Source organism: Poecilia reticulata, chromosome 14 (assembly GCF_904066995.2).
Source record: "Poecilia reticulata chromosome 14, P_reticulata-male-v2, whole genome shotgun sequence".
Lineage (NCBI taxonomy): Eukaryota > Metazoa > Chordata > Actinopteri > Cyprinodontiformes > Poeciliidae > Poecilia > Poecilia reticulata.
In genome coordinates, this window is record NC_088843.1 from 17,879,204 (window position 1) to 18,083,612 (window position 204,409).

At 40.9% G+C, this 204,409-nt stretch overlaps 11 protein-coding genes and 1 long non-coding RNA gene across 23 annotated transcripts; 3 read left to right on the forward strand and 9 right to left on the reverse strand.

The window, feature by feature from the left end:
- Window positions 1–402: 402 nt before the first annotated feature.
- cxadr (CXADR Ig-like cell adhesion molecule) lies at window positions 403–44,589 on the reverse strand. The gene is made up of 7 exons (XM_008428220.3): window positions 44,351–44,589; window positions 17,350–17,519; window positions 11,525–11,729; window positions 6,491–6,646; window positions 6,279–6,401; window positions 5,111–5,249; window positions 403–3,242 (listed from the first exon to the last, which is right to left on the reverse strand). Exons 1-7 carry the CDS (start codon window positions 44,400–44,402, stop codon window positions 2,939–2,941), a joined length of 1,149 nt encoding a protein of 382 aa, XP_008426442.1. The 5' UTR covers window positions 44,403–44,589; the 3' UTR covers window positions 403–2,938.
- A 2,850-nt stretch (window positions 44,590–47,439) lies between these two features.
- On the reverse strand, window positions 47,440–52,814 carry btg3 (B-cell translocation gene 3). Its single transcript, XM_008428222.3, has 5 exons — window positions 52,667–52,814; window positions 50,952–51,157; window positions 50,699–50,836; window positions 49,317–49,509; window positions 47,440–47,989 (listed from the first exon to the last, which is right to left on the reverse strand). The coding sequence occupies exons 2-5, from the start codon at window positions 51,122–51,124 to the stop codon at window positions 47,786–47,788; spliced, it is 708 nt and encodes a 235-aa protein (XP_008426444.1). The 5' UTR covers window positions 51,125–51,157; window positions 52,667–52,814; the 3' UTR covers window positions 47,440–47,785.
- Window positions 52,815–53,570: 756 nt separating this feature from the next.
- Window positions 53,571–74,187, reverse strand: c14h21orf91 (chromosome 14 C21orf91 homolog). The gene is made up of 5 exons (XM_008428224.3): window positions 73,875–74,187; window positions 72,300–72,436; window positions 60,862–61,362; window positions 60,555–60,617; window positions 53,571–55,980 (listed from the first exon to the last, which is right to left on the reverse strand). The coding sequence occupies exons 2-5, from the start codon at window positions 72,424–72,426 to the stop codon at window positions 55,808–55,810; spliced, it is 864 nt and encodes a 287-aa protein (XP_008426446.1). The 5' UTR covers window positions 72,427–72,436; window positions 73,875–74,187; the 3' UTR covers window positions 53,571–55,807.
- A 7,841-nt stretch (window positions 74,188–82,028) lies between these two features.
- On the reverse strand, window positions 82,029–94,081 carry ripk4 (receptor-interacting serine-threonine kinase 4). Its single transcript, XM_008428225.3, has 8 exons — window positions 93,592–94,081; window positions 89,494–89,785; window positions 88,812–88,960; window positions 87,465–87,514; window positions 86,636–86,794; window positions 86,352–86,470; window positions 84,078–84,321; window positions 82,029–83,985 (listed from the first exon to the last, which is right to left on the reverse strand). Exons 1-8 carry the CDS (start codon window positions 93,972–93,974, stop codon window positions 82,721–82,723), a joined length of 2,661 nt encoding a protein of 886 aa, XP_008426447.1. The 5' UTR covers window positions 93,975–94,081; the 3' UTR covers window positions 82,029–82,720.
- Window positions 94,082–96,419: 2,338 nt separating this feature from the next.
- On the reverse strand, window positions 96,420–109,307 carry prdm15 (PR domain containing 15). The gene is made up of 24 exons (XM_017308691.2): window positions 108,294–109,307; window positions 107,684–107,723; window positions 107,504–107,597; window positions 106,065–106,218; window positions 105,837–105,989; window positions 105,660–105,762; window positions 104,694–104,768; window positions 104,333–104,506; window positions 103,787–103,993; window positions 103,576–103,670; window positions 103,412–103,499; window positions 103,127–103,294; window positions 102,108–102,202; window positions 101,863–101,994; window positions 101,625–101,765; window positions 101,285–101,448; window positions 101,123–101,202; window positions 100,485–100,604; window positions 100,263–100,394; window positions 100,092–100,175; window positions 99,014–99,189; window positions 97,981–98,061; window positions 97,627–97,848; window positions 96,420–97,401 (listed from the first exon to the last, which is right to left on the reverse strand). The coding sequence occupies exons 2-24, from the start codon at window positions 107,712–107,714 to the stop codon at window positions 96,868–96,870; spliced, it is 3,303 nt and encodes a 1,100-aa protein (XP_017164180.1). The 5' UTR covers window positions 107,715–107,723; window positions 108,294–109,307; the 3' UTR covers window positions 96,420–96,867.
- A 91-nt stretch (window positions 109,308–109,398) lies between these two features.
- On the reverse strand, window positions 109,399–128,955 carry c2cd2 (C2 calcium dependent domain containing 2). 3 transcript variants are annotated; one of them, XM_017308693.2, is made up of 14 exons: window positions 127,823–128,955; window positions 127,376–127,471; window positions 122,978–123,094; window positions 119,753–119,854; window positions 118,452–118,568; window positions 117,896–118,004; window positions 115,327–115,435; window positions 115,158–115,222; window positions 114,948–115,063; window positions 114,702–114,867; window positions 114,133–114,389; window positions 113,676–113,943; window positions 112,558–112,594; window positions 109,399–111,549 (listed from the first exon to the last, which is right to left on the reverse strand). In XM_017308693.2, the coding sequence occupies exons 1-14, from the start codon at window positions 128,129–128,131 to the stop codon at window positions 111,405–111,407; spliced, it is 2,013 nt and encodes a 670-aa protein (XP_017164182.2). In that variant the 5' UTR covers window positions 128,132–128,955; the 3' UTR covers window positions 109,399–111,404. The 3 variants fall into 3 exon arrangements, with proteins under 3 accessions (XP_017164182.2, XP_017164181.2, XP_008426454.2); XM_017308692.2 differs by lacking the exon at window positions 112,558–112,594 and having other exon boundaries at window positions 127,823–128,950; XM_008428232.3 differs by lacking the exon at window positions 112,558–112,594 and having other exon boundaries at window positions 114,133–114,374; window positions 127,823–128,939.
- Window positions 128,956–129,570: 615 nt separating this feature from the next.
- atg101 (autophagy related 101) lies at window positions 129,571–131,104 on the forward strand. Its single transcript, XM_008428227.3, has 2 exons — window positions 129,571–130,122; window positions 130,227–131,104. The coding sequence occupies exons 1-2, from the start codon at window positions 129,871–129,873 to the stop codon at window positions 130,620–130,622; spliced, it is 648 nt and encodes a 215-aa protein (XP_008426449.1). The 5' UTR covers window positions 129,571–129,870; the 3' UTR covers window positions 130,623–131,104.
- A 303-nt stretch (window positions 131,105–131,407) lies between these two features.
- On the reverse strand, window positions 131,408–140,058 carry zbtb21 (zinc finger and BTB domain containing 21). The gene is made up of 2 exons (XM_008428226.3): window positions 139,921–140,058; window positions 131,408–136,481 (listed from the first exon to the last, which is right to left on the reverse strand). Exons 1-2 carry the CDS (start codon window positions 139,922–139,924, stop codon window positions 133,435–133,437), a joined length of 3,051 nt encoding a protein of 1,016 aa, XP_008426448.1. The 5' UTR covers window positions 139,925–140,058; the 3' UTR covers window positions 131,408–133,434.
- A 2,255-nt stretch (window positions 140,059–142,313) lies between these two features.
- umodl1 (uromodulin-like 1) lies at window positions 142,314–162,192 on the forward strand. Of its 2 annotated transcripts, XM_017308752.2 has the most exons (17): window positions 142,314–142,694; window positions 143,077–143,319; window positions 143,590–143,748; window positions 144,840–144,967; window positions 146,380–146,563; window positions 147,273–147,413; window positions 151,738–151,983; window positions 154,477–154,734; window positions 155,061–155,173; window positions 155,760–155,973; window positions 156,511–156,648; window positions 156,745–157,454; window positions 157,573–157,733; window positions 159,634–159,870; window positions 160,567–160,723; window positions 160,874–160,958; window positions 161,500–162,192. In XM_017308752.2, the coding sequence occupies exons 1-17, from the start codon at window positions 142,619–142,621 to the stop codon at window positions 161,685–161,687; spliced, it is 3,438 nt and encodes a 1,145-aa protein (XP_017164241.1). In that variant the 5' UTR covers window positions 142,314–142,618; the 3' UTR covers window positions 161,688–162,192. The 2 variants fall into 2 exon arrangements, with proteins under 2 accessions (XP_017164241.1, XP_017164242.1); XM_017308753.2 differs by lacking the exon at window positions 151,738–151,983 and having other exon boundaries at window positions 142,315–142,694.
- LOC108166897 (uncharacterized) lies at window positions 158,755–161,760 on the reverse strand. The gene is made up of 2 exons (XR_014090768.1): window positions 161,670–161,760; window positions 158,755–161,602 (listed from the first exon to the last, which is right to left on the reverse strand). It is a non-coding gene; the product is annotated as an uncharacterized LOC108166897 (long non-coding RNA).
- A 4,125-nt stretch (window positions 162,193–166,317) lies between the features above and the next one.
- On the reverse strand, window positions 166,318–185,247 carry map6a (microtubule-associated protein 6a). 6 transcript variants are annotated; one of them, XM_008428237.3, is made up of 5 exons: window positions 183,964–185,247; window positions 174,491–174,704; window positions 173,342–173,559; window positions 168,976–169,086; window positions 166,318–166,871 (listed from the first exon to the last, which is right to left on the reverse strand). In XM_008428237.3, exons 1-5 carry the CDS (start codon window positions 184,662–184,664, stop codon window positions 166,724–166,726), a joined length of 1,392 nt encoding a protein of 463 aa, XP_008426459.1. In that variant the 5' UTR covers window positions 184,665–185,247; the 3' UTR covers window positions 166,318–166,723. The 6 variants fall into 6 exon arrangements, with proteins under 6 accessions (XP_008426459.1, XP_008426463.1, XP_008426461.1 ...); XM_008428241.3 differs by lacking the exon at window positions 168,976–169,086 and having other exon boundaries at window positions 173,379–173,559; window positions 183,964–185,242; XM_008428239.3 differs by lacking the exon at window positions 168,976–169,086 and having other exon boundaries at window positions 183,964–185,242.
- A 1,547-nt stretch (window positions 185,248–186,794) lies between these two features.
- On the forward strand, window positions 186,795–203,970 carry mogat2 (monoacylglycerol O-acyltransferase 2). Of its 4 annotated transcripts, XM_081615136.1 has the most exons (7): window positions 191,299–191,813; window positions 191,982–192,179; window positions 194,702–194,880; window positions 200,199–200,403; window positions 200,545–200,719; window positions 200,999–201,198; window positions 203,028–203,966. In XM_081615136.1, the coding sequence occupies exons 3-7, from the start codon at window positions 194,857–194,859 to the stop codon at window positions 203,180–203,182; spliced, it is 759 nt and encodes a 252-aa protein (XP_081471262.1). In that variant the 5' UTR covers window positions 191,299–191,813; window positions 191,982–192,179; window positions 194,702–194,856; the 3' UTR covers window positions 203,183–203,966. The 4 variants fall into 4 exon arrangements, with proteins under 4 accessions (XP_008426465.2, XP_081471262.1, XP_081471261.1 ...); XM_008428243.3 differs by lacking the exons at window positions 191,299–191,813; window positions 191,982–192,179 and adding an exon at window positions 186,795–186,951 and having other exon boundaries at window positions 203,028–203,970; XM_081615135.1 differs by having other exon boundaries at window positions 191,299–192,179.
- The last annotated feature ends 439 nt before the right edge of the window (window positions 203,971–204,409 follow it).

Consider the following 204,409-nt stretch of genomic DNA (forward strand, 5'->3'; position numbering starts at 1 on the left):
ATACCTGTCAAGTCTCCCGTTTTGGCCGGGAAACTAATCCATCCATCCATCCATTTTCTTCCGCTTATCCGGGGTCGGGTCGCGGGGGCAGCAGCTTCAGAAGGGAGGCCCAGACTTCCCTCTCCCCAGCCACCTCTTCCAGCTCCTCCGGGGGAATCCCAAGGCGCTCCCAGGCCAGCCGACAGAAACATAACGGTTTCCCGACAGCCCGGGAAACTAATATTGGCCGTAAATATCGTGTCGCCTTCGCTCTCACGTCAGTTCCGTCATCCTCCCCTCTTCCGGTATTCCCCCGCCACGCTCTTACGTTTGTGTCTGGTATTCTCCAGTCCAGAACTTGACAGGTATGCAGTACAGCCAAAAAAATCCTTAAAACAACAACAAAAAACGTAAGGCAACTGGTTCTTCATTTCAATGACTTTTATTATTCAAAAATACAGCACAAAAATACACAGAGAGAAAATATGATTTGAACACAGTGTGCACCGCAATGGAATCTTTATAAAGTATTAGTACAGATTTCAAAGCTACTGTTAGTATTGTTAGTAGTTGTTTACATTAAAGTTACGAGCATGGAGGAGCAACAGGATGGCCTTTAATGGAGCTCTGTACATTTCACCAGCAGATCTTTACATGGGCCGCATCCTGCCTAGCAACAAGTATTAAATACAGCTGTTCACACACACCCAAAACAAAACAAGGAAAAAAAAGACAAATGTTTGTATAGCTCAGCCAAGGTCTCACTTTTGCTTCTGTTTGGGAAAAAGTAATAAACTCCATATACTGGCACCAGAACACACACAGAGCCAGGAAACAGCACAGATGACATACACTGTGCTCTTCTGTTTTACACATATTTCTGCAGTGTCACGCACATATATATATTTATAAACTGGGTATTTGATGCTTCGTTCATTCAGTTTTGTTGGTACTTCAATAGGTAACTTCAATGTGGAGTCAGAATCTATTTGTTTTCTAACAGAAAGTACATACATCTTTGCTGTAATTCATAAAAAGAATTAGCAACTAACAACAGAGAATCAAAGCATAAAAAGCTAAAAACAGACAGACTGAGATCTCAATAAAAGACGAGAGCCAATCAAGGTAAGAACAAAGAGGAATCAGTGTGTGTCGCATAGGCATGGGCTACTTCCTGCTATTGTCAATGAAAATTATCTCATACTGTTCAAATAATTTATTTTATACCAAGAAGAAAGTGTGACTGAAATTCCCTCTAAAAAACATCAATTGTTTTCCGTTTTTTTGTCCAAATTTTTAACCATTTGTGACTTTTGGTCAGGGGCCAAACGAAATCGTTTTGAGTGCCACACTTTGGACACCGCTGTATTAAAACCATCAGAATATTTTTAGTTTAAAATCCTGTGTAACGACCAGGGAACTGTGCTGTTTGTCCCAGCCCAGTTGTCTACAGCAATATCTACAGCAATGATTATAGTCCTCAGAAAGCGACAGCCATAAAGAACGCACAAAACACAGTTTGAACATTTCAACTAAGGCAACAAGGCAAGAATCGGATCGAAAAAGAGGAAACCACAGGGAAGAGTGTAAGGCCAAAAAGAAAAAAGAGGATAGAATAAGGCATCAAAGAAGAAAACAACCAGAAGTTTGCACTTTGTACTGTTTGTCCGAAAAGGTGGAATTCAGATGAGAAGTTAGGCTTTCAGAGAACGGAAGATAGGAGTAGCAAGGACTCGGATATGTAGGTTAAACTGACTGATTGTACCCTGAGATTGGAAACGAAGGTCAGCTTTTAATGTAGAGTGTAACAGTATGCCGCATTCCGCTCTGTGGGAAACACCTTCATCCAGCCGTGATTACTATCCTTCATTAAAATCTCAAATTAATGCTACATCAGCCCTGATCGGTTTCGTATCGACCGTAGGGAGAAGGTTAATCAAGGTTCCGCCTCCTTGTGGCGCAACAACAAATACATGGGATTGCACACGCCGCACAGCCAGATAAACCAAGTGTCGATCCTTTTGTCTTGTTAATTTGGTATGGATGTAAAAAGGGGTTGCGGTGGGGGTGGCAGGGCTTTATATAGTCAAACACAATCAAAGCTGATTGCTCAGTGAACCTTGTTATCCAGCTGTTACCCGTACTCCCCTAAGAGCCTCAGAGGAAGAATGGAGAATGGATTTTTTTTAAAGTTGGGTCAAGTACCGATCAGCCGTCCAATCACAATTCATGGAAACCAAAACCACTCCTTCCCCATCGGCCAATCCGGACCCGTTAAAGCCCCTCTACTTAAAGTCAAAGAAACACAACGGTTCATTAGCAAACAGCTGACTTGTAGTCAGTTTGTTCTCGGAGAACTGAAAAACAAAAAACAGCTATATTAAATGATATCCAATCAGAAAAGCCACAACCAATCAAAACTGGACAAGTAAAGGAACAGTTAGGCTTTGATTTACAGAAACTGTCAGTTTCCAGACGTCTGTTCACACACACACACACACACGCACCCCCACACGCACACACAGAGGCATGCACACAGCTGTACAGGGTGCCAAACTAAGGGGATGGTTGGGTTTTAAACAGTATATCTACAGCAAGAGAAATCAATGTAAAAAAAAAAAGAAAAAGAAAAACAAAACATGCATTCAGTTATGTACAATAGAATTTGTATATTGACCATTCTTGCTTTTATATATCCATACCGATTTATTTCCTGGGAGAAAATCCAGGACATTAAATGCATAAGTGTTTGTTTTTTTTTTTTCCTTTTTGTTGTTGTCGTTTTGTATTTGATAAAAAGTTAATGTGCTCTATTTCCAGTACAGCACATCACCAACACAGCAGAGCCATGTCTTTGTGGGAGGACCTTCTCGTTTTGTAGATGCTATCGAGCGAAAACGCTTCATTTTTTTTGTTTGTTTGTTTTTTTATCATTGGCGTTTTGTCCAGGGTGCCTTCTCTAGACGATGGAGCCGTCCCTGTTCTGGGCCGGGGTCATGACGGGGATTGCCCCCATGCGGCTGAGGTTGGGGCCGGCCATTCTGGCGGCGGTCGGTGGGGGCAGCGGGACCTGACTCGGCGGGCGGTCGTACTCTTCGGTGGACGGGATCTTGTCGTACTGGGACTTCATGGAGTACTGGGACTTCAGCGTGTAGTCGTGCAGGTTGGATGGCGACATGGACCCCACGGACGAGCGCTGGCTGCCCATCTGGCTGAAGCTGCGCGTGCTCGAAACGCGGCTCTTCGGAGGGGGGACATCCTCTCTGAGGAAGCACAGACAAAACATGCATGGCGTTTGCACCTTGGACAAAATTAATGCTTATGGATGGATCTTTTTACAAATCATGAATCATGCATGGTGAAATTTTTAACAAATAAGAAAAATACATTTTTTTTGTAAAAGATACTGAATCTTTAAAGAATTCCACCTGATTATTTTTAAGGTGAGATGGTTTTATTTTTATTTTTTTCTTCAGAGTGCAGGAACCCTGCCATAGAGCCTGGAGAAGTCATTTCAAGAGTAAAACATGGCTGGACTCAATAAAAAGGAGACGGATAATTGGACAGGGCGCATCTAACTGATGGAGCCGTGTCTGCACTGCTAAGTCACAAACACTGTGCAACAGCCTGCAGCGGTGGCACACAGCATCCAAGTACAGCTATGCCCTCTCCTCCCTCTGCCACCACATTAACAACTAATAAGCAGCAATAATCCAGTTAAATGCTCAATCAAACAGAGCCTCAGGGGCCACAGCTTGTTTAGTCCGTTAGCGTGGCGCAGCAACGCGTCGACGAATGTGTGGAAGAGAGACGGGACCAGAGGTCTAATCCTCTTTGTCCTCCACTGTGAGCAGTGTCACATCGCGGCGGTTCAGTCCGCGGCGGAGTGATAGCAGGAGAGCCCACGGGCCGGATGGAGCCGTGGACGAGCCGGAGGAGGAGAGAGCTTGATCTGGGGTGGGTGGTGGGGAGGCAGCCACAGGCAGACATGAGACAGGATCCACAGAGCAAACAAAGCTTTCAAACTGATTACCACAGCTGTTTTATTTGAAGAGAGGTGTAAAAAAAAATGCTGATGGAGAAAAAGCTTTTTGCATGACTGCTGGAGACCTGCTGGTGGCTTTGAGCCCAAGGAGGAATTCACCTGATATCAGCACAGATTCAACTGAAAGTAACAGTGCTTTAAAAGAAAAGCATACCACTTGAAGCTGTTCATATTTCTTATGTATAAAACACAAAATTCAGTTGGTTTTATGCGACAGACCAACTTAACATTGTGTATATTTGTGGAGGGAATAAAGTACTTGGCTTTCTATGGGTTTTGCAAATTAAAAATCTGAAAAGAGTATCCGGGATCTTTTGTTATGATCCCGGATACTTTATTTATTTATGATAAAATAAAAGTGTCAATTAGCTTCACAAGTCACCTAATGCCTGGTTCACAGCAACTCACCACACACCAACCGATTTCGTCCACCAACATTCAGATGTCTGATGGCGAAATCTCACCAAACCTCTTGAGTTCAGAGCAAACAAACATGGCCGACTGGGAGGAAGCAATGGCGATGGTTTGACAGTCCACCGGACTTTCTGGTTCGCCATGGATGTGGTTTTGTCATTTGTGTATTTTAGGACACAAATGACAAAACCTTCAACAGGCTGAGTAGTTGTTTGTTGTCCGGGACACACCACATTGGGTTAAGTCGATCAAACTTGTCAAATATCTCAGATTTTAGACGGGAGTGGTCCTGATGTCCTCGCTAGCGGACCAGATCAGACTTAACACACCGCACACACAACAGGAATATCTCTTAATATTATCTTTAGAGTCATCTCAATAATCAAGAGTACTTAAGGTTGTCAGAAGTGGAAAATCAGAATAAAAATACGAATAAAAATTGTCCGTTGTGAGCTAGGCTCATCTAGCAAAAAGAGTCTGTGTTTTATTTAATTTCAGTGGAAACACATTTGTTGTGGGAAGAAATCAAGTTTGTTTGAGATGTTTTCTAAAAACCACATATCCTCTCCCTTCCACACTAAACTTCACTTTTACAAGGAACTGGGCTGTTCCCCCAGTTCAAATTAAAGCCCATCTGGGAGCCAAACCTCCTGGGCATTTTGGATGCCGTACCTGATCTCGTTGCAGATTTCTTTCTCGTATTTCTTGTTCTTGCGAGCGCGGCAGAAGCAGTAGAGGATGATGGCGAGAAGGAGCAGGATCAGGAGAACGGCTATGATGGATCCTGCGATGATGCCTCCAGTGTTGCGTGCTGGGTGACACAAGAGGACTTTTATAAAAGTCATGTACAATAATTTGGTTAAAAAATTACTATTTTTTTTAAAAAGTATGTTTTGCTCTTCAAATTTAAAAATAAAAAATCTGTGTTTGAACTTCGAGTGAGTGAGTGGGTAAAAAAAGTTGAGCTCAATACCAATAAATTTCCCATAAACTGCTTTCCATTATTGGCATTTACCAAAGCCTCAACACTTAGATCTATTGTATCAAATCATTACATTTCAATTTATTCTCCTTCCACTGAGAATAGCAGAACCATTAGAGGCACGCAATTATTTTTGTAACGTCATCGTTTCCTGTACGTGAACTTTGATCTTCTGGATCTCAAGTGCATTAAGTTTTAAATTAAGGTAAAATACTGAAAGTACACGCAGACCTTTCACCACAGAATTTGTATTTGATTTCCTTGATTTAAAAGAAAGTACACTTTTTTGTAATTAGTGGGTCAATGCTCTGACTTTTTGCCTTCTTAAGAGAGAAGTCCTTCATAAAGAAGCTTAAAACGCCCAGCCAGCCTTCATACGATTTGTCAAAGTGCTTTGTCCTCAGCTTCCCTGCATTTTGTTATGCTACAAGTAAGATTTATGGTGCAGTGTTGTGAAGTGGAAGAAAAAAAAGCATTCAAGATTTATAGATTTTAAATACAAAATGTACTGAAATTCAGAAAAGTGTGGCATACTTTCCTATTTAAACCCCTTTACTCTGATGTTGCTAAATAAAATCCAAAGCAACTAATACATTCAGAAGTATCTTAATGGGTAGAGTCCTCAGTTTATCTGTAGAACATCTGAAAACTATTTAATCCTGTGCCTCTCATTGATTTATGTTAGTTTATTACAGGACTCTGCAACCGGTTAAACACTGTGAATTAAATGTGATCTAAACAATCATACGTCGATGATTCCAAGATGTTTACTCCGTGGACAAATAAGAAAAAGTTTAAAGGGGTGTGAAAACTTTGCTGAGCCACTGTCTGTGGACACAAAGTTAATGGGGAACCTACGTGGGGTCACATGGAGGTAGAGGACGCACTCCTCTGAGCCAACGCGGTTGCTAGCCACGCAGCGGTAGCTACCAGATGCACTGGCAGAAACGTTCTTCACATTGATGGTTCCTTCCACGGGGTCTGAAGCAAAAGGGCAACATTCAACCGATTACAGACGAAAACCAAAGCAGAGTGGTGACTGATGGTCGGCTGGTGAAAATGTGAAATACCCATCACAGCAGAAGAAGGCAGCAGCTTGCTGTCACTGGTTTTCTCCCATTTGTACTGCATCGGCTTGGTTCCCTCGGTAGTTGAGCATCTCATCACAATGTCTTTGCCTTCCTCCAGGGTACCTTGGGTAGTACACTTCGGCTTTGATGGCCGCACTGCAAAAAAAGAAGAAAAAACAACAAACACACCCAGATTAGGATGAGGTAAGTCTGTTTCCATGCTGCGTGTGCTCTCTTTAGAGGACTGAAAACACAAAACTCCATTCTTTAATCTGCTTTTAAAAGAGCCCTGCTTAATTATTTTATTACATAGTGTTATAATCGTATATTTATCATATGCTATGCTACTAATAATATATTAAGTGTGTAACTGCTTTTATAATAAATGTTTTTTGTGAACTCCAGGAAGAGTAATGGCTAATGAGGATCCAAATAAGCAAAAATAAAAAATAAAAATAAAGTAATTCCTTAATACTGATGAAAAAGTACAAGTTCCACCGGCAGATTATTTTACCTATAACATGGGAAAAATGTCTCGTTATAAATGGGAAAAAAAAGAATCTGCCAGTGGAACAAATTATTAAGGAATTATTGACCTAAAACCAGCTCCTATATCTTGAAGTTTCTTGAAAGCTAGCTTTGTCTCATTTCAAAAATACTGAGATATTTGCGCTAGACAACCAGAAACGCTTGATGAGATTTTGCGTTTTTGCAGTGTGCGATATGTGTATGAGCTCCTTGCGGTTTTAAAACTCAACTCCCCCTTCTGGCTCAAACAGCAGTCATCCGCTGAACGAAAGCAGTAATCAGAGAAATTGATACAGCTGCCATCGTTACAGGGAGCCGCCACTCAGGATAATCGCCACGAACGAGTGTCGAGGGAGCTGTGAACGTCTGGGAGTCCAAACGCACGTGAATATGTCGCTCGGCAGAAACGATACGGGATCGCCGCTGTGTGTGTGCGTGAAATCAGTGCAGAAGAATGCGAGCAGTCGGGTCACAGTGTAGCCAGGATATGAGACGGGGGAGGTCTAAAGCAAACACGGCTCCAAATTAAAAACAGGCCGGCAAGAGGGGAGGTACGTGGGCCAGCAAAGCACAGAAAGGGACTCTGATGTTGTTTGGATAGCGTGAATCTGAGGCTAAGGTCTGCGCTCGACAAACACTGACAGAGCAGTGACATCATGGCATCAGGAACAAAAACCCCGTTTAGCAGCAGGGGCTGCTGGGAGGGCAGCCAGGTGCCAGTCGGGAGGGGCCAGCTTAGCAGACATAAGCATAAGGATTAACAGGACGCTGACAGCACTGACTGCTCTTATCAATCTAATAAACACAAGCAAGGGGAAGGACACAGGGTGACAGTTCAAAAATGAGGTGAGTGGCCACGGGCAGATGGCAGCGGAGCTACGCATCTCCTCGCTGCATGCGGCCGCCGCCGTGTTCTGCCCACGCGTGCATTCGCGCATCGCGCCGTAAATGTCAGGGAGCTATGACATTTTGAACGCGTCTTTTAAAAGGTGAAAGTCAGCCCAACACATCTGCAGGGCCGCGGCGCGTGGCTCCCTATGTCAGGTCGGCCATTCGAGGATCAGATTTATTTGCTGGGGAGATGAGGTCAAAGAGGAAGGTCGACAGAGTCTGCAGCGGCGGGCGGCGACACAGGCAACCCAGCTCTCAGAAAATTTATGAGATTCCCACCGAGATAAGAGAGGCATTACTGCTGAGGGAGAGTGACTGGATAGAAAAATAAAATGTGAGGACCTAAAAGGTGGACTGACATTATTGTTTGAACTGGGATTTCTTTGTTTTAATAGATAACTTATCAGAGTGGCTGGAAATCACATGTGGTGTTCCCCAAGGCTCAATCATTGTACCCCTCCAATTTAATATCAATATGCTCCCACTAACTCAGGTTACAACAAGAAATATAATTAGTTACCATTGCTACGCAGATGATACACAACTCTACATTACGATACCACCATTTAACTCCGAACAGATAAATATGTGAAGGTGCCATAACTTTCTCCAGCTGAACAGAAACAAAACTGAAGTTACTATCTTTGGACCTAAAGCGGCAAACACCTTCAGTTATTACAGGTAGAAACAGGAGATCAGGCCCAAACTCTGGGTGTGGTGATGAACTCAGACCTGTCCCTTGAGAACCACATAAAGACAGCTCCGGATATGGCTTGCTTGTGTCTTTTTAGCAACAAGAATCGGATATGGCTCTCTTTTGTTGTATTGTGCCATGTTTATTAAATGGGTGTGCATTTGATTTTAGTAAAAGCCACTGAATGTTTTTGGTCCCGTATGACTAAAAAATGGAATAAAACCGAAAAAGTGTTTGGGGAGCTGCTGACCTGCAGAGCTGGGCCACTGCTGGAAGCTCTCCTTCTGTTAACTTCAACGTCCTGCACAACAGGAAACACTGCCCCCTTTACCTGGCTTACACTGTGTACACTACAGTGTGTGTGCGCGTGTGTGTGTGTGTGCGTGTGTGCGCGTGTGTGCATGTGTGTTAAAGAGATGAATACCAAATGCACTTGATGAATGTTTACCTGTGTGTACACTTTTACATGTGTGACTCCTCTCCTCTCAAGATAAAAATGCCGAGCAGGCAACATGTCCCCACCTCTGCTTGTCAATGTTTCTTTGACCCTGGGGTCAACAGCCTGTACGCTGCCATGGCCTCCGGCAATCAGCCATTATTATGCACACACATTTGTGCAGCTCTGCAGCCTCAGGCATAGATGTGCCTTACGTAGTTTAATTTAGTGTTTTTTATTTTAATGTGTGTGGTTTTACCCCATTTGAATCTACTTGTACATGCTCTGAACCATGAAAGGTGGGGGTTTATAATTTTTTAAGTTTACATTAAAGAAGTTAAATATCTATTTTTGTCTCATTTCAGAGAGCAAAACATATATCATATTGGTTTATTACACACATAGTGGAATATTTCAAATCTGTTTTTCTTGTCATTTTGCTGAAAAAGTCTGGAATATAAAACCTCATTTTCAACCTTATAACCAATGAAAGGCCAAGAATGTTAAGACAATAGAAGAATAATTAAAAGAAAAAAATCCATTTGCTGGGAATAACAATGTGAGCTCATTGTTAACATGAGGCATAAAAAAGATTAGTGGTTATAATTGTGTAATCTAGGGTTAAAATCCTGCATCTATGTTTAAAACTCTAATTTTCAAGTAAGAAATGCTCTTTTCTTAAACCGCCATCTTGTGCTTACAATAATGAAAACTTCTTGCTGGGCTGATGGCAACGCTCTTAAAACAGCCATAAACGTAACGTAAAATCAGCATCTTAAGGTTAATTCAAACTAGCAACAACACATAAAGTTCCCAATGTTTCCATGTTCCTCCTGTTCGGGTCTGCCTTTAAATGTCCATGAGTCATAAAATGCTGTGTTAATGGTTTCTGACTCAGCTGTAGCCACAATAAATGCTGAGATCACTTGTTGACATTCAGCTCTATCATTACTGACGAGCTTAGTGCCATAACAACGTCTGACGAACCTGTTTGTGTTCTCGGCACTCCCAGATTTTTTTTAATACACATACTATTTTAAGAGGAGCAGCAGCCTTTTTCCAAAGCTTGTATTATATTTCGAGTGGAGGAAGTTTTCTTCTACCTGAGTATTTCGTAATAGCAGCAGCTTGCATCACAACACTGATTAGAGTTTCATGCGTTGGCTGTTTGTCCCGTATGCAAATGGAGCGCGAGTTTCGGGAGGCGATTCACTTTCGACATCATTTAACTGGTTGACTGATCAGCAAGGCCACAGAGTGTGAATGTGTGTGAGTGTGTGTTTGCCTAAGGACTAAATCATCTGACTTATACAACTATGATGTGTCATCCAGTTCCGTCTGTGGATGAAAAGCGGAGCGCGTAGTCTTTACTTCCTGTTGGCTGCCCAGTGAAAAACAAAATGACTCTGCATACAGAAAACGATCAGTCATAATATATTATTTGCAATACGACACATTAGAAATACATTAATTTTCAATTAAAGCTTCAGATTTATATATATGCATATATAAAACAGCAAATGTGTTTTGCGTGCTGTGATTGGTGAATGATGTCCGAGTTTTGTAAATGCCAGGTAAGAAGTAAGTAAGTGAGAGTTTGTTCTTAGTTCACCTGGTTAAATAAAAGTTGCTAATAATGATAATAAGTAAATTAAATACAAAACCAACGCATTCTCATTGGTTTGGATTATTCGACAGACAGCTTTGAGACACAGAGAATGAGTGGAGAATTTTTCTTTAATGGTACTTTGATTCTTATTATGTTCCCAAAACTATTAGCTGGGATGACTAAGTGAAGAAAAAAGAATCTATGAAAATATCCTGAGAAATTTCAAAAGAATTGTGCAATTTTGGCACACTAAATTTTATCAACTAATAGCTCTCCAAACCTTCATAGCTTCACTGTTTTCCATGAATTTTGGCACAATAAATCGTCAGAGTTTGTTGGTTTGCTAGATGTTCCGCATAGCAACTGCATGCTTTCAAATGAACATTCACATCACAAAGTGCATTTTCTTAGAAAGAAAATAGTTTTTTTTACATTTGTCACTCTGTGCCATTTTCATTTAGTGTCACTGAGTAACATGAGTGATGATTTTTAGTTCTCTAAAGTCTGAACCTCATTTTGAAAGCAGAACAATTCAGATAAACCTTGGAAGTTGCTGAGATGTATTAAATTCATTTTGGGCATAACATTTTCAAGCAGATGTCTCAAAAAGATGCCCGAGGTTAAAAGGAAAGGAATTCAACTTATCTGGAAGAGCTCTTCCACTTTTGATGGAAAAGTGATTAAATATCCAGCAGAAGCAACACAAAAAGCATTTGAAGATCCCACTATACATAAAAACTTGTCTCTTCAGTTTTCGTTTTAAAAAACAGAAATAGTTTGTTGTGTTATGATTCCACCACATAGAAAGAATGAATAAAATGAGTACGACATTCCTGGCCATGATGAATGCTTGTGAGGTGTTCATATTGTTCTCACCCATGACAATCAGCTGCATCTTCTTGCTACTGATTCCAGGAGCCTTCTTCACTTTGCACTGGTAGGTGCCCGTGTCTGTCGACTTCAGTCCGGTCAGGTTGATGGAGGCGTCGCCGCTCTTCGGGTCGGGTGTGTTGAAGTGGACTCGACCCTTCATGGGCTCGTAATAATCCTCGTACACCCGGTCGCCCGAGTACAGAATAACCTGGACACAAACAAAAAATCAACAATTAATGGCCGTGTGCTTTCCCATGTTTGTAAAAGTTTTCTTTTATTTGTTTTACATTTCCTGTTATGCTCCTACTTACACTGACTGAACAAATTAAAGTTGTGTTGTTTTTACATGTTTGACCAAGGTTGTGAAGATCTTGGTGTGTTCAAGTGTGAAGGACTGGTGCAGAGTTGGCAAATAAATTTGAAATTTAGTACATGTCTGTGTTTAAAGAAAGAAAAGTTTCAAATCAATTCCGTACTGTTTTTGTCATTGTGCAAGGAAGCACAATATTTTTTTTAACTTACGCAACAAATTCCTTGCTTGTTACATACAGAGTTTAACCTTAGAGTACTCCTCAACCCAGCACTTTGTGTCATTATGCTCTTTCTCTGCTAAAGTAAAGTGAAAGTGGAACAAACAAAGCCACCACAGTGGAGAAAAACCAACACCCAGAGTCAACAAAGCACACACACACACATGCACACACGCACACAAGGCCAGGTGGAGCTAATAAGAATCCTGCTACAGTGATGGTGGAGGAAGAAGACATAATCAAAATAAGGGGAAAGGAGAGCACATAATGAAAAGAGTTCCCATTCCCTTTTCCAGACACCATCATATTCTTGCAAATCTCCATGGAGACAGTGATCAACAAGGTTTTCTGTGCCACTATCGACAGAGCAGCAACACCCCTGAGTGAGGAGCATGAAGAATCAGGATGATGAATCTATGATGGAAGTCTGTAGCAAACAAGGACAGAAACATTCCTCTACGCAAACACACAGTGAGACAGTCGCAAACAATACTCCGGTAACAACTAGAACTTAAACATATATATATATATATATATATATATATATATATATATATATATATTATGTGTGTGTAGAAACTCATTTCCAACAGAATCGGGAACAACAGCGCTGCCTTTGTTTCCTCCAGTTGGCAACTTCACACACACAGACAAGCAGCACCTGCTGAATACAGGAACGCTGGCTGATGTTCACTGCACTGAGCTGCTTTCAGCACCATCAAACTGGCCGTGTGTGTGTGTTGTATGACTGAGATAAAGTGGAGAGTTTCCACGAATCTTTCTCCTTCAAAACAACTCCGCGCTGCCTGTGTCCTCTCAGTAAGGAGCTTACTGTATCACTCACTTCTCTTCCTTCTCAACTCTTTCAAACATAATTCAGTTTCTCTATAGATCAGAATCTAAACACTTAACAGGCCGGAGTTTATAACCTGCAGCTTAAGACGGTAGGGTTTGTTTTAAGGATGCAAAGAAAAGAGAACAACTAAAGTGCCACAAGGCATGCTGGGTAGTGTATATGATACTATAATCCGTGGATGATCCAAAATGTCCTTTGCTGACTGAAAGATTAATTTTAATCAAGCGACACTTATTAAGCACATCCAATGTCCTGAGAATCACTTTGCTTAGAGAAAAGGGGGTTGCAGTGACATGAAACATAAGTTTCAGATTCAAAATTCCACACTTATCCAAATTCAGGTTTCTATTTTTTTTTTCTGGGGTTAGAACACAAAATATCAACTTCTTTGAATAGCTGGAACCTGCTGGATTTGGAAATGTTAGAAAACTCCACACCATTAACACAGTGGCTGATGTTTACAGTTAGCAATGCTAGCTGTGCTAATCATAGTCAAATCCAGTTTTACAGCAGCTCTTCTCTCACACAGTGTGACATCACCTCTGCTCTCAATATAAATAGTTAATGACTGTCCACGGCTGTGTTTCCGTTAACCACAAAATTGCACTAATTGAAAATACGACAGGTTTTTGTGGAAGGAAGCGGTGTTTTTTTTGGCTGAACTGAAATTGGTGTATTTCACATAACGGCAATGGAAACACTTTTTTCCCATCACATGTCCAACAACCGGATCTTAGTACCAGTGAAAAAGATAAAGAAGACAACATGAAGAAGTAGGATGATTGACAATTTAGAGCTGGCATCACATGAGGTCTCAGCATCACAAAGTTCAGAAAAAATTGTGTGTCATCCAAATGTGTTGCAGTCTGCGTTTCCACCCTAAATAATAGGCGCTGAAAAATGAATATATCTCATGTAACTGTTCACATGAGTCGCTGTCATGTTTTTTTGTCAATGACTTATTGTATAAAGAAACTTATTCACGTGATTTTCTTTGTGTTTCTGGTTTAATCAAAAGGCCACGATTGTGAAATTATGTTTGTTTTTTTGGACGTTAGCAGAATGTCGGCGAAGATGTGCACACATTTATAATGGAAACGCATCTTTAAAAAAACATTCTTAAATCCAAGTAATCAAAAACTGGTATCGGAAGATCAAAGATTTACAAAGACCAGCGTTTTTAAATCAGTGCATCTTTCATTAAATAGAGTAGTTTACTAAATCATTACTTTGCTCTGTATCCTGATACTGTTAATAGAAAACTGGTTTGATCCTTGTCTATGTAAAAATAAACTATTTCTCATCTTTCTTTTCTTAAAGCTATTGCATAAATTTTGTTTTAGAGTTAGAACTTCCACTCGTAACAACTGCTTACTTGCTACAGCAACACTAGTTTCCAAAGTATCAGGCCAACAGTTCCTGGAACGAGCGTGACTCATTTTGTACACTTTAACCATTAAAGCAGGTAATTCTGTTAAAATTCCACATTGCTCTCAGGGGAGGAAAGCGGATCCCAGTAACTTTACTGGGACAGCAAACCCAGCAGGAATAACAGTTACGTGAGACAAGAGCACAAAAGAAAGGAAATGAAAACGCCCCAAGGTGAGTTGGATGAGGTCTCCCTCCAGCTTAGCCCCTTCGCGAGCAAACAGATGGGACTGCTTACACACGCAGACACCTCGAGCTCCCAAAACTGCACAATAACCTTGAGAGTCTGGGAAAAAGGAACATGAAACGGGCCAATGAGGAGGCAAGCGAGCCAAGTCAGGGTCAGGACGGCAGAGCGACGCAGCCAGCGCCACGCTCATAACCGGTAGCAACAGACCGCCGGTCAGGGCGACCCTTCCCTCTCAAACAGACAACACGGCAGAGTGTTATTAGCTCAACCTTGGTGTCATCGGATACGCTTTAGGATGACATCACCATCGTGTGACGTGTCTGCGACGAGAGTTAAAGGTGGAGGCGGGGCTTATTTGAGAGGCAAAGCAGAGCACCACGTTACCTGTGTACTGCAAACAAGCTCTGGGAGAGAAACGTTTCATTATCTCTCCCCCCCCACCGAGGCTCTTCATTTGAATGAGTCAGGCTGCAGGCCTGGAAGTTCACATCTCTGCTTCTGATTAGACTCAAGGTTAACAGATTAACTTCTATGGAAAAAAAAAAAGACACCTAAGGCTGTGTCTTTTTTTTTTTTTTTTTTTTTGAAACGGGCCAATGTGCAAACAATGTCCTTTTTTCCCCCCTTAACTCCTAAAATCCTTCAACTCTTCCACTATTTCCCACCAGCAAACAAAAAGCTCTGACTACTTTTCAGAAATATATGTGACTTTTTTTTAACAAGTCACCGTTTCAAAAAAAATGCTAACATAGTATTCATACAATTTAAATTATTCTATGGGTTATACTTTGTATAGTAATTTCCTACTGATTTGGACTATTTTTGCCTGAAAAGTCACAACATGTTAGATTGTGAATCTTTCACCATCTCGATTCGATTCTAATTTTTGAGTTCAAAAATCGATTTTCAATGCACAACAATTATTCATAATGATTTCTGGTTTAATCTACATGTGTATAAAGGATCCTGTGGATCTACCCCGGTCTGCTGTGTAAGGCAGAATGACTAATGGGGACGTCGAAGTGTCTTTTTCCACATTAATTCCATTTAAATGGAGTCTGTGCGTAGATTACTCTCTCCCCACATTCTCCATTTTGCTTTTATGAAGCAGTCAGGTAGAGAGCGCCGCACATTTCTGCAGACAGCTTCCTTTGTGCACAACGATGTACTAATTTACATACATGAGGTTTTTAAGCCATTTGGCATCTTTGTAGTCATCTGGCGAAGAGTCGTAAAAAAAAAAAAAAATCATAATTCCTCACTACATCAAATAAATGAATCTGAATGTTCCTCAAAGGGGCTGGTTTTTACCAGACTAGCTACATTGCAGAGACTGTTGTGAACTGCCCATGTGCAGACGTGACTGGGTGAGCGGGAGTGTTGGTCAGCGCTCTGTCATGGCAGTGAGAAAGGAGACAGTGGTTGATTTTTATGCCTATATGGAGGAAGATGAGATCGGTGGATCAGATTATTTAACTATTGTCCTTAATTATTGTTATTTAACTAATTAAGGAAATCTGAGCCGATTTATCTGCACACCCTTACAACTTCACACCTCCCTCATTTTTCCTCAGCTAAAAAAAAATACAAATTAGATAATATGTATATTTCTGGAAACTGCATCAGTCTGCATATCAAACTCAAAAGTAAAATAAATGTTCAAAAATACAATTAGAACAATGATTATGTTACATTATTTACACAGCAGACCTGGAAACCACCGGAACTTTTCACAGAGTTGCAGTAACATGAGAGTCTGATAGTGGGCCGTGTGTGGCTGCTGTCGCCATGGTGGGAAACATTCAGGACAGACCCTCCCTTTAGCGAGTCCGCGGCCAGGCAGTGAGAAAAAAATGCAAATGACTGCTGGTGCCAGAATCCCAGGCATTTCTCACTCCATCCGACAAAAGCACCACAAATTAGCTCCGGCTCACCAGCCACAAAAAGATACTGATATATGAGATATTGTAGGCAAGCCCACATGTTGTAGCAAACTGCCCTGCTGAGTCCAGCCTGGATTTACTCGCCTTAATGTGAGCAAAGGTTCATCATGGTTCCTGAGCATCTGGGAGCCTCTGGCTATAAACTTTCACTCTCCTTTCATTGTCTGACACAGCAGCACATTGGCCTAATTCTACAGATCCCCGTCACATATACTAAAACAGCCACTTGGAAATAATGTGCCTCTAATTGCGAAGAATTTAGTCCGTGCGTGACTATGTGTTGGTTAAAGGCTACTAGAACGTGTGGGACTCTTAACAGGTCAAGGAGAACAAATGTGTTCCCCGAGAGATGTCGGAAATATTTAAATTCTCGGGAACATACGGCGTGTGAAACCAAAGCACATGAAACGATACTGAGGCTTATTGTTTTTAAGTATCGTCGAGGGAAAAAAAAGGAAGGTAAATCCCAACTAGAAAGGATCAGTTCAAATCAGAAACCAGTGAACAGAGGAGGATTTAGGTCTCTTTAGTTAGAGCGGGGCTTGTTGGGTCAGCGGACAGAGTGGGCTGTGTTATTAACAGAGGTACCTAATGACGACGTACTGACCCATTTCTGACTAACGAGAATTAAAGAATTTTGGAGGGACAAACAGTCACTAAAGCCACAGGAGAAAGAGAGAGAAGAAGAAGAAAGGGCTTAGAGAAAAAGAAAACATCAGCTATAGCTACACACAGTCCTATGGGTGTGTAATGGTTTAAACACAATGAAGAACTTTTAAATAAATTGTGCTCCATTTTATTCAAGAAATGACAGCAGAAATATCAAGAATTCCACCAAAGAAAAATAAAGAGCTCATAATATAAAAAACATGGTCACATACCACTTGGTCGTTAATTTGGTTGTCGGAGGCCAACAAACTCCATTCTATGTCCAGAGGTCCAGTGTCTGAGGAGGTCAGGGAGAACTGGCAGTCCAGCTTCACGCTCTGCCCGCTGGCCTTCTCCAGAGGTGCCGTTGGACTAGATGTGATCTCTAAAGCCGAGACCAGAGCTGGACAGAGAGGGATGAAGAACGTCAGAGTCAGAGCTGTAACATGTCTAGCAATAAACTTAGCAATATTTCACTTAACATGTGAAACCTGCTGGATACTCTCCTCCGCCTGGGAGCAATTTTATCTTACACCATAGTAAGGTTGTAGTGATGGAGGCTGCTTAATCCATAAAACATGATATATCTCTGTATCATTGCAAACAGATGCCTTGTTGACATCAGCCTGATTTATTAAAGCTACTATAAACACCGTTTATGAGCCCTTCATGGTCATAATCAGTGGATCACTGATCCACAGCACCGGAAAAATGGACTCAGACCTAACTTTTAGGGTAAGATTTATCCTTTACTATTCAGAGTAAAAGAAGGACATTGTTCATAGTCCGGTACGTTTGGTTCGATTGGGACCAAAAGTTTCAACGTGCTACCGGTTTGCTTTCAAACTCCATTGTGAAAACAAACCAAACCCTTTGAGAAACCTGTCGTTTTAGTTCGGATTAATTATGGCTTCCCTTTTATTTTCATGAAAATGAAAGAATTACAAAGTTTTCCCCCATTATTAAAGTCTATGCCCCCAAACTTCATCTGATTTGTATAAATGATAGTCAAACTGAAGTCAGTCAGCTGATTCATTTATAGTCAGAAGATGAGAGTTCCTCATTTTGATGCATACAAAAATAGATTTTGTTTTGACAGACGCTGACCTGCTGATAAGGGGGAAATGATCAAGTTCTCATCTCTGGCTGAGTTGGTACATCTCTGTAATTATATCCACCTGTTTTCAGAGAAAATAAATAACTACACAGTAAAAAAAAAAAAAAAAAAAAAAAAAACAGGAATAAACAATGACACGATGAGAAACTGGTCCGTTAAAAATGACAAAAAGCTGCTGATATTCTTCTCCAGATACAGAATGGGTTAAAATATCTCGTTCTATAGGAGATTTCAGCTGTGACAGAAACGCAGCCCATAGAGAATAGAGCTGTCACACGCTGTCATAATGTGTTAAGATCCGTTTGACAACCTCCCACATACTAATAAATAAATAGGGTCGGGGGGATTTCTTTAAGTACATATCTATAATAAAACCGTTCTGTTTATGAAAAGCTCTCTGTGTAATAAAAAAACATGGGATTTTCCTTTAGCTAGATCAGCGTTACATTTAGGTGCCTCCCCACTGATGGAAAGAGTCTACTGTAGTGTGAAAAGACAATCAGGGAAACAGGAAGAGGAAATTTTATATTCCTTTATGGGAATTATATATCCGTGGCAGAAGATCTCAAAACGACAATATCATCATTTATCACAATAATTTCTGACACAGTTTCTTCTTTTATGCTTCTCATAAGCTTCTCACATTTGCCTATGAAAAGCATGATCATGCTATTCATAGGCAAACAAATGTCACATGCTTTACATTTTAAATATGTACTCTACAGAGATGCACGATCAAATATTAGTATCTGCATCAGATATTCTACATCGGGTCTCAGTTATAATGTCCCCGATCCATAAGGGCAGAACTATTCAGTCCAGTTCTATGCTTCATGCTCTCAGCAACGTAATGCTTTATTGTTTATTTTACATTATATTTAGAATTCCTTGTTGCACCTTAGAAACCATTTGAAAGAAAGTTTGCTGCAGTTTATTTTTACACATTTGAGACAGTCAATCTATTTTTTTTCTGTCAGTTTCTTTATTTTACACTGGCTCTTATACTCCTAATAGTACTGATTGAATAAATTTGTGTTTCACCAAGTTTATGAAGTTATTGTAGTATTACAGTGTGCTTTACTGGTGTAGCGTTGTCAAATGAATTTGTAATTTAGATCATTTATATCTGTGTTTAAAAAATATACATGTTTTAAGTTAATTCAGCGTCGTTTTTCTGTACAGGATTGGTGTCGAGTACTATAGAGAACTGTGGATCAGTACTCTACAGTACTGATCCACTGTAAGTCAATCCATCATTTCTTGATGAAGAAGCTGAAAGGATAAGGATCATTTTACTGATGAAAATTTGGGCTCGAGTAGTAGATTTATCTCTATCTGCTCCATTTCAACTTCAGAACCGTACCCACCCTCTGAGCATTGACACACAACTAAATGAGATGCACAACATGAAACAATCCCAGTCACATCCACTAAAGCTGAATTTCAGAGCCTGTAAGCGAGTGACACGGTGGTTTCATTTTCCGACTGCCAGAGCTGCAGCTGGTCGTTTGAGCCCACAGATTCTGACAGACGCCCTTGACTGGGGAGTGATCCATCGCCTTCAGCGGGGGCTAGGGAATGGAGGAGTAAAATGGGGAAGAAAAAAAAAACAAACAGATATGTGTCTATCAATGTCAAAACGGATATTCGGCTTGTCATCCACATGAAGGAAAGCTGTGTCAATTCATCACGCGCTACGAGGAGCTGGGGCGTTATTCACAGTTGCTTCGAAAGCAGAGAAGATTGTATTGTGAGGGAAGAAGAAGAACGCGTTCAGCTGGAACAGTTGACTATAGTGATTGATTTCTGGCAGGTAATAAAAGGCACAGTCTGATGTATCCGTTAAATCTATGACACCCCAGGTTCATAAACTATTTGTCTAGGTTGCAGCTCAGCTTCATTCAGAAACTAAAAACTGAAAAAGTCTTCAGCTTGGGGCCCTCACACATCAAAAATCACGCTTTGCTAACTTAGAAACTCAAATAACTACATTACCTTGTAAAAGTATCTCTTAGTGTCCCTTAGAATTTTTTATATTAAATCACATGTGAGCGACCAGCACAAAGTACAATAGAAGATGAAGCAAGCCTTGTAGAATCACTGTCACTGTAATTAGTCTTAGGTAATTACTGACCGGTGGGCAACTAATAATTGGATGACAATTCTAAAAAAAAACATTTATTTCCCCCAACAAATGCTACTGAAGTTTACTCAAGCGTCACTCACAAGTATACGCACGTCAAGAAAATGTAAAAAAAAAAAAAAACTAAAAAAAATAGAAGGTATTTAATTCCAAGAAAGTTTGTATTCTGCCGTCTTTAAAAACCACCAACAAAAACAAAGCAATTACAAAAATCCAAACAAAAACATGATTGTTTTTAATCATCTAATCTACCACTGGGATCTTCTGGTAAAAACAGCAGCCATAATCAAACCTGTTCACATGCAAACAGAAAGTAGTTCAGAGTGTTAATCAGCAACTATCAGCAGCACTTTCTCTGTACCGTGTGTGAACCCTGCAGGATGTTCCTCAGATTGAGGCATAAATGAAGTATGCAGCAGTGTGAGGCTGCTACATGTAGTCATTAGTTTATTTAGGGTGAAAGTGATCGTTATTTAGAGTAATGGCACCGGGGCAAAAGTAAACTGGCCTTCTAGCTTTAAGTGAATATAATGGATTGATAAGGGAGGCCATCATCTCAGACCAAGGAAAACAAGGAAATGAAAAATGGATTGCTGGCAAACGCAGCCATGCACGCAAAGCAGACACTCATTTATTTCCGTGAGTCTGGTGTCTGTAGTTAAATTTTTAAGATGCATGCCAGTGTGTGTGTATGTGTTTCTGAGTCTTTACTCTGCAGAGCAGGAGCCGGGCGGGCAGTGAGGGTGCAGGGCAGCGGGGGACGAGCCGCGTTGCCTAATTAAAAAGTTTGTTATAATAACTAATCCCGTCTGGCTGGGTTTCTACGAGTCGCCCACTGCCTCCAATCTCCATCCTACCGTGACGCAGCACACCCAGCGCGATTACTGGGAGATCTGGAGTAAGCTTGAGGAATTCGGGGGCGGGGGGTTGGGTGTCAGCATTGCTCCAGTCTGCGCTCACTCAATCAGTGGCCTCTTCATCCCCTTCCTGCCAGTCCTCCTCCTCCTTAACACAATCGTGATTGTGGAGTGCGAGAGTCCCCTGGCCTCCGACTCTCCGCGGGCCTGCTGATTGTAACCCCGCCGCCCACCCCATCCACCTTTTTGTCGGCATACAATGGGGCGAGAAGCCTGTCTCCTGGCAACCGATCCCTCGGAGAAGGTTGCTGTGGTGCTCAAGGGGCGGCGTGACGCAGGGAGGGAAAGACAGAGGTAGGCTGCGAAAGAGTTGAGGAGCAACAGAGAGAAGTTAAGTAACTGATGAAAAGGCTCTGCAAGCGAATGTGACACACACATAAGGTGTGTGTGATGATACCAAATGTTGCGATAAGTTCCCCCAGAAATTTTTGCCGTAAGTTATAATATTGTCATCTTGAGTAAACTTTCAACTAATATAAGAATAACAACGGTATATTAGTGCAAGTACACTCTCAAAGATGTAAAAAAAAATAATTTTCATTTCTAAAAAACAAACAAAAAAAAGAAACATTTAACAGTGGAAGTGGAAAACATTTTTAATATCCAAAATAAATTAACAAAACAACTGAAACAAAATATGAAGACCAAAACTCGAAATGATCGCACTTATTTTAATGTTTGTTGAGACAGGCACACAGTTACTTTTGTTTCAAACAGTTTCTCATTAGTCTGAGTAATGTGATTAGTATTGCACAATATCAACATCAGTATTTTCTACAAATGTCCTGTTTTAATGTAGTTATGGTAATTCTAAACATCCCCCAGTCAGTTTGTTTTTACAGAGCAGGTTTGTTTCCATGTGCGGATCGCAGCTCCAGTTCAATCGCAGCTGCTTTCCAGAGGTAATGATGAAAACCTACAGATGAGATAACTGGCCTGCATTTCTCATCTGTCTTTCAGTACTTGAAAGTAGCTCAGTTTTTCCACTGATGTGTACATGGATTGCAAAGGTCGATTTCATCAGATGCAGATGAAGCCAGGAGGTTACAGACGGCGAATAAAAATACCTTTTCTTCCCCTTCACTGTCTGAAGTTAAATCAGACCAAGTTTATCTTGCTTTAGGCCAGTTGGAATTACCAACATTACTTCTATTAGCTAAATGCCACAATAATGAGAGAGAGTGAATATATCAGATTTTTTTTCCTAATGTTTCCAAAATCAAAATTGTATATACATTTTCTCCAGTATTTGATAGCCTTACAGATTCTCTCTAGGAGTGAGATCAGAACTTTGTGGAGACCACACCAAAACATTGACTTTGTTGTCCTTAGACAATTTTGGCTCTATGCTTGAGGTCATTGTCCCATTGGAAGACCCATCTGAACCCAAGCTTCAACTTCCTGACTGATGTGTTTAGATGTTATTTCCTCATGACCCGATCTATTTGATCAAGTCCATCAGTTCCTCGTACTGCTGCAAAACAGCCCAGGAAGATGATACTGTAATCCCCATACTTCATGGTTCGGATGGTATGAGAATCCCAGTTTTTCCTTCAAATGCAGCAATGCCGGTCCGTTACGGCCAAACAGTCCCATTTTAGTTTCATTACACATTTATGGATGAACATGTCTCCAAAAGTGAAGGGTTTTGTCCTTGTGTGCATTTTTAAACTGCAATTTTGCTACTTTTTGTTTGTTTTTGAGTCATGACTGATGCAGAGCACATTCTCTGTGGACAATGACATTATCTTTTTTGTTTCATCCAGTATCTTCACAAGGTCTTTGGCTTCTATTATATTATATATATATTTTGTTATTCAGTATATGTAAATTTCTGGTTTAAACCATCAGTTTTAACTTTAAATGTGCCACAGACAAAGCAAAGTCGTGTGCTTCAAGGAGCGGCTTCAGCTTGTACTATTAATAAGCCTTACAGTTTGACAAGCCGACCTCTGTTAACCCAACGCCCAAGACCCTCAAAGCCCTGGCAGAGACCATGGTGGATGATAAGCTTCTCCTGGAGCTCAGAAAACCAACTCTTACCACCAGGAGATAAAGCCAGCAGCTATTTCAGTCTCACAAGGCAACAACAGTGACAGAAGAAGCTTGGCTAAGTGAAAGAGGTGAATTACACTGCACTGGGATTTACTTCTATTTACCTTCTTCATGCTTTGCAATGCCTTAATCCTGTTAAAACTACACATTTGGTCTACAGCGTGCTTCGGAGCCTCTGACAGCTTTAGTTCACAATCAGTCAACTTTGAAGTATTGCAGCCAATCAGCTGAAAATAGGGAAATGTATTATGACTGTAATGGTGGAGATGGTTCCAAGAAAAGAGACAGGCACACATTGGGGGCTATCTTTTATTTAATACCCAGCGAGAGCAATATTCTTTTCAGGGTCTCCAACAAGTTTCACCAATTCAAATCTAAGACGTTTCAGGACTGTTTTTAAAACATTTATGGATGAAATTTAAGGCTTGCATCGCAACAAATGCATATATTTTAAGTTTGTGTCAGGTTGGGTTATGTTGTTCTTAGATGTTTGGTGAGACTCAAACATTTGTATGACAAAAAAGTTCAGAGAGAAAAAAATACATTGAATGTAAGCAACTAGATAGTCCTATCATGACAAAATTCAAAATGTAACGTGTGTTTAATGTATTTAAGGTCAAACTACATTTTTTAAAGTTAATTTAGGTAATCTTAAGGAATATGTGAACCCCCTGTCTTGAGTCTATAAAAAAAAATCCTGAATAAATCTTGAAAAATAAAGTGCAGAGGAGAAACAAAAACTAAGTTGAAACATAAACCGCAGTGACAGAGTTTTGGATGAGCGACTCACATTTTACTAGATCTGCAGCGATGTTGGAATGAACATTAGTGATTTATTACAGCAACTCTGCAGTCCGTGGGGCTGTGGAACGAGCAAATAACCCAGCACAGCCAAACTCCAAATCAAACCTGGGCGAGCCAATCCCTCTCACCAATGCTGAGGCATCAATTATTTCCGGCACAACAAAGGCTATCTCCTTAGCTCCATTGCCGGTGCGAACGAGCGCTCTGAACGGCAGCCACGGCGCTCCCGCTGGAACCGTTCGATTTGAAGCGGGGTGGGTGCCCAGAGAGGGAGCTTGGCTGACGTTTATTTAATGTAGCAGAGAGCTGGGACTGTTGAACCATACTGATTGCGTTATAATGCAGCCTGAAAGCTCCACTTGCCACACAGAGCAGCCATCAATCCCCCAGTGCCGAGGAGCTAAAGGCTGTTTTGACATAATTGAACATTAAATGATGGCGGAAATGATGAATGACTGGCACTTTACACCGTTGCCTGAGTGTTTGACAGCTTTTAGTGCAGCCCCCCAGAGGATGTGGTTATTGCATGTCTGCAACATCCAATTTGAATTCGTAAACATCAATTCTAGAAGTAAAGCTAATGTCATTACTTAAAGGCTAATGAAATGCCTTGCTTACCAGAAAAGCCTTCTACTCGGGTAGAAAGAAAGAAAACCACTATGAGATAAATTTTTGTTCATCTGGAATCCTGCCATACCAGTAGAAAAAAAAAATCTAAAGTCATTAAACAACTGTGGGAATACAGCGAGGGAAGTAGAGGCAGAGGGAAGCTCAGTTATTTCATAATGAGTGATTCAGTTTTAATTACTGACCTCAGAGCTGACATGCTAAGCTACATTAAAAATATACAGCATAATTTAATCAGTTATGGATTGCTTTAAAGATTCACAAACCAATGGACCTTACCAAGCTCCGCCCAGATACGCCCTCTAAAGTCCCACGTGGCTGCATGTCTCACAAACAAAGCCTCGCAGTGCTTAGTTTCTATGTAAACATGGCCTCTTTCATTTCGACTGACTCTCTGCAGAGTATTTCTGAGTCGATTAGTTTAGCATTTCTACCGGATTTTCACAATATATCAGCCACGACAATGGGCAAGTGAACCAACAAGTTCATGTCATCTTTGTTGGACGACATCAAGGTGTTTTAGCCACGCGATTCCTCCGACATTGTGCACGTTACAGCTAAATGCTACCGGTCGATGAGGAAAACAGCAGATCCTCAGACCCTCAGCATAAATATAGCTGTGGACAAGATCACTGATGCCTATTGTTATTGCAAGGCCGGGTAAGTTGGGCATTCGTGGTTTTGAGGGTTACTTTTAAAACCAGTGATTTCTGTGATAAGTGCGCCTTGCGCATTTTCCCCATTGACAACTATTAACCATTTTTTTCCCCGATTATTTTCCACCAAATCTCTATGACAGCAGCACATTTAATAGCCAGCAATCAGTAATGAATGAAAAATGAATCCGGCGCCGTTGCCTGAAATCCCACACTAAGTCTTGGGTACGATTAAGCAAACTGTAGGTCCAACTAACAAGAAATGGTAAATACTTTAATTGGTATGCTGATTTCATCTTAGCTTTTACTCTTCGTTTTCTTTGTTGATTAAATTACTGTGAAGGGTAGAGGCTGACTTATTGTAGCACAGGCTGGACATAGTGTAGCCTAAACACTCTGGCAGGCTTTAAAGTTGTAATCCCAGCCTTTGACGGAACTGGGAATGATGGGGAAAAACTTTCAACTTCTGAAAGAGGAAATATTTCAACCAGCGGTTTAAAGATATCCGTTTTCATGTTATGCTATGGGTCTGCATTCTGAGTATTTAGAGAAAAACATATACAAGTCACAGGAACTTGACTGTGGGGGGGAGGGGGGGAGTGACTTAGTCCAGAAAATACGGTAAATGGCGGTCTTGGATTGGCTGCTTTGCAAACACCAACCAATAGTGGGTCAGGTAGCATTGAGGAAAGATATTTCAGCTTCCTGAGATGAAAAATGGAAATAAAATAGTGATATTTATTTTGTCAGTAAAACACCACTACACCCAAACTCTGCCAGGTTTTGACAAATCCCCATCTCACCACCATCCCTAAAGCATGTTTTAGGGATGCTTCTCTAAAGCTTTCTTAACAGTTTGATAACAATTCTACATCTAAAATGTGAGCTAACTTAAGCGCAGGCATTAGCATAAAAAGCTCCCTTCCTCCAGGAATCTGCTGAAGCCAATGGACAGAGCTGGTGACAATGCGAGGGCTGGCTCTGCCACAGAGCTGATAGGCAATGCGCCAGAGCCGCTAGCAGCTCCCAGATAACACGCTGATATCATCCTCAGGGGAAACAATGCTAAATGTGCCAATATTATCATAGGAGGAGGAAATAATTAAAACAGGACAAACTGTACATACTGAATGTGAGATGTGAGGTGTGTGAGCGAGACAGCAGAATGTCATGTTTCTAAAAATGCCAATGAAGATGTCACACAGAAACGGTTTTGGTAATGAGAACGGGGGAATTAGAAACGAAAAACATGCAGGAAAGGCTAAAGCAGAATGAAAGGCTGGAGAAACGGTGGAAATGAGACAGCAGGTGATTTGTTTGTGATCTTAAAAGTAGAGATCTTTATCGGTCTCGATACTGAAAAAAAAGGTTCTACATCAGGTACCAGTGAGCATGTGCCTGTTTCATGAAGGCAGATATATCTATTACAATTCTGTTTTTATTATTATTATTGTGAGTGAAGTCATGTTTTGCCATTTACTTTACAGTTTCTTTATTATTTATTTTACATTGGCTGTTATTCTCCTATTTGCACTGACTGAACTAATTAAAGTTGTGCTGTTTTTACACGTTTGGCCAAGCTTGTGAAGCTTTTGTTGTATTTAAGTGTGCTGTACTGGTGCAGAGTTAGCAGATACATTTTTAATTTAGTACACTTATGTCTGTCTTAAAGGAAGAAGGAAAGTTTCAAGTCAATTCAGCACTTTTTCTCAGGATCGGATCTTATTGGCCGATAAACCTCAGATATCTGTATCGTAAATAAGTAAAAAATAATATCTAAATAGTAATGTTTTGAAAAAAACAACCACTAAGCATGAATTAGACATGCTTTTCATTAAGCCCACATTTATGTACTAAAATGTTTTTTTATTGCTCTGTTGTAATATTTTCATGTTTTCATTCGCTGTAAGAAGAAAATCTCATTCATTAACAGAAACAAAGGCTTTAAAACATCAGTGTGTGCGTTTTGCTTTGTGAAATAAATTAACTTTTCAATAATAATAATCTAATGTATTAAATATGGCTGTAAAACAACTTCAATATTCCTGAAACTAACCAATCTGCAGCCATGAAAGTGGAGAAAGAAGAATAAAATGGGGCTAAAAACCCTTCAACCCAAACCGTTCATACTGTTGCCCTTTCATTAAATACCACACAGGGATTTAGTGAGCCTGTTAGACAAACAATGTCTAATAAATGCAGGTATTTGTCTTGTGAGCTTCCAGCAGTTTACTGTGAAGCAAAGAAGAAATGGAAACCACATGTCTCAGTGGGGTATAACAATGGGGCGTCTCTGTTGCAACAAGGCAGCAATGTTGAAGCCTAGCCTATCCCCCCCACCCCAAACCAACCAACCAACCCCTAAAACAAATAAAGCATCTGGATACAACCCAGACTCCCATCGGCGCCCCAGCCTTTGTGTGAGCCCCGGGGCAGAAAGCCAACCGTGATCCGGAGGCAACTTCACTGATCAAACACTCAAACGCACCGCAGCTACTTCATTCACACTCCCGGGTGTGTGGAATCCTGAAAAACTATTCCGAAAATGGTCAACAATTAGGCACAAATATCATAGTAGAAGGTTTCTCCTTAAATAAGAGACAGTAAATTAAAGACTATTCTTGATGGGAGGTCAACAGGAGAGCAGGTTCATCTTTTCAATTTGGTAAGGCTTAAATATTTGACTGAAGTGTGTGTACTGAAAGCCGTGAGAATGAACAGACCCTGGTCTGACTTGCTTTTCTCTGCGATAAGAAAATACTTCCTCATACCAGCTGAAACAAATCGCAGAACTTCTCTGCCAGGCTGATCTGCTCAACGGAGAGCGCTCATTTAGCTGCAAACATGCCTGAGATATCACCGAGACATGATGACTGAGGGTTCACCGCCAGACCACTAAACGGATTAAGCTGCCAGTTGCAGTGCAGATTCAAGTGAACGATCGGGCAGAAAGGGCTCCAGCTGAATTCCTGGGTTCCTCCCTTGTTCTTCCAGGCATCCATTCTCTGACCATTACTAAAGCCGCCGCATGACCGCATTCCCTTCCACATTGTTCCCTCCACTGAATCAGAAAAGAAAACATTTTCTAAAAACTACAAACATCAATATGTCTACTTGGATTTTCAGTAGCAAATTGGCATAAAACAGCACAGTTATAAAGTGGGAGGAAGATGATTGAAGGTTTTCTACGTGTTTTTTAGAAATAGAACGTGTTGCATGCATGTTTATTAAGATAGCCTTTACTTTAATGCTAACAAATGAAAGCTGGTACAACAAATTGATAATTGAGCTGAATAATATTTTTAGTTGTGATCTACTTGGATGCTGGTCAGAGTAGATTGGAAGACAAAAGATAAGGATGTCCTGATCAGATATTGATATCGGAGATTGGTCCAAAATATCAGCTAAAAAAAAAAAAGGAATATATCGGCCTGCATCTGCAATTTTAGATATAAGCATGCTGATAGAAATACTCTGCTCCAACATTTAGTCCACCCCGGCATTTCTTTCCAGCAACATTCGTATCCCGGGTCATTGGTTAATAAGTAATGGGTCACTTCTCATACTTATTGTTTTTGACTATTGTGCTCTGTTTGAATAACAGTTTCTAACATTGCGCACTACAAAATAAGTACAAAAATGTATGCTTTGTGGTAATATTGTATAGGGCCAATATCGATATTGGTCAGATTTTGCTGGCTGATGAATTGTTTTTTTGAAGTTTATTTATGTGTTGGGTTGAGATAGTTACAGCCCAGACCTAAATCCAAAACTTAAAAATCGATCTTTACAGAGACTCTCCGTCTAATCCGACTTTGCTGGAACTTCATTACACGCTCTGTTGTGCTGATACATCAAAATAACCCAGTAAAAATACATTAAATTGGAATTTGCAAAAATGTAGACATGTTCAAAAGGTTTTCATGCCTTTGCAAGGAGTTGTACATTTCATTCACAGCGTTCCTTAAAGCTATTTATCTTAATGAAGTGGTAAAGTGATTTGAAGAACTTAATAACTTGGAAAGGTCAACTCTATTAAGACATTACCGATGCTTATGCTACATTTGCATAGTAACCCACTTTCCATAGTGCAGAGACAAGTATGGCTATCGGCCGAACTGGCCAGCAGGCAGACAATGACTCTGCTTTGCTCATGCCATTTTCTCTAGGTTCCAAGCTAAAATTAGACTCTCTGCCCTTAAGGACATTGCATAATGGCAGACCTCTGGACACTGGAGGAATAAAGTCCTCTGTATGTTTTACTCCCAGAGCGTGCCATCAATAGTTGCCAGCCAGTCGAACATTGTGCATTTTATCAAACAAAATGTGGTCGAATTTTGCCTCGAGCAAAACTGAAACGTTGCCAAAGCACTTTGGAATAACCGCTGAAGAGTCAATATCTTTTAAATGCATTTAAAACAAAAAAACAGACAGCAGTCAGAGGAGTCCGAATGAGGAGTTTGTGGAAGAGTAACAACACAGAGCACGCCGTCCTGTCCTCCCAGACTCTACAGCAGGACATCAAGATAAGGCCGTTGTTAGAAGATAACAGCATGGGTAATCCTTCTCCTCCTCTCTTTGTAAACCGAGCCGGCGCTGGAACGGGCCAGATATTTATTTTCAAGGCTGCAGTTTCTTTTTCTCTCAAAGCCTGGCGAATCCAGGTGGAGTAAAACGCACCTCTGTGGCGAAGCCCCGTGGAAAAGCAACAGGGCAAAAAGCTTGTCAGTTGTTGTTACAGCTTAACCGAGACTGCTGGGTTTTTTTTATTCACGCCTCGGCAGGAGGAGGGAGCTCTGAACACCAGGGCTTGTCGACATACAACTCTGACAAGACACAATTGGGAATGTTAAAAATAACTCTGCTGCACGAGCGGACTCATCCCGCACGATGGTGATGCCACAATTTGTGTCCCGACTAAACCAGGAGGGATTTTTTTTTTACTACCTGTGACATGTTTCCAAACTTTTCATGAGAGAGGGCGATTTTTGTTTCAGTTTTCTGCACGTATTGCCACAAACAGTTAACAAATGCTACTTAGAAAAAGACAAAAAAAAGTTACCACAAAACAATTCTGGATTCCAGTATCTGAAAAACAGAAAAAAAGTGGTTGCATTATTTTGCAACCAGAGAGAACCTAATTTATAAGCATTTCTCTCAATGCTTTCCCTCTTTTGATGATGATGTTTAATAAATAAATGAAACCTGAAATCTCTGCCCAATTATCCCTAAATATTTGTGTAATTCTCACTGGGTATTATTCGCTCAGTGCCTTTTAAGAAGGAATCAAATCAGGAAGCGCTGCTTGTTTTAGATTCCTCACAAACTGATTTGGGTTTAAGCATAGTTACCGTGGTAACAGCAGGTAGTGTTTAATGTTACAGCAAAATCCTTTGAATCCATCTAATAATACTATTATTAGATGCAGGACAAATCTGGTTATTTTATAGACTGTTTACAGTCAATGCTTCTCATCAGGTCAACTTCATACATAGTTGCTCTTATGCGTGTTTTAACTGATTTCGTTAAAAAGCATCACTTAATGTGACTGGTGTGTGGGGAAAAAAATATTTTGTTTTCCTTTTAAAATAAGTGTCAGCTGAAATGTTGAGCTTAAGTTACCACTAAGGTAAAACCTCGATGACACAGCATGACGACAACGCTGGGATAATTGTGCTTGATTATCCGCTCCACCGGCTCTATTATTAGACTTCCTTGCTCAAAAGCAAATGCAATAATATCAGAATTTATCATTCTGATATAATAAATCAGAATAAAGAATATCATTTTCTTTATAGTAACCATATAAAGAAGGTTACTATACTGAGGTTTGTGGTGAAGCACAAACCTCAACATACTACACTGGGATTTTGTGTGACAAATCAACCTAACAAGAAAAAAAAATCATGAATTGCTTTGAACTATTTATGAGCTTTAAAGAAGAGTTAGGTTATAAAACTATAACCACAGCTTTTTAATTCTCCTTCAAAAATGGAACGAGTGTGGAACGACTCCAAATCTACCAAAATATTTGGAGGATCTAAGAGATGGAGGACAACTCCAGTCTCCACTGGGATTCTTCAGATCAAAGTAATCGGCTGCAAAACTTTATTAAACTAGTAAGTTGTATGTACCTAGGTCCAACACGGAACGAATTCCACTAAAAACGAACAGACCACATGTAGTCAAAAGGAAAATAGCACCTAGAAAAGCTTCTGCAAGGTCATCCGAGTGCTGAGGGTGTTGCACCTGAAGTAAAGTGCTTTTGCCTGAAACCTTATGTTTAAACCGCCAACTCCCTGATGACTCTAATGACATCTAAAAAGGTCTGACCGACAGTAGCCCAGACAGCCAGCCAAACGCTGCTTATAGCACATCTTGGATCAGTCGGACAACAAGATAATCTCTCTGAGGCACAGCGCTGTGGCTTTTCGCCTAATGATATGTTGGGTTTGATATAGAAATTAACAAAAGAGAAATATCAGCCAAATACTTTACAAACAATTGTAAAGATAAAAAAAAATGATATAGATTAGACCAGTATCCAGGAACTTGACGTACTGTTTCAGCTGCTGCCAGAAAACTGCTTTTGGCCAAAGTCAGACAACAAAAAAGAGGATCTTCTTATATTCTCCAAGGTCATTCATTGACAGCTGGAGCGCTGAGGTGTGTTATGGCTCGAGCCGTCGCAGATGAATAATTTCTTAACGCTCATCTGTCTCAGAGCGATTAAATGTGAAGGCAATGCCCTCGCACACCTTATAAAAGAAAGCTGCGTCGTTGGAAGCGGCTCTGTGACTGGGCGGTAGATTTACTATTTTTCTAATTATTGGCCCTTTGGAGAAAGCCAGTCATCCAACAAAGCTGTGTGTGTGTGTGTGTGTGTGTGTGTGTGTGTGTGTGCGTGTGTGTGTGTGTGTGCGTGTGCGTGTGCGTGTGCGTGTGTGTGTGTGTGTGCGTGTGTGCCTATGAATTATACATGGGCTCTATTAAGACACTTAACAGCTGCTTCTTGGAAAACTGAGCGGCAGCTCTGCTGCCTGTCTGTGGGTCTACTTATTCAAACGTTCAAACGTGAACAGTTGTCCATCAGGCATTACATTATGGAGACCCGGATTGGTTTGTGGCTACAAAGCAGACTGTACTGCGTCTTTCAATCACAAACAGAAGAAACGTTTTGAACTGAACCACACAGAGCAGCTGTCACTCAATGAAACCTGAAGCCACTTACCAATACTCCTTTCTCAGACTACTTTTGATAGCTACATTGGCTACTGTTAAATTCTTAAATCCATAGGTTTTGACAGAGCAAGCACTCTGGCCCATAGAAATCATGATCCAAAACTCCTGGTACAAACTAAAACCTGAATTTAGTTAAAGAAACGCAACCAGTCTTAAATTTTCAACTATGACGACCAGGTAATAATAGCCAGGTAAACCCATGCCGTCAATGTAAATTTAGCTGGAATTTAAAATAAATGCAGCTGAATAACACAGTGGTATCAGTAGGGTCAAAAGAGGGTTGCCTATCTCACAAAATTAAGGAAATTGGGGCCGATTTATTGGGTGCACCCCAACTTTTGATCTGGATGTCAAAGCAGAATCTGGGTGCCATAACAATGCTTTGGCAGCAACCTTTAAACCAGTTTTAGGTCTCTGCCTGAAAAGAAGAAATAAGCTCTGAATAAAGTATGTGTGTACAGCCCCTAACACCAGCCATTGCAGGTTTTCTGGGGGAAAACCCAGACTGCTGCAAATCCACCTTCTGACAACATAAGGGAGACGCCTTGGCTTACTTTTGATCACCTCGGTAACCTGAAAATGCCAACACTGCTTTAACTACTAGAGTGAAAATAATTCAATCTAGAAAGTTGCAATGTTACCTAGAATGTCGTGGTCACATTTTTCAATCACAAATACCACAATGTTTCTTCTACTCAAGGCTCACATTTACAAAAAGAATTAAAAACATTTTAACTGCTTTCTAACCCACACCGACTTTTGAGGTATTCTAAAAACGTTAACTGTTCAAAACAAGACAGATGTGCTACATGTAACAGAAATAAGAACATATTAATAGTATTTAATCTTGTTGCAGGTAAAGGCTTCAGTTCAGCACTGATTTTGTTATAAAGGCAACAAATGATGTGGTTATATGGTCATGGCCACTGGCTATATTTATTCTCATTGCATATCAGTATAGTGACAAATTCATTCACGAGATCAGTGATCAATCAATTTTTTATTGCTCCTAATATAATTCAGACTACATTAGAAAACATTTTGCCCCTTAACTATTAAATCTAATTTTAAAACCAATTTATGTGTAAATATTTTATAAGAAAACACTAAGTTTGTATCAGCAGGCATTATTTACAGCAAACATTAATTAAATGTGGATAATATAATGTCCAGTCTTCCAATACATCTAAAAATGCCAAGTGAAAACAAATCAATAAAGAATTACACACACGCATTTCTTGTATTCCTTCTTCACCATGCCTGCAGTTAACTATATGTAATGTTTTTCAATGAGCTGAAGTGCTAAAAATGGCTACTTCAACAGCTGCTTCACCCCCACCTGCTATTCCCTCCAATTCACCTCACCTTCTGCTCATTCTGCTGGAGGACAGAACAACAGAACCCTGCCCTGCGCCACTCGGCTCCGAGTAAACCCATTCTGTGACAGCAGCTGATAAAATGTGATACATACCATAAATTACACAATGCTAACCTCTCGAAAAACTATGCTTTTTGGAAGTTGGAGCAAAAAAAATAATTAAAAAGAAAATGTAGCATTATGATAAATTGTGGAGCCTGTTTTTCTTGATAACGGGATTTTTTTTTTTCATCCGCTCTCCACGATGCTGTGCAGAAAAACAACAGATAATTTACCAGAGGCTGAGGGATTGTGGAGAGCTGAGCTGACACCTACCCAGCAGGTATGCAGAGAGGAAGCAGCACACCAGCAACTGCAGCTGCAGCACCCTGAGGGGCTGCCAGCCACACTGAGTATCTTCACACCGAGGCGCCTAGCCCAGAGAACTGAAGACATGAAGATAGTTCAGGTTCGGTACGAGGTTAGGGAGTTTCTACACATCCATGTCGTTACGTTCACGTCTTGTCAAACACAGTTTTAGATTGATTTCAACTTCCCTAAAGGAATTTTTTTTTTTTTTTGGTTTCTGAACTTCAAATCTAGTCTGAACTCTCATTTTTACTGTAGTCTGAGGTTTTGATGTTATCATAAATTTTGAAGCAAGCAGAAGCCACTGGTTACGTAAGCGGGTTGTCATGTCAACTACTATTTATGATTTCCATTGCAACCAGGGTTTATCATCACCAACTAAAACCTGTTACAACATCAAAATGCATTTATGAACACAGTCGCAAAAGCTGCTTAAAGGCCCACCCATGCTCAGCTTATGAGCATCATTAAAGGACAGGGAAATAACTAGCTGCTTCCAATAGCGGTAAATGTTTACTTCTGTCTGCAGGTCTAAACCCAGAGACCTAGTTCTGTCTGTGCACTATGATCATCCGTTCCACTCAGAGACACTGAAGATAACATCAGAGGGATACAAAATGGTCGTAGATTATTGACTAAAAAAAACAAAAATGTCAATAAAAGTTCATCTGACTGTGGAGTGTTTTCATGCCCGATAAGTTTGGTAGACTCGTTTTGACTGGAGACCAAAACTGGAACATGTTACATTTTCAGCCGGTTTGGTTTGCTGCGTCAAACGATCCAAACCCTTTGAACAACTTGTTCCCCTCCCCGCCTGCGGTGGCGCTGCATCAAGATCCACTGAAGGAAATGATGCACAAACCTCCAAAATCGAGATGAGCGCACGAAATGTAAACAAAAATAGAGTTGTGTCGGATTTTAGTGGGAGTAGGATTTCTCTTTTTTAAGACGAGTCATTTCTCCAGCTAACGCTAGACCTTTGCGTTTGTTTTGGTAGGATGCCCTGTTCCACTTCCTGCTTTTGGAGCAGTCTCCGGTCTGCTTGGCATTCATATGTGCATTGAAACCGCACCAGAGTTCACTTCAACCAAAACGAGATCTAGGTTTGAAGGCGGACCAGAGTTTGCTTTTTTGGTTCGCATCAGAGTTCGATTACGCGTTCCTAGCTGCGCTCAGAGTTGGTAGTAGCTCAACTCAGGAGGTTCTGCCGTTGGAAAAAATCTCTTGATTGAGACGATTGCATAAATGTGGAAAGACTGACACTTGCTTTAATTGAATCTGCAAAAAACAAAACTGTCTTAAATCAACAGTAGAGAACATTCTCTCTGTTAATGATGATTAAAATGATTGACTGCTCACAGCTGTTGTGCTTGAAAGAATATTTTGAAAACTGGTCAAACATCACAAACACTGAAGATAGAAAATCAGTCATAAATCTCTCATCAGTGGATCTCTGAGATACACAACCATGCATTTTGATGAGTTCTAAAAGGATATTAGACGGAAAATATGCAATATGCCACACTGTTAGTGAATGTCACAACAAGATTTGTGGTAAATAAGTAACCACTTAAATCTGCTTCAGGAGACACAAACCCGAGAGAGAGAGAGTAACATTACATGTATAATTAGACAATTTTTACAAGAACTTCATCGCATCAATACTGCAGTGATGATAAACTTTCCATATAGGGGCAGTATTAATTATGTGTTTGAGGCACATAGCACAATAAGGTAAATATGTTACCTTCAGTTGTTATAAAATTCCTGCATATATTAAATATGACTGAAAAGAAATTTTATTGTGTTATTTAATACCTTGAAATTGGGCCTCTGTCTCTTTAAGAAACTACACCTTTAGGAAGTCATCGCAATGTTGCTCCTTTGTTAATTAACACTGAATTCACCAGCACTGCACTGAGAAGTAACTCGTATAATGAGTTCAGCAGATGCGCAGTTCCACCAGGTGTTTGCCAATTGCTGCTGGCTAGTCTGAAGGAGCTGAGTCAACAATACTAATACATAATGCTACCTCTTTAAAAAGTCAGATTTTGTACAATCAAGACTTCTCAAAACCCTAAAGTAGTATTTTTTATGAAAAACGCAGAAAAGGAACAGCCAACTTATAAGAATTTTAGATATGAAACCAGTATATGTATAAAAAAAATACTTCCCCAGAGAGTAGCATATTTGTCACAAGGCCTATTATTCCTCATTAGGAGCAGAGGGCATTGTGGGAGCTTCAGAGTCGGACATGTAGTGGCTAAGTGATGAATGTGCTGGGGGGGTGTTTATCACCCTCACAGTGCCACACAGTGATGATGACCGATGGACTCAGGAGAGCGGGGCGGGGGGAGCGGCCGTGCTTTGACCTTGTTTTAAATGACAGACAGTCCCTCTGCAATCCTTAGATCCCATCTTTCTGCCCCATCCCTGCTAGACTCAGATTCAAACAGCTCCTGCTGTCAGATTACGTTTCTGAGGAATCTCATACCTGCAACCGGTCTTTGTTTTCCACCAGGCACCGGCCAATTAAATCTCACTCCGTGTAAAACGCTGTAAAAGGTGAGCATGTAATTCATCATTTATTATCTCTTTTAGTCTTAGAAGGTGCATTGATGTTGCAGGTTAGAACGACCTTTGAAGGCTGGGGTGTTTATCACACATTTCAGATACAATGTCTTATTCATTAAAAACACAACCTCTGCACACACACACTCTCTCTCTTTATGCTGCCCTAAGTAGGCCACTGAACAAAAGCTAGAAAGCAGATTCATACAAACACGTCTGAATGTTTGGAAACAGATTTCTCTTAAAGGATGGACACTTAAAGCTAACATTAATATTTTTTTAGGTTTTTTTTACCATATTTTTCATCTTTTCACATAATAGTTGAGTGTTTCAACAACTTTTTTTAAATTTATTGTTTTAGATGTTTCTTCGATAAAAGGATCCAACAGATTTCGATTCTCACAACTATTTTGTTTTTCCAATCACAAATTTCCAGAGTTCTCAGTCCTTCTTTTCCTAATTGGTACAAGGACAAGCCCAAAAAATTTTACTAACATATGGCGGCCATCTCCGGAGCTCAGGGAACCATAATAAACATGAGCGGATGGAAGATTTGCATAAAAAGATATCAGAAAGTATGCAAGTATATTAATGCAAGTATACTAATAGGCCTGTCGCAATACATTTTGCTAGACAATAAATTATCCTAGAAGATACTGCAATAAGCAACATTACTGTTGTTTTGAGACCATTTTATCAGTAATATAGTAATAGCTTAATAATGCAAGTACGTCCTCTCAAAAAATCAATAAGCTCTCATTAATAACAAACATTTAACTCTGGAACTAAAATAGATTTTAAACATCCAAAATATTTCATCAAAGCAACAAATAAAATGAATACTGAAGTGTCTGGACAAAAAATTGACCTTCAAAAAACAGGCCAGTTGAGATCGACGCACCTGACTGAAGCATTTTGTCATCCAGTTATTGGTAGAAACAGACACGAGAAAAGTAATCATGAAAATGGAAATTATAGAGCCCATTTGAATGTATCATGCAATTTATTGAATTATTGTTAACAGGCTTATGCCCTATAATATTATTTTTGCTATACTACCCAAGAAACTCCAAGTATATAGTGTCTCTTTTCATATGAGAGAAAAAAAAAACACCTTAGTCTCCTGGAACAACTAGTTTACATCTGTTTACATTTTAGATACGCTCAGTGTCTTCAGAGATTTGCGTGTCGTTTCCTTCAGTGGTTCTTGGTGCAGCGCCACTACAGGTGAGAAGGAGGAACAGGTTCTTCTTAGGGTTTGATTTGTTTGGCATCGTGGAGTATCAAAGCGAAACGCACCACCTGGAAATGTAAAAACATTGCAACTTTGATCCCAAATCAAACTGAGTGTCCCAGACGTGAAAACACCCTAAGGCAGTAGGCCACAGTCAAAAAATGCCACTGTATTAATAAACCAAGTAGAATGCATCAGAAAGTGTGATTTTACACCTTAACAGAAAAATAGATGAGTTATAACAAAGTCTGGATAGTGTCATTTATCAATTTCTAAAGCAAATCATCTGTTTTTCTCTAAATTATTGGAAAGTAAATACCACAAAGCCTCAGGAAAGCAGCTGAATAAAATAAACCAGCTGGCTGGGAGAGCCAGTAAAAAACCATGGTGGATAACTAACTCGTGACGTGTGGAGGCTCAAATACCTGGCAGCACATGGATGCAGCTAAACGTATAAAACCTTGACCGATCAGTCATTCTGACACCAACTTTAAGACGGTGAGGTTAAAGCGGAACCAAGGCATCCCACAAAAAGCTTCAGCAGCCCTGGAAAGCCGTTTTCCTGTCTACCTGTAAGGAAGGAATGAGCTCTGAATACAAAGTGGCTGCACTTCAAAACAAGCGGCGCTATTAATCACCTTCCCTAAAGCTCCAGAAGGCAGTAATTTGTCCATTCAGTAATCCAGATATGAAATGGAGGGTGGAGGAGAGAGAGAAAGAGAGAGAGCTGAGGGTAATGTAGCAAAGTGAGGGTGCGATCTGCTCTTAGCGCTTCCACACAGGTGAACAGGACAAGCCTGGCATGCTAAAATATTAACGTCTGAGGCTGTGAATATTCATGTGCGCTTGTCCCCCCTCATCAGATCGTAGAGGACGGGCCGCTGTCCCTGGAGTGTAATCCGATTCTGAGCGTCCCCGCTTGGCTCTCAAGGACAAGGGGCTTCTGGGTGGAGAGGGCGTTCGGTGGTTTGCAGCAGCAACATGTTTCAGCCGACAGGAGACGAGCAGCGGATGATGGAAGGTGAACCTGACCTCCGGTTGTTATCATCATCTGCATGAGGCCAAACAACAAGGGCTCAAATTCACTGCTTTGCGTCTCCGCCCAATGTCTATATGAGTTATTCTGTCATGGAAGCATGGCAGCAGATTGTAAAAGGGACAAAAGCAGAGTTGTGAAGTAAAGGCGTCCGATTGTTTAAAATAATATAAGAGCTTCACCTACTGCACAACAAACTACCGAACAAGGGGGAGGGTAGATTTCTTAGGCAATCGGAGCACACTCAAGTACACTCTCTGGATGTCTTGTTTTTTTTTAAGTAGTAACCAGGCAACCGGTTAGCTGGCCAGGGCCTTTGGTTTTAGGCTTATCACGTAACATTGTTACAACTTCACCTGCGGTCGGTCCACTTTAAAGGGATTCAATCTTCCCCAAAATGTTACAGAGTTCACACAAACTCCAACTCTGGTCTGTTCCAACTAGAGGTGTTTCATGTGGAGTGAATCTAAAAGGAGGATGTTGGGAGGCAGGACTATTCCAGCTATTTCCATGCAGAAAACTGCTGACACGGCAGATCTTCATCAGTGAAGCAAGTGTCGACTACAAAGCTTGCAATTTGCTTTGCAGATTGCCCAAGCATAAAAACGCAACCACTATCAAAATACCAACTCTGCAAACATGTATCTGTGAACTGTCTTATCTTCTTGCTATGTGCAGAATATTTTGGTGTGCAGCAACACAAAAGGCTTGCCTTGGAACAGAGAGCGAACCACTGACGGAGATAGCGACACGGGGTTGGTGTAACCCAAACCAAGCTTTTACAGCTCTGATGTATCTGCAGGTTATCTGCTCCCAGCCAACCTCAACAACTGAGATTTTACTAAGAGGAACCAGTAGGTTTTGTCTTTGTTAGTAGGAAAAACTGCTGTACGCCTTCATGTAAAATGGGTTGTGTTAGCACAAGATGACCAGTTACATTACCATCATGCATTTGGTTTTAATAAAAACAAACCCAATATTCACTAAAACATATACATGTATGAAAAGATTTGAATTTGGTTCCAGAAGATTAAAAACAATAAAACTGTCTGTTCCCAGAGCACAAAATAAGACAGTGAGTAAACTGATAAATACCAAAGTGAATAGTATTAAGATACAAGCAGGTGTAACCTTTTGTGACGGGTTTTCAGTAATTAATGTGTTGCTGATGTGTCCATCCTTTCTGTTTTTAATTATTACTTTTTTTTTTTTTCCACCAAAGCACTTCTTTGGTTTCAGAGAGCTGTCAGGTAGCTCAAGGCCTTAATCTTTTTTTGACAAGTGCATTTTACAGCTTCTATTTATTTGCACTTTGAATTCAGGTCAACTTATAGAAGGAATTAATAAATTCTGACATTTTGTAATTTTTTTTGAAAATGGTATGAAACATATATATATATAAAAAACTAATCTAAGATTTGATTTTTAAGGCATATAGCCCAGCCCTAGCTGAAAGTATGGACTTAAACGCCAAGTTGTCTCTTCAAACACCAGAGGTGCCTCCTACAGGATCTTCTTTTTGAGAAGTATTTGGATTTTCATCCAGTTTTTAACCAGCACACCAACTAGAATAGACAAATATGAAAAAGAAGAAAACTCACTCTCTCTCCATAGCAGACATGTGCTCTTCCCTCATTGGAGGCAATAAAAAAAACAGCAGTAAGGATTTGAATTTAACATGTGGAAAAGGCTATTTTTCATACGTTTTCCACTAAACATCCCATCTACTGACGCTTCCCTGTAGGAACTCACTTAAGAACCCAAGTATGACTAATTTTTCGGTTTCTCTCGGTTTCATTAAGCTGGAAGACAAATTATTTGCTGGTGCTATTATATCTCTATTGTTTACATGCAGCTAATTAGAGGAAAGAAACCATTTCTGGTTGTTTCAGTAAATTCACTTTTTTGCCCGCCATTTTGCCTCATCTCTTTTGTCAACATCTTGCGTCGCATAAACAAATCGACAGGAATAAAAATGGAGCAGACATATTCCACTTGTTGTTTAGCCATTAAAGAGAGCTCTCCACATTACCATTCATTTCAAAGCCAAGTTAGAAGAATGCCATGAGTCCTGCAGTTACTGTTCTTGTCTGCCGAAGTGGAACAGAGCTCACATAACGAGACCATGGCGCTATTAAGATGGTAATGAGGCCAAACTAGCGTGGACACAACAATATGAATCATGGGACAAAGACAGACTCAAAGCAACACTCTGCTGGCCTTATAGTACACACAATAGCCGGAACCGGTACACGCAGAGATGCGCTCAAAGATCCGTAACAAAGAACTTCTGCATTTCATTTGACTCTGCAACTGAGTCAGACCGCTGGAATGCAACTCCCCTGTCTGTAGCTCGGTGGCTAACCCAGCAGAAGTCTCCCGTAGTTCAACATGCACCATGACATATCCCTAACTAAAGCCAAAAGACAACTGGGTGGCTAATGTTTCACTCTATTCTTCACAGAGGGAGGAGTGATTGTGTGGTTTCAGTTCAAATTCCAGCACACTAAATGCCACGCCCGTACTAATGAGATCAAGCTGTGTATTTGCTCATTTTAAAAACAAAGAATAGGTTAACTGAGCTAAACATTAAATGATACCAGTCGAGTTTTTTTTTTTACACTAACAAATGCACACAATCAACAAAAACAACCTACGTGCATAATGATCTGTAGATTTCGACTATCACATTTTACACAATGCGAAGCCTCTTAAAAGCACACCGAAGAAAGATATTCATGGGCATTTGCGTCAGTGACATCACACAAGGCATTGACCAGGTGGCGTTAGTAAAGACTACTACAGATTAGCCACTTTTGACAAATTTCAGCTAATTCTGAAGCATTTATAATCTAATCTAGTCTGACTTCTTAACACCTCTTCCATGGGTTTGGATTGGTGCTAAATGTTCCCCAAATATGCATAGCAGGGTTTCCCTCAGTGTAATATAAGCCTGGTGGGCCACCAGGCTTTACTTGGGCCCCCAACAGGCTTAGCATTGCTTATGTATTTAAGTTTATTTTTATGTTTGTTGATGCATGAATTTGTTAAGATTTTATAGTTGGTGTTCAGGTATTAATCTTCCAATGCCACATAATTATCAAGTGATATTTTCAAATATCCTGTCAACTTTAAACATTTTTTTAACTCAAAAACACGACGGCTAGCTGGATGAATGGCTGCCGAGCGCCCTAACCACCGGGCTGAGCACGTTTTCTGGGGGAAATCTTACATAGTGAATGCAATTCCAGTAGATTCTCATCTCCCTTCAATGCTTTGTCTGAGATTACTCCCATTGAATTTGACTCCTCAGAATACATTTCATCCTATCCAATCAGCAAACAGAAAGAGTTATGAAAGATGACGTCAATTTTGTGCACTGTTTAAGAGCTGTAGTCTACCTTAATAGGCTGGAGTTTGGAAGTGGACAAAGTGAACAAAGATATTCAGTCAGTGTTTTACCACGCTTCCAAATATTGCACAATTAAAGTCACAACAAGATGAATATAAAGATATTCTAGACATCGGCTAAGACATAGTCTGGCTCTGCAGAAAAAAATACAGCCATCTCTTTTTGAGTGGGGGATGGATGTTTACAGCGCACGCAATTTTCGGGAAGCTTCCTAGCATAGCTTCCTTCACAGTAGAGCCGGCGCATTACATATGTGACAGCCAAACGTTAGCAATTGGGTAAAATCAAATCAACTCCAGAAGCTATTAGCATACTAAGATACACCTCAAACGTTTTGCTGCATGAAGTCACTACCTTTGCAGGAAATTGAAGAAAAACATTACGAGATGAGCTGTAAAGAACACTGATTAGTTGTTTTATGTTGTTTCAAAACACAAAAACAAAAGAATGACAAAATGTGACAATAAAACATTACTCTTTTGGTGACAAACTTCACCTAAAGCTGGAAGATTTACACAAAAGCCCTACAAAAGTAGTTTGAATGATGACTAGTGTTTTATTTTAAACACTGTGTCTTTAAAATAAAACGTGAAAAGGATCTGATTTGATTGATTGAAACATATGATCTTGATTAGAAACTGGCAGAATTGCACAGATAAACCCCCAGGGGACAAGAGGAAAAATATATATATATATATACACATCATCCAATCAGGTGTTTTACACAACACAATGCACTTCCAGAAACGCCAAGAGCCAACAAAAATCCCTTTACGGTGCGGATCCCTTCATTAAACTTTAAATAGCTGACTTTCTTCCTCTGAATCATTTAAACCAGCAGAGAAAATAAATCTGCCAACATGAGCAAACGTGTATTTAAGTTGATATGAAAGCCGGGATTTCAGACTGGATAAGGGGTAGAGACGGAGAGGTGGGGTGGAGGGGTGGGTTAAAACTGCTGGCAGATGGCAGACTAAAAAAGCAGCACTTTGAAGTCCTCCAGCCACAGGTTTAAAAGCGGATCAAGCTTTTGTGTTCACCAGCGAACGATAAACCAAAAGACATCGCACAGATGCAGACGTTTCTGACGTTGAATTAAAAACAGCCCTGGCATTTTAGCTGCTATCATAAATCAATACATTTTAAACTAGTCGGTAGAAGGCAGTCAACCAAGAGAAACCGACCAAATTAATAATCCAAATCCCTGTAACTTTACATGACGCCTGCTTGGGATAAAACGGCGAAATGTAAATAATTGCCGAATTTCTATTTCGTTTCCGTTATTTTCTGTGGGACGGCTAGGAATTAGTGGAAAAATAAATAACATATTTATTAAAAAATCAAACTTTAAAACAGTTATTTCAATTAAACCTCACTTTGATAGCACGCTTGTTTGAGCTTACTAGCTAACTAATCGACCTTTGACTCCCAGTTTCTCCCTTCGGAGTCATTTAATTAGTTTACGTTTATATGTGCTTCAGTTAACGTCAACTATCAACTTCAACTGGTACAAAACCCTCCAAAAATTAAGCACTTGGTCAAAGCTCGACGAAAGCTGTTAACCGTCAGAGGCTAACGACTGACCATCCTGTTGGACTGCCCTGTTTTTTGTTTTCTTTGCTCCGTTGTCGTATTTACTGGGGGGGAAAAATCATCAAAGTACTCAGCTTTCGTGTGGTTGTCTGGAAACTTACCTGGGAGGAGGCTCAACAGCAAAAAGCAAAGCCGGGGGTTCGAAAGCTCCATCCTTGTGTGAAATATCCCAACAGTTCTTTGGAGAAACTTGCCGAAAGAAGTTGCACCGATACCGACTGGAAAACGTCAGCCTCGCTCGGTTCCACCGAAGCATCCAAACTCCACTCCGCCTCCTCCTCGGCTGCTCCCCGTGCAGGTGCACAGCGGAGCGCGCCGCAGGCTGTCACGTGACACCCAGAGGACGCGCGCGTAGACGGTTCAGGGACGCCCCCTGCTGGCGAAAAAGAAAACGGACAGGGTCTTCGAGAAATAGGTTGTGTCAGAAGAGAGTTTTGTTTTGAGTAATTAATTATCCTATAAATTTGATGGATTTAACGCTCTTAATACACGCAGTGGTTCTAAGATTCAGGACGAAAATAACACACAATGTTCTTTGATGGTTGAACATATGGTGAAAGAGGTGACACATTCAGTACCCATCTTTAAAAAGTTCCTTATGAAGCAGAATTGGGAGTCCGGGGCAGATGAACTTTCAGCATGGCTAGCAGTGCCACCAGAAAATATTCACAGCCTTTGCTTCCTTCTTCCTCATTTTGTCACATTACAAGCTTATTCGTATGGATTCAAATGTGATCAAACAAAATCAATCAAATTTTATTCATTTCAGCAGAAAGGCATTTCAAGGTGCTTTACATAATTAAAGAAAAAATAAAAACAGCATGTGACATTGATTAAACAGTAAGAAAGAGAAAGAGAGTTTGGAAAAAAAAAAGATTGAAAAAGATAAAACATACTTTTGTTACGGAATTTAAGCGCCTGTCGTCGCCGGACTCCGCTGTCCCTTTAACACAGGTATTATCCAGGCCCCGTCGCCTAACAGGACAAGGTCTCCAACCTTGCAGCACCAGGTTCCGTCCACCTGTCACGCAAATTTTTGCGCTAGGACGGATTTTTGTGTACTATTTTTTTTTTTTTTTTTACCTGTTAGAGTCTAGAATTTACAAGGTTTTTCTGTACGCGCAATGACATCAAACGGCCCCTTAATCACAAAGTAAAAGCTTGTTTTCAGATATTTTTGATAAATTAAAATATAAACATTTAAACATACGTTTTTGCAGGGCCTTTCTTAACTCAAACTTGAGCTCAGATGCATCTGATTTCCACTGATCATCCTTAAAATGAAATGATTCCAGTCCACCCGATGTAAATTTAGTAGAATGCACATCTGGAATGGTACAGGGTTTCACGGCTGACACTGAATAAAACAAAACAATGAAGGCCAAAGAATTCTCTTTAGACCTCTGAAATTGAAAGTTTCAGTTTCAGAGGCTCACAGTCCAAATCTGCATGTGAGAAGATACAGTTGTTATGAGAGAAGCCACAGACTGTTGCTGTTTGTAATGAAGTTTTCATCCTGTCCAAGCCCTAAGAGTTATCCAATTGATTAGGTTCTTCCTTTTCTGTCTTTTCTTAATCTGGCAAGCTAACACTTGTTGAATTTTCATCTTGCACATAGCAAATGCATTTTACTCTAGGCACTTTATACAACAGATTTCATGTTACTGTGGCTGTTGTTTTTTTTTCTGTAACATGTACTATGCCGGGGGACTGCAGATGAAAATGAACTGTCCTGGTAACAGTGGAATATATATATATATATATATATATGCATTTCTTATTGATATTCAGTGGTGTGCGCAAACATTGTGGGAGGCAGGTGCTTAAAAATAGAAATATTGCAGAGATAGTTTTTAATCCGGGCAATATGACTTTCATGGTCAGAAGAGGCAGTAAGGGCAAAAAAAGTAGGAGGTGCCTATTCCTGTTCCAGTCAGTAGAAATAGGGAACTCCTTGCAGTATCAACGTTGAATGCACTGCAAGAAAATATTGCTGTGCCTTGAGTGTTTGGTACAGTTGAAATTGATGTCCCAATCACAACTGATGGTTCTAGGCTAAATTGAATGGAAATGTGGGTGGTTAGTAAGGTTGGACTCCATTTTGCCACCTTTGCTTCAAAATCTTATTCAGATACTTTTCAGTGACTTGACTCATTAAGTGAAACAGTACACACAAGCTGACGTTATCAAGCCTTTATCTACGTCAATTACAATTTCTTGCTTGCAACTTATTAAAATATATCAAAGATTACATCAGACCAATGAAGAAAAACTAAACCCCATTAACAAAGAAATGTGATCTTAATGAAAATTGTTTAATACCTGCTCAGAACATATGTTCTAATTTATTTGATGGCGTTAAGAGGATTAAAACCAACAACAAAAACAGCTTTAAATATAGCAATAGATAGCAAACAAAGAGATAATATGTTGTCTACTTGAAATCCTGTTCTGAGTGTTTCTGCCAGATGTTTAGGCATATTTTGGCTATATTAACGGTTTAACATTCACACCAAGATAAATTCAATATTTATTTTCCTTTAGAAGTCTCAGAACAAACATCTTCAGCAAAGAATATGTACTGAAACTGTTGCTTGTTAGTGCAAAGCCTAATTGGTAAATTGACATCTGGGGGAAAATCATGCTTTAGGTTTCCACAGTTAGTGATTGTTTGGGGTGTTTTATCTACTGGATTTTTTAAAATCCTCAGTCAGAGCAACCATCGACTCATTTCTACCGAGAGGTTTTGATCTTCAGGCAGGACTTGGTACCGGAACGAACTGCCTAAGATACCAAAAGCTGGTTCATTGTTACTGTGCTTGATTGCTCAGCAAACTGACCTGATCTCCATGTTGCCTTGACGACGCTTTTTATGCAAAAAGGAAACCCAGTCAAGTACCGAGTACATAGAACTGAATATGCTGCATTTTATAGAAGCCTGAAATTTCTATTTAAAGTGTCTTATTTTTTATAGGTTGTTTTCTAAAACACTAATTTTGGCATTAGCTGTAAGCCATTGTCATCAAAAGTGCAATAAATAAAAGTCTTGAAATTTTTCACTCCTCTCAAGAATCATTATAACTGAGCTTCACTTTCTGACAAAAACTAAACTTACTGAAGACATTCTAATTTTTTTTTAAACTGTACCTGTACGTTCTTTGAACAAAACAGCAGAGGAATAAACAAGGTGTGATGCTTGGAAATGTTTAATAAAAGTTTATAACATTAAGCCTATACATCTGAAAATCTTTGCTTAATAAATAAAACATTTCATCACAAAGGACATTAAGCTGCATACATGAACGTCTCCTGTAGTAAAAATACAGTACTTCACAAAATTACACATGTAGTATTCCAATTTTATTGCCTAATTTCATACAATTTATTCCAACTATAACAAAAAGATCTAAAGTGCAAAAAGACTGAAAAACAATATTTGTGTTATAAAAATTCATGTTTCTTTAAAAAAAAAAAAAATCTCAGTCAAAGTTTTTTCTAGGTTTAATGTCCAGTGTGAACAACAAGCACCGTGGTCCCTAACTGTAACTATGTGCCACGTTCTGTTGCGTGTCCCAGTAGTCGGGGCACGCTCTGTAGACGGGAGGGATCCAAACGTTGCTCCTCAACGTGTGGGAGGCTCTGCCGCGAGGCCTGTAGCCGTAGTGAGGCCGTGGAAGGATGTGACCCTTCCCAGGCACCATCTTTTTGGGGTGCCAAGAAGGAGCTCCAGGGTTCATGGTCTAAAAAGAGAGGAAAGGTCATCAGAAGCGGATCGCTGATGCTTTCTTTTTTGGTTCACTGAACAAAAACAATGGAGCATCATAACTGTCAGACAAAGACGATGATGTTTTATTACATTTCTGGTTCAAACTGAACGAGAGCTCTCACTGTACAACTTTTGGGAACTCGGAATACACAAAAGAAAAAGTGCAAAGAATTTAGAGGGGCAGAATTATGTTATCTTGTGACACAGTGCCATTTTATATTGTAATCAGGTAACTATGCTACCTTCAGTTGTTGTAAAAATGCTTTATATATTAAATATGACTTAAGAAAATGTTACTTCATAATTCAATGCCTTGAAATTGGACCTCTGTCTCTTTAAAAACTGAAACTCCACTTCCAGAAAGCCATCACATTGCTCCTATATCAACCCTTTACAAATGTTTTTACCTCAGTTTCACTGAGAAACTGCACATCTAACGAGCTCAGCAGGTGTTTGCTAATTGCTGCTGGCTAGTCTGAAGGACCTGAATAGGGGGAGTCACTGCAGATGGGTGACCTGTAATTGTAATTGAAACTGCAGCTGTGATGAGAAGATGTGCCTTGAAGGCAGCACTAGTTCCAACCTGCCATTTTACAAGGCTGAATGGTTGCCATGGGAGACTAAATGATTCTCAAACATTCATTGAAGAATCAAAGCAAGACCCAAGGTGTGTTTTTGATGAGGGAACATTATAATATGATTTAAAGCTCAGAAAAGTCAATTTTCCATAATACTGCCCCTTTAAAAAAAAATGCTAATGTGCTCAAAACTATCTTCTAACAAATGATAACGATGCTACTAACTAGCTGCGTTTCCACTGGCCACGTAACTGTGCAAATAAGAATTCCGAAAATAAATTTGCTTAATGGGAACACGGCAATTTCTTTCAAAAAAACTTTCCATAAAACATTTTTTTTTGCGCTAGGATGAGGTGGATTTTCGGCTGCATTGAAATTACTGTATTTCTCAAAAACTGCAATGGAAACACTTTTTGCAGATCACATGATCAACATGTTTCCACTGGCAGAAAAGGCAAAGATGACAACAGGAAGTGGTAGGAGGACAACGGCGTGGCATGATTTTTAATGACTTATCGCGTGAACAAACTTATTCATGTGGGATTTTAATTACGTTCCTTACTGAATGGAAACGTTGCGTTTAGAAAAATTTATTTTTCTGACATTAGTAGAATATCAACAACGTTTCGCACACATTTGTAACAGAAATGCAGCCACTGAGAAAATGAAAAGAGCCAGGCCAGGATTACAAGATCCTACACAGGACAGCATAGAGCCCAGTACCTGGTGGGTCCAGCGGCTGTTAGGGACAGTGAGGGGGGAACTGCTGGTGCTTTCCTCGTCAGAAGAAGAACCCGAATGGTAGTCCGATGTCACTCTCTCCAGAGCGCTGGTCACTTTCTTTGCAACATCTTTATCATCCTCATCATCACTCCTGAAAGTGGCGACTGAGAAGCAAGGATTTTGCTCTCCATACCTGGCAATTGGAGAAAATAAGAAAAGCATCAACTACAGATCATTCTGTTGGAGAAGAAGAAAAGCCTCTATGCTGGACATATAATTTTTTTTTGTTTTGAATTAATCTTTGAAGAAAAAAAAAAATCTTATCTAGGGTTGAGATGATTAATCAATTACTGAAATAATCGTAAACAAATTTAGTAATCGGCTAATTGTTAACTAGAGCATACAGAGTATGCAAGGTAACATATTCAGAACAGTAATTAAAGCCAAAGCTGTACAAAAAAATGCACATATTGCATTTAAGATAAAAACAATGCTGTCTGCATATATTTTTTTTTTAACCAAAACTCCTCAGGTGGTAAATAGTTTTAATTCAATCGGTTCAGATTTACTGAGTAGGTAACATTTTTATTAAAGTTTAGGCAATAAAATATGTTCTTATTTAAAAAAGGAATGACACCATTTCTTTATTTGCATCTTTTAAGATGTAAAAGAAATGTATAAAGAAATAACGTAAAAAAAAAAAAAAAAAAAAAAAAAAGGCTGAAGTAGTTGCAAAAAAAGAATGGGTAACACTTTATTTGAAGGGGTGTAAGGCATAAGACTGACATGACACCATCATAAACATGACATAACATCTGTCATGAACATGAAGAAGTCTTTATGAATGTTTATGACAGTTGTCATGAAGTGTCATTCGGTAAATAATGACACTTTTAATACAAAGTTGCTTTAAAAGTTGCATTGAAAGTCCATTAAAAGTGCCAACTTTGCATGATTTTTGTAAATTATGATAATTTAATGCAAAGTTGGCCTTTTTAACGGACTTTCAATGCAACTTTTAGAGCAACTTTGCATCAAGTGTCATTATTTACCAAATGACACTTCATGACAACTGTCAAACATTCATAAAGACTCCTTTATGTTCATGACAGATGTTATATCATGTTTATGATGGTGTCATGTCAGTCTTATGCCTTACACCCCTTCAAATAAAGTGTTACCAAAGAATGTGCCTTTTTTGTCCTCTTATCAACTGAATAATAGATTAATCGATTATTAAAAATAATTATTAGCTGAATCAAGAAGGTATGAAAATTATTTTCTTGATTATGTGTATTAGAGGAAAGTTTAATCACTTTTGTAATGTTAAACACCTTGTAAAACATCTAGCAAAAGAAGAATAAAGGTTGACCAAGTCTCACCTGCAACAAACCTCTCCAGGATCCACCCACAGCGTGAGCTCACGAGGAAGTCCCAGGTCACTATATTTTATCCCGCTCTCCCGACAAGCCCGAAGGAGATCCGGATCCTGCCTTTGGAATCTGTTTATTCGGATGCACCTGAAAAATCCCCCCCCCCAAAAAAACAAACAAAAACATGTTTTGTTTAACAACTAAAAGCTTATTCTTAGTACAGACTGATTTAACAGTCAGTGCTGTTAAATATCAACAGTACCTGTATGCCTGGCCTTTGCTGGGGCTTTCGGGGTACCAGTGACCCTTGAACTTCTCCTGTAGCGCAACAGCCAGCCTCTCGATAAACAGCTCGATCTTGTCAGATTCCAGCTTCTCCCCTTTCTTCACGAGTCTCTTAAGAAAGAAAACCACTGCTGCTATCTCTCGCATCATGTTTCACGTCTGGTCATTACGGCTCGTGAGCTCCTGCAAGAAAATTGGAATTGACTGAGACTCACAGAACCAGACAAGTGCCTTATGTGTTTAAATGTTTCTTTATACAAATTACTAGCCTACATAACATAATCAGTTTGGTGATTGCATGTGAAACTGAACATCTCTACCTGTGCAAAGGTCTGAAAATCAGTCACTGTCCTGTTTTGCTCTTCTGAGAGCCAGAACCCACTGCTGCCAACTTAGTCACTATATTTACAGATTTTTCAGAAAAAAAAGGGAAAAAAATGGAATTGGCACTTTTAAAATTTTTTTCTATTTCTTTTAATTTAGCAGACAAAGTGTCAAGTGAAGGTCTTTGTTGGAAATGACAAACTGCCCCTCCTTCCCAGATAAACAGATTGGTTAAAAAATGAAAAGCATGAATATAAAATACCGAGGCCACAATATAAAAATCATTCCAGTGTTTGTAAACGTTTCTCCAAGTTATACATGCAAGCGAATCTGCCATCTGGAAATGTAAAGTTTACTCGTGCACAGATGGCAAATTGGCTCATGTAGATGCCTGGTTTTTGTTTTATGGGGCTCACTGGTGTTGTAATTACGGTAAAGTCAACATTCTAACACATGAGGGTGAAATTAGAAGCCTTATAAGAATGTAAAATGCTTGCTATTTTACTGACTGGTATTTTCCTAATTTATATATATATATATATATATATATATATAAAACACTGAATGATGGTTATGATCGCTGCATTTCTTATCTGACGTTTACACAGATTGGATTCGATAGTTTATCATCCGCTATATCTTACATAACTTTACTGTATACTACTGACCAGTGTCTGAAATAAAAGGTCGATAAAACTGTTGAATTTCTTCCTCTTTTACGAACTACCGATTTCAGGTTTTTGAGAGAAAACATTCAGAAGCTCAGTGAAAACTGAAGAACAGTCAACTACCCTGGTTAATGGCCCCACATAGCGCTTAGTGTTTTGTTTCTTCACGGTCGTGTGTATGCCACTTACTTCAGATCATTCCAATGAGGGAAAGAAACTAAGGTAAAAAGCTACGACAACGTCTCTTAGGAGGAGATGGACCCACTCAAGTTTAACGGTCTGTTGATTAAATAGGTCCTGGAAAGGCGGGCTGTGACGCAGACGTTCCGTTTATTCCCGCACAGCACGCTCCATAATAAAGCTAGCCGAGGCTAGCTGGAGCTAACGGCTGGGGATGAAACAGCTGGCTCGCTTCGCTCATAAATTTACTCAAAACTAAAAAGGAACCGGCATAAGCATTTTAGCTATAATTCCAAGTCGTTTGTGTGTATAGAAAACAATTACTCTCTTGTTATAATCGAAACCAAGCACGAGCTACATAATTACCACGCTATGTTACGGCTAACATCCTCATCTTGCTAACAGCCCGGGTAAGTTGCCACGGCTACAGAGGAAAAATACAACAGCACAATGTAACAGACAAACAACACGGTCCCATTCTTATTAAACGATAGCATCCAATCGTTTGAACACAGGTTACCTTATATATCAACGACGTCCCTCGCAGCATGGACTAAAAATGAATGGTCAGAAATGTGTGGTTAACGGAAAACTCTTGACTTTGCATGGTGACTCCGCCCATTAGTTTCGGCTCCGCCTACTCATTTTCTCATTGGTCAAAATTGAGCTCTGCATCGCATTCATTGGTCGAATATATGTCTATCAATGGATGAGTCATTTTTGTGACTCATATCGTTAGCTATGTGGGTTGCAATCACGGGTGTAACGTTGCGTTTACCCATCCTCAAACATTGAAAAGGTGAACAAAAATATTTTAAATTGTATTCAACCTGAAGGTTGCGTTAAATTAAGAATATTAAGGTGTGTTTTTTTTAAATAAAGTATTGTAAATCTTTATGCGCTTTTTTTCCTCAGGGTGGCGCTCTTTATGTGTTTATCCCATGAGGGCTGTGGCCAGGAAGGCTCTCCTGTATGAAGAAGCCTGACTAAAGACAGTCGATGTATGACAGCCTGTAATTTTCTTTTCAGTGGAGCCTTCTCCTGAGTCAGGTTCAGACTCCCACAGAGCTGCTCTGCACAAGCATGTAGGACTCGGGGACTGTCAGAATCTGGACCTGTTCTGGTTCAGTAAATATGAAGATAACAGTATCACGTTGCACGTGTAACTGCAGGGGGCAGTGTCGCACCACAGAGCGAAATATTGGGGCACAAAGATGTGCTTTGTGCAAGCAACCAGTGATGATTTGGCCATGCAAAAAAAAAAAAAAAAACCACACAAAAAAACACAACCCCCCCCCCGCCCCCACACTCTTAACCTCACTAGCTTCATTGTCGAACTTTTTGGGTGTGAATACTTTAAATGCACTACTTTAAAAAAAAAGTTTGTAATTGGTATATAAAAAAATCCAGCATGTCAGATAATGTAAAAATACCTGTATTTTTATTTTTATTGGAAAAACAAGTTATTTAAGCACAATTCAAAAGACAAAATATTTCCACACACAATAAATAGGATGCAAATACATCAAAGACAGAGTCAGCCATGAACAAAAACAAATGTAAAAAATGTAAGCAAATGAACAGTCAGGCTACAACTAAAGTAGAAGTGTAACAGATATGCCTCCGTGTTCAGTTGGAGATAATGGAACCACAGTAAGATGGGACTGGTTCTCCCACCGAGCGGGGAGAAAGGCCCAGACATGTTCTAACAGCACACGAAAGCAACTCGAAAACAAATGTACAATCGAAGATTTAAAAAGCTAATAAAAAAAAAAAAATCTGCTATAACAACCAAACAAAAACGCACTCAAGCAGACGGCAAATAACCGTCTAAAATAAAACCCATTAAAGAAAAAAAAAAAACAAGCTTAAAACTGAGCTAAAACCATTTCTTTAGACCCTAAAAAAGGGTCGAAAACATCTAATCTCTTACAAAGAGCAAAATACACATAATGCTGATCTACACATCAAGCTTAGAAACTCTTAAAATCGGCGACCTCGCCCTCTGAAGAAAAGTCAAACCAATACTCTCTGGATAAGGCCGTATGTATTTTAGTCTGTAGCTTGCATAGGATTCATGTACCTTCGTCTTCCTTTGTTTAAAAGTCAGGGACATCCATAGGCACTGAAGACCAAACCGCCCTGTTTGTATTGCTATGTGGACACTTTGCTCTGACACATTCAAACAGGAGAGAAAGAAAGCAACTTGAGAACGAATCGATAAAGTATGCTCAGAACACATGAAAACAAGTAAGGATAAGTCACATGGGTTATTAAATCTGTTTGGTGTTGCGTCATCATCATCATATGACGTTTTTATACTTTTTTTTTTTTTTAAATAAAATGCAGAACAGACTTTGGTATTGCAACTGGTTTTGCTTTTCAGAAGCTCCATGTTTTCTTGAATAAGTGTATAACCACCCATGGTGCTTTGTGCTTGATAGCTACACGACAGACATCACTGCTTTGTATGAAATGGGAAACTAATTACACCAGAAGTAACAGAACGGACACAGACTAAAGTTGAACCTCACGTAACACGTCTCCTTAGGCAACAGAGTGTAAAAAGTCATGATTAAAAAACATAATTAGAAACCAAACTGACAGAAGTCTAGTTTGTACGTCGTTCCCAAACACTGAATCGGTGGAAATGTGAAGCTTTTTTGGAGTACTCTCAGGTGTAAAGTTTTAAAATGTGATGTTAAATATTTTTCAAAATATTTTACTCATAATAACTCATTTCCTCAAGGTGGACTACAAGTCATTTTAAAATTACTTTCGCTTAGATCTATGACCATAATCGTCTGACCCAAGCAAGGACTAGAGTGACGATAAATGGACGTATGGTAAAAAATAAAGCTTTCAGAAAATAACTATTAGATTATTTTATGACCATTTTTTCTCCATAATTTGATAGTACTTAACTATAAAAAATATGAATGGACAAGCAGTGGTTTGCTGATTTCAGACACTCAGTTTTCATATCCAAACAGAGCATTTTCAGGACAATCTGACACCCTGTGTCACCCTGTTTAACTGTTTTGGGTAAATATTGTGCAGCTAGGAAGCTTGACTGGATAGAATGCTTTTTCATTTTTCAAAGATCAAAATACTGATTCTCATATCTTAACTGAAAACGAATTGAAGACATACTAAAAAACTGAATGTCCATAGCTACTTTGCTCGAGAGAACGAAGGTAAAAACGTGCCGAGCACAATGAAACTGATTATCGAACAGCATACGAAATAAAACTCACAGTAAAAGAAAACCACCAGCAAATATTAAAAGTCAATTCAAACAAAAAAGGTTTTTTCCTTAAGAGTCTGCGGCACGTTAAAACGCAGACGTTCCCTTACAGTTCTATGCTGTGGCGTATCTGGAACCCGCTGTTCTCAACATGCATCCTGGGTAATCAGCAGGTTGCAATTCAAGCCACAACAAGCCAAGCACTGAAAACCCTCGCATCGTTTCTGCGCCCGCAAAACAACCGAGCCCTTGACAACTTGTGCGGATGCAGAGCCGGTGGCCCAATGCCGGCATAGTGTAAAAGTCTAGCGGAATCCAGATGCTTCCTCCATGCTGAGGCAGTCCACTTCATCATCGTTGTCATCGTCATCTTCAGAGAGTCCACCTTTGGGGCTGCTGCCGTCTTCCAGCCCTTCATTCCACGGCGGCTCCGCTGGTGCTGGCCTTCACGCCGGCCCTGCTGATGTGCAGCCAGGGCAGTTTGGTGCAGTTTTTAAAGAGCTGCTCAATGGCGACGTGGCGGACGTGCAGCTCTGACGCCAAGGCGTCCTTCTCCTGCACGGCGGCCGTCAGCTCCTCAAAGACCTCTGCGGAGACGGGCAGTGTGAAACGATTAAATCTCTATAAGAACTTCAAGCAACGTGAGCAAACAAACAAACAAAAAAAAAGTGACAACTTCAGCGAAGTTTCCTCACAAACTAAAATGGAGAAGCTTTGCCAAGTTCTGCTCCTTATCAGATCTGACTTTTGGAATACCACAGCTGTAGTAAATCAGTTAATCAACCCTCATCTCTTCAAAGTTACATATTTGTTTACTTTCTTTAAAATGTATTTGGAACAGCAGCAACGTGAAACTGAAAATGTGAAACTGTCGATCCCGGTTTTTAGAGTGAACGCTGGCGCGACTTGCTGCCGCTGCTCGCCGGTTAAATTAACTTAGTTTATGGTCTTGTGACCTAATGGACTATGCAATCGCACTAATCAGGCTGACTAACTTTTGTCTGTTCAGCTAAATCGCCGTTTTTGACAACACTGCGTGTGTACATGGACTAGCTTCCACTCTCCTGCTCTCATCTACTACCTGAGTCTTACCTGTCGCTGCTCACCTGTCCAGGCTGCCGACTCCTCTTCTACAATGCCAACTAGCAGGATATATATCTGGGCTGTGCTTTTCTGGACTCTCCTGGCACTCTTTCAACAACCTGTTACAGGTCAGATCCAGTATTCTGCTGCTGAGCTCCTCCGGCTGCGGTTTCATCTATCTGCACTTCCCCCTGCTTCACTACTCATCTCGGATGCAACTTTCCTACCACGCCGGAAATACATCCACCGCGGGTCTCGTCGGAACTTCCAAGAGGACACGTCGAAACCCATAAAATCCATCTGGTCTACCTCTCGTCGTCTCCGGCGTGCTTCCAACCGGGTTGTTGACCGCAGCATGCTAGCTTGCCTAGCCCGGTCAGCTAACACTCCTGCAAAGTCTGATAACTCCTCTGTAAACTTCGGTCTGCTTAACATCCGCTCACTCACGGGCAAGGGACATCTCATCCAGGATCTCCTCACTGACCGTAAGTTTGACTTTCTATGCTTGACTGAGACTTGGCAACAACCTAATGACTTTTCTCAGCTCAATGATTCTACTCCACCGGGGTTTGTTTACATCTGTCAACCCCGTGGCACCGGCCGCGGAGGAGGTCTCGCGATAATTCACCGCGAGAAGTGGAAAGTCTCGCCGTTGTCTGCTCCCACCTTCTCTTCGTTTGAATCAACTGTGTGTCAGCTCTCTGGACCTACCCCCACCATCATCACAACCATCTACCGCCCCCCGAAAACTAACAGTGACTTTCTGAATGACTTTGGTGCTCTTCTCACTCACCTGTCAACCCTCTCACCAAACATCATAGTATTGGGTGATTTCAATATTCACATGGACGATGGCAATAGTTCTCTGACTAAAGACTTTTCATCCTGCCTCCAGAGTTTTGGTCTCCAGCAGTTCATCAATGTTCCCACTCATTCTAAGGGTCATGTCCTGGATCTAGTCTGTTGTTCTGGTGTTTCCCCCTCTGATTATACAGCAGATGAACTCGCCATAACTAACCATTTCCTCCTCTCATTTAATATTTGTCTCCCTCTCTCAATCACTAAGCTTTCCCGTCTTATCTCCTTCCGTAACATTAAGGATATTAATTTAAATTCTCTCTTCTTCGGCTTCAATTCACTCATGGACAATATATACTCAACTCTAAATTCAACCACCCTTGATGACCTGGTCTCACATTACAACACTGGTCTTCACTCAATACTCAACTCTCTTGCTCCGTTAAAAACCAGATCTGTTTCTTTTGCTCGTTCTGCCCCCTGGTTTACTCCTGAACTTCGGCTCATGAAGGCCAAAGGACGGCAACTTGAGAGGCTCCACCGGAAAACTGGACTAGTTGTTCATAAAGACATTTACAAAAATCACATATTACATTATAAGGACTGTATCACTCAAGCCAAATCCTTCTACTACACTGGTTTAATCTGTTCAAATGAAGGCTCCACCAAGTCAATATTCTCACTTTATAAGAACATCATTCAAGTTCCGGACTCTCTACCTTCATATTTGTGTTCAACTGATTTTTGTAATTCCCTCATGTCATTTTTTGACAGTAAAATTCTTAAGATCCACCAGCATCTCAGCTCCCCCTGTCCTACTCTTGAACTTTCTCCTCCAGCCCACTCCTTCTCTTCCTTCCAGCTCCCAACAACATCAGAAATTACAACCCTTATACACAAATCCAAGTCGTCCACCTGTCTGCTTGACCCTCTTCCCACAGTCCTGGTTAAAGCCTGTGCCCCATCCATACTCCCTCTTATCTCTGCCATTATTCACTCCTCTCTCTCCACTGGAACAGTTCCTGCATCATTTAAAATTGCTGCCATAACCCCTATCTTAAAAAAACCTGGTGCTGATCACTATAATCTGAATAATTTCCGTCCTATCTCCAACTTGCCTTTCATCTCCAAAATTCTTGAGAAGATAGTAGCATCCCAACTTCACACTTATTTATCCAACAATAACCTGCATGAACTGTTTCAGTCTGGTTTTCGTCCCCTCCACAGTACAGAAACAGCTCTCATAAAAATCCCTAATGACCTCCTTATGGCAGCTGACTCCGGCTTGCTGTCCATTCTCATCCTACTTGATTTGAGTGCAGCGTTTGACACTATCTGCCATGCTACCCTACTCAACAGACTTTCCTCTATTGGTATCACTCAGACTCCTCTAAACTGGTTTAAATCATATCTCTCTGGCCGCACTCAGTTCATTCGGATCAAAACCTTCTCTTCCCAGCCTTCCTCTGTCACATCAGGAGTTCCCCAGGGATCTGTCTTAGGGCCCCTCCTCTTCATTATTTATCTCCTTCCCCTGGGCAATATTTTTCGCAATCCAGTAAGCCCGCCTCCAACCTCCCACCGTCTTCGCTTACTGACTGCTTGACTGAAATAAAATCCTGGTTCTCCTCAAATCTGCTTAAGCTTAACAGTGATAAAACAGAGGTTCTTCTCATTGGTACCAAATCTACTCTGGCCAAAATCAAAAGCTTCAGTCTTGTAATTGATAACTGTCCCGTTTCTCCCTCCCCTCAGGTAAAGAGTCTGGGTGTCATCCTTGACAGCACTCTGTCTTTCCAGTCTCACATTAATAACATTACCCGCTTGGCTTATTTTCACCTACGCAACATCAACCGCCTCTGCCCCTCCCTTACTCCCCATTCCACTGCCATCCTTGTTCACTGTCTTGTGACATCACGCCTGGACTATTGCAACTCCCTTCTGTTTGGTCTCACCCAGAAATCTCTTCATAAGCTCCAACTGGTCCAGAATTCAGCTGCCCGTATCATTACCAAAACCCCATCCATGCACCACATCACTCCTGTCCTGCAAAGACTCCATTGGCTGCCCACCAAGTTCCGCATAGAATACAAAATTCTTCTGTACACTTTCAAGGCCCTTTACAATCTCTCCCCACCATATCTTTCAAATCTTATTCATATTGCCATTCCCTCTCGCTCCCTCAGATCATCCTCCTCCATCCATTTCACTGTCCCCTCTGCCCGTCTCACCACCATGGGGAGCAGAGCTTTCAGTCGCTCTGCTCCCCAACTCTGGAACTCATTACCACCATACCTTAGAAACATAAAGTCATTATCACATTTTAAAACCGAACTCAAAACACACCTTTTTAGATCTGCCTTTTCCACATGACACAATTGGTTTGCCTGATTTTACATAGATTTTATATAGATAACATTGTTTTGTTTTATTTATTTTTATCTATTTTTAATTGTTACATTTTATTTGTTTCTGTCACAGTTTTTTTTTTACTATTGTACGGTGTCCTTGAGTGCCAGAAAGGCGCCTTTGAAATAAAATGTATTATTATTATTATTATTTATTTTTTTTAATTCCAGGCTGAAAATTACGATGTAGCATTACGGCCACGCTAAGGAAGAAATAAATAAAAATTATGAGAAAAAAGTCGTAACATTGCAAGAAAAAAGTCGTACAAGAATTAAGTCATATCACAAGAATAAAGTCAGTGTTACTGAATAATTTTACCAGAATAAAGTCGTAAAATTAGTTGAATTAAGTAGTAACCTTATGAGAACTCCGACATGAAAAATAATAAAATATTAAAATGAGGAATGTTGAGCATCTTGTGAAGTCACTTTGGCATCAGTTTTACAAATAAGAAAAAACAATCTTTTAACACATTCACGTCAAATTATTATCAAAATAACTGGAAACGATTTTCCAAGCTTCTGCATATATTTTGTAGGAAAAAAATTAATTACAGACTAGAGTTGGTCATGTCTGATTACCATCTCATTAAAACCACTCTTACGACTTTCTTTTGATGTTTTTGTGTCTTTTTTTCTGGTAATACTATAACTTTATTCTTGTAATTTAAAAATAAAAAAATTCTTCGTCTGGCCCTAATTTTCAATGATATAAAATGGTCCAATATTCAAATTTAGAACATGTTGCAGTTGTGAGATTAAGACTAACTATGAGTAATCTGGATTAATTTAAATAATATTAAAATCTGAACATTTGATTCAGATACACAGCTAAAAGAATCCCATCACGTTGGTAGGAAACTAAGACTTACTTTCAATCTGCTTCAGCAGTTGGCTGTTCAGCTGATGGAGCTCCTCCACACTCATTTTCGTCACTGAAAGAGAACACATTGGTTTATTATTATTAGTGGAACAGAACATATTAAATTCTTGTACAGAAAGAACTATGCAGGGTGGAATGAGATGCAAAGATGGGGGGGGGGGGGGCATGTTATTTCTTCTACCTTACCTCCTACAAACATTATTCATGACAAACAGTATTCTGACTCAATAACAAAGAGATAAAAGACTGAAAATCCACACCAACTACTACAAAAAAAGGGAATTATTATAGCGTACATTCGTCTCTGCTGTGCCCCTGGTTTCTGTGCTGCTTCTGTCCTGACGACTGCTTCCAGCTGTGCAGATCCTTTCGTCCGTCCCTGCTCCAACCGCCGGCCTGCGACTCGCGCAGCAGCTCCACCTCCTCGGCCGTTTGACTCTCCAGCATCCCCGCAGCGTACGCCGGCAGCCCCGTCGCCATGGACCTGTCCCAGCAGGGGGCGTAGCGGGGCACCTGGGCGTCAGACTGGGGCAGCAGCTTGCGCTCGCCCTGCTGGCTGTAACAGAGGAGCTTTGCCCCACGTCTGGCGCAGCTGCTGGAGGAGAGCGAGTCTTTGTTCTGGGCAAACTGGATGATGCGGTTCAGCTTCTGGCTGAGGGCCAGCTTCATGCCCTCATAGGCACTTCTGGAGACCTTGGAATGGGACAGCTTCTGATTGGCAATGAGGTGGCATTTCTCAAAGCAGTCTCTGTGGCCACGCAGCGACTTCGAGTGCAGCAAGGAGGTCGAGGTTACGCCTGCGTTAGAAGCGGACAAACACAAAGAGAGTTAGCGCCACAGCTAAAAAAAAAACTGATTTATGGTTTATAACTCTTAAAATGTGTCTAAAAATCTAAACTGTTTGTTGATAACCGCACACAATTAATGATTTTTAGACCTTTGAGGAGGTAGATAAGATTTGTGTGTACAATCAGTTTCTCATTCAAGTATTGTCCAATCACCAATCTCTGAATATTAAGGAAATTAGGGCCAAATAATTGGCTCCCAGTTGTTCTGGGGGGAAAAAAATGTTATTTAAATTAAATCCAATAAATGCCCCAGTGAAGCCCTACATCTCTCAGACAGGAAGTAGAGAAACTGCAAAACAAACTTGAAGTAAAATGGGTCGCCTTTATAAACCGAGGGAAGATGAAGGTGAAAATCACTTGTGTGCGTGTGTGTGTGTATGTGTTTGAATCTACAGAGAGGAGTGTGTGACGAACGGCAAAGTGAGTGGTGGCTTTCTTCACATGGCCTACATTTCTCAGCAGGTAGAGGGTACACGATGTAGGCCGACTTGAGGAGATTAGTCACTGATCTTTAAACTGTTACAGGAGATCACCGCGGCACGGTTAGCTAGCGCTTCAAGTGGTCACGGCCGCTTTGGCCCCACAAAGCAAAATACAGTCAAAACTGGAAGCAGCACTGTTCAAAATTACACCCCAAACAGGTCAAAACATGAGAATCTGCCACCAGATGCAGTGGAGAACAGTCTCTTGATGTTTTAATGTGCTGTTTCATTAACAGTAAAGTGTCTCTAAAACACCCATAAAATGTTTACCATTGAGCTAAAATAATATTTCAGACCTGAATCTGCTTCATTTCTACTTACAGCTACAGGTCAATGTCAAACTAGATTAAGCAATTTAGGTTCAAGTCTCTCCTGGTCATCTGTCTCCACCAGGATTAGACAGCCCAGAAAGAAAATAGTTGAACATCTTAGGAAATAAAGAAATCATAAGTAAAATTACACGCAATTACATTCATGTTTCTCCTCTTACCTGCAGTTTAAATGTTGCATTTAAAACTGGAACTCAGGGTTCTTGAAACTCACCAATTGTTTTTATAGTGTTCAGGAACCTATTTTCTAGTAAGAAATAGTGATGCACTGATCCGATAATATCTGTGTCGGTCTAGAATTTAAAAAAAGTCTAGACCGGGTGTCGTGACAATGTGCCCAATCCATACTGGCAAATCTATTCAGTCTAAGTCTATGCTTCACTATTTATTTTACATTATATTTAGAATTTCTAATTGGACTTTCTGAACCATTTGAAAGAAAGTTTGTTTTTACATTTGCTGTTACGCTCCTAACTGCACTGACAGCACAAATTAAAGTTGTGGTTTTACCTGTTTGACCAAGCCTGTAAGATTATTCGTGTATTTAAGTGCGCTTTACCGGTGCAAAGTTATCAAATAAGTTTGTAATCCAGCACATTTAAGTCCGTGTTTAAAAAAAAAGAAACATTTAAAATCAATTCAGCACTTTTCTTCTGTATAGGATCGGTATCAGACAATACTGAACCTCCGATATCTGTATCGGTATCGGAAATGAAAAGAACGGAATTGATCCAACTCTAGTAATAACTAGCTACAAGGTCTAAAACCAGACAGTAAATGTTTCATTTTCTCCTTAATTTTCTTAAGTAGTTTTTAAGTACTTGCAAATAGTCTCAAAAGGTGGTTTTAGTTTGGACCGTTAGCTTTAATGGCTGTCTTCCACAGCAGAGTTTTAGACCATTACACAACCGTGTGTTTGGGAATCTATTCTTAGCTTCTGCATATTTGTGCTTGGCCCAGAGCGCCTTGAAAGACAGATTTTTATTCTGTGGATTAGCCTTGTGAGAAAACCATATTACGTAATCCAAGTTGGTTGCAACTCTGGTCAAAGGATGTATAATAACGGCTGCAAGAGATTTCAGTCAAACAGCGATACTAAGCTGATCAGTCACTGAAGCACATTTCCTACCACAAGCTTTGTGACAGAAAATCATAACAATGATATATTAAAAAAAAAGAAAAAAGCATTGGCCCAAAACCAGGGCAGTGTGCAACCAGCCAAAGACCTCACTCAGCGTAAGCAGCTTAGCATTGCTGGCTTTCATGGGCGCACACATTAAGCACAAACACACACAGACTTTTCAGTGGAGGTGAAGTCAACATTGTTGAGCTGTGACAAGTGGCGATAATACACACCACGGACCAATACGCTTGGGGTTTCTTTTCTCTGCTCTCTTGAAGGAGGAGTCAGACTTGCCCGAAGAGAAAGATGGAAAACATGCTTGGTTAAAGTCTGACAGAAACCTCTGAAACGTAAACAGCTGGTGTTATTGATCTGTTTCAGTCTGAAGGCAGCTGTGGCTGTGAGCTGAGTTAATTATTCTACAGCACTGGGATCAGTCAAGCAAGAACTGAATGAGCAAAGTCTATATATATATATATATTTTTTTTTTTTAAAGTCCCAAATCCCCACTCCTATTCTTAAAGCTTAAATATTACAGTTTCAAAGCCTTTACACAAAGATTTAAAACTATATTTTAATAGGGTCTAATTGCTTCCATTTCAAAATAGAAAAGCAGCAATTATTCACACTCTTGCTAATCTAATACAACACTGATTATTGCATTTACCTTCTCTGTAATATACAATTAGAAACTGAAAGGAGGCTAAATTTAGCAGTAGATTTCAAGTTCTAATTTCTGGAATCATTACACTTTTACTGTTCTGCTCTTTGTAGAAAAACTCAAATGAGTTGATGTTAACTGGTTCATTAGTCAAGCTGTTTAGTCAAGTGTAGAAAAACTCAAATGAGTTGATGTTAACTGGTTTATTAGTCAAGCTGTTTGGGTAAAGGACAGGCATAGGCATTTTCAGCCAACTGAGTGGCAGCAACAAGTGGGGGAGGGGAACCTATTCTATGTTTGATATAGCAACAGAAACCCCTGGTCACTCTAGTGATTTACTGGGTATTTCCTTAAACTTACATAACATTTTTTTAGTTTTGAGGATGCAGTTATTAAAAGATGGACAGTTTGGTTTTAGGGGAGTGCCGCTACAACTTTTTCACTTCTGCAACTCAGATATCTCAGAGTGTGGGATACAAGCACTTTCAGATAGAAATTCTGGGGCCGACTAAATGCCAGATGCAGGCCGATAGAATCCGATACGCTGTTTTCGGCTGATATCGGACCAGTTTCTGATATCGATATTGATTCGGGACAACCCCTCTTTGGTCTATGCACCATAATGTAACTATGAGTCTCAGGCATTTTAGATAAGAAGAAATTATCTAAAAGTGTTTAAAAGATGAAAGATGGCAAACAAAAAGTGCCGTCTTTGATCCATGGAATTTAAGAGTTAAATTACAATCAAAGCATCGTCATTCTGTAGCCTTCTCCCCACTTTAAAAAACTAAACAGATTCACTGTATTGTGGTTTCTTATTAAGAAACGCACAGTAACCCTATACGTCATTAGTTTTCAAAACATTCACTTTGAAATGCCTTTTTTGAACAATCTGTTTACCTTAAGAAAAACAGCAGGTTTTAGTTGAATATTTGAGTCGCTGTGTAAAGGGCCAAATTCAGTTATTTACAATTTCTTCAACTTGATCATGGAAATAAAAAAAGAAAACCTGTTGTGCTGTTTTTCTGCTATTCAAGGATGTTTCATATCGAGACAAACGGATATTTTCGCTTTGCACCTGAGAGCAATAACCAAGGCTAGCATACAGTGTGGCTAGCAGCAGCAACCATATGCAGCCAATCTGGTTCTGCTCTGGGTGGAAGAGCTGGGGAAGGACACCCGATCCTTGACACACTACAGGGTAGTGAACGGTTGAAAGTTGGTAGTGAGAACAAGTGGGACAGAGGTCATCAGAGGTTTCCTGCAGCTCAATAGAGTCTGTTAGCAGCAGCTGCTGCTACAGCATGGAAGCAGGCCGGCTTCCATATCAACTCTGAGATAATATGGAAAGCAGCGAAAAACGGTTCAAACACCTGTCAACCACTGCAAACTCTGCAACGCTTCCTTCCAGTGTAACTGCAGGAAATCACACTCACTAAACTGTAACCAAACTCCTCCACGGTTTGGTTTACAGTAAACTTCTAGAAGATTACTCAATATAAAAATGTAGTAATGTATATTTTTTTGTGGTAAAAAACAAACAAACAGATCAACTCCATCAGAAAAACAAACAGAACAAAGAGATTGTTCAGGATCTCATTATTGATAAGGGTAGAGCAGAACTGGGCAGATGGTACACAGTGAGAAGGATAGTCACAATCACATCTGGCCATCATCTGCCTTGAAATGTTGCTCAGGAGTCACATCTGTGACCGGAAGAAGACAGATGAAGACAAATGGCTCCTTAGATCCATGGCTGAATGATTCAAGTAGCTTCCTCAATCCAAAACTGAAGAGCTACCTCAAAAAAACGACGTCCATGAGGGATTTTTAACGGTATTTTTTATTTTTTTTAAAAACATAGAAGATGAGAAGTTCGTCAAATTTGTTAACCAAGTAACAGTATCTGTGTTTTCAATAGTGCAATTGATAAGGACAGCTTGAATGCATTATTTGGTAGGTTATTAAATGTCAAGTGTCACGCATTTGCGCTCTGCATGTTAATAATGTATTTGGACCATTGGACAGACTTTAACTGGTGGAAGCATTGTGAAAAGGTGAAATTTGGGTAAGCAAACAGATTTAGCTTGATAATAAATTGTCAAGCTAATATAACAGCAGGTCAAAGCTTTTAGGATACAAATACTAAGTTGGACACACTATAGTTTTTTATTATTATTATTCTGTTGGGTTAGGGGGGGAAGTAACTTGCAACAAAGTGCATATTTTGAGATGTAGTGGGCTCTATTCTGTTTTGTGAAGGAGCGTTAATGGCTGCATTAGCAAATATGACTGAGGATAACCAGCATGTTTATATTTGGACACTTGTATTTGTACAGTGTAATAATCTCAAACTGGGTCATGTGAAGGCAGAAAATGTCTTTAACTTCCAATTAAAAGTGTTGGTCAGACAAAAGAGGATTTTCAAGAGTATACTTGATAGAAATATTTTGCCTTCGGACCAAAACTTGTTATAAAAGACTAAATCAAATAAAGACCAAACTCAATTGTGACACATTTACTTGCAGTTGCCAGGTTAACGGAGACTAAATCTTTTTGAAGGAGCTTATTTATTCAAAAGCATAATCTAATGGTAAGCAGGGGGGCTCTGGAGCGTTCGCCTAACAGCTTCTGTGTTCGATTATACGGCTGCGACAGGGAGCAATATTGCCAGGCGTCTCTATAGCTGGCGGGGTGAAGAGTTGAGAATGAGTTGTTTAGAAGAGTGTAACAATAGACCCTGTAGAGCTGCAACAATCGACACCATCTGTGTTTCACCAGGCGTCTGCTGAGGGATTTTTCTGTTTGTCCGATCCGAAAACAGGCTCGTTGTGTTACGAGGTCTCAGCAAATATCTGCATCTGCATTACGTAAGCGCATGTAGGAATGCTGTTGAATTCGACACCTTACTCTTAACAAGCGGCTGGAGATGACCAAGAGACCAATGAAAGGAGAGAATTGCGGTCACCCAAAACTCATTTCACACACGCAGGATGGAACGTGCGAGGTGTCAGGTTGAAACGACCCCGCTGATGCTGTTTTGTGACAGAAATATAACTACAGACGGCTCAAATAACACGTACACTTTATTTTCAACAAAGAACAACACACTAACTTCAGCAGCCTAATTATGGGACCGACAGGCCCGGTACCAGTAAGTTAATTTGGGCTTTAATCAGCCATTTAGGGAATCTGACAGATGGTCTTATTAAATAAATAAGCATGTTATCCAAGCATAGAGTCTTCATTATCTATAATAAGCTGAAGTGAAGATCTGATTTGGTGTTCTTACAGCGCCATATGGATTTATATTAAAATCAGATCAAAGTTTGCTCTTTGTGTTATATTTTTGACATGAAATTGATTGTAATTCACTGGATACCAGTAGAGGAAAGTCTACCAAAGCTTTGTATGATTTATTAGCACAAATACTTTATGTTTGAACTAATTAACAGTCAAACAACCGCATGCCTGCTCTGCATTTAGCATGACAGGAAGCTACAAAAACTGGATAAGCTATCAAAATGTTTTGTCTGGAATCATGTGCTTTCACCACAGCAAATTATGACTTGAATTATGTTCAGAGTTTAACTCCCTTTCACCCAACAGCTGACATAAACAACTGCTAATAACTGAAGTTTGGTAGTTTATGATTTAGGTTTAGCTGAAATTGAATTCCCAACAAAGTTGGAAAAGCTCTGGATTACATGTTGGTTCAGGTTCACGCAGAATTTCCCCGTTAAATAAAAACAACAACTCGCTCAACTGGCTCTGACGGTTCTGCTTCTGAACAACGGACCGGCTGTGTTGACGCTCAGGGTTACATGAAGCACCCAACTGAGATGGAGGAGCAAGAGAAGAGAAAATAAACATCTCCAAGTGAAAGGATATTAAGTCTAAGATTGAGCAACGCAGAAACAAGCCAAGTGATGTCTAAACCGCCACACACACACACACACACTCACACGGGGTTTCCTCAGATACAACAATGCCTTCACTTCCCGTGTAAAACTGTGCCCCCAAGTCTTATTGAAGTCAGTGTTTCCGTCATCACTGTGAAGGGATTGCTTGTTGATATCAGTCCCATACGTGGACTGCCTTAAATCTTTGCTTTATGCTTTTGTATTTCATGATTCTCGGGAGGACAAATTGTTTAAGTTAAAGCTGCTTGCAGATAATCTGACTGAACAGTAAGCCAGCAGCGAACATCCTTACAGGCAAGTCTCAACAGCTCTCTTCTGTGCAAACATCTAAACAACGACCAGGAGGCCGTGGGAGGAAATGAATACAAAGGTCATGTAGCGTTGCGTTGTATCCCGTCTGATTTCTGCTGCGACTATACCGTCTCTTCATTATTTTATCCATATTATATATCAACTGATCTCCTGTACATGTAGTTTTAATGCTCTATGAGTGGCCACAAGTACTCAAATAATTATCAGCAGCAAAAAACTTTTCAAAGAGAAAAAAAAAAGAATAAAAATCCTGTATTGGCCAATATCAGAATCGGCATGTCAGGCTTTTTAAAGATCAGTGATTGGGCACCGGTATGTTTCAAACTCCACGGAGAAAATGCTAGCTGTATCTGCAGACGTTTTTGTCGTTCAGGCTGTGGATTCACTGTCTTGGGAAATCAGAAAGAATCATTCCTGAAACCAGGTTCCAAAGTGGATACATTTCAGGACGCCGGTTTCATGTTTCCGTCAGTGTTTGACAGTCACGTCTTTTATTAAACAATGGCGTCAGCGCTGCCGATCTGTGTTACAGCGCCACCAATTGGCCCGGCAGACCCAACATGTCAAAGTTCACCAGAAAACTTTTTTGAAAATACACATCTCTGTGCAAAAATGCTGAATAAATGTATCTTTCTACATCTATGACGAAGGATACTGTGAACGCTGTCTGTTACATGACAGAATCTATTAACTCTGTGCCGAAATGAAGCAGAATTATCTGAGAAAAACACTGACGAGTCCACGTTTCTGCATTCATTCTTTAGCAATTACGACTCCAAGTCCTGCTGTGGCTCCAAACATCAGTACTGTGAACTTCATTACCGCTGTACTCCAACAACACGAGGCAACAGATGAAGACACACGCTGCTTAAACTGTATTTGGGGAAATAACAGTTGCGCAATAGGAGAGGTTTTTCACAGAGTGCATCTGTCTGTGTGAGAAAAACAATGCCAACTTGGCAGTTCATTTCAACACACGATTACACGCAAAGAAAAGCCATTAAGTCTACATGAGCAATCAGCAAACACACGGTTCGGCCATTGTTGTCACTCACTCACACTAAAAAGTTGCCAAGAGAAATGTGGCAGCCTCTTGTTTCAGTAACGAAATGCAGAGTTGCATCAGAAACACACGCTCGTCTTCAAAATCCCCTGATTACTGGTCGTTGGTCATTCTGAAGGCTGTGTTCAATGATCAGGATTTTTTAGTTTCTCACCTGATAAAACTACAAATGGGAATGATTCCTTGGTGCAACTGCAGGAAATACAACAGTGACAGCCATCAAAAACTGCCAGCTGCTGAGCTAACAGTTGTGTGACCGTGTGAAACTGAAACATCAACACACCGAATGACATACGGATTCTTTCTTCACGCCGGCTTTTGACATAACTCGCTTGTATTGAGTTATTTAGGTTGCTGGCATCTCTCTAGCGTACACAACGGTTACTATTCTTGTCGTCCATATGATGATTAATGAGCGTGCAAACGTTCAACTGACAACACTTTACTGCACCGTGAACAACAGTTCCTCGGTACCCACACACTGTCTCCTTCCATCGTGACGGGCTGTGCGTGTAAATCCGCGCTGGCCGCTTTGGCTGCGGACGGGAAAATGATGGGAGCTCTTTCAGCATCTGGAACGGCACGCTAACAAGTAGCCGATAGTCATATTGTGCACAGATAGGCCTGTCATGATAACAAATTTTGCTGGACGATTAATTGTCTAAAAAAATTATTGTGATAAACGATAATATTGTTTCAAGACCTTTTGACACTGAATTAATGGAAATGACGTAATAATTTCCTGCCATAGATAGATACACTTTATTTTCAAAAGAACACATAACACTGGAACTGAAACTAAATAAACAAAACAACCAAAAACAAAAATAAAATGGATTCTCAGTCTCCATTAACAAAAAACGTACTTGAAAAAACTAAACAACATAAAGCCAAAGTGGCAATAAATGCTGCATTCAACCAAAAGAGTACAGATTATCAAGTCTGTATACTATATTTGCCTTCAGTAATCACTAGATTTAAATAGAGAAGACGGGCAAATCCGACTACCTATTGCAATAGTTCATACTACACGATTTTTTGCCCCTCTTTCCCCTTATGACAATCTTAGATCGTTGGCCGATCTAAGATTGTCACTGGTAATTTCGTAACTGATCATCCTGCAGTGTGTGGTGTGTTAAGGTAGATCGTTGTGGCCGCTCCGATCTAAATCAGGGGGTTTCCCTGACTGGGAGCTTAACGCTGAATGTGACAGGTAGCCAATCAGAAAGCGCGGATTCTTCTCCCCGCTTTCTGAGGGGAAATTAAGGAGGAAAATCCCAAACAGCTAACACGGCGCAACACGAAGTCCAGCGGACATTGGAGATGATATGTGGAAACAACATTAATATTTGTTCAACAGTTCGTGCAAAAGAATATAGAAATGACAAGGAGAGGAGATGGAGAAAATTGCTACCGCAGTTGATAAACCCGGTACGTTTTCAGCTGTTCTTCATTAACGTGACATAAATAGGTTATAATGATTTTCATTGAGTCAGTCAGGACTTCACGCTGACTCTAGCCACATACATCACAGGTAGATTCTAGTAAAGCATTGATTAATGCCTGACTTTAAAATTAGTTAACTGGACTTGTAGCCATTATTTTGTGCCTATGTGGTTAGACACCACACGGCACGACGAACCCGATCGAACCGTTGTACCTGGGATTTCTGTCGGCTAATGTGTCTCTCAGGTTTAAAAAATGGGCCGACAACTCGTGTAGTGTGCGCTGGACATTACACTAATTACACCAGTGGAGAGCACCGGAGGTGAGCCTTTTTTCATTCAGTGTCATCAACAGAAAGAAAAAAAACGGCAGGAAGAAACGATAAAGCCGATAATTAAAATGAGGTCGATAGGTTTAATTTATCGTGCGATTAATTGATTTATCGTTTATCGCGACAGGCCTATACACAGAAAAACAAAAAGCCTTTGTGTGTGTATGAGATGAGCACCAGATGAGGGGTACCCGTCCCCTTTTCATTCCCCATTCTTCTTCAAATAGGCCACTCAGTAATTAAAAGAGGAAAAAAAAAAAAGAGAGCTTCAAACACACACTTGAGCTAGAGTGGCACATCAAACAGGAGGGGGGGGATCATTGTAATTTGCCATAATAAATGCTTTTGGTCATAAAAAGCTTTTATTCTTATATAAGGCTTATAAATTGTTCATGGAGAGAGGATAACACATGTTTATGAAAAATCTGTTTGGAAGATAAAAATGGAAGCAGTGTGAATTTGAAAGGCTTGGAGGAAGAGTTCTTCTAATCTAGATATTCCTCCTAATGCTACAGACCTGCAGCAGCTAAAACCATGTGGGAAGTAGCTAAAATTCACTAGAAAAAAATGCCTACAGGTGTCTATTTTAATAGTTGCGTGAGGTATTTCAGCTTCCCAAGCTGCATTTCCTTTCAAATGTTTTTAGAAAAAAAAAAATCCACACACCGGCAAATTTTCTGGGAATAATTTAATGCGGCTTTCCACAAAAAACAATCCAGGAAAAGGTGAATAGGAAAGTGTCCACTGTGTATGTGTATAAGATAAAACTTTAAACTTTTAAGATGACTAAACCTATCACAATTAATTGTGTGATGAATTAAAATGATCACAATAATTTCCACTCGGGCAGCAGTCGTTACAGAGATGCTTCCCTTTAACATCGTTGAAAAGCCGGCATTTCGGAGAAAACGCTGCCAACATTTGACACAGGACTTAGTTTGCGCTACCTGCCACTTTGACACTCTGACATTTCACAGGCTAAAGTTTTATTACCTCATTTCTGATGTTATATATTCACAACTTTTAAAATCATTAAAGTTGAGATCAAGTGTCCGGCGGCTAAATGCACCGTTAATTCCAATGGGAAAAGAGAGATAATCTATCACCACCAAGTTCCGTTGTAAAAGTAAATGACTCTTGGGTCCACAAATATAAAACGTTGTTTGCTGTCCACAAACAAGCAATGCACTTCCTCTTTTCCAGTTGCTTTTCTTACCCTCGATGCTGAGTTCAAAGCAGACGTGGCAGAAGGACAAGGTCCCCGTTTCAGTCTCTAATTTGCAGACGCTGCAGATATTGTCGTCGTTCAGATCGATGTTCACAAACTGCTCCTCTTCATCCATTGCGTCTCTTCTGAAACACAACCGTTAAAAGATGGTGATAGCATCCCAATTGATTAAAGTCGTCAACAGCTTTCAGAATTGCTTCTACTTTGCCTCAATTTACAAAACAATGCAGCAAAGACAGAGTCTAATCATCGACCCCGTTCACACCTGGCACCAAAGTCTGTCTCAAGTAATCTAATCATGTATGGATAGTTTGAATGCACTCAGGACACAATGAGGATGGGTTCCATTATACTGAAGAGCCACAGATGAAAAACAGCCCTCTCTAGTCAGTGACTGTGTTTGTTTCATCTAAAAAATAAAAACAAAAAAGTGTGATTCATATGTTAGCATTCATAAACATCAAACAGGAGAGTTATGGAATAGTTAGGACATTGAAATTTGTATGTTTAATGAGCATCCCCAACCAACTACTGCTCAGCTGAACTCAAACTGACCAATCACACTGACCCTTAACTGACAAAGTCACCAGTATTAAGGTGAGTTTTAAATCCAGTGAAGTAGCTCAACTTATTTCGTCGTACAACAGAGAATAAAGGAAGGTAGCCTGTTGCGTTAAATGAAAAGTAAACTATTTATATTCTTCGAAATAAAAGAGAAATGTCCACTGACGGACAGAAAAATTTACTTCGTTGTCTAAATGGGGGATATTTAGTCAGTAAAAACATCACAGACCAATTATGATCCAACACTCTGTATTACAGAGTTTGCATAATGCTGTCTGTAGTCAATTTTTGATTGAGTTTGAATCCAAATTAAAATGTAAACGTAACCAAAGCACCCCTTGTTATAAACTAGACGTGAAAACCAATGAGCTTTTGGCACCACCATAACCGTCTAACTCAACAGAGCGTCACATATTTTGCTTCCATTTTCTCTTCACAGATAGAAATAATGTCCCTGGTTCTTCTAGACCGGTTCAGCTCACGGGAAACAGTTTCAAGTCATATCGAAAGCTCTGTTTCGCTTTGTTCTTTCGACAACACACTGTCAAAAATAATGAATCCATTATGAACAGAGCCCCTAGTATCCCAAACCGAGCATGCAAAATTACAGGTGAAACGTAGGACATGGTTACTGACGCTATAATAACAAAGAGACTCGGTTATTTGATAAACTTTCCACCACGTCGGTGGTACATGTATGACCTTCAGAACCAGTTTCCCCCCCCCCCCAAACTGGTCGATACTTCAAATGTCTAAAAGCACACGGACACTAAGCCTGACACTTTACAGTTTAGAGGAACCGAGTGTCCCACACAATGTTACACCTCAGAGCGTTAAATAAACGAGTGCTAACAAGAAGTTATGCTAACAGCACACTCGCATCCTCCGACCACTCAGCCTGCTTCGTGACCGTTATTCTGCGGAGCTAAACAGAAAGGGCTTGAGGAAAAGACGGATTTTATTTCCCAGTATTGAACACACCACATCTGGCAAACTTACCTCTCAACCGACGGCTCTTTACGGACAGCTTTGAGCGGACACCTCGGTAGTTCACGGTCTCAGAAGGCTCTCAGACATTAAACAAGACTGCGCGTCACGGTAAATCCAAGGAAGCCACAGGAACCTCTGTAGCCTCTAAGCGGAAAGAACCACTTCTCGGAGTGAGGGGACAGAAAGTAATTATACGCTTAGATATATGACATTTTGCCGGCAACATAAATATACGAACAACAAAATTATATTTACCACACTTCACACACAAAATATTCATCTTCCAATGCAGAACTTTATTAAATAAACAACCCAAAGACAACAATGGCCGCCAGCGCACCCCTCTGATTTAAACAAGTCTTTTCTTCCACGCGTCACCAAAACACGCGCATGTTTGGAAAGAACCAAATAAAAAAAAGTCACAAAATATGGGAAACAATTTCTCGTTTAGAAATATACAACATCAAATATTAATATCTTTACCTCGAACAAATCTTTCGTTTTTACTACTTTCTGTTGACATTCACGGGAACATGGCAGGACACGACGCGGGGAACTGCCGCGAAACACCCCGAGCTACAGTCATTATTATAAAGGATTAAGTGATTTAAGTGTAGCAAATCACTTTCACCCAACATGTCTGGAAAGCGACAACACAAAAGACCCTCTTTCCCCCAAAACGCGAAACAGAAACAACTGTTAAACAGTAATTAAAAAAAAAAAAAATTCGTTTAAATTATTACATAAATTTTTTAAATTTATTTCCGAGCTATTATTTTTGACAGTAAAAATGCTATCACGTTAGATAACACAGTTATTATTGTTTTGGAACATTTTGAAGTTTATGTCTCTTCAGGTTCCGGTCACAATACTTTGCATATTGATAATATATTTGGCTTGTTGGCTGGACTGTACCTGTCCTTAAACTGATGGATATCTTCTGTGGCCTATAACTCATGAAAAGTGTTTAATAGTAAATAATGAAAAGTATCTGGAACATACATGTCGGTTAATCATAATATTGTCTTCACAATATGTTCAATTTAACATACAACATCTGATTTCAACATGTTCCCCGTTCACGTTGACATGACTAATTTTAGAGACTTAATCCTTTTTATCTGTTTACTTGCTGATATTTTCTTTAAAATTCACATTTGTAAACTTTTCCTTTGAGTCCTTTCTCATTTTTGTCACAAACAGGATGTCATAAAACGACAAGTTTGAACATTTCTCAGCACACTGCTTAATGTATTATTTTAAAGTTAAAAGAGCTCAAGCCAACAAGAGATACAACTTTCTGCCTAAGCCAACAGGAGAGCGTTAATCAGAGATGCACCGATGGTAACTCTGGAGGAGCTGCAGAGATTCACATCAGTGGGAGAATCTCTTGGCAGAAAAACTAATAGTTGCATACAAGCAGAGCAGAGCAAACTTGGAAGAAGACGCTCCGGTCAGATCACACCTGAACACAACACCTCCACTGTGACACATGGTGATGACAACATCATGCAGTTGGGACACTTTTCTTGAACAGGAACAGAAATGCTGGTAAGCTGACAGGATGATGAATGGAGCTAAATCAATAGAAAACTTGTTTAAGGTGCTGAAAGACTTGAGGCTGGGGTGGAAATTCACCCCTATGCAAGATCACTAACCTAAACATAAACTCAGGATAATGTAGGTCAATGCATAACCCGCATACCCATGTGCTAGAATGGCCCAGTCAAAGTAAATACCTAAATCTAATGAAGATTTTGTGGCAAGACTTAATTACCGATGGGGACAGATTTTAGTCTCTGGATGGTCAAAGCTGCCACATAATCACCTAGATTTGCAGATGTGCTTGCAGTGAAAAGTGGTTTTGCAAAAATAAATAAATAAATAAATAGCATAATACAAATGGCACATTTTAGTATGTTTATTAGTGAAAGAAAAAAAATCAAAAACTATCAATCATTTTCTTGCTACTTCTCTATTGTGTAATTTGTGTTGGTGTACAACAGAAAATCAAGTTTGTGGATGTAATGTGATAAAATGTAAAAAAAATATACAGGAGCTCTGAATATTTTTTTTACCCTTTTTACGCCTATTTATAAAGTAGTTCAAGTACTTAAAGACCATCAAAACCTTGCAGAGCAGTTCAGTTTTTCTTACAACATGTATAAACCCTCTGTAATGCCAGCTGCTCCAGGGACGCGTCAGTGATACTTTAGGCTCATTTGGCCCTGCATTCTCCAGCTGATGCCGTATCTGGGAATATACACAAGAACCTGACTACAACAGAATGAGCTGTCTTCATTTTTTAAATTTAGTTTCAGACAGTTTTCTGGAATTCTGAGCTCACGTAGGGAGGCTACAGGCGACAGCTTTCATTTTTCTTTGTTGTTTTACCTCATTTAATGATAGAAAAATCTAAATGTTTCACAACAACAACAAAAATCGAACACATTTTCAATGGATAATCGTTGAATCCTGTGATTGATCTAGACCAGGGGTACTCTCCAGAGGAACAAGTGGCTCTTTGGACCCTCCACAATGGCTCCAAATAACTTTGACAGAAAGTGATCAGTGTTTTAGACATGGGAGCAAATTCTTAGCATAAGATTAGAAATTATGTTCCCCACCTCCACTCGTCTTCATTTTCCACAAATATCAACACTGCATACAAGGAAATTGATCAGCATAAAAGTTATACATTTTTTATTATTTTAAAACCTACAAAAAGAAATAAAATGACGGCCCTTTACAAATGATACATTTCCTCATTTAGTAGCTGGATAGTTGAGTTTTCTTTTCTCAGCAAGTCACGTAACTTTTGCGACTCTAGGGTGGTTGATTTATGTATTTTGATTTGTTTAGTTTCCCTCTGGGATTAAAAAAGTACCTTTGAAACGAATTTAGCTGGACAAAAATAGTTGAAACACTAGGATTGTAAATATTTCAGTAGTATTTCACACCCCTGATCCGGACGGCACTAGAATTGACCGTGTGACTCAGGCGCCCCCTCCTGGAGAAACTTGAGTAATTCAAGCAAAACTAAACCTGGGCTCAGTTACACTTTAAAGATGCAAGAAGGGACCAGAACGTCCTCCTGCCTTCTGTTGACATAACTCTGCTACGTAAAGTTATGTCTTGAGAACGGAGGAGATTTGGAGCTAACAAGTGAAGTTCTGGAAAAATTGGTTGGGGGAAAAAACTAAAATTGGTTTTAGTTTTAGTTTTCCAGCCAAGGTTTTTTTTTTGGTTTTTTTTGTAAAAAGCACAATTTAACATCTGCTTCTCTTAAAGTGGTAAATGACAACACAGATGCTAAAACATTGCACAACTTTTTAAATTAATCTAATTAATCTAAAGCTTTTGATCACATCTTGATGAATCGACTCTACAAAACTGTGCTACCTCTTCTTCAAGTTGCAGCTGGTTCTCAAACTATTTACGCAGCAGCACGCATTGTGTCCAGGCTGCGGGGTCTTTTTCCTCCCTCCTTGCTGTTTCACAGGGAGTGCCTCGAGGCTCAAGTAAGGAGTGCCACACGGCTCCTTACTCAGGCCATTGTTGTTCATAATTTATGTCAACAGCCTGTGACAAATTGCCTGATGCTAAATCCCATCTTTATGCCGATGATGCGGTTATTTATTATTCATCTTCTTCCGTTTCTCAATCGTTTAAACTTTTTGCAATATGCATTTGTTCAGTGCGGTCTGAAGAGGCTTAAGGTGGTTTTTAATGCAGATAAATCAAAAGCACTGTGGTAAACAGCGCCCACTGCTCCTCCCTAGCCTGCTAACTCGACGTATTCTGATTGATAAATCTTATTGACAAACTCATTTCTAAGCTAAAACTTGAATTAGATCGGCTATTCATGAACTCTTCAGCCCAGAATTTGGAAAAACAATTTAAAAATCTGACACATTATATGACTGTTTTTTTTTTTGTTTGTTTTTTTTGTCAAGTATATCATTATTCACGGCATGCTACGACAAAATGTTAGTGTTTCACTGATCTCAGACCCTCACTGGCTGGTCTTTATCTATAAAGATTATTCTTGTTTCTGCGTAGAAACTTTAGTCATTATGATCTGCGCTCTGCAAGTCCAAAAAATTTACAACTGAACTGGGAAAATGGACTTTAAAATATTGCCTGTAACTTTGGGGCAATTCAAGTGAATTGTAAAGAATGGCTCATTTTGCTCCCGTAACTTATCAGGTGTAACTCATAAGCATGAAACCTTATTGTGTCTCTTGTTTGTATTTGGTCTTTTTGCATGTTTTCTGCTGCCATCTTGACCAGGTCACTCTTGGGAAAGAGGTTTCATTCTCAATGAGTTTAACACATTTGAAGGCAAGTGCAGCAGTTTTTGGCAATTAGTGAACAGAGTCTCATGAAGACCAACATACTACTGCAATCAACGGGTCATGGAGGAAGTCATGGAGAAGTCTGCAGCATAGTTAGGTTAGGAAATCATATCAGAAGACTTAAGCATCTCAATAGCAGTAGTGTCCTTCATCCAAATGTGAAACTGGTACAACAACTGTAATCTTACCAGGACGTGACCTTCCATCTGAACTGGCAGGCCAGGCAAGGAGACTATTAATAAAAGAATCAGCCCAGACAACAACAGGGACAACTATTAATCGTGCACTCGATGACTGAGGAAGACCAAAATATAGTAGAGGACAAAGCAAACACTGAATAAGGCGCTGCTCTGTTAGATCAGACCAAAATCACAACTGCTACGTGCATGGTTTGAATCAAAGTGTTGGGAATGTAGTCAAAGTTTCAACCTAAACTCAAATCTCAATCGAGAATGTTGCTCTGTAACGTAAATCCCAATAAAACACGTTTGCTCTGAAGAACAAAATGTGCAAAAGGCGAAAAGGGATAGAAAACATTGGCAGGGACCTCCATTAGTCACACACTCGCGGATTTTTGTGTCGTTTGCAGGGACACGTGAAGGGACGACTCTTTGTGAGCCAGTGTCAGAAGAACAAGTCTGCGAATCAGGCTTTGTGATCGCACACGCGTCCGTTTGCCTCATCAGCTTGCAACAAATATTGCCAAGACTGGTGTCACGCTGCAAACAAATCCTGACACGTCTCTCTGGGCTCCTCCAAGAACAAACAGGAGGGCCACATGTTGACGCGGTGGCAGAGCGCCGGTTACCGTGCAGCAACACCGGGCCCGTTTTCTGCCTCACAGATGTTCCCCCACCCCCCCAAAAAAAAAAAAAAAAAACATTCAGGAGGTGAGCAATGCACCGGAGCTCTTTGTTCAGCACGGAGTTAAATCGAAGCCAACTTAATTTTTTTTTTTATTTCAGTACTTTCGGTTACCACGGAGTGCTTTAGATGACTTAGTCGCAAATCTCGCAGCTCATCGCTGCAGATTCGCGTTCACATCCCCGAAGCTTTTCTCCGCGTGTCGCAGCTTGCCTCGCTGCTCAGGCAGGCGACCTCATGGATCCTGCTGAGCGGGTTCTGTGAGATTAAAAATGAAAGAGGCAAAACACACGGGCCCCAAAAGAAGTCAAAGCAACTCTGATTAGAGTTTTGTTTTCAGGTAATCTGCTGCTAAAAGGCCTTTTAAAAATGTTGCTGTTGTTGTTGTTTTTTTGAGTGAAATCGGCTCGTGAATGTTGCCGATGTATCGCGATAAGGGCCTTTAGGCTCACGTGTTGAACGCACCGTGATTCACGAGGGCTCTCTGCTTTCCGTCTGCCAGTCTGACAGAGCCGTGACTCACCTGAGTGGAAACGTCCGTGGCACTGCGACACAAAGAAAGCATACAAACAATTCATGCAAAAATGAAGCCATGCAATCCCTGAGACACTGCTTGATCACACAGCAGGTCCTGTTTGGAAAGTTATGGTTACAAACCAGGGTTGCCACGTTACGATCAAATCCCTCTGTGTGCTTTGTTGGGGTGATGAACCTACAAAACATAGTGAAAAAATGTAAAATGATGCTGTTTAAAGTAGTTCTGCACTTAAGAAGAATCTGAAACATAGTAGAATCACCTTTTGTTGCAGCCACAGTTGATATTTTTGCCTATTCGTCTTTACAGAACAGCGTCTGTGAAAATCACTTTTCCAGTGTTGCCATAAATTGGATTTAGTTCTTGACTTTGACTGAACCATTCTGACACATGAACATGTTTTGGTCTAACTATTCCGTGATCCCTCTGGATGCAACTTTAGGGTCGTTGACTTGTTGGAAAGTTAGTTGCAGTCTTAGTCTCAAGTCCTCTAGGTTTTAGTGGGAATGGTGTGTTCTGGAATGTTACATTTCAGTTTGATCGGCCTTGCTTGGCCTGTGGCAAACTTTAATTAGCACTTCTGATGGCTTGTGCTTCCCAGAAGTGTTTGAGTTGTCAGTTTGTAGTTGCAATGTGTAAAAGCAAACTTCAACCTGTGGATCCTGTCCATCTTTAAAATCCTATACTTAAAGATTTTTTTGTTTTGTTTTTCCCAGAAGAAATCTCGACAGAACAGGTTCTTCGTGGTCCGTACACCATGAGATATGAACGGCATGGTTTTGTGACAGCTTGGACAGCATGTTCCCTCCATGACTACAAGTGACCAGTAACACTACAATGGAGTGTTTGCCCTGAAGGAGGATTCTTTCAACAACAGAAATGTGACAAACGAGGAAGTCTTTATTCAGAGGCTAGAACAGATGTGTCAGGAGCGGAAGGACAGATCAACACAAATCTGTCCTTAGCCTCATTAAGGCCTTTAGTTTTACTGTTTCCAGGAATGAATACATGGGAAAAGGGGTAACATCTATGAAGTTAAAGTTTCCCACATTTTTTATCACCAGTGTAATAACAAAATGTTTTTTTTAGAATTTATATGACAAACCAACTCAAAATAGTAATATATATTTTTTGTTTTTACTTTTTCTTGTAGTTACAGTTTTGTCTAAAAAGATGTATTTCTTTATACTTATATATATATATATACATATATGCCCACACACATATAGATTTTTGTATGGTTGGTTTTCCATAGATCAGCACATAGGAACAATAATTCAGATTTTATTTGTAAGCCATAATGTGACAAAATGTGGAGTTGATTGCATAAATTCCTTTAGCAGGCGCTCTACTTGGTTTACTAGCATAGCAATGGCCTTGAAATGAGATGAGGACTGAGATTGGCCAACAAGTTCACATTGTTCTTCCCTAACGGAAGATGAGACGCGTCACCTGGCAACAGGCAGAACAGACAGCGCCTATTGTACACAAAGCGGAGGCGTTAAATTACAAACATCTTCTGGGCCCTTAGCAAACACGAGGTAAGAAAACAGCCTCAATCTCCAGCATCTGCCACCCGTACAAACTTTCTCCAGTTGCAAAAAGCCGAGCCCTCAAGGCGTCAGGCAGAGGGAGGAGGAGGAGGTGGTGGTGGTTGTGGTGGGGGCTGGCGTGTTGGTTTAAGAGCGATGAAAAGTTAAAGTGGTCTGAGGAATTAGCCAACAGGGTGGAATTGCAGGTCGTACATCAGCGCCCCTTCTCAATCATCCATTATCTTACAGCCTGAGATCCCCCTCAGGGGCAGTTCCCATGGTCCGTGCCAACCTGAGCATGCTCCTGAGCACAAGCAGAAAGATAATAATAACACTGCAGGTGAGGCTGCAGATGCAGACATGCCAACTCTCGTCAAGATCAAGGCTTAAAGGTCCTCCACACACGTGTAGGCGGAGCCGTGACTCTGAAACGAGAGACTTTCTCCTCCGAGCCTGCAGTGACATGAGGGGCTGACTTTTCCTACAATTTTTCTTAAGAACCAGTAATATTAAGAAAAAGGGAAAAAACAAGCTTAAACCTGTGTATGTAACAATAGTTTGTTGAAAAAACAAACAATTTCAGGCGTTTCTTGGCTACTAGGTCTGACTGGATTCTGTTTTGTAACACACTAAATATACTGGAGGTTCTTTTACAGAGTTTGTGGCTTGAATGCAATAGAAAAAGAATGAAAATACATCAGAGTCTGAAAGAAATAAAAAGATCTAATTTTCAGGATTTGACCAATCAAGTGTTCCATTCCACATTCTGGGCGACTGATTGGCACATCTTCCATTCTACAATCCTAATAAATCCAATATCTTATTCATTCCCATGTTTAATGACTATTAAAAATTAAAGCAGAGTTCATTGGAAAAGGGTCAAAGGCTTTTAATACATCACACCCTTGGTCTTTACAACCTGAGCTCCAAAACATCCATCTGAACAATCAGGTACAGTAGTACAGTCGGTGTTCCACAATCCTTACCTACATAGGGGCTTGGGTGCAGCGGTTCGCCATGTCAACAAAGAACATATCCCAATTTTAACAGCTCAAGATTCCTAATATTGTCTTCAAACATCGAGCTGCAGAACAGAGCCAATGTTACCATTGTTACCTGTTGGTAACAATGGAGATAACAATGGTAACATTACCTAAAGGCGGCTGTGCAGCGTTCCAAAAAGTCAATAAAAAAAAACATATTCCAATTTTAACAGCTTCCAGGTCAATGCATCATTCCCAAACAGTGAGGTGTAAATACAGTCAGTGTTATTGCTATCTACAGGCAGCAGTGCAGGCACTCAAAAAGTCAACAAAAAGGTATTCTACAGATTCAACACATGTTCATGTCTAGTGAATGTTGCTTCCCCAAAAACAGTCAAACAAAAAGGTTTATACATTCCATTTACAGTGTGCACACTACATTTAGCTTTTATAACAATTAGGAGATATCTACATTGGTCCAAGAAAGAGTTTCAAAAACAATACAAATGCCCTACCAATGTGTGAGGCAGCTGGTAAGTACGGAAGACAGTTCTGTACAAAGTTCACAGTGCGTTTGTTCCTGTTAGCATGGTGCTGAGGCACACTGTGGGCTGGGGGACTCTGGGCTGGGGGACTCTGGGCAGTCTTTGTCCTTGTGCTCCGTCAATTTGAGAATAACAATCTTCCTTTGGAGCTGCTTGACCTCCGCTGCAGGGGGTTCCTCAGCCACTGGCTGGACTGCGCTCTCTGTTAAGTCCTGGCAGACCTGCGGCGGCAGCAGCATGGTAATGACGTTCGAGTGTCCGCCCTGCACTGCTAGGTGCAGCGGGCTGAGTCCCTGCTGGTCCGACAGGCCACCGCCATCTGGACAGTGAAGGATCAGTTCTTTGAGAACTTCACTGTGCCCATTCTCTGCTGCCAAGTGACAGGGGATACGCTGAGCGCGGTCAGACACGTAGGGGTCGGCCCCCTCTGCAATCAGCATCTTGACTGTGGCCAGGTGGCCCCGCTGAGACGCTAGGTGGAGCGGTGTGAGTCCTTGGGCGTTTTGGATATTTACGTCTGTCTGGTGTTTGATGAGCAGGCGGGAGGTGCTGGTGTGACCCGTTTCTGCCGCCACGTGTAGTGCCGTGTTTAGCTCGGACGACGTTACGCGGACGTCCGCCCCCAGTTCGATCAGGATCCGCGCTACTCTGTACTGCCCCCTTTGGGATGCCAGATGCAGCGCCGTACGGCCATCTGTCGTCTGGCTGTCCACGTTCACGCCGGCCTGCTTGACCAGCAGCTTGACGATGCCCAGGTGCCCCTGCCAGGCGGCAAAATGAAGCGCCGTCCAGTTGTTCTTGCCCTTGACCTGAACATCGGCGTTGCGGCTCAGCAGCACCCGGATCACGTTCTCCTGACCGTGTTGGCATGCCACATGGGCCGGAGTGCGTCCCTGGCCGTCAGTCTCATTGATGGTCGCCCCGCGGTCCAGCAGCAGTCGCGTCATGGCCTCGTCTCCGTTCTGGGCTGCCCAGTGCAAGGGCGTGTATTGGTCCTCGTCTTTGGCGTTCACATTAGTCCTGCGCCGACCGAGCAGAAGTTCGGCCAGTGGCTTCTGGTGCTTTTCCGTGGCTAGATGGAGAGGCGTGGAACCGCGAACGTTCGGAAGGTTTGGATTGGCGTCATTCAGAAGGAGGAACTTGACGGCCTCCTCGTTACCCAAAGTGATGGCAAAGTGGAGGAGGCTGTCTCCTCCTTCCAGAGGAAGATCAACATCCTGAGGCTGGAGAATTTTCATTAGCTTAGCGATGTCTTTGGTCCTGATGGCATCACATAACTTCCGCTTCTGGACTTCAGCGGAATCTGGACAGTAGGAAAGAACAAAAACGGACTTTAGAAGACTGATTACTCATTTGGGGTACACCTCCACCTGTAGGTCTTTAATTATCTCTTACCAAATGTGGTTTCCTTTTCAAAGGACATGGACATGATGGAGTCCTGGGATGAGAAAGCTGAATCTGCGGAGGAGATGCCCGAGAGTCTCTTACAGGTGTTCTCTTTGCTGTGGATGCTGTCCTCCTTCACTCGATCAAAGCTCCTTGAGATCCCAGAATCCACCTGGTTCAGCAGCTCCGACAGACTGTAGTCTTTTTCCGGCAGCATGGCCGACTTTGGACGCACCGGTTTGCTGCCGTTACTCTGTGGAAAAATCATTCGGTTAGCGTCCAACCTTTGGACAAACAGTTCCCTGACATTCTGTACATGACATTACATTGACAGTCCAACATGCCGCTGGGACTCGTTTCATATTTCACTTTCAATGGCAGCTCAATGGAAAACCTGTGATTGTTTTCATTTTAAATGCAGCTGGAAACTTTAAACAACTTCCTTTTTGTTCTTACGGACAGTGCTGCCTATCGGCTTTCACCAAGCCGGAGCTGGATGTTTGCTTCTAGTCACGTACAGAATACCTGAACAGGCCGGAAACCACAGTGCAACACACACAGGTTGGTCAACATTCCTCTCCTGTGACGAAATGCTTGTTCTGGACCAGACATCTGACTTATAAAGCCATAACCTCATCTGATACACTGGAGAGAGATAAACTCCTTGGTTACACATTAATAAGCGAAGCAGCGTGCCGATTCAACGACAGCAAGAAGCTGCAGAGCATAAAAATGAGGTCTTCAGTGGCTGTTCAAAACATTCTGTTAAACTGTTATGGTCGGATCTTTAATAATTAAACATCTACATCTAATGATAACAAGAGAGTTCAGCTTGAGTTCATTTCAAACTCAGTATTCCAGCTTGTCACAGGCGGTGATTGGGTAATGGTTTGAAAAGTGCAATCTGCAGATCTCAGTAGCCAGAGGCTCCCATATCAGGTCAGAGAGTTTGAGACGTATTTATGTGCGAGGCCTTTTAACGGCTTCAATGTCAGGAGTTAAACTTTACAACCTCAAATAAAACCTAACAGACAGCCAGGGCAGAGAAGTTACATGTGGCAGGGCGGATCTCTTCATGCCTTTCTAATCAGCCTGGCTGGAGTCTTTCAAACCATCTGCACACTGAATAGATAATCCTGACTAAGACCTGATAATAATCTAGGCTATTACGCAAAAGCAGACAAATGCTTCTACTATGTTTTTTTTAAAGTGGGCTGTGAAAATACCTGTACGGGACGCATGTTTAACATAAGCATCTAGAGTAAAGTAATTAGGAGTCCTGTCATCTCTGCAGGAATTCTTACGGTGTTTGATTTATTTTCAGATCCACAGAATGCCACAACTCAAGTGGCTTAATGAGGACTGCAGCTTAAAGAAAACGTTCTATTGGACTGATGTTGGTTTTAGATTGTTCAACGAGAGGGAGAATGTGATTTAGGATTCTGATCCGATTCAGAAATTATTTGGCTAGACGACAAAATCAAGTGACTTTCCATTGATTATCTAATTGTTATTGGCAGATGACATATAACAAAGATCTGAGTCTTTTTTTTCTCCATTCATAAAATGCAATAAAGCAAAGAACTCTAAACATTTTTCATTTATAAAGCAGTCCTCTGTGATTTCTGTTATTTTTTGCAGTCAAAATCACTAATTTGATACTGCGACTTCAGAAATATTTGCAAGGAAATTTGCAATATTTTCTCCTCATTAACCCCCTTACAAAATCTACTTCTAGAAGAAAACAGATAAAAACGACAGCGAGCAGACAGATTGGACACACAAAAATGTTCATGCCTTTGAAGAACCTAAATAGTTGGACTTGTGTTACTCGCTACATCTTTCATAACTTGACATAAAGTAATTTTTGAGGCAGCACCTGTGGGTGGGAGTTAAACCAACGCTTTTGAAAAAAATCACAATAAACACAATATTCCATCATACTGAAAAAATGTGGGGATTTGTTAACTCTGCATGAATTTCTGGATGGACTGACAAAAGCATCAACCAACTTCTAGCAAAAACTGCAGCACATTTTTTCCACTTTATGCAAACATAGTATTTAGTTCAAAATGTAATTGGACGAAGTCAGAGCTGGCACGTTAGACCTTAAAAAGAAACGGATGTTGGTCTCGGCCAAGAAAAGCCTGATTGGTTGCTCAGCTTCCCTCGTTTTCATCCAACTTTTCGTCCCAATTAACAGCCTGAACTACCTCCATCATTATTTAATAAAGATAAGACCTGATCTCAAAATCAGTGTGTGTAATCCTGCCATGACTTTACCTGGTCACTGGCGACTGGGTTGGGGGACAAGGGTTCTGGTTCTGATGATGTTGATAACCTCGGGGTCCTGGGCTCATCTTGAGGTTTGGAGCAAAGCTCCTCAGCTTCAGATGTAATTTCTGAGAGAAGAAAGTAACGAATCAAACGTCATGTGCAGGTGAAATTGGATCAAAAAGAAAGGAAAAAGCATCCCATACTAGCAGACATGAGACAGTTTGTCTAATTGATGTTTTCTTTTAGAGCAAAGATAAAAATAAATAAATAAATAAAAAGTCCACACCAACCTTGAAAGGTGGGTCTGGCATTAGGGCTGTTGACCCAGCAGCGCTGCATGAGGCTCAGGAAACCGGCGCAGGTAGAAGGTCGACTTCTTGGCACCAAACCCAGATCTGGACGAACTCCTTTAACCACTTTCACCATGATCTGCAGGATGTTGTTTTCTCCTAAGGAGGAAAATGCCAGTTTAATTATTACCCATTCGGACATATTTCATCCTAAGACTACATCAGAGTACACCGTGTCCCTCTACCTACAAGAACAACCGGCGATGCGCAGCGTTATCACCATCTTTCTTAGCGCCCACACACCATGTGCTTGTTTCCCACGGCAGCCTAAATGGTCTGACCCAGTTCTATCCAGCGGTGGGAATCAGCCAAGTCAAATGATTCACAGAGAAGACGGCACAGCTTAAAGCAGCTATTGTAGCCATAAGGGGGCGGCACGGCAATCAACCTGGCAATTCCTCACTTTTTCTTTTTTTCTGGGTCAATATAGGCAGCGCCAACCCTGCCTAAAGTAGGTGCCAGTTGTTAAAAAAAAAAAAAAAACAAGGCTACACTATACGCCTGGGAAAACGAAAGAAAAAAATTCCAACCTTGCCCAGTCCACCTGCCTGCTGTGGAATTTCGACAGCAAACATGCTCAGGTACACACCTTGAATACTGTGGTCTGGAGGTTTGTTGGAAGTTTAAAAATAAAAGGGAGGCTTGATATTGAGATGGAAATAGCTGAAAAGTTGTCAAAGCAACCGGCGGTATTATTTCTCCCCAACACGCCTCATTTGTTTTTCTTCACAAAAACCGTTACTGCTTGTGTTTGTGCTGCAGGCCTTACCCTGGTAGGGTTTCTTCTGTGTGAGAATGCCCCAGATCACGATGGAGAAGCTGAAAGAGATAAAACATAAATAGAGAAAGAGGTGTGATTTTCCTAGAAAACATTAAACTGCACATAAAGTGGTATTTAATCTAAAGCTATAGAAGTCCAAGGTGACTGTTCCAGTGATATCAATGCGCATGTTCGTTCTCCAGCAGCACATTTTGTTACTTTTACTACTTTTTCTACTCAGAATGCCACATAACACCAAACAGAAAGTATTTCTGATGCAGAAACTTTCAGTGTTTCCTGACAAAATCACGGCAAAGACTGCTAAATCGCCGCTTGTCCTGTAGTCCGGGGTTGTCCATTGCAGGTCTTGAAGGACCCGGTGTCCTGCTGGGGTTAAATGTCTCCTTGCTCCTACACAGCTGATGTAAACGGCTCTACAGAGCCATGCTAACGAACCGTTCTGTTGACTGTGCTGTGTTGAATCAGGGTATCTAAAACATGCAGGTTACTGGTCCTTGAGGGTTTGATCACTGTCACCTTCCAAAAGGAGGGGAAGCAGCAAAACATTGCTGACGAGGTCGGGTATTCAGAGTGCTGTATCCAAGCATACTGTTACAAAATTGAGTGGAAGGAAAAAGAACGGCCATGTGAAATAAACACAGAACGGCCTAATGAAATAAACACCACTTAAGAGTTTGACAAAGTGTGTGTATATGTATAATATATATATGGAGATGAATCTGCATATTAGATAGCTGAGGAATGCTGTTTGATGAGGTTTTGTTGTATGCTAGTAACTGGGCCAGACTTTAGAAAGGACTTAAAGGGGCAGTAGCCCAGGGCTCTGATGTATTGGGGTGGGGTGCACAGATTTTATTTTTTTACTTTTATAAATACATGTTTTGCAGACATGATACTTTACATGGAGTGGTAGGCTCATGTCAGGTGATATGGGATTTTATGACTACACAATACAAATTTTTTTGGGGGGAACAACATGGAGCAACTGGCCAGGGCACATATTAAACTCACCATCATCAGTTGGTGTCAAAAGTTCCTGCATAATTATATATAGTTTTACCTATTAATGCGCTGAAATTTTCATTAGCAAACTATTTTTTCTCTAGTGGATAGGGCACCAAAATGAATTCCAGCCCAGGGGCCAAAATCAAATTAAATCCGGCCCTGGCTATTAAGTATAGCATGAAATGACAAATTGGTTTGAATTACTTCCCGATTTACGATTCTAAATTAATCTACCACACTTGATTGACAACGGTACTGGATGAGAAATCTGAACAGGAACACCTGCATTTACAATCAACAAACTGCGTGTCAAGTTCTGAGGAAACCAACCTGTAGACGTCGTGCTTCGTGTCCGACACTCTGTCCTTTTCTATGATTCTTTCTGGCGGCAGGTAGGCTATGGTGCCGCAGAAGCCCTCTCTGCTGATGTCATCAGTCTGGGCCAGGCCGTTCCACCGGGCCAGGCCAAAGTCAGATATCTGAAAGGAGATCAGAGCCTGAGTTCAATCGCATCGCCAGCGTCGGATTTCTCGTGAAATGCCATCGCAGCGATGACTAACTTTGCCCGTCGAGTGTGACAGGCAGCTAAGCTTTTATTATGTGCACTGAATGGTATGATGAGGGCAACACGGCCATGTCCCAACCTGCCGGAGAGGAGAGGCCCTGTATATTTGCGCGGAGGAGTGCACGCCCAAGCACACACACGCGCACACACTCTCAGAGAGGGAGATTTAATGGAAGCTAAATTAATCCTGTTGGAACAGGCCCGGCTGAGGTGTTTACATCCAGGTATTAAACTCTAGAAGTGACGGTTCCCACCCATTTACAAGCTGCACGGCTGAACTGCCTAGAGGTTGCAGAGAAAAACCTCAGAAACACCTGTCAGATGAGGGGAGACATTCTCGTGTTTTATTTGAATCTTTTGCGATGTTTCCATGAAGCCATTCCTTCGCTTTTGGTGCCGAAATGCGAGAAACAAGGAACGAGATGTTTGCAAAGCAGCGCTCCGTACCTTGACGTGGTAGTGGCCGTCCAGCAGGATGTTGGCGGGCTTCAGGTCCAGGTGGAGAAGCGGCGGGTTCATGCAGTGTAGGAAGTTCATGCCCACCGCCGTCTCGTGGATGATGCGGAAGCGAAGTTCCCAGGGCAGCGGCTCGTTGGCCAGCAAGTTCTCCAGGGAGCCGGTCTCCATGTACTCCATGACCAGGCCCTGAGGGTCGTTGCAGATCCCGTATACAGGCAGGATGTACCTGAATTTGGCTGCCTCCATCTTCTTCGCCTCCTCGAGGAGCTCAGAGCGATCCCTTAGTTAAGAGAAAAGAGTTGACTTTTAGATTGCAAAACAGTTACGCCAGATTTCCCAGTATAACTCAGTCCAGTTTGATGTATAAAGCAGTTTTAAGCTACAATAAAAACACTAGATAAAAGCCAATATAATTATTACACTGCAGAAAAACAGACAAGACCTGCCATAAAATGAAAAGCTTAAAAACAACCAAAAAAATCTAAATTAGCATCTCAGGTACCATCAAAGGTAGCGGTGCACTGATGGCAGTTTGCTGGACGATCACTGATCTTTAAAAAGTCTGCCTTGCCGATTCAGATTTTTGACGACACCTGATTTTTTTTTCTGAAATGGTGCAAACAATGTTGCTAAGTTGGCAACAGTGACCTAATGAGCGGGTCTGCCAGACAGAAGCAGAGGTAAAAAAGATCAGTGGATAAGACTGGCTTCACATGTAAATATCGTCTGATTGAAAAGTGTCCTAAAATGAAGGAAATCAGAGCTATTTATCAGGGCTATTAATCAAACGCCAATTCAATGTAATCAGAACAGAAAAGGCCTTTCTAAAAGTGCAAAGGAGCTGCAGAGATGCCGTCCCGCATAGTAATGAGAAGCAGTTGATCAGGTGACTTAAGACAACAGAAGGGTGTATTATCATGCAGCGACTCAGAAAGAAAGGACAGGGCAAGACAAGGTAGGTGGCAACAAAGAAACGTTAAAATAAGTTCTAAAATGTATGGGAGTGTCAGGAAGCGCAGCACAAACAAGACAAATGTGCTCACATTATGCTACTTAACGGACTCGCAGCACATGTTTCATCCATCTGTAGCACAGCAATAGCGAATCCCCTAACCCCTAACATAAAGTGCCTTAGAGTAATCTCGCTGTGTTATGATGAACACGTGGACTGCTGTCTCAAAGTGCAACACAACACGCTTCCTCAGCGCGGGGCCAGGCAGGAACGAATAAAAAGCAAAATGAAGGGGGCCCAACACAGCGCCCTGTGGGACCCCACACAAAACAGGAACAGTGAAGAACAGTTTGTCGGAAAGTTTGCTCAGTGAAGCTCAATCAAACTGCAGGTGAAATTTCTGCAAGTCATCCTGGTTTTGTTCCTCATTTCTAGTTGAACACTTTTTATCCAACGTTCCCTCTTATTAAACATTAACCTGCTTTCGTTCTGACCTGAATGTCGGCACACGTCGTTGCTCGGTTCTAGAATAAGCTAAATGCCAAGGAGCACTTTTATGGATGTCTGTACTTCACTTATTTGTCCTAAATTAAAGTGAACAGCACTCTTTAAATCTCATAATGGCCCTTTCAAAGCCTGGAGAACATTCCAGTTTTCACATAGTCCAGAGGGGGTTGAACAACAGCTCACGCTCTGCAGCTTTATCAGCTCACTGACCCTGCTGCAATATCTCAAACACAACTGTGCAGGTCGTGCGTGACCTCGGTTCACTTATCTCAGGGGCAGGCCGTTAGCCTGCTAATGATCAAAGTAGGATAAATCCCACTCACTACGCCGCCGCTCACTCGGTTTAAACTGTGAAATGTGGTGAGCCGGACTGGGAATCCTGCTTCTCAAACGTGATCAAAATGAAATCAGATGAGTGCAAAAACACAGGAAAGAGAACTTCATCCCTCCTGGAAAGGCGTGGAGGGAGGAAAACACAACAAAATCTAACATTAGATGGAAAACTGGGTAAGAACTTGTTTGGTTAATGCTTCATCTAATTCAAGTAACTCATCCGGATCAAACAATGTCCCTGCTTTAACAGAGGGAGGCCTGGACAGACCGGTTCCGCCGCTTCTTATATTGTCTGTGCCACACAGTGGCAGCCAGCGAAGCAGCCAGACAAAGGTGGCTTTCAGAACCTGCTGCTGGATGTCATGTGTGGGTCAGTGCGCAGGCTGAAGACAGATGACTGTTTATGTACCTTAGCAGATGTTGATGGAGGAGATAACATCTTTGGCTTCAGGTAGAGGAGAAGCAGCATGAATGAGAAGGGAGCCGACAGTCAAAAGGTTCAGAATGTTTTCGTGACATCCGTCAGTCTCAAGCGGTTGATTTCACCACCATTATTAAACACAACAGGCTGGGGTTTAAAGAGCCACCAGAGGGTCTGTCATATAAAACAAATCAGATTCATCTCTTCGTTTTTCTTAGTTATCTCCTTCCCACTGTTCTCACATTGACGTTGACAAAAATATTAACACATTTTCTGACTTTTAATCTCTTCAAAGCCATTTTTTTCCCCTGCAATTCGTTTAATTTCTTAGAACATTTCCTCCACACAAAGAGCCTTACATGCCAAATGGATCTTTTTGCAGAGGTGACATTCTGATCAGTTTCTTTTTTGTTGTGCAATTACAACAAAAAGTTGTCCAAAACAGATTTCCTGATAGAGTTACAATCAACACTTAAAATTCTAATCACAATAAACATTCACTCATCTAATGCAATTTCCACTACATGGTGAAATGTCTTCACCAGGCAGACTACACATTATTATAAACAGTCCGTGCTTTTCTCGACTCAGCGTTCCAGTTTTCAGTCATTTAAATTTGTCTTACTATATAAAATATTAATGTTCACTACAAAGCTGTGGCAGATATTTTTTTAAAGTGAGTCTCTCAATAAGGAACCTGCAAAATCCAGAAACTGGAACAGAGGAAGAGAGGAAATAATAAGGAAAGGAGACATATAAATGAGAGGAGAAAGAAGGTAGAGCACCAGAAAGAAGGAAGTATTACAAAATAGGTAAAGAAAGATAGGAGGAGGGAAGGAAACAAGGGCAGAAGGAAGTAGGGAAGGAAGGAAATAATGAAAAAAAATTAAGGAAGAAATAAGCGATTGAATAAAGTGTAGAACTATTGATGTTTTTCCATGTTCTTATTTCCTTACTCTCCACTTGTCCAGATATACAGAAATCAAATTCCATACATTTCCAGAATTTTTCCATTAAAAAAAACATTTTAAATGAAAAAAATGGCACAAAAATCTTAGAAAGGACACAGATTTCTCGTTTTATTTAAAAAGAGCAAATAGGAATAAAAAAAATTACGATTAAGTAAGAGTTGTTTTTTTTTTAAATATACAAATATTATGTAATCTATGTCAACAACAAAATGTCCAGGAGGGTTAGTGGAAGGGATCTGGTGGTTTAAAGAGCAACTAGTAACAAAACCAGCAGCAAAAGAAGCTTCCGCTCACAGGCTCTGTGACGGAACAAGCTCTAATAAGGACTTGCAGGAACCTGAACTTACAGCAGCATGGCACAAACACCTGGAAGAGAGAAAAAAAAAAGAGTGGAAAAGGCCTCAACTGCCTTCAGGAGAGACAGACGTGCAAATGTCAGACTACTCTAGATGTTTGCGCAATCTCCAGGAGTGCCTGTGGGAAAGAAGACCCCTCCGCTACTCCCACACATCGACTTCAATGGGCCGCTCCCCGGGGTCAGAGCGTGATAACATCTCTGACTGGAGGCAGGAAACATTTGGGAGCTCGGGGTTGTAGCTTTGAATGACCTGGAGACGTGGAGCTCGTTCTGTGAATACACAAGGATGTCGTGACTCCACACGACTCATCTGTGTTGAAATACCCTGTTCCAGGCACTCTGCGCCCAGACTGTAAGCCACTGAGTCACCCGCCTCTACCTGTTCTGGACGTAAAACGGGAGGTGAGAGGTGTGAGCCGTGGGTCAGGTCTGTGAATGCGGCTCTTTGACAGACAAAAGCAGAAGCCAGACACACCTCGGCTCTGCTGGAGGAGAGCTGAATTCCTTTAAGCCTGAGCCAAGAAGTTTTTTTTTTATTACTCACTTTTCATCCAGATGAAGGCAGGGAGGACACTTGATGGCCAGCCATGTTTTCCACTTCACATGCCGCACTTTGTATACCTGCCCAAATCCACCTGAGCCTATCTTCTCCCAGTTGCCAAACTCGGAGGAGTCAAACGTCTTTAGCAGCCCCATGTCCTCGTGAGGGGAGTCCGGGACGTCCATATCCATGTCGAGGGACCCGCCAACCGGGGGAGGATAATTCCTGTATTCCTTCGTCTCCAAGATAGAAAGAGTAGCAGCACACACAAACACTAACCTGAACAGCCTGTGAGCTCTTCCTTGTTTTTTGCCCCAGTCTACTGCCAGGCAAGACTCCTCCCACTTCCCCAGGTATGGGGGCTGGGCTAGCTGCTGTGACATCATCCGGATGTTGAAACATGGAAAAGTTCACAAAGGAAAAGTGACAGCCAGCAAGGCACCTCGGTGCCGATTGTTTTCAAGGCACCCCGAAGGTCTTGGTTTTCTCACATATCTGCCCTGGAACAAACAACAAGCAAAAAAGACTGGGTCATATTAGAAAGTACACCTTGTTCCCACCAAACCCAATCACTCACCTGACACCCCAGTAAGGTAAATGTCACAGTGGGAGACAGACAGTGGCTCAAAAATGTGCAAATTTTGTTGTCCCTACATGTAAAGTAAGTGAAATTAAATTACCTGAAAAAAGTTTAAAGCAGAAAGGAATCCACTTTTTTTTATTTCAGGTATGGATATGTATTCACACCGCGTGGCATGTCGATGTAAATAGAAAAACTTCAAAGTATTTTATTTGGAGTCTATGTGAGAAAACATGCACATATTGAATAAATCCCAAGAGAAACATAAATCCTAATAAATACTGCAAAGCCCAGCAACGAGAACTTTTACAAGACAGTCCTGGAAGAAAACCTGTTAGAGGCTGCAGCGACCCGAACCATAGAGGAAATTAATGTGCTAGAACAGCCCAGTCTAAGTCCAGAACTAAGTCTAATTGAGAAACTGGGGCAAAACTTGAAAATGTATGTTTTCGAATGTTGCTTTTGTCTTTGCAGGTTCAATGGAACCTGACTGAGCTTAAGTTAGATAACAAATAAGAACCTGCAAAAATCCTGCAAAGCTGGTTGAGACATACCCTAAGGACTTGCACCTAGTTGGAACAAAATGGGGGCTCTACAAAATACTGATTTGCAGAAAACGGAAATGAAAAGCAAAAAGCATGTTTCTCTTACAATTCTGGACTACCTCGTTATTGTCCATTGCATAAAGCCCCAATAAAAGACAGTACAGTTTATGGTTTTATTGTGACGAAATGTGCAAAAGGTTCAAGGGGGTAGATTTCCCCAACCCAACTGAAAACTGGTCGATGTTTCTTTACAGGCACCTACATCTCACTCAGCTGTATCAAAGCAAAAATGCTTGTGTTTCTTAATCTAATCATACTAATCCACTTAACAGAAAGTATTAAAAAGTCTCTACATGCATGAATGTCTGCAGCTTGTTTTTTTTCACCACCTGGATTCAAGGAAGACATGATGTCACCTCCTCGAATAATGAAAAAACTGGAAGGACCAGATCAAAGGAATAAACATGTCATCAGTAAGGCTGTGGGGGCAAATTATTCTGTCAGAGCTTCATTCCGAGATGAATGCTGCTGGTGAGGTGAGCAGTGTTCACTCCCCGGAGGCTATGGCCCTGGAGGCCTTTACCAGCAGCAGGAGGCAGTTCAAAGGTGAAAGTCAAAACTGTTAATCAAGCCATTCTACAAAATGCAAACGTATTCTTGGCCGACAGCTTCACACCCCTTGAATTTACAATTAAAAAAGAGCTTTTGTTGGTATTTAATATAAACCGGTTTCTTTAATTGATTTCATCAACTTGAATAAAAACGAAAGAAATCACCGCATCTTTCTTTACCAAGGCGAAAACTCAAGCTTCTTAACGTAAATAGTGTTACGGGAATGTTCCAGCACGTGTGTAATTTCATGCTAGTCTTTGTCGCCATCTAGCGGTCAAATATTAAATTAGATTGTACATGTTAGCTTAGGGTAACATTTAAAAAGCTTACCTTTTTCTGAAGAAACACATGAATTCGTCTTCGTTTTTCAAAAACAATTGTAACAGGAAAAATATATTTAAAAAATATTCAAGGAATGTAGTTCTAAAACATCGTGTTGTAGGGGAAAACCTAATGGGGTATAACAAGCTAATGGGGTTCCACGGTAAATAAGTTAGTTCTGCGCATGCTCAATGAGCTTTACTCATAAAAAATTTTCTGAAGGTATAACCAAGTTTTGGTAATAGTGCACTAGTCTACATGTGGCAACAATGCACCGTCTTCCATATCTAAAATAAAGAGTACGGTGTTAAGATGGAAATCTTCAATAAAAACATTCAGACCTGGACTAAATGTCCAGACACTTGGTGGGAAAATGAGTTGTCAGCTTGGGAAATTTAAGTCCAATTTATTTTCTATTAGTGAAAAGAAAACACCAAGCTTTAAACAATTAACTGTTCCAAATGCCGGTTCCTTAAAGGTAGAATATCTAAGTTGTTCAATAAAAAGCTGAAGATCAATAGGGATGTCAGTATTTGAAGGGGTCTTGCTAACAAAATCATCATCATAACCTTTGTATTGACCTATTTTGTTTTTAAACTACAGTTCATGTATGCCCATATTTTCACATTTATCTTATAGTACATACCAATAACTGGTGGGTTGCTTTTGAATTTGTGCTTTATGAATTTGCAAAGTCAAGCACCAACTGCAAAGTTGTAATGCAGTGGTATTGAATTCTGTGGTGGAAAACACACACAAACGCGCAGAAAAACTGAAAAAAATGACTTTTTTTATTTTACATATAAACAAAAACTACAGTTTACATGAATCAAAAAAATATTTCATCAGCGAACTTTAACATAAAGTTCTCCCTTTGAAAAGTCCCTTTTACAATGCAGATTCATCTGAATAAGAGGCATGCTTTGAAAGGCTGGAAAAGGCAAGCGGATGTCTGAGAAATATTGCTTTGGTTTCAACTACAGGTGGTATGTCACTGGGTTTTGGGTTAACATACCATTTCTTTCATGCTTTATTTCGTCAATAGCAGCCACTTAATTCTGTCAAAAAAAAAAAAAAAAGGAAAACAAGTCTGTACACTTCATCTAGTTTCAGAGGCATCAGAGGGAAATCAGTCTGATAAAAAAAAAAAAAGAAAAAAAAAAAGGAAGAAATGCTATGTAACAATGTCTAAGTGAGGTGACCTGCACCTCCAGTAAGTACTCAATAGCCGAACATCTGCTGGGCGGAGTTGCTCTGCTGCTGCTGTTGTTGGGTGGCTGTCGGGTTGCTCTGGGCTGGATCTGGACCCCGACTCTGGGTCTCCTGAGGTTCTCCATGACTCCCATCCATGTGGGTGACCTGGCTGCCCTCGGCAGCTGGAACAGGCCTCCAAGCCAGAGTTGGCGCCTCCAGCTGGTGGCTAATCGGGTTGACCAGAGTGGTGAGGTTGATGAAGTGGGCCACGGACTGGGGTGCTGCACCGTTGGTAGGACCCACCGTCTCTGGGACAAGTTCAGACGGTCTATTGTGGAGCATGGCGGAGCCGCTGACGGTGTCGAAGGTGACGGTGAGGATGGAGTTGTCTAACGTGAGGGGCCGATCGGTGGCGGTCAGGTGGCCCACGGCTACCGGCTGCAGACTGGTGAACTGGGCTTGGGAGTGGCTGGTGATTGGTGTGACGGTGATGTTGGTCAGTCCGACCGAGCTGCTAGGGGAGGGGGCTGACGGAGCGTTGGGATCAGTCAGGACCACAACCTGGAACACCAGAGGTCAGATTTATTGACAAGCTAATTTACTGGTGACATCACAGAGAGGAAAGTCACTCCAGTTTTCCTTCTGACGAATATTCAACCAATAATATACAGTAGCTACGATATTGTTGCATCCATTTCTTCTTAAGGAAAACCCATCGTCTCCTCCCTTCTTCTAAAAATGACAACCTCTTAAAGCGGTGTCTCTTGAGAAAACTTGGCATCTAACCTGCTGGATGCTCTGCACAGCAGAGCTCGTCTCCGTCTCCTCGCCAACAATGACGGTGTTGAATTCGGGCATGGCCGAGTGCCTCGGCTCAGTGAAATCGCCGTAGTCGTCAGACTCGGAGAGCTCCGGTTCCACTAGGACTCTCTGCTTCTTCTTGGGGTGCCGGTTAGGTCGGACAGGCTTCTCATGGGACATGCCGTCTTTCTCCAAGGACAGGGTGGGCTGTCAGACCAGACCGTTCACAAAAGCACAGCAGCAACAGACCAAGTCAGATTTGTTTTTCTGTGTCCAACCAGAGTCCCCCTATGTTCTGAGTCATAATATCTCCATGCCAATCCTCAAGGGTAAACAAACCTGCACAATACTGATGGAGGAATTAGTAACTGTTGAGTTTTCTTGAAAATCATCAAACTCATCAAGTCTCATTGGCGCCACCTGCAGGCAAAAAAAAGGGGAGTCTCGGTGTGAGGCGGAATAAAAAAAAATTACACAAGACTAGCACTACTTTAATTTTACTCAAATAAAACTACAAAATAGTAACTAAAAAAAACTACTAAAGTAAAAGTGAGAAAATATTTGGTAAAAAATACTACAAAACAAAAGTCCTTGGTTTGAGATCATAACATGATTTAATTAGGGCTGAAAAGATTAATCAGACTAATTAGTTAGTAATCGATTAATCGTTAACTGGAGTATAAAACTAAAAATAAAAAGGCAGTTTTCTGAAGGAACAACACCCCTACAGCAGTAATTAAGCTACAACTGTAGAAAAATATATACATTTTGCATTTAAGATAAAAACTTCTTTGTCTGTAGATCTGTGGTTCAGATTCTGTAAAAACTAAAAAGTCTAATACTAATAACTACCCAGTTATCAATCCAAAAAATAATCAACATCTCAGCTCTACAGTGTATTGATGGTAAGTCCAGAAGAAAGGGCTGAACTTTTCACATGTTAATATCAGAGGTATTGTTTTAGCTGCACATGCATCCTTTGCTTCAAATGATCAAACATACACTGAAGGAATGCGGTTATTGCATTTTAGGCAATAAAATCTTAATTTTCTTATTTAAATAAGACATTTAATTATTTGTTTATTTTAATATTAAAATTGTGTAAAAAAAAGGCTTATGTGGTTACATGAAAACTCTTCAGACTGTGTCAGTCGCCAAGAAACCTGATAGAATAATCGCTTAGACATATCCGTTAGCTACAGCCCTAGATTTAATTATTAAAAATTATATATATATAAATAAAAGTATGGTGTAGTAAAACTACTCCCAAAAGTACTTTTTGCTTCCCAAAAAAGCTACTCCAGTAAATCCAAGTAGTTGCTACCCACCTCTGGTCATATAATCATCCCCCTGGGGGCTCGTCCAGGCTTACCTCGGGGTGTTTGCGGCGCAGATGGCGGTTCATGGAGGCACGGGTCGACACCTTAGTCCCACACAGGTGACACGACTGGGCTTCCACCTTTTCATGGGTCAGGTGGATGTGCTTCTGCAGCATGTACTCCGTCAGGTACTTCTTGTCGCAATGTTCACACTTCCACGTCTTACCCACTGCAGCAACAATGAATGGTCAGTTCAGGACGCTGTTGATCCCTCTGTAAAATGCTGGCTACATAAAGTGTACAATACTAAACTATTTTAATTAATGGTACATTTTAAAGATGCATCAATCAATATTTCATTTTATAACAATGTAGGAAGTCTCAAAATAACACACAGTAATAAAAGCTCTTCACCTTTCTTGTTTTTGTTGTACAGATATTATTTGTTAATTTTCTTCTTTTTTTTACGTTTTTACCAGAAAATAAATGCTTTCTTCTCAAATTTTTGTGGCTTTGAGGGTGCATTCACCCATTTAGTCCACTTTAACCAAACTCTAGTTTGTTTGGTTAGAAAATCTGCTTCATTTGGGGAGGTGTGAATCCGGAATCGAAATCTGACGCGGACCAAAAAAATGCGAACTCTTGGTGCTCTACAAACCTAGACCTTGGTTTGATTAAAACGAACTCTGCTTATGAGAATGCCAAGTGGTCTGGAGACTGCTCCAAAAGCAGGAAGTGGATTATAGCGCAAGGCATTGTGGGTCAAAAGTACCAAAACAAATGTGTGTCTAGTGCAAGTGAAAGAAATGGATGACAATGTTTTGCCAAAGACAAAATAGAAATCCTACAAATGCTAAAATCTAAAGAAGGAAATTGCGCTCAGTGTCTTCAGAGGTTTTTGTGCCGATTCCTTCAGTGGTTCTTGGTGCAGCGCCACCACAGGCGAAGAGGGGAACAGGTTTCTCGAAGGGTTTGCCTCTTTTGACACAGTACAGTGTGAAAATGAACCACAGCTGCTGAAAACGTAACAAATGTTGCAATTTTGCTCCCCAACAGAACCAAGTCTACCAGACTATCAGGAGTGAAAACGCCTTCAATGCGAAACAAACTCCTGTCTCATGAGAGACCGACCTGTGTGGATTAGCTTGTGCGTCTCCAGGGTTGTCCTCTCGCTGAACGTCTTCCCACACAGTTCACACATAAAGTCCTTAACACCTGTAACCAAGTTGGTATGGAGATAAATCAACAATAGTACGAACGTTTTAGCTACATGGAAAAGTTCACAGAAACATCCCAAACCACCTGTGTGCCTCTTGAAGTGCTTCAGCATGTTGACTTTTTGGGCAAACTTGCGGTTGCATTCTTTACACTCATACTCTTTGATGCCTTTGTGAAGCTTCATGTGGTGCCTCAGAGCATGCTTGGTTTTCATGCCTGCAAAGGGAGACATTGCCAATATATGATTATAATCTGAGAGAGATCTAGCTTCAACTTAGTAAAAAAAATGAGGGGTGTGATGCAAACCTTTCCCACACTCTGCACACAGATAGTCCCGGTTGTCATCGTGAACCCTGAGGTGCTCCTTCAGCATGTCCTTCCTCGCAAATGATTTGCCACATTTCTCACAGCAGTGGCTCTTTACCCCTGGATCATGACATAGGAGCAAAGACCTTAAAGAAATGTTCTGGCATTCAAATAAACAGGAGAAGAAAATAATTTGATTTATTCCCCCAACTCTTTCCAGAAGGTAATCTTGAACGAATCAACAAATATCAATTAAAGAATATCTTAATGATCGGAATCATTCAGACAGTAATACCGACACAACTGCCTCAACTAAAAATCGGATCTTTTTGTGGTAATTGAACACACCACACAAAAGCACGATTAGCTAAAAACAACCCTCTTCAGAGGGGGAGCCGTAAACTAAAGGAAAACAGACTCAGTTAGCAATTTTCTTCTGCAACCAAAAAACAAAACAAAAACAGCTAGCCGACTTATGAAATCAATTCCCGTCTGCCTTAGAGAACTAGCGATAACTGAGCAAAGCAGGCTGTTAGCACATAGGAGTAACATGCACAGAGCATATTGTGTCCAACATAAAAGCGACTTTAAAGTTATTCCGTTTTAAGATCCCATAGAGTTCCCAGCGCGCTGCTCACCAGTGTGGATAATCTTGTGTCTTTCCAGGTTGCCGATGCTGTTGAAGATTCGACCGCACATTTCACACGGATGGATGTACCTGGAGGACAGAGCCAGCTGGACATTAACTCATCTTTCACACGACTTGCACTAGATAGCAGAGGCGCTCCCTGCTGGCTTACTTCTGCACTGCAGGGTCGGGCAGCTGCTCTCTGTGGATGACCAGGTGAGCGTTGTACGTGGCCTTCAGAGCAAAGTGACGGTTGCAGATCGCACAGCTGTGACCTTTCTCCTTGTGCTGCTCCATGATGTGCTTCAGGTAGTCTCTGCCCTTTGCAAACGACAACTAGGCACACGGAAGCAGATGACTTGGGTCACCGTACTGATGATCCCTGGGAAACGGCCTGCTGTCCGGTTTGTATTAAAGTCTGACAGCTAGCTACAGGGCTACATATATTTCACCTCATGGAACCGTTTCTCATCCGCTATTTTTTTTCTCTTTAAATCAAAAATTAAGCTTACTTGACATTTCTTGCAGTTGTATTTGTGGTGATCGGGATCATCATCCTCATCTTCTTCATCCGTTTCATCGCTGTCATCTGGCGAGATGCCGATCTTCTTGATGAAGTCTTCTCTCTCTTGCTCATCCATTAAAGCAATGTCCTGGAACCAAAACAACTCCATCAAGTCATTATTATTTTCTTTCACATATGTCTTTCCTGATGTTGAAGATGCAGATCGGATCAAGTCTCAGGGTCACCTTGAAATGCACGTGGATGTGGTCCCGCAGGACGTCCACGCGGAAGAATTTCCGGCCACAGATCTCGCAGGTGTATTTCTTGTCTCCATGAGTCAACAGGTGTTTGTTCATATTGCTCCTGCAAGAAAACACCTGCGCACACAGGCAGGTATGTGTGTGACGAATACGGCATCTGAGAGCACTTCTACTGCACGTCTACTTCCAACCAGGTGTGAGACGGGCTGCCGGCAGAGACAAAGCCTTACCTTCCCACAGATGGGGCAGGGAGACGGTTCCTTCCTGTACTTGGTCCCTTCCTCTCCGTTCGCCTCCAGCTCTTCTTTCTTCATCTGTTTTGCGCCTGTTTACAAGTACGATACGTTGAAGACGATGAGGGTGGCTCAGCTCTGCATGTCCAGAGCATGACATTTTTTGCTCTCTCTTCTTTGCAAAGCAGCTCAGGCCAAGTCAGGATGGTTTCAGAGCATTTAGTCGAGAAGAAGATCAAGGTTTTTAATCGTGTCTTCTCATTTATATGTTTAGCAGTCCCTCCATCACGTTGTGACTTTGTGTCTGAAGCATAATTTTACTCATCGTTCGCAAATTGTCCTGCAATTTTCACCAGTAATCGCAACTTTTCCAGAAGTCTGAACCAACCACATAAGGTGGACCGCATTTCTTTCTTTTCAGACCAATCAGGCAGCTTGTCTGAATTTTGACCAATCCTTTCTAATTCCCCTTCCAATTTTACTTCCTGTTTCACAACATCTCTTGAACGTTGAACCTGCAAGATGAAACAGTAACATTTGCGGGGTTTTTTTGTGCCAAAAACATTTTGAGATGTTCTGTAGGATTTGTTTCTACTATGTTCACGTTAAAGCGAGTTGCATCTTGACAACTCCTCAAGAAGTAGATTTTTTTAATGTATTAAGATTGCTACTTTGAGAAGATACTTGAAAAAGTTATTTGGACTTTAAACATCAACTATGTGAAAAAACAAATTTTTTTTTTAGGATGATTAGGATGAAAAAAAATTTTTTTTTTTCTTCATGTTATTGCAAAAGTAAAATGTACAAAAAAAGTACAACTCTGATCGCAAAGTTTTGAAAAAAGTGCCACAAAATGGGTAATTGTAGGCCGCAACAAATCACAAGAAAACATGCCAACATCTTGCGGAGGCCAGTTTAGGGTCGTTGTCCAGTCGGAGGAAGAACCTCCACCACAAACTAAACCCGTTTGCAGCCGCTCTCCCAGGTTTTCCCGCTCTGCGGCTGCAGCGACTCACCCGCGCTGTGCCTCCTGTGGTGCTCCTGCATCACGTCTTTGCGGTAGAACATTTTGTTGCAGATCTCGCAGGAGTAGAGCTTCTCGCCGTGCTTCTTCTTGTGCTTGGAGAGGTTGCTGTTGGTGGAGAAGAACCGCGAGCAGATGTCGCACTGGAACGTCTTGTCATCTGGGGGACGTGAGAGACAAGGGACGAAATGAAACGAAAGAACAAAAGAAGATGACACAAAAGCGGGACACAAAAGCGGCTTGGGAACGTCTTAGGAGAAGAGCAGAGAAACGGCACCTGTGCGGCAGTTGTGGAACTTCAAGGCGTTTTCCAGACGAAACGATTTCTCGCATGTGTTGCACTTGTATTTGTAGTCTTGGTCAGGCTGCAGAGAAACACAAAGACATCAACCGGCGGGAGAACGTAAAAAGCCGGGGGCGACAGTCTGGAGTGTCGCTCACCATGTTCTTGCTGTGCTTGTAGGAAATGTGCTGCTTCAGACTCTCCTTACGGCTGAATAACTTGTCACATTCGTCGCACTTGAACAGCTTATCACCTGAGACGGGGCACAGAGGGATCCTGTGATGTCACACACTGCACAGCCACTTTTGCTCGATCCACTCCGGTTCGCTTTGTCGCACGCTGCGGTAAAAGACGACACCTGGCTCTTACCGTGAGACCGGATGTGTCTGTTCAGGTTGCTGCTGTTCTGGAAGATTTTACTGCAGAGGGAGCAGCGATAAACCCGCTTGTGCTCTCTGGCTTTGTGCCTCCTTTGGACCGCCACGCCGTCGCAGGACGTGAGCAGGCCGCCGCTCTCTGACGCCGCAGCCGCCTCCGAGGCCACCAGCTGCAGGCCTCCCAGCATGGGCTTTACGTCTGCACACATCAGGAACACACACACACACACGCACTGATGAGTCAATCTAAGGAGATCCGCTTTTGGGCTAGAGAGATTTAGCTGCAATATTTTGCAGGGGTGCACCTATTTATTATCGTGCACCAATTTAGTCACATTTGGGAGGTTTGTGATCAGCCGATGTTTACGTGAGAAACTGATTTTCTCCATCTCTGCCATCCAAGTTAGTTTGTCTGAAACTAATAAAATTTTTAGGGTCAAGAAATCTAAATCCTAGTATCTGCTAATTTGTCTACGACCGATCCAAAAAGCCAGATGTTTGGTGTAATCCCTAAAAGCCTGACTATTCTCTTTCTTACCTTTGGTCCTGCTTGTGAAGGGGCCCGCTCCAGGCCTGCGTCCCCTGGCTCTCCTCCCGCGGCCCAGCCCTCTTTTACGGCAAACCTGGGCCGTGTGGGGTTTCCCTTCCTCAACACCAGGGGCAACCAAGGACTGCACTGAGGCAACCTCACTGCTGAGATCCAGGGTTATACCTGGAGTCAATGAAAAGGAAATGAATGGGTTGGAGCACGGAAACATGTCTGGATCCCAATCCTGTTGAGAACAAATACTGAGGACAGAAAGCAGAAAGCTAAGAGAAAACACCGCAAACTTGAAATTTAAAGCTGCCATTTACAGATTTGTGAGAATTCAGGTGATTGATGCTTCAAGCGGTTTTACCTGCATTGTCGTCTTCAGCCGTGTGAAGCAAGTGGGCGTCTGATATCTTTATTTTAGCAGAGGACAACGCGACATCTGTTCAGGAAGAAAGAGCAGAAGGCACATTGTTTCAACACTGGCTCACCAGAATCTGTGCTGTAAGGCCTTTGTGATGGACAGTAATTGTGATTGCCGATTTCCCAAAGTTAGGAAAACTGAGGTTGATTTATGAGGCAGAGCGACAAAAGTAGAGCGTGGTTGTGAAGAGAAAAAGGATGTAAATCTTGTTTCAGTTTTTTTGTCACTAAAAGTCTAAAACATATGGAAAGTGTTTGCATTGGAAATTAAAATGAAGTCAATATTTTCCGTTTGCATGATTGCTTTTCTGATGTCTATCTCGCTCTCTTTCTACCAAAATAGAAAGAGATCTATAGAAAGAGATCAACGCAATCTGGTGCGTTGGTCTGGACTAGCCCCTTGTTTTGTTGAAGGAAAGTTTTGTTTAAAGAGACTTTGGTGTCCATCATATTTGTCGTTTAGGTTGTTTTATTTCTGATATTTAAATTCCCTTTCAGTTCCAGTGTTAAATGTCCCTTAGAAATTAAAGTTCATTGATCTTTGACAGGGTGTACTTTCACCTGAGACCTTAAAATGGTCTCAAAACAACAATATTATTATTTATCGCGATAACTTCTGGGACAATTTATCGTCCAGGAAAATTTATCGTGACAAGCCTTGTATTCTGCCCTCTTCCCTCCGTGGTGGTGGTAGTTGATAGGAGCAGGTTGGAAGATGGATGGAGTTTGTATTGCAACTCAAGAATTAGAGTGGCCCAGTCAAAGACCAGACCGAAATGCAACCAAGAATTTGTTGCAAGATTTGAAAATTGTTCTTCACAGACGCCGATAGTAAATCATGTGCTACTTTCTTTTAATCTGTCTCATGAAATCCATCTAAAACACGCGAAGGTTTGTGGTTTCCGGTTACCTGGTGGAGGCAGCGGTGGCGGCAGCTTCAGCATCAGTTTCTCCATCTTCTTGGCGTAGAAGGCGCCATACCAGACTCTCAGCTCCGTTCCTGGGAGCAGGTCCTGGTAAACAGCAGAAGCACATGTAGGAAGAGCGCAACCCTCGGATAGCGTGAGGGCACGACCGGGCAGGGTACCTGAGAGGTGTTGAAGTAAACGTCGTCGTCCTGCTGGTAAGCGGTCAGGTTCTGGTGCTTGTGGTCGGCGGCAGGTCGCACCAGCATCATCCAGTTGCAGTCGTCCTCGCTGCTGCAGTCGAAGCACACCACGGTGCCGTCCTTCTGGAAGATCTGCCCAACAGACGACGAAGCATAAACGCAGGGCTCGAATCGTGTTCCAAGTCATGAGGGTTTATCTGGTGGCACCTTCAGAGGGAATACTCCTTCGTTCTCCAGAATGGGCACTCTCTTCGCTTCAAAGGGTCCAAAGCGGGTCCGCTTGACCAGTCGACGCAGGACGAACACCCCCTCCTCTCTGTTACCCACCTCTCTGATCTCCAAGCTGTTAGGGAGAGATGATCTGACGCAGGACAGAGAGAGGGAGTTCGTTTAAAAAAACATTAGCAAAATTCAGCAGGATTTCAGGAGCTACACACTAACAATACCGGCATTAGTGGGTATTGTTAGCAATAGCTAAACAGGGGATGTAATGGGGTTGAATTTGCATTTATTTTGTTGGTTTGCAATTTTAGACAGGAGTTTGGAGTTCAAATTTGTTAAAAATTGGACATTTTTAAGAAATGAGCAGAAAACAAAGTCAGAATTCATTATTCCATATTAAGAGACTAAGAAAAAAATATGCATCCATATTATGCAGCTACTATGTGCAGCAGTGTCCTGGAGAAGTCATTTTTACCATGTAGTTTCAACATAGTTTTTATTTTATTACAGCTGTGCCACCAAATAACACAATACAATTCTAAGTCCACATCATCCCGCCCTTATTTCCAATGCAAACAACTGCAGGCCTAAATTCCTCCACAATGACGCAAAAACTTCTTGCCAGTTATTAAAGTCACCTGATGGTAGATGTTGCTGCATCGATCTGTTATTAGGTTTTGGGGGTGACTAGATTTTTTTTATCTTTATAAAGAAAATAATAATTTGAAAACAACTTCTTGTATTTACTCAGGGTACATTTGTTTTATATTAGGGCTGGGCAATAAATCAATAATCTATATCTCGATAGACACATCATCAATACCAATAGAAATTGCACAATGCACGTTCAATAATTTCACTGAACTCTGATCCAGAACCGCACAGCATTCTGGGGAATGTAGGCAGAAGAAACACTTTAGCCTCTTCTTCTCACAGCCAGCGAAAGCAGGTTTGGTGAAAATTCAACTAACTTACTCACTCTTTGGTTACCTAGCAACAACCTGCTGAGTAACTTGTAGCAGCTTCAGGTTTTATCACCATGCCTCATAACTGCTTATTAAAAAAAAATCATGGCGTGAAGTGAAGGAAGGAAATTAGAACAACAGCTCGAGATTAAATTCTGGATAAAAGAGGCAGCATTAAGATATCTACAACAAATCATCATCGATATCGACTGATATGAAACACAAATATCGTGATACGTTTCTCCGCCATATCGCCCAGCCCTATTTTTATATAAAAATTTGTTTGATCTGAAGCATTGCCACAAAAAACCCGGAAAAAATAGAAATCGGTGCTTCTAATGTTATAACTTTAATAACTATTATCTCAGTAGCATTAGGCATAAGTGTTGCTTTCATGAGAGAGACTCTGACAAACCATCCAAATCCAGCTTGGACGGTGTTCCCGAGTTGCCAACTCACCGAGCTCGACTGAGGACGAAGGAGTCCTGCACGGTAACCAGGGGTCCCAGTTCCGGACACTCCGAGTCATGGTACTGACCACAGTCCTCGCACCCTGTGGAAGGGATCACACCTGTCAACACAGCCTGCTCCCACGCTGTCAAGAGTCAGAAAGACAGTGACGGGTGGATTCATACTCACAGATGAACTCATCTGGGGTCTGCTCAGCCATTATGTCAGCCTGCACAGAGAGGAGACGGATTTTTATTCTGTGTTTGGCCATGAAACAAGGAGGAAGCCGACAACATTCAGCTCATATGAACACAACTACTTGTAGGAGTGAGTGTTTAAAAGAACCGAACCTGCATAAGTATTTGATGGTACTGTTCGGCTGTACCTGAACACATCAGCCCCTCTGTCAGATAACAATGTGTTTGAAAGCACTAACTGCGTTTTTTATTTTAATGTTTGTGAGTCAGTCACTCGGAGGCTGCTTTTTTTTCCCCCCATCTAAGAAATCCGTAAGAGTTGGGATCCAGGATTTGAGTGGTTCCCAAACTCTAGCCGGGTTTTAACTCCGATCTGAGCGGCTTCTCTTCTCTACAATGTAACAAAGAACAGTCGGCATGGCGGCTGGATCGGAGACGCAAACCCCCAAACCGGAGTCGGTGCTGTTCAGCGCCGGGGTGACAGCCGTGGGAGCGGCGCAGAGAAGCCCCGAGCGACCCGGACACACCGGCTGCACCTGTGCTGGCAGACTGCGTCGCCATTTTGATGGAAACGCGAGTAAATTAGTGAGGAAACACGTTACCTTTTCTGCAAAACAGCCTTCATTTAGCGAGTCCTGACTCCGGGTTCCAATCCGCTCCAGAAACGGCGCAGGACCGGAAGCGAAGCCGAGCCCATTGCATTTTGGGAGCTGTAGGCTGAGAACAGTAGTTATAGCTCAAACCTGAAAACAAGAAAAGACCTTAATTACAACAATTTATTATTCAAGAGCTGTTTTACTTTAATATTACTGTTTGAAAACACTGCTACATTTGTTTGTTTTACATAATATCATGCTTTTATGATGAAATTTGTTTTACATAAATTTCGAAGTATATTAGCTTATTTAAAAGCTAATATGCGCCGTCTTGCAAAGGTATTCATACTGCTTTAACTTTTTTATTTTGTCATATTAGAAACGTAAATATATTTAAGTTGTCTGTTTTATCCAAAGAAAAAATATAATTCTTAATTATGAAGTGAAAGTGAAAGAAAACTTAAATGAAAATTGTATGAAATGGCTTTCCGATCCCGTTACTATCAAACCCTTTTGTAAATTTCAGTTTAACCCAAAACTGTAGGATGTAAATTACGAATAAACGCCCTGAAAACACCACCGGGATACCTGGAGGTGGCAGCATTATGCTGAATGGAGACAGTAGGATACATGAAGCTTGTCAAGAAGATGAATGTAGCTAAATTAAGGGCAATTTGGAAACAAAACGCTGTACAAACCGCTAAAGGCTTGAAGCTAAGGTGGTTTGCAGTTAAAAAAAGAAGCGGGTAGCAACTTGAGTCTGTTTAAATCTAGTAGAGACCAAAGAGAACTTTGAGATGTCAAAGTATTACGTCTCTAAATACTGAGCTGAATACAAATGCACACCCTATTGTTTACATTTTGAATCCATAAATAACTAATTACAGCATTTAAAAAGTTTAAGGGAGTATTTCAAGAAACTTGTACTTTGAGAAATGATCAGCAAAAACAACTCAGAGCTGTGGTCTGAACTGGAACGAAAGTAGACAAAGTCAAAGTATGTCTAAACTTCAGCTGCTGGTTCCTGTAATAACTACTTGTATACTAACGTCCGTTTTAAACAGCACACAGAAAACGTATACATCATTCAATCAGTGTCGGCACAGCTTCATGTAGTCACTCAGTGTTTATTGCTGGAAATTAAATAACTCCCATTGGATTTTAGTTCCAAAATATGGCATTCTGCAGCAGCACTTCAGCCAGTTTATGTGCACAGAGCAGACACCATTAAAGAAAAAAAAGAAAAGAAAAACATAAAAAGGTTTTAAGTATTCTGATAAACACACATAGCCCTGTTGCTTATTAGTGAATGATCAACAGGGAAGTTCTTGAGGACTGGAAAAGTGGAGGGTTGCGGAGCTGGTGGAGATTTGAGAAAATCGGTTTTCTCTTCCCCGTCCTCAGTTGTGCAGTCGTGACTGATTCTTAAAGAAACAAAACAAACTGCTGTCATGAATGTACCATGACGCAGGGAAGCCAACAACCTCTGCAGATGTGTTGTCCTTAAGACGAAAAAAACAAACAAAAAAAAAACAAGTGTTTTTAATCGTCCCATAATGTAAACAACCAGGAATTAGATATGTGCATAGGCTTCTAGGTTACAAACACAGCTGATGGTGCAAGAGGTTGTATGGTTGTCTCCCAGGGCAACCCTAACAACACACTCCAGTCCTTTAGTCTTGACAGATGAGGAAAGCTGAGGAACAAGCCTAAAGTGGCTGAAGTCGTTTTCAGAGGAGTTATAAGGCGATCCGTTGGCGCCGTCTCTGCGCTGCATCTGTCCTCGGAGCAAAGACATCACAGATAAACAGCAGTTAAAAAAAGGACGCACAGTAACGAGAGAGAGAGAGAGAGAGAAATACAATCATTAGCTGGATTTAAACAAAGCAGCCAGTCTATTTGGTTTGCTCCCGAAATGCGATAAAAACCGACAATCGAATAAATGACGAAGCAGAGAGGAGAAGGTTCATTACTGGGGAGAGTTTGGCAGGTTTGTGTAGCATAGAAGTGGGATAAAGGTTTATTCAGTTCCCTTTGGACACGCCAACACCCCCGCTGACAGCAGTAGTGAACAGGAGGAATCTTTTAGGAAGACTAGACATAAATCATCACAGCGAGCTGGAAGCATGCTGCTGTGATAAAAGCTAGTGGTTCGCCTCGCTACAACCAATAATTCATCTGAAACAGCTACTTTTGTAAAAAGAAAACTGCTTTACAACCTTTACGCAATGCTTTCAGTGTACTTAGGTCTCACTTGTGAAACATTTTTAGGTTGCAAATTAATGTCTTACTCATGCTACACTAGATTTATCATCATCATCACATTTCTTTTTCATTCAGAGAAAATAAGTTAAAAAGGAGAAAAGGGGGAAGGGAGGTTTGAAGAGATTTTGCATCCACTGCAAATGCATATTAAAAGACAAATTTCATGATTTTCAACCCGGTCATACTGTAACGTTAGTGTTAAAGTCGGAATCCGAAGATGCTGAACTCCCTTTGAGAACAATTTTAACTCTGTCATCGCACGGTCAATTCAAGTTACTCGACTCGTGCGATTCATCCAAACAGCTCTCTGCTCTTCTTCTTTGGTGCTGCTGATCCGGCGTAGGAAACCCAGCGGCGTACAGCAGGGAGAGTTTCTGCGTCGGTGAGGTAAAGACAAGATGGCCCGCATCGGTCCCAGTCGGTCCGTGACGGGGGCCGTAAAAGCACTTAATATTCCCGACTGCGGTATAAAAAAGAAAAAGGTTAAAAGAAACCAAGCTAAACGATATCAGCCGTCGACCCTGGACAGTACGCTTTTGTTCACGTGTAAACCCATGCAGTCTGTAAAATCTTTACAGGAAGTATTTATGTTGAACGTCACAAGGAAAGGCTTCCCCGGCCCTCCTGTTCACAGTGCAGTGGCTCCCGTCTGCAGACTCGGCGTTAGCGGGGAGCGAGGTTAGCCTTTGATGTTTTGCCAGTGCATCTTTAACACGGAGGTGATGATGGTAGCTGTGAGAGAGGCTGAGGTCGAGCGGAGGCTGAGGTCACACGTGCGGCTCCCCCGAGGGAGTCGAGCCGTTGGCTTTGCTCTTGTTCTTGCTGCTCTTGCTCTTGCGGACGAGCATGCGGCTAAGCGTGGCGGTCCTGCTGGCCCGCTCCACTGCGGCCGGAGACTCGAGGTAAACCAGGTCGTTGTGCGACTGGCTCATCCCCGGCTCTTTGCGCTGGTGGCGACGCCGGAAGAAGAGCTTGGCGCTCTTCTGGAGGAAGCTCCCTGCAGCAAAAGAGAAAAACGTGAGGTAAGGAAACAAGTTAGCATGAAATTGAAGGAAACTACTGCTTGTCCAGAACCTTTAGAGAATCTGAAAGATTAAGAAACAAACGGGAACTTAAAGTGGTACAGGCTATGTGTTAGTTGGACTTTTTTTAATGGACTCTATAATGGATGCTTAGGAGGAAATGATTGTAGATATTAATGAATTTGGAGGGGTTTTATAAATACCAGCTAACACACGCAAACTGTATCATCAAACAGCCGTCACTGAGTCCAACTAGCATGCTTCCTTTGTTTCTGTCTACAATCTGGAAACACGCTACATGCGTCTGTTGAGGTCAATTTAAAATTTTTAATAAAACCTACAAATAAATTAATGACGGAAAACACATTAACAGGCTCAACATTATAGTGTAAAGTGAATGAGCCTCATTATCAAAAATTAAAGCAAATAAAAAATAATCCGCTGTAAATGATCACCTTTAACCTTTACGGTTTCTTAGGGATGCACCATGAACTGGCATTGACCAATGCTGGTCATATTTTAACGCATCAGTACAATAAATAAAAGCGGGAAATGTTTCTTTCCCTTCTGGTTGCCGTTTGTGTTTTTGGAAGTCGGCCATGTGCCGTTTGTTTGGCTGTGTGACGGTGATGGTGATGCAGTAAAAGATTGTGGGCTGTTTCCCTACAATTTTCCATTATTGAAAATGATCATAGAGAGCCTCAGCGTCGCTGATCTGAGACCAGGTTTCATATACTCACAAAGTGCACCTCAAACCTGATGTGAAAATGACAGTTCAGACTTTGCCACATTTGATAAATGAGGACCAATGTCTTTTACTTCTGTTTCAGTCAGATCTATGGTGCGTGATTAGAAAAAAACAAAAACAAAACAAACAAACTATAATCGTCAGCCCCGTCATACTCCTAAATTCTAGTAGTGCTACTAGCAAGACTACACACACTAGAGTCTGAAAGATGCTACAAGCTCATGAAGTAACTTACTCATCAGGGCAAATAGTCTGCTTAGCACTGCTCTCCTCTAAGATGGCAGTGATGAAAGTTCAAAAAGGTTCAAACAAATGGAAGAAAAGAGAGAAAAGAACAAAGAAAACAGACAGGATCATTGGGTAGGAACAGACAGCCATAAAAAATACAGGCAAAAACATAAATCTGACCGCACACAACTTTAAAGATATTATTACTAGTGGTCCACCTGCTTATGGGAGCTCAACACTTAAAGTAAGTGTAGGTGAAAAATAGATAGATTTTTATTTTATATATGAATTTGGTCTGTATTTAAAACCAAATGCAGAACGTAGCTTGTGCTGAGTTTGTCAGCCAATCACATCATCTGCTGCTTTCACACCATGACATGGACATTTCAAACTCAGCTCAATGTCTACGGAGAAACGGGAAGCTTTAAAATCTTTAAAATCTTCTCAGCGCGTCTGGCAGAATCGTCAAAACAAACCATTACTTCTGAGTTTATTTTCCTGAAAAATACAAGACGCACAATGGAATCAGCTTTTAATCATTTAGCTTTAAAAGAGAAAATGATGGAGGTGCTGTGGTGGTACAGGGATTAAGCACAGCCCACAGAAGGAGGCCTTAGTTCTCGCAGGTTCGATTCCCAGCCTGGTGACCTTTGACCCACATCTTCCCATCTCTCTCATTACCCACTTTCCTGTCATAGCACTTTCAAACGAAGGCCACTGACAAAAAAAAACCTTCTGAATGAAAATGCTTTGACAATCTGACATTGTACATTTTAGCTTGGATGCCCTGGCAGTTATTCTAAAATGACCTCAAGGAAAAACATTTTTGAGATAAAACGCATTTTGAGATATTTAAAAACAAAAACCAAAGAAACGTGTCAGCGTGCCATGATCGGTTGGAAAACAGGACAAAAGGAGACTTCTCGGTTAGGGTGACTATTTAAATGATACCTCTGTCCCACCACTTGAAGAGACAGTTCTGTAACCCAGTCCTGTGTTTAAGAAAATCATATTAAAAAAAAATATTTTGTAATTTCTATATTTATAAATATAAATGTATGATGGGTGCATCTCTTCTACAGCCAGCCTGCGGGTCATTTCTGGACGCCTTGCGTGATTTCTCACCTCTGCTTTTCTTGCAGCTCGCCTCAGACACACACATGGACAACGACGTGTTGTCTAGCGCTTCTTCGGTTTGACTCTCCCAGTCTTCTGGGGGCCGGCCGACTCCGGCGGGCCCCTCCTGGGACTCGGACCCCTCAGGGACGCTGCTGGTGCCCGACGCGACCGCCGTGGTCACGTCCTGGGTGGAGCTGCTCTCCGACATCGAGGCGTCCATCTGTGCCGCGTAGCCCGCCATCAGAGCGAGTTCGTCGTCCTGAGACAGGGGCGTCTAAGGGAGGAAGCAGATGTTATTGCTAAGCTGCGTTTCCAGATGTGCTTCCACGGGGTTTCAGCAAGAGGCAAAAGAAAAACCAGTAACGACACTCAAACTTCTAGCTTTCTTTTTTTCTTTAAAAGAAACTATCACAAAAAACAAAAGAGACAGCTTCTGTTCAAGATTCCTGCAGCTCATCCTTACTTTGGCGATGCCCGAGATGATGATGGTGCTCTTCTTCACCGGCGACTTGAGCTTCTGCTTGGCGGACTGATGGAGCTGTCTGATGGCTGCTTCGGCCACCGGGTCGGTCCCGTTGAGCATGAGCAGCTCCGTGTCGGAGGACGACAAGGCCTTGCTCACCGTGCCGCCCAGCGGGGACACCTGCTCTGAAACCCGGCGCTCGGCTAGCTTGGCCTTGCTGTTGATCGGCTTCAGGGCGGGCTCTGACGAGACAGAAACTACGGAGTTGTACGACTTCAAATAATATGAATGAACTCGTTGATCAGAAGAGATCTATTGGTGACGATCTGCAGGTGTAACCCTGCGTCGACGCGCCCCAAACCTCATGAACAAAGTCCAGGCCAGATCAGTAAATAACTGTTAAATGTTCAGCTGCAACAAAGGGAAATGTTGGAGATAAAAACAATTCTGGATCATTTGTGTGTCTTTTTTTTTATTTATTTTTTTACATGTTTTCTATTTAAATTACAGGGTAGAATATTTCCCACTTTCCCAACAAGCCCACTGCGGTCACAGTTTCACTGCTTTACCAGTGTTGTTGAGCGGGAGAGGTCGTCCTGGCTTGCTCTTCACGGCGGTGACGGTGGTGACCACGGTGCCGCAGGGCATCACGGTCCGGTCCATCTCCACCCTCTTACTGGCGGCTGGAGTTGGAGGCTGCCAGGACCTCACCTCACTGGGCTCTAGAAAGGTAAACTTTGAGATAAAAGTCAGGTTATTGGATCTACTTACACATATAAAATTAGCTTTGATGCTAACAGGCTTGGTGAAGTTACCTCAGTAGTAAGTGATCCAGTCACAGAATCTTTGGTCTTAAGTGCAAATGTCTGCTGTCCTTTGGGTTGCTTCTTCACCAGATCAAAAGGCACACACACCTTCCCTAGTAGAGAACCTGGACACGCACAGCAACCATGTTTTAGTCCCTCCTCCACAACAACACATGCAGCGTTGCAGCTACAGAAAATAACACAGAGAGCTCCCCTTACTCTCTGGAGGTTGACCATCATTCATCAACTGAACAGAGAGCTCCTTTGATCGTCCGTTCAACTCACTGGTGGAAAAGAATAAATTAAATAAATCAGTTTAGTTAGCGTCTTTGCGGAAAATGCCAATTATTACGGGGTGGTGATGGTGAGCAGGTGTTGGCAAACTTACAAGACAAATGGCTGCTCCCAGGTAGGATTGGTTGTGTTCTTCAAAACGGAGGTGCTGAACCTCTGGGGGGGATCGTCCAGCTGCAGCACACACAGAGGATTCACGCTGCCTGCAGACACAAGAGGAAATGGTTCGAAAACTGGTGGCGTAGCAGGTAACTGTAGAAATCTTTCAAGCGTGAATACAAGCATAAAAAATGCTCAGGCCTCTGGTCACATGTTTTCATATTTCCCACTTCATTTTCATTTTTCAAGACAGCAGCTGTTTTTGAACCTTTTAATCCAATTTTTCAGATTTTTGTGAGTTGGATGAACTTCGTGTCGCATCGCATGTTTTCAACTTTGGTCATAACATTCATTCATTAATACGACAGCTATAAAGCTGTGTGACAGCTATAAACTTTAATGTGATGATATGTAACTAAATCAGACGCTAAATCTGAAACTGAGAATTTTGCAGTTTGTGAGTATCACACCATTCGCTAACTGGAAAGACAAAGACATGCGACAGCCGTCTTTCATGGTTAGCATTAGCTCAACTAATGGTCATCTTGAAAAATAAAAAAAATTATCAGTGAATATGATTTCTATGGGTCCAGTTATGCATGATTTGACACCAAAAGTATTCATCTGTGATAAATATAGGCACATTTAGTGCAAAAATAAATTGTCCTTGAAACACTTAAGAAAAACAACAACAAAAAAACTGCAAACCCCTGGCAAAAATCTGCGCTTTGTTAGGTTCTTGTGCCTGCATGTTAACGATTTTGCAGAAATATTCAAATGATCTGCTGAACTATAACGAGAGACTTCCTTTAAGAACATTTGCTAGGAGATCTTGAGCCAAAGTAAAGTGAGTATATAAACATGAAAAGCAGATTAGAAGAGATTCTGCTTTCAAGTGACTTAGAGTTGGAGGTTTTGTCACAGTGCTGCAGTAAATCCTGTAGATTACTGAGGTTGTAACACCACCATCCTCACTAGATAATTACTCCGTACTGTACTGGCACAATTAGCTTGTAATCTTAGCCACCCTCCCTCCCTCCTGACCGCAGGGAATTCTCACATCCTGCTCCATCCTACTACACTGGGTGTGGCGGTGCTGATGTGGGTGTTGAATTACCTCCACACAATGCAAACAACATTTAGCTGAAGTCACAAAACGGGGCAGAAAGCACCTGCTCTCCTGCACTCTGGACTGGATGCCCTCCTACATGAGCAGAATAAACTACACTTAGGTTGTGGAGCTTCCTGGTCCCGTTGAAAGATTTGCCTCCTTCCTGTTGATTCAGGAAACATTTCCTTCTTAACCGGATCAAATGGCTGTGCAACAAAATGAGATTAATATGTTGAGGCGACAAGTTCTCGGTGTCACAAAAGGTGGATTCATTGGAGTGTCGTCAAATCACCGTGGTGACATGAGCTCGACTAAACCTGCTCCAGAACAGGTTATGCGGCACATTGTAACTCGTAAAAATCGTGTTATCGTGTTTGATTTTAAATTTAAATACAACTTTTTTTTATTGTTTTTGTTCTCTTTTCTTCCATATAGTCATTTAAAAACTGTGTTCAAAGGAGAATTATTAGAAGCCTCTATGTGAGCCACACAGGCTCAATAAAAAGTAAGGTGATGGAATCACAAAAAGTACCAACTGGCCATTTTGGAGAAAAAACAAGTATTAAAAATGGTTACTAATGAGTATGGAGTGGTTTTCCAATAAAATCTGAAATCTAATTGATGGATTACCACAAAGCTATGCAGACAAAAAGCCTAAAATTCAACATGTGTCCAGACCGCCTAGAGCAGAGGTCTGCAACATTTACTCTCCAAAGGGCCAGTTTGGCCCTCAGTCCAGGTCAATAAAACTAATTTAAAGCCACAAATGTTACATAATCTTTTTTTTTTGTTTTGTTTTTTTAAATAAACAAGTTGATTTGTGATTATAACTGCTAATGATGACAGGTTTCATCTCCGTGTCTCTGCTGCAGTTTTCTACAGCTCACAAACTCAATTTTCCTTTAAAAAAAAAAAGCCCCCTGCAGCATCTCTCCAGCAGCAGTGTCTGCTTATCGCTCTGCTCTGCATGTCCTCCAGAGCAACGGACAGGAAGCTCACTGCCATGGTTAGATCTCAATCTGTACAGACGGTACAGTTCTGATGGTTTCTCTGTGCTTGTTTTAGCAGAGAGAGGAAAACAACAACAAAGTATTTCTAAGAATTTCTTTAGAACGCATCAATTATTTACTTTGGCAAAGAATAGGAGAACTAGCTCTCAAAAATACTAGAGCCACAAGGTAGCAAACAACTGTTGATAGGCTTCGAAATTACTTAGGAATTGGGAACTCGATGGGTTTCAAATTGGTTCTCAACTGCATGTTGCTACCCTACAGTAACAGCAGGATAGCCTCTGAGAGTTTCGAAGCGTAGCGACATTATTCGTTTACTCCTCCCAGGTATATCCTCGTCTTCATTTCTCTGAGTTTGGAGGATCCGGGCGACTTAAAGAAGAAGTGTGTTGAAAATGCTTTCATGGTGCAGAACTGCAGAGCTTTGCAGCCCAGCAGCTCACCTGCAGCGTCTTCCTCCTGACTGAGTGTGACCCGAGTGTTTTTCACAAGCAGCTTCCAGTCGTGGGCGCGGGGGGGCTTCGGCGGCGACAGCACTTTGCTATGAGCTTCCTGTTGGAGAAAACACAGAACAGAAAACTGTTGGTAAACAACAGTGACCAACTCGCGGAACCAGTTGAGGATGCGAGATGGCATATGGTCTGCAAATACTTTTTACAAGAATTAAAAATAAAAAAAGTATGATACGCATATGTATTCACTCTCCTTTATTCTGGTACCGCTAAATGAAATGTAGTAGACGTGAAATTTAAACCACGACTAAGTTATAAAAATAATATAATTATATAATTACTATTATATAATTATAATATAATCAACTCAGTTACAGCAAAAGGTCCCTTTTTGAGTCTGAATTAATGATGAATCAAAGACTAAACTAGTTGACAATTACTTCCGAAAATCAACTCATCGCGGTTAATCTGATTAACCGTTTCAGACCCGATTCAGGTCAGAGAGCAACACAAAGCAACCCAACAGTAAAAAAACGCGTCGCCTCACCTTGCGCTGCGAGGCCTGAGTAGGCCTGCAGCTCAGCAGCACAGAGGGACGAGTCGCACGCAGCAGCTGCCTCAGCTGCTCCTTAACGGCCGCTGCGGTCCACGTGTTGGCAGCATCCTGACAAGTCAGGAACAGACATGGTGAATCAAAGGTTTCTTTCTTCAACTGGAAACATAAAGCAACTCTTTGAGATTGAAACATGCTTCTACTTCTCGCTGATTATTATTGATTTGTTTGACAAACAGAACTTTAGTCAGATTCCATCTTAAATTAAAGCTGCGTCGTGACCGAGGGCGTTCTTCACCGCCGCCTCAAGTTAGCCTGCCGTGCAATCCCACTCTTCGCCAGTAGGGGCCACTCTAAGCAAACCTCCACATTATGTTCAGACAGGCTCACTGATGAGCCGTCTTCCTGTTTGGGGGTCAAAGGGCTAATGAAAACCTTCTGTGGCATTTAGAAATTATTTGTCCTTAGACAAAGTTTAAACACATAAAGCACGTTTTTTTTCCTCAGAGGGACCCATTTTTGCATCAAATTTGAAATACCTACGTTATATTTAGGGGGCGCTGTTGAGCCAGTTGGCCACGCCCATTTCTGATTACATTGGAATACAAAGATTTCCAAGGAGATTTAATTTTATTTTTTACAAAGTTTATTGGGTATTTGAGTATTTCAGACAACCCCAAAAAGAAATTCCCTTACAGATTTCTTTTTGTAAGGGAATAATTTTTTTTTTAAACATTTCAAAATGCAATAAATCCTTATATTGTGAAACAAAATATTTTTCAAAACTCGGCTTAATACACCGTCTTTGATCCCACATGATCTCAAACCATTATCTGACATAAACCTGTGACTCAGTCGAGGGAAAGGACGGATTCATGATTTTAGCAAAACATAAACACGTCTGAAATGTTTCTAAACAACAAAATGGAGCAATTGGCTTAGAAAATTGTAGTTTTGTGGTGTGTGTACCCAAAACACAAGTCAAGTCTTTAAGATGCTTTTTTTTTGCTTGTCATATTTTTTAAAAAAATCAATAATACCTATTAGAACAAGCCGTCTGCCCTTTTTCGCTCCCAAATCTTAGCCGCTTTTGACTTGTTTCATTTAATATTGTTTACTATGTCAGTTTCCCCAAATACAGTGAAGCAGCAATAGCACAAAAAGGAAAATTGTCACATTTTTAGCCACAGCCCATTCCTAAAACCAGTCTAAGATTCATTTATCAATATATTCATTAATTTTGATACAAGAACCCATTTCATACCGCATGCAGAGATCTTCACCATCAGATTTACCTGTGTGAGGTCGGGGGTCACGTGCAGGCCCTCAGTGTCCAAACGGGACACTTCCCAGCTCACCTTGATCTCATCTTGGACTTCCTGCATGCGTAGCTGAAGCTGAGGAGTACACAGAAATAATTATTTCACACAAGTCGTCTGCTGATGAAGCAGAAGGTTTGAGGCTGGCAGAAATATTTTCCTCAGACTTTATGGCTTCGGTTTTTATTGCGGCAAAGTGAGTTGCTTCTAAGTTAATTACAAAGTTTCTCCAAATCAACCTAATGACAAAAACCTTATTGAGGGCAGAATAGTTGCTTTTAAAGGGAGTGGTGCCCTGATAAAAGGAACGCTAGGAGAAGAGAAGACCAGTACTACGACGGGCTTGTTCGCCTAGTAGGAAAAGAAATCTGTGGAAAGAAAGGAAAGTGTGGAAAAGAAAAGAGAAACTGGGTATTCTTGCCTCAACAGGCCCTGGATTCCAGTGTGGGACTGATCAGAGGCCATGTGATGCCAAACAAAGGCCTTATCAGACACGAACAGGAATTCTTTAATGGATCGAGAAAACACACATCACAGCCTCTGATGGAAATGGCCAGAGCGCTTTATAAAAATAACCAACAATAACATCATTAATTACTTTGCAAGTGGGGGCAAAAACTGGAAGTAATCAAGCAGGAAGTGCTTGTTTTCACCACGACGACGTGGGATTGTTATTTGAGACGTGACATCATTAAGATGAGGATTTTTCCTGAGAAAAAATACTTTTTCAGAAAGTGTGTGTGTGTGTGTAAGAGAGGCAGAACAGGCCATGCCAGAAAACAATTATTAGTGTGAACCCAGTAGTTTCAAAACCCAGAGGGAGCCAGAACATAATGACTAAGATATTAGCAAACTTTATTAAACTAGCAGGTTTTATAGGTGAAGCATAAATCCGTGGTTCAATGTGCTGAAATGAACCCAGTTTTCCAGTGGGACAGTTCCAGTTAACTCTATGGCCGTCAATCAGTCTTTACCAAAAGAGATGCATTATATTAGAAAGTATCCAAACATTCAACTTTACACGCAATGAATAATACAGAGTTGGCTCATCCTGTGCAGCTGTAACAGCCTCAGCTCTTCTGGGAAGGTGTTCTGGATTTTTTTATAGGAATACTGGATCATTTTGTTCCAGGAGAACATTTGAGAATATTTGAACAAGAGATGCTGGCTAACAGTGCTAATTTACTCCAATGGTGCTCCATAGGGATGAGGTCAGGACTCGGAACAAGCCAAGCAAGTTTATCCACATCAAAGTCTTTGTTGGACCTTGTCTAGAGAGCGCTGCTGCACAGTCCCGGCAAGAACGCTGGAATCAGGGTTTCTGCAGATTCCAGCACGTCATTTTAACACCTTTGGAAAGCCATGCTTGAATAAAATGTTTTATTTTGCTTTATTTAACCTTTATGTCACTGGGAAAATCCCATTGAGATTAAAAATATATTTTGCAAGAGAGCTCTGGACCAAGAAGTTACAGAACGTTCACAGCAAAACGTGGAGGTCATCAGAAAACAGCTGGGGTGTGACTGGGCTGATTACTGGCATCGGGGTGTGTAGAGGTTTTAAAAAGCTCCCAACCAAAGTTTTTACTTTATTAAAAATCTGAATTCCAAATATATTTGAAATCTCTCATATACATACATTTGGAGACCAGTGTGGAATATTAGAGGAGTTACAAACTAACACAAGTTAACCTTAAAATATATATATGATATTAAAATTCTTGATATTTTTTAATTTTACTGAATATTTTTTATATTTAAGTCAATTTTGACTTCTATATGAAGTCATCATCTTCTTCAGTTTATTGGAGGTTGGCAAACAGCTATGTGGTGTGCATTACCGCCACCTACTGGTGAGGAGTGTGGCTGAGAATGGCAACGTTCAAACATCCTTAAAATGATGTGAATTTATCTCAGTTTCTACGTGAAGAGAGAAAATTATTTACAAATGTGAATGTACACACAGACTGTTCATACTGGAAAAGGAATACACAAAATTATCAAAAGCTAATCCCATTAATTATTTGTATACTGCTTATTACTAAATCAATATTGAATCAAATCAATGTGAAGAGTCAAAATTGAATTGAATTGTGAGGTTTTCAGCAATAAAAAAAACCCTCTGGGAAGTGGTTAAAAGTTCCTATTATTGAAATCGGCAACTATATTTACATTTTAAAGATGGAGGCTGCATGTGCCGAGGCTCTTCCTCATCACACGCTGCAGGTTGTACAACGTTAAAAGCCAGAGTGCTAGCCCACCTTCGCGCACCGGCTGGACCATTTTGTCCACATGCAGAAGCACAGGCCTTCTGTCCTACATATCCTGACCCTCATTACACGATAAGCTGAGAGCGTTCCAGCCTGGATCGCTGTCAAGCAGAAGGGAACATTTAACAGGCCTTCCGCTTTTCCAGGCTAATCCAAAGCAGTGAGAGTGACAAAGAGACGAGAGGCCTCCTTTGTTTCCCTGGATTCATGGCAGATCGGATGGGCGACCAAAACAAAAACAAGCCGGCATGCTTCCTGCCTTCAGGCTTCCAGTCGTTCACCCCCGCTCTGTTAAAAGCACAATGAGCTTCGGCTGGTGACAAGCACCTTATGACGCTAAAAATAGCTCTAATACAATTGGGTTACCTCGCGTTGTCAGTGACTCTACATCAGTGAAGATTTAAGACTGAGCGGGATGAAAGCCTAACAGGATTAATGAAGAGTAGTGGCCTGATATGAATCCCAACACCTTTCAAACCCCACTTCCAACCAGAGACTGGAAAATACTGACAAATATCCACTGGAGATATTTTTGGAACAGATCAGCACAATCAGCAAAAAAAAAAAAAAAAAAAGGTCTCAATAGTTATTAAGGTCATAACTAGGGTTTCATCGATCCTGTAATGTAAGCAGAGTGGGCCCTCTTTCCTGGAGACGGGCCTGACACGGACCTTTAATGAGGTCTGTGGGACTTTTGCCAAGCGCAGAAACAACCTCAAACCATTTAATCTAATGCTGCTGCCAGCACTGATTCAACGCATTCAATAAACTCTCTCATTAAACTAAACCACACTGGCAAGGAGGTAAATCTGTTTTCATTGTTAAAACAATAATAAAAAATAATAAATTAGGGAACAAAAAAAAAAAACACGGCATTATTACGTGTGCTAATTTAATTGAATGTGGAGCCTGCTGAATGTAGCGTATTTTACCTGCAGCTCTACTGGAGCTATGCACGCCGTGTATTTGCAAGGATCCGCTCCGGCTGAGGAGGATGCTGCGCTGAGAGAGAACTGAAGCTTCTCTCCAACCACGCTGCAGGAGGCGGCCTGTTGTCAGGAAGGAAAACAGAAAGCAGTTTAACTCGGGAGGGGAACTACAGGCGCAGGACTCAGAATTGAAAGAAAACAAAAAAGCAATCTTGAGTTCTCTAATTCTTTGGTCACTTGTAAAAATGTTGAGTTGCGGGACTTTAAAGGGGCAGTATTATGTGCTTTGCAGTCACATTACATCATTTTATAACACAACCTCAGCAGATGTGCGGTTGAGCTCAGCAGATGTGCGGTTCCACCAGGTGTTTGCTAATTGTTGCTGGCTAGTCTGAAGGAGCCGAGTGGAAGAGTGGCGAGGGAAGAACCTGCCTTTGTCCCCATGATAGAGGTGAAACAGCTAGCTAGCTAGCAAGGGTATATTAGCTGCTAGCAAGCAACAGAATGCAATGAAGATGTTTGGGTGTGACTGAAACCTTTGCCTGACAAAATGGTCACATGAGGAAACAAAGTTACACTAAACAGTCTTGCCGCAAAAAAAAAATTAAGACCTGTTATTATCATAGGCAAACTTACATTTAAAACAAAACAAAAAAAACAAGACATTTTAAGGCCTTGATTGTATACAAACAAATGTAAGACTTTTTAAGGAGGCGTGGAGGCCCTGTGTATACTTGAGCTGGAATGTATGATTTACTCTCCTGATTTTCTCAATTTTGGGAGATTGGCGAATGTCCAATACTTGCATGGAAAAACTAATTTATCCACCCATCTTATCTGCGTCTGGAAACGTCTGAATATCAGTCACTGTCCACTTTTGCTCTGCCTGACAGACCTGCCCACCAGCTCACATCTGCTATTCACAATAGTCACTCCACTGTTGACAACGTAGCGATTTTGTCACTGCATTTAGCAACTTTTCAGACAAAACAACAAAAAAATAAATCAGTAATGCCCACACATGGACAAGGAGAACATGCAAACTCTACGCTTGAGCTTCACTGACCAGAATTTGAGCCTGAAACCATTTTGCTGTGCCACTGTGTAGCCCAATAATTATTTACGTTGCATGTTGCATAATCATTCTAAAAACAGAACCAACCTCGACATGGCTTTTCTGCGCACGGCGAGCGTATGCAAACTTCTGAGCAGAGCTGGTGCTGCGAGACGCAGCCGACTGTATCGCAAAGCAGAAGAAGCACTTCAATTGGTCGAAGCGGTTTAAATCACATTAATTGCACTCCCTCCGCCAGAACAGTATGAAGCTGCGGAGCGGGCCTGTGCTGCATTACGCCTTTATAAACCACAATAAAATATTTTTAATGAGGCATAAAGTCAGACAGCACTATTCATATACAAATGAGCTGGTACTGGTTCAGGCAGCCTGTTGCTGGGTCCCTCTGAGTAATTCTACTCTGTTGCAGCACAGCCACACCTTTATCACTTGAGACAGACATGGCACAATGCAAACTCACTGCTTCAGCTCACGGTCGGTGACTGTGCAACTCTCACAGCAGCATTTCTCTTGTTCAGTGTGAACTGAAGAAGGAAATTCTGCGAAAACTGACTTGCAGTCTGATTTGTCAGTTGCAGAAATCTACACTTTAACCTCGGACTGTTTTTGTCTGTATTGTCCTTCCTCTTTTCAATTCACGCATAAACATAAAGCCTTCAAAGTATCTGGAAAAGAACGGTAAGAGTAGTTAATGTGTATAAGAACAGAATGCAAAGGATGAACTAGCAACCTGTGTGACAATACTAAGACGTAATTGTTGCGGATATTGACACTGACACTCACACCGTTGTCCAACCAAGTGTGAAAGGAGAACGAGATCACCATTGTTGAAATGTGGAACATATTCTACCTGCTTTGGGTTTCAATCGCTCAAAGAGGAAACATAAACATCCCCAGTGAGTCATAACATTGTGTTATCTCGCTTTATTTCTTTCACATGCCGCTAATAAAAACAAAAGCAAGCGGACTTGTCGGCACCTCTGGTTTAAGTAAATTCACCTTTAATTGCGGTAGCACAATCTGACAGAGAAATGAAAAATCAAATTTGAGAACACAATTCAGTTGTTTTGTTTTTTTTTTATGTTACTGTAACTGATATCCTTCAAGTATCTTTAAAGGCACGTTGTGGATGATGATATTGAGGGCAGTCAGTCTCGCAACATATCTGAAGAAGCCTCTGACTGAAGACCGTTGCCTCATGACAAGCAAACAGCTCAGTTAGCAGATGATCATCTGCAGTAACATCCGGATGACACCATCAAATGTTGGCAAGCACTGCTAACCCACCTCATTTGCTTCTGCCACTCCTCTTTGAGCCCCTGTCTTGACACGTTTGATATGAGGAAACCAAAAAGTAACAAAAATACCCCCATAAAGACCAATACAGAAAAAGAACAAATGACAACTAACAGCCTTCTTCTAGAATATTGCTTCAAAACCAATTGCCGTTTTCTTGCCGATTGGCGATTATCAATCTTTAAAAAGCCTGACCTGCTGATTCTGATTTTGGCCAATACTGATTTTTTTTTTGTCTCAAATCTTCCTAAATAAAGCAAGAAAGTTGCAGAGTTGTCAACAGTGGGGTGACTACTGTTAGCTGCAAACGTGCAGACAGTCAAACATCTCTCATAGCAGAGCAATAGAGAATAGTGGTTGATTTTTAGACCCTTGCTGAGGAAGATAAGATCGGTGGATAAGATCTGCTTCACATGTAAGTACTGACCAATCACTGATCACCCAGAATTAAGGAAATTGGGGCAGATTTATTGATGTACTCCTTCATAGATGGCGTTTCCCATCCATTAGATGCAACCAAATCCCATGTCTGGCAAGTTTGCATGTCAGGTTGTGGCGCAAGAACACTCCTGTCTCTACGCTCCTCCCCATTGCGGAGCGTCACAGCGATACATAAGCTTCTTAAACACACACACACGTACCGCTCACAGCAGGTGGGGAGAAATAAGCCTCTGTTCATTAAAACTCTGCACATTCGACAACAAGTGCAGCTGCTAAACATCGTGTCCGTCACAAAGAAAACGGCTGAGTTTGCATGGGGAAGCGGGCCCATCCCTATCTGACCTCTCGGAAAAATAAAAGCTCCCTGGGTTCGCGTCCAAGCATTGTGGAGAAGGCTGGCGCAAAATTTGCACAGCTGATAAGAGAAGGAGCAATGTTTCACAGAGGTGTGTGTGTGTGTGTGTGTTGATTTTTTCTGCCGGTGTTCATCCATTCATGGTGCATACAGTCTTAGGCAACAGCATGGACACCCTTTGAACCTTTTTACGTTGTCAAATGCGTACAGCAATAAACCTCAATGTGGTGTGAATCCAAAGGGAAACGGAGACATGGTAATGATTTTTAATATAAATCTTTAAGTTGTGGCAGCTGTTTATATTCATATACACTGAAACCCCTCAATAAAATCCAAACAGCTGACTTCAGAAAACACCCACTTAGTTAATAGACTCCATAAAATTTTAAGATAAACGGGCCAACATTTCAGTCCGCAACCCTTACAATCCGAAGAGCCATTTTTTTTGCCCTCAGTTCAGCTAAATAAAACTCAGAGCTGCAAAAGTTATGTTACCTCTTGAAAAATACAGCTTATAATCTCTTTCATGAGATTTGTTTTTTAAGAATTACATTTAATTTGTATTTTTTTAGGTTTAAAAATAAGGAAAATGAGAAAACATTTGCATTTCCCAACATAATAACAAGAAAACTACATCTAAAGAAATGTGAAGTTAATTTTCATATCATTTTACAGAGGAATTCCAGGACAATTATTCCATGAAACAAAAACAAACAAAAAAAACTGAGAAACTTCTAAAAACCTCCATTGATAATTATGTCTATATTTCAAAAACTAGATTGTTCTTTATTATTGTTATCCAAAGTTGCCAAGAGTCAACGTGGACGGTCCCTGGAGCCGCAGGTTGCAGACCCCTGCTGCAGTAGAGACCTTCTGCTGTAACAATCCAGAATACAAATGCATGCCACACTTTTCAGATTTCTGTTTACAAAACATTTTGCCCTTTCAATTATGCACCACTCTAACCCGTTAAAACACACTTGCAGCTTATGGTTGCAACATACAAAAGGGGTCCAAAGGTCATGAATACCAAAAAGAAAACAGAAAACGAAAGAAAGAAAATATGCAGAGGCTACTTTATAAACTTTAGATTAATGGGGAAAATCCCTGCACTAAAGCAGGCAGGTTGATGAGTCAGTGCCCGTCTGCTCCAAGATAAAATGCATTTGCAGTTGCAGGCATGGCTCCCGTTTTCCAAGGGGATTCTAGGAAGGCCAGTGCTGGGCTGAGTTACCTTGTTTGTGGCTGATTTCTGAAAGCCGGACACGGCGCCGACGGCGAGTTCTGGTGCCTCGGCGCCATCTTCTTCAAACGTCAACAGCAGATCGCCCTGATGAGAGAGGAGAGTTCAGATCAGTGTGCTCGTTGCAGACACATCTGTTTGAGCGTCGATCGACGACGGTTTATTGGCCAAGTCCTGCAATGTGTTCTGACTTGTCAAATTCCAAGAGCCGGAAAAGCAAAAATGACACAAAGTTGGCGTAACATGACTCATGTTAGAGTGACTTAAATTAAAAATACAACAACTACTACTACTCCAAAACTGTGGGGCGTGATTTCAGCTCCTTGTGAGAGCGTGTTTGGGGATTTTGCAATCCAGCCATATAAGGCATCCATCTTTCACGTTCTTTATTGGAGTCACCTGCCCCACAGCTGGCAGGTCAGCTGTCACCAGACTCACCCCACGCTTGGTTGCCTCTTCATTCAGAGCCTTGCACCACGCTCCCCTCCATTGGCTTTTCCAGCTCTGCTTTGACAGCGCCCATCCCAGCAGAGCCGCCGCTTCCTCCTCCTCCTCCTCCGCCGCCGCCTTGTCCTCAGCTGCTGCTCTCTGCCTGCTTCCTATGAGCCCGGGATGGAAATACTGTATGAAGTACAGAGCCAGCGTAACCAGGGATGCGACGAACAGGGTGACCATGCATAGCCACTGCGGGTCCTCCAAACCGAAATATGAACTGGTACTGTCCGAGTGGGACATTCTTTGCAACATTAAAAGAGTCACGGCTTAATAATACACCTGCTTCGGGAATTTTCCCGACAACCTCATAGTAGTAGTAGTTTTGGTTTCTGAAACGGCGAAATCACGAGTCGCCCTTATCAGATAACAGCAGTGATATGCAAATTATGTTCTGCATATTGATATTCATGCTGTACTACGAAGGTTCTGGTTCTGACAGAGGGAGATGGATGTAGTCCCAGGTTGAACAGCCCAGCTGAATGGCACTTATTCTCTTACTTCAAGTCCCGTTAGCTTCGTTGGCTAACCTCCGCAACCGTCTGCTCAAGTAGCAATTCCCAAATTAGCAAAGAGAGCCGCCAAAAGTTTTCCCAAAGCGTGCTATTTCCAAAGTGTCCGCCTGTACTCCGCAGGCCGGCAGTCAGATATGAGGTAAGAGTCCCAGTAAAACATCCTGAAGTGGAGGAGTTCAGCCCGTCCCGCTGGACTTCGGCTTGCGCCTCTCTCTCTCTGATCTGACTGTACAAAGTTATGGAGACCGATATGTGGCACAAACTGTAACTCCCACAATGCAGCGCGAAGGGGATTGTTAGTGTCCGAGGCTGCTCGAGGAAAAGCGAAACACGTTTCAATAAAGGCGCTGCTTAGTGTAGGCTGTAAAATAAATGCCTTTATTAGTATTGAATTTTAGTACTGCAACTGAAAACATAGATGTGGGCAAAATTCTAATTTAGCTTTCTAAAAAAATACACTAAATGTGTGTTTTGAGCCACTCGACTTTCCGTACCTGACCTTCACGTCATCAAAGACGCTGAAGTTAGTATCCCATTTGGAACTTGAGCCAGATTTCCTCTGAAGTGAATCACTCACTTTAAATAACGTCTGCCACAAGATGTCCTGGTCATTAATTAAATTAGTTTCGAATTCTTATATATATATATATATATATATATATATATATATATATATATATATATATATATATATATATTATTATTTTTTTAAATTTATTTATTTATTTATCCGTAAACATTATACAAAAGTAAATCCAAACATTATTATCCAGATGTCATTCTATTGTAACTGTAAAGTCGTTGTTGCAAAAACGACACCACTGATCACAATATTAAAGGACTCGACTATATTTGATCAACTCAATCTAAAATGACAATAATAATTAATTTGAGCTCTAAACAACCCTAAAATACAGTCTGACGCATGTAACATTTTAGAATGACATTTTCTTCAAATCTAACAAAATGTTTGCCAAATGTTTGTGTAACAACATTTCGTCTGTGCTGTTTTTGCTTTGCAGATATTAATGATGACTTCTGGAAACTTTTTTTATTAATATTAATAGTAATTAATTTTAATATCCTCAAAAATGTTAGATTCTAGCTGAACTAGAGCGTGGTAGTCCTGGTCCTTCAAAACAGCGGAGCAGCCCTTTATTGAGTCAAGGCGGAAGCTTCGAATCTGAAGCCAACTTCAGCGTATTTGTTCGTCCATTATGGTGTAGCAGCAAATATCCAGCTAACTGTATTACCCTGATGTTTATCAGCCCTCTGTACCGATAATTCTCTAGGAAAACTTCTTTTTTTTTTTCCAGCAGAACCCATTTGAAGTGTTTTATTGAACGGCGTAAAACAGTGCGGAAGTCTCCGCCCCTTTTTAGAGGTAAACAAAATATACCTTCGTCATCCCAGTGTAGGAGCTACCGTGACTCTGGCTGTATTTGCTCAGCTGTAAATGGAAATAAGCAACTTTTAAGCATGAATTGTCGCTCGGAGGTTCTGGAGGTCACGGTGGAGGCTCGCCAGGTGGAGGAGGCTATGCTCGCCTTGCTACACACCATTTTGCTGCACCGAAGCACGGGCAAGTTCCACTACAAGAAGGAGGGCACCTACTCCATCGGCACCGTGGGCACTCAGGACATCGACTGCGACTTCATCGACTTCACCTTTGTCAGGGTGTCCTCCGAGGAGCTGGACAGGGTGATCAGGAAAGCGGTGTCTGAATTCAAGGTAAATTGTTGGTTTCGGCGTATGATTATCGGCCTTGTCGCCTGTGGGGAGGCCTGAGCAATGCTCGTCATGACCTGTTTTTGCCTGTGCTTTTATACCCGCAGGATGCCCTTAGCAGCGACGGCATGGGGCAGATCTCCCTGGAGTTCTACCAGAAGAAGAAGTCTCGCTGGCCCTTCTCCGACGAGTGCATCCCCTGGGAGGTGTGGAGCATCAAAGTCATCGTGGTCAACCTGGCTAATGAGCAGGAGAGACAGATCTGCAGGGAGAAAGTGGGCGAAAAGCTCGGGGAGAAGGTGATCAACGTGGTGGAGGTCATAAACCGCCACGAATACCTGCCCAAGATGCCCACCCAGTCTGAAGTGGACAATGTTTTTGACACCAGTCTGAAAGATGTGCAGCCATACCTGTACAAAATCACGTACCAGATCACCGATTCTCTCGGAACTTCCGTGAGCACCACCATGAGGAGGCTGATAAAGGACACTCTGGCCTTGTGAGGATCATCTTCTTAGATCACTATATAGTTATGTTTTTTTTTTTGCAGTATAAAGACATGTCGGCTCTTCTCCTGCAGGTTTGAAGCAGCGTCTGTCGTCACTGATGTTAATGTTATGATTCTGCAGGTTTCTGTTCATTTGTCAATTATGTACTCTTTGATTTTGAAGATCTGAAATTGCACCTATAGTAGCACAACATCCAACAAAAGCTGTAAATAGTGTCAACCTTCCTAATAAATTATTCTCATCAAACTTTGCAGACTGAAACGGACAAACGGAAAAAGCTTGGTTTTGGTGCAAATGATAAAAGCTGACTTTGGGGGAAAAGATTTCCTCACTGACGAGAGAAAAAAAAAAGCTTCCTCTGCGTGCATTTCCATGGTGAGGGTGACCTTACATGTAGATTAGAACAGGATTTCCAGTTTGTGTTTTTTTTTTTCTTTTCTTTTTTTCAAAATTAAAGCTAACACATCCTAAGTTCACCCCCCTGGTTTCCAGTCAGAATGTGTCACGGTGGCCCACAACCTGAGAAACATCCTCTGCAGGCTTAAACTGTCTGCCAACAGGAAAACAACATGTGGAATTACTTCGCATCCGCACACGTCAACCTGACGTCTAAAGATATTTTCTGCCAGGTAAATATTGCGCACAGGGTTTTATAGTGGCTAAAAATGTGAGCGTAGGAACAACAGATTCAGAACTCGATTATAATTACATATTATCCAAATTTCTTGTTAAGTGAGCTACCAGATCAGGGATGAAATAATTCACAATACCACCACTGGTCGTTATCTTTACTCCACTGTTAACTCTTTATTGCAGAAGTGTAGCACAAAATAAACGTAGAAAACTTCAACACCAAAGTCTCCAAAAGCAACAATTATGCAACCAATGCTGATACAAATATCAATTATTGCAGTAAGAGCACAGGAAGAGTAAAAAGATCCAACTTCTGTTTACTAACAAAAAACAAAAAAAGAGGTACAAAATTGAGAATACAAACACTTCCATTTACACAAATTGAATCAATTCGCTGAAACTTTAATTTTTTTCTCACAAAATATTAATATTAAGAGCACTAGTAGCAATACAGACTTTCTGCAGAACATCACTATGCAGCTTTTTTTTTTTCTGCTGAGAAAATGAAAAACAGACCAAGTTTGACTTCCTCTAAACGGCAGCAGTCAGGATAAATTATGACAAAGATTTAATCCACCAAAGCAGGAATATATACTAATACGAGAATACAACTGCAAAACTGCTTGAATACAATCATAACCATCTTTTTTTTTCTTTTTTTTTAAAATAAATTTGATAATCTCGTTGTGTTACTCCATCTAAACATTAACCATCTTAAAATGCCTGAGTCACAAGTTCTCTGAAAATTATTTGTGCTTTTATGTGAACTAAGGTAAACAATAATAAAAAAAAATGCATAAGGCCATCAAAACAGTGTAAAGCATGAGTAAATCCATCAGCGTTTGGTTGTCCATGTGAATGGTTCTGCAGGTTTAAACGCAAAAAGAGTTGAGAAACAGAAACAGTTTGCAGAATATTAAGATTAGACAGTAAAGAACAGCTAAAAAAACCACAAACCGTATTCAGCAAAACATCATCTTTTAGTGCCAACTGGCAGAAATGCATTGGCAGGCCTGGCGAAAGGTGGAAAAAGGCTCAATATAAATTCATTCTTTTTGCAGCAGCAGCAGCATAAGAAACTTGGAATTTAGAAAAATCTAATTTTTAAAGTGAAAACATTTATTCAGCTTGGTTTAAAAATAAGCTCGAGTGCTTTGCATACTGAAATCTTATCCGAAACATAATCAACCCTGAACTGATTCACTAAATCTACCTTCTTCCCTGGACTAGAAACCTGGTTAAAAACAAAGATTCCTTAATATGGGATATAACAGTTGAATCTTCTTAAAGGTTGTAGTTTTCTATGTTCTTCAGAGTGCTGCAGCTGTAAAAGGTGAGTTTATTTAATGCCTTTTCTACATCTTTACCTCTGTTGGTAAGAACATTTGATTAATGATTGGACTGGACCACCTAATTGAACGTTATTTATTGGGCTAATTGTTAGAAAAATCCATTAACTACGTGCTTGATCTTGTTTAACAACACAGGAAATCTTATCCAGTGAACACATCGAAAGTTGAAAAGGCATTCTGAGAAAAACAGATCATTTTTAACACTTCATTTTCACTTCATACAACTAGATGATCTGAAGCACGGCTGTCCGCGTTGTCCTATAACGGAGTTAAGCTTTTAAACAAAGTGCATATTGATTACATCATCGAGGCCACCAATAGTATCTTAAGGGACGCCACTCACACCAAGAGAAAGAGCCAACATAAATGCAAAAGCAATATTAGTTACTTTAATAGCAGCTTGAAAACCTTAAAACACTTTCACACACACACTCCAAAAAAACAAAAACAAAGGTACGAGGCCGTTTCTTCTTCAGCTGCACATTTACAAATAAAGCAAAACCAGCTGAAATATAGAGGGTAACAACTCTGTACCTTGTTTTTACAAAAACACATACTTGGGTAAATACAAACAACTAAAGATGTTGAAAAGATATATCCTTATACGAGTTGTCAAATAATTAACTGCTTTTATAATCCATCTCACAGAGGAACCTAGCAATTGATTGCACATTCATCTTTACACCTTTAATAAACATGGCCACTTTGAAATATACAACTGGAGGCAAGCAAAGAAGCTTTACATTCAGAGTCTGGTTCGTGGATGCCGAGATGTGCTCGTCTTAACGTGAGGTGTTCGGGGAAAGGCGGCGCCGTCGGCCCTACATGTGGCTGTGGCTCTGCTCGTGGCTCCACAGGCTGAACGCCGTCTTGAAGGTTCTGTGGCAGAGCTTACACATGTACTGCCTCTTAAACGTCAGCGCGGACAGAGACGGCGCGTGGTAGAAGAGCGTGTCCGGCTCGTGAGGGCCGCCTGGATTCTCCAGGCTATTGGATCTGGACAGGGAGCCACCGTGGCTGCTGGGCTCCACCCCGGGCCTGCTCGCCTTGCCCGCCGACGAGCCGCACGGCTCTGGGCTGCTCGACTCCTCCGGGATGGTCGCCGCTGCTGGTGCCTGAGGGGACCTGAGCACAGAGGCCTGTGGAGAGCGCCGCTCGGAGTTCTGGGGGGTCAAAGGCGGCGAGGGAGACAGGGGAGGAGCGTGCATGCTCATCTCTTTGGCTCCGACTTCGCTGGCGGTCGACATGTGGGACTGGAAGTGGCTCCAAAGGCGGAAGTTGGTCCTGAAAGCTTTGTTGCAGATGTGGCAGATGAACGGTTTGATGTGGCACAGCAGCTCCTGGTGTCGCTCCAGGTCTTTGCGGCAGCTGAAGAGGTTGCCGCACTTCTCGCAAGGCCGCACCCCGTGTTCCTCAGGCCCGGCTTTCCCAGCCTCTGAACCATCCCTCTCACTCACCGCCTCCTCCAGCGGCTCTTCCTTCACAACCAGTTTGCCGTGGTGGCCCATGCTCAGGTCCTCGGGCACGTAGGACGAGGAGTCCTCCGAGTCATACATGGGTGGACCCGACGAGTCGCTGTAACTGATGTTCTCTGGAAAGTTCCCAGGCGCCAAAGGCTCGTCACTGTAAGGCTCTTCTCCCAGGGCGTCGGGCGCCTCTTCATTGTTCTCTGGTTGCTTCAGGTGAATCTGATTTTTACCAGTCATCATGTTCTGGTTGTGGACTTCCACCTGGTGGCGCCAAATGCTGAAGGAAGATTTGAAGGTGCGCATGCACTCCAGGCATGTCAGTTTCTTGTACCTGCAATGGGCCTCGTGGTCCTTCTTGACAACCGGGCTGGAAAAGCGGAGGCCGCAGTAAGGGCACACGGTTGCGTGTCGGCAGCCTCTCTCGTGGTCGCCCTGCTCTACGAGTGATGACAGCTTAACATTACATAGCCTGCAGGAGTAAACGCCAGTGTCTGTGTTGTTCTGTTGAAAGATCTCATCCTGTTCCGGATAGAGGACGCTCTCACTCCCCGTGTCCTGGTCGGCCTTTTCAGCAGGATGTGTCCTTAAATGCTGCCTGTACTGGGACTGGAACACAAACACTTTGCCGCAGTAGGGACACACAAAGCTGGACCTTGATCTCTTTTTGGCAAGAGAAGGCGACTGCAAACCCTGCTTATTCCTCTTCAGCTTCCAAAGCAAAGCCTTCTTTATTTCTCGCTCTCGCACAATGTCTATCAGCTTCTTCTGGAACTTCTCGTCCAGCACAGACGAGCTGGAGGACGACGCTGGGTTCTGAACCACCCCGTGCTGGGTTTGGCAGTGAGTCCACACTTTGAAGTTAGTGTGGAAGCGCTTGTGGCAGATGTCACAAGCGTACGGCTTCTCCGGGTTGTGATACATATTGACGTGACGATGCAGCCCAGCACTGGAGCGGAAAACCTTCAGGCAGTTCCAGCATTTAAAAATCTTATTGTGAGGCGGTTCTGCGTCGCTCTCACCGGGGTCGCTATTTGCATGCTGAGGTTCTGTCTCCTGTGAAGCAACGTGTTCTTTGAATACTTTACTTTTCTTAAATGGGTACCTTCTGTTGTCAGGCCGCTCCTTCCTCTTACCTGGAAGACTAAAATCCGTCCTGGAGCACTGGCTGTAATTTGTTTGCAAGTCTTTGAGATTAACTGGCAGAGCATCTCCAACCGTGATCCGAACAATGTCCATGGGATCGGCGAGGGGACTGCTCGGCTCGGCTTTCACACTGACGTGTCCTTCTACCTGAGTTTCCTTATCATACCTGTTGAGATACTTGGACCTGAGAACCAGAGGGGATGCTCTAGTCGAGTTGCCATTGTGGGCGAATGTTTCAGTTCCTGATGCCTTTGAGGCGATTTTGACGACTGATTGTTCTCGGTTTTGGAGATCTTTGAGTTCCAGCGTTGGGGAGAAAACTGGAACAGGGCTGTCCATGGACAGTGATCTCCGGAGAAGGCTTTTTATGAGTGGGCCGCTCCGGTCAGTGGCCTGGCTCCGCTCTCTGGCCTGACCCTGGAAGGGAACATTATTACGGTAGCGGTGGTCGAGCTCTTCGATCTCCTCTTTGGTGTCCTGGTCAGAACCAGACTGCAGGCTGATGTGCTGCACATCAGCGTCACTAAAAGACACTGATGATGTCAGTTGAGGCCTGACTGATTTGATGTGTGATAAATTTTCTTTCAGTATGGTGGAATATGGATATCTGGACTTCCTCTCCGGGGGTTTGCTCTGCTCGGATGATTTCCCGCTGGTCTCAGAGTTCTTGACCGACTCATGCGAGTTGTGTTCTGATGGAAGCTGAGCCGCCCCTCGAGGAGAGTAAGGAGATGGAGATCTCTCTGATGTTTTTCCCTGATAATTTGAGTGAGAGGGGTGGGCTGTGTTGTTCTGGACCCGACACACAATAACGCTCCTTGTCTGAGCATCATTCTCATCCCCCTCCGAGTACGAGAGACGTTTTCTGGACACGCAGTAGGACGCGTGAGGCCTCGTTGACACAATGTTTGTAAGAAACGGGATTCCGAGGCTGTAGCCAAGCTCTTGAATGGCTGCCAGGCTCCCTTTGTCCACAAAAAGAGAGGAGGAGTAAATGTAATTCAGAACTATCTCGAAGGCGTCTGGTTCGCAGAAGTCCAGGTTCACAACTCGTAATGAGTCTCCGTCCATCCGTGCGAAAAGAGACTGGAAATACTCGCTACTGGCAGCAAGAACACTCTTGTGGGCCTGGTACCTTTGGTCTGACACAATCAGGACCACATCGCACATCTGGCCCCGCAGCCGCTGCTCGTTGAGAACCCCCAACACTGAGAGGGCGTGGGAGGGGTTGCTGTAATGCACAAGGCTCTCCATGGCTGAAAGAGAACACAGATGTGCATTAATTCACAGGCCTTAATATTGGTTTTGCATTACAAATGTGCCAAAAGCGTAGCATAAACAAAATAAAAGATAATGATTGACTCGTTTCTTTCTGTTCAACTCAATATGATGTTAAACCCATATTAATTTTGATCACTTATTGCAAATATCCACCTCCAGGTTATTCTTCTAAACTTTATGCAGAGAGATTACACAAAAGAAAAACGTTCTCAGAAGTCTACCAGATGTAAGATGCCATCTAATGGCAAACTGTGGAAAGTAATAATTTTCACTTTTCAGCCTTGTCTTTATAGGTTTATAAATGTTTCCATATGTTGATACAATTACTCTTTTTTTAGGAAGGGTTGAAAATAAAACAAGTTACTTGAAATAAGTTTTAAACATATATACAGTATTTTAGACTTTCCATAATCCAAATAGGGCAACATATTTCCCCACAAAATCAAATTTATACGCACATATCCTGTACACATATTTGGATAAATTTCCTTCAGTAATCTGCAGCAAAACCACCAGGTTTTTGTAGCCATGAAGAGGGTCCTAGTAAAATAGTGGATTGATACTTGGTTATTGTGTTTTCAAGCATTTCTACACATTTTCAGTAAGGATGAGGTCTGGTCCATTCTAAAAGCTTCATGTTAACGTACTTTATCCTTAAACCAAAACCAATTTTATGTGGCTTTGGGAGTACTGTTGTCCTTTTGGGTCACCCAGTTATGGCCCAGTTTCAAACTTCTCACTGTTCCATCCCCAGTACAACCAGCAGCTGGAAGTACTTCATCATGATACCACCACTGCCATATTTGACAGTTGTTAAAGCATTGTTAGGTTTAAATTTTTCTCTTTTCTGACTACAGAGCTTAAAGGTTTCAATAAAACTGATAAATGCAGTCTTACTCAGACTTACCCCAGGGCCGTGTCGAAGCTACAAAAAGCATGTGGCTTGAATCAAATATTAGTATGCATCTGCTGGAACCTATATGTATATGTGGATTAAAAGGAAATCCACAATAAATTCAAAAGTAAGGGCCAAATTCTTGCTTTTAAAAGTCATTGAGGCTTAATGTTGCCATTTTTTGATGGTTCATGGACATCTGTAGCAATTTATCGAAAGTATTTTTCAAGAAATGACATAAAAAAAGACGATATAATTCTTGGTTATCGTTTCTGATGTGTTTCACAGTATGTTGGACAGCTCAAAGCTAATATTCATAAGAATTAAAAAGACAACAACTTCCCAAATGTAGCTATTAATATGCTTGCAGTTTAACCCAGAGACGTGTTTGCTGGCTGACAGCAGACAGCGGAAGATTTTTTTTTTTTAAACACGGTGAAACAAGTTCTAACCATGGACAATTACTGGCAATTATGGGGCATTACATCATTTTATCAGTCTGAGTACAGGAAAACGCTGTTCTGTCAAGTTGCTATCAGGCACCAGTCAATGCAGGAAGTATAAAAAAAACAAAAAAAAAAACAATTGAAGTTTAACACACCAACCTGTGCAGACAATTATCTCTAATCATATAATAATAATAATAATAATAATAAAAAAATAAGGCGCTTCAGCAGAGGTAAAGCCATAAACCTGAGGGTGCTGAGGCCATCCTGCAAAGAGCAGATCAAAGTTCCTCAACTGAGAGGATAAAAGAAGGCGTCGTTTAGAACAAGGAAAAAGTATTTTGGTCACAAAAAAATACAGCGGAGTCAATAAATTATTAATGATAAAAATATGCACGTGTCTAAATGAATCACAATTCCATCTTAGTACTGCTTAGATCATAGTATCCTAAATTTCTGTGCAGTTACTGTGATGCAGAATTTCTTTGGAAGGCTGTCGGACTTTCAGAATCTCGTAAAGACACCCCGTTTATGAATCCAAGCTCAGAATTATTCATTGGTTTGGTGATGCTACTTGTTTAGGAATGCAAACAGACAAACATAAAAAGTGACACAAAACAATATGTGTCACTTAGCATGTCTGCTTTTACCTTAGCATGTCTGCTAAGGTAAAAGCATGTCTGCTTTTACCTTAGCATGTCTGCTAAGGTAAAAGCAGACATGTTCTGTAAACTAATGTTCTGATTAGTTTACAGAACATAAAGGGGTATGTTTTTAATAGTTAGTTCAGATGTAAATAACAGCTCTGAATAAGATGTAGTACTCCAGATGATATGTCTGAGCGCTACATAAAGAAATGTAAAGAATTTTTAGAAAAGTAAAGTTGCCGTAGAAAGTACAAATTTTACTAATTGTCATAAGTTAGAAGTGATGTAACCTTAAATAAAATACGAGCATTCCATCGAACTTTAAATCTGCAAATACTGCTTGCAAGAAAAACTGTCTATAAATAATTTGGATATGTTAGACATAATCTGTAAACTCTGTGACTTCAACAGTGACTTGGACTGATATTCCCTCTGTTTACTAGCATTTGTTCTTGTCATACTGTATTTAAATTTCATGTTACTTTATTCTTTTTGGTTTAAATTTGTATACTTTTTATACAGTGTATGTAGTGGTACATGACATTGTTTGCCGTTTGCAATATTTCGAGTTACATGCTACCGAGTTAAAATCATTTATTAAAGATATATCTCCAGTCTAATCCAATATTATTCATATTGTTCAAAATAATAATTGTTCACATGATTTATTGACATTTACTTTGAAAATTTCCAACGGAAAAGCAATTTTCTTCTGTTTTGCACATTGACAATGCACATTCAATAAATGTTAATGGGGAAAAAGCTCCATTGATTCATTAAAAACCAGACAACGCCTGGTCGGTTCTAGCCTTAAACTTATCGGGAATCTTAAGGAGGAAACAGAAAATGCCGCCGTAGCAGTTTTTTTTTTGTTTTTTTTTTTAAGAGGAAGCTAAATGAAGCTGTCGGCACTAGAGCGCTTATTAGACATGGCTTATAGTTTCTCCTGTCGGAACTTCTCGGACAGGAACGACTCGTTCAGTTTAGGACGCACTCGCTTTGCTTCCTGCGTGTCCGTGTGACACAGCAGCGGAGCTCCGGCGGCTCGGCTCCCAGCAGCCCCGTCACTCCGGGGGAGAGCGGAAAAGTTGAGCGCGTTTCTCTGGACGCCGCTGTTAATCCCAGAAAGCGGGTTGCTGGAGTGAGTTAGGAGTGAATTAGACCCGTTACGTTCAGCTGAAGTGGCGTTTTCCTCTTTTAGCCACTCAAAAGGAGGGGAAACACACACCTGCCCGTCCTGACACAGCGCAGTCTACCACACGGGCTCGAAGCTGCTCGGCTTTTACAGCAGCTCAATCCCCCCTTTTAGAGTTACGTCAGCGCGGAAAAGGAAAAAAGCTTCTCCTCAACAGCACTCTAGCAACTCTGTGTTTGGCTCCGCGCTCATTCTGCCCAACGAGAAACGCTGTAGTCTGGCCACACTTACCCATCCCGTCGTGAAAACGGTCTCGCCTCCACGCAGCCAGGACTTTATTCAGTGTTGTGTAGCTTTCAGCCTGCTTGTCGTGATTCCATCCATCTTGAATTTGACGTCATCCCACACCAGGGATGAGGTCATCGCAAAGACCGCTCGTCACGTGCGCTGGGCGCTGATAGGCTGATTAAGTGACAGAAGGCGGGTTCAACGGAGGACCTCACAGTGGGGCTAATTTAAAGAGATACGCCATGTTTTTTTTGCTCTGAAGTTCAAGTTGTTCGTTTGTAGACCAGTGTTTTACGGCAGCCTTTAGGAGGCTAACAGAAGTTAAACCTGTTAGACTGACAGGGGAAGTAAGCTAGGCGCTGACAACATTAATTGTTGCAGGTTTGTTGACATGCTGGATTCACAACAATTTCAATAAACCTAGTCAATTTATGACATGTTTCTTCTGCAAAAAAAAGAAGAAAATTTAAAAAATAATGCAACTTTTCAGAACATCATTTAGTTTCAATCCATTATGTTAGAACTACACGTAGCTCCAGCTAGGTTAAACTGTTACGAAACAGGGGCTCTAAAAGGTGACATATACGCAGCGATCCCTCACACAAGATATAATTACCAAAACGTTTTCTATTTGCTAAATGCCACAGTAATTTTACAATTATTTCTTAATGTCTTCAAATTCAGAAGTGTGCATCCAGAATGACTACTGTCTCCAACTGGACTGTCTTGTGAAGATGCAGGCTGAAATGTGAAATGTGTCTTGTGTCAAAGTGGGTTGAAAGGCCAGCCAGCAAGGAGGAATTCACTTCTCCAAAACAAACATAAAACAGCCAGATTGAAGTTTGCTAACACAGGAACAGAGAACTTTATTTTTTGGAGACATATCCTGTGGTCTGATGAACCCAAAGTCTAGCTTTCAATCACATATACATTTCGATTGATCTTATTTATCTGACAGCACATGTGTACTTCAGTTCATTATTCAAGTCAGTTAAAAAAAAAGTATATCTACGGAAACCCAGCGGATTGCAAATGGGTCCTCCAAATGGCCAATGTCCTCAGCAGCCGAGGTGGTGACAAAGTCGCTTAAGGACAGCAAAGTCAATGTTTTGGCATGTATATGCATTGTACATACCGTACATGTGGAAAAAATTGGGATATAATTTATCATGGCCTAATTATTTACATCACAAATATCAAGCATTTAATCAGGAGTGTGGAAACCTGAGGGAGTTCCTGTGTAACGTTCATGCAATGACATGTCTGCTGCTAACCCCAAAGAAACTAATTAGACCTGCAAATAAAAAAGGAGCCAGGTCACTATAGTGCAGTGCTGTGGTGGTGTCGGTAGTTTCACCCTGTAGGGACGTGTTGCCAGGCCTGCAGGCCTCTTCCTGGAAAGCTGATTGTGCTACAGTACACCATCAGCTAAGATCAGGTGCAGCACTGAAGATGAAAACTTTATAATTGCTTACGACGTCTGCTTTCTGCAAAAACGCATCCTCGACATGCTGCACCGATTGTTCTCGCTTTTGCGATACGTGCGCGGATGGGAAATTCTGTTGAGCCGGGTTGCATCGTGGCACACCAGCAAGTCTGCAAATGTACCCAGTGATTATTGCTTAATGACTCAAGTAGCCTAAGTTTTAATCAGGGTCATTTTAACGCCTCATTACGGTGAAATGATTGCATTAAATAAAGAGGCCTTCACGTGTAGAGAGCCAGAAGGAATCTTGCGACATCCGACCTGAAGAGATGTCCTGTTTAAACTATGAAAACATCAATAGCCAAGTTTCTTCTTCGTCTTCTTTTTTGCAGCCACACGGGGCCTGAAGAGGACATCAAATGGCAGGAAAGTTCTCTCTCCTCCGTACATTAACGGTTGACACAGTTGGCTGTTAATGCCAGCAGCATAGCAGGCACTTCCATGGTTACCTGTGTGCAAACTGACTCATCAGGGACTTTAACTCCTCCTGTCGAAGATCTCTCTGCTTTCTTGTACGATAAACATGTTTACTTGTGCTGTCCAACAATAAGTAAACGGACGACTTCTTCAACTTATATTTAAAAAGAGAGAATAGCCCAATCCAGTTTCACTTTGTGAATTATTTCTCCTTTCTCTGTGGAACCATTCAACAAGTTGTTGCAATCTACAACAATTTAAAATTGCTTTGTTCACCTGAGATTACTTGCAGAATCTGTAACTGATTGATGAGAGCTAACATAATTCATTCTGTAAATTGCATGTAAGAGGAATGAATGACGTGCTATTGTTGCTTTACTGTTAGTACAATAAAAATGTATGAAACTGGATAAACCCAACCTTTCAATAGCTTCTTCAGAGACCCGATTCTTTGTGTGTGTGTGTGTGTGTGTGTGTGGGTGTGTGTGTGTGTGTGTGTGTGTGTGAATGAATACATAAATAAATCAGAATCGCACTGTATTTTCTAATAAGGACTAATATTTCAATCTCATCCACGAATGGATTTCTGAAGCGTTGCTATCCAGCATTTCACATATACCCCCTTCGCCGTCGTTATTTTCCCGCGGTCCGTTGGGGACGTGGATGCTGTAACGAAGGGTGGAGGAAGACGGGGCCACAGAGGGACTCGCCCCTGAGCAAGTGAGCTGGCTTCGTCTCAAAGTCAGACATGCATTCGCTATGTGGCGGCTGAACGCTGGAGATTCTGAGCTGTGAAAGATGAGCTGGATCCTCTCCATCTGGGCGTCCGGGGCCCTGCTGGCTCTCTGTTCGGGACAAAACGCGGCGGAGGAAGGTAGGCTCTGCTGCATCCGCAGCAAACCAGAAGCAAACACAGCAGCTTCAGGTTTTTATGCTATCTCCAATCTAGAGCAAACTTTTAGAAAACTGCAAAACTGCTGAAACACTGAAACACTGAAGCTAAAAACACACCTGCTTTTGAATAACTGGAACGCTGATCAATATATTCGATATACATTTTTTGTCATGAGGACATTTGGTACTGTTTCATAAGTGGTTATTTAGCCATGTTTGCACTTTGAACTGCCTTTGTTGCGGCAATGCGCTACGCAGGTTAACTTGGCCCCCCCCACCCCCCAAAATAAAAAACTTGACAAAAGACATTAGCTCAGCAACTATGAACGCTGAGCTTAAAGCAAATGTCGTTTCATTGGCAGGAAATAACTTAAATCCCTCCGGCTACCACCTGTGCGTCCAGAATCAGAGCAGAAATGTGAGCTTCTTGGTAATCCAGTCGGTCCCTTACACCGCGACGAGGCCTTGTGGCGGCTGGCTTCTCTGGACGACGTGTACCGTCACCCTTTACAAGATGATGCATCAGATCGAGTACAAGACAGTAAAGGAGCAGGTGACGAGGTGCTGCGACGGCTACGAGCGAGTTGGTCGCTACTGTTCCCTGTGTAAGTGCACTCTGGTTGAAAATCCAGATTTTGGTTGGGGCTTTAGAGGTGTCTAAAAGCTTTTTCTGTGTTTTTTCTTTTTTTTGAAGGGTAAATCCTTCTGTCTGTTTGATGAATCTGATGATGTAGTGTCCTGCTCTGCAGTCAGGCTGCCCTTTCAGTGTGTGGTACTGTGTGCAAGACACCAGATGGGAGAGCAGAAACTGCAGCGCCACAAATAACTCGCCGCTAATATGCGGCCTGTAACGTGTTATTTTCCTTTGAATGAAGCTGTAAACAGGAGTGATGAGTTTACCGCCAAGCCAGGATCCTGTCCAACTGCAGATGGACCGTCTCCCAGTTCCGTGGACTGCGAGTTTGATTTGGACTGTCCAGCCTGGCAGAAATGCTGCCAGAGATGTGGCCGGTTCCTCTGCAGCGATCCGACAAGTCAGTGCTCCTCCTGTTTGTGCTATTATTTAAAAAAATAAAACGGTAGAGATGGTGTGCTCTGTGTGTTAACGTGACCGGGGTTTTCTTTAAATTACGTTTTTTGTCATTTTGAAAGAGTTTTAGGTTCGAGTGAAGCCACAAGTAGCAGAGATGAGTCTAATGTCATCTAACAAGACAGCCTAAATGAGCTGATGGTTGAAGAATGTTGTCTGCAACAATAATCTCAGCTAAATCTTTATCTTTAGTGTTATACGGGTTTATGACTGAAGTCGTGTTGTTTCCACCAAATTTCCCCTTGAAAAGTCTCAGTTTTTCATACTCTGTGGATCAATGGCAAGGCTTTAAATATGTCTGAGGGAGGAAGGCAAGAAGACCAAAAGAAAATAGAAACCCAAAGAGGAGCAGAAAAGAAACATGGAAAGAAAGGACAGATTTCTTTCTTCTTTCTTTCTTACTTCCTGTCTTCTTCCAGGAAGAAAGGAAGTAAGAAATAAAAAAAGGTAAGGTAACAGTAAAATACGAAAGAGAAGAACAAAACAAAGACAGAAACCTTAAACAAAATGAAAAAAGGAAGAAAAGACGGAAAACACAAAGAAGGAAGGGAGGAATGATATAAAGATGGCATAAGGGAGAGACTATAAGCAATAAAATCTAGAAGGACAAATATTTTTACTCTTTTTGCCGCTATACTTCTCCAGAGTCTCCATATTTACTTTTCCAGAACTTAATTCTGGTAGAAAATAAATATGACTTTAATAGTTTAGAGCTTTTATTTATCTGAACACAGTTGAGCTGGAAACACCACCTTTAGCAGCAACAACCTTAAACAACTGCCCGCCCGCCCGCCGTGTGACCCCAGTGGTCTCTGACGTCGTTCTGGTGGAAATTCAGCCCACGCTCACTTCAACATGCCTTCAGTTCAATGAGGTCTGTGGGTTAAAGGGTTGACTTGTAGATTACAGATGTCAGCAGTTGCCTCTGCAGGATTGTCTTTATATTTATTAATTCTCAACACAGATTTGGGAAAATAAATAAATAAATAAATGATTGAGTTTGGCTGAAATTGATCATCCGAACTGTACTTTTAGGATCAGAACAGGAAGTGGGGTTTCCAGGAAGCTTCTGGAACACAACGGTGACAGTGAAGATGGATTACCAGCAACTGTTGTCACAGGAAAATGGGCTTTTGAGTCTCACCAGATTATTACACGCAATGGTAACGCGGCTCCTAATTTTATTAACCCATTCCTGCCAGGAATACGAGTGATGTGTACATATACAGTGTCTTGCAAAAAAATATTCCATTGTCATGTTTCAACCACCATCTTCCAGTGGATGTCGTTAGGATTTTATCTGACCAATGTAAATAAAAAATAGCTATTAATTCAGGGGAAATGAAACGCCAAGTAAAAACGAATGGTCTGGTATGCGCCAAAACATGGGTTAGATCAATTTCATAGTGACTAATATAGTTACCCATTCCTTTTGCATCTGTGGATGGAGAGTGTCTGAAAACAGCAATTCTCAGGAATTGTTACAGATTCTCAGCTACATTTAAGGATGGACTTTGACTGGACCATTCTGACACATTAATATGCTTCGAGTTAAGCCATCGCACTGTAGCAATGGCTACAAGTCAGTAGGCCTGTCGCAATAAGCAATAACTTAGTTACTCAGATGATAAATTAAAACGATAATTTCCATTTACTTTCTGCCAAAGACTGTAACAAAAGATTTTGTTTACAGAGATTTTTGTATCCATTTTATTTGTGTGTGTGTGTTTTTGTTTATTTAGTTTTGATATTTAAAATGTCTTCCAGATCCAGTTTTACATTTTTTGTTAGAAATTAAGGTTTATTGATCTTTGAAAAGGCATACTTGTATTATTATGCCAATACCATTATATTATTTGAAAATGGACTGTGAATAATATTGTTTATTCCAATATGTTGTTGTAAATTTGTCATCGGCTTATGTTCAGGGTTGCTAGGTGAACATCCGTCCCAGTCATAGCAGCATCCCTGCATTCCCACAGGATGATGCTGCCACACCCACTCTTCTCAGGATTCCAGGTTTAGGGAAGTTTGCAGTTTTGTTAGCTTAAAAAAGAGAGAGAAAAAAAAGATTGTGTTTTGCTTTTTATGAAATTTAAATAAAATACAGTAAATTTTTTTTGCAAGGCACTGTAAGGCTATAGCTTAGTTACTCAGATGATAAATTAAAATGATAATTTCCATTGGCCAATCTTTTCCATCTTTTTTTAAAGCTGCAGTACGGAACTTTGACAAAAAAATGTTGTTTTTTTTAACATAAAAGTTGAAACTGCCACTTTGACGCAACGCAGTATGACATAAGACGGGTAACTTGTTAAAAAAAATAATAAAAAAATAAATCTAACTAGAAACAACCAATCAGAGCCAGGAGGGGGGAGGTGGGGGTCTTAGCGCTGTCAATCATGCCTGTGTGCCTGCTGATAGACATATATATATTTTAAAATAAAAGTTACTCGCTGCAGCTTTAACACATGGATGACCTTTAGATGGTGATTAATTATATCGAAAATATTTCATCTTCTGATCTAATAACGCGTTTTGTTCCGAGTGTAAACGTTTTCATTTCTCCTCAAAGATAACCGGCGCCCTGGAGTCTGAGGTTTCCATCTTCTATCTGAGCTCTCGGCCTGTCCATCCCTACAGAGTGTCCACATCTCTGCTCGTCCGGAGCAACTCGTCTCTCTCGCTGCACGGCGCCTGGTTGAAGCTGCACCTCCTCCTTAAACACATACCGGAGGTGTCATCTGTAACGGTGCGAGGTGAAGTGACTCGGCGGCACTGAACTCTCTGCGAAGATACTTGAGGCGGTTTCTTTTTCTTTTCTTTTTCTTTTTTTTTTCCTACAGAGAAATGACATTCTCGCCGAGTTTTGAGAATGATTCATGAGGCAGAGAACACGGTGTTCAGGAAAAAATGACTCAGCCGCACCACGGTTTCCTTTCTCCCACCACTTCTGTTTGAGCGACAGTCTTCTGTGGGATGTTTCCTGCAATAGCGGAAAATAACACCAGAGCGACTCTGCGTGCGCACACGCACGCACACGTACGCGCGCGCGCGCGCGCACACACACACACGCCCACGCGCACAGGCACAAGCAAGCGCGCTCTGATATTAATCATAAATCACATTTGCTGCGTTTTCGCAAAAAGACATGAAACAGGTCGCCGTCGTGCGCGCGCTTTAAGATTCCGTTAAAGATAACGACTTTTCTCCTCTGCACGGCTCGTTTGAAATCACCACTTCAGCTTAGTGCAACAATAAGTCTTTATTTTTAGATGCATCAGCATGACTTAGCCTTTGAATTACAGACACAAGGATGACATATGAAGCCGGCCTAAGTCGAACGTTGTGATTAACTCTGATGACTGCATTCTTTGATTTGTCATTTCGCTTTTTAACACTATATTTCTGAGAGCTTTAAATTGGCCCCCCCTCCCTAAGCACGCCTGCTCCCTCTCCCCTCGGCAGATGTGGATGAGTGTGTGCACCCTGCTCTCCATCGGTGCTCTCCTCAGGCACACTGTAGCAACACGCTGGGCTCTTACCAGTGCGTCTGCCAACAAGATTATTTGGACGGTGACCCCAACGACCCTGGAGTGAACTGTACAGGTAAGACTGTGTGGAAGTGATGTGCAGTGATCATTTATACTGTGCAAAAATGACTGAAATATATTTTAGAGGGACTGGAGGCGGGATGCTCCTTTTATGCTGAAAGGATTTTTTTTTTTTCCACATTTTGTCACAGGAGGGATAGATGGGTATGGCTCAAAAACCTATCACGATATAATATATCATTTCAGTCCAAATTGATCATTATTATCTATTTATTTTTTTTGTATTTCAAATATCTGAGATTCTGCCAAACCGGTCCCGTTTTATCCACAGTTTTCACCCCACTCTGTTGTTTTTAAGCCGTTTTGAGGCTTGATGGTGGCGAAACCGGAAACAGCTACTCCACGAGTTACTCAACAGGTTGTTGCTAGGTAACCAAACAGTTCAGTTCAGAGTTAGTTGATGTCACCCAACAACTCGATGTGAGCAGCTGAGCAGCTAAAGCCTTTTTTCTGCCTACATCTCCCAGAATGCTGTGTGGTCCAGACAATTACATGTCTATTCTATTGCAGTATATATATATACATATATATATATATATATAGTTTTTGATTTACTGTCCAGCCCTACAACTAAGCCTGTCACGATAAGCAATTAATCAATCAGTTAATTGCCTGACAAATTAAAATGAGCTCAATAATTTTCATTCTGATGGGTAATATTTTTTTGTAGGGACAATTTGGTTACAGAGACTTTATAATAATCTAATGTATTTATGGTTTTGGTTGTGTGTGGTTTGCGTTTCAGTTGTTGCCTTTTATTTTGGATATTTAAAACGTCTTCTAGCTCCCAGTTCCTGGTCTTTGAGAGAGCAAAATGCCTTGATAAAGGCATTTTTATGCCTTTATCAAGGCATTACTTGAAAAATGTCTCAAAACAGCAATATTATCGTGTATCATGATAATTACTGGGATAATTTGTTAATGTGACAGACCTAATTATAACCACTAATGTTTTGAACAAAAATTGGGCCAAAAACAAGTGGCAATAAAAAAAAAAAAAAAACACTTTATAGATCTGGTTTGCAGCTTGGCACAAGTCATACGGGATGCAGCGTCGGTGGAAGAAGGTGCTCTGATCAGATTAGACCAAAGCTTGATGTTTAGGCCAACGGGCAAAACACCAAATTAACACAGCATCCAAACAGCTAGTAGAGAATCTGTCAAGATATTTTAAGAAAATCTCTCTTCACAGACGCTCTTCATCCAATCTGCCTGAGCTCGATCTGTTTTGTAAGGACGAATTTGCAAAAAAAAAAAAATTCTCGTCTCTAGATGTGCAAAGCTGGTCGAGCCATTCCACAAAAGTCTTTCAGCTGGTTGTGTTTCCTCAGGGAAGAGTGAAAACAAGTGGATCCAAGACTTTTTCCATTTTTAAACTGTATTATGTTTCCTCCCTGTCGAAACTCGCTATCCTAAAAACGCACAGATCGTTGTCAGTGCATACCTTCGCAGCGTGCTGTACATGCTCAATCTGGGAAATATGGATATATCTTTTGCAATTTGTTACACCTTCCACAAAGACTTAGTGGAATCCTGCTGAAAGATATCAAGTTATCTTACAAGTTTAAAACCTATGTTGCGTTTTGCTGCAGTGACATCTGGTCGGAGAGGGCTAAACTAGTTTTATTTTACCTGAACTTGTTTTTTTTTTTTCTTCTCTGCAAATAGCCTTCTGTTTGTTCTGTTTTGAAATGACAATATTGTATAAATGTAACAGGGGACTTTCCAGCATTATACACAGGAAAGTCCCGAACAGTACTCAAAATATTGCATCAGTTAACAGTTTTACTCCAAAGTTTCTGTTTGACACTTACGGCTATTTCAGTTTCACTTTCTCCTGTTTTTTGATAAATGCCGATGGAGGTGAGCTTGTCAGGCTGAAAGTGTGGACTCACTGGCAGGAGGCTGGAAGAAGAGTCAAATAAAGGAATCTTATTGCAGACTGAGTCATAATCAAATCGCGGGTCTGCGACCTGCAGCTTCAGAGCTGCAGTGGCTCTTATTTGGAACTGAGCAAAGTTTTTTTTGGGGGGGGGGTTGAATTTTAATAAAAGGAGATACGCAGCAGTTTTTCTATGTGGTTTGGTTCTATATCTGCACAGAAACTCCACAACTGACTGTACCTACAATTAAAAATACACTTTTTGTTTTCTTTTTCTTTTTTTTTATTTATTGCAATGTCAAACTAAAATCAACCACATTGTTTCCCTTGGATCTTGAATTAGTGTGATCATAAACACAAAACAGACAAATAAGGAGTTTTATACGATAGGAACAAGATCTAAAAGGCCAATTTAGGCAGGTGTTTTGTGGAAATTTGGTGGATCTGCGTGTTTTAGAAGTAAAAATTTTTATTGTTAAAATGGAAACTCAACTCTGGTTCTTTAAAAGATTTTATAAGTAATCAAATATTAAGCTAAATTATTTTTTAAACGGTTTCAAGGACAGAAATTTGCAAGAAGCGCTGTTTTCACTAAAATGGCCGCTGACCCCGGTCTAAATAGTCCAACAGAAATCCAGACAGCAGAGCTATAAAATATACAAAGAAAAACTAACTGCCAGCAGCTAATATGCTTTGGTAGAACCTGATGACGTGTTGTGGAGGTAACCGATTCCTTTCAATTAAACGTGTCGAAACAGAAAAACAACTGAGCCGTGCAAGAAAGCACCACAACAAAACAAACACCTGGAAATGCTGCTCTATGGACGGGTAGTGAAGGTTAAATACGGAGCAAAGTGGAAACGGGTTTCAAAGTAGCAGTTTACAAACGTCCCAAAACATAATCTGCACTTTCAGCCAAAACTACATGCTGTGATATTTATAAGGTGCGTTTATAACAAATGATGTCTCTTTCGTATCTCTCTCACATGCAAAGTAATTCATACCCCATTGCAATTGTTCACCTTTTGTCACACCGGCGTCAATGTATCTCGATGGGATTTCATGTGACAGACTAGCAGGATGTCGTGCATAATCATGATGTAGACGGGAAATAAATCCAGATAAGAATCTGAAAGATGCAGCTTTCATTTTTGCATATCGTTACGTTATTCTGATACCCCTGAATACAATCTGTCAAACTTACTAAATGTAATGCATTTACTCGGATAAACTTCATTTGATTACTTGTAACAAATTAAATATTTTCTTCTAAGTTGGATCATCTGTTTTGTTTTTTCAGTGTGATGAGATTTGAGGGATGTGGCTAAATGCTGGGCAGTCCTGGAAAAAAGCCTTTTTAGAGGCTGTAAAGGACTAAGATCGGGACAGAATATCACCTTCCAGCAGGACGACCATCCTAAACATACAAACAGAGCAGCAGAGTGGCTTAGATGAAAGCATGTTCATGAGTTTGAAGGGCCTAGTCAAAGTCCAGATCTAAATCTAACAGAGAATCAATAACTTTTTGTAGACTCTGATGGCTATCACAAAGCTAAGTGGGAAATAATGTCAATCTGTAGATGTTCAGAGCTTTTACACTGAAGAAAAAATGTTTCTTTAAACCAATTTAAAAAGATACTCTAATATGGCACAGCTAATTTTATTCAACTTGCTCAAGCTATAATTATCATTTGAATGATTTTGAAATCAATTGTAGCTTGAGCAAAACTAATAAAATTAGCCGAGTCTGTTCTAAAGTTGGTTCAAAGAAACATTTTTTTGTCTTCAGTGTAGAGGCCTGCAGATGTAACGGCAGCAAAAGCTGCTTCTATAAAGTTTTGACTTTGAAGGGCCGAACACAAATGTACACCACCGTCCTTCTCAGATTTTCATTTGGAAACCAAAAAAAAAGTTGTAATCAATGCAGTATTTTTTTTCCCTCACCAAAGTTATGCACTATCCAATAAAATACAAGTTAAACTCAAGTTTTTGACAGCCATTATGAAAAAGTACAAGGGATATGAATACTTTTGCAAGGTTACGAATGTAGGGACCAACTCCAGACGTAAAAAAGAAAGAAAAACAAAGAGTAAAAGCTTATCCCTCGCAGTGACAGTAAAACAGAAGCAAAGACTAATGGAGAATACTTCAGCGCAAAGCAAATAAAACACATCAACAACATGCTACCCTAGCATGTGCTGCTACAAAAATACATCACGGCATGAGGCAAAGTAAACACGCTGAAAATTGTCCAGATTTCTAATACTTTCACCGTGACCTCTTCTGTGTTTCTCTGTTGTGAGTCATCCTTGAAACAACAACAGAAAATAAATAAATGCACAAAGGCACATCAACGCCCACGAGAGGTTTTCTTCAAAAGCTTCTATTCAACACGCTCTTATTATTACAAATTTTATTTTATATTTTTTGCTCCCAGGCGGCACCGGGCTGCGGACCACCGCCGTGCCCCCAGTGGTGAATTCAACCTTTTCCTGGACGCTCGGCGGCACACGGGACCCTTCGGGCGACGGCTCCGTCCGGCTCGGGACCGGCGTGACTCCGGCTCTGGCTAACACGAGTCCCGTCACTTACAATTCGTCACACGCCTCGCTGGGGAGAAGCTCAGCGGCGGCTGCCAGCATGAGCCGGGCCGCTGCCTCACCTCTGCCAGCGGCTCCGTGTCGTAAGAAACCCTGACCTTTCGTCCCGAGTCGCTTCAGAAAACTAGAACCCCAAAGACAAGTTAGCATCTGCTAACTACCAATGGCAATGTTTAAACTTTAAATGACTTAAAATACATTGCTGTATATTGCCGTTTACAAAAAAGAATGCCTTGTCACAGCGAAATGTAGTGGTAGGTTCTCATTCGTGGAACTGGAGTTTTTGTTCATTTAGACAAAAATAATAATAATCACTGTAAAAGTCAGTTCTGACCCAAACCTTCAGGATAGAGACCTGAAGATGAAGATCAAGGACTAATTCTTTTTTTAAAAAATCATACTGAAGGCCAAATATGCATCCAAATCCACAAAGGAATAATTATTCTGAAGTTTTTATATAGCTGAGGCAGAGTTCAAAATTGAATCTGACAGAAACATTTATCTGAGGGGGGCTGTCTGGGTTTGTGTTTTCGATCATTTCCTCGTTCATCTATGTTCTAAATGTTTTGCCATATTCAGTAAATTTTCTGCGTTCATCATTATTAGAAAGATGCCTCTTAGGTTATTCTTGTGCTCTGTTCTTTGTGCTTTTGGATTTTGCACTGGATTAGTGTTTTCTTCTTAGTTTGTAGATCCTTTTTGAATGCAGTTCATTTTCCTTTGCGTTAGTTCTCCTGCTTCAGTCTCTCTGCTTTCTCCCTTTCACTGCTGTAAGTTCACCTGGTTTCTTTCTCAATTCCCACCAGTGCCTCAATATTTAACCCCCAATCTTTTTTGTTGTTGTTCTTGGCTGGGTTCTCTGTTTCTCATTCTCTGGCTTTGGGTCTTGTAGTAATAAGTAAATCGAGTTTTGATTGGCTTACCACCATTTAAAAAAAACATTCTGACACTTTTCAACTCCGCAGCTCACATAACACAGGTAAAAAAGAAGCACTTGACCATTTTGAAATGGCTTCCAATAAGTGACAACTGCAGTGAACGAGAGAACGTGTTAGAATATTACATGGATCTTTAATTCAGCCTATAACTGGGTATAAGTTATGCAAGCTGAGATATGCCGTGGGGCTTTTTTTTTTTTTTAAAGGAAAATCTTACACAATCACAACACAGCTTTGTGGTTAATTTGAAGACGGAAAGACAAGAGACCTCTGAGGCAAACTGGTTCAGCCAGTACATCTGGTTACCAGCGGTTACGGTAAAGAAGATATTTCTTTTTAGCTGGTGATGCTATCCAGGGGTTGTGAGAATTTGGTTTAGAGGTTTTAACTTTAGGTCTATTGACAGATCTATTATTACCCTGACAAGGTAATGACAGCGCCTCGTGTCACACTATTGAGTGTATGGCTTATGTTTCAATGGTATGTGAAGATGCGTGACTAAGTAAATAATGCTCCATCTTTGTATTTCCATGTATTGCATGGCTGCAAAGTCTTAACCTAGCAAATTTCCTGGGTAATAATGTCACTTCAAGTTATGCAATGCTAAGTGAATGCCCTGTCTGCACTTATGAAGGTTCACTCACCTCAGCATTCTAAATGCTTGGAAATTCTGAGATGGAGTGAATTTGGATTTATTTTCTGCATATTTCCGCCTGTTTATTTGAGCGTTTATGAGCTTTCCTGAAATGTGTTCAGCTCATTGAACTTGCACGGATGATTATTGTGGCGTAACAGTTGAAGTATCTGTATCTTTGCACTGCAGCATAATGTAAGTTTCACATAATTTATCCCAGTATACATGCCCTATGCAAAAATGTAGCTGCATTATAAGCAACATAGGATTTTATGTTTTTTAGAAGAAGAATTTCTTTATGCCTAGACCCTCGCAAAAGAAGCCTTTGGATACATCAACATGAGTGGGAACATAAGTAACAATGTCACCGCAGGTTTACGCTTTATGGATGAGTAAAGTAAGTTTTTACATCAGCTACAATCATGTGTCCAATGGATTTTGGTGTAATCTTATGCCAACATTATTGCTTGTACTCTTCCCCTTTGTTGACACTGATATACCAAAACATTTTGATGGAAAAGGACACAGGAACGCAATTCACCAATCAGACGAAATGAGGAACAACTGTGGCAGGGAGAAAGGAGTAAATCTGAAAGAAAGAGACTAAATAGGATGCTGAAATAAGTCTCAAAAGAGACTACAAACACAGTTATTATTGGGAAAAATAACTGAATATGGCGATACCTTTTGAATAAACCCAGAAATGACTGGAGAGGAGCACATAAGAGCAACCAAAACATAAATACTACTTCTAAAAGTGCAGCGCTGATAACTACTGTATATGAGAAACCGATATCTGGAAATGATGTCAACGCAAACGGTGTTGGATTTATTATTCTGACGTCGACTGAAATAAATCTACTCAAGTGCTTAACTTAGACTGTAAAAACATGTACAAACCTGTGATGCTATGCAAAAGCAAAAAAATAAATAACTACAGGAGTTTATTTTAACAACGTGTCATGACAAATTACACTACTCTCTGTCATTAAACACCCTACCAGGACCTCCTGGAATCAGTGGCTTGTGGTCTGCTAATGTCACTGGAACGTCCATGACTGTCCAATGGTCAACCGAGGTTCAAAGCAACCAAACTTTCCGGATCACTCTGAGCAGGACATCCGAGGTCACTGAGCGCTGGGAAACCAGCAGGACGACGATAGAGCTGAATGGACTTCAGCCTGGGGTGCTCTACAATGTCACTGTGACACCTTGTGCTTGTGGAAGGCAAGGATCTGCTCTTCACACGATGGTCAAAACGGGTAAGAATGGAATATTGCAGCTCTTTAATACAAAGTCATTTTTTGCTTACCGAAACCCACTGGAGACTTCGGTCCATTCATTCAAAGTAATAATTGTCGTCTCAGGCTCAAGTGTTAAATTGTTATTGTGTGAATATAAGTAGCAGCATGAAACTTTAAGAATAGTTCAACCTATCATGATGTTGCTTTTGGGAAAATTGAGTACATCACTAGTTCGCCTTCATGTCCTACATAAAGTTTGGATGGGTTTTTGTTTTTTTAACCTGAAGGCCTGGGGTTAGATTGAAAAGGTGGTTTACGTTGCCAAACAAGGTTTTTCTTCGCAGACGCTCAGACTCTTGACGCAACAATACGACTCACAAACATCGAGTTCAACGAAGACCTGAGAAACAGCAGCAGCCAGGCCTACAAAAACCTCACCGAGACTTTTACACAGGAGGTGCGTTAACAGAAGAATGCCACGACAAAATGCCATCTTCGAATATGAATATGCAGTACATCCGTACTAGATTTGCACGTTACAAATGTGGGCACAACTTTTCTGCTATTATGCTTATGTCACTGGGCTTTGTTGCGTACAGCTACGGCTCTTGGTTGTCTTTGAAGGTGTTCATTTTTGGAGCAGGTTACTGGAGGCAAAGAACAATTCAGACCTCTTGATTATTAAGATCTTGGATACAAACCACACCCACATCTTATTTCTTGTTTCTACAACACAGGTCAGGTATGCACAAACACGATCACCTGTTCAGGTACTTATTACGAGGCCTTTGGCTCCATGAAAGTTTTCATGAGTGAGAATATTTGTCTCATTTTGTGATCTCATCAAAGCAATCACAACAAATAAAGGTGTTTGTTTTACTGGCATAACTGGCTGGTTGGTTGCCAGCCACTGAGCTCAGTATATTATTCATTTGCACAATTAAGCATTCTTGTTCCGAGATTTTGCTCTCTTAAAGGGAACCTACGATGAAAAGTACACACTATGAAGCATCGTCTTTGAAATGCAAACCTTTCACCAACAGATCTACAAGTTTCTGCCTTCAGAGATCAAAGCTATGGTGGATTCAGGCCAGGTGAGGATCGAGATCCAAAGCTTTTACCTCGGCAGCGTGGTGGTGGACTTCTCCATAATCGTCAGTCCAGGACGAGCCGTGGGTAATGTGTCCTCAGCGCTGGTGCAGTCCCTGATGAACAGCTCCAAATTCACCGTGGATGGAAACAGCACCAGCATTGACGGTATATCTTACTTTGCAGTGCTACCTTAAACAGACTCAATTACACACAAATGGATGTTTGAAATCCTTTATTTTCATTAATTATGGCGATTTTACACTTAGTCGATGAAAACGTGGCATCTGAAATTTGACTATTACGTCAGAGCAATAGAAATGTACATATATAGGAATGTGAGCTTAATGAAATGTTAAAGGTGATTTTCAACAGCTACTTTTAGTCTCACTTGAACGCATATTCTAATTTATTGAATATAACTGCAGTTGGACTGATATTTGGGAGGAGCAGAAGTTAGGGTCAGCATGAGATGGAGAACATGAGATGTGGAAACCTGCTATGAGAGCAAGAGGAAACTATTTTAGCACATAAAGCATATACATTAGATCAACAGCATCTTCTTATCTCCCACAACTAGATATTTATTTTATTTCATGTATAATTTCGTTGATGGGCAAAAAGTGATACTTGATGCATCTACAGTGTCATCTGCATAAGAATGACAGGTCATGAGTGACTTTTTTTTAATTTTTTTTTTTACAGATTTTGACGAATGCGCCTCGGGAGAAAATGATTGTTCTCGGTGGGCTATGTGCACAAACACATGGGCCTCCTACTCTTGCATCTGCCTTGACGGATTCATAGACAACAACCCAGAAAGACCTGGACGCAACTGTCAAGGTAGAGCGTTAGTGGGAAAGTTAACGCATATTGTTTACTGATATTTATGTGGATAACTTTATTTTTTTCCTCATGAATGCATCATATCCTGTGCAGTGAATGGTACCGTGGACACAACATCAGCACCAGACGTTTCTACAATAAGTTCTACTCCACCTGTCCCAACTTTCGATCAAACTACCAATCCTATATTGGCTACCAGTGCAAATGGTCCTCACTTTAGATTTGCCATCCCTACAGCTACGGCTAATAATAATAATATCCCACCAACTACCGCTACTTCAGCAACACTCTACATTGCCCCTGTAATTACCGGTACTACTCAAACAAGCAATAATTCACCAACAGTGGTCATTAATGCTCCGACAAGCCGCTCTGCAGCTCTGACCAACACCTTAAGAACTACTTCCATCCCAGCGGTCCTTCCTACTAATCTGATAACGACTGCTGCTCCCAGAACAACAACCATTACCGTCTCTGAGATCAATACTACACACTCAACAACTTCTTCTAGCCAAGTAGCATCTTCTGTTTTCCCAACAACAACAACTACTCCGAGCATCACTTCTACAACCCCGTCTTCTCCTCTAAGATCAGCCACTAATTCCTCTTTGTCGGGAGCCCTTTCGGTCCTCTGCAGAGTGGCTGCCATTACTGTCACTCTTGCGAGAGCTTTTCTGGCGAGTGCAAAAATCCCAGAGGGTGCTCTGTACTTGGGCATGCCGGAGTGTGGAGTCAATGCAGGCAATGCCTCCCACGTTCATATGACAGTGGCGTGGAATGAGTGCGGCACCAGGCTCGTGCATGTAAGTCTCAGCGACCTGAACACTTGGCCAGCGATGGTCATTTTTGTCGTTCTCATAAACCACAAAAATGCACAAACTCTAAGGACAACCCTTCTATTGTCTTTCATTTTCCTTCCAGAATGAAACTTCGTACACAGCGTCTGTGAAGTTGTTCAACAGCATGGATCCGTACACAGCCGAAGGTGGCGCAGTAGAAGTTCCAAGAATCAAGCTGGAAGTTCCCATCATGTGTACCTACATGACGAGCATGTTGATTTCTGCAGACTTTGGCTCCATGGGGTATGATTGATCTTAAAGTCATGCTTGCTCTACTAAAACTACAATTCATTGTAAAGCGTCAATAAAATGAGCCAACATTTCTTAACAAGTTAGGGGGAAAAACAGTGACTCATGAAATAATTTAGATTACATATATAAAATAATATCTTGTACCATCAATTATATTGTCACATCGCTGATGATGTTCAGTAACCTCTTGTGAAGGAGCTCTGAAACATATCCTGGAGAGAGAGTAGTAGGGTCACTCCAATGATCCAGTTAGCTGTCCTCACTGTCCTCTGAAGGGCCTTCTCGTCTGCTACATTGTGGTTGGAGTACCAACCCAAGATACAATATGTCAACACATCCAATCCCAGCAGTAGTTGAGAAGGTAGTGATGGGAAATAATGTTTCATTTTTCTCAGAATGTCTAGTCTCTGCTGGGTGTATTTCATAAACACAGTGGTGAGGTAATGTGATCTGAACCCAGAGGACTTTAAGTGCAAGGCACCATCTTCTCTACATGTGAGTGGATGCACTGATGATTGTCATTTCTCTGTTGTACGCATTGACCACCAGGTTGTTGTCTGCACGCGTCCTTTATTCAAAAGTACCAAATGGAAATTAAATGAAGAATACCAAATACTTTGATAACATCTGTAAAATTTTGTGATCAGGGTTTTCCTCAATGTGAAAAGCAAGGGACTGAGCACACAGCCCTGAGGAGTCCCAACATGTAGCTGGATAGAGTGACAGACTGGAATCTCTCAGTAAGGAAGTTCAGGATCCAGTGACAGTGTTGGTGATCAGGCCAAGAGGGATAAAATCTCCCATTAGTTGGAGGGGAATGGTGGTACTAGCTTTCAAGCTAGCTAAAATCACAGATATGGCAAAAGTCTCTGTTGTCTCAGCAAGTATGGGATATGTATATTTCTTCTTGACACCATTGGTGTGATAGATAGTAATACATAGCAAGTCTTTTTAGTCTAAGAGACAACGTCACTGCTTGTTGATATGAAATATATGCACTCATGTTCATAAATGAGAATTTTAAGACGTTTATTTGAAGAACTAATTTCACAAAGTGAAACAAATTAATTCTGCACATTTTATTTCTGTTAATCATAATTTTCTGCTTACAGCTAAAGAAAGAAAAACATTTAAAATGAGAATATTACATCTGATCAATAATGTAATACATTAATGTGGGCTTCATGAAAAGCATATTTAATATCTGCTTGCATTTGATTTTCACAGGATACTTTAAATCTGACAAACAAGCCTCATCAGAACACATTACGACTTATTGAATATGACTGTTTATATAAAAGTGTACATCTTTTCAAGAGTGCATAAAATATTTCCTTTGAACAGTTTTATAAACTGTAATTTAATTCTATATTCGCACTGTTGCCAAAGAACTACTGGGAAGAATTAAAAAGATATTATGGAAGAAAAAAAAAAAAAGACTGCTTCTTAACTGATTCTTGCCTGAAAGTCTCAACCAGTGGCAGACTGTGAGATTTAGGCCGTCCGGGTCTGTAGGTCATGTTCAACAATACTGCCAACAGCGCCCTCTTCAGGTTCAATGTCTTATTTGAAAATTTGCTCAAAAGTGGCTAATGGCTTTTAATTTAATTGCAAAAAAGTTTTTTTTTTTTTTTTTTTTACAAATGGAAAACAAATATATTTATCACTACTCGGATAATAGAGGAGTGTGGGTTAAACTTATTCCTCCAGTTTGCAGATTTTGTGTTCAACTTATCTTCCTAGCTCTAAATATGCGCAAACTTACTTTATTTCTCCTTTGACAAACAACAGCATCAAGTGGTCTCTCAAAGTGTTAAACTCTTTGCAAATAACTGTGCTGCTTGCAATAAGAAGCGAAATCATTCCAGCTGTGTCTCCCGTTCGTCTCCAGGTACAACACGATCAATGATGTGCTCACGGGTCTGGGGTCGTTCCAGGTGGCGGTGCAGCTGATGAACGGCACCGCGCCGTTGCCCCACAACTACAGCCTGTCCCCGGAGCAGGCCGTGGTGATGGAGGTCAGCCTGAACAGCACCTCGGAACAAATGAAAGTGGTCATCAGCAAATGCTGGGCCACTCCCGCCCAGAACCCGGCCGACCCCTACAGCTACGCCTTCCTGGAGAACAGGTCTGCTGCTGCACAATCACTGTTCTATCCACGTGTTGGAGAGCATCTACTCATTCTGTCTCTTTAAGTACTAATGCTACCTTTACTTACCTGTTATTACAGCTCATGTTCTATGTAGATGTCATTTTATTCAAATACATAAGTTACATTTTACTTAAGGGTTTGGTAATTGTATCCAAAAGCAAATTAGTGTTTTTATAACTCTAATAAGCTACCAAAAAAAAAAACGACTATTAGGCAAACTCCTACTTGTTGCATGTCCACAAGGTTGTGTTTTTAAATTGCATGGCGCAGTTCCATTGTATCCATTTTACCCCATTGACAGTTAAAAAAAAAAAAAAAAAGAGGTCTCAATTCCCCAAATTTCAGGATTTTGATATTCAATACAAAATTAACAAAATGTTGGCATTTGCGGCCAAAAACTGTCCATCATACACCATGGCAGTTCTAGTTAAGTCTAAAGCTTACCTTTTCCCAGAATCACTGATCAGTGTTGCGGTGCTCGCTCAGCTTATACATCATTTACCCAGGGTCTGTGTGTGTAAATGAGCAACAAAACTGACAGCCTGGTTTTTTTAATGAGTTCTCATGTTGCAAGGTAAACTAAACCATATAGTCCAGATCAACCATCCAAGTGAAAATCATTCCTGTGAAGCCAAAGTTCATGGGTCTCTCCTTGCCCTGCGTCGTCCACAGCTGTCCTCTGAACGCTTACACCAAAGTGCTGACGAACGGCAACTCCACCACCTCCCGGGTGTCCGTGCAGATCTTCTCCTTTGTTAACCTGAACGTGATCTACCTGCACTGCCAGGTCCAGATCTGCGTCCAGGTTGGATCCAATACCTGCGTTCCAGTGAGTGCCGCCTATTGATTTGCTTTCATAAGATACAGTCTTATGGGCCCCAACATGAGACTAATCACCGCTGGAGTGGACTGAAGCATGCCACGCAGCAGAATATGGGGGTATTCAAAGGGCACAGTGTAATCTCATGCTTTCTTGTAGGACTGTTTGCAAAGAACAGCTCGGACTGGAAACACGATTGGAACCAGTGTTGGATCATCTGGGCCTATACTTAGATTAAGTGAAGGTGAATACTTTTATATTCAATGAAACAATGTTGGTACGTTAAACAGCCTCCATATATCGTTACCTCTGATACAGCTGTGCAGAAAAGCTTAATATAAATTCATCTTTTCTAACTGTAGAATAATCTACTTGTAGTTTAACATGCTGAGAGTAAATCTTTGAATTTTTCAGTGTGAAATCATGAAGCTAGCTCCCTTTTGTACAACTAAACGGCACATTGGGCCCATAACAGATAGGAAAAAGTAGTAAATATTTGCCACAAAACTCTGAATTTTTAAAATTAATCTCAAACATTTTCTAGAAAAAAAAAACTGGAACATTTATTAAACACCTAAAGTCAGAAGACTGAGAAGAAAAGAAAAAAAAAACCCTGGACATGTGTGAGTTTTAAAAGTAAAAAAAAATTACTTTTGAAACAGAAATTGTACATTTTTGTACTAGAAAATTTCTGAAATTAAAAACAAATTTGGGCTAAAATTTACTCCTTTTTTCTATCTATGACGCCGGCGTACCTTCCATTGAATCGTGTCGATGTATTTCAGAGTCCCTGGAGGAGAAGCTCAACACCATCCACATCGTCGGCCTCGCCTGTCTTGGAGTCGGCTTGAGTCTCTGCTTCATCGTGGGATTCGTCTGCCTGTTTTACTGTCAGAGGAACCGCATCGGACACTACAACTTCAACGCCAAACCCAAAGAGGAAAACTTCACCTACCTTGTTTTTAACACTTAGCATGGGAGTCCAGCTCCAGTCCTCAAGAACCACGGTCTTCCCGGTTTTAGTTCTACATAATCCCGCTAATTAATCATCATTAGCTTCAGGTGCGTTGAGCCAGTATAGTAGCTGAAACACGCAGGATACCGGCGCTTGTAAACTGACTTTGAACGCCACTGGAGAAGCAGCAGAAAAACACGCGTAGCAATTACAGAAACCTGCCGCTAGGGGTCAGTGTTATTATTTATGTCTGAGCTCACTTTGCATTTGAACCTATTTTTAGTCACCTTCGCCGAACTAAATATATTCATGCTGGGACAAGAAATTATGTTTGAAATATTAATTATTTAAAAATAGAAACTGTGATTGAATTTGAAAAATATTTAAGTACAGCCTATGACTTTATTAAAGTTAACATTTATCCTAAACAGGTTTGGAATCAAGACTGAAAAATGATCGGCATAGAAAATATAACGCTGCATACTTATTAAATATGAGCGCTTCGAATTAAATTATATTCTTTACCGAGTCTGCTACATTCATATTCAACTATGCTAATGACATAAAAAGAAACGTGCAAAAAAAAAAAAAAAAAACTAATATTAACCTATGCTTCTCGAGGTGTTGCAATAAAATCAAATCATTCTGCACGTCCGATGAATTGGTCACGGGTGAACTTTGTAGTTCCTACTTCTCGGTTAATCGGATCAGTTGCTGAGCAGAGCCGTCAAGCAGAGATTATGAGGAAGATCCAGCGTCTCTCCAGGCACACTTCCCATAATCCCTCATTGTTGACTGTCAGGTCATAAATGCGGCTCCTGGATAAACGGTTGATGGGCTGAATACTAAATAATAGAGGCTTTCTCCGTGAAGGGGAGGCCCCTGGAGAAGGACTTTTTTTTTTTTACCATCTGGAAGGCTGCAAATGCCCCACCTCCACATTAACCCATTCAGCCTTCCTCTCAAAAACCTGGCAACCAATCTCCATGGCAACAACTCAGAACAGGGAAAGAGGGAGACGGCCTTAATCAGCAGATGTAGGCTGAAGAGCAGGGAATGAGTGCCGAAAATTGGCAGAAATGTGCCTTTATTGCTCGTTATATTTAAATGTGCTGCAGATTCCCTTTTCTTTCTTCATGTCTGAATATGCTGCAGGGATTTTGAAAACAGCAAATATTTAATATTTAAATAATTTATAATCCTCGTACACCAAAGAGGACAATCAGGAATCCCCATGTGGAAGACGGGAAACAGCTGTCCTGGGAGGATTCGCCGCGTTTCTCCGTCCGGCCCTTGGGAACAGCAGGGCGCGCTGAAGGAACAAGGCTAATTCTGTATGTAATGAAAGGCAGCTTGCTCTGTAAGAGCTGCAACATGACCCAGTTCTGCTCTCTTCTTCCTGTTTTCTTGCCTCCCCGCCTCCTGTCTGCCTCTCTACATCCAGTATAGTGTAAGAGAGACATTCATCAGGTTTTCATTGAGCGTGGCTTTATATGCGCCTGCATGAGGATTTTCTCTCATACAGGCCATTACTTTTTAAACATCTCCTCTGTGATTTTATTGACCTGCTCGGCCACAGAGCTGCAGGGACTTAAAGCTACAGGCCAGATATTTTTCCCTCTAAAATCCACCTGACACTTTAGATTTTCCCACCTATACAACATATTCCATTATCATTTTTTATGTTTTATTTGCTGTTCTTATCAAGATAAAATCTATACTAAAGACAAGCTTCCATGGGCACATATCTCTGGTGACACCACAAATACTTTTTCTTGATGTTTTTTGCCCTTTATTTACACTTTTAATCAATCTCTTGCTTCAAATCTGTTTATTATTATACTGTAACGGTGGAAGTTGTTTTCCTACTCAAAACCCATCAACAGGCAAAGAGATTTACAATCAGCCAAATCCTACCAATTAGCGCCACCGTGCCTGTACTCGCAGTACAGTCTATGCCTTCACCTTGATTCCAGTCAACACCAGAGAGAAGTAATAAAAACTGCTACGGACTGGGAGTCAGAAAGACAGAAATACCTCAGGTAAGCTAAAGTAGCATGGGTAAGCTAAAGCAGTATAGGTAAGCTAAAGCAGCATAGGTAAGCTAAAGCAGTATAGGTAAGCTAAAGCAGTATAGGTAAGCTAAAGTAGCATGGGTAAGCTGAAGTAGCATCGGTAAGCTAAAGTAGCATCGGTAAGCTAAAGTAGCATCGGTAAGCTAAAGTAGCATCAGTAAGCTAAAGTAGCATCAGTAAGCTAAAGTAGGCTGGGTTCAGACTGAATGTGAAACAACTGGAGGCAAATCACCCATCTACTTAATGTGATAAAATCCGAATACAGTTTAGGATTTTAAACAGAACATTAACCAAATTCATATCAGTTCAAGTTGTAAAAATCGTCATCACCCACCATTTGTTTTGGCTTCACCATCTTATCTTAGCTTTGGGTTCCCTCAAGTTACCTATTCGCACCAGGTTGAAACCTTTACAACTCAACTCCAACTCAAAGGCTTCAGTGTAAATCTGTCAGGAGTCACTTATCTGTAGTAATGTTTACTAAAATGATCTAATCAGCCTGATTCCAGTGTATCTCTTGATGCCATGATCTCAAATGCAAATAAAACAGAACATTATTTTACTTTCTAACATAAGATATTGAATATTAATATATTAAATATACTATAAAGATATAAATATTCCTCTGAATCCTTACTGCCAATGTCATTGAAAAGAAACATATTGTATAATCTAGACCAGTGGTCCCCAACCCCCGGTCCGTGGACCGATACCGGTCCATGGACCAATTGGCACCGGGCCGCGGAAGAAATAATTCAATATTTCCGTTTTATGTATTATTTGAGTCTGGAGGATCTTTTATTTTGAAAATCCTTTAACCGGATTCTCTCGGTTACTTGCGCACCAACACTGAGCCCACAAGCAGCAAAATGAGTAAGAAACAGATCAGGTGTCTTTGGAAAGTTTCTTTGCAAAGGAGAAAAGGCCCAGAGAAGAGACAGAAGAATGGACTTATCCCGGACCGGTAGGTGAGTCCCACGTTTCAACCCCGCTCTGCGTAACATGCGGCGACCGGCTGCTAATGAGGCAATGAAGCTTCAAGCTGCTTCACCACGTAGAGACCAAGTACGCTGTGGATATAAGCAACACTTCGGGTGTCATTGTCTCTCATCACTCACAGATGGGACCGTCTCGTTGCAGAGAAACAAGCTCAGTGCTCCCGTTAGTCATTATTGTGAGTTACAATTTTCACGAAAGTAAAATGTTTGTTTTTGTAGCGCATCTGTATCTTATTTTGACGGGATATGTAAATGTTACCGTAGCGACCAGAGTCGCAAAATTTCCAAGTCTTGACCGGTCCACGGTAATAAAAAGGTTGGGGACCACTGATCTAAAGACCAGAGATGCTGCTTTGTTTAATTTAATAAATGCTAAACGATGAATATGCTTTCAATGTAGCAACATGTCAAGGCTGTAAACTTTGTGCCAAATATGGATTTCTGCCTCACTTTCAGGTTTCAAAGCTTTTTCTAGGCACTGAAACAAATCAAAGAGTTGCGATAGCGACATTAGCTTTAAATTAAACAAAAAGTGATGAAACCCTACAACTGGCATTGCATTGAAGCATAAGTGCTGTACCTATGTGTGTGTGTGTTTTTATTAAACAGAAATATCAAAGAAAATGCTGCAGGTTGCTGCATTTCTCATCCCAAATAAAGAGGGAAGAGAGACTCGTCTTCACGTTGTGGAGTCATAACAATAGCAACAACGTGGCAATTTCAAACCTTAGCTTTGGGGTTATGAATTATAAATGAGTCTCATCATGAGGATGGCTGACTGGCTGATTAAAAATGACACATGGAGCTCCACCCCGTCCCCAAGTGTTCATCAGAGACAAGAGCACAACACAGCAATCTGCTCCATCAGAGGAAGCCGTGATGAAGCCCGACCCAGACAGGGAGCTCAGCTTCTCTGTGTGTGCATACACCGGGTCAGCCTGTGACCTTTGCAGGACTATTCTAAAGGGGCCAGAAGCACCGAGAAGTAAGTCAGGTTGACTTCTGATTCAGAGATGCACCTCGGGTTTTGGCAGCGGTAATTAACGTTTTCCTCCCAGATTAAATGCACTGAGCAGTTTACGTAAAAGTGTCCCCAAGCCAGAGGTAATATTCATGTTATTCCTTGCATCACCGTGACGTCTGCTGTCCAATCACCTGTTCCCATTCTGCATGCCGATTAACGCACTGACACCCCTCAGGATTCAATCTGTCCTCGTTCTGTTCTGCAAAACGAGCCTCTAAGTGAAAAACATGTAGGAAAATCATGTTTTAAACAGGATATGATGGGGGCTCGTCTAAGGGGAAATAAAAGCATCAGTGAAAAAGTCATTTTGTAAAAATCTATGTAACATGGAAAATTGACGAAAAGAAGACGAGCTCTGATTTTTGCAGGCTTTCTGTCAGCTTATTCACTAACGGGCTTCTGTCGTACAAAACTTAAAAACTTTGATGTTATTTTGAAAAAGCCACTAAAATCTCTACGGTGGCTGTGAGCCGTTCCCTCTGCGACGCTTTTCCTGTTCTCAGCCTCAAAACGATAAAAAAAAAAAAGAACAACAGCCTCACTACATGAAGGCAAGTTTAACTGATTTATTCCGACTAAAAGTGATCGATGTGGTACAGTTTTTTTTTTTTTGTGTGTGGGATTATTAAGCACTTCTCGGTGTGACGTGACTACTAACAATGCTGACGTGTGCTCTTCAGACAGGATGGATGAGACCAAAAAATGATGTAGCACCTTGTGTCGTAATGCCACGGGGGTCAAAAAGGCCGAGGACGTCGGATCCGGAGGCCGCGATCGAACATGCGCCAACGCTTCTCCAACGAGCCGCTTATCCTCCAGCAGGGTGGAGAGTTTTTCTTTTTTTTTCTTTTGTGACTCTTGTTGTTGGGTTTGCCTCCTGCACTAATCCAACTTCAAACTCTAGATATATACACAGCAGAGCGACGGTCCAGTCCGCCTCTGTCCGCGGGAGCCGAACTACTCGGTCTGGGTCACGTCTAGGGCAAAGCGAACGCCGCCGCCGCTCCTCCGAGGCTCGCCTCCCTCCAGCAGTGGCTGTGTTCCTCCTCCAGCAGCACCCTGGGAATGATGATGACTGGGTCGGAGAACCTCGTCTTTAGAATCTCTAGGAGGCAGCACATTTTTTTTTTTTTTAAGATACCAGACAGAGACAAAAAGAGACAGAGGATAAGGGATTTACGTTGGACAAAAACACAAAGTCGTCGTGTTGAGCTAAGCACCCTGAGACCGCTCATTACTGGGAAATAAAGCTAACAATGGGATTTTTTAAAAAAAGAAAAAAAAAACAAATGTCAAAAAAAAAAACATCTCAATTTATTCCTTTAAAAACTGACAGATACTCAGATTTCAATCTGCTGTTTCATCCAATCGCTTTCCAAGCTGTCGTTTGAGCGAATGAGGGTCTCACGGTCGCTAAAAAAAAAATGCAGTGCGACAATGGAAAAAAACAAACAAGAAAAAGAAAATCTCACTTAAAACAAATCAGAAGGAACGATTAGATCGTTAGCATGCACTTACACTTTCCTCTGAAATGTGTCTTTCCGAGGAGGCGCTGCTTCCCTCATTCCATTCACACTCACCCTCCGTCTTATTTCCATGCTCAGCACTTGTTCAAGACAGAGGGCGAGGCCTAGCGAAACTCAGATTGCAGGTCCAACAGAAAACAGTGGCGGCATGCGTCAGAAAACACATTCGAATGCAAACGAGGGTAAAAAAAAGTGCAGAAGAAAAATGAAACTTTCACTTTTTGGCCAAACGGGAGAGAGAGTTCATTCATCATGTGAGCTGAGCACATGAGAGACCCGCCTCATGCATTACCTTGCAAACGTGTTGACACCCGCATTGGCTGGTTGACACTGCCATGTTTCAAACTTCATGTTTTTTTTGTTGTTTTTTTTACATCAGGATTCTGTGTGCGACACCAACACTGAAGTTGTGCGTAAAAGCGGATGGAAAATGATACACGGTTTACACAGATTTTTATTCTAGCGCTCGTTTTCAAGATAGCTCAAGTTCAGCTACATTCGACAGAGAGCATCTATCTGCGACTGCCAAATTATAAATAATTAAAAAAAAAATGTAGCTTTGGACTTTGACTGGGTCAGTTTAAGTCGTGAATATGCTTTAAACCAAGGGTGCTCAAGAAATAAATTAGGACAAAACTTTGGTTTTTTAAGTTAAAATCTACTTATAAAACTTTTAGATGGTCTTTGCCAACCTTTCTGGTTTCCTTCTGTTGTCATGGTAACCACTACTACTGCTAATGGACCTATGCACTACCTCTGTTTACCCAAATCTGCTTCTTACTGCTATATTAAAACTTGACTAAATACAGCCAGTGTTTTCAAATGAAGACTGACCTAAATCTTGTTTTAATTCCTGAGTACAGACAAAATATTTATTCGATTGAGTAAAAAAAAAACCCCACCACTACCCTGGTTTTAAGCTAACTCAGTCTATTGTAACTCATGCTGTGTGTCGGGGTTGTTGCTGTTGTTTGGTCTCTAATGTTCTCTGAGGAACGTCCGATTTAAAGACATTAAACATGTTTACTGTAAATTCAGTGTTTATCTGCAGAAGTTACTTTCACATAGTTGAATTAAGGGAAGATCAGCACACTTTTCAGATTATACGTCAAGTAAGTTGAAAACCGTGTTGCATTTCCCACTTCGCAGCCACGTGCCACTTGGTGTTGGTTTATCGCAAAGAATCCCAAAAAAATGCGCTGAAGTTTGCGGGCTGTGGGGACAGAATTACTTTCGCAAGGCACTACATGAGCCGGCTGCTTCTTAAAATGAAACAGATCCAGTCATGCAGTTTCCAGAAACCATGGAGGCCGGATGCATTACAGCAGCTGGTTCAGGAATGGTTGGAGATGGCTGGACTACACCTCAAGCCTCCTTAAGGGAAGCCGCGGGCGGGATGTGAGACACGGCCTCCATCTCACTCTCCCCTCCCACTCTAGCGTCCATATGGAAGAGAAACACGGAGGGGAGTCGAGCAAAGACAATGTGGTGATTTGGTCTGAATAGCAACAATAATAATAGTAATAAAGAAGAAGGAAAAAAAAATCTGAAAACTGTGCCACTGTAATCGAAGAAAACAAACAAAACAAAAGCGGATCACGACTCCATGAGCAGGTATGAATGAGAATGAGAGGCGTTTTCTGGCTGCGTTTGGCTGTCGTTTGCTCCTGGCGTTGGGTTTACCTGGGATCGGGTAGCGCACAGCCCCACAGGTGTTGCTTTAGGGTCTGCACCCAGCCAATATCTCGGATTGGCTGGCAGAGTTGTATGTAGTGGTACTGTTTTAGCACAACCCTTCAAATGAATCAGAATGTCACTCATTAGCACAGAACAAACTGGACACAGCATCATCTAATAATAGTAAAAATAATAATAATAGTTAGAAATGACATGTAGGAGAGAGGTAAGTCTATCACACATCTGTGTTTTTGGCTGTTTGAAGCACATGGCATGTTTATTCTGGAATGAGCGTCTTCTTTTCTCACGCGCATGTCGCTCCGTAAACCCGATGAGTTCTTGGAATATATTGGAAAGTGATGCAAGAATAATATATTCTTCAGTCCCCACACATCAGAGAAACATGCGCGTGTCGGAAAAAAGAAGAAGAAGCAGCAGCTTCGGCTCATGCCAGACTCTTAGTGCTAAGCGTAGCGGAGGGGTCAAAGGTGAGGGGGGTGGGGGGGTGAGAGCTACGTTCTCTTCCATGTGGATAGAGCCGATACAATGTCGTCTGTCACACAGACACAGACTGGGACAGGGGAAACGCTGACAGACACCTGCAACCAACTAACCTTTAACCATTCCTCTGAACGAAAAGAAGCAAAGAACACACTGCTTTTTCTGCTTTTTTTGTTGTTTTTTTTTGCATTTATTTAGAATGTTTCATTAAATAAGACCAAGCAGATAAAACACAAGCACGTCACAGTTTTTTTTTTTTTTTGTCCAAGACATAGCTTTCTTTAGCATACTTTCTATCCTTATTTTTGTCTAATAAATACATATAGATAGCACCAAGTGTGTGGTGTAATAATTTACATTTACAAGACAAGGTGCCCACCCCCACCACCCCGTTGTCCCCCCGCCCCCCTTCCACCCTCCTTAAACACCAATCAAAGGCTGCAAAATGCTAATGAGTCAGGCCCATGTCCCAGATGGGGTTGGTGTTCAGCTTGAATGTGTGCGGTGGTGATGGTTGCCGAGGAGACGGAGCGAGGAGTCACAACTTTCAGTCATTCTGAATGAAGGAGATGTTGAGCTGCAGACAAAACGGCGGCGGCGCGACACAGAGAACGAGGCTTTACGGCTCTGATGGACCCAAGAACGGGATGCAGTGTTGTATCCTGACAAAGACGTCTGGGATTGTTTGACTTTTTTTTTTTACAGTCTGAGCTTAGAAACATCCATCCGTTATCAAGACATTTATAATTTATTTTATCAGCTGTGTAACTCAGTTGCAAGAAGACACAATTTGTGATTGTACCATGAATAAGAACAGGTATAGAAATGATAACTAAGTTAAAATAAAGCAATTACTTAGTTAGTTTGAGTGTCAGGCTACAGCACAGATTCTAACACTGATAAAGTTTTGCGCCGATCAGTTCTTTGGACAAATGTTTATGGTAGTCCATTTGTGCCATGAATGAAAGTAAGTCCAACAGAAAGTCATAACTACAAGATTTAAAATCATACTTTTGGGAATAAAAGTCCTAATTATAAGGTAGGAAGTCATAATTTCTACTTTCAAAGTCATAATCATGAGATAGAAAGTTTTAGTTATAAAACTAATAATGAGATAGAAAGTTAATTCTGACTTTGAAGGTCATTTCTACTTTCAGTCAAAAACAATTTTACATCCATATTTATGGGCTTTTATTTTTCCTTTTGTGGCAGAAACAGGCTTCCATAAATGCTCAACCTTCTGTGTTTGTAGATCTCAGATGTGCCGATGCTGATTTTCTCTTAAAAATACAATATAAGAGGATAAAAGAATACCATTATTAATGTATTTTTCTAGCCCTCTGGCAGTCATTAATTATTTACACCAGGAGCATCGCTGCTGTGTGAAAGAGCAGTTCCTGTACATCAGGCTTTTACCATTAGCTAAGAACAAGATGAAAATGATTGAGGATTTTACAATTTGTTCTGTCTTTAGCGATCGGCACAGAGAGTGAGGCTAGCATAGCTAAAGCTGCATTATATTCTACAGGATGTGGATGGTTGTCTCAGGTTTCTGAAAGGCTGCCATTTCCAAATCCAGCAGCAGGAAAACAGAGCAACTGTGCTGAGCTCCAACAAGCCTTCCTGTTATCTGCTGAAACTCTTGATCTCTCTGTCTAGATGATATGTCATAAAAATTACGGCTTTCTTTTGCAAAACTTGGTACATCTCAGTTCTCCCCTAATGTCATTTTTAACACACCAGTGTAACTGGAAAGAGCCAGCCAAGTGTTTTATTTTACTCAGTAACAGAGCCCAAACCAAACATTTCTTGTCTATGTGACCTGTTAGCATTTAGCATGGTGTGCTTATTAAGCAGAAGTAAGCTGGACTTTGTGTCACTGTTAAAAACTATCTGATTACGCTCACCAGCATCTCTAATACTAACTTTAATCCAACATATTGTGAAGGCTGCTGAATAATAAAAAAAATAAATAAAGCACATTTTAGTATTAGCAAAAATAGTAGCAGTTTTGATTAGCTCCTGGACTTTAATCTGTTACTTTAGTTAGTTAATGATATCGATTTTAACACCAATAATCTAATTTTACATACAAAAATTGCGACAGGAACCTTTGTACTCATTTGTTTCTGGCATGCCAGTAAATCTGACACACAAGAAATAGATTAAAAACAATATCTTTGTTGTTGACCTCTATTTATTCAGAAAATAACATTTTTTAATTAATAATGTTGCTTGCTTTCTTGATATTTAGGTTTTGATTAAAATGGGAGTAATTGCAGTTAATTAATTACAGACCCTGCAATTAACTCAATTAGAAACTTTAATTGAGTCCCACCATAATAAATGGTTTGGAAAATAAATCAGACTATCTTCGCTGACTATTTTGAAAAGAGCTCTAAGGACAAAGTAAAAATAAATAATGCTGTGGTGTAGAAAGTCCAAGTTTTTTTTTTTACTAGCGGTGTTTGTTTTCATAATTAGCATTTAAAACCAACAAAACAACAACTTTCTATCCCTAATATCTGAAGTAGATTAAACACTGACATCTTTGTCACTGTGCATCTGGGTATGAATAACCTAAAAGCTGAATTATGATCCGTTTCTTGTCGTCCCAAGCCAGTGAAATAACATCAGTGCATAACAAAAGAGGCCGTACAGGGAGGCGTGTGTCTCTGCATTCACACAGTCGCATCACTGTGGCTTCTCAGACGGAGGAGCCTTGCTAATAAAGAGTGTCGGAGGTGATTCCACTGAGTTATGAGCAGTCGGGCTGAAAGCTGTGAGCGTTGTGCGACAGACACACAGTAAACAAACACGAACAGTTCCCAGCTCCTCTGAGTGCCTCTCTCCCTAAATCTTATTATGAGAAATGATAGTACTGCGGTTTAAAAGGGTTACGCCTGCATTATATCATTATGTAATTCATAGGGAATCCTCCTCTGTTCTCTGACAGACTAGGCCTTAATGCATAATCGGTTTAATGTAACCTAACCGTTGCTTTCAGGACAAACTGGGTGTCCCAGAGCACCGCGGTATGAATGAGGCTCACATGAAAGGAGCAGATGTTGAATGGGAAAACAGGATCTGCAGATGAATTAAAGACATTTTCGATCAGAAAATGACATTTTTTTTTCACATTTACCAAAGCAGAGATGGTGATACTGCCAAACACACTTTCAGAGACAGTGACATAAAGGCAAACAGAGCGAGTACAGAACAAGCTGTGGATCACACACACACATCATGAATAACCAAGCTGGACATTTATCAAAGATTTTCCAGTTTGCATCATCAAAAAAAAAAAGTGTTTTTTTCCAAAAGAGCCAATATGAGTCACTTTTTCTTCAAGCCCTCCTCCCTCAAAAAAACAAAAAGAAAGGAAAAAATATATAAATAAATCCTTGATAAACTCTACAAAGCAATCTGCTCAGCTGATCAAAGCCAACCCTTCAGACGTGCTTGTAAATGGGCCCATGCAACAAAAGTCATCCATTGGTTGGCCGGGCAGCCGAGTAGCCATGGCAACCTGGAGATGGAGGCGAGCGGAGAGGGGGGAGGTGGGTGGCATCAAATGGCGGAGACAGGAAAGAGGATGCTTCCGCCCACTCGTTACTATAGCGATCTAGTACAGAGTGAGACAGGAAGAGCAATGGTATGTCATGTTCACACCCTGACATGTTACTGGAGTAGAAATGTAGCCAGGAGGTAGTGAGAGGACAGAGAAGGAGAAGAAGAAGAAGGAAGCAGCTAGAGAAGGACGAAAACAAAGACAAGAACTTGGAACCAATTTTGCAGCCTCTGGGTTTGTGTCCCACAAAAAAAAAAAAAGGAAAAAAAAAAGGGAGAAGTAGTGCTAAATGATTTTTACTCTTTTGCCTCAGCCAGTTTGTTGTTGATCTCTTTACTTTTCTCCTTGTCCCCAACCGCCGGCCGGTTCTCGGGCTGGTTCTCCGAGGTCGTCTTCTTGGAGCCCTTCAGCGCGGCGCTCTGCTTATCTCTGGCTTTCCTCACCGGTTTACCCTGGCCTGCGGCTGCGGCAGCTCCAGACTTTTTAGGTTTAGAGCGCGGGACACTATACCTGTCAACCTAAGGATGTCAGACAGCAAACAGGTGATTCCTGAGCTGAAATAGGCCCCATGTTTGATTATTATTATTAGAAACGTTTCAACACAAGTCTATTCAGTGCCCTACAAATGCATGGGCAGCTTTCGAATGGTTTCATTTCATCACGTTCCAACCGCAAACGTCATTTTATTGGGCTTTTATGTTATAGAGTAGTAGCATATGCACGCCAAACTTTTCAGATTTTTTGTTTGTAATAAAAAAAAAACATGCTGGTAGCCACACGTTTTCTATTTGATTATGTCGATCTTCCAGAAAACTCCAACAAGATAAAGTGAAGTTTGTGGTTGCAACGTAGCAAAATGTGTGAGTCTAAATGAATTTGTTCCCATGACAAAATTTGCTGGATGATAAATTGTCCTAGTAATAACTGCGATTAACAATTATATTGTTGTTTTGAGACTATTTTCAAGTGATTTATTGATAATGGCATAATAATAACATTCAGCTCTCTCAAAGACCAATAAACTAGAATTTTGCAAAAAACTGAAATATAAAAAAAACCAACAACTAAAAGCAATAAATAAAAGGGGAATAAAAAGCACACACAACCAAAACCATAAATAAAACAGATTATGATGTCTGTAAACCAAATTGCCCTTCAAAAACTATTAAACCCCAGAAGGGAAACCAAACTCATTTTAATGCATCATGTGATTCATTCATGTCTTTCAGCGACAAACATAAAAACGTGAAAAATAAGAATGCTTTTTAAAACACTGCATAGCGGAGAGGTTTTCCTTTCCAGCTCTGATGTAAGTTACCGTAGTTCTTTATTTGCACAGATCCACAAGGAAACGAGCAAAATGTGAAGGTGAGACAGGCAAGCGTCTCACTGGAAATCACTCTTGCTGATTCAGAACTACGCTACGCAGTCAGGTGAGTTTGTTCTCACCTGTTTGCTGGGGTCGATGTAAGGCTCGCTGTACAAACTGCGTATCCTCCTCCTCTCCTGGGCCTTGTTGTCCGTGGGCTGCAGCGGAGCCAGCGCCTTGAAGTTGGCGCTGTAGCTGGTCTCTAAGCTCGTCTTTTCATCTGGAGGCAGGTACTGAGACTTGGCCCGAATCATCTTCACTGGCTTCACGTCTTTGTACGCCTTGAACTCGGTTCTGTCAGGAGAAAACAACGAAAAGGTATTACGAAACCAAATCGAGGCTTTGTTTGTTTGTTTGGTTATAGTAGGCAGAAAAGAGGAGAACATTTCTGCCACAAAGTTCAGAATTCTTTTTTAGAAAAAGCATGTTTTTTTCTAGAATATTTCTGAGGTTAATCTCAAAATTTCTGAGTATTTTTCTAGCAAATTTTCAACTTTTGTAGCTCAAAAATTTTCTTGCTTGTTTTTCATAGAAATTTGCTCCTTTTTTTTCTTTTCTATGTGCAATGCCTCTAATACGCAGTCATAGTAACCTACTATGTGCTTTCTGAGGTGTATGTGGACAAGAGCCCCTGTTATTAACAATGTTTTTTACACAAACAACTGTTGGATACAGAAAAAGCCGAGCATAAAATATTTTATATTCCACTGCTAATAAATCCCTTTCAGAACAAAACTCTTCGGTGGGGAAGCTGCTACGGAGCGAGGAAAACTATTCTGTCAGTGAGAAATCAAAAAGCAAAAATCAGTGGAAGAACAAAACTTTTAAAACTGAAACTTTTTGCTGCAGAAGTGACCTCTAACCCAGAAAACTAACCCAGCTGTTGAAATTTACAGTGTGGTTTTTATTATAATACTCCAAGAGATATAAATGTTCATTTAAGGAGTAAAAAAAACGAGTTGTTAATCCGTATTTTTCGCCGCAGTAGAACAGGGCAAACAGGAAGTAAACAAAGAAAATAAAGTCTTAAAACTAGAAGGAAAAAAACCCGATAACACATCTACCGTGACCTTTTCATCTCATTACTCTAAAAATAAAGTCAGCTCATAACGTATGGTCCCTCGCTGCTTGATAAAGCGTCCCCTCTGCAGCACACAGGCTGCTAACAGCAACAATGCCTTGGCTGCTGAGTGCAGGAATAACAGAGGTGAGAATCCTGCATTATGTAACAGGACTGAAGTCCGTCTCTGAGGCCGCAGCGGGCCAAGACGCCTCGACGCAGAGAAACGTTATACAACCGCCATCGCCGCCAGGAGTACGGCACGTCCCACATGACACCAGAGTATGCATGTGTTAGAGAAAGAGGGGCAGATTGTGAGAACAGACAGGGTTCACAGTGTGAAACACCGGTCTGCGCTGCAACATCACTTCTATTCATCGACATATGACTGCGCAACAATACAGCCTGTGTCTCTCAGATCAGGAGGTTCTTGGTACTAAGATTAAAAACTTTGCGTTCACCGTCACATTGTGGGCTGAAACTTTCCGCTAAACAGCAGCAGTTTTGTCTTCATTGATAATGTTTTGGAAAAATATTGATTTGAAGGGCAGTCTATCAGTTGGCTGATTTTCCTCTTGATCGGCCCTGACTGAAATTCAAAAATAGGATATTTATTTTCCTGACCAGTGAACGCATCGTAGATGAGCGCTTACCAGGTCCCACCTAAAAACAACACCCTTCAACATGGACTGCAGTTACTGAGTGAAGGAGATGCAAAGTTATGCTAATTTCAGAAGCACGTTTTAAAATATGTCAAAAGAAGCACAGAGCTGCAAGAAGCTGTTTAGTGGTGCACTGAAAAATAAAAAACAGTTAATTTGTTGCAAGTAATCAAATTAAGTTTATCCAATTAAATATATTAAGTTTATTAATTTGTCATGCTGACAAATATCTTCCAATTGTGCATGAATTAGAACTATTGAAGCTAAAAAAACAAAAAACAAAAACAGTGCTTTAAACTTTACAGCACTCCAGGGACAGAGTCCTGTAACCTTTAGATGTGTCCTAATCTTATGCAGCTGATCAAACGGTTTAAATTGTCTCCTGAGCCTTCAGTCCAGTTCTACAGGGTTCTGCTGGTGACCCAATTCTTTGATTCTGACGTGCTGAAGCAGGCAAATATTTATAGTAACACTTATAGTTTCTCTGACTGAAACTACAAATCATGGCATTGAATGTTTAATGTGTTGTGACTTTCTTGTATCAACTGCCTTTATTTGACTGAGGGAAAAGTCAAATTTCTGAAATAAAATGAATGCAATTTTAGAGAAAAATCAAAGAATATGGATTTTATCTGAAACAAGTCATGCACTAGAAGTGAGTAATAAATAGTCAGAAAACTTCAGGGATTATTTCCGTTTTAGTTCGACTCTTATTTTCACATTCTTACTATGGAGGTTTCCACAGAAAGTCTGTGTAATCTTCCTCCCCGATATTCTGTGCCGTGTGGCTAAACCTGCTTTGGAGAGCTGACCCTGCTGACCTCCTGTCATAGAGAATGGATGCTCAGAGAAAGACCTTATCTGTCTGACCGAACAGTGGCACTCATGGAGGGACAGCCGGGTCAGGGTCCAGTCCTGAGCTCATGTGGTACAAAGTCGTCTACACACATCGCAAACCACAGAACTGGTCTAAATGTAAAAGTGATTATGAGGAGGATCCAGAGAACTAACTTGGGTTTGAGTACAAAACTTACCAATCTGTGTAAAGGTGTATGATTGTGTGTGTCCAGTATGGCCAGAAAAGTGCTACTTAAATTCTATCACTCCCCCATTTTGAAGCCGTTCTAGAGAAATGGATCGGGACGATAATCAGAAGTTTTGTGGAGACATGAAGTAACCCTCATGCATTTCAAACTTGCCAATACATCACAGCAAGAATTAAATGGTGCAAGAAGGCACAGCCCTTTGGGATATTTTAGATTACCTGAGCCAACATGAGACATTCTCTGGCGGTCACCTGTATCTAAATGAGGCATCTTGGTAATAATCTAAGAGCTTGGATTTGTTGCCCTGATTGAATGTTGCTGAGGGGTGATAGGGTAGAAGCATGAAATTGTCTGAACTTTTCAGATTATAACCAGGCTGCCAAGTAAGCCTGGGCAGAGGCAGAATTACCTGGGAGTTCACATGCACTGCTCTCCATTAAAATAAGTTTCACATCTGATTTGCACCAAATTATCCACTTCAACATTTTACAACTCTGAACTGCAACTTCTTCATTTCTCTAGTTTGCACTGATTTTCAAGAATCACATTTTTTTGGAACTAGGACTGCAACCACTGGTTCTTTCTTATTTTAGGAATCAATTATATTATTCTGATGATTAGTTGGATTAAAAAATTGCCACTTTCTGCTGATTTTTTGTTTAACCACTTAAGCTTACGTTATATAAAATTGAAAGTACATTAAAAATAATTCAGTTGTTAACAATTAACCAATTACTAAATTAGTTGACAATTATTTCCATATGCGATTCATCGTGATTCATTAGATTAATAATTTCAGCCCACATCAATACCCTTTTGATTTTACCAGTAATGATTAGCTGAACTGCTTTAAGTGTTTTTAAAAAACTTTTAGGCCAAATGTTTACGAGAAAATGGCAAAAACAAAAAATTGGGAAATTGCAGTGTCCCTGAAATTAAGATTTGAATCTTGTCTCATTTTGTTCTCATGTGTTGGATGCATTTTGAAACCCACAGCTGGACATTCGCTGGTGCTGCTCTGCATGGGTCAACTTCATTTCTTCCTATGTTGTTCTACCTTTTGTCAAATGAAATGAAAGGGTTTTTTTAAGTCCAGTGGTGTCTCATCTGACAAACAACACAGAAAGGTGAAGACACCACACTTAAAGTAAAAGATTAAGGTTTAGAACACATATTAAACCTTGATGATTATAACATCACTGTATCAATACATGGAGTGTTCACTCATGGTGTTCCCCAGGGCTTGGTTATTGGAGTGTGGTTCTTCATCTTCTATATGCTGCCTTAAGTGTTGTCATGGGAAATCACTGTTTGTCTGAAAACACGACTTTATCCGTCAAATCAATGAAAACAAGTCATCTAGGAACAACACTCGTGCCTAACGGAGGTGAAGCTCAAGGAGTCGATAAACTAGGTGTATTATGCCATGGTGACCTTGGTAACATGGTGCTTCTGAATATAACCACTGTCTGGAATCTCAGAGTTAGATTTGGCCTTAATGTATAGTGAACAACTGTGCTGAGCAGCAATATTACACATGCACAATGCGGCTAAAATAAGAAGCATCTTGTCTCAGAATAGTGCAGAAAAATTTGCGCATGCTGTTGTAAGCTTTAAAAAAACTAAATTCATTGCTCTGTGAAATCCTTCGGACAGAACTCTCATAGGGTGGAAAATTGCTACAGAAGTTGTAGTTGAAAACTCCTGCATGTCCATTCCACACACTTTTGGCTTGTCCTCTTTGCTTATTAGCTCTCTTTTCTGCTTATTTTATATGCTGCAATGTGGTATTTTTAACCCTGGTGTATTTTATTTCTCTATTATTTAGATCTTTTATCATCTTGATATGCATGGTTACATGCAGTTTAATGTTATTCCTGTCACAATTGAGAGGTGTTTGAGTTTGCATTTGATTATGTCCCCGTTGTTTACTTCATCTTAGATCCGGCCTTTATATTTCCTCCCCTCTTGTTCAGTTTTGCTTGGATTCTTTGTGTATTTGAGTTTTGATTACAGGTCAGCCTTTCGCCTCTCCTCATGACAATTTGTCTGACAGTTGCAGCTTCATTCAGAAGCTCTATAATCTGTGCACTGATACTGCGAAGACAAATTTCCCTCTCGGTGATTCTCTCTAATTCCACACCAACACTGGTGAGAGATAAAGAGCTGGCCGGCCTCGGTCATAGTCGTCTAGGCCATCAATCTCCCTCTGCACACAGCCTCAGCTTTCGTTCTCAGCAGCCTTCCTTTTGCGTCAGCCGGTGCAGCTTCTGGTTTCTGCTCAGCAGCTCCCTCCTTTCTCTATGTGCCGCCTAAAAACCTCTAGAACCGCTTGAGGTTTTGCAACTTCTACAGCGAAAAGGGAACATTTTCATAAATCACAATTACTGAAACGCTACAGGCAGGATTGAGCCAGTTTCTATTTGAATTGACATCAGGGTTAAAGAGTTTCAGCATCAGATTTAATCGGAATACATTTCACTGTCAAATCTGTGTGAGCAGATACGGCAAATCCAGATTAGAGAAGTTACATAAGACAAGGAGCTTTTTCCAGAGAATGTTCTGACCCGAGGCAACAGCAGAACACGAGCGGGTTTTATTTTGAGGAACAGAATTAATTTTCTTTCAAAGCCTTTTCCTCCCGCTAAAATGTGGCAGAGTATGAGATTGTTCCGTTCACAGTCTGTCGACTCTCGGGACCGTTTAGACCTGAAAACGGATCAATGTAAATGCAGCTACACCTAATAGCGCTCTTTAGTAAATGTGACATAGACAGCGGTCATTGGCAGTTTAACTGATTTTCTTTGTGAGGTTCTATGGTTTTATGTTTCACCCGACAAAGTAAAAACTAATTCAGGAAGCTCCTGAGATTTTACTGCTCAGAGAAATGTGTCAAGCAATAATTGGTGACACAAATTATAAAATATATCAGAAACTCTGAACCCACTGAACCTGAAAGACTCTTGTGTTTTTTGGTGCATTTTTTTCCTCAGTGCTTGTTTAATCGCTTTACTTTTCAAATGCTTTTTATTAAACTGACATAGAAAAGCACGCGAGGCTGACAGGACGAAGAATAGCTTTTGTCTTGAAACAGAGTGGGTAGCAGAACGAAAACAAGTACAAAGGCTGCAACAGCAGCGTTCGCCTCGTTTATTGTCACACAAAAATGACATTTAAAGCATAATGGAGAGAGTTGGAAATGTGAAGGTTGGATGGAAGAGTTCTGGTTGAAAATGCTGCACCAATACAGAGAAAACACCCTGGTGAATGCTGTGGTTAGCAAAAGCAGAGATGCCTTTAGCTTTTTCCCAGGTACAAAAAGGAGCCTTTGTGTTTTAGAGAACCATGTGTTCTCAAAAAGAAAGTCAGGAAATAGCCAGGAGTAAAAGAGAGTCATTCGAGGAAGACAAGTGGGTTTTTATCTGCTGGTTGTCATGAAGTACTTTGACACTGGTGTCAAGTACTTGTAGAGATGAAGCAATCATTATCTGCACCACTAAAAAACTAAAACAACTCCTGCAGAGATGTCAGTACAAAGAAAAAAATCCACTATGTCTCCTTTACTCCTTTGCAAATTTCAGTGCATCTGTTTTGTTTTTGTTTTTACATTTAAAACATGAATAAACTGTGCTGTATTACCAGATACTCCAATTTCTTGGACAAGATCTTTTCAAAATAAATAACAGCTCTGTCCAGAAAATTATATGAGAGAAATAAGACTTTTCTATTAAACCTTAGATTGCAAGATCATTCATTTTCATTCATACTGTCTTCAACAAACTTCAACAAATGCAATTTGTTACAAACAAATTTTGTTTGGGGTTTGTAACAAATGCTCTTTCAAATACAATGTTGCAATGCAATGTTGCATTTGAGAGAGCAGTAGGCATTACACAGCTCTTCACTGTTATTCACATTGAGTCTAATACTCCATTTTGATTTGACTAAAATCATTAAAAAAAAAACATGGTTATTAATAATACTAATTAAATGCAATAGCAATCAGACATCTGTGTGAACGGGTTGTGACTTGCATGCACAGAAGAAGAATGTCGACGTCGCACAGCAACTCACTGTTTATGGAGGTAAAACTGGATCAATTTTAACGGTTTTAAGCAATGGGTGCCAACGCTATTGTCACGAGATCAATACAAGACAAAGGAAGCTAAACAAAAAACAAACTTAAGTGCTTTACTGATGGCTTGTTTACGTCCTGATTTGCCACATTTAGCTTCTTCTAGAGCAGGATTATTACGCAGGTCAGCGAAGTAAAAGTCCTGCTCCTGACTTGACCTCCAGCAGCTTTCACCGCCCACCTTCCAGCTGAGGTTAACCACTGAGACTGCTTTGCAAAACACAACTCAATTCAATTCAAAAGTACTTTATTAATCCCAAAGGAAAATGTAATTAAACAACCTGACTGAATTACTTTTTAGAGATACATAATTCTCTTGTTAAGGCAAATAGAAAATTAATATCATTGCAGGTTAATCCAAAGTTCAAACCCCCTAACAATAGATGACTGATGTTATCTACAGTGTGACTGAAAAACAGAGCCAAGCCTCCAAGATCACAAGAAATCCACGTGGTCCACACAGGAATAACCTTACGAAGATACAATCAGGTGGAAACTTTAGGCAACAAAACGTAGAAAACATGATTTTGCATGATCAAGCTAGAGTATAAAATAAGGAGAAAAAGGCATGTCTGCTACTTTTTAAAAATCAATTTAACATTCTATTGCTTCTGACAAAAATGGACGCAATATGTTTTGAGCTGCAAAACGATACTTTATGATTTCAACCGTTTGCTTTTGTCTCTATACTCTGTAACTTCCTTACTGTCTTTGCAGGCAGACGAAAACAGAGTCGACTGGCTTCTGCAGGCCGTCTTATTACCCAGCGCTGATGGAGAGAACCTGCTTTGCTCCCTGCTGACTGCTAAATAACACAGGAACCAAACAGCTGGAGGACTCTGCTGATGCACTAACACGGTGCCATTTGCCTACGCCGACCGAGTCACACTTCCCACCAAAGACTGCTCAGTAGCAGCACTGAGCCAAATTATTTTCTGCCTATACATACCACTGGCTATTTTTATAGCAAGACAAAGCATGAAGACCTGCCAAAGAAAAAAAAACTCAACTGAGCATCATGCACTGGCTCAGGCTTAAATAAACATAATCCAGTCTTTTCAAATGCAGCGGGGAGATGCAGCACACAGCAATAACATGCATGACTTGACGTTCATCCTTCCACCCGTCCCCATCGTTCTCTGGAACGTTGCATAACAAAACAGAGATTAGCCTCGAGGACCTGAACATTAGCGGCATCCTGCAACCGGTTTCATTCAGCCTAATGGCATTCAGAGGTGAAAACTGAAGCTGATTGTCATTTAATGCGCTCACACAACCACACACACACACACACACACACACACACACACACACACACACACACACACACACACACACACACACGCGCGCACGCACACACACACACACACACACACACACACACACACACACACACAAACAGCGTGAAAGGACAAGTTTGTGCAGCGATTGGCAGATTTATGACTTCTGTTTGATCTTGCACAGAGAAATTCTGCAACAATTTCTTCCTTAAAAATAAATCCACCCAGTTTATCTTGTCAAAGAAAGCAGCAAATGTTCAACTTAAGCACTCAGATTTCAGGTAATGGGCCAAAACAAGATGTGCAGTAAAGATTATTGAACATCTTAAACATGTATTGTTAAGTTACATGATGGAGTGTTTCATCTGGATTTTGTCTGAGTCCTACATCTGGTAGAACATGTGAACTTCCCTTAATGATTGTTTATTCTGTTCTTATTCATGTTTTCCCTATTTTTATTTTAAAAATACTGTTATTAATAATGTTATTATTATTAAAGCAAATATTGGCTTATAGAAAATACAATATACAGTTGAAACCAGGTGTTTACATAAATAAAAATATATACTTTTTTTTGTCACTGTCTGAAGTGAAATCAGAGAATTTTTTTTCTTGTTTTAGGTCAGTTAGAATAACAATGATTATTTCTGTTTTCCAACTCCCACCATAATGACAGGAAGAGATTTATTTTATTAAAGGGGCGGTACACCACAAAATACCGGAAAACACAGTATTATGTGCTTTTCATAATGCTGTGGCATTTAGTCATAATCAACTTTGTAACTTTCAGTTGTTATAAAATGTTGTATATATCAAATCCGACTTAAAATAAATGTGCGTGTGGTTGTGTAAACCTGTGAATGTATTTTAATGCCACACCTGACACACACTGCTTTCCTATGGACCATAAAGTCAGAGGAAATCAGCCAACATGTCAGGAAGTGAACTGTGGAGTCTGGCTCGTCCTTGGAAACAATTTTCATTAACAAATAAATTCCTGACATATTATTTCTCTCGTTTTTTGTGCTATTTATCAAACAGAAATTATCCAGGAAATTCTAACTGACCGAAAACGAGTTTCAGATAGAAAGTCATTTTTAATTCAGTGTTTGTAAACTTCTGGTTTAAAGTATGTTTTGCCAAAATGGCATCATTCTCACAATCCAACGGTAAACATCTGTGAAAGTACTAAGCAAAGATTCACCTATATTGGATTAAAGTTAACATCGGAAATATCAAACTACCTGACAATAAATACAGTTAATTATAAACTTTATGGCATTTTTTATGACCTCCTAACACCTGTATGCACCTGACGACCGGTCTCACTTTGATCAACACACACCAACAAACGGGGAGTAATAACTTACTTATAGGAGCTGCCAGCTGAGATCTCCTCCTTGATCTGTCGGTTCAGGGCATCCACCGCAGCCCTCCCCCTGCCTTCTGCCTCCACCTTCAGGACAACCTTTTTCGGCCCCTCCTGCTTACTGGACCGCTTTTTCCTCTCCTGCCCCTGCAGCAGGTCTTTTTCCTGCACCTTGTCGGCAATGGCGCCTTTCTCCACGCCGCATTCCGCATCCAGCGCTACGTGCTTTTTCACGTGCCTGGGTCGGTGGTCGTCGCCGGCGCTCGGTGGGGGTTTGGGTATCCAGGGGTGGTCGTACCTCTTCGGGATGGGCCAGGGCTTGAAGTCCTTCTGGTACTGGGTCTCGGTGTTAAACGGTGTCTCCGGCTCGTGGTACTCGCTCCTGGGTTTACAGCTGGGCTCGGGCCTCACTTTCCAGTGTTTGAAGTCCTCGCGCATCACCGAGCTGCACACGCGCTCCTCGGAGACGCACCTGCGCGGCCCGCGCGACGCATTCGCCAAGCGGGTTTCCGCGCGCGACGGCTGCGTTTCTATGGCGACCCGGGCCTGGGGAGGATGGAGCGACGGCTGCAGCTGGATGTGCTGCATTTCCGACACGTCCGTGTACTTGGTGAAAACCAAAGGCACCGCAATGTCAGCCTTGTCCAGCTGGTTCCAGAACCGGGCCATGCAGCACGCCCGGCTGATGCAGGGCCACGCCATGCTGTGGGATTTAGAGTTCCACTAAAAAAAAACACACACACACACAAATAGCGCTACTTCCAAGCAGGCTGACACGACAGAAAAATACGGTTCCGCTCTCCGACACAGTGATGTGAGAAAATCAAGATGTCCGTATGAGAAGGCGCCGACGCTTTTGACGTTAAGACTGCATATGTATCCTATTTAATCTGAAGAATGCTAAAGATAAAAAAAAAAACGATATCGCAAACTGAACCGTGAGAACCGTCCTCTGCTCCTTCTGTGTCCCTTCTGGTCGTCCTGCTACATCAGGGCTGCACTGCAAGGAATAACGGCCCCGCCCGCCTGCTCAGCATCCCGGAGACACTGACGGGAACCGAAGAGGAAAATACAAGTCAAGCTGGAGAGTTTCACTTCCTGTTTAGCGCCAGCTTTAAAGCTATGATGACCTTCCTGTTACAGTCGAGAATACAGTTGCTTTTAATAAATAGAAACGAAGATAGCATAAGAAGGGAAGCATAGGAAGCATCTCTACTGGAAACGCGGTTGCTACGAATGTTCAATTTTGAAAAACAACAGAACCCTCGACGCACGCCGTGGATTTGACGCACCTTTTAGTACGATGTAGTATATATAGACTCTATGGATATAGATATTTGACAAAAAAAAAAAAAGGTACAAAAAGTGAAAATTGACTATATCGATATTTATCTGTCCCAATGCTTTATCAAACTTTAATGTACTCTATCCGGATTAACACTTTATTTGACAGAGTGTGCATAACAGTAACATGACAGTCATAAACATGACATGACATCTGTTATGAACAGTATTTATGAACGTCTATGGCTGTTATCATGGCACGTCATTCGGTAAATAACACTTTTATTGCAAAGTTGCTTTAAAAGTTGCATTAAAACTAAATTAAAAGAGCCAGCTTTGCGTTATTTTGTAAATAATGACATTTTAATGCAAAGTTAATGGAATATTAATGAAACTTTTAGAGCAACTTTGCATTAAGTGTCGCTATTTACCGAATGACACTTCATGACAACAGTCATAGACATTCATAAAGACTCCTTCATGTTCATGACAGATGTCATGTTCACATCGTCAAATAAAGTGTTAATCCGGATTGAGTACACTAATGTTTGATAAAGCATTGGGACGAATTGCGAAAAGTCAGAGGGGTGCAAATACTTCTGAAGTAATTATCCTCTTGAACGTTTGTCACAAAAAACATTAGAAGCATTTTGCTGCCACAAACTGCTGTTTAATGAGGATGTTTGTGAAATGAAAGTGGATTCTGGATGGCGAAAGTGGGGAGTTGTTTCAATCAAAGTGTGTAAAACAGCTACTGCTACAGCGCTGATCATCAGTAACCTACTGATTCATGATTTTTTAAAACATTTTTTACACTGTCAGCAAACAGTGGAATACATGAATAATATGAGCCGATTACGCACCCAGAGGGCTTGTTTCACACTGGCCTTAACACACTTACACTGTCTGAATACAGAACAGGCGTGTGTGTTTTCTGACAGCCTGTCTCCAAACATTATGTTTATATTTTTATTTCACTCATATTTTTTTCTTCATCAGCGAGACGAGGAATTCAACATAATGAGACAGCTGAAGTAGATAATGAATTTATTATTCATCTGGGATGTTGTCAAAGAGAAATATTTAACAGAAATTGTTCAGTTTCTTAACAGTACCTACCTGAAAACCGACCACTTTATCTGCTAACAAGATTACAAAAAATATTCAAGGCACTCTGTGCAGTACTGATAGTGTCATTGTGTGATAAGAAATATGTGAACCCTCTCCAAATTACCTTTATTACTGTGTGTCACTGAGGCGCTCTTGTGCTATTGCTCAACCGGCTGCGGTTACATTCATAAAGAGCCGCATTTTGCAAGAGCAAAGTTAATCGTGGAAAAATAAAAATGAAAAAGCCGCGTGGCATCCATCTTGTTCCCCGGATCTTTGGCGTCGAGTCCGATTGCTCTGCGTTCACGCATCAAGCACCCTTCTGGGTCAAAGGTCAGCTTAAGCTGATATATATTCTGAGAAATCAAACCATGTATTGAGTCGAGATAAGGAGGCGATGGTGGACGGGTGAGAAGAGCAGACTTTGGACTTCCCTTCTCTTGCTGTCCTTCTTGGACTCGGCGGCGACACGTCGGCTCGTCTGTCTTCTTTCACAGAAAAATGAAAATTGATTTCGCGCCCATGGACGTGCCCCTCCACAGGAGGCTGCAGACTGCCGCGGTGGTCCAGTGGGTCTTCTCCTTCCTGGCTCTGGGTAAGTGCTGGAGGTAGTTTGTTAAAATGCTGGATCAGTAGCACAAAGGTCAACATGAGAGTGCATGAAAATGTGAAGTGAACATACATATATACAGACATGTACGTAAAGGTGCTAATAATTGTATAACATACAGCATTCTTTGCATCACAACTCCATCATATCACTGGTCACTGATTCAACTCGATCAGCGTTGAATGAATCAGTTTACCTCTAACTTATAGTTTGCAAGACATGTACGATAACAGAGGATGTTTTTCCAAAGTATCTGTGTTAAACTTGGACTAATATCACTAAAATTTGAAGCCGATGGATTTCTGCAAACTCTACTACGGAAGCCATTTGCAAAAACCTTCTTTCAAACTCTCAAGCTGTCACTTATTTCTGGCCTGAGGTTTATGAAATAAAGTGGGGAAAAGTAATTTTTCTTAGATCTGTTACAGCGAGTAGATGACTTATAAAGCCCAACAATAAAGATATTAGAGACTGACGTACTTATTTGTCAGCAGATTTCATGCAACGTAAGCAATAACGCTGAAGCTGGAAAGAAATGTGTCACATTAAAATGATCTACTAAAATTATGAAATAAGATGTTATGCTTTCAGTAAAATTACTTCTGTGATAAAGTAAATGTAGAATATGCATTTTTTACATTACCAATAAGACCCTACAACTTCAAGGTCATTGGGTGTCTGAATAAACAGATATGCAGACAAGGATTAAAAAAAGCAGACAAAGAGCAAAAAGGGCTTATGGTGTCTCTGGAGGAGCTGTAGAGATCCACAGTTCCGTTTGCAGGACAATTGATAGGCATGTGATATACAAATCTGCCTTTGGCCGAAAATGTGCAAGAAGAAAGGAAACTGTGGAAAGAAAAGCATTAAAATTATAGTGCATTGTTGAACATTTTTGAACATCACAGATGCAAATACATGCAACAGCCACGGCTGGTTTGCTAACCAAGTCAGAGAGGCGGCAAGCATGTGAGCAGAGGCCGCATTCGACCCAAACAGAACTTCTTTAATCTTCATGCAAAACACTTTGTGTGGAGAAAAGCTAAAACTGAACATAAAAATATAATTTTTCCCTTTTAAATCAGACGTTTAAGACGGGGGGCCTGCTGAATCACCCATAGTTCCAACCTTCACGTGAACACTGACTATTAGGTTTTCACGATTGAAACAGCTATCAGAGTCCGGTTTCATGCTCCTCATGTGAACTGTTCCAGTCGAATCTGGTCCTGTTTGCTGTATCCTGTAGTGCAATAATCCGCACTCGTTTTTTCCAGAAAGGACAGATCAGCATGACTTGTTTCCAGTGGTGGAGAAAGTACTCAAAAAATGTACTTAAGTAAAAGTACAAATACACAGTCAAAAATGTACTCAAGTAAAAGTCAAAGTACCACATTAACATTTTACTTAAGTAAAAGTAAAAAAGTACTGGCTTTTAAAAATACTTAAGTATTAAAAGTAAAAGTACTCGCTGAATGCATCACTTAATCGCTAATATCATTAAGTGTGCCGATCGTATTTAATTTTAATACATCAGAAATGTGCCATTTTAATTAACACTACCACAGATTAAACATGTTCTTATTGTGTTTATTCTCTGTAACAGTTTAGACTTAGATATGTGATTCTATGAATCATAATTTCAGGGATGGAAACATTTTGTCTCCTGTCCTAACATAGCATGAACTTCATTAGTGACATTTATTTAGAAAGAAATCTAACTGAAAGGGGATGTAAAGAAGGTGTGGGCGGGGTGGAGGATATGCAACCAAGGAGCCATGTAGCAGAGTTGTAGTCAAGACCACCGAACCCAAGACCAGCGCCCCGCGCTAAATGACACAATAACATTAAGTTTACCTATCAAAATTGGTTTTCAGATTGATCTGAAAGATCCACATTCCCATAAAAACACCTAGATATTAAATACTTAAGAGCTGAAATGAATTTAGCCAGTATCAATTAAAACTCACTTCATTCTGTTTTGCTTTCATCGCTGTGCTACAATCCGAAGAGGTCTCCTGCTATCCCTAGAAAAATAACGCCCTGGGCGGTTGCCCATATTGCCCATGTCAGAAACCACAACTGAAACATCGCAATTAACGGTAAATAACGTTCAACTATGAACACTGTCCAACGGCGCAACAAGTAACCAAGCAGAAGGAGCACCGTGACTGTTTTCATCCTCCCTCCCACTGCGATGCTTGCCACCATGACAGGAGACGAAATCAATCAATGAGCAATGAGCATGCTCTGCATTCATACATTCAACTTTTACTTATTCAACGATTAAATAAATGTGTGTGTGTGTATATATATAGCTACCGCAGTGTACACAAGAACAAAGAACGGCTCTAAGTGAGGCTTCAGTCCTTAGGACTTAGTAAAGATCCGTCCAGAAGAATCGGATCGTTCGTGAATGTTATATCACTATATTGCAGACTTTGGTCACAGCGTTGTCCTAAGCAACACCTCAGTCAACACCTCCACACAATAATTCAGCGCATGAGTGACAACTTTTTTTCATCGCAGATGCAACATGTGTCTCTATACAGCTAGCTTAGCTAGCATCACTTCCACAGATCTTACCTTTCTTTAAGCTTTCCTTCCATGTGACGCTAAAAGTTGGACGACGTCCCACCGTCTGTGAAAGCGAAGCGCTGGTGATTTTACATGTCGCCATATATTATGATTTATGCAGCCATTATCGATTAAACAGACATCTTCTCCCGCTCAGAGGAAACCACTGCGCATGTCTGGAGCTCCGCGTGAGAGTAAAGGTGGAGCCGATGGGTGACAACAGACACTAAGTCACGTTATTGCTTGGATTTTACGGCGCCACCTTAAATCCCTGAACTTCACATTTTAACGGAAGAAAAGAGCAACGCGACTTGGATGTAACGAGTAACGAGACAGTTTTGTAGAAATGTAGTGAAGTAGAAAGTACAGATACTTACTGTAAAATGTAGTGGAGTAAAAGTAGAAAGTCCCCATTATTAAATCTACTTAAGTAAAGTACTGATACACGAAAACTGTACTTAAGTACAGTAACGAAGTACTTGTACTTCGTTACTTCCCACCACTGGTTAATAGTTTGAGTCAAGCAGAACTGATTTGACCATTTCCATAGCAACAATCAGAAGCAAGATATTCCCCCAAAACTACAGTGAGCTCATTGTAGCTATGACCTCATCTATGACATAGATCAAAGGACATCTGGGGTTATGAATGCTTGGGTCTCAAAACAGGAGGTTATATTCAAGCATCTCTTTAGCAGTGTGTTAGACAAATATTTTGACAATGGAGAAGATTGCTTTCACATCCATGTTTTTTCCGATTACCTTTGGTGCAGGATATTTGGTCACCAAAGGAGTGAGGAAACTTTGCAACAAGCTGTTTCCTGGGGTGACATTTGACACAAGAAGCTATAGGGATGAGTCCATCGAGTACGATGAATTTGACTCCTATCTTTTCAACCCTTCCCCGGCTGGGGAGTCAGCCTCTGCTCTTATGATAGCAGCACTAGAGGAATGGAGCCATCAAAAAAGGTCTGCCGAAAAGGAGACCCTTGATTCCGAAAGCGCCACCTCTGCACTTATGATAGCAGCATTGAATCACTGGACCCGTCGAAAGAGGGCTGGGAAAGTTTGCTTAGACCAAACGGTCTCAAGGAATCTCACGAAAGCGGCATTAGAAGACCGGACGAGATCTGCCCTAGGGGACGATTTGGCTGATCGTTCGTCAGAGGAATTTTCCTCTGAAGAGACTTTGACTTGTGCACTGGATCCCTATCATGTACGACATCTTATGATACCGGAATTTGCCCCAAGGAGAACTCACAATCAAAGTGCTAAACAGCCTGAAAGTCACCCTAGAAAGTCTTGCTGTTCTTTGTCTTGAAGGACAGCATGTTGCATCTGCCCCGGCTGGGGCAGTTTGCTCATCAGGCCACAGCACAGAGAAATATCATTCAGGTCGGTCTGATGGAGAAAATGCTGATGAATAGAACGATTTCTCCATTCCTCCTAACGTGCATAGATTGAGAAGGGTTGGAGAGATAAGGAGGAAAAAGAGGCGAAAAAGCTGAACCTCTGCTCTAATGAGCGGCAAACTTCCCCGGCTGGGGAAGTTTGCAGTGAAAAGTAGACCATTGAGTCTAAAAGCTCAACCTCTGCTTTGACAATAGAGGCATTAGAAGATCGGACCCATCAAGAGAGATCTGTCCTATTGAGCAATTTCTCAAATCTCAAAGAAGAAACTTCCCCGGCTGGGAAAGTTTGCTTCTATCGTCTGCTCTGACGATAGAGGCATTAGAAGACCGGACCCATCAAGAGAGATCTGTCCTATTGAGCAATTTCTCAAATCTCAAAGAAGAAACTTCCCCGGCTGGGAAAGTTTGCCTCTATTGTCTGCTCTGACGATAGAGGCATTAGAAGACTGGACCCATCAAGAGAGATCTGTCCTATTGAGCGATTTCTCAAATCTCAAAGAAGAAACTTCCCCGGCTGGGAACGTTTGCCTCTATCGTCTGCTCTGACGATAGAGGCATTAGAAAACCGGACCCATCAAGAGAGATCTGTCCTATTGAGCGATTTCTCAAATCTCAAAGAAGAAACTTCCCCGGCTGGGAACGTTTGCCTCTATCGTCTGCTCTGACAATAGAGGCATTAGAAAACTGAACCCAACAAGAGAGATCTGTCCTAGGGAACGATTTCTTTAATGTTAAAGAACAAACTTCCCCGGCTGGGGAAGTTTGCGGTGGAAAGGAGACTGTTGAGTCTAAAGCTCAACCTCTGTTCTGACGAAAACGGAATTAGAAGACTGGACCTGAACCTTAAGAGACCACTGTCCAGGTAATGATTTTTCCAATCTTCCCTAGCAACAAACATGGATACAGGGATATGATTATGGATATGGATGGATATGTTAATGAACAGTGAAAAAGTTGCGTAAAGTGTAAGGGAGTTGTAATTACAACTGTCCATCCATTTCATCCATCCATTTTCTTCCTCTTGGTTCAGGTCGTGGAGGTAGCAGCTTACGAAGGGAGGTCCAGACTTCCCTCTCGCCAGCCACTTGTTCCATGTCCTCTGGGGGAATCAGAATGCGTTCCTAGGCCAACAAGGAGACATAGTCCCTCCAGCGTGTCCTGGGTCTTCCCCGGGCTCTCCTCCCGGTGGCACGTGCCTGAAACAGCTCACCAGGGAGGCGTCCAGGAGGTATTCTGACCAGATGCCTGAGCTACCTCAACTGGCTCCTCTTGACGTGAAGGAGCAGTGACTCTACTCTGAGTCCCTCCAAGATGATCGAGCTTCTCACCCTATTTCTAAGGGAGAGCCCAGACACCCTACAGAGAAAACCCATTTCAGCTCTTGGGACGTGGAATGTCAACTCTCTGGTGGGGAAGGAGCCGGAGATGGTGTGTGAGATTGAGAGGTTTTGGCTAGAAATAGTCGGTTCTACCTCGACGCTTGGCTCCGGTTCTGTAACCAGTCTTCTCGAAAAGATTACCCACCCTTCTTGGAGTCCTTGGAGGGGGTTTTAATTTAATAATAATTAAATTATTATTTAATTATAATAATTAAACAATAATCTAATTATTATATTAAATTATATAACAATTAAATTATATAATAATACAATTATTATTTAATAATAAGAAATATTATAAACATAATAATAATAATAATAATAATAATAATAATAATAATAATAATAATAATAATAAATATTACTATTTATTATAAATAGTAATATTATTTATAAGAATATAAATAATATGTATATTATTTATATATTGTTATATATAAATATATATTTATAACAAACACACTGTGTTTTTTATAATTAAAAAAACTGTTTTTTAAATCACAATAGTACTATTAGTACTATTGTGATTTAAAAACAATAGTAATATGATATAGTTATATAACAGTTATATTATAACTTTGTCATTATAATTTAATAACATATCAATATCAATATTTAAATGTATAATTTAACATTATTATTGCTATTGATTTTTAATAATAATAGTAGTACTAATATCCCCACAAAAAAAATCTGAATATTCAGTCCATTAGTCTCTAATGGATGGATATGTTCATTAACATATCCATCCATATGCATGGCTTGATGTTTATTTTGCGATTAAGTGATCAATGTGGTAGATTAGCTACTGCAGCTATTAGCTCATTAAACACCTGCTGTACTGATGATCAGGGTCGCAATTACATATTATTCAGGTGGATGCGAACACATAAATTGGCACCCATCCCCCCCACAACATATGCTCGCTCTACCCCTATAGCAGAGCCTACCTCCAGTAGCCTAGCATCATGACCTGTTTGTTCTGAAGATCCTGCAGCTTCCACTTCGTCACCTTGACTCTCATACTGATAGGAGGAACCACAGAGCTCTGTTAGGTTAAAAGCTCATCTTCTGAAGGTGGGATGTTTTTCCTCCAACAGGTTAAAGAGGAATCACCTCCAACCAGATGTTGGACTTGAATTTATTTCAATGTCATTTGTGAACGTTAGAGTGGAGCTATAAAAGTTGAAAAAAGTTATCATTTTGGAGAAACTCTCATCAACATCAATATTTCCACTAAATAAGAGGCAAAAAAAGTAGCTTGATAGAGGATAAGCCCCTCAGACTTTGAGCTCAAAGCGAGATGTCCAAACTATCCATCCATCCATTTTCTATACACCCTTGTCCCTAGTAGACAATTTATTTAATTTCAAATAATTATCACGGTAGAAGCCATTTGTTTGTTAAATACTTAATGAAACATATATACCGTGTTTGATGTTTGTTGTAAATGACATATAGTCACAAAGAACGAGATAATTAGTCTAAGTTTGTCGTTTATTGAACGTTCAGAAACTGCAGGGGCTGTGATGCGCCACAGCAGAGGTAAACAAAGGTAAAACAACCTGAACAGGTGATCAACTAAAAACATCTCCTACCTTTTTACTCTCCTTCTCTCATTGTCATTTAAGCACACCCGTTGCCCTGACAACCGCCTGCGCAAGCCATAACATTCAGTCCGTTACAATATTAGGTTTTGAGGCTTGACATTTATTTTGCGATCATTAATAAGCCTCTCTGAACACAGCGGTGGTTGATTAGTTAATTTTAAACTCCTGCTCCGCTCGTTATTTTGGCCTGGAACCGAAACGCACAGATTTGCGCAACACCTTGTAGAAACAATAATTACTGAGATCATTATTTTTGTTGGGTCTTTAATATGAACATCTTGTTGACTTTTTAAAAATTTTGTTGTTGTTCTTTAATAAAGTTACGAACATTTTGATAAGGAGCCAGAGGAGGCACGTGCTGGTTTCAGCGTCCTGGCGGCGTTCAGTTTGTCACCTACCGCCGAGATCGACGTATTGCACCGCTGCTCTAAATGCTCAGAAACAACATGAAATAGGGAAAAACCTATTTATTAACTAATTAAGTCGTATTTTAGATCGTTCTTGAAAAACGAATCAGTCACGGCTGATTAGTGGCTGCACCTGCACCCACTGATTTTTTTTTACAGCAGACAGCCGCTCCCCTCTCTTGCAGGTACTGCGTACCCCCGCTAAATCTTTTAGGGGTACGCAGTACCTGACCGTACGCCCTTACTTTCACCCCTGCTCGCAGGCAGACAGACTTTCATGGTCTGTCCGCCTGTGACAGAGTTGTTTCTCATGTTACTATGCAACTCATCGTGTTTTTTCTGTTCCCCCCTCAGCGCCTACCTGCATCATCTTATTCCTGTACCTGCTCTTCACTCGCTTCTGGCTGATCAGTGTGCTGTACGCCCTCTGGTGGTACTATGACTTCGACACGCCGGCGCGCGGCGGCCGCAGAGCGCCCGTTTTGTGTGGCCTCAAACTGTGGGGGTACATGCGGGATTATTTCCCCATCAAGGTGAGAGAAAGCTTTAGAAAAAGCCATGTTTATTCTCTCAGTGCTCTCACTGATACAACAATCTGTATTTTAGTCATTTGCACCAAATAACAGTCTACTATTTGCTTTAAGATACTGTTGCATTATTTCTTGTTCGACTGACACATGTACACTAACAGCAAAAAAAAAAAAAAAACAAAAAAAAAAAACAAAAAAAAAACACAAGAGGCAGAAGAATCAAGCTGATTGGCTGGTTTTAACTCTGAGTTAGAAGGCATTCATGTTACATGTTTGAGTTGGACTTTTTGTCCAACTGTGCCAGAGATAATAACCGTCTGCAGAGCTTTAACTGTAACTGGTGAAAATCCATTCATATTCCTGTTTACACGTTTTCCATCTGATGATTTTCTGTGAAATACGTCAGTAAGTCTGGCTTCTGGATGAGAGGATTATTTGGATTGTTGATCATTTCCACAATCCAAATAATCAGGGTTTTGTTTTTTTTTTATTTTGAGGTTTTTTGATATTGCTGCTGGTTTTTCGATGTCAAAAAGCAAACAAATTGAACACGCGACTCGCTTTTAAGCCAAAGCAACATCAACTCCTTTAGCTGATGTTATAATCTACAACCAACATATTTGGATTTATGGTAATAAATAATACTACGAAGGTTCAAGCAATATTTATTTTGTAAGTAATTAACTATGTAAGTCTTTTTACAAATCACACCATCTCAAGCAATTACAAAGAAACTGCTGACTATCATTGCTCAGCAATGAGAACATTTGCTTTTTAAATTAACTTATTCCTTAGATTGTTTTTTTATTTAAAGTTCTCTTCAGAGTTTAACACCTAACTTCTCACGGCTGAAATTCTGCATGCTGTTGAATCCCCGGGAACTACTTTACACGTAGAAATACCTCTGGAACTTTGTGCAAAGGCTGGAAAGAGCAGAAAGTGCCAGATGCAAGTTAGAACTGTTTTGGTGCTGGAGGTTTTGGTGCTGGAGACCAAAACAGAGGAAATGTAGAGTTTGTAACCAGTTGTCTGGTACAAGCTCCGCTTACACCATCCTACATGGTTCCTGTTTTCTGATTTCCTCAAGCTTCCTATCAGTTGTTGCTGCCCAAAGGATCTTACATTAGTGTTAAATAAAAAAACTAACTGCATCATATGAGTGACATAGGCTTGTTTTATTTTTTGTAGCTCATTGTGTCCCTCTGGTGGTCATGAATGAATGTTGCCTCCCTAAAACGAGCAAAAATAATATAGTCCCTATAAAATAAAGGATTCACACAGTTATTAAAAGTTATTTTGTACAAATCAATCATGAGCAACGAAATTTTATTGATGTACAAAAATAACTTTAAAGTCAACCTAAAAAAACGGATTTCTACAAAAATAATAAAAAAATATTCAACAAAAAAACAGGTGATTGCATAAATGTCACTATTTAGATCTCCATTCTGCTCATTGTGAGAGACTACCTGCACCACCCGACTGGACCTCTGCTTAATTAGGTCAGCCACTTTAAAGAGGGCAAATAATTACGCAATGGCGTATTTTATGTCGTTGCGTAACACTTTTTTATGTCACACTTGACATCCATAATGGCTCAGAAGATAAAAAAAAAATGAGATGAGAACAACAAAGCTAACAAGGAGTCTTACTCCAACATAAACTGTAGGTCTGAATGCATTTCAGGTTTGAATGTGTTTGTTCTGTATTCAGCAAACTGACTCAGTGTGTTGAGTTTCCAGGAATTTTACTCAAAATTATTTTGTAGTAAAACTATAACAAAAAGTAGATCCCCCCCCCCAACCCCCCAAAAGGATACTCAAGTAAATTTAACTAGTTCCTGCCCATCTCTCTGTCTAACACGCATAATGGCAAACAGTATATAGAGAACCTACTGCGTCCGTAACAAACTTCATAACATTACATGGATGTTTTTCTTTTGCTTGGGAAGACTTTGGACTTCCTGATAAGACCGAGTGCAACAACAATAACAGCGGTCCAGTAGCACGTTAGCATGATGAAAAGGAGCTGACACAGACCAGGTGTGTACTTATTAGATCCGTATCTAGTAGTATCTATCTGGAACCTGCAGCAGCTGCTTATTTTAAACAGAATGCCTACAGTCAGTTCGCAGCGGCATAGAAATGTGACAATTTTAACAGAATTATGTAGAAAAAAAATTGTGGATGAAGATCTGAATTACCTGTTGGTTTGAACACATTAATTTACATGGACTTGTTTAGCTGGACCCTCTCAGATTATCGGATTTTACAACAGGCAATCCAACTGCCCTAATTGTGCTTAGTTACACATTAAGAAAAACACAACAATAAATGAATGTGCTGAAATAGTTCTTGCTGAGTATATTAAAGCTGCAGTAGGTACATTTTATATATACAACATTTTTTTTTTATACATATTTGTGAACACTTTCACCATGTCATGACAGTATATGAGACAGAGAATCTGAATCAGGGCCAGGAGGAGGGTCTTAGCGTTGTCAATCTCCCTAATGTATGTGCTTCTCACTAACACTCATTATCTCTCTGCTGAACTACAGCTCCACCACCACAATAGAGCCTGCCGTGAATGAGCAAGCTAGTTAGCAAGGACGGCAGACAAAGTCATTTCGTAACAGTGAGCTGTTTTCTGACATTAGCACCAGCAATCAGAAGCAGCAGGTACATACGCATGATTGACAGCGCTAAGACCTTCCTCTTGGCTCTGATTGGCTGTTCCTGACCAGGAGCGGTGCATTTCTGCAGATGCCAGTAGGATCATCAAGATTTTTTTAAGAATATCTGTCTCACATACTGTCATGGCACAGTATGTGAGACAGAAAGTCAACCTAAAAAAACGGTTGACTTTCTGTCAAATATATAAATATATATTTATATTTATATAAATATATTATATTTATATATTTATATTTACATAAATATATATTTATGTATATATTTATATATATTTATGTATATATTTATATACATAAATATATATTTATAAATGCGTTCCATACATAGTAGCAGACATGAGGATTGAATCTTGTGTCGTCACAACACACACACCGACATTAACAGCATTTGCCAAGTATTGTGCCTCTTCTCTGCAATCATCTCCTGTGGGCAGAGATACCAAATAAAAGTTTGAACCTTAAGAGAGTTCAGATGGTGAAAAAAAAAAACAACAAAAAAAAACAAACACCAACCCCTTTTAATCCACTCACTTTAAAGTAAACCATGTCCTGCATCATCTGACTATACAGCGCATTATCTTGGACAAAGAACCCATGCATCCAAGGACAACCAGGGAGCCTAATTAGTTGCATTGGTGTGCTTGTACCCACCATTTCTAATTCCACTGGATCTGCAGATGAGTGTTCACATCTTAAAATAACCAAAATGAACGCAGACAAGACAGTGACGCAGACTCGCACACCGCTTGAGGAACATAGAGGGCATGCTACGCTTGTAGCTATGACGAGAAATGCTGACTGAAAACCAGGGGTCCTTTTTTTTATTGAACTTTAGGGTAAAAGATTCTCCCTAATAATAAGCACCTTCATTTAAAAACTGGATTTTTAAATGGCAAATGTGTTGTCTTGGACTACTATTTAAATTGGTTTCATGTTCTGCAACACTTATTTGTGATAAACACGCAGAAAGAAGGACACTTTAAACCCTGTCGTACCAATACGACAGGGTTTCTGAAAGGAGGTTTGGAACAAACAAGAATCCCGACCTAAAAAAAAAGACTAGATATTTGAAAACCGTGACGTCCATTTGTATTAAGCCCCCTTTAATCTGTCAACACAAAAGAAAACATTAGCCATGTAGAAACATATCCAGTGATAAGTACTAAATATTAAGGCTTGATGCTTAGTGTTTATGCCGGTCATGTGTTACTTAAAAATGACATAATCTGCTCACTGAAATTATTCAACATCTAACAGAGAAAGTTCTTCCAGTCCTCTTCACTAAAGGTCATTCATTAACCGATTGGTTCCACAGAGCCACAATCCCCAACTAGCAGTGTTCTTTCAGGATGTTAAAGACAGTTGAGATTCACATAAATTCTCCCTTGAGCTTTAATACAAAGAGTGATTCGGAACTTAATAATGTGTGTGCCCAGATTGATCCATTGATTTCAAGACTGATTTCCAGTTAAAATTTATTTAAAATACTAACGTTCAGTGGTATTTCAGCACAGGTTTAGAGTTGAGCAAATGCCGCCATGTTTTTTAGTTAAATCAGTCAACTGATGTCCTCTGCACATGTGCTAAAATTGGACACGATGGACACCAAAACTGCCCAGACAGGTCATCCGAGTGCACACCCTGACTTTTGTAGCAACAGTGTAATGACCCCATGCTTCACGGGTTACAGTGAAGCAAGTCTAATTATTCGGTGGGGGCAAGGGTTAAATGTAATAGAGTGCACAGTACCGAAGTAGCAATACTGTATCTCTGTTGCATCATATCCTAACTTTGTTGAACCCAAGATGCAACAGGAAAAAAAATGGTGGTGCAGCACTACCTAAATGAGACAAAATGACGGCACTCGGTTTGCTTACAGTAATTTATCTAAATGTACAGTAATTTAAACTTACACAGCAGACAGAGATTAAAAAGTCATGACCCAGTCCTGGAAATGGCAAAGTTTTCTAGACCTTTTCAGGAAATTATAAGCATATTCTAATTTGTATTAATCAAAAACTCTTATGTGTGAATGTAATAATGATGCTAAGATGACAATAATGTGTACTGTCAAGTAATGAGTTTGCACAGTTGACTTGTTTTGCTAGTTCAGTTGCGTGGAGATAAGTGGTTTATCTCCACGCAACTAGCATTTAACACTGTGCACACACATTTATAAACCGTAAACAACTAGGCTAGCATCATACAATTGGGAGGGAAGGGTGGACAATTAACTAACCAGGTAAAAATATAGCAAAGATGTACTTGCAACATCTACTGAATGACAAAGAAGTAAGCAATTTATCAAACAAATTAGCCAGTGTTAGAGCTAGCTAGGCTAAATCTTGATTCGTGCCGTGTTTGGCTAGCTAGCCTAGCTGCTATCACTTTGCACTTTGCTAAAGAGCCAAGGGAAGTGCAGGCAGTTTCATCACATTAGCTTTACTGTACGCTTGTCTATGTCACATTTTGCCTTTTCTTTCTTTTTTTTTTTTTTTAGAGCACGTTAGCAGCATTTACTTACCACTGCTGTCCCCAAGCACCAGCAGTCATATTTGTGTACCTACTCACAATTTGAAAACTATGTTATTAAATGAGGTTCATTTGCTCTTTGTTGCCTTCGCAGCTGGTGAAGACAGCCGACTTGGACCCCAGACACAACTACATCCTGGGTTTCCACCCTCATGGCGTGCTGGTAGCAGGAGCCTTCACCAACTTCTGTACCGACGCCACTGGCTTCCCGCAGCTGTTTCCAGGCCTCACCAGCTACCTGCTGATGCTGCCTCTGTGGTTCAGAGCTCCATTCTTCAGGGACTACATCATGTGTGCTGGTGAGGCCCTGACGAGTTTTTTACTGATCAGATTTTCTATCCTGCTGCTTCTTCTTCCTATCCCACTTAGGCACTTTTTGAAGTAGCATAAAAATATACTTTATTAGCTTTAGCCCACGTGTTCCTTGTTCCAACATGCAGGTTTGATTCCGTCGGACAAAGAAAGCGCTAGTTATGTGCTCCGCAAGAAGAAAGGTGGGAGTGCTGTTGTGATTGCTGTTGGCGGGGCCCCAGAAGCCCTCGATGCTCATCCTGGCACCTTCAATGTTCTCCTGGCCAATAAGAAAGGCTTCATCAAAATGGCAATGGAGCATGGGTAAGTGCAAAAAGCCCCAGGATAAAAGCTAATTTTACCATGGCTGATTCTCTGAAGTCCTTCTGTTTTACCAACATATTGCGTCAATCCAATTATTTTGAGTTTCCCACCATGTCTTCCTAAAAACAAAGACTTTTAAGTCAATTGCAGGATATTTCCAAGAAATGAACTTTCCTTCTGAGATCTTCTTAGAATAATAAAAAAAGGCTGTGAAAAATGGGGTTCTTATTTAATCTTAAATGTTATTAATTACATCCTCATTTCCTCAAAAATGTTCAGAGCTCACCTGGTTCCAGTTTTCTCCTTTGGAGAGAATGAAGTGTATGACCAAGTGGAAAACCCCAAAGGAACCTGGCTTCGGTGGACACAGGACCGGCTGCAAACCATCATGGGTGTCTCCCTGCCTCTTTTCCATGCGCGTGGTATTTTCCAGTACTCCTTTGGCCTGATGCCCTACAGACGACCAATCTACACAGTTGGTGAGTAAGCACTGCTCATTGTTTGGGGATACGATGAGCAGATTTTGTGCTTGTCAAAGAATATGTAGTTATTTAAAAAGTCAATAGGCTACATCTGTATTATGTAGTGTCTCACTTCCATCACAAATCTTTGAGGAATTCATTTCAGGTGTGACAGAGCAACGCAAAGTACAGCAAATTTGTGAAATGGGGAGAAAATTACCCAAAATGACATAAAATTTGTAAATAATTCTGGATATATACAGATATCCGGACTTTATTTACTAATTAGTTGGCTTTCAAGGGCGATTGGATGGACAAGATTTTATATAGTTATATTCAATTTCAATTCCAAAATACATTGAATTTACCATAAATTGAATATTGTGTCATTGATTTTCCAAAGGGAAATTAAACGTTGAGACATTTAATTAAATGCACTCATTTAATTAACAACTTTTTGTTGCAGTAGAGAGACACACAGAAATGCTCTCCAGACTTTTAAGAATAATTTTTTTGTTAGTAAAATCAAAACCTTTGTTTTATTCCTACTTCAAAATTACACTTGTTCTGTCACAAAAAAATAATAAAATTAATCGGATTTACAAATCTAGATCCCTGCATGTTATTGTTTATATAAGGAAATTTCGCGCATGAGTACAATGCTGGAGGGCAAAACGACTATTCTTTAACATGTGATGCTTAGCTGCGCCGCCGCTGCAGAATAATTCCGTGATCTCAATCAAACTTAGACATGTAGATCTTATTAATTTCGTGCTGTGCTTAACAGCACAAGGAGAAACCGTTAAAGTACAACTCAAAACCACGTCTTTCTCGCTCTCTGTGTCCGCGCATCTTCTGTATGGCTAGATCGCTGTTACTGTCTCTTACTCTGCAGTTGTGGAGTCACAATGTCTGGGATCATGAGCGCCCCCAGCGATGAGGCACGAGAACTGCCTGCCTCATCTCGAATCTGTTCTCTGTCGTTTCTGATAGCTCCTTAGCACACGAAACACGTTACACACACAGTTGGTGACAATAAAAACACAGTGCATTAAATACATAAGCTAAATTATGGAAAATCTGTTCATACATTAAATGTTTTTAACCATTTTATTGGCGACTTACAGACAGGAGGAGCATGCGCTCATAGAATGGCAGCCAGTGCGGTTAACGAGAGGTTGCGCAATCCCAGGTGAGGCTCAGCTCACTGCTGCCTCACCGGCTTCGCTTCTAACCACTTGAATGGGAAAATGCAAAAATTCAGCGATTTTGAAGAAAAATAACATCAGATTTGGTTAAATTAAATTAAAAATAGGTACTTTATAGTACAAACCACAGGGTGAAAATATCTTTATAAATTATTTTATTATTATATATTATTTTTCCATGATGACAGGTGAGGCTCTGCCTCTGTCATATATATATATATATATATATATATATATATATATATATATATATATATATATATATATATATATATATATATATATATATATATGTGTGTGTGTATATGCACATAATATATCAGTACATATTAACAACAACTTTTATGTTGAATATCAATACTGGCAGCCATGTTTGTGTACATCAGTATAGGCACAACCACTATGGCAAGGCACTGTTCATTACCATACATGCAACATTTACTGCTGAGTTTAAACCACGAGCGTCTCATCAGTCGTATGTGACATTGAACACAAGCGCTCACAGACGTCCACACAGCCCTGTGATGCTGGACAGCCCGCTGCCCTCCTGCACGGCACGTGCTTTAGGTAAACACGCCTCATGCAGCGCTGCAAACCGGCTCTCAGCAGGCCGCCCTGCACCTTGTCGCCTCTCTGCAGTTGGCCGGCCGATCAAGGTGGAGAAGAAGGAGAAGCCGAGGGGTGAGGACCTGGACGCCCTCCACCAGCTGTACATGGACGAGCTCAGCAGCTTGTTCGACAAGCACAAAGGCAACTATGGAGTAGACAAGGACGTTCATCTGAACTTTGTCTGACCGTGACCCGAGCAGGCGGGGAATTGAACGGCTATTTATATCTAAAGCTCGGGGTTCAGATAGTTTAACAATTTGATCTGAATTAGCTCTAAGTGGTGGACCTGCCATAACATTCCCAGTGATAATAATGCTTCCTGGTACGTCAGTCAGTGTTGAATTCAGCTAAACTGCAAAGATTGACCGCATTTTCTTTAATTTACATGAAAATGTAATTGTGGTTGAATGATAAAAAAGCACCAAGAATGTTTTTGTTTTTTTTACATTTATTGAATAAATGCTGTTTTTGTATGGCTAATTCATTTGTGTTTATTTCATCTGCTGCTAAATATTCCTAAATCAGTTTTTTAAAAATAAAGTTTTAACGTACAAACATTTGATGTCCGTATGTGATTCAGATGAATACAATCATTAAAGTATATTGAACCTGTAACTCTTGTTTCCTGCTGTGTAAAACGTGTTTTTAGCCAATTCCCTCGGATTGGAGACACAGTTAAAAGAAAAGGAGATGCCCTTTTAGCCCCACTTTGTTTTGCAGGTATTTAGAGAAGCGGATTAGGCCGTGAATGTTGTGACCCCTTTCAGAACAGATGAAATGGACCGGACTTTGTCAGGACTTCAGCTCCCATGTGGTCCAGGTAATCTCCCAGTGAGACAGAAAAATTCTGGTGATACCTGCTGCTCTCTGTTGTTTGTTGTTTGCTCTCTGGAGCTCACTTTTTGTTGTTATAATTGATTAATTCATTTAAAATGTTTTTTTTCAATGAAAATATGTTTTGCAGACATGCTATATAAGTCACCAAATAAATATAGGTTCATAATATTTAGAGGTGAGTCAATTTACAACCTTTTTGTGGCACTAGAGAAGCCCACCGCCTTCCCACTGAAAAAGAACAAATCATCTTTTTCTGGAGCAAATGTGCTACTTTTACGTTATTTATATCTCTTAAAGGAGCAGTATTATGTAAAAATTATTTGTTTTGAGTCATGTTATGTTATTCCCTCATCAAAAACACACCTGGGGTGTTGCTTTGATTCTTTCATGTGTGTGAAATCCGTTAATCTCCCGTGGCAACCGCTTAGCTGCGCAAAACGCCTGGGTGGACCGAGCGGCGGCTTCAAGGACGAAGCTTCTCCTCAGAGCTGCAGTTTCCAAACTTCTGAGCTCCAACTCACAGAGCAGCCGTCCCTCATGACTCCCCCACCCGGCTCCTTCAGACTAGCCGACAG

What these genes read in the sequence shown, in the direction of transcription:
- atg101 (XM_008428227.3), top strand. Translation starts at nt 129,871, where the DNA reads ATGAATTGTCGCTCGGAGGTTCTGGAGGTCACGGTGGAGGCTCGCCAG. An exon ending in AAGCGGTGTCTGAATTCAAG is followed by an intron (nt 130,123 to 130,226) that starts GTAAATTGTTGG and finishes TTATACCCGCAG; the next exon opens with GATGCCCTTAGCAGCGACGG.
- prdm15 (XM_017308691.2), bottom strand. Translation starts at nt 107,714, where the DNA reads ATGGCTGAGCAGACCCCAGATGAGTTCATCT. An exon ending in CAGACACATCCGGTCTCACG is followed by an intron (nt 103,671 to 103,786) that starts GTAAGAGCCAGG and finishes GCCCCGTCTCAG; the next exon opens with GTGATAAGCTGTTCAAGTGC. An exon ending in CCTCCATCAGTATTGTGCAG is followed by an intron (nt 97,849 to 97,980) that starts GTTTGTTTACCC and finishes CTGGTCTGACAG; the next exon opens with CCCACCCTGTCCTTGGAGAA.
- c2cd2 (XM_017308692.2), bottom strand. Translation starts at nt 128,131, where the DNA reads ATGTTGCAAAGAATGTCCCACTCGGACAGTACCAGTTCATATTTCGGT. An exon ending in TGACCCCCGACCTCACACAG is followed by an intron (nt 118,569 to 119,752) that starts GTAAATCTGATG and finishes CTGACTTGTCAG; the next exon opens with GATGCTGCCAACACGTGGAC. An exon ending in TGGGAGCAGCCATTTGTCTT is followed by an intron (nt 115,223 to 115,326) that starts GTAAGTTTGCCA and finishes CTTTTCCACCAG; the next exon opens with TGAGTTGAACGGACGATCAA.
- umodl1 (XM_017308752.2), top strand. Translation starts at nt 142,619, where the DNA reads ATGAGCTGGATCCTCTCCATCTGGGCGTCCGGGGCCCTGCTGGCTCTC. An exon ending in ACAAAACGCGGCGGAGGAAG is followed by an intron (nt 142,695 to 143,076) that starts GTAGGCTCTGCT and finishes TTTCATTGGCAG; the next exon opens with GAAATAACTTAAATCCCTCC. An exon ending in TACGCCTTCCTGGAGAACAG is followed by an intron (nt 159,871 to 160,566) that starts GTCTGCTGCTGC and finishes CGTCGTCCACAG; the next exon opens with CTGTCCTCTGAACGCTTACA.
- mogat2 (XM_008428243.3), top strand. Translation starts at nt 186,858, where the DNA reads ATGAAAATTGATTTCGCGCCCATGGACGTGCCCCTCCACAGGAGGCTG. An exon ending in AAAATGGCAATGGAGCATGG is followed by an intron (nt 200,720 to 200,998) that starts GTAAGTGCAAAA and finishes AAAAATGTTCAG; the next exon opens with AGCTCACCTGGTTCCAGTTT. An exon ending in ACGACCAATCTACACAGTTG is followed by an intron (nt 201,199 to 203,027) that starts GTGAGTAAGCAC and finishes GCCTCTCTGCAG; the next exon opens with TTGGCCGGCCGATCAAGGTG.
- btg3 (XM_008428222.3), bottom strand. Translation starts at nt 51,124, where the DNA reads ATGATGCGAGAGATAGCAGCAGTGGTTTTCTTTCTTAAGAGACTCGTG. An exon ending in AGCAAAGGCCAGGCATACAG is followed by an intron (nt 50,837 to 50,951) that starts GTACTGTTGATA and finishes GGGATTTTTCAG; the next exon opens with GTGCATCCGAATAAACAGAT. An exon ending in CCTGGAGAGGTTTGTTGCAG is followed by an intron (nt 49,510 to 50,698) that starts GTGAGACTTGGT and finishes TCCAATTGCCAG; the next exon opens with GTATGGAGAGCAAAATCCTT.
- cxadr (XM_008428220.3), bottom strand. Translation starts at nt 44,402, where the DNA reads ATGGAGCTTTCGAACCCCCGGCTTTGCTTTTTGCTGTTGAGCCTCCTC. An exon ending in CTACCTCCATGTGACCCCAC is followed by an intron (nt 5,250 to 6,278) that starts GTAGGTTCCCCA and finishes TGTGTCACCCAG; the next exon opens with CACGCAACACTGGAGGCATC. An exon ending in GAAATCTGCAACGAGATCAG is followed by an intron (nt 3,243 to 5,110) that starts GTACGGCATCCA and finishes GTGCTTCCTCAG; the next exon opens with AGAGGATGTCCCCCCTCCGA.
- c14h21orf91 (XM_008428224.3), bottom strand. Translation starts at nt 72,426, where the DNA reads ATGGATGAAGAGGAGCAGTTTGTGAACATCGATCTGAACGACGACAAT. An exon ending in GGGGCACAGCAGAGACGAAT is followed by an intron (nt 60,618 to 60,861) that starts GTACGCTATAAT and finishes GTTCTCTTTCAG; the next exon opens with TGACGAAAATGAGTGTGGAG. An exon ending in ACTGCTGAAGCAGATTGAAA is followed by an intron (nt 55,981 to 60,554) that starts GTAAGTCTTAGT and finishes CCGTCTCCGCAG; the next exon opens with AGGTCTTTGAGGAGCTGACG.
- map6a (XM_008428237.3), bottom strand. Translation starts at nt 184,664, where the DNA reads ATGGCGTGGCCCTGCATCAGCCGGGCGTGCTGCATGGCCCGGTTCTGG. An exon ending in ACATCGACCCCAGCAAACAG is followed by an intron (nt 173,560 to 174,490) that starts GTGAGAACAAAC and finishes TGACATCCTTAG; the next exon opens with GTTGACAGGTATAGTGTCCC. An exon ending in TGTGCGCTACCCGATCCCAG is followed by an intron (nt 166,872 to 168,975) that starts GTAAACCCAACG and finishes GCTGCCTCCTAG; the next exon opens with AGATTCTAAAGACGAGGTTC.
- ripk4 (XM_008428225.3), bottom strand. Translation starts at nt 93,974, where the DNA reads ATGATGTCACAGCAGCTAGCCCAGCCCCCATACCTGGGGAAGTGGGAG. An exon ending in ACAGAAGAAACCCTACCAGG is followed by an intron (nt 86,795 to 87,464) that starts GTAAGGCCTGCA and finishes TTTCCTCCTTAG; the next exon opens with GAGAAAACAACATCCTGCAG. An exon ending in ACCCAGTCGCCAGTGACCAG is followed by an intron (nt 84,322 to 86,351) that starts GTAAAGTCATGG and finishes ATTTTTCCACAG; the next exon opens with AGTAACGGCAGCAAACCGGT.